The sequence below is a fragment of the Oryctolagus cuniculus genome, chromosome 8 (assembly GCF_051225735.1).
Source record: "Oryctolagus cuniculus isolate XC-2025 breed Fujian yellow rabbit chromosome 8, ASM5122573v1, whole genome shotgun sequence".
In the NCBI taxonomy this organism is placed as follows: Eukaryota; Metazoa; Chordata; class Mammalia; order Lagomorpha; family Leporidae; genus Oryctolagus; species Oryctolagus cuniculus.
This window is the reverse complement of record NC_142874.1, coordinates 125,116,860-125,405,217: the sequence shown is the minus strand read 5'-3', so window position 1 is coordinate 125,405,217 and position 288,358 is coordinate 125,116,860. Positions and strand designations below refer to the sequence as shown.

The 288,358-nt window shown below is 38.0% G+C and overlaps 6 protein-coding genes and 2 pseudogenes across 12 annotated transcripts in view; 3 read left to right on the top strand and 5 right to left on the bottom strand.

Annotated features, from left to right (window-relative positions):
• Nucleotides 1-355, top strand: part of LOC100338508 (UDP-glucuronosyltransferase 2B17) — a 10,619-nt gene extending 10,264 nt beyond the window's left edge. For both annotated transcript variants that reach the window (XM_002717129.6, XM_089302676.1), the window contains one exon: nucleotides 1-355. This exon is cut by the window's left edge and continues 158 nt beyond it. In XM_002717129.6, the coding sequence (XP_002717175.3) occupies nucleotides 1-122 (122 nt within the window). In that variant the 3' untranslated portion in view covers nucleotides 123-355.
• A 51,740-nt stretch (nucleotides 356-52,095) lies between these two features.
• On the bottom strand, nucleotides 52,096-69,749 carry LOC100351592 (UDP-glucuronosyltransferase 2A3). Its single transcript, XM_008267781.5, has 6 exons — nucleotides 68,987-69,749; nucleotides 59,717-59,865; nucleotides 56,954-57,085; nucleotides 54,500-54,587; nucleotides 53,903-54,122; nucleotides 52,096-53,329 (listed from the first exon to the last, which is right to left on the bottom strand). Exons 1-6 carry the CDS (start codon nucleotides 69,708-69,710, stop codon nucleotides 53,050-53,052), a joined length of 1,593 nt encoding a protein of 530 aa, XP_008266003.1. The 5' UTR covers nucleotides 69,711-69,749; the 3' UTR covers nucleotides 52,096-53,049.
• Nucleotides 69,750-88,339: 18,590 nt separating this feature from the next.
• LOC100359229 (UDP-glucuronosyltransferase 2A3) lies at nucleotides 88,340-100,518 on the bottom strand. Its single transcript, XM_002717125.6, has 6 exons — nucleotides 99,746-100,518; nucleotides 95,456-95,604; nucleotides 92,426-92,557; nucleotides 90,490-90,577; nucleotides 89,896-90,115; nucleotides 88,340-89,308 (listed from the first exon to the last, which is right to left on the bottom strand). The coding sequence occupies exons 1-6, from the start codon at nucleotides 100,467-100,469 to the stop codon at nucleotides 89,029-89,031; spliced, it is 1,593 nt and encodes a 530-aa protein (XP_002717171.1). The 5' UTR covers nucleotides 100,470-100,518; the 3' UTR covers nucleotides 88,340-89,028.
• A 12,584-nt stretch (nucleotides 100,519-113,102) lies between these two features.
• Nucleotides 113,103-140,447, top strand: UGT2C1 (UDP-glucuronosyltransferase). 2 transcript variants are annotated; one of them, NM_001195805.2, is made up of 6 exons: nucleotides 113,103-113,823; nucleotides 121,868-122,016; nucleotides 130,250-130,381; nucleotides 134,838-134,925; nucleotides 135,779-135,998; nucleotides 138,545-140,215. In NM_001195805.2, exons 1-6 carry the CDS (start codon nucleotides 113,103-113,105, stop codon nucleotides 138,822-138,824), a joined length of 1,590 nt encoding a protein of 529 aa, NP_001182734.1. In that variant the 3' UTR covers nucleotides 138,825-140,215. The 2 variants fall into 2 exon arrangements, with proteins under 2 accessions (NP_001182734.1, XP_089157821.1); XM_089301695.1 differs by having other exon boundaries at nucleotides 113,136-113,339; nucleotides 138,545-140,447.
• Nucleotides 140,448-141,725: 1,278 nt separating this feature from the next.
• Nucleotides 141,726-196,093, bottom strand: LOC100358969 (UDP-glucuronosyltransferase 2A1). Of its 5 annotated transcripts, XM_051819756.2 has the most exons (7): nucleotides 195,380-196,093; nucleotides 186,428-187,058; nucleotides 161,316-161,464; nucleotides 158,487-158,618; nucleotides 155,787-155,874; nucleotides 154,754-154,973; nucleotides 141,726-150,324 (listed from the first exon to the last, which is right to left on the bottom strand). In XM_051819756.2, exons 1-7 carry the CDS (start codon nucleotides 196,091-196,093, stop codon nucleotides 150,045-150,047), a joined length of 2,214 nt encoding a protein of 737 aa, XP_051675716.1. In that variant the 3' UTR covers nucleotides 141,726-150,044. The 5 variants fall into 5 exon arrangements, with proteins under 5 accessions (XP_051675716.1, XP_008266002.1, XP_002717170.1 ...); XM_008267780.4 differs by lacking the exon at nucleotides 186,428-187,058 and having other exon boundaries at nucleotides 195,379-196,093; XM_002717124.6 differs by lacking the exons at nucleotides 186,428-187,058; nucleotides 195,380-196,093 and adding an exon at nucleotides 170,891-171,660.
• Nucleotides 146,346-146,584, bottom strand: LOC149125148 (signal recognition particle RNA; annotated as a pseudogene).
• Nucleotides 196,094-209,921: 13,828 nt separating the features above from the next.
• On the top strand, nucleotides 209,922-210,588 carry LOC100351087 (ADP-ribosylation factor 1 pseudogene; annotated as a pseudogene).
• A 35,231-nt stretch (nucleotides 210,589-245,819) lies between these two features.
• Nucleotides 245,820-269,101, bottom strand: LOC100350836 (sulfotransferase 1 family member D1). Its single transcript, XM_002717039.1, has 7 exons — nucleotides 268,954-269,101; nucleotides 265,433-265,558; nucleotides 264,574-264,671; nucleotides 258,394-258,520; nucleotides 254,325-254,419; nucleotides 249,285-249,465; nucleotides 245,820-245,932 (listed from the first exon to the last, which is right to left on the bottom strand). The coding sequence occupies exons 1-7, from the start codon at nucleotides 269,099-269,101 to the stop codon at nucleotides 245,820-245,822; spliced, it is 888 nt and encodes a 295-aa protein (XP_002717085.1).
• Nucleotides 269,102-288,358: the final 19,257 nt, after the last annotated feature.

Here is a 288,358-nt window from a genome sequence, read left to right as displayed (position 1 = left end):
CTCTGGATGTGATTGGGTTCCTGCTGGCCTGTGTGGGAACTGTAGTGTTCATAATCCTAGAGTGTTGTCTGTTTTCATACAAAATGTTTGTTAAAACTGGAAAGAAGAACAAAAAGGAATGATTCTACCTAAGTCTGATGCTGAGAGTCCTGATATTTGGGAGTTCTCTAATTGAAAGGCACAAAATGCAGAAGAAACTGTGATGCAAGGTTCCTTTCCTCCTGTGACAAAACTAGTTTTTGCAATTTACCTTGTCAAGTACAAATTTGTTTCCCAGGAATTAATAACTTTTGAAAAATTAGAAATATCTCAGGCCAAAGAAAGCAATCTATGGCAAATAAAAAATTATGCAACATTTCACTTTCTCTTTTAATACTAAATAAGCTGAATAATGATTCACAGATTTTTCATGGACACATGACCACAAAGAATTTAGTCTTCCTGTGTTTTGCACAGAGGTTCAATGCCTACATTCAATATGAGAATGCCTGGGTTTGAGCCTTGGCCTCTCCAGTTCTGATTCCAGTTTCTGCTGATGGGACTCCTTGGGTTCATGCAGCATTTGTGTTATACCTGAAATGAGTTCCTGGTTTCTGGTTTCATCCTGGCACAGCCACTACTATTTTAAATATTTACTGAGTGAACTAGGAGATGAAAATTCTGTCTCTCTTTCTCTCTCTCTCTCAAATGTTGTAATTTAAAAAAATTTCATTGTGGCTGGTGCTGGGGCTCAGTAGGCTAATCCTCCCCCTGCGGCACCAGCACCCCAGGTTCTGTCCCAGTTGCTCCTCTTCCAGTCCAGCTCTCTGCTGTGGCCCGGGAGTGCAGTGGAGGATGGCCCAGGTCCTTGGGCCCTGCACCCATATGGGAGACCATGAGAAGCTCCTGGCTTAGGATCAGCGCAGTGGGCCAGCCGCAGCAGATATTGGGGGGTGAACCAACGGAAAAGGAAGATCTTTCTCTCTCTTTCTCTCTCTCACTGTCCACTCTGCCTGCCAAAAAGAATCATATAAAAAAAAAAAGATAATTGAAAATGAAAAAAAAATCTCATTGTTATTTTTTCAATAACACACAAAACTTTAACTTCATTTTGGCTCATAATTTTGTAGTTTTATTCTTTTTCCATAGAAGTTATTCAATGAGTAGAAAACATGAAAATGACTCACTTTTCCATTTGGCTTTGGAAACTAGTATTTCTGATTGGCTTTTACTGGGCATGTGAAGTAGGCAAGCATACAGGTTAAAATATATTAGGTTTGTGAGCTGGAAGACCAAGCCTTGCCACGCCCATCTGTCACCTCACCCCCTACCTGATACCTTCAGCATGCCCCTGTGTGACCTCATCCCCCTACCTGACCACACCTGGGTGTGCACCAGCTAATCAGGTTAATTAACCACTCCACTTTGGAAGTGGGTTAAAAGCCTGGGACATAGCATGTCCCGCACTTCTCTTCTTCCCTGGCCTCTTGCCAGGAGGGGGCTTGCTATAGCCTTGCAACTCCAGGACGCTTGGCCTTCTGGCCACCTGCCCTAGGCTTCCTGGCCTAGATGCTCCTCCACGTGGCTGGTTCTTGGTGCTTGGTATGAACCCAGATTTACCTCTCTCTTAAATAAAGCTCTCACTCTTCTATGCATCTTTCTCACTAAATAAAGGCTTAAGATATATCATGCTGCCACATTTAACTGTGCCAGTATTTAGAATTCTTCTCTAAATATTAGGAAAGATCCCTCTCATGCTTATTAATATTGAGGATTTATTAATAAGTATATGGTGATATCATATGGCACCCCAAATTCCTGTAGCATATGTGGCACCCCAGATGGCACTTCTGGGGAATTTTAAGGGCCACATTTTTGTATGAATTTTAGGGGGTCATCTCTGATTTCACATGCAGCCTCCAGGTAACTTTATCCCTAAAAATAGAGCAAAGTAATTCCCTTCTTCCTGCTCAAGCCCTTTCCCATTGGAATGTATGTGGAATTTGAATTATAATAACTCCTAACTGCTGAGATGGTGCTATTTGGAAAAGTCTTTCCTTTCAGCTCATTCTCCATTCCTCTTAGGCTTCTTTTTTTAAGATTTATTTATTTATTTGAAAGGCAGAATTTTAGAGAGGCAGAGGCAGAGAGAGAGAGAGAGAAAGAGATGTCTTCCATTTGCTGGTCCACTCCCCAGATGGCTGCAACAGCCAGAATTGTGCAGATCTGAACAGTGACCAACACTCTAATACTCTGATAATATTTAACTTTCACTCCTTAGTTGTTGGCATCAGTCCTTTCACTAGTATTTGCTGTGCTGCTGCCCTTTTGTGAAGGAGCAAGTCCTCTCTTCACAGGAAATGGAAAACTTTGTGCTGAGCTCTAGAGAAAAGGGAGTTGCGCTCTTTTCCCTGGGACCAATGGTCAGTGAGCTGACAGAAGATAGGGCCACTATGATTGCATCAGCCCTTGCTTGGCTTCAGTGAGAGGTTAGAAGGAAACGTCCTAATAGTGGGCACATACTGACTGAGCCTCTTTTATTCTGCTTAAGATTGAGTACAGACGCTTCCTGTGTGAAAAGTAAGCGGTCAGAATGGCTCTGGTCAATCACTTTTTCAACAAAGATACACATGATAAATGCTAAAATGATAAATGCTTGTGATTGATAATAACTTTGGTGTTAACATTCTGATAAAAAACAAATAGATACTAAACTGGCACAACACAGAGTTCTGATGTCATCACAATGTTAGCGAGGAACACAGAAATCAGGGAGTTTCTGTCAAGATTCTTGAGGGCAAGTACACACGAAAGATATTATCACAAAAAGGTAAAATGTTAACTAGTAACTTTACCAATAATAATGTTCAGTGTGTAATGACCAAAATGAAAAAGAATTGGCCGGCGCCGTGGCTCACTAGGCTAATCCTCTGCCTTGTGGCGCCGGCACACTGGGTTCCAGTCCCGGTCGGGACGCCGGATTCTGACCCGGTTGCCCCTCTTCCAGGCCGGCTCTCTGCTGTGGCCCTGGAGTGCAGTGGAGGATGGCCCAAGTGCTTGGGCCCTGCACCCCATGGGAGACCAGGAGAAGCACCTGGCTCCTGCCTTCGGATCAGTTCGGTGCGCAGGCCGCGGTGGCCATTGGAGGGTGAACCAATGGCAAAGGAAGACCTTTCTCTCTGTCTCTCTCTCTCACTGTCCACTCTGCCTGTCAAAAAAATTTTAAAAAATTAAAAAAAAAAAAAAAAAGAATCAAGTCCATCATTTGTACGAGGCTACCTTTGAAATCTGGTCCCTTTCAAAATTTTTTTTTTTTTTTTTTTTATTTTTGACAGGCAGAGTGGACAGTGAGAGAGAGAGACAGAGAGAGAAAGGTCTTCCTTTGCCGTTGGTTCACCCTCCAATGGCCGCCGCTGCAGCCGGCGCACCGCGCTGATCTGATGGCAGGAGCCAGGAGCCAGGTGCTTTTCCTGGTCTCCCATGGGGTGCAGGGCCCAAGCACCTGGGCCATCCTCCACTGCACTCCCTGGCCATAGCAGAGAGCTGGCCTGGAAGAGGAGCAACCGGGACAGAATCCGGCGCCCCAACCGGGACTAGAACCCGGTGTGCCGGCGCCGCAAGGTGGAGGATTAGCCTATTGAGCCACGGCGCCGGCCATCAAAATTTGTTTTTAAATTTATTTATGTGACAGGTAGGCAGATGGACAGAAAAACAAACAGGGAGACTATGAAAGCTCCCATCTAATATTTCAGTCCTCAAATTCTCACAATGGCTGGGACTGGGTGGATAGAGATGAGGAGCCAGAAATGCAATCCAGATTTTTTACATGGGTAGCAGAGACTGAATTATTGAACCTCTCTTAATGCTAGACTACTGTCTATTCCATTTTCTTTTCTTTTTTCTTTCCTTCTTCCTTTTGATGTGGAACTTTTACCTCATATGATGAGTTCCAGTAAAAACGTGGTTTAGAAGACAGTGGCCCCTATGGGTACTTCCACCTTTACTTCAAAGTGGGCAACAAATGCTACCCCCAATGTGGCAGCACCAGGGGGACTTCTGCCCTGACGGGAAGATGGGCCAAAGACCTCACCAACAACACAATATGGAGGCCCCCATAGTTGATCATATGCTAAATGCCTGGCCAATAGTGAGAATTTTTTCCTAATATTTATTTATTTATTTATTTATATGAGAGGCAGAGTTACAGAGAGGAAGAGGCAGAGAGAAAGAGGTTTTCCATCCACTGGTTCACTCCCCAGATGACCACAAGGACAGGAACTAGGCTGATCCAAAACCAGGAGCCAGGAGCTTCTTCTGGGTTCCCACACAGATACAAGGGGCATCTTTCACTGCTTTCCCAGGGCATAGAAGAGAGCTGGATTGGAAAGGGAGCAGCCAGGGCTCAAACGGGTGCTTCTATGGAATGCTGCCACTGCAGACTATGGCTTTACCCGCTACACCACAATGCAGGCTCCAATGAGAATTTTAAATTTCAGTTTTTTTTTTTTTTTAAATTTTAGTTTTACACTGGTTCTCTTGAGCTTTCTGGGATTCCATATATCAGGCATGGTGGTGGCTTCCTGGGGTTCCGTAACCCAGATCTAGAGGTGGCCTTCTGAGATTTCATCGCAGATCAGGTGGTTTTCCCTTAGGCCTTCTGCTGTTTCCCAGACCAGGAAGCATTCTGTTTTCATTTCTGTATGTTACTTTGGCTTTATGCTAGTTAGTGGAAATAGGGAGCCCCTTCAGTGGGCTGGGTAAAATAATGGACCCAATTTGGGGTGTAAAAGTAGAACCTAAGGTGTCAAAATTATAGTTAGTGCAAGGTATCCAAGTCACAAGCTTACACATGATTAGGCTTGTGGGTCGTCATATCTATCTCTGCTTCTTAGGTCCTACAAAGAGACTGTTGAGCTGTATAGTTCTGCATACATTCCTATGGACTTACTTCTAAGGGTACAGTTTGTATGGCATTTCAAATCCCCATGATCTGGTTCATAAAATATCTTTTTTTTTTTTTTTTTTTTTTTTTGACAGGCAGAGTGGACAGTGAGAGAGAGACAGAGAGAGAAAGGTCTTCCTTTGCCGTTGGTTCACCCTCCAATGGCCGCCGCTGCAGCCGGCGCACCGCGCTGATCCTGGCAGGAGCCAGGAGCCAGGTGCTTTTCCTGGTCTCCCATGGGGTGCAGGGCCCAAGCACCTGGGCCATCCTCCACTGCACTCCCTGGCCATAGCAGAGAGCTGGCCTGGAAGAGGGGCAACCGGGACAGAATCCGGCGCCCCAACCGGGACTAGAACCCGGTGTGCCGGCGCCGCAAGGTGGAGGATTATGGTTCATAAAATATCATTTTAAGTGTTCTTTGATAATATAGATAGGCTTGAGGAGGAGAGAATGCTCCAACGTGGGAAGCAGTCCATACAGCAGACTCATAGAATGGCAATTGTTGTAAGTAATGCTCAGTGACCTCCGGGTCAGCTCTAAAGGCATTCTTGTTCCAGCTGAAAAACCCACAGGAGCATTCCAGGAATGGAAAGCCAGCACACTTGTGCAAAAAGTGACCCTACATGGAGAACCTCCCTAGGTGAGACCTCAGTGGAAAGAAGTAGTCATCAAAGAAGGAGGTACTTTTCTCTAAAGCGAGGAGAGAACTTCCACTTTGTTTATGGCCTCGTCTAAATACTGATGTAGTTTGTGGTTTCAAAAGGCTTCCATAGCCTCGGCAGCTCATGTCAAGAGCCTCGGGTGGTCACTAACATCATACATAAGAGTGCTGATTGTTAAATTAACAAGTGTCTACTAACTTCCCAATCAAGACCTCTTTCCTCAAAAAACTACAGAATTAGCATTAATGGTAAAACTTGTTCCCAAACATTTACTTTGTTCTAACATGTTATATTCTTATGTGTCAGAAAGTCTAGTTATATCTAAGTCTTAAACTCCATTGGCTGTATTCTTAAGTGTTTCTTTAAAGTCTCAAACATAAATTCTTGGATCCATGTCTCTCTGTGACATTTCTATATCATATGTTTTAACACAAGGTCAAATACAGAGTGAAGGAGGGTTAAGGCCTCAGGACTACTAATGAGATGGTTGTTTCAATGCATCTTACTGTGTGATAAACCTTTACCTAGGGGAAAATTTCTTCTGCATTCCTCTAAACCCAAAATCTGGGAAAGTTATGATACAGAAGTTTCCAAACAAAGCTCAGGTTTCTAAACTAGAGGTAGGGTACCTGGCATATGTTCTAACTCCAGAAAAGTGTTCTTTCTCAGTCAAGGGAAAAAGAAAGCTATTCTATGTAAAAGGGCAACTCAGGATATTTCTGGGAATGGTAGGATTCTGTGGAATCTGGATTCCAAGAATTGGATTGCAAGCCTTGGTATGAGGCTTTAAAAGGCCCTGACACTGACACACTGTGCAGGACAGGGGAACTTTTAATAGAAGCTCCAACATTAGAAATTCCTGAGCAAGCCCTTCATAGAACGATCCACTTCAGATCAGTTACAGCAGTGAAAGGGACCTTACCAGGTGCTACTGAGAACAACTACCTCAGTGAAATTAGAATTAATTAGATTTAATTTCCATTCCTATGATCTACATGAGGATAGCCTTTCCATCTTAAGGCCACACACAACTCACAATTGGTTTTGTTCTGATTTTGCTTATGCTAATTAACAAACTTACATGTTTCAGAACTCAACAAATTCTGACCATAAAGGGACACAGCCTTTGGCAGTGACTGAGACTGCTCTAGTTTATAAAGTGAATTTATTAGCTGAGATAGAGACTTCCAGACCCAGGACAGGCAGGGCCTGCGCTACACCCCTCATAAGCAGGAAGCAGCTATAGAAGATATGATTCTACGCCCTTCAACAGCCCTTAGGATTAAGGGCTGGAAAGTCTCTAAGAGGGGAATGATGTAGGCAGACAGGGAAAAAGTGATTAGATTTGTGAGCTGGAAGGCCATGTCCCCTGTGTGATCTCATCCTCCTATCTGACCCCATCTGTATGCACACCTGCCAATCAGGCCACATAATCATTCCCCTTTGGAAGTGGATAAAAGGCTTGAAACACGATAGGCCCAGCCCTTCTTTCACCATTATTGACCCTGTTGCCCTTGTTCCCCTCACCTTTGGGACATGTGTTCTTCGGACAGCCTGCACTCTCTGCCTTCACTTTGCTGCTCGTGATAAGCTGCTAGCAACTGCTCATAACCAAACGCTTGCTGCAGGTGGCTCTTGCCTACTCTCTGCTCGGTGTGGATCCAGACTTCCTTTTCCCCTTGAGACAGAGCCCTCACTCTCCTATGCATTTCTCTCCCTGAATAAAAAGCTTAAAAACTTACCCTGTCATCTGGTCTCTTTGAGTCAGTATTCAGAATTCTTCTCTGAATTCGTGGCAAGAGCCCACATAGCTTATTAATTTCAGAAATATTAATAAGCAAACTTACATCAGAGCTGGGACTAGAACTGCCCATATTGGATGCCGGTGCTTCAGGCTGGGGCTTTAACCTGCTGTGCCACAGTGCTGACCTCCCCTTTTTTAGAGAATAACTTTACAAGTTTTAGTTATGTCTGGGTGCTCAATTTCATGGCTTGAAAGAGATTTGTTATTATCCTTAGGTACTTCCTTAATGTTAATTAAGTTCCTCAAATATGGACTCTAGGTAGTATCTCAGTCCCCCTGCTATACTACTACCTTGTCTGTTTTAAAGTTAAATGGAGAGTAAAGAATGATTTAAGACCTCAGGGCTATTACTGAGGCATTTATTTCATTTATTTCATTGCATTTTATCTAAAGAATGTTTTCTTCTGCATTTCCTTAAACCCAGAATCTAGCAAAATAATCAAAGAGTGTTTCAGCAAAAAAGCTCAGGTTTCTAAACAAGAGGTAGATTACCTGGCATATATTCCGACCCTAGGAAAGTGTGCTCTTTCAGTCAAGAGAAAGGAAAGTATTCTATTATATAGGGCCACCACAGCTAAGAACATTTGTAGGAATAATAAGATTCTATAGAAATAGATTCCAGGATTTAGGTTAAAGCTGAACCTTTATTTGAAGCTTTAAAATGAACGACACCGACCCACTGTGCTGGACATGGAAGCTACAAAAGGCATTCCAAAGGATTAAAGAGCTATTAGCAGGAGCTCTAGTATTAAAAATCCCTAACCTTGTAAGCCATTCTCCCTGTTTGTAGCAAAAAGCAAAGGGTTGCTCTAGGGGTATTGACTCAGAAATTTGGTCCACTTCCAGGACCTGTGGCCTATTTTCATAAACACAAGATTCGGTGGCTACATCTGAATGATCACTTCAGAGGCAGTTTCAGAGAAAGGTTGACTAAAGTCCATGAAACCTGAGTACAAGTTATATAAGCAGGCAGATTTGATTAAATTGATTAGATTTGAGAGAGCTGGATTCCATGCCTTCACCCTGCCCCCTGCCTAATCTTACCTGTGCGCCCACCTGCCAATCAGACAAGTATCCACACCCCTTTGGAAGTGAGTAAAAGCCCTGGAACACCTGGGCAGCTCCCTTGTTGTCCTGCACCTCTGGTTGCCCAATCTCTGCTTTTCTATCTGTGCTACCCACCTGGGGCTGATCCCACTGTATGCTTTGCTCCAAATGGCTCCCGGCCTGGTATGGACCCAGCTTGCACTTCTAGACTTTGTTCGCCCCTAAATTAAGCACTCACTTTCCTGTGTATTTCTCTCATTGAATAAATGCCAAAACTACCATATCACCTGGTTTACTTGAGCTGCTATTCAGAATTCTTATCTGAATAGACAGCAAGGACCCTCAATATTAATATTGAAATAATGAATAAAGCTAGTTGGTAACACAAGCACTCACCTACCCAGCCAACTATATTTAGAGATCCAGAAAAACCAGTCTCCCCTCAGGGCCCAACCCTGCCAGCATCTGAAGCAGGAAGATGTAAGAGGTAGGGGAGATATGGTTCCTTCCCAGCAGGTGAAACCTGTGCAGCATGAAATACAGCTTGGTCAGCTGTGTTTCTAAACCATCAAGATTCAATACCTCCACAAATTCAGGAAGATAAATGGGATAAAAGAAGGGGTGATGCAGAGGCATGATGCCCCCTAATCCATAAAATGCATTAGCCAATCGTTCTCCACTATGTACAATATACATGCAATCTTGGAGTATTTTTGAACTGTTGGAGGTAGGGAGAAACAGGCTCAAGACCTGTTTTTTCTATCAAAATATTAAAATTTATAAATGGTTTCTATATTTGTTTTTTAAAATGTATTTATAATTATAATCCATTGCTATCATTATTTTGTTGCTCAAATTAATACCAATTTGATTCACGAGGATTCCTTATAATTGCCTGTCATATTTTTTGACACATTCCTAGAATTTGATTGCTTTTTCACTTTTAGATAGCACAAGACTCTTCGGACTCATCCTGGACTTTGCTTACTTGAGGACCAATAAGGATCTTTTCACCAAGAAGCTAGGATTACTTTTATTTAAAAAAAGTCTCTACAATAAAGATTCAAATAATAGATGTGCTCATTAATTGTCATATAACATTGCTCGCAGGCCACTGTAGGAAAGAGGTTTGGGAAATAAATATTTATAGCTTTGAACTTAGCATTTAAATAACAAATATATCTTAACCACTGTTACAGAAAGCACCAAAAGAATATAATATGCAAAAAAATGCCTAAATTTAAATGAATGGATCATAAACACAAAGAAGATGGTCAGTCAGGTTAACAATTATGGGTTTCTCAACAAAATCAATGATATATGTTCCTAGAATTTGATTTGACAAAAAATAATAAATACTATGGATGAGGAACCAAATAAGAGGACACTCCCATGATTATTTCACGGATAAGTAAATACAATGTAAACAGACAAAGAGCACATATGGGAGCAAGAGAATAGACTTCCACTAACCAAAACTGAACTAGCCAATATTGAAACCAAAAATCCAATGTAGTTATATCAATTCTTATGCATTTGAATATCAGAGAAATGGCCACCACTAGAGACGTAGATCCAAAGGGCCAACCTAAGGTCATCTTTGTCAGAAATTTTATATGCTCCAATTTTGAAGAGCTTCATTTTCAAAAGAAAGTATGCTTTTGACTCAACTGAATTTTATCATTACTTAAGTGCCTAAAAGTAAGAAACTCTGATGCTAAGAAAGGCAATTATTGAAGTATTGCTGTCTGTTGTATCAGCTTTCAAATAAATGAAGCAGACATTAAGAAGTTAAGAAGTAAGGTATATGAATAAAATACTGATAGTGAAATGACTATAAGAAAAATGAAAAGGGAAATTACTGGGAATTGTTCTTCCAGGGTGGGAACCTTTAGATGGTTATTAGGAGATGATTAAAATGGAACTTGATGGAAATAAAACAAAGATCTCAATATAACACTATCAAAATATTGGATAGACAAATGCAACCTTCTGAATGTAACCCCTACCTTATAGGACCCAAACAATCAGCTTAATATATAGTCATTTAATGGAACTTAAAAACTAGAAAACAGTGATTTTAATGAGAGCATAGATAAAAATTTAATGCAGTGATCTTTAGGCAGATTGTTCGTGATAAATGGGCAAAGGTCTGTTGGTTCAAGTCCTTGTTGGACATCCAAATCCTATATACACAAGTAGATTAAACGATCAAAGGATGGTGAGAGAAAATACCTGAAACTTTTTTGACAGAAGAACCACATGTACTGTGGTACCAGTATCCATCAGGGGTGATCTAACAGGCTAGCATTAGATTGACAGAATACAAAAATGTAAGTTGATAAATTTGGAATGCTTACATGGATTTAATATGAAGGTGTTGTGTTCTTTTTACATAAAAGTTTCATGGCAATGATTAATATATCTGACAAGGGAACACTCTATCTGGTATTACAAAACCAAACATGCCAATAAATTCCAAATGGAGTATAGAGTTAGCAATGTAAAAGTTGATCATTAAGATACATTTATAGGAGAGCTGATATAATTGAACATGTTTCAGGTAAAGTGGTTTTTGCAGTTACCTAATTATTTTATACAGATAGAGCTTACATCTTTCTGAGCAATGTTTCTTGTACTTAGTATTGTAAATCAGAAGGCATGCAAATCTACCCTCCAGTCTATACTGGACTCGTTAAATTAGAACCTGTATGATCGTCCAAACCAAAAAAATTTCAGAATAGGAACTGATGTGCTGGTAAGAACAAATTATCTATGTGATAGTCCCATAAGGAACATAGACTGGAGCTTATGGCAAGTCTATGAGCACTTCCACTTCTCACTTTCTGAGATTTCAGCCTCAGAAATTTTCATTTGGGAGACCTTTACTACCTATCTATGGAATAACACTTGAAGCTACACTTAATGTCTGTAGGATGTAAAAAGATTTTGAAACCTGAAATATATATGCTGTCTCTGGTATTCCAGAGAAACACTCTAACACGGACGGCAGTATACAGAAGAGCTCCATATCTACGTATGGAAAAAATGAACTTTTTACAGGACCAGGCTACCTGGGGATACAAGGAGGAGATACCCATAAGCAGGGAATCCCTTACTTAACTTTGGAACTATTTGAGCAACTTCTACACTGTGCGGTTCCCCAAAACAGCTCCCAACTGATGAAGAAAGAGCTGTAGATTTTGTGGATGGCAAGGAACAGACAGCATCCCATTTAGAAAGATCTTATTATGATCGGAAATGTTGGAAACAATTCAGCACATTGGGCTGAATAAAATCCCGTTTTTCTAGCAGTGATTGAAAAGCTGAACAACAATAAAATCTCCTGCATTTTTTCGAAAAAAATATGATTTATTTGAAAAGCAGTGTTACAGAGGAGCAGAGGCATAGAACAAAAGAGAGAGAGAGACAGAGAGAGAGAGAGAGAGATCTTCCAAACACTGATTTACTCCTTAAATAGCCACAAAGGCAGGAGTTGAGGCTATCCAAAGCCAGGAGCCAAGAGCTTCTTTTGGGGTGCATGGCTTTCCCAAGCAATAGCAGGGCTTTCCCAGACCATAGCAGAGAGCTGGATGGGAAGTGGAGCAGCTTGGATACAAAAATGCGCATGTATGGGATTCTGGCAATGCAGGTGGTGGCTTTAAATGCTGCGTGGAAGCAGGGGCCCTTATCTCCTGCATTTTCATTTTTATTGATTCATAGAAAATAACCAATGATCTAGCCATAGACTCAGGTGGAAAGTAAATGATAATATGTTCTATTAAATGCCTGGTCAAATGAGCATAGCCCTGTGGAAATTACAGGGGTATATTAAAATAGAACAGATTTATATCATTTATATCATTCAAAGGACTCCCTTCTAGGTATGGAAGATAATTGGAGTTGTCAAACAGATGTATGCATGTGCTCATTTAAGGTGTCATTGACTTAAGGAGTGAGTGGATATGGGGGTATTACAGCAATGATTATATCACTTTTGCCCCTTCTCAAGCATATAATATCAGTAAAAACACTTGTCTGCAAGCAAAAGAAGTAGAGACCAAGATGGTTAGGCAGCACTTTCTCTGGTTTAAAGGCACTGCACTTAGCTTGCAAACGAGACAGAAAGTAATATCCTGGTAGGGTAGGGAGGTGGGGGGCAGGGAGGGAGAAGAGACGCTACAAATTGTTCCTGATAGGAGTAGATCTTGGCACTGGACTAGGCTTTGCTTTCCCCAAAGTGCTAGTAAAAAACAGAAGTGAAGACATTACCTATATTTGGTCATTTTGTTAGATAAGAGAATATGCTTTATAGACCATAAGTTATAATATGAACAGAGAGTCCATTAGATATACACTTGTATTAAATAGATATTTATCTCTTCCTCATATTTTTGTTGTAACTTCTCCTGAGGCAGTGCCCTAGCTGTCTGTGGTGGAAGCCAAAATTACCCAAGGCAGAAGCCTTGTTATTATTTCAGATGTATTTCTCAGTACTCTTGGAATAACTGTTAGCAACTGTTAAAGAATGCAGGGCTGAATTGGGCACTTGTCGCAGCAGTTTAGTCTTAGCATGGGGTGCCTATGTCCCACATCATAGTATACAGATCAGCTCCCACTTAGCCCATTTCCAATGCAGCTGTTAATGTGCAACCTTGGAGAGAGTAGATGAGGGTTCAAGCACTTGGGACACTGTCTCCCATGTAGAAGTGCCAAATTCATTATGAAAATAGATATTAAAAAACAAGCAGGAATTAAGGAATAAATAGGTATTCATGAGCAGTCAAATATATTCATGAGCAATCAAATAGGTATGAATGAACAAATAGATATCTCTGTGAATGATATCCCTGCTGGAGGAGTAGGTTTCTAGTCACTTTCAACATGGAACCATCAGCCTATGAAGAGCTTAGCTATAGGTACTTGGAAATTCAGGGTATTGTGAAGGAACTGAAGGGCTGTGTTAGGGCTGCGCTGGCTGGAAGAAGGGGGACTCTTCTTAGCATTAGCTGTCAGTATTTTAGCCTGTGAAACACAAGGTAGGGCTATGTGAGAAAGAATGGAGGACTTACATACTCAATCGGGCCCACACAGGTTATAACCAACATCATAACTTTCAAGTAGGAGCTGTAGCCAGAAGGAGCATGGTTGTCTAGGCTGTGCGCTACCTACAGTGGAGCTGCTCTGCCAGTGGTCTAAGCAGGGGGATAGGGAGTAGGTCAGAAATTAAATACCACAGGTTCTCACTGTTTTCAAGAAATCTTTGAACACATATTGGTTCCTTTTTTGGTGTATGACTTTATGAAAATTCAAGGCCTATCAAATGCTGTGCTTTTAAATAATTTTCACTAGTTCTTTTGCATGGGAGCTGGTCCATGTAGATGCTGATGCTGTCAAGTGAGAAGTGACTATTTCGGTTTTCTTGTCAGTTTGTCCTCTGTTCATAAAAAATTATATGAACACAGACTTTTGCAAGTACTGAAACTTTTCTGAATGATATTGAATGATTGCTTATGTAATATCAAGCTTTGGAACTTGCTGTTTTAAGTCAGTTTGTCTACTTCACCAAGTAATTTTTACTTTGATTCACTAAACATAGGTTTAAATTGTTTTTGTTGACTAACCATATACATTACAGAGAAAAGATAGATAAGTAAGGCAAAGTATATGAACTGCCTTTGGATAATGTTACTGCACATGTCTGTATTCCCCACATTACAGCTTTGAAAGTAATATGTAAAGTTCACTTGCAAACAGGAATAGATTGACATTTCTATGCTTTCTGTTTCTGCTTTAAAGTAGTGCTGGTTATCCAGACTAAATGCATAGTGAATTTAAATAATTGAGACTATTCTATGAAAAATGGCTACAGAAAAATATCATTATGCATACGATATATATGTCTATATTTCTCTATTTTAATATACAATATATATGTCTATATTTCTGTATTTTAATATTTACATGTTTATGCATGTAAAACCATGAACAAATATGTTCAGTGATAAAGTGAAAGATTTTACTTCAGCTTTTAAGGATGATTAATGTGATCACCATACTAAAAAATATAACAGGTATGGCACAGTGAATTTATGTCTTCATAGATGACAGTGATTCCTTTGATGAATAAACAGAGAAATGTAGACATATATATTGTATACATAATGATATTTTTCTGTAGCCATTTTTCAAAGAATAGTCTCAATTATTTAAATTAGCTATACATTTAGTCTGGATAACCAGCGCTACTTTAAAGGAGAAACAGAAAGCATAGAAATGTCAATCTATTACTGTTTGCAAGTGAACTTTACATATTTGTTCATGGTTTTACATGCATAAACGTGTAAATATTAAAACTATTGGGTGCAAACTGATGAAATATTTACATAATATACACTGAATTGTTCTTCTGTATGTAAATATAATTGAAAATGAATCTTGATGTGAATGGAATGGGAGAGGGAGCGGGAGATGCGAGTGGTGTGAGTGGGAGGGAAATTATGGGGGGGAGGAAGCCATTGTAATCCATTAACTGTACTTCGAAAATTTATATTTACTAAATAAAAAACTATTGTAATACAACTTTCTTAATCACTTTTTTGACTTGCATTCTTCATGTTGTAATCTATCAGTCACTAAATACTTTTAAAGTAATACTTTCAAAGTTCACTCAGCTTTGGTTCTACTTGCTACAATTCTTTTAAATCACCTACAAGATTCCAGATGGTGGAATAGGGAGGGTAATTACTGCTCTAAGTCTAGGGGAAGGTAGTTGAAAAAAGTGGAGAGGCTGCAATCTCAGGGAAGAGTTAGGGATGCCATGGGGGTCTATGAGAAGTGTGTGGATGGGCAGCACAGGCATAGATACAACACAGGAACCCAGCAACCAAGAGCCTCAGCACAGTTTCGGGGAGTGATTTGACATGAGATTACAGCAGCCTGTGTCACAAGTGATATGACTTCAGATAGAACCTGGAGTGAGTCTGGCCAGGAGTCCTGGGGGGACAGGGTACCTTCAAGCCTAGAGGAAAAAGGGGCACCTTTCTCTCTTCCCCTCCCCCTGACAATGGCTGGGAGAGGGCAGGTGCCACTTTGGACATATGTTAACAGCTGCACTAGCTTGTGTGCATGTGATCAGAAATCAGCTGAGAGGAGATATTTGAATCTGGCTGGGAGGATTAACATGGGGCTGGGCATGCATGCAGGACTGTGAAGTGCCCCTGGCCTCCTACTATATCATAGCTCTGAGGTTCAAACTTCCTAGGCAGAGTGCCCACAGAGAGCTGACTCTGGGAACGTTTCTGCCTCTCTGTGGATGAGACAGACTCATGGGGTGAAGTAGATCCTTGGCACCCTGTGACTGTGGGAGCCTTGTGTGTTGAGACTATGGGAACACTGTGACTACATGAGGGCACTGGGGAAAGATGGTCTCTGGGAAATCATGGTGAGTGACTCCACATACTCAGAGTTCCCTGAATGCCTGGGGTGGGTCAATGCATGGGATACGTGCTCACACTGAGGACGGCACAGATCCTTTGTGTGATTCTATTGGCAACACATATGAGGATTGCACCTACTGTGGGCTAACACAAAGGTGTTCATCATCTTGGAAAAGAAGAGGTGAGAGTATGACTACAACAACAGAGCTGATAAAACCTTCCTTTCTGTTAATAAAGAGGAGATCTATCACATCCAATTTGGGTATCAACCTGGATACTCCACCCACACTGGAACACAGACCAGAGCTACCTGGCTACACCCAGCACATGCCTCTGGGTATTGACTGAAGCAGCAGACACTTCACTAAGCCACAGAGGCATATTTCAAACATAAAAGCCATCTGAGGAAAAAAATCAATATCTCCACTAATGCCTAAAAATAAATGCAGAAATTCAAGAAATAAGAGTAAAGAAGACAACAGGATGCCCCCAAAAGAACACAACCAAACTTCAATACTGGAATTTAAAGATAAAAGATTGGTGAGATGTCAGAACAAGAATTCAAAAGATTAAGCCTAGGATTACTCTGAAGCAATCAGAAGCAAATCCAGGAATTAAAGAAATCCATACTTTACATGAATGAAAAATATTCCTATGAAACTGAGATTTTAAAAAGAAGTCAATATTATTTGAAATGAAGAATTTAATAGATATAATAAAAATGTAGTGGAAAGACTTAAGAACAGATTGGGTGAGGCAGAAGAAAGAATGTCTGACATACAAGACATCAGGAAATTTTACAAAGAAGAAGAAGAAGAAGAAGAAGAAGAAGGAGAAGAAGAAGAAAATGAAAAATTTAAAAAGATGTTGGAGATTTATGGGATACTAACAAATGATCCAACCTACTGGTCTCAGGAATTCTTGAAGGTAAGGAAAGAGACAATGAGGAGAAGGCATATTTAGTGAAATAATTACGAAAAACTTCCCTAATTTTGAAAAAGAAAGAAAGAAGCATCCAAGTAGAGCAAACAGACATGACCAGAAAAGATCTTACCATGATAAATTGCTTTTCAACTTACAACAGTAAAACATAAAGAAAAGATTCTAAAATGTACATGAGAAAAACATCCAATTACTTTCAGAGGATCTCCAATTAGACTCACATGTGATTTCTCATAAGAAACCCTACAGGCTAGGAGAGAATTGAGAGACATTGTCCAAGTGATAAGAGAAAAAAAAAATCAACCCAGAATATTGTACTCTGTAAAGATGTCACCTGGTGTGCAAGGATGGCTCAACATTTGCAAATCAATAAATGAAATTCTTCACATTAACAAACTACAGAACAAAACCCATATGATTATCTCAACTGATGAAAGAATTTGACAAAATACAAATCCTTTCATGATGGAAAACCTTAAGCAAATTGGGTATAGAAGGAACATTCCTCAACACAATCAAGACAAACTATGATAAACCCACAATCAGCAACTTATTAAATGGGAAAATGTTGGAAGCTTTCCCACTAAATTCAGGAACCAGCCAAGGATGCCCACTGTCATCATTAGTAGTCAATATAGTATTAAAATTTTTAGCCAGAGTCATTTAGCAAGAAAAAAAAAACAACACAAAGAAATACAAATTGGGAAGGAAGAAGTTAAGCTATCCCTATTTGCAGATAACATGATTCTATAGATATGGAAACCAAAATAATCCATTAAGAAGCTATTGAATCTCATAAGAAGTTTGGCAAAGAAGCAGCATATGAAACTAACACAAAAATTAATAGTTTTGTTTACACAGAAAAGACCATGGCTAAGAAAGAACTTCTAAGGTCAATCTCATTCACAATAGCGATAAAGATTAAATACCTTGGAATAAATTTAACCAACGATGTCAAAGATCTCTGTGATGAAATGCATAAAACATTAAATAAAGAAACAGAATAAGAAACAAAAATGGAAAAAATCTTCCATGTTCATGGATTGGAATAATCGATATCATCAAAATATCCATCATAATGAAAGTAATTTACATATTCAGTGTGATTCCTGTCAAAATCCCAAGGGCATTCTTCTCAGAACTACAAAAAATGCTACTAAAATTTATATGGAAACACAAGAGACCCTGAAGAGCTACAGCAATTTTATACAACAAAATAAAGCTGGACATATCACATTTAGAGTGAATGACAAAGAAATGAAATGGATTCAGGCCAGAATAAAATTAAATGGAGATTATTGGTTATTGTACTTCCTGTATTTTTAATAGTGGTTTTTGTGTGTTTTGATAGTTTTCCACATTTTTTAACAATGAGTTTTCTATCTGTTCATAAGGATATGAAGAATGAGAATGACCAATTATGAAAATATCAGATATCAATTTTTTGTATTTCATTCTGTAATTTGTTGTCTACTGGTTTTCCCTTCAGCTATAAAGAGAATGTCATGACATTATCCAGTATTCACCATGATCAGCCCATGAAGCCCCTGGATCGAGCAGTCTTCTGGATCGAGTATGTCATGCGGCACAAAGGAGCAAAACACCTTAGGGTTGCAGCCCACGACCTCACCTGGTTCCAGTACCACTCTTTGGATGTGGTTGGGTTCCTGGTGTCCTGTGCAGCACTTCTGATTTTTCTTGTCATAAAGAGTTATTTGTTTGTTTACCAAAAGCTCGTTAAGTATGGAAAGAAGCAGAAGAGGGATTAGAGCTCTTTCACACCTGTGGGTGTCAGGTAAATCAGACTGCTCCATTTAATTCAAGCACTTTGGATCAAGATGTGACAAGATTGGCACATTTTTTGAGAATTGTGCCTTTTAGATTATTCCATATATTTAATTGTTGATTCACCATTAAGGAATATACAAGTCTAATTCCAGAAATCCATAAGCAGTTCTATTCTAATGCTGAATGAGGCAGAATATCATAAATCTGAAAAAACAAAAAAGCAAAAAATTAGATCCTTTAAAGTCAGGCTATTTGAGAAGGGCAAGAAGCATGAATTTTTAATGTGCATATTCAGAAGTAGCCTCTATTTGACTAAAATACCATCGTGTGGACCATATGTGTCTGTGTCAAAAAAAAAAAAAAAAACCAGCGTGAGATCCTTGTTAACATTTGCATGATAATTTATTCAGATCACTGTAGCATGTGAAAATGACTATTGTATATACTGGCCTCAACATCACCTAGGACAGAAGTGACTGACATTTTTAAATAAATAAAACACACACATTGGATAATGAAGAATAGTGTCTCCCAAAAGAGACTAAAGAGAGAGACAGAGACAAAGGTCTTCCTTCCATTGGTTCACCCACCAAATGGCCGCTACGGCCAGCTTCCTGCGGAGATCAGAAGCCAGGAGCTAGGTGCTTCCTCCTGTCTCCCATGAGGGTGCAAGAGCCCAAGCTCCTGGGCCATCCTCCACTGCCTTCCCAGGCCACAGCAGAGAGCTGGACTGGAAGAGGAGAAGCCAGGACAGAATCTTTTAGTCATTTCACTATCAGTATTTTCTTCATATACCTTACTTCTTAACGCTTCCTTCACTTAATTGAAAGCAGATACAACAGACAGCAATACTTCAATAATTCCCCTTGTTAGCATCAGAATTTCTTACTTTTGGGCACTTAAGTAATGATAAAATTCAGTTGAGTCAGAAGCACACTTTCTTTTGAAAATGAAGCTCTTCAAAATTGGAGCATATAAAATTTCTGACAAAGATGACCTTAGGTTGGCCCTTTGGATCTGCGTCTCTAGTGGTGGCCATTTCTCTGATATTCAAATGCATAAGAATTGATATAACTACATTGGATTTTTGGTTTCAATATTGGCTAGTTCAGTTTTGGTTAGTGGAAGTCTATTCTCTTGCTCCCATATGTGCTCTTTGTCTGTTTTCATTTTATTTACTTATCCGTGAAATCATCATGGGAATGTCCTCTTATTTGGTTCCTCATCCATAGTATTTATTATTTTTTGTCAAATCAAATTCTAGGAACATATATCATTGATTTTGTTGAGAAACCCATAATTGTTAACCTGACTGACCATCTTCTTTGTGCTTATGATCCATTCATATTTTTTATTCATATACTGCTCTTATTTTAATTGTGGTTTTTTTTTAATTGACACATCTTTGGTGTGGAAAAGACATAAAAGGAAATTTGTTATTTGTTACAAATTTACTATTCATAAATGAAACTGCTATCATCATGACCCTGGTTTGATGTAACCAGCAAAGAACTGAGATCAATGAAGGTCAGATGACTTGGTTAAAAATTAATCTGAAATTCTAGGTCAAAGAAGGTGAGTTTTGGAGCTGGATTGATGAGTCATGATAACGGGCTTCAAGTGTCAGGATATAATGAAATTGACATTGAGCCAAAAACACTGAATCAGTTTACAAATACTTCAATAGAGCATAAGATGGATGGTTGTAGACAGGAAAACAACCAGAATCAAGAGAATTTAAATGCACAAAATCAGGAAGGCCTTGATGTAACATGTTAATAAATAACTCTTTTGCATTTTAATCTGTTTACTGAGAATTCTTTAGAGAATTTAGGGGATTTCTATTGTAGGTTCTGTCAAGATTCAGTTAGGAAAACACAAAATTTATGAATTTTCTCAATATTCTATCCTATTTTTATTGACCCATTTAGGTATTTATTTTATAAAATTAAATTTAGGTAATCAGTGAATATTTTTCTGATTAATAGACTTATGTTACCTATTATCCAACCTTAACATTTGGACTATATTTGCTTTAAAACCACATTCTGGCTTTCCTACAGAAATCTACAAACAACAAATGCTGGTGAGGATGTGGGGAAAAAGTACCCTTACCCACTGTTGGTGGAAATGTATGCTAGTAAAGCCACTATGGAAGACAGTAGGGAGATATCTCAGAAACTTGAACACAGACTTACCGTATGATCCAGCCATCCCACTCCTGGAAATGCACCCACTGGAAATGACATCTGCATATGAAAGAGCTACCTGTACCTCCATGTTGTTGCAGCTCAATACACAAATCAAAGACATGGAATCAACCTAGAAGCCCATCAACTGAAGACGGGATAAAGATGTTATGGGATATGTGCACCACGGAATACTACATAGCAGTAAAAACAAATGAAATTCAGTCATTTGCAACAAAACAGATGAAGTGGAAAACATCATCATTGGTGCAATAAGCCAGTCCCAAAGGGACAAATACCATATGTTCTCACTGACCTGTGATAACTAATAGAGCACCTAAAAGGCAACATGTAGAAATGAAATCGACATTTTGAGAGAAAATACATGGAACAGCACATGCCTTGACTATTGAGGAACAGGTTCGTTTTTTGTGCTTTTGTATTTTTTTTTTCTTTTCATTTATTTTATCTTATTTTACTTACCCTTTTTTTCTTTCATACTAATGGTTGAACTCTTTATTTTTGTAAACATTCATTTATTGATTTGGAAGTCAGAGTTACACAGATAGAGGAGAAGCAGAGAGAGAAAGAGGTGTTCCACCTGATGGTTCACTCCCCGATTGGCTGCAATGCCGGAGCTGCATCAATCCAAAGCCAGGAGCCAGGAGCTTCTTCTGGGTCTCTCTCATGGGTGCAGGGGCCCAAGGACTTGGGCCATCTTGTACTGCTTTCCCAGGCCATAACACAGAGCTGGATAGGAAATGGAGCAGCCAGGTCTCGAACTGACGCCCTTATGGGATGCCTGGCACGTGAGGCCAGGGCATTAACCTGCTGTGCCACAGTGCCAGACCCTGAACCCTTTATTTAACAGAGTTAACTGTATGTGTATTAAGTTACATGAAAATAGATCTTAGTTAAAACACATTCTGATTATTTTTTCTAAATCTAATTCATGTAGGGAAAACTTACTATTCTAGAAGGTACTTCAAAAATCTGTGAAAAATTGGAATTAAAAATGTTCATTTTGTTGTGAAAACTTTGAAGCCCAAGCATTCAAGAAGACTTCAAAATGTTTATGAAAAAATGCACATTATGAAAATTGGAATATAAATATGGAAATTTATATTCATTAAATAAAAGTTAAAAAAAGAAAAGGATAAAGGAATTGAATAGGCATTTTTCAAGAGAGGAAATTTAGGGGCCAGCACTGTGGTATAACGGGTAAAGCTGCCACCTGTAGTGCCTGTATCCCATATAGGCACCAGTTCGAGACCCGGCTGCTCCACTTCCCACTCAGCTCTCTGCTATGGCCTATGAGAGCAGTAGAAGATGGCCCAAGGCCTTGGACCCCTGCACCCATGTAGAAAGAAGCTCCTGGTCCTGGCTTTGGATCAGCGAAGCTCCAGCCATTGTGGCCATCTGGGGAGTGAACCAGCAGGTGAAAGACCTCTGTGTGTGTGTGTGTGTATCTCTCCTCTGTGTGTAACTGTGAGTTTCAAGTAAAATAAATCTTTTTAAAAAATTAAGAATGAGAATAGGAGAGTGAGGAGGAAGAAGAGTGGGAGCATAGGTGAGAGGTCGAGGGGGGTGTACCACTGTGTTCCTGAATCTATATGTTGGAAATGTATAAAATTTGTGTGCCTTAAATAAAATTATTAAAAAAGCAGAAAGGTTCAACATTCTATAGATTTAATTAATTTTGGTCCCTACTTTTAAGGACTTTGTCTCATTTTGAATCCTTTTTATTCATGCTTTTCTCTTTAGGTACCAAATGTCTTTTAATGAAATTCCCTCTGATGCTGGTAATTGGTGACTATTGTTTCTTGGTTTCACACGTGGCTGCGTATGTTGTTCTATGCTGTTCTTTTTTCTTCAGGATATGAATAGAGTTCAGAGCAGAAGAAGTGTAAAATAGTTGAGTGATCACTTACCAGCTCAGTACATTACATTAAATAGAACTCTAAATGTATGCACAGAAACAGAGGGTTTGCCTTTCAATTAGTGATTTTTAATATCTTATTGCTCCATATTCAAATTGGTCCCATACAAACACATTAGAAATTTTTGAGATTTCATCTGTCATCTTGCCTGGAATCACTTTTATTATATATTCCATTTAAAATTGAAAGGAAAACATGTACAGAATTTGAAAATGTAACATTGTAAACTTGAATTTTGTAATTTTGTTTCCAAAATAGTTTACTTTCATGTAATTATTACTGCTTATCTACAAATTTTGAAAAATGCTAGTATCTCACATTATTCGTTATCTATCAAATCTCTGTGAACTACTTCTCTCTACATGTAATATTTTTCTTGATCACATTTGACACTATAAATCTTTTATGTAACTTTGAAATTGTTATTCTTATATTTATTTTGTCCTATTAACATTAGTTATAGGTTTTCATAAATATTTACATATATACTTAAAGAGCCTGATTGACTTCATAGTAGATCTTTTTTAAAATAAAAATAATAGCTGGATTAAAATATCTGAAAATCTGTGTATGAAAAAATGAATTTGCTAATTCATATTTAAATTAATGTAATAGTATTTTATTAAAGATAACAAATGTACTATATTTGTTATCAGTTTATGTGCATCCATCACAATTTAAAAATTAGGCACTTTTTTTTACTTTTATTTAGTAAATATAAATTTCCAAAGTACAATTTATGGATTACAATGGCTTCCCCTCCCATAACTTCCCTCCCACCTGCACCCCTCCCATCTCCTGCTCCCTCTCCCCTTCCATTCACATCAAGATTCATTTTCAATGATCTTTATATACAGAAGATCTATTTAGTATATATTAAGTAAAGATTTCATCAGTTTGCACCCACACAGAACATAAAGTGTAAAATACTGTTTGAATAATAGTTATAGCATTAATTCACATTGGACAACACATTAAGGACAGAGATCTCACGTGAGGAGTAAGTACATAGCGACTCCTGTTGTTGACTTAACAATTTGACACTCTTGTTTATGGTGTCAGAAATCTCCCTAGGCTCTAGTCATGAGTTTCCAAGGCTATGGAATCCTGAGTTCGCTGACTTCGATCTTATTTAGACAAGGTCATTGTCAAAGTGGAAGCTCTCTCCTCCCTTCAGAGAAAAGTACCTCCTTCTTTGATGACCCATTCTTTCTACTGCTGGTATCTCACTTGCAGAGATCTTTCATGTAGGTTTTTTGTTGTTTGTTTTGTCAGAGTGTCTTGGCTTTCCATGCCTAAAATACTCTCATGGGCTCTTCAGTCAGATCTGAATGCCTTAAGGGCTTATTCTGAAGCAAGAGTACTGTTTAGGACATCTGCCATTCTATGAGTCTGCTGTGTATCCCGCTTCCCATGTTGGATCGTTCTCTCCCTTTTTTATTCTATCAGTTAGCATTAGCAGACAGTAGTCTTGTTTGTGTGATCCCTTTGACTCTTAGACCTATCAGTGTGATCAATTGTGAACTGAAATTGATCACTTGGACTAGCGAGATGGAATTGGTACATGCAATCGTGATGGGATTGTATTGGAATCCCCTGGCACATTTCTAACTCCACCATTTGGGGCAAGTCCTACTGAGCATGTCCCAAATTGTACATCTCCTCCCTCTCTTATTCCCACTCTTATATTTAACAGGGATCGCTTTTTAGTTAAATTTAAACACCTAAGAATAATTGTGTGTTAATTATAGAGTTCAACCCAGACCAAGTGGGATTTATCCCTGGTATGCAAAGATGGTTCAATCTTCACAAAACAATCAATGTGATACACCACATTAACAGACTGCAGAAGAAAAACCATAGGATTATCCCAATAGATGCAGAGAAAGCAGTTGATAAAATACAACACCCTTTCATGATGAAACCTCTAAGCAAACTGGGTATGGAAGGAATGTTTTTGCATATTATATTCTTTTGGTGCTTTTTGTCACAGTGGTTCAGAAAGAGCTGTAGATTTTGTGGATGGAAATGAACAGGCAGCATCCCATTTAGAAAGATCCCATTATGATCAAAGATGTTAGAAACAATTCAGCACATTGGGCTGAATATAATCCCGTTTTTCTTGCAGTGATTGAAAAGCTGAACAACTATAAAATCTCCTGCCTTTTTTCAAAAAAGTTATGTGGAGCAGAGGCATAGAACGAGAGAGAGACAGAGAGAGAGAGAGAGAGAGAGAGAGAGAGAATCTTCTTCCAAACACTGTTTAGGGATTCACTCCCTAAATAGCCACAACGGCAGGAGCTGAGCCTATGCAAAGCCAGGAGCCAAAAGCTTCTTTTGGGTCTCCCACATGGGTGCAGGGCTTTACCAGGCCAAAGCAGAAAGCTGGATTGGAAGTGGAGCAGCTTGGATGCGAAAATGCGCATATATGGGATTCTGGCAATGCAGGCAGTGACTTTATCTGCTACGTGGAAGCAGGGGCCCTTATCCCCTGCAATTTCATTTTTACTGATTCATAGAAAATAACCAATGATCTAGCCATAAACTCAGGTGGAAAGGAAATGGTCTATGTTCTATTTTGTTTTTTGAGTTTCATGACTCTTTATAGATTCTGGATATTAATCCTTTTTCAGTTTCATAGTTTGCTCATATTTTCTCCTATTCTGTTGGTTGCTTCTTCACTTTGCTGAAGGTTTCTTTGGCAGTGCAGAAGCTTCTCAGCTTGATGCAGTCCCATTTGCTTTGGCTTCCAATGCCTGTGCTTCTGGGGTCTTTTCTAAGAAGTCTTTGCCTATGCCAATTTCATGCAGAGTTTCCACAATGTTCTCTAATAATTCATTGGTATTAGTTCATAGATATATCTTTGATCCTTTTTGAGTGTATTTTTGTTTAACGTGTAAGGTAGGGATCTTGTTTCATACTTCTTCATGCAGAGATCCAGTTTTCCCAGCACCATTTGTTGAAGAGACTGTCCATGCTCCAGAAATTGATTTTAGCTCCTTTGTTAAAGATAACTTTATTGTAGAAGTGTGGTTTGATTTCTGGAGCTTCTTTTCTTTCTATTGGTCTACATATCTATTATTTTCTTTTTTTCCATTACCAGGCTGTTTTGATTATAATTGCCTTTGTGGTATGTCTTGAAATCTGATATTATGATGCCTCCAACTTTGCTTTTGTTTTATAAGATTTCTTTAGCTATTTGTGCTTTCTTGTGTTTCCGTGTGAATTTCAGCATCATTTTTTTTCTATATCTGAGAAGAATGTCATTGGTATGTTGATTGGTATCACATTGAATCTGTAAATTGCTTTTGTAAGTATAGAAATTTTGATTATATTGATTCTTCCAATCCATGAACATGGAAGATATTTCCATTTTTAGTGTCTTCTATTTCTCTCCTTAATGTTTTGTAATTTTCATCATAGAGGTCTTTGACATCCTTGGTTAAATTTATTCCAAGGTATTAAATTATTTTTGTAGCTGTTGTGAATGGGATTCATCTTTAAAGTTCTTTCTCAGCCGTGGTGTTGTCTGTGTATACAAACACTATTGTTTTCGTGCATTAATTTTATATCCTGCCACTTTAGCATACTCTTTCATGATTTCCAATAGTCTTACTGGAGTCTTTTGGTTTCCCTACATATAGAATCATGTCATCTGCAAGTAGGGGTAGTTTGACTTTCTCCTTTCTGATTAGTATCCCTTTGATTTCTTTTACTTGCCTAATGACTCTGGCTAAAACTTACAGAATTATATTTAATAGTAATTGCCAAATGATGCATCCTTGTCTGTTTCTAGATCTTATAGGAATGCCTCCAACTTTTCCCCGTTCATTAAGATACTGGCTGTGGGTTTGTCATAAACTGCCTTGATTCTGTTGAGGAATGCTCCTTCTATACATATATTGCTTAAGGCTTTCATCATGAAAGGATGTTGCATTGTAACAAATACTTTTTCTGCATCTGCTGAAATAATCATCTGCTTTTTATTCTTCAGTTTGTTAGTGTGACGTATCACAATTATTGCCAGGTTTCCACATTGCTTTGAAAATACGGTGGTTCAGTATTTTAGGAGCTAAAAAGAAAAGTTTTCTTGTCTCTCACATTATTTCCTACTGCATGGTAGAGACATGAAGAGACATCTACAACTACTACCTCATTCAGGTTTGTGGCCTCACCTCCTAAGGAATTTCAGAGCATGCCCTAGAGATGAGGACAGCAGATTGAGTTACTCAACATTAAGCCAAGTTCCTAAGTAAATAGATGTCATTACAGCAACTGAAGCGCATGAGTATCTGGGGAGAGAAATTAGGATAGTAACGGAGGACCCCAGGACAATTGATCCTATGAAAATGGTGGGATATGGATTTGGCTAATGCTTTTCTTTTTCTCAGGTTAAAACATTATTTCACATCTCATATTTCTACTGAACAGTAAGAGTAGATTCTAATTTTTTACTGAGGTAATTTTGAGCTTTTGTGAATCAGCTACTTAATGACAAATGATCTACATAAACGTTCAGCATCCTTCCCAACACTGGAAGAGATGTAGACAGCATAGTGTAGGGGACATTGACCTGGGAGTACACGAAGACACTTCACTAGGATAGCTTATATGGAACCAATGCTTTAATTCTTCCACATGTAGTTTCCTTCCAAAATGGTCCGACAGAAAACAGGCTAAGTTCATGAAGAAACTGAAAAATGTAAGAAGTATACTGTCCTTGATTTTGAATTCACACACCTAATTTCTAATTTGATCCTCTAATCCCAGATGGTAGAAATGCAGTATTTGTTCACTTGCACAAGTGTGTCTGTTCTAGAGGGCTAGGGTGCTTAGGAGTTAGGGCATTAGAGGAGGTGTCAGTCACAGGGCACTGCCATGATCATCTCACAGGGCCAGCGGTTACGAAGATGCTCTGCTTGCCCTCTGGTACTGGGGACTTGATCTAAACAGCTGCCGTGCAGACATAGCTCACTCAAACCCAACTGATTTATTGCCTTCATTTCATTCTTGGGCTGATGGGAACAATTCTCCTGACCTGTTCTATGCTTGAGGGACAAGAAACTTCAGGGGAATGTGCAGGGCTCCATGTGCCTCACTCCCTTTGTTTAGAATTTCTCCTCGGAAGCTTTTTTGCTTCCTTTTGGATTCCACCAGTAACTAGGACTTAATGTCTGATAACCCAAATGGATACACATTTTTCTTTTTCTTTTTTTTTTTTTGGATACACATTTTTCAAAGATTTATTCAGTTATTTGAAAGTCAGAGTTACATACAGAGAGAAGAGGCAGAGAGAGAGAGAGGTCTTCTATCCACTGGTTCACTCCCCAACTGGCCCCAATGGCTGGAGATGCACGAATCCAAAGCCAGGAGCCAGGAACATCTTCCAGTCTCCCCGATGGGTGCTTTCCCAGGCCATAGCAGAGAGCTGGATCAGAAGTGGAACAGCTGGGACTCGAACTGGCACCCGTATGGAATGACGGCACCACAGCGCAGGCCACCTGATATGCATTTTAACATGTTATTTTCTTTTTTGTTTGTTTGTTTGTTATTTTTTTAATGTATTTTAAATTTTTTAAACTTTTATTTAATAAATATAAATTTCCGAAGTACAGCTTTTGGATTACAGTGGCTTCCCCCTGCCAATAACTTCCCTCCCACCCGTAACCCTCCCATCTCCCGTTCCCTCTCCCATCCCATTCACATCAACATTCATTTTCAATTATCTTTATATACAGAAGATCAATTTAGCATATACTAAGTAAAGATTTCAACAGTTTGCACCCACACAGAAACACAAAGTATAAAGTACTGTTTGAGTACTAGTTATACCGTTAATTCACATAGTACAACACATTAAGGACAGAGATCCTACATGGGGAGTAAGTGCACAGTGACTCCTGTTGTTGATTTAACAATTGACACTCTTGTTTATGGTGTCAGTAATCATTGTAGGCTCTTGTCATGAGTTGCCAAGGCTATGGAAGCCTTTTGAGTTTGCCAACTCCAATCTTATTTAAGCAAGGTCATAGTCAAAGTGGAAATTCTCTCCTCCCTTCAGAGAAAGGTACCTCCTTCTTTGATGGCCCGTTCTTTCTACTGCTGGGATCTCACTCGCAGAGATCTTTCATGTAGGTCTTTTTTTTTTTTTTTCCCCAAAGTGTCTTGGCTTTCCATGCCTGAAATACTCTCATGGGCTTTTCAGCTGGATCCGCATGCTTTAAGGGCTGATTCTGAGGCCAGAGTGCTGTTTAGGACATCTGCCATTCTATGAGTCTGCTGTGTATCCTGCTTCCCATGTTGGATCATTCTCCTTTTTAATTGTATCAATTAGTATTAGCTCACACTAGTCTTGTTTATGTGATCCCTTTGACTCTTAATCCTATCATTATGATCAATTATGACATGTTATTTTCACCTAAATCCTTATGCCACAGTTTCTGTTTTTCTAGGAGACTTCATTTTTAAAATTCATTTTACAATTTTATTTAAGGTGTACAAATGTCATGCATTTCATATATATATAGATTTATGAACACAGTTATTCTATCAACCCTACCTTTCCTCTCACTGATGCCCCCACCCTTCTTCCTCTTCTCTCTCCTATTCTCACTTTTAATGTTTGTGAAGATCTATTTTCAGTTTACTTTATACTCATAAGTTCAACCCTACTAGTAAATAGTTCAATAAACAGTATGAGGAATAAAACACTGTTACTCAACAGTAAAGACAAGGGCTTAAATACAGGTTTATCTCTTCCTCATATTTCTGTTGTAACTTCTCCTGAGGCAGTGCCCTAGCTGTCTGTGGTGGAAGCCAAAATTACCCAAGGCAGAAGCCTTGTTATTATTATAGATGTATTTCTCAGTACTCTTGGAATAACCGTTAGCAACTGTTAAAGAATGCAGAGCTGAATTGGCCACTTGTCACAGCAGTTTAGTCTTAGCATGGGGTGCCTATGTCCCACATCATAGTACACAGATCAGCTCTCACTTAGCCCATTTCCAATGCAGCTGTTAATGTGCAGCCTTGGAGAGAGTAGATGAGGGTTCAAGCACTTGGGACCCTGTCTCCCATGTTGGAGACCCAAATTCACTTACAGCCTCTCAGAAAATGCAGTGTTAGGGATAATGAATAAAAGGATGTGTGGTGGTCATACTGCCTTGTGTTTCAATTTTTTTGAGAAACTACAGTAACAACCTCCAGTAAATATAATTCCCCCCTTGTCTTAGAACATTATAGTACACTTCATGGCTCCTGTGTAGCCCCATCCTCCACTGAATCTGAGTTTGACCATGTACCTGTATACTTTGACGAATGGGTCATTAGCAAATGTGAAACAAGTACAGGTTTGAATAGTGTTCACATGCTTTGAAGGAAACTCTTCCTTCTTCATATACAGAAGGCAGGGATTACCTGTTGAAGACATGGAGACCAAGAATGATCCCGCATAAATTGAAAGACAAATAAGCATCTCCAGTGCCAGTGTCAGTTGACTGCAGTTCCTTGAACAACCCACGTGAGATCAGAAGGAATACCTAACTGTGCACTGTGCCTCCAACAAAGCACTAATCATTAGCAAATAAAATAATTAACAAAGACAGTAAGTTGTGAAGTTAATTTAATTTCATCAAGAAAAGACATAAGCAACAGAATAGAACACAGAATGTCACAGAAGGATAGTTTGAAAGCTATAAACAAGGGTAATATTGTATTTTCTTCATCAAATTACAGGACATTGAAAATGTCATTGTATAATCATTCTAAGGTTCTTTTTTGAGAAAAAAAGTTGTGTTATCATGCATTTTACATACATATTCTGTATCACAATAGATTATTACTAAGTATATATAGTTATCTAAGAAGTCCAGAATATTGAAAGTAGTTGTTGAACTAATAAAAATCTGGTACAGTCTTGCTCAATGAAACAAATTAGATTTTTGTAGGATAATTATATAATATAATTATATATAATTATAGTTCCAGTTTTTCAGTTGTATCAACAATTGCACTTTAAACATTTTATCTATAAATATAAAATAGGCATTTTATAAAATAGGTGTTTAGGAGCACATATTCATGAAACATCAAGCAACATTAGTGCACAATCAAGAACAATCAAACTGGCATTAAATTAACAGACAAATAGTTATTCATGAACAGTCAAATAGGTATTAATGAACAGCCCAATAAATAATGATGAACATAAAAGTACTCATTACCATCAATATTAATGAACAAATAGGTATTAATGAACATTAAAATAGGTATTATTGAACAGGTAATATGTACTAATGAACAAACAGGTATAAATTAACAAATGAGTGTTAATACACAAATACCTTTTAGCACACAGATAACTATTTATAGTTATCTGTTTATATAAAACTGTTTATATAAAACAGTCAAATAGATATTAGTGAGCAAACAAATAGGTATTACTGAAGCATTGAATACACATTGATGAACAAACTAATTAGTGAACAAACAGATATTAATTAAGAAATACCTTTTAATGAACAGAGAAATAGTATTAATGAACAAAAAGGCAATAACGATCAGGCAAATAAGTGTTAAGGAGCAATCTAATAAGTAATGAAGAGATATTTATCAACCATCAACAGTTGTTAATGAACAAATATTCATGAATGGAAAAATAAGTATTAATGAACACTCAGTATATTTTAATGGACATTTAAAAAACATATTAGTGAACAGAAAAATAGGTATTCCAGAGCAGTAAGATAGATATTAATGGACAGATAGCTAAATATTAGTGAACAAAAACTATTAGTGAACAGATATGTATTAAAGTACAATCAAATAGTGAAAGTTATTATTAATGGAAAGACAAAAAGGTATTAATGAACAAATAGGCGTTTATGAACAAATAAGTGTTAATAGTTAATAGTCAAATACTTACTCATAAATAGTCAACGTGGTATTCACTAGCAAATAGTTACTAATGAGCAAATAGCTACTAAACAAAAGATAAATAGATCATCATTAATATTCAAATATACATAATTAGTAGACTAATATGTATTAGCGTATCAACGAATAAGTATTAAACACATTAAAAAGTTTTTAATAATAGAAAATAAGTATTAATAAGCATTTGAAAAGTTATTAAGGTATTAATAAAGTCAAACAGATATTATGAACAAATAATTAATTATTAGTGTGCAAATAGGTATTAATAAATAGACAGTAATGAAGTCAGTTTTTCAGATACACAGTTACTAATGAACAGTTAAATATGGATTAATGAACACTAGAATAGATATTAATGAAGAAATATTTATGTATATATAGATATTTATGAACAAACAAGTTTTAGTGATACATAGGTATTAATGAACACATATATATGATTGAACATTCAAAATGTTATTAATGAATAAGCAGGTATCAATGAACAAATTTATATAATCGAACAAATAAATAAGAAACTTTCAAAAACTTGCATTAATGAACAGACAGTAGGAATTAGAGAACAAACAGGTAATCCTGAACAGTCAATTTATATTAATGAATTAGAGAACAAACAAACAGGTATTCCTGAACAGTTAATTTGATATTAATGAACAAAGTTATTAAGAACAAATATGTGTTAATGGAAAAATAGGTATTAAATTGTACATCAACAGTCGGGACAAGGGTTGATCAAGTCACTGTTTCTCATAGTGTCCATTTCACTTCAACAGGTTTCCTTTTTGGTGCTTGGTTAGTTGTCATCGATCATGGAGAATATATGGTATTTGTCCCTTAATGAACATGTAAAAAATGAGCAGTGTAATAGGCATTAATGAACAGAAAATAGGTAATAAAAAAAGACAAATAGGTGTTAATGAGCCCTCAAATATGCATTAATGAAGAGTTTGTTAGTTATTATTCATGAGCAGTCCAAGTATGTATTAACAAATAAGCATTAAATAATAAACTTTATTAAACAAATAGTTACTTGTAAACTATTTATTATTATTATTATTAATGAACAAATACTTAATAATTAACAAATACTATTACTGCACAATTAACAATAGATAAATATCAATGAATGTACGTGTTAATGAACAAATAGGCATTTGTGAATATGCATAATGAACAGAAAATATGTGTTAATGCATATTCATATGGGTGTTAATGAAAAAATAATTAATATTAATGAATAAGTGATGAGCATTAATAAGCAGGCAAGTGGTATCAGTGAAAAGACACATAGGTATTAATGAACAACAAATAGATACTAACGGACAGAATTTAGTGAACATATAGGTATTAATAACAGAACATATAGGTATTAATGAACACCAGGTATCAATGAACAGACCACTTGGTACAACTGAACAAATAGGTACTAATGAGCAGTGAACTTGGATTAATGAACTGAACATAGATAATAACGAACAGACAAATAGGTATTAATGAATATTCAAATAAATATTAATGAACAAAAAGTGTTAATGAAGTTAGTTATTTACTCAACAGCAGATACATATGAATGAGCAAACAGGAACTGAGGAACAAACAGGTATTATTGAACAGACAAATAAGTATTAATGAACAAATGGGTACTTATGAACGGTAAAATAAATATTTATGAATAGTCAAGTAGATGTTCATGAACAGTCAAATAGGTATTCATGAGCAGTCAAGTAGGCATTAGTGAGTACTCAAACAGGTGTTTGTAAACAAAAAGGTATTAATAAAAAATAGTTAAATATGAGCACATAGAGCAAATAGGTATTACTGAGCAAGTATGTATGAATGAACAAGTATGTACATAATGAATAAGAATTAATGTGTAAATTGGTATTACTGAACAATAAAATTGTTATTCATGAACAGAAAAAAATCATTGCTCATGAACAAATCATATTAACAAAGAGACAAATAACTATGAATAAACATAAAAATAGGTATTAATGAACACATAGGTTCTAATGTGCAATTAGGTATTAAAGAATAGAAAAACAGGTGTTAATGAACAGGCAACTTCGCAACAATGAACAAATAGGTATTAATGAACATTCATTTGATATTAATGTTGAAACATACTATTGAGCAAATGCAGCTGACATTTCACCAGCTACACAATAAACATTTTTGTCCTCAACACATGGAACATTTTCTAGTATAATGTCGCTCCCCCTCTTCGTGGAGGAATGACACAGAGTCCTGCCTAGGCTTCATATCCGAGTCACGGCACCATTATGTCGCTCCCCCTCTTCGTGGAGGAACGACACAGGACCCTGCGCTGTTCTTTCGTCTGCTCGGCCCTCCCCGGGTTTGCTGCTGGTTCTTCCCGGGTTGGCTACTATCCCTTCCACCTCCGTGGAAGGGCAGTTCCCCCTGGCCACATTCCCCACTTCCGCAGGGGAGCGGCACACCGCCGGCCAGCTTTCTTGGGGGCTGCACGGGTGTTCCTTCAGCTAGATGTTCCCCTTAGATGTTCCCTGGTGAATGCCGTCTCTCTCCTCCTTTATAGTCCTCCTCCGCCAATCCCAACTCGGCTGCCCACACGCCGAGTACGCTGCTCTCCTCCAATCAGGAGTAAGTCCTACAGTTTATTAGCTGAACTGGAGGCAGCTGTGCGGAAGCTGTTTACTTCTCTCCCAGCGCCATATTGTGAGAGAGCAGATGCATAGAATAAGTCTTAATTCCAGTAACTCAGTCCAGTCCGGATTGCTCCCCACAGTATATACCACATATTAGGCCACAAATCAAGTCTCAACAAATTCATAAACATTGAAATACAGCAAAAGCAGTATTAAGAGGGAAGTTTATAGCATTAAGGGCTGACCTAAAAAAAGGAAATGTCTCAAACTAAAGCTTTAATGACGCATCCTGAAGACTTAGATAAACAAGAACAACTCAATCCACAAATCAACAGGAGGTGAGAAATAATAAGGATCAGAGAAGAAGTGAATGAAATTGGAACCAAAATTATAGCTAAAAAATCAACAAAACTAAAATTGGTTTTTGAAAAATTTTAAAAATATAGGTAAACCTCTAGCTGGACTAACAAGGAAAGAAAGAGAAAAAAAACTCAAATAAATAAAAAGGAGATGGGAAAGGAAACATTAAAAGTGACACCACTGAAATACAAAGGATCATAAGAAACTAACATGAAGAACTATATGCTAAAAAACTGGAAAACCTTGACGAAATGGATAAATCTCTGAATTCATAAAACCTATCAGAATTAAATCAGGATGATATAGACAACCTAAACAGACACATAACAAGCAATGAAGCTGAAGTAATCGAAATCTCCTAACAAGAAGAAGTCGGGAATCTTATGGCTTTCCTACTGCATTCTACAGAATATTCAAAGAGGAAATAACTCCAAAAATCTTCAAATTATTCTAAAATATTGAACAGGATAGAATTCTGCAAATATTTTTATGAGGCCAAGGTTACTTTGATATAATAAAGAAAACTACAGACCTATAAACTTAATGAACATAGATGCAAAGATTCTCAACAAAATACTAGCAAACTGAATTCAAACCACATTAAAATGATCAAATATCATGATAAAATGGGATTTTTCCCAGAATGCAAGGGTGGTTCAACATTCACAGATCAATAAACATCATAAATTATAAATGTTATAAATCACAAAATAGCCAATATCATACTGAATGGTGAAAACCTGAAAGCATTTCTCCTCCATTATGGAACAAGTCAAGATTGTCCACTTTCATCACTCTTATTCACTATATTACTCTAAATTTTAGCAAGAGCAATTAGGGAGGAGAAGAGATAAAGGGCATTATTAACATTGGGAAAGAGTAAATGAAATTGTCTGTGTTTGCAGATGACATGGTGTTGTACATGGAATATCCTAAACACTTGATGAAAAAGATGTTAGACTTGATAAATCAATTCAGTAAATAAAGTTTCAGGTTTCAAAATAAACATACAAAATCAGTGACTTTTGGTATGCAAATGATGAGCTCAGAAAAAGAGAAATCAAGAAAGAAATCCCACTCACAGTAGCCACAAAACAATCAAACATTTAGAAATAAATTTAGCCAAATAAGTGAAATATCTCTACAATGAAGATCATCAAACATTAATGAGAGAAATCATCAAAGACACTAAAAATGGAAAGATATTCCTTGCTCGTGGATCAGAAGAATCAATATCATTAAAATGTCTATATTATCTAAAACAATCTATAGATTCAATGCAATCCCTATCAAAAAACCAATGACATTTTTTAGGATTGCTTTTTCTAATTCTGCCCAGGAAGGCAGTGGAGGATGGCCCAAGTGCTTGAGCCCTGCACCTGCATGGGAGACCAGGAGGAAGCACCTGGCCTCTGGCTTCGGATCGGCGCAGTGCGCCAGTGGTAGTGGCCATTGCGGGGGGGTGAACCAATGGAAAAGGAAGACCTTTCTCACTGTCTCTCTCTCCTTGTGTAACCCTGCTTGTCAAAAATAAAAAATAAAAAATATGTAGATAACTAATGCTGAAAATCTCAGAAAAAAGAATAAAATGAGGTAGCTGTGCCCATAATAGATACAGGGTTCCATCCTTCCATAATTGGGACTTCTAGTCAACTAAGGTGACTTCTGCAAGCTTGGATTCCACAGACTGCTCCATTTTCTCTGTTGAAGTAAAAAACAAAAGTTTGATTTGGTATCAATAGTTCTAGACAATGGAGTCATCCACTTGCTAATGAGTTGGATTTTCTTTATGATTTATCCTAAGCAATGAGGTAAATGTCATAAAACCAAGACATGGGACAACTTTGAAGGAGCTAATGATGCATATTTTCAGGATTTGAACCTAACCCTGTATACACTTTAGCAAACTAGTCAAACCTGACAAAATCTGATGATGAGTCAATATTAAAATGTTAAAATGAGGACACACATTTTGCCTGTTATTCTAGGACCAATGCTTTCAATTTTTACCACAATAAGTAGGTTCAGAAATCAAATGAAATAAATTCCCACACTCATATATCCACTTTAATACATGTAGGAAGTGAAGACTAGCCTTCCATGTGGATTGGAACAGAAAACCTCTTGTGACAGAAAATACAAGGCGTACTTGTACAAGGCATGTTGGAAGCCAAATATGAGCCATTGGTTTATCACATGATCAGATTCAAGGCTTTCTTATTCCAGAAAAGTTTGGAAGAAAACTTAGTCATATTTTTCACTTTTTCATACATAATGCAAATTGACTATGTCCTTCCATATTTAATACATGTAAATAGAAGACAGAGCTGTAGTGCTTACTGGAAAGTGGCCATGAATTTCACCATAGGCCTGCCTAAAGAAAGGGACCTCTTGGGGCCAGCGCAGTGGTGCAGTGGGTCAAAGCCTCAACCTGCAGCACTGTCATCCTGTATGGGCACCGGTTGGAGTCCCAGCTGCTCCTCTTCTGATCGAACTCTCTGCTATGGCCTGGAAAAGCAGTAGAAGATGGCCCAAGACCTTGGGCCCTTGGAAGAAGCTCCTGGCTCCTAGCTTCAGATCAGCTCAGCTCTGGCCATTGCAGTCATTTGGGGAGTGAACCAGCATAATGGAAGACCTCTCTCTCTCTGTAACTCTGTCTTTGAAATAAATAAAATAATTCTTTTTTAAAAAGAAATAAATAAATTTTTTTTTTAAAAAAAATGGACCTCTTGGCACTGGTGTTATTCCTCTCCTTGACTTTGTCCACTATATAATCAGTCATCCACAAGTTTCTCAATGTTATTACACATTTGATCTTAAGTTTATTCTTATGCATATAAAGAAAATCAATCATGTCATCTATTAGTTTGTTTCTGAAATATAATGGAGCAGATATTCTCCTGAGTAGATTCCTGTTCTATATGCATAAGGACTAAGCTCATCACATTCACATCTATGCCTCATTGCATAGTGCAGAGAAGGGTAAGATGGGATTTTACAAGGAGTCTCCTGAGCCCAATTTTCCCAGGGGTCTCTGAACACATATGGTCAAAGGAAGCCAAAAGCCACAGACTGAGTGGTCTCTTTCTGGATTTTGACTATGTGCTATGAACTACAGTCTATATTATAAAGATGCAACTTTTTGATAACCAGTCATTTATTTGTTTCCTAAATCCTACTTAATTCAAAAGTATTTAAGGGGCTGAATCCATATTAAAAAGTGCATGCCCTCGTGGGAGACCAGGAGGAGGCACCTGGCTCCTGGCTTCAGAATGGCATAGCTTCGGCCGTTGCGGCTATTTGGGGGGTGAACCATCGGATGGAAGACCTTTCTCTGTCTCTCTCACTGTCTGTAACTCTACCTGTCAAATAAATAAATAAATAAATCTTAAAAAAGTGCCTGGTTTATTCATAAAATTTTCTTCTTGAAACAGACTAAACATACATAACCTTGTATTAGAGGCATTTAAAATGCATTGAATGATAATTTTGTACTATTTTCCAAGGCATAATTTATTTAAAATTTCTCTTAAGATTTGGTTTAGATAATTTTCCTATGGATCCTACCAAAAACTAAAGTACTGTAGTCTACAGGTCAAATCCAGCTTAGAAAAACAAACAAACCACACTATAGCTGAAGCCAGGGGGTTTCATGCTTTAATGATAAGTAAAATCCTTTATTGGCTCAGACAGAAGAGGATCAACAATATCTACAAGGATCTTATTGTCTTATAGGTGCTGACCAACTCAATTTAGACCTCTGACATGTCTCTTTAATTTGCAAATTGGATGCCCAGGTGAACTTGTAGATTGAAAGAGTGATAAGCCATGTGGAAGATGCTAAAGAACTTAGGAATAGCATTCCGGTACTCTATGATTCAGAACTACTGTGCTAGAGTTAAAAAAGAGATCCAGTGCCCTCATGTGGAAAGGTCCATACTAGTCCACTGATTCACTAGGTAGTGATAACTGCAACTCTTCAGTGGCACTGGTGAAATTAGAACAATTTTGCAAGAAACACACCTGAAGGATAATATGGGTTGAGAGCCTAAGGCATTAGAATATAAAAATAATGGAAGAATGCCTTGTGATGCAAAGTGATCTTTTGTTACATGTTTTTGTACTATTTTGTGTATTTGAAAATTTTAAAAAAAACATAATCCAACTATCACATAATCTTTTTTTTAGACAGCAAATGTAAAACTACATGGCTAATTGGAAAATAGACTTCTAATTTTAATTTTTTGTTTCAGGTTTTATTTATTTGAGAGTCAGAGGCAGACACATACATGGACACTGACAGAGACAACACAGTATTCACATATACTGTTTCATTCCCCAAATTCTCCAAATGGCTGAGGTAGGAGATGGAAATTCAATGTAGGTCTCCCACAGAGGTGATAAATACTCAACAACTTGAACCATCATCATAGCCTCCCAAGGTGTGCATTAACAGGGAGCTGGAATGTGGTGCAGAGCCAGACTCAAACCCAGGAATGCTGATGTGGAAATAATGCGTCCCAAACAGTGTTGAAACTATTCAGGGAAAATCTGTCCCTACCTGGTCTCCCTGCTTGACTGCTGCCTGCTCTCCAACTCATTATCTGCCAGCAGACAAAATAGTATAGTAGAAGTATTGGAATGGTATAGACACTCCCTTATTGTACAACCCTTCACTATAATATTTCAAATGTTCACTAGGGTTTTTGAGCATCATAAGACCAGATCCTTGAGCACTTCTTCAGTCTCATATGTGTCATCACGCTCCCATGCAGTAAGTTCCAGTAACATCAGCCTTCCCTAAAGCCTTCCTGCCAAAGGGCCACGTTGCACCAACCCTAGCTTTCCTGTTTGTTCAGCTTGGAATTTAGGGCATCCAGTCTGGGTAAAACATACATGTTATCATCTCAAAGAGGCTCTAATGTGATGCTTTTCTAAAACCTTGACTTATTCTTCTCCACTTGGTATCTATCTGTGTTCTTATCTAAAGTATGAATAATAACATGCAATTGCCTCTCTTATAGAGGGATCCTGTCTGTCTCATTATCAATCCGGAAACTTGAAAATACTTGTGAAATAAGTAATTAATGAAAATATCTGCAAAATGAAAATAAAGAACACGATTTCCTTACCATAAGAGTTCATGAAAAGGCAGCTTGCTGTGATAAGTATGTCTTATTCTTAACATGAGAACAGGAAGTATATATATTCATGGAATTGGACATAAGCAACCCAATGCTGCACAAGGAATAATTGCTGCTTCCACCTACTGTATTTTTTGAGTTTCACAAGGCCTTAAACAACATGATATGATTGGCACCATGCAGTGATGTGGTGGTCTTAGCTTTGGGTTCCATTTCGGGGGAAGAGTTGTCTCAGCTATACAACAAAGAACACAGAACAGCTGGTTACTGGTTAAACACAGTATAGAGTTACATGTAACTGTAAGGAGTGACACAATGCTAAAAATTAGAGTCTCACTCCTCCAAATGGGGATCTACAACTATCAACTTAGTGGCATTTTACTTTTTAAACATATTAAGAGAAGAGGACAACCAGGGCATTGGATGGTGAACACATTCAAGGATGGGTCTTAGGGTGAGCTAGCTCCTGGAGGTAGAGAAAAGAACAGCTCAGAGATGTGTCAGAAAAGGGAAGAATAAAAGTTTGAAGAGTGACAGCATAGTAAGAAAGAAGCAGTTAGCCATAACAAATGGTGTATAGAAGGGTGAGGCAGATGGTTACAGAAAATTGACCATTAGATTTAGTAATATGAAGTCATTGGTGACGTAGAAAATACAAGGTAGGAGGATGGGAGAAGCTCTTATTCAGAGGGCTGTGACAGGAAAAATTCTCCCACCAAAGATCCTCACACTCTAATTCCCAAAATCTATGGATGTGCCATATTGCAAGAGACTATGAAGATCTAATTAACATTAGAAATTTTGGCATAGGGAGATTATCCTAGTAAGCACAACTTTTCATATGGGACTCAAAATCAGAAAAGTCTTCTGGGTCAGGTAGGGAGTTGGAACAGAAAGGGAATACAGCCAGATCCTAGAAGCAAGTACTGTTTCCCAAGTGATAGCCATAGGGAAGAGAAAAACCTAGTACTTCAACCTCAACCAGCTGAATTCTACCAAAGATCTGAAGGCTCAGAAGTAGATGGCAGCCTAGAGTCTTCAGTAAGCATACAGACTTCCAACACCTTGTCCAGGCTTAGGGGATTCTAAGCAAAAAACCCAGAGAAGGCTGCTTAAACATATAACCTATGGGACTGTGATTTTAAGCCACCAGTTTTTTGGTAATTGGTGTAGCCTCATAAAACATGACTTTGAGGAACACAAGAGAGAAAAAGAATAGATTTTACTGAATACCCTGTTAGAGAGTTATGGACTTAATTAAACATTTTCCTAGTGAGGGCTTAGAGGGTACTGAGAAGCACTAAAGAGAAAAACTCAGATTCCCTTATGAATTTCAAGGTCACCACCAACTTCTGGAACAAACAAGAAAAATTATCTTAAAAACTGGACAAAAGGATATACTTGCTAGAAAAAAAATGTGCATAGAATTCTGTCCTGTAGTGATGTGGAGAATAGGCTTTTTCTATGTTGAAGTTGGAAACAAGAAGTAGAGATTCCTAAGTAAAGTATTCAAAAAGCAGCCTCTTTCTCTCTTGCTGTCCATGGAAAAATGAGAAGAGAAAGACACAGTGAGTGAATATTACTAAAAATACAACCAGAATATTATGATTTGGGGAATTCTCAGGCTATCTAGATATAAAAATGTCAAGATGTGAAGAGGATGCTTCAGAAAATGTGGCACAAAGAAAAAAATTGAGTTTGTGGTTGCCATATAGTTACTAAAGAGTCATAAAGCTAAAGAGATGAGAAGGTTCAGTCAATAAATATGCTTTGAAAGGATGGAAGGTGTGGCTTGCAGATTCCCTCAAGCCAACCAGAGGAACTCTAAAAAGCTGAAGGCATTGTCCACTTTGACCATGGCCTTGTCTAAATATGATCAGAGTCAGTGAACTCAGGGGGCTTCCATAGCCTTGGCAGCTCATGACAAGAGCCTAGGGTGATTACTGAGGCCATAAACAAGAGTGTCAATTTGTTTTTTTTTTTTTTTTTTAGGAGCCAGGTGCTTTTCCTGGTCTCCCATGGGGTGCAGGGCCCAAGCACCTGGGCCATCCTCCACTGCACTCCCGGGCCACAGCAGAGGGCTGGCCTGGAAGAGGGCCAACCGGGACAGAATCCGGCGCCCTGACCGGGACTAGAACCCTGTGTGCCGGCGCCGCTAGGCGGAGGATTAGCCTAGTGAGCCGCGGCGCCGGCCCAAGAGTGTCAATTTGTTAAGTCAACAACAGGAGTCACTTCCTCCTCATGTAGGATCTTTGTCCTTAGTGTGCTGTACATTGAGATTTAATGCTATAACTAGTACTTAAACAGTATTTTTCACTTTATGTTTCTTTGCGGGAGCAAACTGTTGAAATCTTTACTTAATGTATGCTAAACTGATCTTCTGTATATAAAGAGAATCGAAAATGAATCTTGATGTGAATGGAAGGGGAGAGGGAGTGGATAAGGGGAGGGTTACGGGTTGGAGGGACGTTATGGGGGGGAAGCCATTGTAATCCATATTCTGTACTTTGGAAATTTATATTCATTAAATAAAAGTTAAAAAAAAAAAGCTGAAGGCATTGTCTCTCAGCCATCTTAGGCATGAAGCAGAAATTCAGAGGGCTCTGCCTTCTAAAGACTTGTAGAGATGACTTCTAACTAATGAAGTGATACCCATAACACCCTTTGGAAAACCAAGAAGTTCTTTGTATCAGCATAAACACTGCCAGCTTGAACTGAGAGGGACAGAAAGCATGAAAAATGAAATAAGGCTATCATACCCCCAAATCCCACAACCAGAAGATGCACTGATAAAATGAAATAAAACACATAAACATTGTACTACTCATGCAAACGTAAGTACCAAAAGTGCAGAGGGCAGGATCAAGTGCCCACAGGGTGGATACAAGAGCCACAAGGATTATTCTTGAAGGAACTTTGAACACTCTTTTTACATTAGTGATGTGATATACAAAATACCTTACCTACACAATTTATGAGAATTAAAACTTGGTGTTATGTTATAAAACTGTACATAACTGCACGTTATGATAAATTGATTCCATTTTTACTATTAAAATTTTGTGAACCAAAGTGCTAAAGAGCATCAAATTCTGGAAACATGTAAAAAATTTCTAAAACCAAGCCCATGCTTTGTTATAATTTTGTTGGGCTGTGACCATGTTCCAATAGAGCTCTGTAATCACACTACATAAAACCAAATAGACCAAAGAAAATATAAAACTTTTTCATAAATAGAGCAGCTATTTTCAGAGGCTTACAGAAACTTTTTTTCACTGAGTAAGGAACCTCATCTGAGAATGCAAAGTATGTTATCTCAAGTTCAGCAACACAAATTCTTAGGAACATGAGTAGCTTTTTGAAATCATGAACTAGTTCTATGTTTTAGGGGACATGAGTTAGAACACTTCCTGAGACTACCAGTGCAATTGGATGATCTAAAACAGTATATGAAAAGATTACCTTATATTGTGTATGTTTAGATGACTTTCCAAAAGATTAGACCACTTTTGGTTGATGTGAAGAGCTTTTTCTTGAATCCTTGGCACAGAAAATTGATAGTGTCTAGCTCTTGGCAGAGCACTGTAGAAAAACCCAGAAACATCAAGGATTCTGTAGCAGTGAGGACAACTTCCTATTATGATGTCATGGTTCTAAGGCTCATGCCATAACTGATGATCTGCCACACTAATTTCTAAAATGACCCAACTGTTAATTTTTTTCAAAAATAATATGAGATTATTATAAATCCACATGAAATTGAGGAAATCAAAAATCTTTGATACAGTTTCTACAAATGGTATAATCTCCCCAAACTGGAATATAATATTATAATAATAGTTTTCACGCCATTTTCTATTCATATAGAAAGCACCTGGAGCCAGGTAATGCGTAAAGAAAAGAGGTTTACTTTATTTACAGTGAAGTATACTATAAGCCCAAGATCAGCAAGTATTTCTGATCTAACCCCCTTTTTTGTCTTGTAGACAAACGTCTCCCCACTGTTACTTTACATGGCAGGGAAGGACAAAGAGGTGAGGTGTTCGACATGGACATTTGTGGGTAAACAATTTAGTCCATAGTAGTCTACCCTCATTTATTTAGGTTAACACTGACCTTTCCACCTTGAGTACTAAAAAGAAGAGATAATATAAAAGTGATGCTACGCCTATAACATTTAAATATATCACAAACACAAAACTCTTTCTTGATTCTATTTTTTCAATCAAAATTTTAAATGAGTGATCCAATGTTCATATACTAGATGGTTTTATCTATCACTCTTATTTACCATGCATGTAAAATTGGGAAAATTAATTATTCTAGAAATACTTCCATGTCTTTATTTACAAAACAGAGATGATAGTCAATGTACATCAGAAGACTGTCATGCCTAGTAAATGAAATAACACCACAGAAAAGGTAGCATGAGGTGGGGGCTAGCATTGTGGCACAGCAGGTAAAATCACTGTCTATAATACTGGCATACCATATGGGTGCCAGTTCATGTCCAGGCTGCTCTACTTCAGATCCAGCTCTCTGCTAATGGCTTGGAAAAGGCAGTGGAAGATGGGCCAAGTGCATGGGCCCCTGCCACTCATGTCAGAGTCCCAGATGAAGCTCCTGGTTTGGACCTGCCTCTACTCTGGGTGTTGTGGCTGCTTAGAGAGTGAAACAGCAGATGTCTCTCCCTCTCTCTCTGTAAACCTTTAAAACACATAAATAAATCTTAGGGGGTCATTGGCACTTTATTTACTCGGGAAATAATTAAAGATTCACCCAAAGATTTGGATAAACTATATTTATTAAAAAGAGAAAAGGAGAAGAGAGGGAAAGAGAGGAGATAAAGACTGGAGGGGAAGAGAGAAGAGTAGAGGGGAGGGGAGAAGAGAGGAGAGGAGAGAAGAGGAGGGGGGAGAGGAGAGGTAAGGAGAGGAGAGGAGAGGAGAGGAGAGGAGAGGAGAGGAGAGGAAAGGGGAGTGTCATAGCAAAACAATTTAAGCTATCACCTCTGACACCTACATTCCCTATCAATGTGCCAGTTCTAGCCCTGGATCCTCTACTTGCAACACAGCATCTTTGTTAATGTACATGAGAAGGCAGTAGTAGGTGACCCAATCCTAGGACCCCTGCCACCCATGTGAGATATCAGGGCAGAGTTACTCGCTCCTGGCTTCATCCTGGCCCAGATATGGCTCTTGAAGCCATTTGAGGAGCCATCCTGTGTATGAAAGATCATATTCTCTCTCTGACTCTGCCTCTCACTCTACCTCTCAAATAAATAATTTTATAAAAAAGGAAAAGTAGTGATTCCTTGATAATAATCCCTTCATTAACATCTATTATTTTTATCTTTACCTTCAAGCTTTACCTTCAAAATAACAGTATAATGAATGTTCTTCCATGCCCAAAGAAAAGGGAGAGAGAACAAATCATAAAATCAAATCTATTGAACAATAACAAAAAGCCAGATTCCTTTCCAGGTGCATTTTTAAGATTCATTTATTTGAAAAGCAGAGTTACAAAGAGAGGGAGATACAGATAGTGAGAGATCTGTTGATTCATTCCCCAAATGGGCCTTTCTGAAGTCAGGAGCAAGGAGCTTCTTCCACATGGATGTAGCTGACCAAGCACGTGGGCCATTCTCTGAAGCTTTCCCAGGCACATTAGAAGGGAGCTGGAGGAGAAGTGGAGCGATCATCCCCTTTGGGATGTCAGTATTGCAAGTGGTGCTTACCCACTACACAACCATGCTGGCCACTCCAGGCACTTTTTGATAGTTTCATTTCCTCAATATCACTTTTTCAAATAAAAGCATTACTCCCATATTTATGGGAGAGGAAACAGGCTCAGTGGAGTTCAGGACTGAAATACAGATACTTAACAGTTTGTAGTCAGGTTTGTCAGGTACTTAAGTCACAAAGTGTTTCCACAAGAAATAAACTTTTACTCCTTGTAGGAGGGAAAAACTTACCCATCGATGTGAAGCCACATTGTGGTCAGATGGAATCATATACCTGGATGACTTGAGGCTTTATCACTGTCTGCATTTGGATTAGGTGCTCATTCAAACCCACTCACTCTGCTCACTGAGATAGACCTTTCAATCTCTGAGGGCAGTCTGGTTCCAACTCTCAGCTCTAATCAGCCTGGATTCTCGAGGTTGGTAGTAGATACTGTTGCTTCAGAGAGCCACATCTTGGCTTTTAAGCTGAGATTAGCAGTCAGGACTGGGAACAGGCTCTGATGATTCACATCCTGATGGCTATAACAGATGCCTAGTCGTCAGCTGTGGCCCTTGGGACAACACTCTCCACACTCTGCTCAGCTTGATCTACACTGTGGGTCACTGTCACCACAATAAGCATCTTTTTCCATGCTGGCACCCTAGATCCCCTGATTCCAGTAACTAATTTTTTGCCTCCTCCCTAGAACCACAGCAAACACTTGCTCGACTGCCCTTTTCTGCCCTCTGATGGCTCTACCTGGGAGCAATAGTTAACCTCTGAGGCCTTAGGGTCAAGGCAGATTTCCTTAGATGAATGAAGTCAAGAGTGACACATCTGAGGAAGTCCTAACAAGTCAATCAAAGAAAATAAGTAATATTTTAAAAATTCAAGACAACTGTAAAATACTTATGAACAAAATATCTAAATGCAGTTTAAATAATTGGTTCTAGCTGATATGTTCATAGGTCCTGTCACCCATTTTATAAAAGGTAGTTATAAATCTATAGTGTAAAACCATACTACCAAATATTTATAAAACTCCCAAATAATTCACAGAGATAGAAAATAGAACTTAAAAAAATAGGATAAACCAAGAGAAAAACTCGAATGTCCACGTAGAAGAGATATAGGGGCCAACTCTGTGGTGCAGTAGGCTAAGCCTCTGTCTGCAGCCCTGACATCCCCTATGGGTGCTAGCTCATGTCCAGGCTGCTCCTCTTCTGATCCAGAACTCTGCTATGTCTTGGGAAGGCAGTGGAAGATGGCCCAAGTGATTGAGTCTCTGTACCCATGTGGGAGACACAGAAGTTCCTAGCTCCTGGCTTCAGATTGGTGCATCTCTGGCCATTGTGGCCACTTGGGGAGTGAACCAGTGGACAGAAGACCTTTCTATCGGTCTCTGCCTCTGCCTCTCTATAACTCTCTTTCAAATAAATAAATAATTTTTTTTGACAGGCAGAGTGGACAGTGAGAGAGAGAGAGACAGAGAGAAAGGTCTTCCTTTGCCGTTGGTTCACACTCCAATGGCCGCTGTGGCCAGAGCACTGCAGCCAGCACACCGCGCTGATCCAATGGCAGGAGCCAGGTACTTTTCCTGGTCTCCCATGGGGTGCAGGGCCCAAGGACTTGGGCCATCCTCCACTGCACTCCCTGGCCACAGCAGAGGCTGGCCTGGAAGAGGGGCAACCGGGACAGAATACGGTGCCCTGACCGGGACTAGAACCCGGTGTGCCGGCGCCGCAAGGCGGAGGATTAGCCTAGTGAGTTGCAGCGCTGGCCCTAAATAAATAAATTTTTAAAAATGTTTTTGAAATCCCTCAGCATCATTTAGATGGTATCTGGGAAGCTGCTCTTCCTGACCAAGCAAGATTCTTTAATACAGTTAGTTTCAGAATCCTGCTATGTCATTTTGTAGTGCCACCATATCAAAAAGATGTGAAAGACAACAATAACCACAAACTAATCTAAAAAATAACATTAAAGTAATCTGAGTAGTATTAATATTGATATGTTAAACAATTATGAGTGTTACAGTTACACAGCTGTGGTTGGTAATATCAGACACAAAAGATCTCACTAAAAATGTTATAACAAAATAGGATTTCAACATATTCATCAAAAGTATTCCTATGACCACCAGATGAAACAAACAATATGACCAGGAATCTTAGGAGAAGCTGGATAAAGAACTCTGACCAAAGTCTGTCTTTCAAGGTTTGAATGAGTTAAACAAAGTATATGCCCTGGAAAATCAATCCCCAATGTGAAAGGGTGGGAAGGTGGGGTCTACTGGGAGGTGTTTTGGTCATGAAATCTTTGCCTTTATGAATGAATGAATTTATCTCAGCAGTGGGTTTATTATCCAAGGAAAAGTTGTGTTATAAAATTGAGTTAGGCCTATCTTGCTGTCTCTCAAATGTTATTTTGCCCTTCCTCATTCTTTCATGTTATGACAAAATAAGGTACCCAACAGATGTGTACCGTTGATCTCAGACTTCCTTGTTTCCAGAATAATGACCCAGACCAATTGCTAACGTTCATAAGTTACATAGTGTGATGAAATCTATTATAGTATCAGAAAACAGAGTAAGACACTAAGAAAATTGAAAAACAAGAAGGGAAAGTATTAATATAAACTTAGACGTATGCCAATAACCACCAAGAGAAGAAAAGAGATTTTAAAACAAGGAGCTAGATTAACTGGGTGGTGGGCACGAAGCAATGTGGAGAAGTTGCTTGTTATTGTTCGATGTTTTGTGTATATATACATAAATTAGTTTTAGCACATAAGTTATAAAAGTAAAAAAGAAAAAAAGTTGGTAACTGCAAACCTTGGTCTGTCTCCCACCTCTCTGACCTACAGCCCCACTCATTAAACTCAACAACAGACTCCACAGAGACAGGAAGGAGCATAGGAGGGCAACTGAAGACATTTCTGCCAAAGAGCAGGATTCCTTGGGTCTTTCTGTCTCATGTTCAAGTTCCATATTTCAACAGCCAACCTTTCGTGAGACTAACTTTTGACTGCTTTAATACAAGGTACCTAATATCTCCTAATGTTTACTGAATACTAGTATCCTTCTGTTATTTCTTGACTAGAGTAACCTTCATTCCATGGCATTCTTGCTTCTTGTGTCTTATTTTTTACATGTTGAAATGGTTTAGTACTGACCAGCTGAAAGCAACGTAAGATGGCTAGGAAGAAAAGAAAAATCTACGGCAGAGTGATGACACTCACTATTACTAGGATAAATTAAAATGTAATCTATTAAGTTAAAATGGTGCTGAGGGAGTAGGCATTATTCCTTTCCTCGTGTGTCCATAGAGAACAGTGGTCTTCCCTTCACTCTCCTGGAGAGAACACAATTAGAGCAACTAGAGAGAAGAGGTCTATTTCAGAGGAACCCCAACCCTGCACTGAAGTGCAGATTGCATGAGATACTAGACACAAGGAAATGAAAACACAAGAAGGAATTATGTCCAATGCTCACTGAGAATGATGGCAACATTTGTGTAGTTTCCCAAAACCCTTTCCACCACATTCCACATCTACAATGTACATAAAAACTCATGATACCTCGGAAAGCTAAAAAAACAGAGATTTGGATTGAGCTAATCTTGAAGCAACTGAAGATGCCATATCCACTCCTATAAAAGACCTTTCAGGATGCAACTGGTTGTGGGAACCCAGTCTCCTGAGTAAGATCCTCTTCTTGAGACTGAGCCACTTGTGCATAGCTTTGAATGAAGAAATTTGGACTTCAAGTTTTATAGGCTTTTCATTTTTATGGAGACTTAATTTGGGGTCTTTTGAAAAGTGAGTAGACCATCATGTTGTACCAATGTAGAACATTTCTTTGTTAACAATCAGTCAGTCTCAGATTTTCTTTTAGAGAAAATGTTTTAGAAAAAAACATAACTGGGCATAATCATTGATAAGAACTAGAATAGGCTTAAAAAAAAAAAAGCCTCACTTGGAAAAAAAAAAAAGAACTAGAATAGGGGGTGAATTTTAGGAATTCAGGTTGTTGCATGGAGTTTTGTGTGAATATGTTGCTGGAGTGTTCAGGAAAATGGGGCCAGTGTGATGCAGCATCTTACGTGGCCACGTAAGATGCTGCATCGCATATGAGTGCTGATTTGAGTCCTGATTGCTCATCTTCTGATCCTCTTCCCTGTTAATGCAACTGAATAAGCAGCAGAAGATGGCCCAAGTGCTTTAGGTGTTCCCAGCCATGTCAGAGACCCAGATGGGGTTCCTGGCTCCTTGTTTTGGTCTGCACAGTACTGCTTGCGCTCTCTCCCTCTGTGTGTGTGTGTGTGTGTATGTATGTTTCCCTTCCGTTTGCTGCCTTTCAAATAACTAAGAAAGTCTTTATGATAAAATTCATTAATACTAATATTTATTAATATTATTTTCTCAAAATTAAAAAGTTTTATTCTTTAAATACAGAAGCAAGAAAATTTTTTTTTTTTTTTTTTTTTTTTTTTTTTTTTTTTTTTGATAGGCAGAGTGGACAGTGAGAGAGAGAGACACAGAGAGAAAGGTCTTCCCTTGCCGTTGGTTCACCCTCCAATGGCCGCCGCTGCAGCCGGCGCACCGCGCTGATCCGATGGCAGGAGCCAGGATCCAGGTGCTTTTTCCTGGTCTCCCATGGGGTGCAGGGCCCAAGCACCTGGGCCATCCTCCACTGCACTCCCTGGCCATAGCAGAGAGCTGGCCTGGAAGAGGGGCAACCGGGACAGAATCCGGCGCCCCAACCGGGACTAGAACCCGGTGTGCCGGCGCCGCAAGGTGGAGGATTAGCCTATTGAGCCACGGCGCCGGCTCGAAGCAAGAAAATTTTAAAAACACACAATTGAAGGATACATTTGCTAACCATATATCCTGAGGATTTGTGTTCATAGTATAAATAGAATTCCTACAACTCAATGATGAAAAGACAAAGAACCAATTAAAGATGATAAATGTTTTGAATACACATTTATTCAAAGAATATATACAATTAACAAACAAGTATATCAAAGAAGCTAAACAACTTCAGCAATAAGTCATGCAAATTTTGACTACAATTAGACACCATTTCACATACTGTAATATGCGTATAACAAGTGATTACATGTATAGGCAATAAGACAGCTTAAAACCCTCATTTCTCACTAACATGGATCTAAAAGTGATTGCAAATGTGCAGTCACTTTGATAAGCAGTTTGGCAGATCCTCGTATAAGTGAAATTATTATATTATCCAGTAATATCATCCCCAAACAAATAAACATTCATGCATTAGTGTGCATATCAATATTTAGGACATCTTTACTCACCATAGCAGAAAGTATAGTTAAACAAAATATCCATTAGTTAATTAATGAATTAGTTAAATATAGTGTATTGTTATAGACTGTGTTATCCAACAGTACAAGTGAATGAAAAAGTAGTACTGACGTATACTAAAATGTGGATGACACTTAAGAAGATACCATACTTAGACAAAGCAGTTGTAAAAGACAATATAATGCGTGATTCCATTTACAAAAAAATTCCAGAACAAGCATACATGTATATGTTAGTAGTTGCTGCGAGTGAGAGGGTATAGGGATTGAACTCCAAGGTGTATGACGTTTTGTTTTTGGGTGATGAAAATGTCCTAAAATCAGATTATCATAACAAATCCATAATGCTGTAAACATACTAAATACATTGGATTATATATAGGTGAATTTTGTGATATATAACTTATATCTTATAAAGTTTATTTAAATAATTATAATAATAAATGTTATACTTTTCAAAATAATATAAATTTTACATGTTTTAAATGTTACAAATATTTTACATTTCTTGAAGTTCATAATTTTTCCCTTCTATTGATTCTGTCATATATTTTAAAGTTTCTTACAATTAGCTGTATATCTCTAAACTTTTATGTAGAAAATTATTGCACTAACTGACTACACAGTAAATCTATAAAGTTACGATGTACATTGAAATAGCTACTTGAATATAAAAGCATATTTCATCAAGATAATTGGTCTATAGTTTATTGTTTCTGCAATCTTTGGCTTTGGTGTCAGAGTAATGGTGTCTTTGTGAAATACGCTTGGCAGAGTTCTCTTCTTTTTAATTTTTTAGAATAATTTGAGAATAATTGGCATTATTTCTCCTTTAAGTGATTTCAGCACTGAAGCCATCAGTTCTGGAACTTTCTATGTTGGAAAACTTGCACTTACAACTTCTATCTCATTTGTACATACTGGTCAGCTGGCTTTTTCTCTTTCTTCTTGATTCAATATTGGTAGATTGTAAGCACCCAGGAAATTGTCAATATTTTGAAGTTGTCTATTTGTTTACATATATTTGTTCATATTAGTTTTTTATGACCCTCTATATTTCTGTGGCAATTGTAATATCTCTTTTTTATCTTTCTCTGTTCATATTATCTTTTTTTCTTTTCTTTCTAGCTCAGGTTTTGTTGTTTGTTCAGATAGTCAGAAACAAAATATTCATCTCACTGATTTTTCATTTCACTTTTGTTTATACCATGCTCTTCATTACTTTGTTCTTTATACTAATTTGAGGGTTTGTTTTTTTTTTTTTTTTTTTTGACAGGAAGAGTGGACAGTGAGAGAGAGAGACAGAGAGAAAGGTCTTCCTTTTGCTGTTGGTTCACCCTCCAATGGACGCTGCAGCTGGCGCGCTGCGGCTAGCGCACCACACTGATCCGAAGCCAGGAGCCAGGTGCTTCTCCTGGTCTCCCATGGGGTGCAGGGCCCAAGGACTTGGGCCATCCTCCACTGTACTCCCGGGCCACAGCAGAGAGCTGGCCTGGAAGAGGGGCAACCAGGACAGAATCCGGCGCCCCAACCGGGACTAGAACCCGGTGTGCTGGCGCCGCAGGCAGAGGATTAGCCTATTGAGCCATGGCTCCAGGCTAATTTGAGGTTTCATTTCTTCTTGTTTTTCAGGATGCTGAGATGCATAACTAGGTTGTTTATTTGAAATTGTTCTCCTTTTTGTATTACAGCACAAATCATGATGGTCAAAATTTGGTCTCAGGCATCCATCAAAAGATAAATAGCTTAAGAAAATACGCTTTCATATACATATTATATATATAGTGTAATATTATTCATCTGTAAACATAATGAAATCTTGTTATTTGCAGCAACATGGATGAGACTGGCAAGAGGATAACAGCATGGTGACTACTCTTCAATATAATACGAGGCCATGGTAAAGGAAAAATGGGAGTGGTGAGAAGGAACTGAAATGAAAGAAAAGCATTCCTATATGTCTCATCTCAGAGTTATTGGTATCTCTGTAACCAGTAATGTGAAAAAAGGAGGAAGAAATAGCTAGAAAGACTGAAAAAAAAGACACACTCACTAGCTGATTATTAGCTTGAATGCTAGAATAAGATTGAGGAATGGGGAATATGAAAACGGGAAGCAGATGTGTTCTCCCTGAACCCTGGAATGAATAAGTTTGTCCTATTCAGCACTTTGCCCAAACTTGAAGGGATCTATTCCTTCTTTTTCTTCTTTCCTGTATTTCCAAACTGTTGGCAGTAAAACAACAAGCATTTTGTGACAAAGATTATAACAGCTGCCACACAAGCCAGCAGGAACCCGATCACATCCAAAGAGTGGGCCTGGAACCAGCTGAGGTCATGGACTGCTGGCCGAAGGTGCTTGGCTCCCTTGTGGCGCATGACAAACTCGACCCAGAAGACTGCCCGGTCCAGGGGCTTCATGGGCTGATCGTGGTGAATCCTCGATAACTTCATGGCGTTCTCTTTGTAGCTGGAAGTGCGAACAGAGACAGAAAGTAGAGCGTTCTTATCTTTGTTTTAATTAAAGTAAATGAAATGTGCTGTAAAGCCAAAACTTACTGACGAAAATATAAATTCTTGATGTCACATGAACTTTGCTGACTGACTATCATTAACATATTTGGTGAGGAGACTGAAAAGAAATACACAAGGGTACTTGAAAAACTCTGAGGGAAGACTTAGGTAAATACTAAGTTTATTTTCATTCAAAAAGTTTAAATCCACTCTTAGTTTAAACTTAATATCCATTTTTCATTAATGTTTTTGTGATTCCTTGTATGTATCATTTTCATTTCTTACAATGGGGGAAATGAATATAAAGGTAAATTTGTAAGAAGCTCATTGTCAATTTAACCTTATTTGTTCCATAAAGAAACTTAATCACTGAATGAGCTACAGTTTTCAAGATGATATCAAGACCAAGATGGTGAATTCCAAGACTGTGCAAAAGTATCTGAAAAAACCATAACCCTGGTCTCTAATGCTTCCTGATAAAACTAACAGCATAGTCAATATTAGAACCTTTCAAATCAGCAGTACTTACGAGGGGTCATTGATCACTGTCCTCAAGGCACTGAGCAAGTCTGCACTTGTCATTGTGTGCAGGTTCACCTCCACAGCCACTCCTTTGGCCTTCATGTGAGCAATGTTGTCATGCTGATCATTAACTAAGGGAACTCCTACCATGGGGACCCCATGGTAAATTGCTTCATAGATCCCATTCATTCCACCATGAGTGATGAAAGCTTTGGTTTTGGGATGGCCTAGTTTGTGAAAAGAGCACAGCTGAGGACTGCATCATACATTGTTAAAAGTATTTAATAAAACAGAAGGAAAAATTATAATGAGGTAACTCAATGAAGAAGACAGTGTATCCTACATAGAAGGTGATAACTTGGGTCATTGCTACCCAGGAAAAATTTCTTTTTAAAAAGGAGTCAATGATTCCTTTGGCATTACTCAAAACTCTTAATGTGAACAATTAGATGAATTAATTTAGGAAAATAATCATCAATTCTTTAATTATAATTATAGATATTGGAGATATGTTGATAAACTTCTACACTTGTTAAATATTTGTTGAATTTTATTCACTTTGTCCCTCATCCAGCTGCATACGTGTACTTTCCCATAGTCTTACCAAGAAGATCATTTTGGGGTATCCAATCATAGATTCGAGTATTCGCACCTAAGGTTGCTGGTTTCTTTCCTTTGAATTTCCATAAAACCTATATTTCATAAATAACACAACACAAGAATTTCATTTTAAGGCTACAGAAGGCATTTATAAATTATATATATTCCATTCTATGTAAAATGAAATTTGAGCTAGGTGTATTTGGGGGCACATGTAAACATGTAAGAAACAACAGTACTGTTCACAATTAAAATTGTAAGGAATTTAGATTTATATTGATTATTGAAAAGTAGGCAGGGATGGGGTAAGAGAGAGAGAGGGAAAGATAGAGACAGACAGAGAGATTATCTTCTATTTTCTGGTTCATTCCCCAAATGCATGCCATAGCCTGGGCTAGAACAGGATGAATCCAGGAACCAGGATCTCAATTTGGTCTCCCCTACAGATGGCAGGGTCCCAAGTACTTCACCAATCATCTGTTTACTGCAGTATGCATTAGCAGGAACCTGAAATCATGAACAGAGCTAGGACTAGAACCTAGGCACTCCTCTATGGAATGTCACAGTCTCAAGCAGTATCTGAATTGCTATGTCAAATGCCAACACACATACTCATCTTTTAAAAAGATTTGTACTAGTTTCTTTCTTTAAAAAAGAAGATTTTTATTTATTTGTTTGAGAGGTAGAGTTACAGACAGTGAGACAAAGAGACAGAGAGAAAGATCTTCCTTCCATTGGTTCACTCCTCAAACAGCCACAATGGTGGGATCTGCGCCAATCTGAATCCGAGCCAGGTGCTTCTTCCTTGTCTCCCAGGCGCATGCAGGGGCCCACGCACTTGGGCCATTTTCTACTGCTTTCCCAGGCCACAGCAGAGAGCTGGATTGGAAGAGGAGCAGCCAGGACTAGAACCGGTGCCCATGTGGGATGCCGGCACCGCAGGTGGAAGATTAACCTACTGCACCACAACACTGGCCCCCTGTACTAGTTTCTTTTAAATGTATTATTACCAGGGTAGGTGCTGTGGTGCAGTAGGTTAAAATCCCAGTCTGCAGTGCCATCATATTTTGCTCCGGTTCAAGTCCCAGTAGCTCCACTTCCCTGGGAAGACAGTGGAGGATGGGCCAAATGCTTGGACCCCAGCACCCATGGGGGAGACCCAGAACAAGCTCCAGGTTCCTGGCTTCAGATCTGCCCAGCTCCAGCTGTTATGGCCATTGTGGGAGTGAACCAGGAGATGGAACACCTTTCTCTCTCTCTGCCTCTGCCTCTCTGTACTGCCTTTCAAATAAATAAATAAATATTAAAAAAAAAACATTGTTACCAATGGTCTCACCAATTAAAAGTATCCAAAGGGGAGATTATCAATGAAGAATTGAAAAAGAAAGCATTACTATTTAATTAGTCTGTATATATGAGTTAAAATATTGTGGATACTTGACTTCTGTGTATATTTGAATCATTGGGCCATCATAGCTCTATCTTTACATAGATTGGTCTCACAGGTATAATTTACTCTAGATGTTTCTGTTTGGGTTTTGGATGATTTGTTGTCTTATTTCTTCCTGTTTCTTCTCTCCTTTCTTTATATGTAGTTTAATTTGGAATTTTATGAAGAACAAAGATGGAAGGGTAGTGTGGAGGATGTACGGCAGGTTACTCCTCTTCATTTGCCAATGGAGCATCTTGTTTGGATTTGTACTTCTGCTACATTAAATATTTTTTTGTTTTGGGGAAGTCTTTAAAGGTAATCTTTCATCTGAATACAAACAGCAGCAAAATATTCCAGGCCCCTCCACAGATAATTTCATAATAAACTAGTGAGATTTATGTAATTTAATCAAACATAAAAATAAAAAGCTCTGTGATAGTTCATATATAGAAATATCTAGAGTTGAAATCTAACATTATGGTAATAAAGTCAAAATTAATCAAGTGTCTTAAATTATTAAATAAATTTGGTAAATTATAACATTAAAATACGGCTGTTTTCAGGCTAGAAAATTTTAATTAAGTAGAAAAACTGTAAAAATCTAAGATTCTGCTTCTCAGCCCCACTTTATTGGATAAAGTTCTCAACCAACCAAATATTGGAGATAATATTCTGGATCATGATTCCTCTCTCTATTTGTCATTTCAGTTCCCTCTTTTCCTTATTCTTGGAAGCTAAAACACCTCACAGTTTTTTAAAGGAAGCAAAACAGGCCTTAACATTTCAAATCCTAAAATGTGCAATGGGGCTTAACCTATTCAATTTTATCTTATTACAAAAAAATGACAGTGAAGAGAGGTGTTTCCAAAGTAAAGGCCACGTTCAGTAGGCAAGTAATCAATTGTGCCTAGAAGTGTTATACTGTTTCACAAATTTTCACTGAATACTGAAATCTTTCATGCTAATAGGAAAATGAGACTCAGCTTTCAGATGGAAAGGCACACTTGGATGCAGGGCTTTGCTGACCTTCTGTGGAATCTGAGCCAGGGCAGAAGCAATGAGGTCAGCCTTTTCTTCAGGTAAATTATCAATTACAGAACCCAGAGAAAACACCACGATGCCATCTTCACCTGAGCTCTGGACAAACTCTTCCATTTCCTGTAGTGAAAAATATTCTGTGTATTACAAAGGTGCAGTAGCACCGAGAATAAAATAAAGTCACTTACATTACTGAAATAAAGATTGACATAATGAGACTGAATCTATATTCTGACACACACAACCATCTAGGAAGTGTGTGTGTGTGTGTGTGTGTGTGTGTGTAAAGCATATATTTTGAATACATAATCATTTATTACTAGGATAACCATGTTACATAATGATCACAAAAAATTAAGTAATAAGAATAAAACTTTTTTCATGTATAATAGAAACCAAATTTTAAAAGGTACTTTAAAACTCATAAAAGTAATCATTAAAAAATAGAAAAAAATGTGTCTGAATAAAGCTTCCAAATTATTAACAATTAATTTAAATATAATCAATTTTTCTATTTCTTGACTGTAATGTTAATATTTATCTATTTTAAAATTTGCATAATTTCATGTGTGTTTGGAAAAAAAATGGGAGTGAGGGGAAATATAATTGAGCATTGCAGATTACCTAGAGAGCCATGGCAATGGTAACTTACTAGTCTTTCTGTATTTCTAGTTAAATAATGCCATGAGTTAATAGATGTAATTATAGAATGTAGTATGTAGGGGAACTGGTGTTCACTCTATTTTTTGTATTCGCAATAGATGCAAATACAGCAAAAAAAAATAGAGTTTTGTTTGTAGCTATAGTATTACTGGTAAGAAAAAGATATACATAATCCAGAAGTGGGATTTCATTCATCAATACCTGTCTAACTATGAAGAGATATCCATAATTCTCTAAAACATTCTATTTAGTTTGCAATATCTCTTAAGGTGTTTGACTCATATTCTTCATATTCCCACAACACAAGAAACTAGGGATTTTACTCACTCTATTGACAGTTAAACACAATATTCTCTCAAACAATAATTGTGATGAATTTGTTCGGTTTATGTTGTTGTGGCATCTGTGTTTTATTTATCACACTAGAATCAAGGTTTTATCAACACTGAAAAAGTTTCAAATTCTTTGTCTCCTTCAAGTTCCTCAACATGGTTAATTTTGATACCTATCTTAACAACAGTGACCTCTGATCACTGAATCCCAATATTACAGCCATATACAACTGACTTGGCTCACTCCTCTGTCCTCATACTCCATATGAACTGTGGTGTGCTGCAGTGACCACTTCTCACTCACAGTGACTCAACAGAACTCATGCCACTTGCTCTTGAACTCAACAATCACAATCCAATGCTGTAAACCCACATGGATAATGTCCAGTTTCCTAATAAATACTTTGCCTTACAGATCCCTCAGTCTGTGTTCTGTGTCCCATCAACTGCTAAAACTTCCTTGCTCTAGAAATCTCACTCTTTCCCAGTCACTCTACAAGGCACACTTAACTCTCTTCTCTGGAAACTGCAGTTAATAAACTACTTCTGTTATTTCATGAATTTTGTTGAGTTGACTCCTTTGTTTTTCATTTAACCAGCTAACATGCCATAAACTTTGTCCTAGTCAGTTTGCTATGGTATGTCTCTCCTGGTTGTAAGAAAAGGTGCACAGACTAGATAACAGCCACAGAGGCATCTGCTGCTATAAAGAAGTTTGTACAGTGAAAAAGAGTTGGTCACAGTTGAACAGTCACACAGTAAGCCATGCACCAGGACAAGAAAGAATCCTGTGAAAGGCACATTGTAAACACCTTCAACTAAATATCCTTGAGCCCCTTCAGGTGGGAAGTAGAGTTTATAGCCAATCAGGGGGACAGAGATCTCAAGCTCAAAGTAGACGAAGAAACAGATAAATTATAATTCGTTCTTGCTTCTCAATACTGTTTCTTCCAACATCCATGGCATGCCACATTTTTTTTCTGAAGACTTGTGAATAACTATAATCTCGTTCTTAACTTCAAAAGAAACCTGCCAATAGGCTAAGAAAGAATTGATCTAACTTTTGGTTTACCCATGTCCATAAACTCTACTCTTGCTCATAACTTTAAAGCTTTGTATTGCTATAGCCTGAGATTGAGACCTTGCATTATCCAAGTGATTTCTAGAGAACTTCACCTGAAAGTTTTCTTTACTCCTCTCCTGCATGGTCATAAGAGATAACTCATTATATTAATTTGAGACATGCTTTACCTCTAGATATATCCTATTTCAGCGAGAGATAACACACACATTTTAGCACTCAAAGTGGAAATCAAAGGATCCTCAACAATTTCTCTTATTTGAACACTTCCACTGACTAAATCCTGTAGAATATACCACAATGAGTTTCTAGAAAGTATGTTATCTGGCTATCATCCTGTTAAGTGTCCTTGGTCCTAATCCAAATATGTCAGTGAAGAAGACTAGAACGATCTCCTATCCCTAATTTGCTGTAACTACAACCTGTTATCAACACATTAGTAACATTAATTTATTAAAATTTACTTTAGTCACTTCACACACAGACTAGTTTATCAAAGCAACACCTGAAAGAATTATTAGCAACCGTAAGTCCCCTGTGACACAGAAATCGAATATCGAATGAAAATATGAATGTGTTCATAATCATGTCTGTGTTAGTAAGCTTGCACTATTTCATGTAAGATCAAGTATCATATTATAAATCACCCAAGATCCCTCCAAGTAATTATACTACCTTGGGTAAAGGTTTGGCAGGTTTGCAATGCAGTCCTCCAACAAACTCAATATTAGGCAAGTATGGACGAGGAAATTCAAAATCCCAGTATGTTTGGATTAACCAAATTTCAGCTTTTGCCAGAGTTTCACATAATGTGGTGGGTCTTCCTGGAAGAAACAAGTAACTGTTCAGTAGAGGGAATTGACCCATAATTTAAATGGAAAAATTAGACCATTCATTCCCTGGTAAGGTACTGAGGGAAAAGAAAATTATGTCTTCCCCTTCCAATCCATTTTCCTGCTAATGTGCACCTTGTGGGGAAACAAATGATGGCTGAACTATTTGTGTCTCTTGAGACCAGGAAGGAATTCTGGGCTCCTGACTTGGGCCTAACCAAACCTTAGCTCCATCTCCAAACTTCTACACAGATATATTCACACTGTCTAGATTCTTTGTTTTCTGTGTCATATCTGCCTAGATTGTCAACCCATTTATGATGATAGTATATGGCTTTATGGCTTTATTTTTTTTACCAAAGAAACCTTTTATTTAATGAGTACAAATTTCTTAAGTACAACTTATGATTCTTTCCACCATACCTGCCCCCTCGCTCCAATCTCACCCCACCTCCTCCTCCTTCTCCCATTCCTAGTGGATTCTCCGTTAAGAAAAAAAAAAAAAAAAAAAAAAAAAACACCTGTTCCTCAACCATCAAGACAGTAACTGTTCAAATTCTCAAAGTGTCAATTTCACTTGTACAGATTTCCTTTTAGGTGATCTATTAGTTATCACAGATCAGGGAGAACATATGGTATTTGTACCTATGGGACTGGCTTATTTCACCAAGTATGATGTTTTTCAGAATCATCCATTTTGTTGCAAATAAGCACATTTCATTTTTTTTTTACCACTGCATTCCATAGAATACATATCCCATCATTTCTTCATCCAGTCTTCAGTTGATGGGCATTTAGGTTGATTCTATTTCATAGCTATTGTAAATGGGGTGTAATAAACATAGGGGGTGCATATAACTCTTTCATGTGATGATTTAATTTCCCTTGAGTAATTTCCCAGGAGTGGGATGGCTGGGTCATATGGTAGGTTTATATTCAGATTTCTGAGGTATCTCCAAACTGACTTCTGTAGTGGTTTCTCCAGTTTACATTCCCACCAACAGTGGATTAGTGTACCTTTTTCCCTACATCCTCACCAACATTTGCTGTTTGTTGATTTCTACATGAAAGTCATTCAAACTGGGGTGAGGTGGAAGATCAGTGTGGTTTTGATTTGCATTTTCCTGATGGCTAGTGATCTGGAGCATTTTTCCAGATGTCTCTTGGCCATTTGGATTTCCTCTTTTGAAAACATTTTGTCATACATCTCTTTGTAGTAATTTCTGATGATTCTTTTTTATTTCTGTGCTCTCTGTTGTTACATTAACTTTTTCATCTCTAATTTTATTGATTTGGATCTTCTCTCTTCTTTTTTTGGTTAGTTAGGCCAACGGTGTGTCAAATTTTTTTATTTTTTCAAAAAAAAAAAAAACCCAGTTCAATATTTTGCTGATTTTTGGCATTGTATTTTTTTGTCAATTTTGTTGATTTATTCTCTACTTTTAATTATTTCTTTTCTCCTACTGGTTTTGGGTTTGGTTTTCTGTTGTTTTTCTAGATCCTTGAGATGCATTGATAGTTCATTTATTTGGTGCCTTTTAAATTTCTTGATATAGGCACCAATCACTAAAATCTTTCCTTTTAACACTACTTTTGCTGTTTCCCATAAGTATTGATATGGTGTATTGTCTTCATTTGGTTCCAAAATTTTTTTATTTCTCTTTTGATTTCTTCTATGACCCTCTGTTCATTCAGGAACATTGTTGTTCAGTCTCCATGTGTTTACATATGTTTTAGAGATTCCTGAGTTACTGATTTCCAGCTTCATTCCATTGTGGTCTGAGAAGATGCATAATATGGTTTCAATTTTTTGAATTTGCTGAGACTTGCTTTATGGCCTAATATATGGTCAGTCCTAGAGAAAGGTCCATGCACTGCTGAGAAGAATGTGTATTCTGCAACTGTAGGATGGAAAGTTATGTAGATATCTGTTAGGTCCATTAGATATACAGTGTCGATTAACTCTGTTATTTCTTTGCTGATTTTCTGTCTGGTTGATCTGTCCATTGCTGAAAGTGGGATATTGAAATCTTCCATTACTATTTTATTTGAGTGTATGTCTCCTTTTAGATACCTTAACATTTCTTCCTTTTTTAAATTTCTTAACATTTCTTTCTTTTTAAATAGCCAGGTGCCCTGAAATTAGTTACATCTTCCTATTGAATTGATCCCTTAATCATTACATAGTTTTCCTCTTTGTCTCTTTTAACAGTTTTGTGTTAAAGTCTATTTTGTCTGATATTAGGATGGCTGCACCAGCTCTTTTTGGTTTCTGTTAGCATGGACTATCTTTTTCCATCTTTTCACTTTCAGTCTGCGTGCATCTTTGTTAGTGAGATGTGTTTCTTGCAGGCAGCAAATGTATGGGTTTTGTTTTTCAATCTATTCAGCTAGTCTGCGTCTTTTAACTGGATAGTTAAGGCCATTTACATTTTAGGTGACTATTGATAAGTATTAGTTTACCCTGCCATTTTTTAAGAAATATTCTTGTTTTTTTTACTTTGGATTTCTTTTTACTGGGAGACTTCCTTCCTTTACCTTCTTCCGTAGTGATGACCATGTTTCTGTGTTTCTGTGTGCAACACATCCTTAAACATATTTGGTAAGGCTGGTTAGGTGGTGTCAAATTTGTGGGGAGCAACCCGGACTGGACTGAGTTACTGGAATTAAGACTTATTCTATGCATCTGCTCTCCCACAATATGGCGCTGGGAGAAAAGAAAAAAGCTTCTACACAGCTGCCTCCAGTTCAGCCAATAAACTGTAGGACTTGCTCCTGATTGGAGGAGAGCAGCGTGCTCGGCGTGTGGGCAGCCGAGTTGGGATTGGCGGAGGAGGACTATAAAGGAGGAGAGAGACGGCATGCACCAGGAACATCTAAGGGGAACATCTAAGGGGAACACCTGTGCAGCCCCCGAGAGAGCCGGCCGGCGGTGTGCCGCTCCCCCACGGAAGTGGGGAATGTGGCAGGGGGAACCGCCCTTCCACGGAGGTGGAAGGGTCGGTAGCCAACCCGGGAAGGACCAGCAGCAAACCTGGGGAGGGCCGAGCAGACAAAAGAACAGCGCAGGGTCCTGTGTCATTCCTCCACGAAGACAGGGAGCGACATAATGGTGCCGTGACTCGGATATGAAGCCTAGGCAGGGTTTAGTGTCGTTCCTCCGCGAAGAGGGGGAGCGACATAATGGTGCCGTGACTCGGATAGGAAACCTAGGACGGATAGGAAACTTAGGAGGAAAGAAACGGGAAGAAATGGGAAAATATCGGAGAGAGAGACTAGCAAACAGCCTAGGGAAAAGCCGGACGAAAAAGGTGCCGGAAGAAGCTATTGAAAGCCTAGGCATAGACTCAGATACGGACTACAGGGGGAAGCTGGGAGAAATCTCTAAGGTCGAAAGCGAAAGTGAAAGCTAGAACAAACAGACTCGGATGCGGACTGTGGGGAGAGGCCAGGAGAAATGAGGGAGGAGTATTGTTGGAAGAAAGCTTGGGGAAACATACCGGGTAGAGAAAAATGTTAGGGAAATTGAAGCCGCGGGGGGCAGGCCGAGGCGGAGACGAAAGCCACTTTGGGATTCTCAAGTTAGCCCGGGAATAGGGGGCGAAAAGTTGAAACCAGAAGCGGAAACGTAAGCCAGATTGGGATCCGTCTGATTAGCCCGGGGAGCAAAGGACGGGAAGCCAAATCGTGGGGCAGAGACGTGAACTGGGTTGAATTCGCCAGGTTAGCCCGGGGAACTTAGATTGAATGCTAGTGGCGGACACGTAAGCTACGCTGTGTGACTCGCGGAGGCTGCCGCGCGCAGACAGAGCGTGCAGGGCTCAAGTAGATAGGGAACGCTGGGCTAGTGCGAAGCCGCGCAGATGAGAGAGGCGCGGGCTGAAGCGGCTCAGAGCCGGAAAGCCGCCGAGAAGCAGCCTCGGGGCGGGCGCCGGGAAGCCGCGGGGATAAGAGAAACAGAAGTTTAGAAGTAAAATGAGAGAAATAGGAATGCTGGAAGATAGAAGTAAAATGGGAGAAATAGGAATGCCCGGAGATAGAGAAATAGAGAAATAGAAAGGCCTCCCCACAATACTGCAATGAGAAGGCTTGGATTCGGTCTGCCTGATTAGTAAGGCGGTAAGCACCAGTAGGCAGCTCGACCAGAGTATGAGCTGCAGGTCACCGAAGATAGGCACGAATCAACACCAATAAGCCTACCCACAATATGGCGCTGAGAAGGCTTGGATTCGGTTTGCTTGATAGGGCTTGTAAGCACCTGCAGGCAGAGCAGAGCATGCGCTGCAGGTCACCGAAGACAGGCACGCATCAGCGCCTAAAAACCTCCTCACAACATGGCGAAGAGAGGACCCGGATTCGGTTTGCCTGATTGATAGGACTTGTAAGAACCTGTGGCAACTCTAGCAAGTAGAGCAGAGTGTGTGCCACGGGACACCGAAGACAGGCGCGTATCAACGCCAAAAAATAAAAAGAAAGGGGGATCTGTGGGGAGCAACCCGGACTGGACTGAGTTACTGGAATTAAGACTTATTCTATGCATCTGCTCTCCCACAATATGGCGCTGGGAGAGAAGAAAACAGCTTCTACACAGCTGCCTCCAGTTCAGCCAATAAACTGTAGGACTTGCTCCTGATTGGAGGAGAGCAGCGTACTCGGCGTGTGGGCAGCCGAGTTGGGATTGGCGGAGGAGGACTATAAAGGAGGAGAGAGACGGCATGCACCAGGAACATCTAGGGGGAACATCTAAGGGGAACACCTGTGCAGCCCCCGAGAGAGCCGGCCGGCGGTGTGCCGCTCCCCCACGGAAGTGGGGAATGTGGCAGGGGGAACCGCCCTTCCACGGAGGTGGAAGGGTCGGTAGCCAACCCGGGAAGGACCAGCAGCAAACCTGGGGAGGGCCGAGCAGACAAAAGAACAGCGCAGGGTCCTGTGTCGTTCCTCCATTAAGACGGGGAGCGACAAAATTCTTTCAATGTCACCTTCATTCATAAAGGAGAGCTTTGCAGGATATAATATTTTGGGTTGACAGGGTTTTGTTTTTTTTTTTTTTTAACCTTAATCCCTGGAATATATCTCGGCATTCTCTCCTAGCCTGTAGTGTTTGTGATGTGAAGTCTGTTGTGAGTCTAATTGGAAATGCTCTTAAAACAATGTGGCATTTTATTTCTCTCATGCACATTTTAGAATCTTTTCATGTTTTACTGTGGTGAGTTTGAATACAATGTGTCATGGTGAAGATCTTTTCTGGTCATGTCTATTAGGAGTTCTATGTGCTTACTGTACTTGGATGTCCCTTTCTTTCTCCAAATTGGGAAATTTTTTTGTTATTATTTCAGCAAAAAAAACCTTCTAACCCTTTCTCTCTTTCCATGCCTTCAGCAACTCCTACAACCTGTATGTTGGGTTGTTTCATAGTGTCCTATAGATTCCCAACAGTGTTTTTTAATTTTCTAATTTCTTCTTATTATATTTGTTCTGACTGATTTCCTGTGCTTCATCTTCTAAGTCAGATATTCTTTTTTCGGCTTAACTGATTCTATTATTCAGGATTTCCACTCATTTTTTAATTGTTCTATTGAATTTTTCATTTCCAAGATTTCATTTTGATTTCTCTTTAAGATATCAGTTTCATGGGATAAATTTTCTATTTTGTCATGTGTGGATTTCATTAGTTCATGCATTTGCTTCTGATTACTTCTAAGTAATCCTATGACCAGTGTTTTGAATTCCATTTCTGGAATTTTTCAATCTCATCATCTTCATAATCTAGTATTGAAGTGCTATGTTATTTTGGGGATGTCCTGTTGTCTTCTTTATTCTTGTTTCTTGAATTGGTGTGTTTGCTATTCAGCATTTCTGGAAATACTCATTGGTTTCTTCTTTGTTTTTTTTTTTTTTTTTTTTTTTTTTTTGGCTGTGGTGGCTTTTATCTTTGGACTATATCTGGGTAAGTTAATGGAGTATCTGCTTTCAAGGATAACTACAGGGATGTGATAGGTGTGGCCAGGTAGCTCTGTTCAGTGCTCCAGGGTAGAGGGCATGTCTGATGTGACACACCCAGGTTTGTCCTGGTAAATTTTCTTTGTTTTAATCAGACAGAGGAGAGGTTTCTTCTTGTCTGTTGGTGTACACTCAGCTGAGCTCCTTTCCTCAAAGGAGACCAATGCCTGGGCACTAGCCTCAGTGAGTTTATTATTTGCCCACTCTGCCACAAGGACCACACAAAGGTTCTGTGCAGACCTCAGTTTAAACTCTGATTCCCAGGCAATGTCCCTCACCAGGTAACCAGGAAATCCTGATCATGTTGATCCTCCTAAAGTGATTGCCCAATGTCCCAGTTGCACCCTGAGTCCTCCCATGCAGCCTCAGTGTTTTCACAGTCCCAGCACCCAACCCTGCCACATTCCCGAGCATCCAGCCTCCTGTCTGTTTCCACCAGACTCTGGAGTTTCCTCCTAGTTCATTACTGGGCATGCACCTGAGTTGATGCAGCTGTTACATGTCCAAAATGGCACCTGCTCTTTGTCAGCTTGATATAGGATGCCTTTGCAGGATGATCATGGAGAGAGAAAATGTGCCCCCACTTTGTTTTTTCTCCTTTAGTTTGGTGGGTACACTATCCCCCACAGGGCTCCAAGCCAGATTCCCTCTAGCCTCTTCCTGCAGCTTTTTCGCCAGTGGTTTGGGCTGCTGCAGTCTGCTCTCACCTCACTCTCCAATGCTGGTGCAGAGTTTTCAGCTGCTGGGCTCCTAAGTTGTGTGCATCCTTGCCCTCCGTGTGGGTCCACTGTATTCCTCCAATTTGTGGAGACTTTCCTCTGTTATTTTCTCCCTAACTCTTACAATGCTGTTTTTTGTTTTGTTTTGTTTTGTTTTTAGCTGATGCTATTTTTACAAGCATGGCATAGTTCTGGAGTCTAGAAGTACAAGATCAAGGTGTTAGTCCAAATTGTTCTTTCCAGAATCTCTTCAGGAAAATCTGTTCCACACCTCTCTTCTCTTAGCTTCTGGTGGCTGCTAGCAATATTAACTTACAGACTTCCCTATCACTCAGAGAGTAATTCAGACATGCCTCAGGGGGCAGGATCAGCTGCCCTCAACTGGGATTTAAAGGTAGTACTTTTACTCCACCTTAGGGATTTTTCAAGATGTTTACCATAAGCATGTATTAACTTCAAAACACAAAATGTTAAGAGTTGGGGTGCAGTTAAGCCACTGCTTGGGAAGCTGACAACTCCTGAGTGCCTCAGTCTATAGGGCTTTAGATCTCATGTAAGAAAGACAGTTTAAAGCAATTAAAGATATTCTGTATGTAAATGGATGATTAACAGCAACTATAGAAGTTTTTAAAGGGAAGAGAATGAAGGTAAATTTACACAGACAAATATTCAAAAGTAATGGCTTTTTTGAAATATTATACATGAAGTATATTATTATATTATAATAACTATATATAATAATATATAATAATTATAAGTATATTATACATGAAAGTAAAGTTACACAAATATTCAAAAGTAATGCTTATTTGAAATATTATAAATGGAGAACTATAGGAAAAGTACTTGAAGGAAGATGATTGATATCTCTTAAGTTTTAGACACCAAATAAGTGTTATTATCACATGAATTGATTATTTCAAGCTGCCCAACTGGGAAGATAAGTAAAGATTTTTCAAAATTGCTTGAATGATTAGTCAGAACAAACTTTTTTTTATTACATTTCTGCTCTGTTTTCAATATGAACCTTTCAATGGGATTTTAATCGAAATCCTGTTGTGTTAAAGTATTGCAGTGACCTACTAATAGTTTTGTATTTATTTATAGCAGTAAAATACATAAACATAATTTTCTTCCTTAATATTTTTGAGCTTCATTTTGTTTTCATTATTTTTAAAAAAATTTTATTTTAATTAGTTTTAACAGATTCAATGTGCTTTTTAGGTACAATTCTAAGAACATAATGATGTTCCCTTCCTCTCTCCTTTTTCCCCCTCTCTCACTTCCATCATCCTCCACTCACTCTTTCATTTTTTCTTCTAGTTTTTAGGATAAAATATTTTAAATTTACACTACAGAGAAAAGAATACCTCACAGAATAAGAAGTTTAACAAGTAGAAAGCAAAAAGACCCTAGTTTACCCGGAATAGATAATTTCTATAGACAATAAAGGAATGGAAAAATGACCTATTAGGGAAGACTTGAGGTCAGGAATCTTGTGTTACTGTCTTGCAAGCTGCATGAAACCTAGAGAGTTTTATTTACCTAGGCAGTGTTTTCTGATTATTTCATTGATTAATAAGAGAAAATCAGCACATTTGAATTTACATCATGTTATCAATGAGAACTGTTGAAGTGGATTCCCCTGAACTTAATTCTATGAAGTAATTTGTCTAACAGACTTCAATGAATTATGTCTGTTAGTATTTTAGGAGTCTATTATGATATTTTGTTTCTCTGTTCGTGACTCTGTACTTTTTGAATATAGTTTGAGAAGCAGCCTAACTGCATTGACATGCAGATCACAACTGAATGCATGAAAATCACAACAAAAACCATAATCTAGAAGAAAGGGCAAGGAAATTATAAGTCAATTTATGTACACTGGTTTAGGAAAAAAATCTATTGTATTTTATATCACAAAACAAAAATATCAAAAGAGTTTTTAAATTACTACAAGACACCAAGTAGTGAATAATTTTCATATTAATTTCTCAGGCATTAGTATAATAATCATTCAAGATGTTAAAACATCCCAAAAGATATTTCAATATGAGAAGCCATGACTAAAATTCTCTATAGCAGACTTTGTGAAGAAACTAAAGAAATATATGAGATGGAAGAATCGTGGGTACCTTGTAATATAAATGGTACAAACTTAAAAATAATCATTAATGATTCTCAAAAACATCTTGTACATTTTTAAAAAGTTTAAATAAAATATGAAAATCTCTGTGTTAATGTCTATCATATTTTATTGATAAACTTTGGCTTTATTTTAGAATGGAAAGCAAGGTTTTCTAAAATTTGAAAACTCATAAGTCATTTTGTATATAAGACATGAAATCTGTCCATATTTCTTTTCATAACCAGTTTAAAATAGAGTCACTTACCTAAGGCTTCACTATAAAACTGGTTCCAAATTTGAAAGTCACCACCTTGAATCCATAAGTTAGAGAAAACCAAAAGCATTGCATTTTTCACTCTTTCCAGAAAAGTCATCTTGTCTGGTAGCCCCACCATAGTCACAGGGACATACGAAGGTGGAGATGGAAGTTTCCCACAGTTCCTCTCCATATTGCCTCCTACGGAAAACTTAAGAGTGATTACAAAGGGAACTGCAAGCAGCTCAGCCACCAGCTCCCCACAGGGCTTCAGAGGGTCGATGAGCATTACATCATAGTTGGTTTCCTGCAGCTTCTTCATGAGTGTCTGGTTGTAGATGACACTCTCACAGAAAAGTTTAAAACTTTTATTCATCCCCCTTAAGAGGTCACTCAGTTTTATTATTGATTGCCAGGGTAGCAACAGTGGTGAGACATTAAGAGGTAGCTTCTGCATTGCTGCATGATTTTTCTTGGTATTCTCTTTGACAAATGGCACATCAACCACCTCAAAGTTCAGGGCAGAGGGGTTCCAGTGATCAATGAGAAGAGTATGTGGATGGGTGAGCACTGTTACCTCATGGCCCCGCTCTGCGAGTTCTTCTAGAATGACCTTGATAGTAAGCCAGTGGCTCATGTCACAAGGCCACACCAGCACCTTCCCACAGAAGCCACAGCCAGCACAGCAGAGTTGCAGCAGCAGGACTGAGGAAGCCCACTTCACGGACACCATGGTGCAGCTGCTCACACGGCCCTTCTGAGGACGAGTTTTAAGTGCGCAAAGAGTTGGAGTGGCAATTTAAACATAGAAGAAATTAAAAATTAACTTTGAAAGGGAAAAGGTCATGTTATTTTCATGTTAAATTTTTATTGGAAGATTCAGACAGAAAGTTCTTGGGTTACCTAGGTTGGTAATGAAAGAAATGACAACAGTTAAAAAAAAACTTTAAATTTAAAGTTTTGCACACAGACAAAACAGCCAATACAACTTGATTCCAAACTTAGTCCAAGATATCTGGTGCTTTGGGAGAACACATATTATACATACTTATCCCTTCGGTCTACTCACTGATTTAATTAGAATGTTTGCTTTACCTAAACATAAAATTTATATTGGTGTCATATGATACGTGCAAAGGTTTTAGGATTCCAGAAAGTAAACATAATTTCTTGTATAGGAAAGAACTAGGAAAAGTTTTAGTAAAACAAGTGACTTAAGAGGTGAAGCAAAGGGGACACAGGAGCAAAGGGAAAACTTGTCGAACTGGCTAAACTAAAGAAGATTTGCCTGAAAAAAAATGAAAAAAAAAAAAAGAAAAAAGAAAACTTAAAATGAGATGAGCCAGATGTCTGATGAAGCAGATGAAAAGAAGCCACAAATGGTTAATATCATACACTATTTCTTATCAGTGTCACAACTCGCAATGTCTTACAAAAGCCAAACAGGACTTTACCATATGATGCTGCCATTTTGCACTATGGAGCATTTATTCCATAGAAATAAGAACTTATGGCGGAGGGAAAGCCATTGTAATTCATAAACTGTACTTTGGAAATTTATATTTATTAAATAAAAGTTAAAAAAAAAGAAAGAAGAACTTATGGCACACTAAAGCCTCTACATGAGTGTTATCAGCAACTTTATTCATAATAGTACCAAAAGAGAATTGAAAATGAATCTTGATGTGAATGGAAGGGGAGAGGGAGCAGGAAAGGGGAGGGTTGCGGGTGGGAGGGAAGTTATGGGGGGGGGGGAGCCATTGTGATCCATAAGCTGTACTTTGTAAATTTATATTCATTAAATAAAAGTTAAGAAAATAAATTTGAACAGAAAAAAAGCAAACAAGTTCCTCATAAAAAAAAAAAGACACTAAACTGGTAGGACTGTTGTCTTATAAGAGGATCTTACAAGATTGATTGATCTCTCTCTCTCTCCCTCCCTACTTCCTTCCCTCCCACCACCCACCATCTGTCTCTTTTCCATGTGAAGATACAATGGGCGCACACCCAGGACAAGGGCTCACATGCTTGCTATCTAATCCAGAACTGTCAGATAACTAACTTCTGTTGTTTAAGCCACCTAGTCTGGGCTATTTCGTTATGCCAGCTTCGGATAACTAGTACACACTGTCTGAAAGAATCTGCCCATTCATTTAATTTATTTAACTCAGAGGAGTATTTTTTATTAACTATTTTGTAAGTGAATGTTTTCTAGTAGCTGTAGAAACATTTTTGAGAAGGATTTAAGAGCACTTTATCCCATTTTTTAAGTGTAAATTACATTTTTAAGAGATGAAATCATTTGCTGGAGGTTGTTTTTGTTGTTGTTGTTGTTTGTTTGTTTGTTTTGTACGACCAGAAAATAGTGGGATATTGAATTACAGGAGGGGTTAACTGTTTTAGGTGTTAACATTACATGGGGGGGTGTGCTTTTTATATCCTACAGTACAACACACAGTGAATGGGAATTTGGAGTCATAATTGTGTATTTAATCCGTCTTGAATATTTTCAATTACTTCTCCTTGGTTGCTTAGTAGAACTCTTTCCTACAGAAAACCACTCCTTGTTGCTCTGTCAGAACCGTGTTCACTCTGTAACATCTTGGTTGTGGTAGTACAGTTTTCTTAATAATTTTGTTAATGTGCTTTGAAAGATTGAAAATTGGAGTATGTGGTGTATATGATATTAAATTGTGCGTTGATGGAATTTATGTAACAGGAACATTTGAAGATACTGATATTTGGTAGTCTCATAAGGAAGACTTGTCTCCAAATTTGAAGCTGCAGAGTCACTGGAATAACTAAAACAAGATTGACAATTCAAGGTTTTTGGATTTTTGATATGTATATTAAAAACTGTATTCACAGTGGAATGTCTGTGTACTGATTCTCAACACCATTGAAATCTCATTATGAACAAAAATGATTTTGTCAATGGCAGATATAAAATATTAAGAGAGTGCACATATAGCACACTTTTTTAAGATGAGGTTTTGATACTTAGTTTTGGGGACTGTTCCAAAACCAGTATGTTGAATAACCCAACATTGTAGGAAAAAAGGCAAGAAAAAATTTCATACTTATCTCTTAGTGTCTGATTAGTTCACAATGACAAATAGGATTTTGGTAGTCAAGACTTTTTATTTAAAGAGTTTCATTTATTTATTTTAAAGGCAGAGTTAAAGAGAGACAGATGGCAGAGAGAGGGGTCTTCCATTGATTGGTTCACTCCCCAAATGGCCACAAGTGCCAGAGCCCAACAGAAGCCAGGAGTCAGAGATTCATCTGGGGCCCCTATGTAGGCGCAGGGTCTCAAGCACTTAGATCATCTTCCGTTTCTTACCCAGGCACATTAGCAGGGAGCTGGATTGGAAGTGGAGCAGCCAGGACTCTAACTGACACCTATATTGGATGCCAGCACTGCAGGCAGCAACTTTGTCTGCTACATCACTGCACCAGCCACAGTAGTCAAGATTATTGTGTCAATTTTTCAAGGTCTGAGATCTTGGCAGTGTGATCATTCTTTCCCTTGCAAACATTTGTATGTTTGTGAATCAGTATCTGATTCAATAATATCAAAAGTTACTGAATGTACTAGGCTAATTTAAGAAATAATGTGTCTAGGACGGCCCCGTGGCTCACTTGTCTAATCCTCCACCTACGGCGCAGGCATCCCGAGTTCTAGTCCCAGTTGGGGTGCTGGGTACTAGTCCCTGGGTACTGCTCCTCTTTCAGTCCAGCTCTCTGCTGTGGCCAGGAGGGCAGTGGAGGATGGCCCAAGTGCTTGAGTCTCTGCACCCACATGGGAGACCAGGAAGAGGCACGTGGCTCCTGGCTTCGGATTGGCACAGCATCGGCCGTAGCAGCCATTAGGGGAGTGAACCAATGGAAGGAAGACCTTTCTCTCTGTCTCTCTCTCTAAATAATATGTCTAAGTGTTACAAGTGTAGCTGTTGGGAAGAAAGTTGACCTCCATCCTTTGTCTCATGTGAAAAAATTTCCATGCATACAAAACAGTGAGCAAAACAAGATCTATTTAAGTTGGAATCCTCTTGCTGCAGTGGTCAGGAGGAGAGCTCCAAGGGAATCAGATCCAAGGAACTGAAATGGTCATATTTTTTAAGCACAATTTTGAGAAAAAAAAAAAAAAGAAACAGACTAGCAGCTAACAGTCAAAATGTGGGGACAAACCCTATCAAATGGCCAGATATGAAGGAGGCCTGTGTTGTGGTGCAGCTGCTGCCTGTGACTCCAGCAGCCCATATGGGAGCTATTTGAGTCCTGCCTGCTCCACTTCTGATCCAACTCCCTGCTAATATGCCTGGCACATAACAGAGGATGGTTCAAGTTCTTAGTCCCCTCTACCCACGAGGGAGACCAGGAAGGAGCTCCTGGCTCGTAGCTTCAGTTTGGCCCAGTCCAGTATGTTGTGGCCATTTCAGGAGTGAATAAGCAGATAGAAGATCTGTCTCTCTGTCTCCCCCCTCTCTCTGTAACTCTGCCTTTCAAATAAGCAATAAATATAAGTCTACAAAAAGGCTGATATAAATAATGCATCAATAATGAGCCAGATATTAAATTTTAGCTGCCAAGCATATATTGTTATTGAATAAAGCATCCATTTTAGCATATATATGAGTCTAATTAGATAAATTTTAATTTTAAAATAATCCTTGGAGGTAATCTCTATTTATGGAAAGTACCTTATTGTAGTGATGTAGGTAGGAGGAAACTCTACTGATCAGCACTTACCAGTCTGTCATATGCAATTCACATTAACTGGATTCATATCTAGAGACAGCTTTTTACAGACCTCTTAGGTTCAGTTCTTTCCAAGGACATGTAAAAAAACTAATAAAGGCAATTTTGAATAATTAAAAATTATTTATGTTTTTATTTTTACAGCTGATTACCTAAGATTGAATGGTTGTCACTTCTTGGCTCACAGAAATTTCTAGCCCCACCTGTGAATTTGTAAAATAAATTTATTTTGCAAACATTGCAGTGGTTTCACCCTAAAGAAATTATAAAATGAAGTTAAATGGTTATATATATATATATATATATAAGTTTTTTTGTGTGTGTGTGGAACATCACTGAAATAGATAGACAGTATTTGCCAAAGAGAACACCACTGATATATTATGGCCAAGGGTTTGGTGCTCAGAAGGTTGGGACATCAAACCGATTTTATTTCAGTGACTGGTGCACTCTTGAACCACAACTTGAGTTCCTAAGCATCCACTCATTCTCTAGATTGTGTTTCCTTATGGTTTTGCTGTATAATTCTCTGGGACTCAGAGGGAGTCAGAAGAGTAAAGCATTCATTCTGGGCAGTCCCTCTCTCTCCACTCTTCTCCCTTCACAGGTTTGAATGGAGGGCTTATGGCTCTTCCTTGTTGCAGAGGACTCATCACTTTGGATTGAGACTCCATCTTTCCTTCACCTTGTGGCTCTCCCCACATCCCATCAAAAGGCCCCATACCACAGACTGTGGCCCAAGACTCTCACTTCCCCTCCAACCTCAGCCACAATATCCTCATAAGGATTCAGCTGAACTGGTATGAAGCGATACGTTGGTACCTGGCATAGTAGATGAGCAATACTATAAAGCTTTTATCCCAGACCTGGAAGTTCTACACACTACAGCCTGTTTTTACAGAACTATATTTGCTGGCAGCATTGCAAATACAGTGATCCAAGATCCGTAATTTAGATATAAAATACTCTAACCCTAACAGGCTTAAAGTACTATTAAAAGAAACAGCTTCTATATATTGAAAGGCTTCCATATCAGAAAGATATGTATACCCACATCTGGGCATTCAGAGGAAATTTCCATATCTAGACAGTTTTCAGACATGTTTGAAATCTTCCCCTACTCAGCAAAGTAATAATGGTGGTCCAGCTTACACTTAAGAGAATTTTTGGCACACCAATAAAACTCCAATACAATAAGCACTGTGGAGGTAAATGTTGGTGTAGTGGTTAGGATATTAGCATATCACATCAGAGTGCCAAGATTTCAGTTCCAGTTGGGTTCCTCATTAAAGCTTCTTAATAATGTGCACCCTAAGGGGAAGCAGATGATGGTTCCACTTCTTGAGTTCCTGCTCTCCATGTGAGAGAGCTACATTGAGTTCCTGGTTCCACCTTTGACCTGACCCATTTCTGGTTGCATCAGACATTTGAAGAATGAACCAGAGGCTGGGGAATTTTGGTCTATCAATAATTTTCATTTATTCATTCATTCATTCAATCATTTTCTCTCTCTCTCAAAAGATAGAATGAATTTTAGAAAGCAAGGTTTGTGAGACATAGAATGTTAAGCTGTTGCCTATAATGCCAGGATCCCACATATATGTCAATTCTTGTCCTGGTTGCTTGGCTTCCAATCTGGCTCCCTTTTAATGGCCTGGGGAAGTCGGTGGAAGATGTTGCAAGTGTTTGAACCCATGCCACCCATGTCTGAGACCTGGATGCAGCTCCTGGATCGTGACTTTGTTCTGGCTCAGTCCCAGCCATTACAGCCAACTAGGGAGTGAACTAGTGGAAGAAAGATCTCTCTCTCTCTCTCTCTCTCTCTCTCTCTCTCTCTCTTTCTCTCTCTCTCTCTTCCTCTCTCTCTCTGTAACTCTGACTTTAAAAATAAGTGGATAAATGTCTTTTTAAAAGTTAATATTTTGATCTGATGGTGGTCCCTTTGTGCAAAGAAGGTTGCATAGCAAAATGGTGCAGGTAAATGATCATTGTAATCACAGGTAAAATGGACTTTGCACAAATAAGCAAAACTATCTTGTGGCTTGCCCAAGTGAACATCAGTAAATACTGCTGCCATTCAAAGACAGTCATGTGGAATGCAAAAAAACCCAATGATCTGGTTTTAGAAAATATAAATAGTAGAAACAGAAACAAAGTGAACAGGTTCAATCCTACAGTCAATCCACCATACTTACTCTATTCCAAATGAAAAAGAGACATGAAATATGATTTAATAATTCAATAAAAATGAATATGAAGTTATTTACAAGTGAAGGAAGAATGTAATTCCTCAGTCTGTATAACTGAGGTTGAATACTGACCATTATTCCAAGTAGTTGGAAAATTGTATCTTTCTACTGTTCATAGATTCATTCATGATTTAGTCCTTCAAAAAATAGAGATAAAGGCCAGTGCCGCGACTCACTAGGCTAATCCTCTGCTTTGCGGCGCCGGCACACAGGGTTCTAGTCCCGGTAGGGGCGCCGGATTCTGTCCCGGTTGCCCCTCTTCCAGGCCAGCTCTCGGCTGCGGCCAGGGAGTGCAGTGGAGGATGGCCCAAGTCCTTGGGCCCTGCACCCCATGGGAGACCAGGATAAGTACCTGGCTCCTGCCATCAGATCAGCGCGGTGCGCCAGCTGCAGGGTGCCAGCTGCGGCAGCCATTGGAGGGTGTCCACTCTGCCTGTCAAAAAAAAAAAATATATATATATATAGATAAGGTTCCAGAGAAAGTCTTGCATTTCTGGGTTTCTCCATTAATTGGTTTGTCATATAACAGAGGAATATCTGAAGAAAGTGTAATTAAGGTCATCCAATAAGATATGATCAAGTTTGGAAGAACACATGAAGGAAAAACACTTTGTTCTGGACACGCAATCGCTGAAAAAAAAAGAAAATATGAGAGGAAAAGGCAGAAGAAACACTCCATATAATGTGCTTATTGGGTAGTCACAAGGAGAGCTTTTATAGCTGGGGACAGAAGGAAGAGTACATCTAAAACTTAAACAATACACAGTTGGTATGGACAAAGAGCTCACAATTCAATTTCCTCACTAGAGCATGGAGTAAATAAAATAATTTACATTAAAAAACTCCAAATAACAGATGTTATATATTTCTGATTTGCTGTGTTAACATTTTTGGACCCAGAAATCCCCATGTTATCTTCCACTTTAAAAAACTGAATGTTGGCCGGCGCCCAGGCTCAATAGGCTAATCCTCTGCCTGCAGCGCCAGCACCCCAGGTTCTAGTCCCAGTCAGGGTGCCGAATTCTGTCCTGGTTGCTCCTCTTCCAGTCCAGCTCTCTGCTGTGGCCAGGGAGTGCAGTGGAGGATGGCCCAAGTTCTCGGGCCCTGCACCCCATGGGAGACCAGGAGAAGCACCTGGCTCCTGGCTTTGGATCAGCGCGGTGCTCCGGCCGCAGCGCGCCAGCTGCGGCAGCCATTGGAGGGTGAACCAACAGCAAAAGGAAGACCTTTCTCTCTGTCTCTCTCTCTCACTGTCCACTCTGTCTGTCAAAAAAAAAAAAAAAAAAAAAAAAAAAAAAAAAAAAAACACGAAAAGAAAAAAGAAGTTGAATATTACTGTTAAACAGTTTCAAGAAATTCATCTTAATTTAAACCTTATAGAATTACTGACATCTGGTGGAACATGCAGAAATAAGAATGGAGCTTTATATAGCTACTATTCTGATCTTTCATTTAATAAATTAATTATAGGCTGAGTAAACAGATGACTACATAAAGTGAAAAAATTTGTCTGTGATAATATACATCCTATGATGGTACTGACTTTTAAATCTGTAATTTAAAGTATATAGGAGGGGGGCCGGCACTGTGGCACAGCAGATTAACGCCCTGGCCTGAAGCACCAGCATCCCATATGGGCGCCAGTTCAAGACCTGGCTGCTCCATTTCCGATCCATGGCTTTCTGCTATGGCCTGGGAAAGCCATAGAAGATGGTCCAAGTTCTTGGGCCCCTACACTTATGTGGGAGACCTGGAAGAAGCTCCTGGCTCCTGGCTCCTGGCTCCTGGATCCTGGCCATTGCAGCCAATTGGAGAGTGAAGCAGCAGAAGGAAGACCTCTCTCTCTTTCTCTCCCTCTCTGCCTTTCCTTTCTCTGTGTAACTCTCACTTTCAAATAAATAAATAAATCTTAAAAAAATGTATATAGGAGGCTAATTAATATGAGAAATTTGAATGTATTCTAATATTAAAAATATTGTTCAGCATTCATGATTACAGAGTGCAGAAGTTACTAAAAACAGAGGTATGTATGGCTCCTTTATACTGTTCTGGCACCCTGTTTATGCATAATAAGCCAAAAAACCTCCCTTCTCAGATCAAAATTGTCCTTAAGCACCTCAAAGAAAACGCCAGCTGTACATCAGAGAATATGGAATTGGCATAAAATTGGGAGTAACATCCTATTAGAGATAGCATTGATGGAAATAATAAATAATGATTTTTACAAGTGAATTTGAAATATCTATCATCAAAGCAAATCTTCTGAGCTAGGAGAGGTTTGAAAACTTGTGACTAAGAGCAATCCTATGATCTATTAGAGAGTTGGAAAACTTCAACTCTTGAGTCAAATGCTTTTGTTACTTGAACACAGCCATGCTCCTTGATTTATGTATTGACTGGGCCTTTTCTCAGGTTACAATCACTGACTTGAGAAGGTCCAAGAGACCATGTTCTCCAATGCTTCCATTATTTACCATTTGCCATTTACAGAAAGGCTGCCAGCCCTAGTCTGTTAGATCACTTTATCACTTTTTTTTTTTTTTTGACAGGCAGGAGTGGACAGTGAGAAAGAGAGACAGAGAGAAAGGTCTTCCTTTGCCGTTGGTTCACCCTCCAATGGCCGCTGCGGCCGGCGCGCTGCGGCCGGCGCACCGCGCCGATCTGATGGCAGGAGCCAGGAGCCAGGTGCTTTTCCTGGTCTCCCATGGGGTGCAGGGCCCAAGCACTTGGGCCATCCTCCACTGCACTCCCTGGCCACAGCAGAGAGCTGGCCTAGAAGAGGGGCAACCGGGACAGAATCCGGTGCCCCGACCGGGACTAGAACCAGGTGTGCCGGTGTCGCAAGGCGGAGGATTAGCCTAGTGAGCCGCGGTGCGCCGGCCCACTTTATCACTTTTATCTTCCCTTCATTTCATTCAGTAAATGACAGAGTTAGCCCCTGTATCTGTACATTCTGCAGGCTCCAATTCACCCAACTATGTCTCAAAAATATTTGAAAAACAGAACTTAATCTATATTGAAAATTTATAGACAGTATTTCTTGTGACTACTCCCTAAACAATATATGTATGTATGTAATGTACAGTATAACAACTATTTACATAGAACTTAGACAATATGAGTTGTCTAATGTAGAGATAAAAGTATACAGAGGATGAGTAGACTAAAGGAAATACCACACCATTTTATATAATGGATACGAACAGCTGCAGAATTTGCTAACCATACGTGAATCCTGGAAGAAATCTAATGAGAATGGGAGGAACAATTGCACTCCCAAGCCCTACATAGGTTTGATGTTGCCATAAGACTTGTCAAACATTGGAATGTTAGAGGAATGACAGTGTGAAAGTTTTTTAAAATTTATTATTTTAAAGAGAACAGATTTCATATTTCATATGAGCAACTTTAGAAGATAATCATAGTTTGACCCTTCCTTCTTTCTCTCTCTTAATCCACCTCCTTCTTTCATTTTCTCTGTAATTTTTGTGAAAATATAATTTCAGTCCACTCTACAGTCACCAATAGCCATAATATCCAACAAGTACAAAGTAGAAAGATGACAGAGTTATGCCTTCAGAATGCTGACTAGCCAGTGGCCTTCCAATGCCAGAATAAAATTTGTGAATCAGAACCACCCTAAAGACTTGCATGAGAAAAAAAGTGCCTACTATTTATATTCTATGGGTATTTTTATGTAGCAAAAAAAACCTAGCCTGGGTGATTGCTGTACCTTGGCTTAAGCATCTTGACAGAGGATGATTTCTCTGATTCCTGACATGAGAGAAGAATGGCCAAGAATTTCAGACTATGCGTGGTTTAGTTCCTTCTGGACTTGACTTCCAACCTTAAGGGGTTTGATGAACATATTTCCATTCCTCCACCTCTATTAAGCAGTGCTGAAAGATCAGACCTGACCTAGAGGTTCATTAAACTCTAGAAATCTTGGCTTTTCTGTGTTGAACAATCTGTGGGAGCCAGTCAAGATTCTTCAGCTGTTGGTCTCAATTTCTTGCTTTTAAGGTAGGCCAAGAAGTAGAAGGAGAGAATGGGACAAGACCCTTTAGGCCAAAGTTTTTTCAACTAGCTATATCAATAAAGCTCCTAGCTGTTCTCATCACTGAATTACAAAATGTGAATTTATAAGAAGATAGTTAATCATTAAGGGGTTAAAAAATCACGACTGGCTCTAAACAAACCTCACAACAGTGACACACTAGACTTTCTTAGTCAGTCTGGGTTGCTTGCAAAGGAGCAAGGGCCCTACCAAATGCAGAGCTGGTGCCAAAGAGAGTGGCAAACCGTGGACTAGATGACATCTCCTGCTATTGAGAAAACATTTCAATCTGCAGCATTAATTTGCACACATAAATCTGAGATATGATAGTGTACTTGTTTACAGAAGTAGTAATAATATGATCATTTGTTTTCCAAACAAGACATAAAAGGCTGACATATAAGTGTTCTCAGTAATGTGTAAGAATGTTGCTATAGGTGAGCTTAGAAGAATTTATTTGATTATTTCCACTGCTTAACCAAAGGAATATTCAATGTTTTTGGAAGTAGTCAGTACTTTCTATAAAGATTTGAATTTATTCCTTGAAAATGGGAAGAATGTTCATCTGCATATTTTCCCAAGATTCTATTTCTGCTTTCCTTCTCTATCCCTATTTCAAATATTAGTGATTATCAACAGTGCTAAAATTCAACTGAACGTTTTAAGTTTCATAGTGTGTACTTCACACTATAGCTGAGAGATTTGGAAACCTCAACTTTTTACTATACCTAATTTAATTTCATTGGCATTGGTATGACTGCTTGAAGATAAGATTATCATGTGAGCCAGACAACAAATCAGGTGTACTTCTTTCATGCAGGTAGTCTATCCCCCCCCCAAAAAAAAAAAACAGTGCATTTAATACCATCTTTGTTCATAGTCTGCTGTGAACACCTTATGTCACTGATGATTAGTTACATATTTAATTACTTGGAGTAGCACTGTACTTGAGAGATGCCAAAATAAAACATTAACAGCACAGCAACTAGACCCTAGGCTAGAACTGCCTGTTTTCTGAACTTTCTTCCACGGCTTAGTAATTCTGGACCGTTACTTGCTCTCTGTGCCTCAGTAACCTCATCTATAAAGTGGGCATATTAACAGTACCTCTGAGTTAATATTTGAAACATCTCCATAACAGCACCTGATATAAGGTAAGTACCATTAAGATCTTGCTATGATTTCTACTGCAGAGCCTTTAAAAGTGTTGGTCTTGTAAGAAGAAGCCAGTTTAGTGTCACTCTATTATAAATGACTTATGGTTTGTGGATCTTCCTTTCTTTGGATTCCCCTCTTTGATCCCTCTTCCTCCCTTCCTCATCCTTCTCCACCCCTCCCTTTCTCTTGATGACATAGATGACATCATGATCTTTTCTGTTATTCTGAAATCCTATTGCATTCTTGATAAATCCATCCATCTATGTTAATGAGATGTTGGAAGCTTGGCTTGTAACGAGTTACAAACAAGGCACAACTCCTGGGAAAGAAGTTCTCTGTGTCCAATCTTCCCTGACTTCCCTGAGAGAAGCAGACCATTGTCCCCCTACATCCTTGTTCATTAGGCTGGGGATCTCTGGTGCTGACATTGCTCATCTTGACACTTGGTCTTTCTACCTCCATAAAAACAACTAAAAAATATCTCCAGAGTCGGTTCCCACTGCTTTGGGGCTGGTGTACCCATCCCTGGACTGTTTTGGCATGAGCAGAAACTGCTGCCATGCCTCTAATTTCAGGGGGGTGTTCTCCCCGAGGGGCATTTATGCAGCATCTCTACAATTTAGAAGTAGATAGAGCCGGCGCCACGGCTCACTAGGCTAATCCTCCGCCTAGCGGCGCCGGCACACCGGGTTCTAGTCCCGGTTGGGGCGCCGGATTCTGTCCCGGTTGCCCCTCTTCCAGGCCAGCTCTCTGCTGTGGCCCGGGAGTGCAGTGGAGGATGGCCCAGGTGCTTGGGCCCTGCACCCCATGGGAGACCAGGAAAAGCACCTGGCTCCTGGCTCCTGCCATCGGATCAGCGCGGTGCGCCGGCCGCAGCGCGCCGGCCGCAGCGCGCCGGCCGCAGCGGCCATTGGAGGGTGAACCAACGGCAAAGGAAGACCTTTCTCTCTGTCTCTCTCTCTCACTGTCCACTCTGCCTGTCAAAAAAAAAAAAAAAAAAAAAAAAAAAGAAGTAGATAGAAAGTGACTACAATAGATTTACATGGTTTTTGAAAGGGCCTTTGGCTGTTTTCTCATCAATTTTTGCTATTATGATGCTACGAACATGACCACTAAGCAGCTAAGTACATTTGGAGAGTCTGCTCATTGTGTTTAAAAATCATATGTTTATGATTCTTGGCAAGACCTTAGATTTGTAGAACTCAGATTTCTTCAGAAGCAAAACAGGACAATTTTAATGATACAAAAGTGAAGAAAACATACACATTTGGAAATTTGGTTTCACTTTCAATTCATAAGCCTCAAGCAATTCATACTAATAAGGAACGAAAGTGCAAATAATCTCTTTATAAACAGGTTTTTTTAAGTGCGAATAGAAGATAGTGTTTGCCCATGAACCAAAAAGTGCTGTGAGTCTTCTTCATTGTGACTCTCTCATTCCAGGTAAAGACCTAAGACAGAGGCACCACAGTGAAGAAGAGGTTGACTGTGTTCTGAGTAGGACACCCTTATGTGGCTCTACCACAATTGTACCTAGGAGTATCAGACCATATGAGCACCTTGCTCTCATTCTTTACTATGTGTTTCCCACAATTCAATGTGCATCCTGATGACAGCTTCACATTCATCTTCTTGAAGTCCTTCACTCTGATCTGATCTTACATCTGCAATTTCATCTAGAGCATTGTTCACTCTAGCCTTAGTTCTCGTATTGGCTTCTGCTTGGTATTTCTGTTTCTAATATTTCTCTATACTATGACAGGAATCATTTTACCCAATACAAATCTGACAATGATAACAAACATGGTAACATCTCCTGCACACCTTCTACTGTCATCAGGATGAAGTCCAAATCCTCAAGGTTCTTAAAAAGCCCTTCCTGAAGACACTGTCCATTCCTTTAACCTCACTACTACCAATTTTCTCTTTTACCTGACTTTGCTTACATACACTGCACATTTTTGTGCGCAAATTCTTCTGAAAAGAACATTCTGCTGCACTTTTCACTTGTTGAACTACCAAGTTTCATATTTTACTCAGAGAGAGAGAGTAAGAGAGAGATGTCTTCCATCTGCTAGTGCATTCCCCAAATGCTCACAGCAGTCAGTGCTGGGTCAGGCCAAATCCACGAGCCTAGAACTCCACTGGGGTCATGGGTTACAGGGATGCAAGTACTTGAGTCAAAACATTCTGCCTCCTAAGCTGTGCATTAGCAGGAAGCTGGTTGGAAGCAGCACTCCAATATGGAATGTGGGCATGCAAGCAGAGCGTGAACCACTACCAAACACCTGCCCTGTCATTCCTTTTCATAGCTAAGTAATACATGTCTGCTGCAACTCATAATGTCTCGTATTCTTTCAATGTGAAGAGTTTCCTTTGAATTTGATTTATGTTCGAGCTGTTAGAATTGAAAATCCTCAGTGTTTGTTTACCTGGAAATGTCCTCATTTAGACTTGCTAGATAGTTGTAGTGGAGCTATAACTATGGACAGTCTTGTTCTTTCATCACTTTGTGTCATTCCCAATGCTCTCTTGTCTCCACAGTTTATGTGAGAAATGTGCATTAATCTTATTGAAGACTATGGTATGTGATGATTGAGTTCAAGATTCTATGATTGTAATTTGTCTCAATGTGGAAGTCCTAAAGACATTTCTTACTTTTATAAGACAATTCATGGAGTTGAACGGATGCACTATGGTTTGGTGCTTTGTAGATGGAGCACATATGGGTGGGTAGGGTGTGCAGGCACCATGAGCTTACTCTAGGCTGTGGATCAGCTGCTTCACATTGGCACAGAGAAGGGCTGGGTCTGTGAATGCAGAGCCAGCTTCAACATCCATTATTCGTACTGACAACAGCCAGAGGTGCTTCACCATGCCCAACTTGTATGTAACCCTGGACTCATGCCCCATCCAAAAAAGGTATGCCAAGTTCCCTGGCCCCTACAAGCATACACTCCTGGAACTCAAGTGTAAGCCTCAGGACTTCCATTGAGTAATACAGGCACACTTCCAAGAATAAAGCTTCTATTAAAAAAATTAAAAGAAAAAAATCACATAGAGAAAATACTAACAAGTAATTCAAGATGCATATAAATCAATGTAGAAACACAACCAACAGGAGCAGCAAAGGCAATATTCCTCCCCAAAATGAACACAATCCATTAATATTCAGTTTTGCAGAGGAGAGATTAACAAAACAGTTAAAAAGGAATTCAAAAGAATAATTGTAAAGTTACTCACTAATAGAGATAGTTAAACAAATTAAGGAAATCTATACATGACACATATGAGAATTTCTGCAAAGAGATTGAGATATTGAAGAAAAAACAAATATTAGTCGTGAAGTATTTGAAAACTCAAATAAAAAAATACAATGGAGGGGCCGGTGTTGTGATGTAGCACATAAACCAACTGCTTTCAATGCTGGCATTCCATATTGGCACTGGCTCATGTACTGGCTGCTCCACTTCTGATTCAGTACCCTGTTGTTAATGGCCTGAAAAAAGCAGCAGAAGATGGTGGAAGTGTTTAGGCCCCTGCCACGTACATGGGAGACTCAGATGAAGCTCCTGCTTTTGGCCTGCCTCAACCTTGGCCATTACAGCTACCTGGGGAGTGTAGAGGAAGAGGAGAAGGAAGAGGACAAGGGGGAGAAGGAAGTAGAGGAAGGAAAGGGTAAGTGGAAGAGGGAGTAAGAAAGAGAAGAAGGAGGAGGAGGAGGAAAGAAGGGGAGAAGAAGGAGGAGGGGGAGGAGAAACATAAATGGTGGTCAAAATATATGAGGTACCATCAAAAGACAATTACTTACTCTTAGGAGTTCTTAAAGGTATGGATTAAAAATGGCTCACAAAATTTCTCCATTTTGAAGAAAAATACATATATCCTAATACAGGAAGCTCATAGATCCCCAAATAGGCACAATCAAAAAATGCATTCACCATAACACATTAAGTCAAATTACTAAATCTAAAACATAAAGAGAGCATTCTAAAATTTGCAAGTGGGAAATGTCCTTATCACTTGAGAGGAATTTACATCAGACTGATAGCAGATTTCTCAACAGAAATCCTAAAAGCCAAGAGAGAATGAAAAGATATAATCCAGATCCTAAAAGAAAAACAAACAATAATAACAACAAAAAAATAATCCCTGCCAACCCTGAATACTTTACCCAGTGAAGCTGTCATTAATAAAACAGTAAATTGGGGGCTGTGATTGTGGCATAGCAGGTAAAGCCACTTCCTGCCATGCCAGCATCCCATATGATTCTAATTTGAGACCTGGTAGCTTCACCTCCAGTCCGGTTCCCTGTTAGTGGCCTGTGAAAATCAGCAGAAGATGTCCCAAGTGTTTGGGCCCCTGCTACTAGTGATCAAGCTGTTTCCTGGCTTTGGCCTTGATCAACCCTGGCCATTGCTTCCATCTGGGGAATAGACGAGCAGATGGAAGATCTCACTCTCTAGCTCTTGTTCCTTCTGTAACTTTGACTTTCAAAATAAATAAATAACTAATAAATAAATAAATAAATCTTTTTAAAAAGAAGGTAAAATAAAGACCTTCCAAGACAAGCCAAAATAAAAGAATTTTTCACCACCCAGCCAGCCTTACAAATGATACTTAAGACTGTACCTCACAGAGAAAGGGAAAGATAATCAACATCTTGAAAAAATAATATTAAGGCAGAAGCTCTGCTAGTAAAAGATAAAAGGATACTGAAAACAACAACAAAAACAACAACAAAGCAGTATTTAAGGGAAAATCCTGGGATCAATCATTAACAATCAGTAATAACTTGAAATGTATATCTATTAATTCTCCTACTGAACCAACTAAAAATGATAAGGATTTTGATTAGACATTTCCTTTAAAAATATATACAGTTGACTAACAAGTAGATGAAAGAAGCTCAACAATTTATCAATAAGAGAAATGCAAATTGAGACTACAATTAGGTACCATTTCACACCCTGTAACAAACGATTGCAAGTGTTGTCAATCAGACAACTTAAAACCATCAACTATTGCCAGTGTGAATGTAAAAGTGACTGCAAATGTACAAGGACATTGAAAAACAGTTTGGCAGTTCTTTATATACAGGAATTTACTGTATGATTCTTTAATATCATCCCCAAAACAAATAAAAACATATTTATGCACTAGTGTGTATATCAATCTTTGGGACATCATTACTCATCATAGCAAGAATGGGTAGTAAAGCAAAATGCTCATTAACTGATTAAATAATTAGTGAAATATAGTGTATTCATAACACAGCATGTTATCCAAAATTAAAAATGAATGAAAAGTAGTACTCATATGTACTGCAATGTGGAGGCACTCAAAAAATATTGTGCTTAGACAAACCAGTTGTTAAAGACAACATAGAGGCTGGCACTGTGGCACAATGGGTTAAAGCCATGATCTGCTATGCCATCATCCCACATGGGCACTGGTTCATGCCCGTCTGCTCCACTTCCAATCTAGCTCCCTGCTAATGCATCTTGGAAAGCAACAGAGGGTGGCCCAAGTCCTTGGGCACCCGCACCCATGTGAGAGACCCAGAAGAATCAAAAGGCTTGCATAGCCTTGGCGACTCATGACAAGAGCCTAGGGTGATTACTGATGCCATAAACAAGAGTGTCAATTTGTTAAGTCAACAACAGGAGTCACTGTGCACTTACTCCTCATGTAGGATCTCTGTCCTTAATGTGCTGTACATTGTGACTTAATGCTATAACTAGTACTCAAACAGTATTTTTCACTTTGTGTTTCTATGTGGGTGCAAACTGTTGAAATCTTTACTTAATGTATGCTAAACTGATATTCTGTATATAAAGAGAATTGAAAATGAATCTTGATGTGAATGGAAGGGGGGAGGGAGAGGGAAAGGGGAGGGTTGCGAATGGGAGGGAAATTATGGGGGGGGGAAGCCATTGTAATCCATAAGCTGTACTTTGGAAATTTATATTCATTAAATAAAAGTTAAAAAAAAAAAGTAAAAAAAAAAAAAGAACTCCCTGGCTCCTGACTTCAGATCGGCACAGCTCCAGCCATTGTGGCCATTTGGAGAGTGAACCAGCAAATGGAAGACCTCTATCTCTACCTCTCTCTGTAACTGTCTTTCAAATAAGTAGAATAAATCTTTTTTAAAAAGCAATATAATGTGCAATTCCATTTAAATAAATTTCCAGAACAAGCATATATGTATATATTAGTAGTTTCTGCAGGTGAGAGAGCATAGGGAGTGACTTCCAAGGGGTATGACATTTCATTTTTGGATGATGAAAATGTCCTAAAATTAGATTATCATGACAAATTCATAATGTTGTAAACATGCTAAATATATTGGATTGCATTTAGGTGAGTTTTATGGAATATAAATTATATCTCATAAAAATTTTAAAGGAATTATAAAAATAATAAATTATATCACTCACAAAAATATATTTTAGAAATTTTACATATATTATTCAAATATTTTACATTTCTTTCAGTTCATCATTATTCCCATTTGTTCCATCATATTTTTTAAAGTTTCTTTACAATTAGCTGTATGTATTTAATTTTTTGTTTAGAAAACTGTTGCACTAATTGGCTACCTACTAAATCTATAAAGAATTGATGTAACATTGAAATAGCTATTTGAATATAAAAACAAATTTTGTCAGGATTATTGGTCCTTACTTTACTTTTGCTCTGTTTTTGTCTGGCTTTGGTATCTGAGTAATAGTGCCCTTCTGATTATATTTGTCAAATGTCTATTCTTTTTGATTTTGTTGGTATAACTTAAGAATAATTAGAATTGGTTCTCCTTTAAGTGATTTCAGAGATTAAGCCATCAGTTCTGGATCTTTTTTGTTTGAAGATCTGCACTTGCTGCTTCAACCTCATTGGTCATTATTGGTCCGTTTGGATGTTTCTATTTTTCCTTGACTTGATTTAGGTATATTATCTGTGCCCAGGGACTTGTCAATTGTTTTGAAGTTGTCCAATTTCTTTGTGTATAATTGTTCATATCAGTTTCTTATGATGCTCTGTATTTCTGTGCTAATTGCAATGCCACTATTTTACCTCTAACTTTATCTGTTCACATAATATTTTTCCTTTTTTATTTTACCTCATGTTTTTGTGTTTGCTCATCTTCTCACAAAACCAACTCTTCATTTCACTGATTTTTGTCTTTGTTTATATTATAAACTTTTTTTTAGTCTTTATTACTGGTTCCTTCTAATAATTTGGGGTTTGATTTCTTTTTGTTCCTCTGGATGCTGAAAGTGCATAATTTTATATTAATTTAAAATTGTTCTCTTTTATGTATTGCATCACAATTAACAATGGTCAAAATATGGACTCACTAAGGTGCCCAACAAAATATAAATAGGTTAAGAAAATATGATTTTATATATACACATATATAGTAATCTTATTCATCTGTAAAAATAACAAAATCCTACTAATTGCAGCAACTTGGATGGACTGCCAAGAGAATATCAGCATGGTTACTAGTTTTATATATAATACAGGGATATGGCGATAAAATTGTTAAATTGATGGTGGTGAGAAGGACTTGATGTGAAAGAAAAGCATTGTTATGTCTCGCTTCAGTTGTTAGTATCTCTGTTGTCAGTAAAGTGAAAACAGGAGGGAAAAATAACTGGGAAGGAGAGATGAAAACGAGACACACTCAGTGCTTAATGATTCGTTAAATTCTAGGGAAAGATTGAGGAATGGGGAATAGGAAAACAGGTAGCAGATGTGTTCTCCCTGAACCCTGGAATGAACAAGTTTGTCCTATTCAGCACTTTGCCTAAACTTGAAGGGACCTATTCCTTCTTTTTCTTCTTTCCTGTCTTTCCAAACTGTTGGCAGCAAAACAACAAGCATTTTGTGACAAAGATTATAACAGCTGCCACACAAGCCAGCAGGAACCCGATCACATCCAAAGAGTGGGCCTGGAACCAGCTGAGGTCATGGACTGCTGGCCGAAGGTGCTTGGCTCCCTTGTGGCGCATGACAAACTCGACCCAGAAGACTGCCCGGTCCAGGGGCTTCATGGGCTGATCGTGGTGAATCCTCGATAACTTCATGGCGTTCTCTTTGTAGCTGGAAGTGAGAACAGAGACAGAAAGTAGAGCGTTCTTATCTTTGTTTTAATTAAATATAGGTACATGAAATCTGCTTTAAAGCCAAAAGCTTATGAAAGTAAAGATAAATTCTTGGAGCTACATGAACTTTGTTGACTGTATATCATTTACATATATGGTGAGGAGACTGACAAAGCAGCACATAAGGGTACTTCAAATGATCTGTGGAAAAATTGAACCAAATACAGTTTTATTGTCATTCATAAAAAGCTTTGAAATCTGCACTTATTTTTATAGGCTATTCATTTTTTCACAAACTTTTTGAGGATCCCTTGTATGCCTAGTTTTCTCCTCTTACAATCAAGGAAACGAATAAAGAGGCACAAATGTAGGAAGCTCATTGTCAATTTGCGCTTTTTTTCATAAAGTAACATTAATCACTGAATGAGCTACAGTTTTCGAGATGATTTCAAGCCCAAGACTGTGAATTATTCAGTATTGTGGGAAAATGCTGCATAAAAAATCCCATAACCCTGGTCTTGAATGCTTCCTGGTGCAACTAATATCATAGTCAATATTAGAACCTTTCAAATCAGCAGTACTTACGAAGGGTCGTTGATCACTGTCTTTAAGGCACTGAGCAAGTCTGCACTTGTCATTGTGTGCAGGCTCAACTCTACAGCCGCTCCTTTGGCTCTCATGTGAGCAATGTTGTCAGGCTGATCGCCAAACAAGGGAACGCCTACCATGGGGACACCATGGTAAATTGCTTCATAGATTCCATTAATTCCACCATGTGTGATGAAAGCTTTGGTTTTGGGATGACCTAGTTTGGGGAGCAGAGCAAAACTGAGTGAAGATTGCATTATCACTTGTAAAAGTATTTTAGAAAAGCAGAAGGGAAAATTACTATAGGATAACTCGATGAAGAAGGCAATGTATCCTATAGAAGGTGATTATCTGGGGCATTTCTACCACAGAAAATGGCATCTTTTTTAATAGCAGTTTTGGCATTGCTCAAAACTCTGAATGTAAACATTACAATGCATTAATTTAGGAAAATACTGATCAGTTCTTTAATTATATATACGTCAAAATTTGAGATACTTTGAGAAACGTCTACAATTGTTAACTGTTCGTTGAATTTTATTCACTGTGTCCCTCGTCCAGTTGCATACTTTTACTTTCCCATAGTCTTACCAAGAAGATCATTCTGGGGTATCCAATCATAGACTTGAGTATTTGCACCTAATGTAGCTGGTTTCTTGCCTTTGAATTTCCATAAAACCTGAAATTCACCAGTAACAATTAAAGAATAGCATTTTAAGGCTGTAGAAATTGTTATAAGATAAATATTCCACTCTGTGAATATTCCTTTCAGTTGAAAGAGGAGTATTTTCGAGCACAGTGTAATGTGTAAAAAACAGTAGTATTGTTTACAATTTTCATTTTAAATCATTTATATTTATATTCCTTCTATTTGAAAAGTAGCTGGGGAGGGGAGAGAGAGAGAGAGAGAAATTGAGAGATCTTTTATTTACTGGTTCATTCTCCAAATGCATAAAATAGCCTGGGTTGGAGCAGCCTGAAGCCATAAGCCAGGAATTCAATCTGGTCCCCCATATAGATGGCAGGGCCCCATGTACTTTAGCCATCATCTGTTGCATGCACCTTGTATTAACAGGAACCTGAAATCACAAGCAGAGCTGGGAAGAGAATCCAAGCTCTTCTCTATGGGATGTCACAGTCTCAAGTAGTATATTTGCCGCTGTGCCGAATGCCAACCCATATACTCATCTTCTTAAAAGGTTGTTGTATAGTTTCTTTCAAATGTATTGTTGGGGCCCGCACTGTGGGGCAGTGGGTTAACGCTCTGGCCTGAAGTGCCAGCATCCCATATGGGTGCTGGTTCACCTGGCTGCTCCAATTCCAATCCAGTTCTCTGCTGTGGCCTGGGAAAGCAGTAGAAGATGGTTCAAGTGCGTGGGCCCATGCACCCAAGTGGGAGATCTGGAAGAGGCTCTTGGCTTCTGGCTTTGGAACGGCACAGCTCTGGCCATTGTGGCCAACTGGGGAGCAAACCAGCGGATAAAAGACCTCTTTCTCTCTCTCTCTACCTCTCCTCTCTCTGTGTAACTGACTTTCAAATAAAATAAATAAATCTTTTAAAAAATAAAAAAGTATTGTTACCAATGATTTATTAATAATTGAAGTATCCAGGAATGAGATTAATAATAAAGAATTGGAAAAGCAAGCATTATTTTCTAATTAGTCTGCATATACGAATTACATGGATGCATGGCTTCTGTGTAAATTTGAATCACTGGGCCATGATAGCTCTATCTTCCCATATATCTTTCTCACAGGTATAATTTATTCTAGCTTTCCTGTGTGCTTTTTGGATGATTTGCTGTCTACTCTTTTCTCTTCTGATCTTGTTTCTTTTTCTCTTTTCTTTAGTTTTTTTTATGAAAAACAAACAGGAAAGGGAGGTAAGGAGGGTGCCCAGAAGGTTACTCATATTCACTTTACAATGGGGCATGTTGTTTAGTTTTGTACTTCTGCTACATTAAATATTTTTTGCTTTGTGGAAGTCTTTAGAAAAAATCTTTCATTTGAATAGGAAGAATCACAGAATATCTTATAACCTAAAAATTGGTAGGCTGTAATATAAAATATAGTTGCTTTTCCCTTTAGAAAAAATTAATTAATAAGAAAAACTGCAAAAATCTAACAATCTACTTATATGACCACCATATATGTGGAGGTATGGAGATATTCTGCAGAATCATAGCCCTCTCAATTTATCATATCAGTTTCCTCTTTTCCTTGTCCTTAGAAGCTAAAATGCTTCAGAATTTTTTTAGGTAATCAGAACAGGCCTTAATATTTCAAATTCTAAAATGTTCAGTGGGTTCAACATATTTATTTTTATTTTATTACAAACAAATGACAGTGAAGAGAGTTGTTTCCATAGTAAAGGCAAGGCTCAGTAAGCAAGTAAACAATTGTGCCTAAAACTGTTGTGACAGTATTTCACAGATTTTTACTCGATACTGATATCTTTCATGCTAATAGGAAAATGAGACTCAGCTTTCAGATGGAAAGGCACACTTGGATGCAGGGCTTTGCTGACCTTCTGTGGAATCTGAGCCAGGGCAGAAGCAATGAGGTCACCCTTTTCTTCAGGTAAATTATCAATTACAGAACCCAGAGAAAACACCACGATGCCATCTTCACCTGAGCTCTGGACAAACTCTTCCATTTCCTGTAAAGAAAAATATTCTGTGTATCACAAAAGTGCAATAGCACAGAGAATAATACCGAATTCATTTACACTATCATCATCAAGATTGGTATATTTAGACTTAATCTATATTCTGACATGCACAGCCATCTCAGATGTGTATGTCAAACCTCTCCCGTACATTTTTATTACTAGAATAGCCATGTTACAAAATGATCACACAGAAATATCACATAAGAATATAGCTTCTCCATGTTTAATAGAAACCAAGTTTTGAAAAGCAAGTGTTTTGAAAACTGAGCAAAATTATCTTAAAAAAGCAGATAAAACTGTGTGTGTCTGAATAAGGCTTCTAAATGATTAACAAAGTAATTTAAATATAATCAACATCTCTGTGCTGTTTTATTTAAATTTAATATTTTCTGTATTTTAAAGTTTTTATATTTTCTCATGGATGCATGTGTGCATGTGTGTGTTTGCATAAAAATGAACATGAGAGGGTAAAATAATCACCACAGATTAACTAGAGATGCATGGGAATTGTGATTTACTTGTCTTTCTTTTTTTTTTTTTTTTTTTTTTTTTTTTTTTTTTTTTTTTTGACAGGCAGAGTTAGTGAGAGAGAGAGACAGAGAGAAAGGTCTTCCCTCTGCTGGTTCACTCCCCAAATGGCCGCCACGGCCAGTGCTGCACTGATCCAAAGCAAGAATCCAGGTGCCTCCTCCTGGTTTCCCATGCAGGTGCAGGGCCCAAGCACTTGGGCCATCCTCCACTGCCTTCCCGGGCCACAGCAGAGAGCTGGATTGGAAGAGGAGCAAGCGGGACAGAATCTGGCACCCCAACCAGGGCTAGAACCTGGGCTGCCGGCGCTGCAGGCGGAGGATTAGCCTAGTGAGCCGAAGCAACGGCCTGACTTATTTGTCTTTCTGGATCTCTAGTTACAGAATAGCTAATGATGTCATCTTTTAATTGGGGTTTGTTTGTAACTATGACTTTTTTGGTATGAAATAAGATATTCTTAAGCCAAAAATGGAACTTTATTATCAATACTTGTCTTACTATGGAAAGAAATCTATCACTCTCCCAAAAATTCCATTGAGCTTGCAATATTCCTTAATGTGTTTTGCTCTTATTCCCACAACATAAGAAATTAGGGTTTCTCCTTACTCTCTGTTGATATTTGAACACAACATTCTTACTAATAATTAATGTGATGAGTTGTTGTGGCATCTGTTCTATGCTTCACACAAGAATCAGTGTTTTATCAACACTGACACAGTTTCAAATTCTCTGCCTCCTTCTAGTTCCTCAACATGTTTAATTTTGATACCTGCTTTATATCACTGACCCCCTGAACACCCAATTCCATATTACAGCCAAATCAACAGACTTGGTTAACTGTTCTGCCCTCACATTCCGTAGGAACTGTGGTGTTGTGCTGCAGTGACCACTTCTCACTCACGGAGTGACTCAACAGAACTCATGCTGCCTGCTCTTGAATCCAACAATCACAATCATCCACTGCAAACCTACAAAAGTAATGCCCAGCTTCCTAATAAATGTTTTGTTTTGCAGATCCCCTCGTCTATATTCTGTGCCACATCAGCTCTTCAAACTTGCTTGCTGTGGTAAGATCACCACTTCCCTGTGACTCCTCAGGACACACTGACTGCTTTTCTCTGTAAACTGCAGTTCATAAACTGCTTCTGTTATTTCATGGGCTTTGTTGAGTTGGCTCCTTGTTTTTCACTTGACCAGTTAATATGCCCTAAACTTTGTCCTGGTCAGTTTGCTTTGGAGTGGCTCTCCTGGTAGGAAGGAAAGGGATATTGGGCAGAAAACAGCCACAGAGGCATCTGCTACTTTAAAGAAGTTTATATGGGGACACACAGATGGTCACTGTTGCACAATCATGCATTAGGCCATGCACCAGGACTAAAAGTATCCTGTGAAACACACATTGTAACCATCTACAATTAAATATCCTTGAGTCCACTCAGGTAAGAGCTAGAGTTTATAGCCAATGTGGGGGACAAAGATCTCAAGTTCAAAATAAAAAAATGGAGAAATTTTCTATATTCATTTTGCTTCTCAATACAGTTTCTTCTGATATCCATAGCAGCTCACATTCTTTTTCTGAAGACTTGTGAATAACTCTAGTCTTGTTTTTCATTTCAAAAGAATCCTGCCACTAGGCTGAGAAAGAATTGATTTAACCTTTGGATCTCCCATGTCCATGAACTCTACTCCATGCTGACAACTTTCACGCTTTGTATTGCTGTAGCATGAGATTGAGACCACACATTATCCAAGTGATTTCTAGAGAACTTCACCTGAAATTTCCTTGGACTCTTCTCTTGCATGGTCATAAGATAGCATGCATAATATTAATTTCAAACATATTTTACCTCTATATATGTTCTATTTCAACATAACCTACCACACAAATTAAGCACTCAAAATGGAAATCAAGGGGTCCTGAATAACTTTCTGTCAACATTTCCCCTCCCTCCTTCCTAGAAAATGCACCACAAAGTCTGGAGAAGCGTGTTATCTTGCTACCATCATGATAAATGTCCTGTTCCTAACCCAAATATGCCTGTGGAAAAGAATAGAGCAGTCTCCTTAGTGATCCTCATAGCCCTAATTTTCTGTAACTCCAATACATTAGCAACACATCAGTAACATCAATACATTAAAATTTACCTTGATCACTTCATACACTCCAAGTTCATCAAAGCAACACCTAAAATACTTTTTTTTAGCAACCATAGGTCCCTTGAGACATAGAAAATGAATATGGAGTGAAAACTGAGGTTGTTCATCATATCATCTGTGTTAATAGGGATGCACTTACTTCATGGAAAATCAAGTATCATATCATAAATCACCCAAAAGCCCTTTAAGTGATAATGCTACCTTAGGCAAAGGTTTGGCAGGTTTGCAATGCAGCCCTCCAACAAATTCAATATTAGGTAAGTATGGACGAGGAAATTCAAAATCCCAATATGTTCGGATTAACCAAATTTCAGCTTTTGCCAGAGTTTCACATAATGTGGTGGGTCTTCCTGGAAGAAACACATAACTGTTCAGTGGAGGGAATTGACACAATAATTTAAAAGGAAAAATTAGACCACTCATTCCTTGGTAAGGTACTGAGGGAAAGGAAGGTTATGTCCTCCTATTCCAATCCATTTTCCTGCTAATGTGCACCCTGGGAGGAAGCAGATGATGGCTAAAATATTTGCATTCTTGGGAGACCAGGATGGAATCCTTGGTTCCTGGCTTGGGACTGACCCAACCCTGGATGCTTTGGCATTTGGGAAGTGAATGAGTGCATGGAAGTTTCTCTCTCTCTCTCTCTCTCTCTCTCTCTCTCTCTCTCTCTCTCTTTCAAATAAAGTAAAACTAAATAATTTTAAATGTTTAAAAATTAATGATAAATGAATTCATTAATCATTTTTCCTGTATGAGTGAATTGCAGATGATTGATTTCTCAGACATTATCATCACCAATCACATTTCAAGTGTTTGTAGTCTGTAGTCTGAGACATATCATTGAAGAATCCCACCAATATCAGTCCACGTGACCTCCTATATGATATTCCATCTCTCCAATTAATGGGCCACTATTTTATTGGTAAGATAATCCCAACTGATGTATACCCATGATGAATCCTCTTTTGGGTATGTAGCACACATGTACATACTTAACTATGAGACACCTACTTTATTATAACCTTCAAACAATAAAATTTTAGAAAAGGACACATTTTAAATGTGTTAATCTTAGGATTTTAAGCAAAAGGATGAGTAATTTTAAAAAACTAAATCTATAATTTCTATCTAAAAATCATGTTTTGCAACTAATAGAATGTGGAAGAGTTCATTTTATTTTAGAATTCTAAGGAAAATGGTGGTTATGTACACCCATGTTTGAAAGTCCATTTTCAGCCTGGTGCCATGGCTCACTAGGCTAATCCTCCACCTACAGCGCCGGCACCCCGGGTTCTAGTCCCGGTTGGGTTGCCGGATCCTGTCCCAGTTGCTCCTCTTCCAGTCTAGCTCTCTGCTGTGGCCCGGGAAGGCAGTGGAGGGTGGCCCAAGTGCTTGGGCCCTGCACCCTCATGAGAGACCAGAAAGAAGCACCTGGCTCCTGGCTTCAGATAGGCACAGCGCGCCAGCCATAGCGGCCATTTAGGTGGTGAACCAGCAGAGGGAATACCTTTCTCTCTGTCTCTCTCTCTCACTGTGTAACTCTACCTGTCAAAAAAAGAAAGTCCATTTTCAGAGTCATCATGTTTTCATTTTTAAGTTATATCCAAATTCATCAAGCCCCAGATCTTTACAGATCTTTACAATGATCATAAGGAGTCTTTATTGAAGATAGTCATTTAAAAGTCACCAGATGACGGATGAGAACCATCTTTAAACTTCTTATGCAAACATATTCACTTTGTCTAGATTCTTTGTTTTCTATGTCTTATGCTGCCCAGATTGCCAATCTATGGCATTATACTTTAAGTAGAAGAATATACAGAGTAATATGTCTTACTTGAAATGTTATACATGAAGAGTTATGGGGAAAATACTTGATAGAAACTGACTATTGTTTCTTTTCTTTGAGTTATATTATCTAATTACAATTGATTCATATCTACAGTAAGTAATTTTATAAATTCCATGATAGTTACTAAGTTATTAAGTTTTAGACACCAAATAAATGTCATTATCAAACAATTCAATTATTGCAATCTGTCCAAGTGGGGAGATAAGTAAAGATTTCTTGGGAGTTGCCTGAATGATTAGTTAGAACAAACTTTGGTTGTGAAGAGACAAGCCGTGCCCCCTCTTATTCTTTTATAACACTTCTGCTCTGTTCTCAGTTTGAATTTTTCAATGGGACTTCAAACATAATCCTATTTTGCAAAACTATTTCAGTTACCTATTTATAGTTCTGGTTTTTTAGTTATTTGCATGTTATTTATTTTTAATTTAATGACTATTAATTGTGATAAAATACACAAAAATGGCTATCTTAACCATTTTGATTTAGTTTTGTTTAATTTTTGTTTTAATTAGTTTTAATAGATTTAACGTGCTTTTAGATATAATTCTAAGAACTTCATGAATGCCCTTTTTCTCTCTCTTCCCCCTCTCTCCCTCCCCACATCCCCTCTTCTGCCTCTCTTTCTTTCTTTTTTTTTTTTTTAAGTATTTGAGAGAACATATTTTAAATTTACCTTACAGAAAAAAAGGCTTAATACTTCACTGAGTAAGAAGTTTAACAAATAAAAAGCAAAGAGTCCCTAGCTTAGTGGGAATAAAGGCAACTGCTATAAACAAAATTGAATGGAAAAAAGACCTCTGGCAGTACACTTGGGGTCAGGAATCTTGTTTTACTGTCCTGTACCCTGCATGAAGCCTAGAGTGCTTCATTCACCTAGACAGTGCTTACTGATTATTCAGTCAATCAATAAGAGAAAACCAGTGCATGTGAATTCATATCATATCTATCAACAGGAATTGTTGAAGTGAATTCCTATGAATTTTGTTCTGTGAAGCAGTGTACATACTATGAATCAGTGAATTGAATTACTATTTTTAGGATCACATATGATCTTGTGTGTCTCTGTCCATGACTCTGCACTTCTTTTCTTTTTCTTTTTTGACAGGCAGATTTAGACAGTGAGAGAGAGAGACAGAGAGAAAGGTCTTCCTTTTCCATTGGTTCACCCCCCAAATGACTGCTATGGCTGGCGCGCTGCACCGATCCAAAGCCAGGAGCCAGGTGCCTCCTCCTGGTCTCCCATGCAGGTGCAGGGCCCAAGCACTTGGGCCATCCTCCACTGCCTTCCCGGGCCACAGCAGAGAGCTGGACTGGAAGAGGAGCAAACGGGACAGGATCCGGCAACCCAACCGGGACTAGAACCCGGGGTGCCGGCGCTGCAGGCAGAGGATTAGTCAAGTGAGCCGCAGCACTGGCCCGCTGCACTTCTTGAATAAAGTTTAAGAGGTAGCCTAACTCATTGACTTGTGGATCATAACTGAATGCATGAAAATTGCAACAACACAACACCATATTCTGGAAGACAAGGCAAGGGATTAAAAATAAGTCAAATTATGGTTATAATGGTGAAAGAAAAATCCATTCGATTTTATGCCACAGACAAAAGTTCTAAAGAATTTTTTTTAATTTATACAAGACACAATTCCTAAATAGTTTTCTGATTAATTTCTCAGATTTAATGTGTTCATTATCCAAGAAGTTAAAGCTTCCAGGACATGTTTCAGTATAAGAATGATGACCAAAACTAGAATGATGACCAAAACTATATACAACAGACATTGTAAAGATTCTTAAAAAATATATGATAGAAGAATAGTGAATACCTATTACTGTCATATAAATAGTATAACTTTAAAAATGATTATTAGTGATTCTCAAAAATATATGATGTACGGGGCGGATGCCATGGCTCACTTGGCTAATCCTCCGCCTGCAGCGCCAGCATTCCATGTGGGCACCGGTTCTAGTCCTGCTTGCTCCTCTTCCAGTCCAGCTGTCTGCTGTGGCCCAGGAAGGCAGTGGAGGATGGCCCAAGAGCTTGGGCCCCACAACCCATGGGAGACCAGGAGAAGCACCTGGCTCCTGGCTTTGGATTGGTGCAGCACGCCAGCCGTAGCAGCCATTTGGGGCGGTGCACCAACAGAAAGAAGACCTTTCTCTCTGTTTCTCTCTAACTCTGCCTGTAAAAAAAAAAAAAAAAAAATTACATGGGCTGACGCTGTGGCGTAATAGGTAAACTCACAGCCTGCAGTGCCGGCATCCCATCTGGGCTCTCTGTCTGTCTCACTGTCTATAACTCTACCTGTTAAATATATATTTATTTATAATATATATATTTATATAGTATATATAAATATATTATTTATAATTTATATATTTATAAATATATATTTATATATTTTTATATGTTTATTTTATATATATATATATATACGCTGCACTTTCAAATAATTTCATGAAAATGCCAAAATCTCTTTGTTAAGGCCTATCATAGTTTACAAAAATAAAATTTAGCTTTATCTTTAGCAAGGAAACCATGATTTTCTATAATTTGAAAATTCATAGATGATAATCTGTATAGGAAATGAAATCTTTCCACATATCTTGTCATTGCTAATTTAAAATGAAGAGTCTCTTACCTAATGCTTCACTATAAAACTGTCTCCAAAAGTGAAAGTCACCGTCTTGAATCCAGAAGTTAAAGACAACCAAAAGCATTGCATTTTTCACTCTTTCCAGAAAAGTCATCTTGTCTGTTAGTCCCACCATAGTCACAGGGACATACGAAGGTGGAGATGGAAGTTTCCCACAGTTCCTCTCCATATTGCCTCCTATGGAAACCCTAAGGGTGATTACAAAGGGAACTGCAAGCAGCTCAGCCACCAGCTCCCCACAGGGTGTCACAGGGTCGATAAGCATTACATCATAGTTGGTTTCCTGCAGCTTCTTCATGAGTGTCTGGTTGTAGATGACACTCTCACAGAAAAGTTTAAAATCGTCATTCAGTCCGCTAAAGAAGTCACTCAGTTTTATTACTGATTTCCAGGGTGACAGCAGTGGTGAGACATTAAGAGCCAGGTTCTGAAATTCTGCATTTTTCTTCTCAGCATTCTCTTTGTCAAATGGCACATCGACCATCTCGAACTTCAGGGCAGAGGGGTTCCAGTGATCAATGAGAAGAGTATGTGGATGAGTGAGCACTGTTACCTCATGGCCCCGCTCTGCGAGTGCCTCTAGAATGACCTTGATGTTAAGCCAGTGGCTCATGTCACAAGGCCACACCAGCACCTTCCCACAGAAGCCACAGCCAGCACAGCAGAGTTGCAGCAGCAGGACTGAGGAAGCCCACTTCACGGACACCATGGTGCAGCTGCTCACACGGCCCGGCAGAGGACGAGTTTTAGAGCACAAAAGAGTTGGAGTGGCAATTTAAAAACAGCAGAAATTAAAAATTAAATTTGAAAGGGAAAAGGTCATGTTATTTTCATGTTTATTGAGGAAATCAAATAGAAAGTGCTTTCATTATCTATATAGGTAATAAGGGAAACGACAATTTAAAAAAATCTTAGTTAATGTTTCACATACAGAAACACATCCATCACATTGATTCCACATGAAGTCCAAGGTATCCGGTGGTTTGGGAGAACACATATTTCACATACTTACCTTTGTGATCTACTTGCTAATTTACTTTTAATTTTTTTTATTTTTTTAAGATTTTTAATTTATTTATTTGAAAGACAGTTACAGAGAGAGGTAGAGACAGAGATAGAGATCTTCCATCCGCTCGTTCACTCCCCAGATGGCCGCAACGGCCAGAGCTGCACCGATCCAAAGCCAGGAGCCAGGAGCTTCTTCCAGGTCTCCCACGTGGGCGCAGGGACCCAAGGACCTGGGCCATCTTCTACTGCTTTCCCAGGCTACAGCCCAGAGCTGGGCTGCAAGAGGAGCAGCCAGGACTCAAACCGGCGCCCATATGAGATGCCAGCACTTCAGGCCAGGGCATTAACGCGCTGTGCCACAGTGCTGGCCCAGCTAATTTACTTTTAATACCTTCGTATTACCTATAGGTAAAATTTTGATGGGTGCCATATGATTAGTGAAAAGCATTCAGGATTCCAGAAAACAAGCATAATTACTTTTTACAGAAAACTAGGAAAACTTTAGTAAATCAAGTGACTTAGGAAGTGAATTGAAAACTATGGTAAGATTTTGACAGACTATTGTGAAAGGAAGTATGTCATAATGCATAGAAGCACAAAAAAATCATGGAAATTTGGAAAACAATTCATTGATATGTATCACGAAATATATTGAGGGCAGATATTAGAGAAGAAGGTAATTGTGAAGAAGACTTAACACAGTCTTTGCTGACAAACTATCCATCTAGAGTTTAACTGATAGACAAAAGTTGTTTATTCAAGTTTTAGGGAAGGACAGGCACAAGTACAAGTTTTTGCTTTAGCAAGCATTTCTGGCAGTTAGCCATAGATTGGCAAATAAAGTCAAGATTTTATAAATAGATGTTAAAAACTGTACATTAGTTACACATCATAGCATGATAATAGTTTGACACATGGATTGAGAATCATGCCCTGAACATGGATTTCTAATAGTATACATAAGGAAATATATAGAGAAAGTGATATAATTCTAATTACAGAAACCTGATGGGCATAGAGCAATAATACATAGCTCTCAGAAACTAAATTGCAGCAATTTAATTTTTCTCACCTACATAATGTTTAAAGAAACATTTGAGCTTTCCCTTCACATAGTTATATAAAATTGAAATGCACCATTTTGAAATGAGTAAGATTGCTTAAAATTTCAGAAAGTGCCTGAATTTCATCTATCTCCTCAATTATATATTAAATGTGAAAATTAAAACTTAAGTCTCATAATTAAGTTTTAAAACCATTAAAACATTAGAATCTTGTATTGGTTAAAGTAGTAAAAATTAGATTCCAATATGAATATTTGCTCTTAATTAGTACTTTTTCTTAATTTTTGCCACATGTTGAGTATGCCTTATACAAAAAGCCTGGGATTAGTAGTGGTTCAGATTGTAAATTTTGACAGATTTTGGAATAATGGAATATAAGTAATAGGATATTTTGGGGATGGGACTCAAGTCTAAACACAAACTACTTTATATTTCATATACATATTACATACCTAGCTCAAAGTTAATTGTATATAATATCTGTAAATAATTTTGTTCCTGAAATGGTTTCATGGAACAGAATTTTCCAATGTTGTATCATATTGGTATTCAATATATTCAAGATTTTGCAGCATTGATGACTGAAGTTTTCAGAACTGTTCAAAGACCAAGATGGTGAATAACCCAATACTGTAGGAAAATATGCAAGAAAAATTTCCTACATATATCCTATAGTGTCTAATTAGTTCGTGATAACAGGCACAGGATTTGGGTAGTCTAGATTATTGAGTCATTTTACAAGGTCTGAGATATGGACAGTGTGATCATTCTTCCTCTGCAAACATTTGCATATTTGTGATGGAAAGGACAGTGTCTTTATCAACAATAGCAAGAATGGTTGTATGTACTAAGATAATTTAAGAAGTGACATGTCTGAGTGTTACAGGTAAAACACTGCGAAAAAAGACAACCTCGGTTGTTTGTCTCACATGAAAGAAAAATTTCTCCACGGACAAAGTAGTGAGCAAAACAAGATTTCTGTAAGTCAAAAGCCTTCTGCTACAAGTCCAGAAGGAGAGCTCCAAGAGAGGCAGGCTTGAGAAACTGTGATGGTGTAATCTTTTATGCACATTTTTTGGGAAAAAAAATTGAAAAACAGAACAGCAGCTAACAATCAGGTCAGAGGGTCGAGATATGTTGTGGCGCAGTGGGTAAAACCACCGCCTGTGAAGCTGGCATCCTTTATGGATGCCAGTTCGAGTTCCACTGCTCCACTTCTGATCCAGCTCCTTGCTAATGCTCCTGGAAAAAGAGTGGGGGGTGGCCAAGTTGGGCTACTACATACTCATGAGAGGAGACAGAGAAGAAACTCCTGGCTCCTGGCTTTGGATCAGTTCAGCTGCAACTATTGCAGCTATTTGGGGAGTGAACCAGTGGGTGCAAGTTCTCTGTGTCTCCTTCTTTCTCTCTCTGTAACTCAACCTTTCAAATAAATGAATCTTTAAAAAAAAAAAAAAAAAGACAGAATGAATGTAGAAGAAAGAGAGAGAGGGAGGGAGGGAGAGAGAGAGATCTTCCTTTTGCTGATTCACTCCTCAAGTGGCCACTAGTCCAAATCTAGTCCAAAATCTAGGAGCCCATAACTCCATCTAGGCCTCCCAGGCAGGTGGCAGGGGCCCAAGCACCTGAGTGAGCCTCTGCTGCCTTTCCAGGTGCATTAACAGGGAACTGGGTCAGAAGTGGAGCAGCTGGGAAACAAATTGACACTCTGAAATGGGATGCTAGAGTTGCAGGTGCATCGTGCACCACACCACCCTACCCTCATGTTAAGTTTTGCTAAAGCTTCTGCAAACATTCCCCGCTCCTGAACTGAAGATTCAATTTCTTTAAAATCCTTAATGTTATTATTTATACATGCTTATATTGATATAAATAATTTAACTCTATTTTCGGTAGGACTATAAAGTAGAAATTAGGATGACTCTTCAGGATGGATTTGAGCCAAGTATTGAGTAATTTTTAATTGTAAGTAAATATTACTGCCATCTTTATCTTGAAACCTTGGTACAAAGGACTTTGAGCAGATAATTACACAGACCTTTGAACACATAGCCTTGATTGTTTCTGCTAAAAAAGCTCCAAAAATTCCATCTGAGTTCACTTTTTTCCTTGCTCCTGAATGGCAAGCTTGAGAAAAAGGAATGGAATGTTGTATATGCATTTCAGATTTACTGTGATGGAAAATAACTGTCTGGGGCCGGCACTGTGTCTCAGTGGGTTAAAACCCCAATCTGCAGTGCCGGCATCCCAGCTGCTCCTCTTCTGATCCAGCTCTCTACTATGACCTGGGAAAACAGTGGAGGATGGCCCAGGTCCTTGGGCCCCTGCACCCACGTGGGAGACCCAGAAGAAGCTCCTGGCTCCTGGCTTCGGATTGGTGCAGCTCTGGCCATTGCGGCCATCTGGGGAATGAACAATCGGATGGAAGCGGATGGAAGACCCCTCTCCTCTCTCTCTCTCTCTCTCTCTGTCTCTCTCTCTCTCTGTCTCTCTCTCTCTCTCCCCCTCTTTGTCTCTCTCCCTCTCTGCCTCTCTCTGTGCATTACTCTTTCAAATAAATAACTCTTTAAAAAAAAGAATATAATTGTCTTAGATAACCTGAGAAAGTTTAAGATGTCTACACAAAGTCAGGGAAAATACCAAAAAAGTAAGAAAAAAGTGACCTAATATCCACTTAACAGATAAAATATCAGATCAAGAATGGAATCAGGAATAATATCTAATCCAAAGAAGATGAAATTTTAAGTATGACAAGAATGCAAAATAATAAATAAAATGTTTAAAAATCAGATTGTAAAACAAGACAAGATATTAGGGTGGGCATTGGGCTCAGCAGCTTAAGATGTGCTTGGGATACCACATCTCATATTGGAGCACCAGTTTGATTCTCAAGCTACTCCATTTCCAATGCAGCTCCCTGTTGATACACACAGGAGTGGACTTGATCATGCACAAACTGTTGGGCTCTTCCCATCCACAACAAAGTCAGATGGAGATCTGGGCTTCTGGCTTCAATCTTGGCCATTCTCAGCTGTTGTGAGCACTTGGGGAGTGAGCCAGTAGATGGAAAGAAAAAACCTCCCTCTCTGTCTCAATTTCTCCCTCTCTCTGTCACTTTTCCTTTCAGGTAAATGCATACATACATACAAATCTAAAATTAAATAAAGTGAAGAAAATAGAGATATTGGATATTGAAGTAAAATGTTAAAAATTCTTTAAAAATTACTAAAGAAATTAGAAAGAGCAAACAATATTTATTGATAAATTAATTTACTAATGTGTGGACTATTTGAAACAATCAGTGAACTAAGAATAATAGATTTTACTTGGTGCCATTTTAATCTTAGTTTGTAATAGAAAATATTATTTTAGTCTGAAGTATTGCTGTATACCATTTCTCTGAACAGAAGTAAAATGAATAAGAACAGAGTAACAATAGTTAACAATTTCACAAGACATTGCAAACATCACACATGACAAATTATGAAACACAAAGTTCACTATCAATCCTTTTTCTACCATATTATTAACATGAAAATGAGTTCAAAAGTAGTAGATAGTGATATAGAAAATACAACATTAATGAATTAGGTATTAAATTTCAGCTGCTAAGAATGTATTGTCATTGAACAAAGCACCAATTTTAGCATATGGAAGAGTCTAATTAGAAGGCTTTTAATTTAAAAAAAATTCTTGGTGCTAGTCTATTTGTGGTGCTAGCCTATTTATCTTTATTATAGTGATATAGACAGAAAGAAAATCTGGAGAGGAGCATTTAACAATCTTTCATGGCAAGTCACATTAACAGGATTTGCTTATAGAGACAGATATTATAGACTTCTTAGGTTGTTTTTTCAAAGGCATGTGAGAAAACGCATAAGCACAATTTTGAATAATTAAATTTATTTATTTATTTATTTGGGAGGCAGACAAGAGTAGGAGAGATTCACATGCAACATTAGAGCAGGAGAGTAAGAGCTATGCAAAAAGAGAGACTCCATCTGCTTGTTCAGTCCCCAGATGTCCACAGCAGCCAAGGCTGGGCTATACCAAGGCAGGAGTCTGAAACTCAATCCAGGTCTCCCACTTGGGTGGCGGGGACCCAATTATTTGAACTATCATTTGTTGTTTCCCAGAGTGTACATTAGCAGGGAGCTGGATCAAAACTGTGACAGAGAATCAAACCCAGGTATTCTGGTGTGGTAGGCATGAGTCTTAACTACTAGGATAAATGTCTGTTTCCAAGTCGCTTTTGTTTTAGAAATGAAAAACACTGTTTCTATTAGGAAGAAAGTAAAAGGACATTGCCCTTATCAGTCCTGAATAATGCAGAGAAAATATCCTAATTGGAGAAAAGTTAAAAATGCCAACTTACAGGAAATGGGAAACTAACTGTCTTTCATTTTTACACATTTCCTCTGTTTGAATTTTTGGTCATTTGTATTTTAGCAAACTGAAACTATATATCTTAAGCAACTTTCTCCCATATCCTTCTCCTCTAACCCCTTGCAACCTCCACTCTACTCTCTGCTTCTCTGAATCAAACTATGTTAGATTCCACATGTAAGTGAGATGATGCCATATTTACCGCTTGGTTCATTTCACTTAGCATACAGGTTCATTGATATTTTCCTTAATTGCAGAATTTCCTTGATGATATTCCATTCACACACATATATTTAAAAGAAAATTTAAAGCAAATTAAATTTAGCAGAATTTATTTGAATAAAGTAATGATTCATGCATTGGGCAGCACTCTAAACCTACAGAGATTCACCAAGTTCCAACCAGCAATGATGTACTGATAGCACATATAGAAAGAGGAAGTATTTGTATATAGGAACAATACAAACAGTGACACCTCAGCATCTTTGTAGGAAAATGTCTTAGCATCTGTAGCCTGATATTGGCTCAAGCCTTGGCTGCTGTGATTGGTAGAGACTTAGGTACTTCTTATGATCTCAAGTTGAGTGGCAACTTGTTTATGTATTAAGTTAGATTATAAATGCTACATTTGAGGGCAACTTTATGTCAAACTTATTTTATCTAACCATTCTTCCCCTTAATTAACTCTCTTATTTTTGAGAGATTGAGGAAGACTCTGTGTCATTGAGGCTACTTTCTGTCATAATAAAGCAATTAATTATCCTTAGTATGGGATTCAAAATCCTAGCATCAAATAAGTTGGGTGACTCTTTATGCTTTTTCATGGTTTTTGTGTTAATATTGTCACAATGAGATAATCTGCTGTATAAACAATGGCTATATATAAGCATGTAAGAAACTTGCGATAAGTGACACATTGGGGACACTATTATGATGGCTATTGGGAGGACAAATCCAAGAAAACTAAAGTGAATTCCTCAACAGGAATCTCTATGAACCAACCCAATCAAAATCTAATTCACATTTTAGACAATAAAGGGAGTTCAATGGTATTTCAGTCCAGTCAGTCACAGTCTTTCTTAAGGACATTGTGGTGATTAAGGATCAGCTTTTAAGTTGAAATGGGCTGATTTCAAGATGTGTCTATTTTTCAGTTGCTCGGGCAGGCCATAGTAATCTGGAGACCTCCAAAAGAAGCACAGAGATTAGAAAACAGAGTACCCAAGCCTACATCATCAAGGATGCCTGCAAACTGAATGTTAGCTCCTCCTGTAAACATATCATGATTTCCTCTCTCCTGAGAAATTCTCTCAATGTATTTAGTGGTAGTGCCTACAACCATACCAGCTATCATTTTAAATTAAGCTTTGTGTAGCAATAAAATCAGGAAACAGATTAATGGAACTTCCAGTTTTATTCAGAACCACTCACCAGCCATCAAGGTGAGCTAAGGGATTGAAGGCTGTGTGATATTTACAAAGTGTTTTATTGAACACAAATCTATCCACTTCTCAGAATTTGGCTCTATCCTTCTTGGATGTCTCATGGGCTATTTTAGCCACAATTTTACACAATTTATAAATTAGTTTCAATTTCTATATAACTAGCACCCTATCACCACTGAGAGATAGCTCCTAAGAATGCTACTGGAAATATTACTAAATGGAAGCTGACCTACCTTGATCTATTTTGAAGCTGCTATTAATTGTGGTTTTGACCAGTTTGTCCACTTTGCCTATTAATTATTGGAGGTGAAATGAAAATTTTCAGTGAAAGGTATTTGAAGGTAGGCCAAAAGAGAAAGATTTGAACCAGAGAAGAGACAGAGTTATTAGGCTGAGTAACATCTCTGAAGGTCTACCATAGTCCCTCTGAGGCTGGAAGAGTGTTCCATTTAGTAGCATTTGAGCAGAAGTCAAATGAATGTGTTTGCTTTTAAATCTGAACAGTTCCTCGGCAGGGTCCAGTGGATATCTTCTTTTCTTTCGTAGCCCTATTATAACACGTTGTAAGCATGCATAACCACATTTAGTGAAAAGAAATCTTGCTGGATTAAATTCAGTGATGTCATGCAATCAATAACTTACACTTGCAGCTGGTGCTGTGGAAGGCACAGATTTAGAGTCTTGATCATGGACAAAACAAAAGAACCCACCAGTCAAGAGCCAGAGAAAGCACTAGCTTTGGAGAGTAAGATAAAATCATATTGCAGCAGCCTGTACTACTGGTGATATAGCCGGAGAGGGAACTCAGTATGAGTTGGCATTGAAGCCTTAAGGAGGATAGGATACGTGATAATCCAGTAAAAAAAAAAAAAAGTGGGCACGTTTATCTTTCCCTATCCCCCTCACAATGATACCAGCACTGGATGAGAGAGGGTGGGTGCCATCTGGGGCATAAGCAGCAGCAGCAGAAGGTTTTGTGCGCACACCCAGCAACTGGCTGGGACACAACACCAATTTCTCAACAATGGCAGTGGTAGCACCTTGTGAGTGTACACCTGACAACTGGAGGGGAAAAGGCTACATTGTGAAATGAGTAGGGGCTGTGGCCAGTGACTTTTGCACACATGTGATCCAGGGATATCTAGAAGAAATTATTAGATTTCTGGATGCATACAATCTACCAAAACTGATCATGAAGACATAGGTAACCTAAACAGATTAATAACCAAGATGGAAAAATAGAACCAGTAATAAAGACCCTCTCAATTCTAGTAATAAATCATTTTTAAAAATAATAACCAGAAATAACAAAGGAAGAAGAAACAGAAACTCACAACAAAATCATGATACTAGCACAAAAGGAAATATTGATGAAACCATTTTAGAGTTCAGATCACCCAGAGGAGAAATTACTCACCACTAAAAGTTAATATTTCTAAGGTTCACAGTGTCTTGGCTTTCCATGCCTGAGAAACTCTCATGGGCTTTTTAGCCAGATCCGAATGCCTTAAGGGCTGATTCTGAGGCAAGAGTGCTACTTAGGGCATCTACCATTCTATGATCTGCTGTGTATCTGGCTTCCCATGTTGGATTGTTCTCTCCTTTTTAATTCTATCAGGTGGTATTAGCAGACACTAGTCTTGTTTATGTGATTCCTTTGACACTTAATCCTATCTTTATGATCAATTGTGAACTGAAACTGATCACTTTGACTAGTAATATGGCATTGGCACATGCCACCTTAATGGGATTGGTTTGAAATTCCCTGGCACGTTTCTAGCTCTACCATTAGGGGTAAGTCCGAATGAGCATGTGACAAACTGTACATCTCCTCCCTCTCTTATTCCCATTCTTATATTTAACAGGGATCACTTTTCAATTAAATTTAAATACCTAAGAATAATTGTGTGTTAATTAAAAAGTTTAAGAAATGATATTAAGTAGAACAAAAAAATACAAAAAAGAATGAAATAGTAAGTTGCTCCTCGACAGTCAGGACAAGGGCTAATCGGGGCATTGTTTCTCATAGTGTCCATTTCACTTCCAGAGGTTTCCTTTTAGACACTCAGTTAGTTGTCACCGAGCAGGGAGAACATGTGATATTTGTCCCTTTGGGACAGTCTTATTTCACTCAGCATGGTGTTTTCCAGATTCCTCCATTTTGTTGCAAATAACTGGATTTCATTTTTTCACGGCTGTATAGTATTCTATAGAGTACATATCCCATAATTTATTTATCCAGTCTTCTCTTGATGGGCATTTAGGTTGATTCCTTGTCTTCGCTATTGTGAATTGAGCTGCAATAAACATTGAGGTGCAGACAGCTTTTTTATTTCCCAATTTCATTTCCTTTGGGTAAATTCCAAGGAGTGGGATGGCCGGGTCATGTGGTAGGGCTATTTTCAGGTTTCTGAGGAATCTCTAAACTGACTTCCATAGTGGCTTAACCAGTTTGCATTCTCATCAACAGTGGATTAGTGTGCCTTTTTCCCCTCATCCTCACCAGCATCTGTTTTTAAGTAGGTAAGTCATTCTAACCGGGGTGAGGTGAAACCTCAGTGTGTTTTGATTTGCATTTCCCTGATGGCTAGTGATCCTAAACATTTTTTAATGTGTCTGTTGGCTGTTTGGATTTCCTCTTTTGAAAAATGTCTATTGAGGTCCTTGGCCCATCTCTTAAGTGGGTTGTTGGTTTTGTTGTGGTGGAGTTTCTTGATCTCTGTAGTTTCTGGTTATTAATCAATTATCAATTGGATAATTTGCAAATATTTTATCCCATTCCATCAGTTGCCTCTTCACTTTCTTGACTTTTTTTTTTCTTGCAGTACAGAAACTTCTCAAGTTGATGTAATCCCAATTGCTGAGTCTGGCTTTGACTGCCTGTGCCTCTGGGGTCTTTTCCAAGAAATCTTTGCCTGTGCCTACATCTGGCAGGGTTTTCCGATGTTCTCTAATAATTGTCATAGGTTTAGATCTTTAATCCATGTTTATTGGATTTATGTGTAAGATGTAAGGTAGGGGTCTTGCTTCATACTTCTTCATGTGGAAATCTAGTTTTTCCCGCACCATTTGTTGAGTAGACTGTCCTTGCTCCAGAAATTGTTTTTAGATCCTTAATCAAATATAAGTTGGCTGTAGATGTTTGGATTGATTTATGGTGTTTCTATTCTGTTCTTTTGGTCTATCCATCTGTTTCTGTACCAGTACCATGCTCTTTTGTTTATAACTGCCCTGTAGTAAGTCCTGAAATCTGGTATTGTGATGCCTCCAGCTTTGTTTTTGTTGTGCAAGATTGCTTTAGCTATTCGAGGTCTCCTGTGCCTCTGTATGAATTTCAGCATCATGTTTTTCCAGATCTGAGAATATCTTTGGTATTTTGATTTGTATCTCATTGAATCTGCAAATTGCTTTTGGGAGAATGGACATTTTGATGATATTGATTCCTCCAATCCATGAGCATGGAAGATTTTTCCATTTTTTGGTATCCTTTTCTATTTCTTTCTTTAAGGTTTTGTAGTTCTCATCATAGAGATCTTTGAGCTCCTTGGTTAAGTTTACTCCAAGGTATTTGATTGTTTTTGTAGCTATGTGAATGGGATTGATCTCAGAAGTTCTCAGTCGTGGCATTGTCTGTGCATACCAAGCTTGTTGATTTTTGTGCATTGATTTTATATCCTGCTACTTGCCAAACTCTTCTATGCGTTCCAATAATCTCTAGGTAGAGTTCTTTGCATCGCCTAAATAAAGAATCATATTATCTGCAAAGACAGATAGCTTGATTTCTTCATTCCCAATTTGTATCCCTTTAATTTCTTTTTCTTGCCGAATGGCTCTGGCTAAAACTTCCAGGACTATATTGAATAGCAATGGTGAGAGTGGGCATCCCTGTGTGGTGCCAGATCTCAGTGGAAATACTTCCAACTTTTCCCCATTCAATATTTTCTCTGTGGAGAGTGGGTTTTATATATACAAAAGTGGGAACAGAGAAAATAGAAGGATATTTTGGTAACTCTTGGTTAAATACGAAAATATCTAGATTGAGATTAATGGCATTGAATGTCTGAAAATAAAGTGGAGTAATATATATTTGGGGATGAAATTAATAACCTATGGTGACCAATGAAATAATTACTTAATATTATGTAGTATTATACAATATTTCTTACATAGGGAAATAGTATTCTTATCATCATATATTTCTATTGCTTACCTACTTGAGTAAAGGCACTTTTTTTATTTGAGAGGTAGAATTACAGACATAGAGGAGAGATAATGAGAAAATTCTTCACATCTTCTGGTTCACTCACCAAATGGCTGCAATGGCTGGCTGGAGCTGGGCCTATGCAAAGCTAGGAGCTAGGAGCTTCTTCCAGGTCTCCCATGTGGGTACAGAAGTCCAAGCACTTGGGCCATCTTCTGCAGCTTTCCCAGGCTATAGCAGAGAGCTGGATCAGAAGAAGAGTAGCCGGGACACAAACTGGCATCCATATGGGATGCCAGAAACACAGGCAGAGGCTTAGTCACTAAGCCACAAGAAAAGACACTTTTAAAGCAAAAGGTTCACAGATTAATTTATTTTTCTAAATAACATTGGATCCCACTCTATAATAAAGTAGGAGCTTTCAGGTATGGGATCCAGACATAAAGCAGAGAATGACATATTACCAATAAATAAATAAATAAATAAGTCTAAGGATGTAAAAACAAGGAGCATAGACTTGGATATGCTGGAAGGATGAGATTTTCTATTTACTTTTCATAACATATTTTTTATTCCAATATATCTCTTTTCACTATAACACTAATCTTACTTAAAATAAGAACTTGAGTTCATATCTTCAGTAAGTTAAAAATATTTTTTCTTTGCAAAGATAGATATCATTTCATAGGAAGACACTGTTGTTAGCATTATAAGATTTGAATTTAAATCTTCCTGCCTTTAACACCTCTTCAAATACATATGTTATCTCCACCTGGCGATAGAATAGTAGCTTCATTTACTTCTAGAAAATGCAGTGGTATTTAGTAAGAAAAATGCTAGAGGGACCGTTTTTCTCAAATGAACATTCAAATAAAATCAGAGAATATGAAACAAAAAATTGTCTTAAGTAAAAATGTATTCCATTGTGATGAATTCAACTAATATTATTTACAAATTATTTTAGGTTTGTGTTCTCATTAAATCCCTTTGTCTTCTTTCCTCTAAAGGAAGATTTGAAACTCTGGCTGCATTTTCTTTAAAAGTCACTCTATTGGTTTCCCAAAATGCTTTCTCCAAAACAGCTACATGTACATTTAGTCAACAGTACAAAGTACACTCTCTGAAGCTCAGCCCAGTCCACTATAAGATGATTGAGAAAAGTCAAGAGGACTTTGGACCATCAGCTTCACACACTTGATTTACACTGGGGGTGTATTTGGTTAGAGCAAGCGTTAGCCATGAAGGCTGTGAAAGGCTTCTGTGTTCTTTTCACACTGCTCCTGTGTTTCGTTGACTCTGGAAGGACTGGGAAAATACTTGTTTGGCCCATGGATTTTAGCCACTGGATTAATTTAAAAGTTATCCTGGAAGAACTCCAGCTTCGTGGCCATGAGATAACTGTGCTGGTGCCTTCACCGAGTCTTCTGCTCGATCATACCAAGATTCCCTTTAATGTGGAAGTTCTCCAGCTTCAGGTAACCAAAGAAACCCTCATGGAAGAGCTCAACACAGTTCTCTACATGTCTTCTTTTGAATTGCCAACACTTTCATGGTGGAAGGTGCTAGGAAAAATGGTAGAAATGGGCAAGCAATTTTCAAAGAACCTAAGAAGAGTGTGCGACAGTGCTATAACAAACAAGGAGTTGCTGGACAGGCTTAAGGCAGCTAAGTTTGACATCTGTTTGGCTGACCCTTTAGCCTTTTGTGGAGAGTTGGTGGCCGAGCTCCTCAATATTCCATTTGTATATTCTTTCCGGTTTTCTATTGGAAACATCATAGAGAGAAGCTGTGCTGGGCTTCCCACCCCTTCTTCATACGTTCCTGGGAGCACATCAGGACTGACAGACAACATGTCTTTTGTACAGAGACTGAAAAATTGGTTATTGTACCTAATGAACGATATGATGTTTTCACATTTTATGCTTTCAGAATGGGATGAGTATTACAGCAAGGTTTTAGGTAAGAGGAATTCACTTGTAAAAAGATTCATACTTCATTTGCTAAACAGAAATATTTATCTTAATGTATGAAACTTAAACCTACTGGTTTTGTAAAAAGATTTATATATTTATTAGAAATAATGGCTGAGTGGGGAGATACAGGGACAGAGAGAGAGATAGAGGAAAGGAGAGCAAAAGAAAGAGAGAGAGAGGGAGGGGGAAGAGAGAGCTTCTATCTGCTCAGTGACTCCTGAAGTGCCTGAAACAGCTAGAGTTAGACCAGGTCCAAGCTGGGAGCCAGGAAGTCCATGCAGGTCTCCCACATAGTTGGCAGGGATCCGAGTACTTGGGCCATCACCTGCTACCTTTCAGGCACAGTAGCATGAAGCTGGTTAGGAAGCACTGAGTAGCCAGAACTTGAACCACACACTCCAATATGGGAAGTAGTTGTCCTGAGCCAGGGCTTAACCTGCTGCACCACAATACCCAAACCTAACCAAGGTATTAAGGTTTCAGTATAATAGCCAAGTTCTTGTGGTCAGCCTGTTCCACCAAAAACAAATTATTTTATTATTATTTTGTTTTTTATTAAAATTTATTAGATATCCATATATATTTTTTCAATTTAATAATGTTTAACATTTTGCCATATTCATTTCATATGTAAATATTATATATATATATACTACTTTTCTTAAAAGGTGGGTATTACTATCATATAATGTGGGATTTGAGACAAGAATACAAAATGAGGAAAGAAGGGTATACTATGCTGAGTATATAATTCAGTGAAGACAACATTTATAACTATCAATATGCTAAATAATATGACATGCCCATTTTTATACTCCCTTTATATATTAACTTACACATATGGAAGAGAATATATGGAATTTTTTATTCCTATTTTGTTTAGTTCACTTAGCAAAATGATCATCCAGTTTCATCCATTCTATTTATAAATGTCAGGATTTCAATCTTCTTCCTGGCTGAGTAATATCTCTTTATGAATACATACCACATTTTGTTTATCCAGTCATCAGTGATGGGCATCTAGGTTGATTTCATATTTTTGCTACTGTGCATTGAACTGCAGTAAATGGAGTGTTGGCATCTCATACGCTGACTTACTTTCCTCTGGATATATCCCCAGAAATGAAATTGATGGGCCACATGGTAGATCTATTTTTAGTTTTTTTGAGGAATCTAGATGCTGTTTTCCATAGTGGTTCTAATTTACATTCCCATTAACAATATATTAAGGCTCCCTTTTCTCCACAATCTTACCAGCATTTGTTATTTTTGGACTTTTAGATAATAATATAGATTCTAACTGGAGTGAGATGAATGATTCTTTATAGTGTATAGCCACTGCTATTGACATATTGTTGTAGTTATTATGGGGTAACTAATCATGCTGATATTTTTGTGCCTCACTCTTGAATTTATAAATCTAAGTACAATATCTTAATAGTTCCACTAACTTTAAGTTAAAAGATTTCCATTATATTGACAAGGTAAAAAAAAATCACAGTGCCAACAAATAATGTTTTTCCCACACATGTCTATCTTACATGCTTTTTGTTTTTGGTTTTAAGGTTTGTTGTTGCTGTTGTTGATTACGCCATTGACAAATTCTTCCAGCACAAACACAAGTAATAGTAGTGATAACAGACTTTTCTCCTTAGTATTATTTTAACAGTATCTCTAATACTCTATCATTACTAAATACTAAGTTTATTTTAAAAAATACTAAAATCTTCCACTATAGTTGTGATTCCTTGTTTTATTCAGCAGAATTCATTTTCCTTTTTAATATTATCTGTAATCTAAGTTTCCTATAAAATATTATTTCTTCATCAACTATAAACAGAATGAGTGCTTTGTAATGAGGAATATGACACAGATATAAGCCACTGATTGATTCAATGAGGCACATGACCTACTTAGGAACAACATGTCTCTGTTAGACTTTTCCTGGCCTTCTGTGTCAGAAGTAGTTGCTGGCTTTTTGTAAAATTAGTGCTGAGAAAATTTCAACAGAAATGAATGCACCTATTATTTTTCTATGATTAAAGGATAAGCAGGAAAAGGTAGAACTGGTATAAAATAACTGTAATCTGATTAATCTGATTCTGGTGATAATTTCTGAGTAATCAATCAAGCAGTGTATGGTCTCTTGCTAGTACTAATTTGTTTGCTTACTTCAAATTCTAGCAATTTAACACTCAGCTTTGAAATCTTTTCTACAATAATCTACTAGTGATAAGAAATGAACCTATCTGTCTTATTCATTCTAGAATGCTTTCTCTGGGAATACCATCTGAGAAAGAAAAATATGGGGATAGCATTGTAGCGCAGCAGGTAAAGCCCCAGCCTGAGACACCAGTATCCTATATGAGCACTGGTTCAAGTCCTGGATGCTCTACTCTGTATCTAGTTCTCTGTGAATGTACCTGGGAAAGCAGCAGAAGACGGCCTGAGAGCATGGGCCCCTAGTACCCATGTTAGAGAGCAGGGTGGAGAACCAGGTTCCTGGCTTCAGCCTAGCCTGGCCCTGACCCTTGAAGCCATTTGGGAATTGAACCAAATGATAGAAGATCTCTCTCTCTCTCTCTCTCTCTCTCTCTCTGTAATTCTGCCTTTCAAAGAAATAAAATACATATTAAAAAAGAGAAATATTTAACTTGATAAATCAAAGGGAACTATTTCTTTACCTCTCTCATAAATTTGAAAATGTTACTAGTTAAAATTTTCTATTTAGTTGTTCAGAATATAGAATTTGTTACATAACATAACCTGAGTATATTTTTAAAATTTTTATAAATATGTCATAATTCTTACACAAATATAAAATATATCATGTTAGAGATGTATTCAAATCATTCAGGAGAACACAGTAAAATGGCAAATCTGGTTCAAATATTATTCTGAAGAAGTATTTATTAACATTCTTGTGAAAAATTAAGATGTTAGGATAGTATTCCTAGATTAGACACAAAATTCATTAATGTCTTAAAAAGCAACAAAAAATTATGATTTATGAGATGACAGAGAAATATTCAAGTTATATTTAATTTCACTATAATTATTTACTTAAAGTAAATAGCAAAATGCATTCATTTTCCCAAGTCAGTTAAATAATTCCTAGATCCTTCATGGAAAACAGAGCCCTGGCATGATATCAAAAGACATTCTTGTAGTCTCATTTAATTTCCAAATTTAGGACATTTTTTCTAATAATATCTTTTTCCAAACCAATTACTTTAATTATTTCCTACCTGTTATGCTATCTTCATTTCATTAGGTGTATTAAGTATACAGATTCTTATCTAAAGAGTGAAAGGTTATAGGATAAAAAACACCTTCTTCTGAAAAAAGAATCATGTGGCTCAGTAATTCTTCTTCTAGTATATAGTCAAGAAAAGATACCTTCACACAAAATATGAACTCACAGTAGCATTATTCATAGTATCAAACAATGACAAAAATTCACTCAAATGTTTTTTTTTTATTTTTTATTTTTTTTTATTTTTGACAGGCACAGTGGACAGTGAGAGAGAGAGACAGAGAGAAAGGTCTTCCTTTGCTGTTGGTTCACCCTCCAATGGCCGCTGTAGCCGGCGCACCGCGCTGATCTGATGGCAGGAGCCAGGTACTTATCCTGGTCTTCCATGGGGTGCAGGGCCCAAGCACTTGGGCCATCCTCCACTGCACTCCCTGGCCACAGCAGAGAGCTGGCCTGGAAGAGGGGCAACCGGGACAGAATCCGGCGCCCTGACTGGGACTAGAACCTGGTGTGCCAGCGCCGCAAGGCGGAGGATTAGCCTAGTGAGCCACAGCGCCAGCTCACTCAAATGTTTAACAGATGATTGGATTAATAGAACATGATACATCCTTACAAAGGAATAATATTCAGAAATAAAATGCAGTAAGTTGTTGGTGCATGTTATAAACGATTTTAAAATACTCTTCCTGGTAACATAAGTCTGCATAGAAGATCACGAATTGAATGATTCTACTTAAATAAATTATCCAGGTGAGGCGAATCCATAGAGAGAGAAAGTAGATCGTTTTTGTCATGGACTGGGAATGGGAAGAAATGAGCAATGATTGCCAATGGAGCATCAAAATGGGGATAAGGAAAATGTTATTTGGAGGATAAAGAAATCTTTCAGTTAAAAAAGCAATCATGGCTCACATTTTTGTGAGTATACTAAAAATCTCTCAAGTGTGTGCTTTACAAGAAAGGATTGTATGCTATGTAAATTATACCTAAGAAAGAGGCTATAGAAAAGACAAATGAGGCACCACACAAAGGGAATCAGAAGACAACCATATATGACACCAAGAAGGCAGTAAAGTGGGAAATGCATTGAGGATGAATCTGGATTTTGAATATCATTGTTATTGTCAGTATTAATTCCCATAAATTGCTGAGATTTGTGTGTGATCTCTTCTATGTGTGTATTTTGGGACAGTTCAAAACACATCATATTTTCTGATTAGGACTTCTAGAACATTGAAGTGACTATTCCAAAAGCCATGTTGTGAAAGATCATATGATTATTGCTTCTTCACATCTATGAAACTGAATACACATTTCAGAAAGACATAAAGTCTTTGAGTACATGTTCTTATACCATGGTAACTGAATAGGATTCAGAGATGAAATTCTGGTCCTTGACTAAAGAACAAATTAATAGAGAGATACTAATTTGAATTCTTTTCTGTTAATGTTCCATTGATTGGCATTATAGCTGGAAGCTACCTCTTTCTCATTGTTTGTTATCTAAACTTATCAGAAAACAAATATTTCACAACCAAATTATTGAACAGTACTACACCTTCATCCTCTTCCCCCTAAAAGAGAGAAATAGACAAAAAGGCCTGTGAAACGTGCATGCACTCTCATTGTATATAGTAAACTAAATGATCACTTTCAAAAATCTATTGATCCCTGTAGGCCCTTTCTGCCTTTCCACGCCACAATCAGGTTTCACCTCACCCCGGTTAGAATGGCTCACATTCAGAAATATACCACAATAGATGCTGGAGAGGATGTGGGGAAAAAGGGACACTAACCCACTGTTAGTGGGAATACAAACTGGTTAAGCCACTATGGAAGTCAGTCTGAAGATTCTTCAGAAACCTGAATATAACCCTACCATACAACCCAGCCATACCACTCTTTGGATTTTACCCAAAGGAAATGAAATTGGCAAACAAAAAAGCTGTCTGCACCTTAATGTTTATTGCAGCTCAATTCACAATAGCTAAGACCTGGAACCAACCCAAATGCCCATCAACAGTAGACTGGATAAAGAAATTATGGGACTTGTACTCTATAGAATACTATACAGCAGTCAAAAACAACGAAACCTGGTCATTTGCAACAAGATGGAGGAATCTGGAAAACATCATGCTGAGTGAACTAAGCCAGTCCCAAAGGGACAAATATCATATGTTCTCCCTGATCGGCGATAACTAACTGAGCACCAAAGGGGAAACCTGTTGAAGTGAAATGGACACTATGAGAAACAATGACTTGATCAGCTCTTGTCCTGACTATTGATGTACAATGTAATACTTTATCTATTTTAGTATTTTTTTTTGTTCTAGTACTATTGATTGAACTCGGTAAGTCACACACAATTGTTCTTAGGTGTTTAAATTTTAACTGAAAAGTGATCCCTGTTAGGAATTTGGAAAACATTATGCTGAATGAAATAAGCCAGTCCCAAAGGGACAAATATCATATGTTTTCCCTGATCGGTGACAACTAACCGAGCACCAAAAAGGAAACCTGTTAAAGTGAAATGAACACTATGAGAAACGGTGACTTGATCAGCCCTTGCCCTGACTGTTGATGAACAACTTAATACGTTATCCCTCTTAGTATTTTTTTTGTTTGTTCTACTTAATACTTTTGGTTGAATACTGTAATCAATACAGAGTTATTCTTAAGTGTTGAAACTTAACTGAAAAGTGACTGCTGGTAAATATAAGAGTGGAAATAAGAAAGGGAAGAGATGTGCAATTTGGGACATGCTCAAGCTGACTTCCCCAAATGGTAGAGTTAGAAACATACCAGGAGTTTTCCAATTCAGTCCGATCAAGGTGGCATGTACCAATGCCATCTCACTAGTCCAAGTGATCAATTTCTGTTCACAATTGATCATAATGATAGGACTAAGAGCCAAAGGGATCACATAAACAAGACTAGTGTCTGCAAATACTAGCTGATAGAATCAAAAAGGGAGAGAATGATCCAACATGGGAAGCGAGATACACAGCAGACTCATAGAATGGCAGATGTCCTAAACAGCACTCTGGCCTCAGAATCAACCCTTAAGTCATTCGGATCCGGCTGAAAAGCCCATGAGAGTATTTCAGGCATGGAAAGGCAAGACACTCTGGGGGGAAAAAATGACCTAAATGAAAGATCTCTGTGAGTGAGACCCCAGTGGAAAGAACAGGTCATCAAAGAAGGAGCTACCTTTCTCTGAAGGGAGGAGAGAACTTCCACTCTGACTACAACCTTGTCTAAATATGATCAGAGTCAGTGAACTCAAAAGGCTTCCATAGCCTTGACAACTCATGACAAGAGCCTAGGGTGATTACTGATGCCATTAACAAGAGTGTCAATTTGTTAAGTCAACAACAGGAGTCAGGGTGCACTTACTCCTCATGTAGGATCTCTGTCCTTAATGTGCTGTACATTGAGACTTAATGCTATAACTAGTACTCAAACAGTATTTTTCACTTTGTGTTTCTATGTGGGTGCAAACTGTTGAAATCTTTACTTAATGTATGCTAAACTGATCTTCTGTATATAAAGAGAATCTAAAATGAATCTTGATGTGAATGGAAGGGGAGAGGGAGCAGGAAAGGGGAGGGTTGCGGGTGGGAGGGAAGTTATGGGGGGGAAGCAATTGTAATCCATAAGCTGTACTTTGGAAATTTATATTCATTAAATAAAAGTTAAAAAAAATCTACTGAAAGACTTCCAGACCAGGTAAGATGTAATCAATTGTGAAACTGCATTCTAAATATCAGAAAAAGAGATAGATTACAGTCATAAAGTTACCAGAATGCTTTGAAGCAATAAGTTTGTGATAAATTGCAATTCTAATAGGGGAGGTACTCCACCAGTAATCTGAGGATGACTGCCTGAGTTCCTTTTTGCTTGCTGGAAATATTTGCCAATTCTGAGCATGGAGCTCAGTTCAAACTTGGTGCAATCAGGTAGATGCTACAGTATAGGCAGAGAGTACAAGCCAGGGGTATATTAGCAGGCTTGTGTTCATATCCTACCCCTGGGTATTGGGTTCAGTGTGGCAGGAAGGGGTTTTGTCAAGGGCCATTTGGATATTCAAAACTTCATTTTCCAGTCACACAAAATTGTCAAATTTATCCTGCTAGGGGCTAGCATTGTGGCACAGTGGGATAAGCTGCCACCTGAGATGCCACAGTATCTCACAGTAGCACTATTTCAAGCCCTGGGCTGCTCCACTTCTGATCCAACTTCCTGTTAATACTTCTGGGAAGGCAGAGAAAGATGGCCCAAGTGCCTGGGCCTCTGCCACCTATGTGGGAGATTCAGACAGTGTTCTAGGTTCCTGGCTTCAGACTGGCCAGGCCTGGCCTTTGGGGCCCATTGGGGAGTGAACCTGAAGGTGGAAGATCTCTCTCTGTCTCTCTGGCCTCTTCAACTCTGCTTTTTCAATTAAATGAGTAAATTTTAAAATAAAATCATCTTGATATGTATTTACTGAATTTCAGTTCCTGCCTGTGGTTGCCTTGGCAGGGCTAGATCAAATGATTCCGCGGGCCTCATATGGCCTGCAGGCCAGACATGCCTGACCCCTGTACTACACTTCTTAACCCTTTGTTTGGTTATTCATAATCTCACTGGTGTGTTTCTTGAAGGCCAATTGATTTCACATGGGTTACGTGGGCCCAGTATTGGTTCTCTAGAAATTTTCTTTGACAATTATGGTAAAATATTTCCCATTTTACCTATAAATTTATCTTGCCTCTATTACTCTGTTTTTATTCAGGAAGACGTACCACAATATGTGAGATTATGGGGAAAGCTGAAATGTGGCTGATACGAAGTTACTGGGATTTTGAATTTCCACGCCCTTTTTTACCTAATTTTGAATATGTTGGAGGACTACACTGCAAGCCTGCAAAGCCCCTGCCTGAGGTAATTTGATTTGCTTATTTTAGTGAGTTCTGGTATTTTTCTTCTGGAATTATCTCTAGTTTATTATTTATAATATCTGATCCTCACATTGAAATAAAAAGGGGAATTAATAGAAATTAATAGGTGTTTGTCCCCTAGATGATTACACTACCATGGCAATCTTATTATTTTATCATATCATCAGTGATATTTATCGAACCTGTCAGATATTGGATATAGATGAAATTCTTGGGCCCTGGTTATGGTGAAGGCCTGAAATAACCTCTTGCCCATGTGAATGAACTGAAGTATGTCTTCAACAACCATAAAGTACTGGCCAAGACTAGACATTCCAAAATGTTCTCTGCATTCAAGGGACTTTGTTCCAGATAGTGCCTTCTCTGTCAGCCTGAGTTTTAGGGTAAAGAACGTTTTGTATCAGCTGCCACTCGATGGGTGTATGTATGGCATGAGAAGTAAACTATTGTTTTAAGCCATTGAGGTTTCGAGATTGTAGGTTATTTAGCATAACCTAGTCCTGAATGGTCAATAGAGGTGAATAGAATAGATCAAATAGACATATGATGAACCTTCAAAAAAAATCTCTCAGAAGTCAGGAATGATGAACTGTTTGGATTGCATAGAAGAAAGAAATCAGACAGAACAGATCATGGAAGAGGTAGGAGAGAATGCAAAGAAGCAGGTGAGTAATCTAAGTATTTTTATGTCAAAATTAAGGAAATCCCAGATAAATGACTAATGTATAAGCAGTGACCCAACACAGCTTGTAGGCTAGAAAAGAAACAAGATTGAGTACAGGGAATTAAAGATATATTTGCTATAGTTCTTGTGTGAGATCATAGAGATCTAAACTACAGTGTGGTAGTGTGTTTGAGTAGGAATGGAGAGATTTAGAAATATTTATAAAAAGTTGAGCAAGTCTCGGTATTTGTATGGAGGTGGAGGTTGAAGAAAAGAGTAGTTAAAGAATGAATCTCTGCTTTTGTCTTTGTATGAGTTCTTTCCTTTATTTGCATCTTTATGTGGTAAAGTCCATAGAGAATGTTGGAATTTACTATAGCGAGGGACTTGTTGAGGAGAGAAGTTGATTGAAAAGTCATGTGTTCATGTTTGTGTATGCTGAAATTGAGGTACCAAGGCAATGTCAAATTGAATGTGAAGCCAATTTCAAGGGCAGGTCTTAACACACTGTTAATTTGTTTCAATACGACTTTACTTTTTATAGTCATTTATATACATATGAAAAGTAAGCTAAATTTGCAGATCCACGATCTATTTATTCCCTGCCCATCCATACACATAGGTACCATCCCCCATCTTGGTACATGTGCCACAATCAATGAACCTACAATTACACATCATTATCAACCAAACTCCATAGCTGCATTAGGGATACTGTATCTGTAATAAGCTTCTGTTTAACGTTTACCATGAGGCTTTAGAAAAACCCTATAGCCTTGGAAAGTTATTGTGATGAGTAGCTCAACTTTGATCACAAAGAAAAGAAATGAACAGAATAAAACATCATCTTAGCTCCATTTTCACACATACACACATTTTGAATTTTGATATTGCAACTTCCATTTTTATTTTACTTATCCCATGAAAGTGTGTTGTATTTATTTCTCAATATCTTCTTTTGTATATTTTTACCTTTTGGCATTCAAATTAAGTTTATAGGGGGGTCATAACTATAGATTCTGTAATACAGTATGTTAAATATTGCTGTATACTTATATTTACCAGTGAATTTTATGAATTCAGAGATTTTTGTCCATCCATGCTGACATTCATTTCTTCTAGTTTGGAGAAGACTCTTCAGCAGTTCTTGCGTTAGAGATCTGTGATAGTGCATTCCCTCAATTTTTTTTTTTTTTCTGGGAAGGTCTTTTCACTTCTTTTATCTCAGATAAACTTGGCTGAGAACCATATCCTTGGCATGGAAATTAATTTCTGCATACAATATTCTGAATATATGAACCTCCTGGCCGTTGAGGTCTCTGCTGAATAGTCTGCGTCCAGGCATATTGAGCTACTTTTATAAAATATTTACTTTCTTCTGGCTATTTTCAGAATCCTTTACTTGTTTATCTTTTAGAATTTTCCCATCTTATGTTGAGGGATAGTGGTGTTTAGATTGAATTTATCTTTGTTCATCAATAAGTAATCATTTATATATTTCTCCAGGTGCAGAAACTTTTCCAATTTCAATTCCTTGAATGGGATTTCTATTTCTTTGTCATTTTCATGCTATTCTTGAATGACAAGGAATCTCCAAAGGGTATTCCATAGTGGCTTTACCAGTTTGCATTCCCACCAACAGTGGGTTAGTGTCCCTTTTTCCCCATATCCTCTCCAGCAACTGTTGTTAGTTGATTTCTGTATGTAAGCCATTCTAACCTGGGTGAGATGAAACCTCACTGTGGTTTTGATTTACAGTTCCCTAATGGCTAGTGATCCTGAACATTTTTTCATGTGTCTGTTGGCTGTTTGGATTTCCTCTTTTGTATAGTGTTTATTTAGGTCCTTGGCCCATCTCTTAAGTGGGTTGTTTGTTTTGTTGTGGTGGAGTTTCTTAATCTCTTTGTAGATTCTGGTTATTAATCCTTTATCTGTTGCATAATTTGCAAATATTTTTTTCCCATTCTGTTGGTTGCCTCTTCACTTTCCTGACTGTTTCTCTTGCAGTAAAGAAACTTCTCAATTTGGTATAATCCCAATTGTTGATTCTGGCTTTGACTGCCTGTGCCTCTGGGATCTCTTCCAAGAAATCTTTACCTGTGCCTATATCTTGCATGGTTTCTCTGTTGTTCTCTAATATTTGATGGTGTCAGGTCATAGGTTTAGATCTTTAATTCATAGTGATTGGATTTTTGTGTAAGGTGTAAGGTAGAGGTCTTGCTTCATGCTTATGCACATGGAAATCCAGTTTTCCCAGCACCATTTGTTGAACAGACTGTCCTGGCTCCAGGGATTGGTTTTAGATCCTTGATCAAATATAAGTTGGCTGTAGATGTTTGGATTGATTTATGGTGTTTCCATTCTGTTCCATTAGTCTATCTTTCTGTTTCTGTACCAGTACCATGCTGTTTTGATTACAACTGCCTGTAGTATGTCTTGAAATCTGGTATTGTAATGCTTCTGGCTTTATTTTTGTTGTATAAGATTACTTTAGCTATTTGAGGTCTCCTGTGCCTCTGTATGAATTTCAGCATCATTTTTTCCAGATTTGAGAAGAATTTTTTTGGTATTTTGACTGGTATCTCATTGAATCTATAAATTACTTTTGGGAGAATGGACAAATTGATGATATTAATTCTTCCATACCATGAGCATGAAAGATTTTTCCATTTTTTGCTATCTTTTTCTATTTCTTTCTTTAAGATTGAGTAATTCTCAACATAGAGATCTTTGACAACTTTGGTTAAGTTTATTTCAAGATATTTGTTTTTGTGGCTATTGAGAATGGGATTGATCTTAGATGTTACTTTGAACTTGCTGTGATCTTTTATTGAGAGATTTTCTTCCTTTAAATTCTTTCATATTGATGACCATATTTCTGTATTTCTGTGTGTAACACATCTTTAAGCATCTTTTGCAGGGCTGGACGAGTGGTGACAAATTCTTACAATTTCTGTTTGTTATGAAAGGTCTTTATTTCACCTTCATTCACAAATGAGAGCCTTACAGGTTATAATATTCTGAGATGGCTGTTTTTTTTCTCATAGTTCTTGGGCTATATCTCGCCATTTCCTCCTAGCCTGTAGTGTTTCTGATGAGAAGTCTGCTGTGAGTCTGATTGGAGATCCTCTGAGAGTAATCTGATGTTTCTCTCTTGCACATTTTAGGATCTTTATGTTTCACTGTCCTGAGTTTAATCACAATGTGTCATGGTGAGGATCTCTTTTGGTCATGGTTACTAGGGGTTCTATGTGCTTCCTGTACTTGGATGCCTCTTTCCTTCTCCAGACCCAGGAAGTTTCTGCTAGTGTCTCACTAAAAAGGCCTTCTAATCCTTTCTCTCTCTCCATGCCTTCAGGAACTCCTAGAACCCAAATGTTGGGTTTTTTAATAGTATCCGTAGATTCCCAACAATATTTTTTAGATTTCTAATTTCCTCTTCTTTTGTTTGGTTTGACTGTATACTTTCCTGTGCTCTGTCTTCTAAGTCTGATATTCTATCTTCTGCCTCATTGATTCTGTTTTTAAAGCTCTCAAATATGCTTTTTATTTGTTTTATTGAATTCTTCATTTCATTTTGATTTCTCTTCAGTATCTCAATTTCATGTTCTACTAAATTCCTCATTTCATTTTGATTCCTCCTTAAGATTTCATTTTCATGAGAGAGATTTTCTTGTCCTGCATGGATTTCAGTAGTTCATGCTTTTTTTGATTATTTCCAAATATTCTTATCATACATTTTTGAGCTCCATTTCTTGTATTTCTTCTATTTCATCATCTTCAAAAATTGTATTAGAGTGCTGTGTTCTTTTGGGAGTGTCATGTTGTCTTCCTTGTTCTTGTTTCCTCGGTTTTTGAGTTTGTTGCTTGGCATTGTGGAGCTATTCTTTGGTTTCTTCTTCTTCTTCCTTTTTTTTTTTCTTTTTTTTTTTTTCTGTGGTGACTTTTCTCATTATACTATGATTCTAGATTAAGTGAACTGTCTGCTTTTGGTGAATCTCTAAAGACGTGTGTTGGGTGTGGCCAGAGAGCTCTATTCAGTTCTTCAGGGTTAAGGGTGTGCCTAAGGTGACACACCCAGATTTGGCGTGGTAAATCTTCTATCTTTTTTCTTTTCTTTTCTTTTCTTTTATTCAAAAGGGAAGTCATTCTGCTCAGATGAGTTCGTCTCCTGGATGGTGATCAGTGCCTGAGCACTAGCCCAATGGGTATAATATTCATTTGCTCTGTCCCAAGGACCACACAAAGGATCTTTTCAGTCCTCAGTGTAAGCTCAAATTCCCCTGCAATGTCTCTCACTGGGTAGCCAGGGCCACCTGAGATTGTGGCATCTCCCCTGAGACTACTCAAAATCTCAGCCACTCTATGAGTTCTCCCACACACCCTCAGTTGTTTTTTTTTTTTTTTTTCACTGTCCTGGTTCATATGCTTCACACATTCACCAGGTCTTAGTCTCCTGTTATTACTCCCCACCATAGTCAGATTTTTCTGCTTGGCTGAGGGCAGACGCAGCCCCGAGCTGGCACAGCTGTTACATATATCCAAAATGGCACCTGCTCTATTGGCTCACATGCCTTTGTAAGGTGAGTGGAGAGAGAATCGTACCTGTACCGTCCTTTTTATTTTTGCTCTCCTCTAGTTAGGCTGGTGTACTTTCCTCACAAAGTTTCAAGCCTCATTCCCTCTAGGCTCTTATTGCCACTTTTCTCCCAGGGTCTTGGGCTACTGTGGTTTTGTCTCACCTCTCTTTCCAGCACTGGCATAGTGATTCTCGGCAGCTGGGTCCCAAGCTGTGGGCGCCTGTGCCCTCCACGTAGATCTACCATGTCCCTCTAATTCCGGAAGAGTTTCCTCTGCCATTTTTTCCCTAACTCTTCCTTGAGAGTACACTATCTCCACTTTTATTAAACTATCTTTTCCTGGACTATCAGCAAGCTCCCTCCCTATTCCACCATCTTGGAACCTCTCCTCTAGTGTCCAACAATAGACATTTTCCTGTTGTGTTTTTGTACACTCCATTCTCAGCTCTGCTGCTCAAGGGATTACTATGGCTTCTGTTTTAAGTTCTGGGATACTGCTGGTGTCAATTTTTCTATAGTTGCCTTTGGTTTTCTGCAGTAAAGCATGAGGCCCATTTAAAAAATAAGATTTATTTATATATTTTAAATGAAGAGTGAGTGAGAGAGAAAGAGAGAGAGAGATCTACAATCTACTGGCTCACTTTCCAAAGGGCCCCAACTGCCTGAGCTGTGCCTATCTGAACCCAGGAGCCAGGAACTTCTTCCAGATCTCCCATGTGGGTACAGGGCCCAAGGACTTCGGTCATTTTCTGCTGATTTCCCAAGTGCTTTAACAGGGAGCTGGATCTGAAGTGCAGCAGCTGAAACACAAACTGGTGCCTCGTTGGCAGGCCCACACTCCACAGCGCTAGCCCTGGCCATTTGCTTTTAATCTATCCTTTTGGTGATATCACTTGTAAACTAAATTAATGTGAGTCATATCTGTATATATGGAGCCCATCCATCCACAAACAAGTGTGGTGGTTGATTATGTCAACTCGACTAGGCCATGGTGTTCAGATTTATAATCAGATATAATATGGGATAATTCTATGAGGATGTTAGGATGTTAATACTGAAAAGTTCACCTTGAATAAAATGCATTGCTTTTCTTAGTGTTCACATTCAATCAGTTGGAGGCTGAAAAAAAAAAAAAAAAAAAAAAAGACTGACTTTCTACAACAGGGAAACCTGTCAGCAGATACTTCAGACTTGAACTTCAGCATCTCCCTTCCTGGAGTCTCCAGCCTGAGAGCTCATCTTGAATAGCTTTGCCATTTAACTTCTATATCACATGATGCAATAACTTAAAATAAATATTTCTCAGCATATACACATACAACACACACATATGCAGACACACATATATACATCTTATTGCTGCTTTCTATTTGGATTTTCTTCTGTGATATGTATTAGATTATGCATTTTTTGATAAAAGTGAATATATTGTGACTTTAATATAGTTCATATCTTAATTGCCATAGTGAATACTGGTTCATAATTTATTAAATATTCAAGTCAGTTTAGTTATAACTGTCATTCATGAATATTATTATTTATAGTGGTTATGAATTGGACCAAGCTTATGTAGTTTTTATTTTTTCTAATAATTGTATATTGATTATTTTAGTTTGTCCAATGCTTTCACACATACACAATATACTGTCTTCTGCTTTCAAACCTCACAGGTTTCCTTTGTCTTATTTGGTTAACATAGCTTGTTTAGTACATAAACAAAAGGTGGAAATCCTTTTTTTTCCTTAAATATGATTAAATATTACTATCTTCATTTTGAATGCAGTGTCATATGCTTCCATGATTGCATTGTCATCCTTAGAATACAGATAGTTTATGTTATGATTTGGTTAGTTAGTTACATGGGTACCTATTTCTTCAATGTGATCATGGCAGTTTAAAATACAAATGCAACTGAAATAAATTATTTAGGAAACAAAAAAGGACACCATTAGCAGATTAGTACACTGTGATTCATCTTGAAAGTTGTTGATGATCTTAGCGTACAAAACCAAATATGAAGTAACAAACTAGAACCATTTAGCATGAAGGAATCAAAGTTCTTCATCTGAGTCACTGGGAAGAGGAAATTGAAAGGTAGTGGAGAGTAGCAAATATGGTCATTGTCTTTATAATCAACACGATTATCATGAAAATGTGGCTCTGCCACTGATTACAATGTTGCCTTGGAGAAACTGCTTTAACCTGAGATAACTTTCTTATCTTTGAACTTGGATATTTCTCTGGAGATTCTCATGATACTTAAGTTGAATGATATGTAAAGGGTTCAGAATGGTAGGAAATAATAGCCATCAATAATTTATAAAAACAAGCCGGTGCTGTGGCTCAATAGACTAATCCTCCGCCTTGCAGCGCTGGCACACCGGGTTCTAGTCCTGGTCAGGGCGCCGGATTCTGTCCCGGTTGCCCCTCTTCCAGGCCAGCTCTCTGCTGTGGCCAGGGAGTGCAGTGGAGGATGGCCCAAGTGCTTGGGCCCTGCACCCGCTTGGGAGATCAGGAAAAGTACCTGGCTCCTGGCTTCGGATCAACGTGATGCGCAGGCCGCAGCGCGCTGGCCGCGGCGGCCATTGGAGGGAGAATCAACGGCAAAAGGAAGACCTTTCTCTCTGTCTCTCTCTCTCCCTCACTGTCCACTCTGCCTATCAAAAAAAAAAATAATAATTTATAAAAACAGACACACGCATCTCAGTAGTATCTACAGCATGTGATAAGGAAATCCTAGACTTTGATCATATCACTTCTCTGCCTTTTGGCCAAGATCAAGTGTAGACTTTGATCATTTTAATTTGTCAAATATTAGTGATGTACGTTAATCATATACACTCTCAATGATCAGATGGTTGAACGCATTTGAACTCAGAGTTATCTAATAATCCAGAAACTGAGAAACATTTGAGGCTATGCAATTTTTTTGGCACTAAATTTTCATATTAAGAACACTGATTTCTTTACAGGAATTGGAAGAGTTTGTACAAAGCTCTGGAAATGATGGAGTAGTAGTATTTACTCTGGGTTCGATGATCCAAAACCTCACAGAAGAAAGGTCGAATCTGATTGCATCAGCTCTTGCCCAGATTCCACAGAAGGTTTGATAATTTTATTTATTTTAAAAAATTGCTAATTTAAATCCAAAGGGCTTTATAAAAGTGTAACTTACAAATGTAGCAACATTTATTGCAATCATTAGTACCAACTGGACTGAAATTTAAAGAAAAAAGTATTAAATATCAGAAGAGAGTACCCAACAATATTTAACTGCTATCTTGCTTTAAACTGGGTGTTAACTAAAGAAAATGTATTTCAGAGTATTCTAAAAAATAATAAACATAATATTCTTTCTATCTATTGTGGGCTAGTCAGGCCCAAACTCCTGTTTTAGGTCTTTGTCTTTTACTTAGAGAAGAATTCTAAGTACAGGCACAAACACAACATGCAGCATGATAAGGTTTATTTACAGAATGAGAAGAACACACAGGCCTATGAGGGCTTTATCTAGGGAGAATGGGCCAGGAAGAGTAAAGAGGGACTTCCATACCCTACTTCTCTGGGTCCACAGGGAAGAGAGAGAAATAGAGAGAGCCCCTCCACTTTACCTAACTCCTTATGAGCTTCCAAAAGGGAAGAGATTACATAGAATTCCCCCTACGTCCAAGGTAAGGTTGATAGGATTACGTGGCAGTTGAGGTGGGGAGGGGGGAGATGTGGACTCTAGCTCGTGAGTTATCTATCTCACTGATCCTTCTCACATTATATCTATAGCATTTTCTAACCATATTCCTGATTTTTAAGGTTCCCCTGTAGTCTTAGGTTATTTGGTTGTTCTTGATTGTTGATTGTTTTTACATTTGAAGCAAACATAAAAGTTACCACTAAAATGACAGAGAACACAAGAACAGGTATTCAAAAGTGTGGGCTCAATGTGCAGGATTCCATGATACTCGATTTGCTAATATTTGATGTTTTTATTTGTTTTCATTTTACTTGAAAGTCAGACACACACACACACACACACACACACACAAACACACACACATATTGTGAGAGAGAGAGAGAGAGGGATCTTCCATCTGCCAGTTCATTCCCGAAATGCATCTCAATTTTTCATCCTAACACCTGCAACAAACATCTACTCCTAGCTAATGGATTTTAAGCTTGGCCCTGCTGGAGTTTAGAACTGGCACCTTAGATTCCTGGGGTATTATGAAATAATGATTCTTCTATTTAAATTTAATTAACTCCTCAGTATTACAGTAAAACATTTATGAGATTAAATTTTATGTCTATTCAAAGCATCCCTTTTTTCTTAAGGTAACCCAATTCATTAATTGATGTTTTTCTGAAATCACCAGGGACATTTTCTCTTTTTATTTTAGTTCAAACCAATAGTTGCAGGCAGATTTAAGCTTCAAACACTCATTATAATGTTTTTATCTACAACCAAATTACTTTCAAAAATTTACATATTTAATGTGAAGGAAACTTCAAAAAAGATTTAATTTTAATTGATTTAAAAGTTAATACTTAGGAGTGACATCAGGCAATATGATAGACTAAGAACTACCAAGAATCAGTTTTAACAGCTATATAATTATACTGGTGGAAATCATCTTTAGCTGTTAGGGAATTCTGGAATCTATTTGAATGCTTCCGCCTTTCTGTGAAACCCCTGCATAATTCATTATGGTCAGTGTAACCTCATCACAGTAGCAATTAGAAATTCTCCATCACCCACCTGTAAGGCAAACACAAGCCCATGTCAATGATGCAGTATGGTGGATGGAGTTAAGGGAACTGAACCTTTTCCTCCAAATACTGGAATTTTGTTTTCTGATTGCTAGTTTCGACCCTCAACCAAGAATGAGAATGAACATTGGCCATAATTATTCCAACTCTCACCAGCTGAAGTGGCTTCCTGTTTACATTAACAAACATGCCCATTTAACCCTTTTTTCTCTTTTTACAGCACAGATATTAACATATTAGAACATTCAAAATATACTACATAAAAGTTTTATTTAGAAATTCATGTTTAGTCTCAGAGGAAGACATAGATTCAGAAAACATCTGAAAAGATTCTAATCTTTTGCCTCAGGCCAATCCTTGAAAGAAACGCATAATTTAAAAATATCAAATCTCAAGAATGGGAAAAAATAATATTTCCAGATGCAGTACATAACGATAGTAAATGTCTGTTTGTCAACAATAACGATGAAGTATGTAAAGAAATATAAAGTGTAGGCCGGGGCCGTGGCTCACTAGGCTAATCCTCCACCTGCAGCACTGGCACCTGGGTTCTAGTTCCCGTTGGGGCACCGAATGCTGTCTCAGTTGCTCCTCTTCCAGTTCAGCTCTCTGCTGTGGCCCGGGAGTGCAGTGGAGGATGGCCCAGATCCTTGGGCCCTGCACCCACATGGGAGACCAGGTGGAAGCACCTGGCTCCTGGCTTCGGATTGGCACAGTGCACTGCCCGCAACGCACTGGCTGTAGCGGCCACTTGGGGGGTAAACCAACGGAAAAAGGAAGACCTTTCTCTCTGTCTCTCTCACTGTCTAACTCTGCCTGTCAAAAAAAAAAAAAAAAAAGAAAAGAAACATAAATTGTAATGCATTCAAACATAAAAGCTAAACTGATAGCAGTCATTAAATTATTTACCACACAAAGACTTAAATACAAATGTTTTTGAAATGGCCAAGGAACAAATGGTATATATTGAGAAAGACAGGAAAATAATGTATGAATAAAACAATAATATAAACAAAGTGAAAAAACTTTCAAGACAAAACAAAAAAAATCTGGAGCTGAAAATTCTAATAACTGAAATGAAAAATTCATCTAAGTGTTTCTAAAGGAAATATAGGCAGTTAAAAGAATCATCCAACTTGAAGAAAGGGTTATTGAAATTACTGAGTCAGAGAAAGAGGAAGAAAATGAACAGAACCTATGGGCTGTGGGATACCATGAAGTGAACTAATATGAATTATGAGAACCGCAGAAGGCAAGAAAATAATCAAAAGGACATGAAGAGTGTTTGAAGAAACAATAGCTTTGAAAAACCAGAATAGTTTCAAATGACTTATTTCATTTATTTGAAAGGCAGAGGGAGAGAGAGCATTTCCATCTGACAGTTCATTCCCCAAAATTGCCACAACAGGTAGAGCTTATCAAGCTGAAACTAGGAAACAAGAGCTCCAGGGCTCCCAGGAGGCTGGCCGGCCTAGACCCAACTTCTTGGATCAACTTTTGCTTCCTTCCTGGCACATTACGGAGAAAATGGATAGAAAGTTGAGCAGCCAGGATTCAAGTGGCCACCCTGATATGAGATGCCCTTATTTCAATCAATGGATTAACAATACCAGCCCCTGAAAGTTCTGAATTTTATAAAGTATGTGAATATATGAATGCAAGAAAACTAAGGGAGGGTAATCCCAATGAGATGCAAAGCATCTGAGGGGCCGGCACGGTGGCATAGTGGGTAAAGCTGCCGCCTGCAGTGCTTGCATCCTATATGGGCACTGTTTCGAATCCCAGCTGCTACGCTACCAATCCAGCTCTCTGCTACGGCCTGGAAAAGCAGTGGAAGTTGGTCTAAGTGTTTGGGTTCCTGTACCGACGGGGAGACACAGAAGAAGCTCCTGGATCAGCCATCTGGGGAGTGAACTAGCAGATGGAAAACCTTTCTCTCTCTGTGCCTCTGCAATTCGGTTATTCAGCTTTCCAAATAAATAGACAAATATTTTTTAAAAAATCAGGATGAAAAACAAAAGTTCTGGTTAGCTTCATTAGTGAGTACAACTAAACATTTAAAGAACGAACACTAATCCTCAATGTCTCCCAAAAAAATAGACTGAGACTTTCATAACATTTTCTAGGAGGTCATAATTACCTAATATAAAAGTCAGAAAAGGATATTACTCAAAATACTAAAGATTAATAAACATACATGAAAAATATCCTGAACAAGATACTAGTGCATAAGTTATAACAACGTATTGAAAGATTATTCACCATGACAAAATGAGATGCATCCTATAAATGCAAAGGCAGTTACCCTAAGAAAGTCAATTAATTAAATACTTTACTCTCATAGATAAAGAAAATCCATACAATCATTTAAAATTAAACAGAAAACACATTGGTCAAGATTCATCACTCTTGCATGATAAATAGAACTCCCATAAAACTAGGAATGCATGGCAAATTCCTGAAGTGTGGTTGTATATAAATGAAGCTACCATCATACTCGGTAGTTAAAACTGAAACCTAAGAGGAACAACAAAGCAGGGATACCGGCTTCTACCTGTTCATGGCAATAAACAGAATCAAAAAAGGTAGTGTGTGTTTTTTTTCAGGGCAGATTATGAGTGACTGAGGTCCAGCAGACAAGTCTAGTGATTTTCAATGGATCTTGGCAAATATTCCAAAGTGGGAAAATTCTAATCAGAATGTGGAGGCATTGAACTTCTAATTGCCTCGTCCTGATGAGATGTGATTCAGAGAATCTTCTAAAATGTTCTAACACAGTAAGTTCCTTTATCTTAACAGGTTCTGTGGAGATACACAGGAAAGAAACCAGCTACATTAGGACCCAATACCAGGCTCTTTGAATGGATTCCACAGAATGATCTTCTTGGTAAGAACAAAACTAAGCAGAGCTGAATGTGAGATTATTTGAATGCTTATTCATTAAGAAATAAATCCAAAAATTTCTATTCAAAAAAGAAAACATGAAAGCTTAATGTCTTCATGTTTCTATGGCCTAATGGAACACCTCGTGAAGCTCTAAGATAAACCTGAGTGTGAAAATTCTGTTGGTCATTCAGTCTCTGCTCAGATGTAAAGTGAGTAGACTTATCGGGCAGGCTCTCACTAAACACACAAGGACGCCTACAGTTGCTTCATGGTTCTTCATGCCCATTTTCTGCCACATCTATTCCATCTTCCTCACTATAACTTTTTGGAAACAAAATTCCAATGGTTTCATTCAGTGTTTCTAATATTATGGATAGTCCCATACTCCTATAAAATGCAAAATCCAATTCTCTCAAGCAGAGCATTTCATGAAGTTGACCTAGTCAGTCTCTGTAGTCTGATACACTAACCTTCTCCCATTGAAACTGCACAACTTGCCTCCTTTTCCCAGCCACATAAGAGTTCAGATTTTACATCTCTACATTTCTTTTTGTTCATGTATTACTCATCCCATCAGTTTGTCCACCTGGCAACTTCATTCCATCATTTAAACTCAGTCTAAACTTTTCTCAGAATTTGATAGAATGAGTTGATTTCTGGAACAACCCACTGCTACTTCACCTGGGTAAACTACCTGATAATATCTTTGAAGCATACAATAATTTTCATGTGGTCTCATGAATTGTATGGGAGATGTTTCCTAATTGAATCAATATTTTATATAAGTGTCATGTGTTTTCTTTATTTGAGATTCTCACAATTTAAAATATTAATATATTATTGTTTCCTCTTAGGTCACCCCAAAACCAGAGCTTTTATCACTCATGGTGGAACAAATGGTCTCTATGAAGCGATTTACCACGGGGTTCCCATGGTGGGAATTCCCTTGTTTGGTGATCAACCTGATAATATTGCTCGTGTTAAGGCCAAAGGGGCAGCGGTTGATGTGGACTTGAGAATTATGACAACTTCAAGTTTGCTTAAAGCATTGAAGGACGTTATTAATAATCCTTCGTGAGTATAGACTGCTTCTGTCCTGAGGGGCTTTTGACTCATTCAAAGGAGAAAAATGTTTCACTCAATTTCTAAAAGCATTAGTCTGAAATAGCTGTTAACATGTTGCTTATACTTCCAAAATTCTATAGAGGCATTTCAAATCACCTATTGTCTTTTTTTTTTTTTGAAGATTTATTTTAATTTTTGAAAGACAAAGTTACAGAGAGAGGTAGAGCCAAAGAGAGAGGTCTCCCATCCACTGGTTCACTCTTTAAATGACAGCAATGCCCAGAGATGAACTGATCCGGAGCCAGGAGCCAGGAGTTTCTTCCAGGTCTCCCATGTGGATGCAGGGGCCCAAGGACTTGGGCCATCTTCTACTGCTTTCCCAGGCCATAGCAGAGAGCTGGATTGGAAGTGGAGCAGCCGGGACTCAAACCAGCACCCATATGGAATGCCAGTGCTGCAGGCCGAGGATTTAACACTGGCCAAGTCACCTATTGTTAATGGGCAGCAAATGATAACCTCAAAGAAACACTTAAACATCTTTCAAAAGTGCAAGTTCCTGTTAAAGAGACACAGCTTTTATTTTTATGAAAATACTTACTGTTACTGTACAGAAAATTATATGCATTGTTATTTTACAGAATTTAGAAAATAAGAAAATAAAAATATTAAGAAATCAGTAAACTCTTGCCACATGTCTATAAATTAACTTATCAGTAGAAAACCATTACTTCAGGGGCCGGCACCGTGGCGCACTAAGTTAATCCTCCACTGTGGCGCTAGCATCCCATATGGGCACCGGTTCTAGTCCTGGTTGCTCCTCTTCCAGTCCAGCTCTCTGCTGTGGCCTGGGAAGGCAGTGGAGGATGGCCCAAGTGCTTGGGCCCCTACACCCACATGGGAGACCAGGAGGAAGACCTGGCTCCTGGTTTCGGATTGTCATAGCTTTGGCTGTTGCAACCATTTGGGGAGTGAACCAAGAAAAGGAAGACCTTTTTCTCTGTCTTTCTCTCTCTCACTGTCTGTAACTCTATCTGTTAAATAAATAAATAAAAATCTTTTTTAAAGAAGAAAGAAAATCATTACTTCATATATTTCCTTTTCCTAATTAAAAATAGAAAAGAAATATATAGTACTAATTCCACTAAAATTGGATAATTTTTTTTAATTTAAAAATATACTCTTCTATTTAGTGAGAAAGAAAACAGTAGAATGAAATGCAAATTGAAAAGAGTTTCCAGGTTTTGGTAACTATTTTATTAATATCAGATAAATCACTTACTAAAGGCTACATGTAAATTTAAGAAAAACCTAAACATTAAGAGATTAAAGATTACAATAATTACCTTTAAAAAGGTTTTCAATTTGTTCACTATAAAATGACTTTTCACTCTGATGTCACATTTCAATTCCCTACCCATCTCTTAAACACTGGCCTGTAATTTCTGTCGGTTGTATTACGATTACATTTTTGAATAATGTTGGTTAGTATTAGTTTTATAATTACAAGGACCTAATGATGCTAGTAATGTTTTACTACAGTATCTCAACTTCTGAAAATATTCATTTTTATTAATTTATCAGTCTTTTGTTTATGTGTTCATTACTTTTGTTGTTTCTTTTTTTCCTGAAATATATCTAGAGCTACATTTTCTTTACATTCTTGAATATTAATGAAAGCCTGCTTTTTTAATTAAAAGCAAATATCACCTTGGCTTTCAATAATACACCCAGCTCATAATCTCTTCTTTAGAACTTACTGTATGTTACTTCACTACCTCCTGTAACTCAGTGTTGCTACATTCTCCTTAAAGTATGATAACATTCGAGCACGGGAAAATAAAGCTTTATCTCATCTCATCCAAGGATAGCCTTTTTGTAGTTCAGACATCCAAAATCCCAAACCAATACCCTGGCCTAGGCTTTTGTTTCTTGAGTGAGTAAAATGTATACTGCATTGCAAATGCCATGTACGTATCACCACTGGTACTTATATCCTTTTATACCTTGCAGAATAGTCTAACAACTGTTCACTTCCAGACATTGTTTCTTGCTTATAGGATTCAAAAGACTGAAACATTAGGACCACAGAGATCACAGACTGAAACCACTCTCTGGTCCCATTGAGGATTAGCCCACTGAGAACCCTAACAGCCATAGGCCAAACTTTATTAGGAGAAGGGATCCCTTTACCACAAGCAGCCTCCCAATCCTGTATCCTTTTACTATATTGATCATAAACCACTCTTGGAAATGAGATCCAAGCATCCACCTTCTCAAACTACATATGCTACTTTCTTACCTCTGAATGTTAAATTATTTTCTGCTCTCCTCCAAATGTGGTTTACAATACTGAACATCTATCACATTTCAGTCTATGGGCCACCATATCTATAAGTATCAAAGGAAAATAAACTTCCATCTGTGTATTTGGTGATATCTATAAAGTATAATTTACTATAAAATTGTGTTATATATTTATAAGGCCATGCAACATAATTTTAGGTGTTCTGTGGTCTTAAAGTCCCTAAATTGATGTCTATGTATTCAACCCTCAGTTATAAAGAGAATGCCATGAAGTTATCAAGGATTCACCACGATCAGCCCCTGAAGCCCCTGGATCGAGCAGTCTTCTGGATTGAATTTGTCATGCGCCACAAGGGAGCCAGACACCTTAGGGTTGCAGCTCATGACCTCACCTGGTTCCAGTACTACTCCCTGGATGTGGTTGTGTTTTTGCTGACCTGTGTGGCAACTATTATTTTCCTAGCCAAAAAATGTTGCTTGTTTTTTTACAGGAGGTTTTGTAAGACAGGAAATAAGAGAAAGAGAGAGTAGTGCTTTCTAGACAGTTTGGCTGGAAATCAGTTTAGATCAGTGATATGAGTAACAGTCATAGATTCAACAGATTGTTCCTTTTCTCTCATGTATTCTAGGACGTTCATCAGTTTTTCAGATCAGGGAGCAAAGAATCACACAAAAAGTTTGTCCTTGTCTTAGATATGCATAATGTTTGTGTCTCAATGTATTTCAATACTTTGTTGTTTCAGAAAATCAGTTACTTTTGACTAGTTACTGTATGCTAAGGAAAAGTATATGATTAAAATGTAATATCTATATTTTTGAAACAAGTTTAAAAATATTTAAAATTTGTCTCACATAATTTTTCTTCTAGTTGTATATGAAAAAGAGATTTAAATATTTACTGAAGTATACATAGTTTGTGGAAAAATGCATTCTGCAGAAATGCTATTATCATTTGAGTTTATTAACAAGCCTTAGCAAGAACTCTGCATGAACGTGTAGACACTAGTTGAATTTTAATAGAAGAAAGGATATCTTTTTTTCATTGTTTTAGAAAGACTTTCTATTCTTAAGTGTTGAAAATTAACTGAAATGTGATCCCTGTTGAACATGGTGGTGGGAATGGGAGAGGGAAGAGATGTATAATTTGGGACATGCTCAGGCTGACTTGCCCCAAGTGGTGGAGTTGGAAGCATACCAGGGGATTCCAATTCAATCCCATCGAGGTGGCATGTACCAATGCCATCTTACTGTTCCAGGTGATCAGTTTCAGTTCACAGTTGGTCATGGTGAAGGGACTGGGAGTCAAAGGGAGCACATAGACAAGTCTAGTACCTGCTAACGCTAACTGATGGAGTAAATAAAGGGGAGAGTGATCCAACATGGGAAGTGAGATACTCAGCAGACTCATAGAATGGCAGATGTCCTAAATAGCACTCTGGCCTCAGAATCAGCCCTAAAGGCATTTGGAGCTGGCTGAAGAGCTCATGAGAGTATTTCAGGCATGGAAAGCCAAGACACTCTGGCAAAAGATCTCTGCAAGTGAGATCCCAGTGGAAAGAACAGGTCATCAAAGAAGGAGGTACCTTTCTCTGAAGGGAGGAGAGAACCTCCACTTTGACTATGACCTTGTCTAAACAAGATAAGAGTCGGAGAACTCAGAGGGCTTCCATAGCCTTGGAAACTCATGACTGGAGCATAGGGAGATTACTGATGCCATAGACAGGAGTGTCAATTGGTAAAGTCAACAACAGGAGTCACTGTGCACTTACTCCTCATGTAGGATCTCTATCCTTAATGTGCTGTACATTGAGATTTAATGCTATAACGAGTACTCAAACAATATATTTCACTTTGTGTTTCTATGGGGGTGCAAACTGTTGAAATCCTTACTTAATGCATACTAAGCTGATCCTCTGTAAAAAAAAAAAAGAAATTATCAATTCCCAACTTGACTCTCACTGGGATTAAACATGACAATAGGTCTGCTCTGATTTCATCATCATTTAAAAAAAATCATCTATTATTTTTCACTTTATGTTTCTGTGTGGGAGCAGACTGTTGAAATCCATACTTAATGTATACTAAGCTGATCTTCTGTATATTAAGATAATCGAAAATGAATCTTGATGTGAATGGAAGGGGAGAGGGAGTGGGAAAGGGGAGGGTTGTGGGTGGGAGGGACGGTATGGGGGGGAAGCCATTGTAATCCATAAGTCGTACTTTGGAAAATTATATGCATTAAATAAAAGTTATAAAAAAAAAAAAAAAGAAAGACTTTCTCCCAATTCTTTGTTCTTGAAGTCAGAGAATTATTACTGGGATAGTGTTAATGTAATTAAATTTTCACTAAATTATTGTCCAATATTTGTCATTCATAAGCTAAGCTATGTAAACTTAAAATTTAGCTTTATCATAGTAAAATATATTAACATTGGTGGGATTATTTTTGTAAGGTAATGATGACACAAATAAGAGAACATTAAGCAATTTACTTGTAATTGAGAATACATTATAAAGAAATTTAAAGTCATAATTCATAAGATGCTGAATTATAAGTGGTAATGAGATTTTTTCTCCTGTAACAGACTTTTAAATCATAGTTTAATTTTTGACCATTTAAGTCAAACTCAACCCATCTCCTTACTTTTTCTTTTGTAAAATGACATAACAAAGAAGAGTTTACATTCACTCACATTTGGATAACTTGTTTGCTTTTTCTAAGTTTATTCAAAAGAACTAAATTGATACAATATTGAGTACATTCTAATAGATCTTATAAGCACCAACATATTTAAAAACAACAAGTATCTACCTATTCAATCATCTTTGCAATAATAAATTAATCATATTAACATTTCGGTGATAATTTAAAGTATACAGAGGCAAAAGATTGTAACCTTTTTCCAATTTAAATTGAATATAAATGCATTTTCGTGAGTTTAATGACCTCTGTCTTTCTTAGTTAAAATGACATTAAATAAAATTTTAAAAATGTAGGAGAAAAAATCCTTTATTTCTAATGTTATATCTGACTATAAAATGAAAAGCTGATCAATCTTCTTCTTTATTGTCACTTAATTGACAATGCTAATAGGCATATCACAACAGTGAGTTTATGTTCATATGACAATATATGTAAAAAAATTTGTTCCATATGCTATGAATAAATGTAATTATTATCATTGTGTGTCTTGAACTTTTAAAATGGTCAGTATTTGTTTGATGATTGGCTTCCTTATGGGCATGTATTTGATTCATTTCTGTTACATTTATGAAAAATAATGTTTGATCTGCAGGCTCAAATTTAACATAGTCTTCAAATGAATGGGAATGGTATCTAGGACATTTTAAATTATTATACAGCTGAAGCTGAACGGAGGCTGCTTCCCCTAGAACAGAGAATTGCTACCAACCTTTTACTTCTCACTGTAATTTTCTTTTCAAAAAAGACATTTTATTGAAATATAGCATACATATCAAGAAATGCACAGAAGTATATCAGTAAATCAATTTTTTGTCATCAATCATAGCCAGCACCCAAATTAAGAAGAAAGCATTAGTAGTACCCCAAGATTCCTCACTATCCTCTTCCATTTTTTAATATATAAAGTAATAGTATATTGTCATTTATGTAATATAATTTAGAAGAGCACTATTTATAAACATGTACCAGGTGATAACGGCACTGCTGTCATTTTCTGACTTAGGGTCTTTGCTCCTGAATCCTGCTCCAGTTCTGTCGTTGTTCTGGATTCTGGTTATAAGCTCAGCTGAAGAGTTCAGGATATTTATTTCTGATGTATTTGGTCAAGTGCATTTGCAAATATCAGAAAGAAGCAACTAGAGAAAAAACAGCAAAATACTATGTAAGCTATCTCTTTACACAAAATGTGTAATTGTAGTAACAGGCTCTGCTATATACAAACATGTAACTGGTACATTGTTCAAGGAAAACATGATCCAATTTTGGCTATGGATATAAAATCCCCATTATTTACCCTGAAACAAATATTTCTTTGCGTTAATATGAATGTCCAACATATATACAAAAGAAAAGATTATTGTATCAGTAAGTGTGCTTGTGCTTACAAACCAAAATGAATTTCTGAAAAAAATGATAAGCATCTTTTGCCCAGATATGACTGCTACTCAAATTCTGTAACATATACACAAATTGGAACATTGAAAATCAAGATTTTAGTGAATTGATGGTGGTTTTAACTCCAATTACACGTATGTAAATAATCTTTTGACTTTATATATAAAGTGGGTGCATTTTGTCTTTACTCCTTAATAAAGATTATATAAAAGGAGTTATGCCTTCATTTAAAAATTGTTAGTATGTTAGAACAGCTGTCATCCAGAAACCAAAAAATAACAAATACTGGTCATGATGTGTTGGGAAAAGTATCTTAATACACTGTTGGTGAGAGTGTAAACTAGTACAACCATTATGGAGACAATATGGAGATTCCTCAGAAACCTGGAAAATAGATCTACCATATGACCCAGCCAATCCAATTTACCCGAAGGAAGTGAAATCAGCATATGGAAGAGTTATTCGTACCCTTATATTTATAGAAACTCAACACATAATAGCTAAGATATGGAATCAACTCAGATGTCCATAACTGATGACTGGATAAAGAAATTGTGGTATACATACAAACCCATTTTTATTTTTTATTCTTTGAATAGCAAGATCTTATTCATTTAACTTGGAAACATCCAGTTCATACTGTTTTGGAGGAAATTTTGTCTTGCACACTTACTTTTCTATAATGTTGAATCCTGAATAAAAAATAAAAATGTAGGTTTTCAGTAATTTTGTCTCATGAACTCATATTAACCTAAAGGTTAAAGTGTCTATAATATTACCCAATAATTTACACGAAGAACTAAAGTCTACCACCCTTGTCATCTAGGGGCGAAAATAAGCATAGTGTCCAGGCCCCATAATAAACCTGTCTTTAACTATATGGCCAAATTATTATCTCTTTGGTGATTTGAAAGAAACAAAGTACTGACTTGTTCAAAATGTTTCCCTGATGTCAGTCGAGTATTAACTGGCATTTCTATTTATCACATTTTACACATTTCCTGATATGAAATAATTTCAAACTCTCATTTATCTTAATGTATTGTAACACAGACAAAAAATAATAATGAATTACACACAACATAGACCAAAAATCAGGATGTCTAATTTGCTGTTAAAGTGAAAATTTGCAACACCAGGAAGAGCATTGTGAGATTTCTCTACTAGATGGAAGGAGAAATATAGAGATTATACATCAACAAAAAAAAATTGAAAGATTCCTAGAATCTCTATTGGATTAATTCAGGAAGGTATTTTCTATAAAAGCAACTTATGGGAGGGGGGAGGAAGCCACTGTAATCCAAAAGCTGTACTTTGGAAATTCATATTTATTAAATAAAAGTTAAAAAAAGACTAGAAGTAGTAGTTGATTCCACAAATGCACAAGACATACACAAAAAGCCACAAGAACCATGAAAAACCAAGGGAATATGACACTACCAACTGAAGAAAAGAAATATTTGGTAAGTGACCCTAATAAAATGGAGATCTATGACGGGGAATTTTAAGAAAGTTCAGCAAAGCATGAGATAAAACATTCTGAGAGTCAATGATGCTTACAGCCTGTGCCTCTACTGCTGAGGAGCAACATTGCTTCCTTCTCACTATTTGTTGAGCTCCTTACTTAGTGTGGCGTTAACCTTGTGAGTATGATGTAGACTGAAAGTGGATCATTGTAAAAATGCAGAGAGAATAAAAAAAGAAAGAAGGGGAAAGGTGGCAGTGTGGGCGGGAGGGAGGGTAGGATGGGAAGTATCACTATGTTCCTACGTCTTTATATATTAATTACACGAAATTGGTTTACTTTAAATAAAATTTCAAAAAGTATAGCAAGGAAAAAAGACAACTGAACAAAATCAAAAAAATAAACATAAGCACAATTGGAATATTGACAAAGAGAAACTACAAAATATAATAGGCTGGCGCTGTGGCTCAATAGGCTAATCTTCCACCTGCGGCGCCACCACCCCAGGTTCTAGTCCCGCTCCGGGCGCTGGATTCTGTCTCGGTTGCCCTTCTTCCAGGCCAGCTCTCTGCTATGGCCTGGGAGTGCAGTGGAGAATGGCCCAAGTGCTTAGGCCCTGCACCTCATGAGACACCAGGAGAAGCACCTGGCTCCTGCCTTCGGATCAGTGCGGTGCGCAGGTCGGCCGCAGTGCGCCAGCCACGGTGGCCATTGGAGGGTGAACCAACGGCAAAGGAAGACCTTTCTCTCTGTCTCTCTCTCTCACTGTCCACTCTGCCTGTCAAAAAAACAAATTCTAAAACTGAAGAATAAATACCATGATGGAACTGAAAAATTCAACAGACAGCATCAACAAAATAGATCAGGCAGAAGAATTACTGAACTCAAAAATAAAAGGTTTTGGGACTGTCTTATTTCACTAAGAAGGACAGTTTCCAAATGTGTAAATCTTGTTGGAAAATACAGGATTTCATTTTTTTTCTACATGACTAGTACGCCATAATGTGTGTGTGTATTTGTGTATGTATCATAATTTCTTTACCCAGTCAACAGATGATGGACATCTGGGTTGATTCCATAGCTTAGCTACTGTAAATTGTGCTCCAGTGAACATGGGGATACAGATACTTCTTTCATATGTTGCTTTCTTTTGGTTTGGATAAATTCCCAGGAGTCAGATGGCTGGATCATATGGTAGGTCTATATTCAGATTTCTGAGGTATCTCCACACTGTCTTTCACAGTGGCTGCACCAGTTTACATTCCCATCAACAATGGGGCAGATATCAGATTTTCCCTGAACTGAGGTAACTAACAGAGTACCTAAAATGTAATGTATCAGAGTGAGATGGACATTTTGAGATCTGATGATTGTTTATAGCCCTTGTCTCTTCTGTTGAGGAGTAGTGTTTTTTTCTTCATACTATTTTTTAACTCTTTTACTTAGTGTGAGATGAATTTTGCAATCATTAATTAAACTAATAATAGATCTTTTTAAAAATTAATAATGGGAATGGGAGAGGGAGGAGGAGAAAGCATTGCAGTGTGAGCAGGAGGGAAAGTAGAAGTGTCATTGCATTATTAAATCTATATATATGAAATATGTGACATTTTTATAACAAATAAAATTTTAAAAAATACTAGTAAAAAAAAAGACTTAGGACTATATATTCAGAGGAGTAAAGAGAAATAAATGAATGAAAACAGTGAAAAAAGATTGTAGGAGTTATATAATACCATCAAATAAGCAAATAGAGACATTACATGGGGCCTGTTCATGGTGCAGCAGTACAAGCCACTGTTTTCAAGTTCAGCATCCCATATCCTCGTACCAGTTCAAGTTCTGGCTGCCTCACTTCTGATCCAGCTCTCTGCTAGTAGGCCTGGGAACACAGCAAATGATGGCCCAAATATTTGGGCCCTTGCCACTAATGTTGGAGACTCAGATGGAGTCCTGGGCTCCAGGTTTCAGTAAAGTCAAGTCCAGGCCATTGCAGCCATTTGGGCTGTTAACCAGTGGATGGAAGATTCTCTCTCTTTCTCTACTACTCTATTTCAAATAAAAAATAAATCATTAAAAATACATACATTATAGAAGTTTCATGAAAGGAAGGGAAAGAGAGAGTCAGAAAGAGAAACTTACTGTATAAATTATGTTTAAAACATCCTCAACCTCAGAAGGGTAGTGAACAACCAGATTCAACAAGTCCAAAGGATAAGAAATAGAATGACCCCAGGAAATCTACACTGAGACATAATATTCAAATTCTAAAAAGAATCATAAACAAAAAATGAGAGGGGAAGTAAAAAGAGATACTAACTCAGCACATACAAGAAGGCACCTAACACTATCAGTCATTTCTCTGCATAAACTTCGTAGTTCAAAAGGGGCGGGTGTGGTAAAGTCATGGTGTTGAAATATATCTACATCTCCTCTATTTCCTCCTACCTTAGCCCTAGCAACCACCATTCATTCTACCTTCTCTTCTAAGTTAGACTTTTGTGTTCCGCCTGTAAGGAACATGTTATGATTTATTTTGACCTGCTCCGTTTCCGACCTGGGCCGGTTCACCCCTCCTTAGGCAACCTGGTGGTCCCTCGCTCCCGGGAGGTCACCATATTGATGCCGAACTTAGTGCGCACGACAGCCCAGAACTGGACTCAAGCGATCCTCCGGCCTCAGCCTCCCGAGTAGCTGGGACTACAGGCGCGCGCCACCGCGCCCGGCAGATTTATTTTGTAAAGCTTAATAGTATTTCATTACACACACACACATACACACACATTTTCTCTCTACCTCCAAACATCAATGGACACTTGGTGGTCTGATTTTGTATGTGGGCAATTTGAATAATGTACCAATGAACTTAGAAACATAGCTATCTAATTGAGATATTGATTTCAAGTTCTTCAGATATATACCCAGAAGTGGAATTACTAGATCATATGTTAGCTCCATTTTTAAATTTTTGAGGAGCCACTATACTGATTCCAATAATGGCTATACTAATTTAATTTCTCATCAACTCCGTACAAATGGTACCTTTTCTCTACTTCCTACCAACAAGTTTTTTTTTTATTTTCTAATAATAAGCATTCTAACAAATGTAAGAAGATATGTTATTGTGGTTTACATTTGCAATTCCCTGATAACAACTGATGTTGAAAATTTTTTCATATTTTTGAGAAATACTTACTCAAATCTTTTACTCATTTAAAAAATTTTTGAAATCAATAGTATTTAAAATTTTTGATTATCATTAAATATGTATACATATTTATGGAGTATAAACAATCTTTCATTTGTTCATCATCATAAACCAATCAAACTAAGCAACTTGCCTTTCACATTTTTTTAAAATCTGGCTATTGTCTTGCTATTGAGTTGTTTTGTTTCCTTTTATATTTGGAATTTTAGCCTTTTATCAGATTATGATTTTCAAGTGTTTTCTCCCATCCCATAGAATGCCTTCACCTGTTGAATATTTCCTTTGCTGTGCAGAAGCTTTAAAGATGGATGCAATTCCATTTGTCCTTTTTAGCTCTGGTCATCCATGCTTTAGGGATCACATTAATACAAAGTCATTGCGTAGGGGCAGGGATTTGGACTGGTGAAAAAATACTAGATAAGAAACCCATATCCCATGTTAGAGTGCTTAGGTTTGATTGCTGAGCCCAGCTCCTGTTTCCAAGTTTGAACCAGTGTAGACACTGGAAACCAATGCAGACACTTGATGCATCAAGTACTTGGATTCCTGCCATCCATTTTGCAGACTTAAATTGCATTCACAGATTTGTCCAGCCCCCTCCTTATCCCAAGCATTGCAGGCATTTGGGGAGTGAATGAGTATATGGGATCTCTTCCCTTCCCTGTCTCTCTCTCTCTCTTTGTCTCTTGAATAAATAAAAATGTCATTGCCCAGAACAGAGTCAAAAATATTCTTTCCTGTATTTCTTCTTGATAGTTTTATGTTTCACATATTGAGGTTGTTTTTTTGTTTTGTTTTAAAAATGTATTTATTTATTTGAATGAGAGAGAGGGAGAGACCTAGAGAGAGAGAGATCTGCCATCCACTGAAAGGCCAGAACCGGCTGGTCTAAAACCAGGAGCCAGGAACTTCTTCCAGATCTTCCTAGTGGGTGGCAGGGGCCCAAGTACTTGGACCAACCCCTGCTACTCTCTGAGGCAAATATTCAGGGAGCTGGATCAAAGTGGAGCAGCATGAACTCAAACTGGCTCCCATTTAGGATGTTGGCATCACACGAAGCAGCTTTACCTGCTATACCACACTGCTGGCCTCAACACTAAGTTTTTAATTCGTTATAAGTGGATTTTTGTATAAAAATGTGAGAATTGTATTTTTTTGTGAGATAAAGGTCAAATTGTATTATCTGATATGTGAAAATTTGCATTCCAAAACCATTTGCCACAATCCACTGTACTGTGCAGAATATATGTGTTTTTTAGTCTGTGTGATAGTTTGTGTGTGTAAAGTAAATGAAATGTAATAGTTGATAATTTATTTTTCATTACTAATCTCTATATCAATATTCCTTTTGTGTATTTTAATTTTTTAGGGCGAGAAGGCTGAAGTTTCTTTTTCTGACAATGTTGGATTTCTTAAATCCTCAGTGAACATTAAACTTGCAAAGCAAATGATATTTCCCTAAGAATTTGTAGTCTCAGATTGTTAGATTTAAAATGCTATCTATGCGGGCCAGCCCTGTGGCCTCGTGGGTAAAGCCACCGCCTGCAGTGCTAGCATTCCATATGGGCACGAGTTCAAGTCTCAGCTGCTCCACTTCCTATTCAGCTTTCTGCTATGGCCTGGGAAAGCAGCAGAAGATGGCCCAAGTCCTTGGGCCTCTGTACCCACACGGGAAGACCCAGAGGAAGCTCTGTTGTCTTAAGTGTTTTGTTTGGTTGCCTCATCTTTCCCTCTCTTAATCAACACAGTGGAATCTATCTTCTTTCCAGAACAAAGCATTCCTATGGATTGGCTATATATTTTTGGGAACAAATTGGTCAGAAAAGAGTGATCAGTATTATGTATAAATGTCTGACTTTGATCAGGTGTTCTCACGGGAAACTTGTTTGTACTGGAAGACATCCTTGTGACTCTTCTAAATAGTTTTCACTAGGATAAAGAATAGTCCCATGAAAGGCACACAAAACTAATGGATATATTCATATTTTCTTTAATTATTGATACGCATTAATAAATACCTACTCGATCATATTATTGGTCAAGATGGCAGACTAAAATATACTTAGCAAAACAATCGACACATTGCAATATGTAGAAGATAAAGACAACAATAATACAGTGATCTCAAATTCCAAAATTTACTTATATTTTGACAGAAAATTATATTTGATTACAGTGACTGTAGATTGTCAGCATTAGTGATTTTTAGATATAATGAATTGATATTTGCACTAACAATTAAAAATTTCATGTAAATACTAAATTTCTTCTACATTTCATGCTATGACTTTCTCTTAAAATTATCTGTTCCTCTTTAACATATTACTGATTCAGAAAAAAAATAACTCAATTGATTTACTTTGTATGAGGGCAGTGCACAAATGTTTCCATTAAAGGCCACAGAAATATTTGAGGAAGAAGTGCATGAAGGTTGACCATGATTATCTAACTTTGTTCAATGGAAATTTTATAAATATTTCCTACTATGATACACTACCGCTTATAAATCTACATTTTAATCTCTGTAACATTAAGCAAACAGAATAGATTTTTAAGGAAATCACTAGTCTGTCAAAACACATTAATCTTCCAGGGTAGTTCCCTGATGTGTACTCTAAGGGAACTTGTGCAGTTGACTCTTCTGAATTTCCTACATCCCTCAGATTCTGTTCATAGTTTGTGCATTCTTCAGGATCCAGGGTAATTATTGTCAGCATATCCCTTAGGTTAGAATTCATAAGAAGTGATATTATGAATAGAACATATTTAAAAACAATTGGGTTTCTCTATCAGGAAACTAAGAGAAAGATGAAGTTACATGGGGAAAGAAAAAAGAATGGAATACACTCACATTTTTTGAGTTTTGGACTTTAAGGAGAAACAATGGGATATTTGATTGAATAAAGATATGTTTCTGTTAAGTTCTTTGTGAGTGAAATTATTAAACTTGCCCCATTTCAAATACTGTGAAACTTAGATCTATTCCCTCTTTTTCTTCTTTCCTGTCTTCCCAAATTTATGATAAACACACAAACAACATTGTGTGACCAAGATTATAGCTGCCGCAATGCAGGCCAACAGGAACCCAATCACATCCAGAGAGTGGTACTGGTACCAGGTGAGGTCGTGGGCTGCAACCCGAAGATGTTTGGCTCCTTTGTGGCGCATGACAAACTCAATCCAGAAGACTGCTCGGTCCAGGGGCTTCATGGGCTGATCGTGGTGAATTCTTGATAACCTCATGGCATTTTCTTTGTATCTAGAAGGCAAATATACAGACAAATTTTAGTTTTAATTTTAGATTTTGCTTTTATTGAAGTAATTAATACATGTTACACAAGCCAAAGGCCGTAACTATGATAAGAAAAATTTAATTCTCTCATGACCTTTGCCAGTTACATAGGAGTTTAAGAATGACAAAGCTCAGCTAATGTCAGAAATATATTCCTAACAAAATGTGAGCAAATGAAAACACAGAAAAACAAAGGAAAAAGCTATTTGTGAATATATACTTATATTTACCAAGAATTTATATTTTTAAAAACTATATTAACCAGGACTACTCTAAGACCGGAATGCTGAATAACTCATTATTGTGGAATAGTTAAAGCACCCATTCTCATAGCTGCTGATGTCTGGCTAGTTCATACGAAAGACATAAGAAGTACAAAGTCCTCATTAGTGAGTCCTTTTAACACTTCTGAGATTTTAGCATGATAATTATATCTTTGCATTCATTTAAGTTTTTGATGAAAAGGACATGGTTTTTCTTAATGATAGCAATATTGGAAAAAGATACTGGAATAGTTTATTAAGTGGCATATCCCAGTACATGGATCTTGAGTTTTTAGGGAAGAGAAAATATCACTCTAGAATTAGATTCCCTGATCCATTTTGAATCACAGTAGCACACATCAGAGTTAATAGCCCTTGTGTTCTCTCAGACAACATAGGTGGAGGTTTGCGTATTTCTTTATTTGTTTTTATTTCATTTTTAACTTACATAGTATTTGTAGATGTTTATGATGCACAATGTGACTTTTGAATTAATGTATAACCTCAGTAATAGTTTGATTATTACTATGTTAATTAGCATACCCAACCCCTTATGCTGTTATTGCATTTTATGGTGATTATGATAAAAGTCCTGTCTTCTATTTCAAGATATACAATGCATTATTGTGAACTCTATTAACCCTATTCTGCTATAAAATACCAGAACTTTGATCTCCTTTCTAACTGATTCCATCAACTAGCCTGTCCTCTCCCTCCATCCTTTTCCTCAAAATCGAATAACCACTGTTGTACTTTCAATCACTGTTGGATCAACATTTTATATCCCAGACACTAATAAGATCTTGTGGTGTTTGTCTCTTTGTGCCTGACTTAATATAATATTAACCAGGTCCACCCACAATGGATGTCACAAATGATAGAACTGCATGCATTTTAATAGCTGGATATTCTCTTTTATAGATTGTCTCTTACCATCAGTCTGGTGATTACATATACTAATTAAATAAGTGATGATGCAATAAACATGAAAGTGAAGGTATCAATTTGACTTCCTGATTTCATTTGTTTTGGGTAGGTTTCCAATAACAGGATTACTGGATGCTATGGCGGTTCTATTTTTAGTTTGCTGGAGATCCTCCATATTATTTTACACAATGATTGTACTGATTTGCATTTCAACCAAAACTGTATAAGAATATGAATTTTCCATTCCCTGATTTATTACTCTTTTATTATTATTATAGTCATACCAACTGCCGTGAGATGGTTTTGATTTGCATTTACCTGATGATGCGTGAGAAATGGGACTAAATCAATCTAAAAACCTTCTACACAGCCAAGGAAACAATAAACAAAACTAAGAGACAACCTACAGTATGGAAGAACATATTTGTAAACTATACATCTGACAAAAGGTTAATAGGGATCTGAATAGACATTTCTGAAAAGACATACAAATGGAGATCTAAACATTTTAAAGACATGTGGTGTCTTTTCAAACCTTCTAGTGGTTGAGCCACTGTTTGGAGGATTACTTTAAAGTTGTATTTAAGTAAAGATTCCAGTTGAGTTCATGGAAATGAAGTAAAAGAAAGTGGTTTGTGAAGAAGTATCCTGGTGCAGAAATCACATGGTTAGGACCAAGGGAAAAGAATGTGGTTTATCATTCACAAACTAACATGGGCACTGGATCTAGCAGCAGGGGTTTATTTGATTACTTACCCGTGTGTGTGTGTGTGTGTGTGTGTGTGTGTGTATTGAAAAACAATGGTCATCTAGTCTTTCAACTGGAGTGAATTAATGATCAGCCTTATCCTGATACAATTTAGGCAAAATATAGATGACTTTTTCTCCAGATCAAATTGCTGCTCAAGATTTTCCTGATGTACAAAGTTTTTAAAATTTGAAATCCACCTATGCAAAGGCATAGAGTCATTGCCTATATTCCCACTAAATTAGGGTCTTTTGCTTACTTCTTGTTAAGCTTCTCATTCAGTGAGGTATTGAGCCTTTTTACTGTAATTTAAATTTAAAATGTTATCTCAAAAACTGGAAAAAAAGACAGAGGAAAAAAGACAGTAAGAGGGAGATGGGAGGAGGGAAGAAGGAAGAGAATATCATTATGTTCTTAGAATTGTGTCTACAAATCACATTGCATCTGTTAAAAATGAATTAAAAACTAAAATGAAAAAATGTTAAAAGTTCATGAAAAATATTAAAAATAAGTTTATTTTGGTCCAACAGCATTTTGAAATGCATGCATAATTTTTGATAACATGGCTTTTCCATGAATTCTTAGACGTACCCTGCACCATGTATACATATTAACAAAAATCAGTTTATTAAAATGTTGAGAGGGGAAATAATCAACCTCAGATGACTGGTTCTTGTGATCTAAGCTAAGTTTTGAGTGACTTCCCATTGGGAAATGAATACACTGACCACTTTGTCTACAAGTCCTGGCACGAGGGCTTTGAACACATGAATCAGAATAGTTCCATTAAAATAAAGGTCCACCAAATCGCATCTGAGTTTCAACTGCTATCTACTTGTTGAATTTCAGCCTTCAGAAAAGTGGAGGGTTTATGTGTAAAAGTAATTTAATTGGATATTATGTGGAGACAAATTTAATTGTAAGGTATCTATACAAATGCAAAGCAACTACTAAAAGAATGAATTGAAAACATTGCTTGAAAATCACATGCACATATGAAGGAACCTCAAAATGCTCAGGAAAAATAGAATTAAAAGCTGTTTATTTTGTTGCAAGGAAATTTCAAATTCCTTTCAGTTTTTTCATAATATACATTTTTTTCAAGAACACTTTGAAGACACCTTGTATCATATATTTGGAAACAAAAAATAAATAAAACATAAAATAATAAGAAATTAATCAGCATGGCAAGTAGTTCAAAGAAGAGATTTGAAATATAATAAGAATGTAATGGTAATTATCAAGGGATCAAAAATCAGATTATAAGCCAAGAGAAGGTGATAAGAGATAGATGAGCAATTGAAGTAAGTTGTTAAAGAATTCATAAATGAATTATAAATAGCAAACCGCAACTCGTGGCAAAAATAAAAGTGAATCTGCTAACTTAAGGATTCTTCAAGGCAATTTCAGTGAATTGAAAACAGGAAACTAAAGTATTTTAATATAAATAACACTAAAACCTGATGTATCCAAAGTAGAGATGAAACATGGAATTAAAACATATCCAATCAAAAAATAAAAATTAGTTTCTGAAAGGAAAGTCTGAATTTTTCCCTAGGTTAACAACTTGGTAAGAATTAATTGAGGGGGATGTCTAAAATAATTTATAAGGACACATCATAATTAAGTGTCTAAATTTCAAACAGTAATGCTTATTTCCAGCCTGAAAAGAAAATACTTAAAAAGAGAAAATGATCAGACAAGACTGATAAATCCTATAACAGCATTTATAGTTAGAAGACAATGAGCAATATTTTCAAAAGCTGAATATAAGAAAGATGTAAGCTATTCAGATATGTTATTCTCATAATACAGTAATGGGTGTAAAATGTTAAATATGATTTCAGGGATTCAGTATTCAGCATCTTCATTTAAAGAAAATTCAATCAGTTAAGGAATAAATCCAAAATATTTTGGGATAAAGATCCTCCTAGTCAATGTTGAATATCGATTGCCATCCAGTGTAGTACAGTAGAATCTTTAGTAAAAAGATATAATAAATAGGAAAGTAAACTGAGGAAATGGCATAGTTATTAATGTTAAAAATATTAATACTATAAATTGGAAATAAGATTACTTCTAAACAGAAAGTGTTTGCAATGTTGTCAAAAGTACTTTTGTTAAGTAATATTTATCTCTGAAGGATAATACTGGATACAGTATCCCTTCCATTTTATAATATTTGAATATTTATTGATTTTAAAAAGTCAGCAGATATTCAGAAATCGTCTAAGAATTCAGACAATCACATCATTTATTTTGAGAAAAGTAGGGTATTTGCAATCATTGTTGCTTCTCTTCCTGTTTCAGTAAATCATTTCAGTAATTTGGTAAATGAAGTAGGTGATTTCTCTCTTGATCATGTTTTTTCACTTAAAGATGAATCTGTTTCAAAAGCCTGAAGCATCAGGCTTCTGGTACGCTGGATAACAAAATCGATGGAAGCCATGGTACTTACGAAGGATCATTAATGACAGTTCTCAAGGCACTCAGCCAATCTTCACTTGTCATCATGTTCATGTTCACCTCCACAGCTGCTCCTTTGGCCTTCATGTGAGCAATGTTGTCAGGCTGATCAGCAAACATGGGGACTCCCACCATGGGGACCCCATGGTAAATCGCTTCATAGATCCCGTTAGTTCCACCATGAGTGATGAAAGCTTTGGTTTTGGGATGACCTAGTTTTGCAATTGGGAAGAAAGAAATGAATATTTCATTGTTATACATTAACAAAATTTCAGAGACAGAAGGGGGAAAGAAAACACAGTGTAATTCACAAAACAAAGCAGTTGTTTCTTTAATTTCAAAAAAATGTATTTGCTTATTAGGCAGAGTAGGTGAGGGTGAGTAAGACAGAGAGAAAGAGAGACAGAGAGCTCCCATCTACTGATTTACTTCCTAGATGCCTGCAACACCCAAAGCTGAGATAGGCCAAAGCCTGAAGCTGAGAATTCAATACAGGTTAGGCACATGGATGGCAGGGATTCAGCTACCGAATCATCACCTGCTGCTTCACAGAGGTCTCATTAGCAGGATTTGGAACTGGAACCCAAGCCCTCTGTTGTAGGATGCTGCTATCTCAAGTAGCATTTTGAATGCTTTACCAAATTCATGCTCCTGAAGGTAGTATTTTCTACAAAAACTGAACACATAAAGTATTGCTATCACAGAAAAGTGTAATTCCAGGAAAGAGAGGAATTAATTCCTTCTTCATTTTCAGGGATCTTATTACTGAGGAGGTGATACATGAACTGAGATAGAAATTCTAAATGTGATGAGAATCTTAACTGAAGATGCTTATTTGTGAACCAGAAGAAGCATGAATCTGTTAACTTCATGGTCATTTACTTAATTATATGTGCTTTATAACTGGAAGTCAAATGTGAAATTTTTAAACTATGAGACATTTGTTGAATTTTCTTTTTGTTAAACAGTTATATAACTAGTCTCCTGTCCACCTGTATAGTTTTTCTCCCTCAAAGTTTTCTTACCAAGAAGATCATTCTGGGGTATCCAATCATAGAGCCGAGTATTGGATCCTAGTGTGGCTGGTGTTTTTCCTTTGTATCGCCATAAGACCTGTGGAAAATTGATGCTTTAATTTTTCAAGTAAAACCACAGTGAGGGTATTTTTAAGGCTGTAGACTTATTTAGAAATCACATAACCATCCACATTTAGGTTGTGTTTGAGAGAGTGGTATATCAATGATAGTTTGCAGACACTATGATTTACAGTAGGACTGTTTACATCTGCCTTTTTGGAAAAGCTTGTGCTAATATTCTATTAAAATACTACCGTTTTGATATTTATCACTTAAATGTTTTTAGGAGTGAGATTACATGTGAAAAAATAGAAAATAAACAGGGCTAATTTCACTAATCAGAATTGAAAGTTAAAAATCATTCAGAGAAATAAGAATATTTTGTTAATTTATGTCATGATATTGAGCCAGCATAGCTGTCATGTTCTAAATGTAATTTTTTTCCAGAAATACAACTAGCATGAGATTTTGTAACGTTTTTGTGTTAGTGATTTTCTTTTCTTTCCATTCCCTTCCTTTCTTCTCAGTTACTTTCTTCCCTTCCTTCTCTTTCTCTTCTCTCTCTTTAGTTTTCCTTCTTTTCTTTCCTCCCTTCCTCCCTCCCTCCCTTCGTTCCTTCCTTATTTTTCTATTTATCTTTTTGAGGGAGGACAAGATGGAGGCTGTATTACATTTTTCCATGAGGTATGTTTTTAGGAGTTTAATCATTTATTTTACATAATATTCTTTCTTTGGGAAAATTAATGTGAATTTCACAATAAAAACTGAAGGGTGGAAAATTTGTAACAGACAAGTTTGGAAATGAAAAGTAAAAATTTTAACATACCAAATTTTCAAGCATAACAATTATACATTTTATGTATTTTAACAAATATGTATGTGCTGGCACTGTGGTGCAGTGGATTAAGACACCACCCGCAGCACTGGCATCCCTTATTGTTGCCAGTTTGAGTCCCAGCTTCTCTGCTTCTAATCTAGCTTCCTACTAATACATCTGAGAAATTAGCAGAAGATGGCACAAGTGCTTGGGCCCCTGCACCCACATGTGAGACCTCGGTGAAGCTCTTGGCTCTTGACTTGAGCCTGACCCAGTCCTGGCTGTCATGGCCATCTGGGGAGTGAACCAGTAGGGGAAGGTCTAGGTCTCTCTCTCTCTCTCTCTCTCTCTCTCTCCTTCTTTCTCACTCTCTAAATAAATCTTTTAAAAATACATATAAATATAAGCCATCATAGAATACTTCAATAATAGTTTATAAATTTATAAATATACAATTATATTTTTAAAAAGTAAAGTTACTTGTATCTTCTAGATAAGAAAATGCATATTTTTAGCATAATGTTAGAATTTATTTTCACCTGTAGACTACTCAATTTAAATAAACTAGCTGAATGCAAGATTCTATTTCTAAATCAACTTCACTCTCAGATTCTTTTTTTTTTTTATTTTTGACAGACAGAGTGGACAGTGAGAGAAAGACAGAGAGAAAGGTCCTCCTTTTGCCATTGGTTCACCCTCCAATGGCCGCCGTGGCCCGTGCACTGTGACTGGTGCATCGCGCTGATCCAAAGCCAGGAGCCAGGTGCTTCTCCTGGTCTCCCATGGGGTGCAGGGCCCAAGGACTTGGGCCATCCTCCTCTGCACTCCCCAGGCCATAGCAGAGGGCTTGCCTGGAAGAGGGGCAACCGGGACAGAATCCAGTGCCCCAACAGGGACTAGAATCCGGTGTGCCGGCGCCGCAAGGCAGAGGATTAGCCTATTGAGCAGCGACGCTGGCCTTCACTCTCAGATTCTTAATTAAGACCAGAAATTTGGAGTGCATTTTTGAACTGAATTTTCTCTATCTTGGGTCTAAGCTCTTGTTCTGAACTACAAAGCTAATGTACATCAGAACTTTTGGAGTAGCTAAAACAGGCCGAAATATTTTCAGGAATAAAAGTGGGGCTTAACAATTTCATCTTTATTCCAGGAGGAATCAATTCCTACAAAAATATTTTCCATAGAGATGTCAAGGCTTAGAAAGCAAGTAGCATGACAAAATATATTACCTTCATCTTTTACCAATTTTTTTACTTAAAACTAGTGCCAGCTATGCTTGGTAAAAAAATGAGCTTGAACATTCATTTGGAAAAGCACCAAATAAATAGCTGGCAAACAATTTGTAAAGAACCAGAAACTTTTATTTGATTGGTATGAGACAGAAAATCATCTGGTCCAATAGGAGACCAGGCAGAGTGCCGGAACGGGACACTGACTTTCAAGAAGTGCCCAGCATTTTGAAGGATTACTATCTTTTCATTGGGTCATTCTATCGGGGTTCCCATGGAATGGGGGAATTTCTTATACTGCGTGTTGATTGGCTGGGGGCTCACAGAGACAGCTCCATTCTTAGGGGCTCAGCCCTCTCCCCTATGAGCTCTGGGTGAAGATGTCCACTTCAGGATGTGATTTAGAACCACAAGGTCACACATGCAGCACAGGAAGCTATAGTGGGGAGATGCTGGCAGGTCTGGAAACAAGCTTTCCAGCCACAGCTGGCAGCCTGCTTGTGAAGGACATTCTACCTAGAGCTGAGGGGCCACTGGGCAGCTCCAGTCCCACTCACTTCAAATAGAAAAATTCTGTTCACCAGGATCAGAGGTGACACTGACCTTCTGTGGAATCTGGGCCAGAGCTGATGCAATCAGATTGGCCTTTGCTTCTGAGAGGTTTTTGACCATTGAACCCAGTGAAAATACCACGACACCATCTTCACCTGAACTTTGGACAAATGCTTCCATTTCCTGTAGAGATAAAATTCAAATTATTCAAATTACCCTTATTCTACAATGCAGCAACATAAGGGTAAAAGTGGGGGAGTGAGGGGAGCATTATGGCAGTGCTTGGGACATCCTCATCCCATATCAGAGTGCCTGGGTTCATGTCAGCTCACGTCGTGGCTCTGCCCCCAGTTCCTGCACGCTGCTACTACACAGAGGGCAGCGGGTGGTGGTGGCTCTGGAAGCCAGGTCATGTCTTCCACTTAGAATACCCCGATTGAATTCCCGGCTCCTGGCCAGCCCTGGCTGCTGTGGGCATTGGGGTAAGGAGCCAACAGATGGGAGATCTCTCTCTATCTCTCTCTCTCAAAAAATAATTATTTTTAATTAAAAAGTTTCACTTGCACTTCTACATAGGAAGAGTCAAGACAAATTGTTGGACTGATTATTTTCTGACACATGGAACCATCCAGTTTCTTGAAGAGACAATATGATTCTGAAGCCTGTATTTAAATATATAACCTATGGTCATATGAGAAAACACTGAAACAGATCATGATAGAAATGAACAAGCAGTAAGGAGCAGGTCTTCTCAGAGTACATGGAATCATTATTCCATAGGAGGAAATGTGAGAAAAAAAGGCCAGGCCAGCCTTTAAAAAATATTAGTAGGCCGAGGCTGGCGCTGTGGCGCAGTGGGTTAATACCCTGACCTGCAGTGCCGGCATCCCATGTGGGCACTGGTTTGAGGCCCAGCTGCTCTACTGCTGATTCAGCTCTCTGCTGTGACCTGGGAAAGCAGCGGAAAATGGCCCAGGTCTTTGGGCCCCTGCACCCGCGTGGGAGAACAGAAAGAAGCTCCTGGCTCCTGGCTTCGGATCAGCTCAGCTCCAGCCATTGTGGCCAGCTGGGGAGTCAGATGGAAGACCTCTTCTCTCTCTCTCTCTCTCTCTCTCTCTCTCTCTCTCTCTCCTTTCTCTCTGCTCTCTGTGTAACTCTGACTTTCAAATAAATAAATAAACCTTTAAAAATATTAGTATGCCAGTTATAACCAATAAATGATTGATAAATTGATTGCCTGTTACACTGGTATTCAAAATCACTTTTTCTCATTTTTGCCTTCACTGATTTCTTCTGTTATGAAGAGATATGTAAGAGATGTGACATATAATAACGTATCTTAGAAGAAGAGGAACCACTTAATGTTTTCTAATAACAACGGCATTTATATGACATTGCTTCTTGCTTTCCTAATTTAAAAGCCAGAAGTTGAGTGTGGTTTTAGCCAGATTCTTTAAGTTTGACCCTTAGAGCAGAGATAACATACAAATTCCTCCACAAATAAAATTCTGTGAGTCAACACTTCAGAGTTTCACAAATTAGCCACTGCAAAATCAGGGATTAAAGCCTTTCACATAATGATTTATTTGACTGCTGCCTTCTAGGGGTGTGCCTTGCATTCTCTGCTCAACTATTTGTGGTTGCTCTCAAATCATAATATTTTTTAATCTAGGGCCCAAAAGAATGTTAAGGAAGATGATGTCTTAAGTGAAAGCAGATTTCTATTTTCAGTTTAATGTCTAAAGAAGATTTCTGAAATCCCAAGAATTGATGTTTCAGCATTTTGATTCATCTCCTAAACAGATGTTGATTCAGTAAAATGATACACACAGAACTGCCACAATGATCTGAATTTTTAACTTGACTTTTTCTCATTGGTAACCCATACAACACTGGCTCTGTCTACTTTATACTGCTGATTCTCGACAGATTTGTAATGCCCTCTGCTGAGACTGAGAATTACATCACTCAGATGATTTCTAGGAATCACCTGAAAATACCTTTGGATCCTTAAAGTGAATAGGTCAGCAACAAAGCTACATAAAGTAGGTCATCATGTTCAACTCAAAGGGCTTTTTCCACCAATTTTTTCCTATTACAGTAAATGTCACCACTATCAAATATACCCTTAAGTTTATAAGCTAGGATACTGCCGAATACTATGTGTTCCTGCAAGGCTTACTCCCTGACACTAATCAAATCCTGTGCAAAGCACAAAAGAGTTCTCATGACAGCATGCTTGTGGAATTATTTAATAAACGTGCCTGTCCATAACTCTCAGGGTGGTTAACAGCGAAAGCAATGTTGATTACCCTGGGTCTGATTTCCTATCCCTCCAATCCAGTAGCCATGCCATACACGTATTGATTTTTTTTAAAGATCTATATATTTATTTTAAAAATAAAGAGATGTGGAGAGGGAAAGGGAGGCAGAGAGAGAGAGAGAGAGATCTAAAGAGATCTTCCATCTGCTGGTTTACTCCTCAAATGCCAGCAAAAGCGAGGGCTAGGCCTGGCTGAAGTCATGAGCAAAGAACTCCATCTGATCATTCAGATGGGTGGCAGGAACCAAAGTATTTAGACCATCATCTGCTGCTCCCAGGTGTATTAGCAGGCAGCTGGATCAGAAGTGCAGAGTAGCAAGATCCTGAGTCAGGCACCCCCATATGAGATGTAGGCATCCAAACCAGTGATTTAACCAGCTGTGCCACAAATGCCCATCCCACACTGATAACGTCCTTATATCACTCAAAGAGATCCCTGTGATGAGGAAAACCAATGATACTCATCAACATATTTCTGTTATCAAGGCTATAAATTTTAAGAAAAATAAAACATTTTATTATAAGGTGCATAAAATCCTTCACTGTCATAGACATACCTCAGGTAAAGGTTTGGCCGGTTTGCAGTGCAATCCACCAACAAACTCAAAATTAGGCAAGTATGGACGAGGAAATTCAAAATCCCAGTATGTCCGAATTAGCCAAATTTCAGCTTTCCCCATAGTCTCACATAATGTGGTGGGTCTTCCTAGAGGAAATTAAGAAAGTTGGGTGCAAGAAGTTAATATATATGTTTTATGAGAAAAAATGTGTCACTACTATTCTGATATACTGTAAAGGAAAAATTTAGGTCATCCAGAACACTCAACATAATTGTAGGTTATGAGAGAGAAAGAGAGAGAGAGACAGAGAGAGAGAGAAGGAGGATGGAAGAAAGAACAAGAAATTGGAGTTAGGGAGGGAGGGATGGAGGATTGAGAGAATGAAGAGATATTGGAAAACAGAAAAATGAGGATTTTTGAACAGTAAAAAAAGTAACTTGTGTCATTTCACAACTATATGTAAACTGAGACATTTTGTTCTAACTCCAACTAGTAATGAATTTAATGTTTGTTTTTCTCTCGAATTAAATGGCTGGTGATAGACCACCTCCAGAACTTCAACATTCAGTGACCTACCAGTGGCTTTCAAGTGTCCCATCAGGAAGACGTCTTTGTTTTACAGCTTATTACGGTCTCTGGTTCTCACACGTCCTTGAAAGATACCACCAGCCTCAGTTCAGCCTTCCTTCCTGAGTCAAATCCCCTCACGTAAATTGTCGTTATTTTCTAAAAATAATTCCCTGGTTAATTCACCATCAATGTAACCCATCTTGAGGATTTGAGATACACTTGTTGGCCGGCGCCGCGGCTCACTAGGCTAATCCTCCGCCTTGCGGCACCGGCACACCGGGTTCTAGTCCCGGTCGGGGCGCCGGATTCTGTCCCGGTTGCCCCTCTTCCAGGCCAGCTCTCTGCTATGGCCCGGGAGTGCAGTGGAGGATGGCCCAAGTGCTTGGGCCCTGCACCCCATGGGAGACCAGGATAAGTACCTGGCTCCTGCCATCGGACCAGCGCAGCGCGCCGGCCACAGCAGCCATTGGAGGGTGAACCAACGGCAAAGGAAGACCTTTCTCTCTGTCTCTCTCTCTCACTGTCCATTCTGCCTGTCAAAAATAAATAAATAAATAAATAAATAAATAAATAGAAAAAAGAAAGAGATACACTTGTAGATATCAACAAAATCCCAAAATACAGTGCCAGCATTGTTGTAAGTAAATCCACCACCTGCAATGGCAGAATTCTATATGGGAGAAGGTTCCGGTCCTGGCTAATCCACTTTCAATCCAGATGCCTGCTAATGTGCTTGGAAAACAGTAGAACGTGGTCTAAGTCCTAGGATGCCTGCATCCACGGGGGAGACCCAGATGAAGCTCCTGGCTCGTGGCTTCAGTCTGGCCCAGTCGAGGCCATTGCAGCCTATTGGTGAGCACACCAGAGGATGGAAAACTCTCTCTCTCTCTCTCTCTCTCTCTCTCTCGTCTCCTTCTCTGCCTCTGTCTTTCCCTCTTTCTCTGTGTAACTCTTTTAAATAAATAAATAGATCTTTTAAAAAAATTACAAAATAGTTACCTTCAAATATGTTTCAAGGGACTAATTGCAAGTATCGACTTTAGTAGTTTTGTGGAGAACCTTGAGTGGGTTCAAGCAATCAACAAAGCATTTCTTTGCATAAAATTATATTTTAAAATTGAGAAAATAAAAGCTCAGATGTGAATTCTCTTATTAGGCATTCTAGCCAGAACCGCTGCTCACACTTCCCAGGTGCACAGCATGCATTAGAGTCAGTACTTAGTAGTGTTTGCACATATGTCATGGAAACCAATGTCCTAATTTCATGTGAGAAGCACTGAAGGGCGCTCATCATGAAATTACCAGAGATCTGATTTAAACCTCAGCTCACCCCTTTCACATCAAACATTTATGCCTTCTAAAAGGCAATTTAAACGTGATGTGGGAGAAGGATGAAATGAAAACACTGCAGTAAAATTTATCATCAAACCTTTCCTTAGTTTATAAGCATAATGGTTAAATATATATTTAATATAGGGTTCATAAAATTGTTAAATTTGAGAATTACTGGAGATAGCTTGCATTTATGACCAAATGCCTTACTAGAAAATGACCCAAGTGTTTGGGTCCCTGCAACCCATGTAGGAGACCCGGAAGAAGCTCCTGGCTCCTGGCTTCTGCCTACCCCAGTCCTGACCTTTGGGGCCATCTGGGGAGTGAACCAGCAGATGGAAGATCTCTCTCTCTCTCTCTTTCTGTAACATTGATTTTCTTTTTTAAAAAATTATTTATTTATTAGAAAGGCAGCGCTACAAAGAAGCAGAGTCAGAGAGAGAAAGAGAAAGATCTTCCATCTGCTGGTTCATTCCCTAAGTGGTCATAATGGCTGGAGCTGGGCCAATCTGAAGCCAGGAGCCAGGAGCTTCTTTCCAGGTTTCCCACATGGGTACAGGTGCCCAAGGACTCAGACCATCTTCTGCTGCTTTCCCAGGTGCATTAGTAAGAAGCTGTATTGGAAATGGAGAAGCCAGGACTTGAACCAGTGCTTATATGGGATGCAGGCACTGAATGCAGTGGCTTCACCCTCTACACCACAGTGCTGGCCCCAACACTGACTTTCAAATGAAAAAGCAAGCCTTTTTTGAAAATTACAAAGTAAGGCAGGGAATTATTGTTAGGGTTTTAAAAGTTCAGTTTTATACTGCTAACAGGAATCACATTGAAGTATAATATAACATTTAACTTTAAGTAAGTAAAGAAAAAGTAATCAAAATAAAATTTATAAATCACTCAACTAGTTATAAAAGCACAATAAGCATGGAGGAAATAATGAAGAAATAGAAAACACAAAAAGATGTTTGAAATGTAATATATTATTTTTCAAAATAAAAACACATACATAACAAATCTGCTACAAATAAGAGAAAACATTCTCTAAAAATTACTCCATTATATTTTAATCAAAAAAAATCACATCTTGGTAAATATAAAAGTAATGTAAATTAATAGAAAAATGTATTGCAAATATCCTTAGCAAAGAATAGAAGTGTAACTATACTAATATTAAAAGTATCAACTTACAGTCAATAAAAAGTACAAATGTCACAGATAAACAAATAACAAACTTAATTTCCTCAGAAACTATAACAATTCTAAACATACCAATGCATACCAAACCTTAAAAGGCCAACATTGTCAGAATTACAAAGAAATTTAAAATTTCTCCATAATTGAGATAGATTTGTGGCAGATTGTTCATAAACTGATGTCACATCTGCTGTACATAAACATTTCTGTTTATGAAAATTCTGCATGTGAACATTACTGAAAACTGACCACATATTTTGAAGCTATTATCAAAAAATATCAAATAATTTCTGTTACACAAAGCATATTTTCCCTCAAGGCAAAAATGAAATGGAAATTATTTTTTTTAAAAATTAGCTAATTCCATGCAGTAGTTCATACGAATGAATTTTATTTTTACCCTCTTTAATTTTTCCATGTTCTAATTGTTAAACAATGCTTGAGCATTTCCTCTTTTCCCATAATTTTAAAAGCTATTAAAATCAGGTATAAGAAAAAAGTTATTTTACCCACTATCATAGTGCTGGCCCTTAAAAAAGTTATTTTATACCAACAAAGCCATCTCCCTCAAAACAAACACTTAAACAAAATTATCATTTATGATAAAATATTGATTATGTTTATCAGGATAGGCCTGTACTAATGACAGCCTTGGTTCAATGATATTTTATACAACTTAAGTTCAACAAGAAAAAAATGATGAGAACAAAGATCTACAAGATCTACCTATGTATCCATCTATATGATGTTATTCTTTTATTCAGCAAGTCCAAAAGAGTACACAAACAAATATTTTGAATGAATATTATAGTCTGAAGACTTGGTGCATTGAAAAAATTATGGAATAACAGCTGCAGTTTCTGTGCACAATTAGAGGAAAATATAATTTTATATATATATATTTAAACTTAAAAAGTATAAATAATTTTCTAAAACCTGTAGGAACTATTTATATTTAAAATTATAAAATCCTATTAAACTTAGAAATGTGAATAATGCTAATACCGTTATGTGTAGGAGAATCAAATTTTACAAAGGGGTCCATTCTCCTAAATCAATTAACAAATTCATTGTAAAATTTATTAAAGCTTGAAAATCACAAGTTTCAGAAATTTGGAAATTTTTGTAGAATTTTACATGTGATTTTTTTTAAAAGATTTTATTTATTTTTGACAGGTAGAGTTACAGACAGTGAAAGAGAGAGACAGAGACAAAGATCCTCCCTCTGTTGGTTCACTCCCCAAATGGCAACAACAACCAGAACTATGCCAATCTGAAGTCAGGAGCCAGGTGCTACATCCATGTCTCCCATGTAGGCCCAAGGGCCCAAGCACCTGGGCCATTCTCCATTGTTATCCCAGGCCACAGCAGAGAGCTGGACCGGAAGAGGAGCAACTGGGACTATACAACCGGCACCCACATGGGATGCTGGTGCCTCAGGCTGAGGATTAACCTAGTGCGCCACGGCGCCAGCCCCACATGTGATTCTAACGTGTATGGAAAAGCAAAAGGGCAAGAATAGTCAAGATACTGATGAACAGACATAAAGGGACGCATTTGCATAATATGAAGTAAAGCAAATATGTACAATCACTTAAGTATGAAATTTTGAATGACATAGCTGTGGGGAGCAACTCGGACTAGACTGTTACTGGAATTAAGACTTATTCTATGCATCTGCTCTCCCACAATATGGCGCTGAGAAGGGAGTAACAACTTCTACGTAGCAGCTGCCTCTCGCCAACTTGAGTGATGACCTGCAGGAGCTGATCCTGCTCCTGATTGGAGGAGAGCAGCGTACTCGGCGTGTGGGTAGCAGAGTTGGGATTGGTGGAAGAGGACTATAAAGGAGGAGAGAAACAACATGCACCAGGAACATCTAAGGGGAACACCTGAGCAGCCCCCGAGAGAGCCGGCCGGTGGTGTGCCGCTCCCCCGCGGAAGTGGGGAAAGTGGCAGGGGGAACCGCCCTTCCACGGAGGTGGAAGGGTCGGTCAGTAGCCAACCCGGGAAGAACCAGCAGCAAACCCGGGAAGGGCCGAGCAGACAAAAGAACAGCGCAGGGTCCTGTGTCGTTCCTCCGCGAAGAGGGGGAGCGACATAATGGTGCCGTGACTCGGATATGAAACCTAGGCAGGGTTTAGTGTCGTTCCTCCACGAAGAGGGGGAGCGACACATAGCAAGCACTGCAGACATGTAGAGAAAAGAAGGAGCCTGAAATAATTGAGATGACTATTTATCCTTGTGCAAGCATAAGGATAAAGGAAAGGAGGAAAGATGAAAGAGGGAGTGGGGGAAGAAGAAAGAAAGTGGAAATAAAATGGAAAAAAACAAAGCGAAGAGAAGTAACAAGAAGCTGACTCCACCTCACAAAACAGACAAAATATAACTTCAGTAGATTACAATCTACTCATCAATAAGTCTTTCAGTGCCATCTTCCCACAGAGATTGCAATTTGAATACCTATTCATGAACAAGTCATTTTCACTGGAGAAACCAAAAGAGAGAGAATGGTGCCTGGTTATCGTATTACATAACAAAAGTTTGGCCAGCACTGTGGCATAGCAGGTTAAGCTGCTGTCTGCAATGCCAGCATCCCACATGGGCACCAGTTTCTGGCTGCTCCACATTTGATCCAGCTCCCTGCAACTGCACCTGGGAAAGCAGAGGAGGATGACCCAGATGCTTGAGCCCCTGCACCAGCATGGAAGACCTGGAGGAAGCTCCTAGCACTTGGCTTTGACCTGGCCCAGCCCTGGCCACTGCAGCCATTTGGGGAGTGAACCAGCAGATGGATAATCACTCTCTTTCACTCTCTCTCTCTCTCTCTCTCTCTCTCTAACTCTGCAATTCAAGTAAGTAAATAAATGTTAAAAAAAAAGTCACAAAAACAAAACAGAAAATAGGAGAAAGAGCTGCCCGTTTTACACATTCCCTGGCTCTAGGTAGCACTGGACTGAAAGAGAGAACTTTCTAGGACAAGAGAGAGATTTCCAGTCCTCCTTGGAAGGTGGAGTGGGAGACCCGGAAGAAGCTCCTGGCTCCTGGCTTCGGATTGGCGCAGCTCCGACCATTGTGGCCAATTGGGGAGTGAACCATCAAATGCAAGACCTCTCTCTTTCTCTCTGCCTCTCTTCTCTCTGTGTAACTGACTTTCAAATAAATCTTTAAAAAAATGACATAGGGGCCGGCGCCGCGGCTCACTAGGCTAATCCTCCGCCTAGCGGCGCCGGCACACCGGGTTCTAGTCCCGGTCAGGGCGCCGGATTCTGTCCCGGTTGCCCCTCTTCCAGGCCAGCCCTCTGCTGTGGCCAGGGAGTGCAGTGGAGGATGGCCCAGGTGCTTGGGCCCTGCACCCCATGGGAGACCAGGAAAAGCACCTGGCTCCTGGCTCCTGCCATCGGATCGGCGCGGTGCACCGGCCGCAGCGCGCCAGCCACGGCGGCCATTGGAGGGTGAACCAACGGCAAAGGAAGACCTTTCTCTCTGTCTCTCTCTCTCACTGTCCACTCTGCCTGTCAAAAAAAAAAAAAAAAATGACATAGGAACTACAATACAAATATTTTAAAAATCAAGATATTGAAGAAGCAGTTCTTAGAAAACTGGAAAAAAAGTCAACAAATCTCTAGGTAAACTAAGAAAAAAAGAAGATTCAAATACATAAAATCAGAGATGAATAGAGACATATTATAAATTGTGAGAACACTGGACCTGAACCCCTAACCTGATGAAACTGGGTGCTGATAGATAGTGTAAAAGCTAATGGAAAGTTTCATGCTCTGGAAAGCCCTGCACCAGGGACATTCCAAGCTGCTAAGACAATGCACTGTAAGAGTCTTTCTGCATGCCCCCCACCAACCTTAGAAGTCCAATAAACTATCCATTGTGCCACAGAGCCCGCTGCAACCCCCCACCCACCTTATGAGGGTCCATGTGGCGCCCTGCACCTCCCCCAAATGCAACTTAAGAAGAGACTCTGCTCCCCGCTCAAATCAAATGAATCCCGATTTCAAACCCCTGCCCTCTGTCTGGGCAGGTTCAACCCCCTATCTTTTTACTCCCCCCTGTTCTGTCTCCCCAAACATAAAGTCTTCTTGAAATAGTGGCTACAGAGAACTTAATTGCTTATGTGGGCTAGTAGAGTATACAACACTTATTGCACAATGTGATTCAAATAAAATGAGGACAGAATGTCACTAAAACATAACAGGAGGCAGGAGTCAGTGTAAAATTTATGGCCATAGTGAAATCTATCGCCTTTGGTACAGAGATTTTTAGGAGAAAACAATGTTTACTATTTTATTTTCAACTATTTTCTCTCCTGGGCTTGATGTAATCTAGCATGCCTCAGTATGTATGAAATAAAGATACTCAATGAATTTCTTTACAGAAGGATGGCATTTTAGGTCAGTATGGTTAAAAAGAGCAAGATTAATTAGGAGACTACAGATCAAAATTAGGAATCCAGAAGCAGTGAATACACATTATTAAACACATGATTATGTAACGAGAGACTATAGTGAAAACAGGCACATCAAAGGTCAAAACCACTACAAAGGCATGGAGAAAATGAAAAGCCATGCCAGCTTTTCTTCAAAGGAATAAAATCACCACACCTGTGCTATGAAAAGGTACTTCGAGCACGCACAGATGAGTGCCACTTTCAACACACACGCTCTGCTTAGTGGAGGATGCTTTTCCCCCTTTACGTCCTATGAGAACACTTGTGCTTCTGTTCACTTTCAGGTTGTGTGCTCTCAGAGAGCTTCATTCATATCACTTCGTACCAAAGGTTCTCAATGATGTGTTTGTGGCTCTGTCTCTTTCACTTCTCTCTGAGGAAAACTATTGAGGCCAAGAATCTATTTTTTTTGTAAGTCCAAAGAGCCTAACAGACTGCTCACCTGGCTCCGAGAACAAGGCAGTAGGACTTCAAAAACATGTCTAAAGCTAAGGATTTTTAAGTCAGGATCCTCTGCCTTTAGTTCTATGAAAGAAAGTAGCCATTAGAAAATCAATGTTAGGAACTAGATTGTGATTCACCAAAATTTATACTTTGAAGGCTTACTGCATCTACAAAAACAGTCTTTAAGGGTGGTTAAAGTTAAATGACTTTCAATGGCAGAGCCCAAATCCAATATGATCAGTGTCCTGAAAAGAGAGAAACGTCAGAGATGCACATTTAAAAAGACTATGGCCCAAAAGAGAAGCCTCAGAAGAAACCCACTCTAGAAACCCTTCATCTAGAACTTTTATCCTCCAGAGCTGCGAGAAAATAATATTGCTTAAGCCACTCAGCATATGGTATTTAATACAATCAGGGAGTTAATTGAGCTAATATTTAATGCCCCTTTATGATCTGTCATTTGTTAGGCCACATAGCCTTAAGATTCTTAGTAGTAATTAGAATGGAAGCTTGCCTTTGTTAATGGATTCAGATGGGAACTATATTTATGAACTTTACAAAGCAAATACCACCTGTTGGCAGAAATGGCAAACAATTAGAAACAAGATGAATAAATGTTATAGTGAAGTAAAAATTTACTATCTTTTAATCCCTCAGGATTTAAATTCTTTTAGAACTAGATTTAAGCTTTCAGCATAAGACTCCTTGAAGCATCAAGCATCCTAGAAACTTTTCAGTATGACTTACCATAGGAGAACCATCCATACTGGACTAACTCAAGTGTCATCCTTAATTTATGAGACAAATTAGCAATGATAGATACTCTGGTCCAACAGAAGTATGACAAAAATGTGAGAGAAATGATCACTGATTCTAAAAAGTCATAATTTATTACTGATATTAAGCAAGTAGATTTTCTTACTGTTTAAAAAAATTTACTCTTTTTTACAGTAACAGGTCAAATGTCCCCAATTATGAAAATTTGGTGTATTAGAAGTATTTGAAATATACTTTATCACACAAAAATAGATCTTGTCTTGTTTTGACATTTGTTTACATGTGGTTTTTTGTTTGATTTTTTTTATAACACTATTAAGTTTCAAGATATCTAACAAAATGGATTAATGACTACAAAAAAAAAAATAAAGCAGAGGCATCTTTGTGGTGAGGCAGATAAATTCCCAGCTGTTCCACTTTCTACCGAGCCCCCTGATAATACATCAGGGAAAGAAGCAGAAGACAGCCCAATCTCTGGGCCCCTGAACTCACATCCAGGACCTGCCTGGCCTAGCCATGGTTGTTGCTGCCATTTGCAGAAGAAACCAGTGGCTGGAAAATCTCCTCTCCTCTCTCTCTCTCTCTCCCTGATTTTCAAATAAAATAAATAATCTCTCTCTAAAAAATGGAGAGCTATAGCAAGGTAATTCTTGTCTTCCCTTTCCAATTAGTTACTGGCAACCGAGTGTAATGTGGCAAAGTTTTTGAAAACACATTCATTCCATTTTTCTAGAATTTTCTTAAACTTAAATGTGTTTTCATAACTAGCTTAGCATGAAAAGCAGTCTCTTACCTAATACTTTACTGTACAACTGATCCCAGACCTGAAAATCATATTGATGCAGCCAGAAGTTAAAGAAAATCGAAAGTATTACATTTTTCAATCTTTCCATAAAGGTCATTCTGTCGGTCAGTGCCCCCATGGAGACAGGCACATAGGAAAGTGGAACTGGAAGTTGCCCACAGTATTTTTCCACAATGTCGCCCATGGAGAACCTTAGTGTGTTCACAAAGGGGATTGCAAGCAACTCGGCCACCAGCTCCCCACAAGGAATTACAGGGTCTATAACCATTACATCATACTTGGTTTCCTGGAGCTTCTTCATGAGTGTCTGATTGTAGACAACATTCTCACAGAAAAGTTTCATGTTTTCCGTCATATTAGCAAGGAACTCTTGCAGTTTTATTGCTGATTGCCAGAGCGGCAGTGTTGGCAAGACATTCGCAGCTAGTTCTAAAAAGTCATATAGTTCATTCAGAGCACTATCTTGGTTGTTCGGCACAGAGACCACCTCAAAGTTCAGAGCAGAAGATTCACTGTAATCAACCAGGAAAGTGTGTGAGGAAATCAACACCGTCACATAATGACCTCTCTCGGTGAGTTTCTCCAGGATAGTCTTCAGGTTGAGCCAATGGCTCATGTCGCAGGGCCACACCAGGATATTCCCACAGAGCCCACAGCCAGCACAGCAAAGCTGCAGCAGCAGAACTGTTGAGACCCACTTCTCACACCTCATGGCAGCAGCTCCCGCACTGCTCTGCAAAGTGTAAGCGTTTGCTGGACTCAGATTGGAAACGGCAATTAGAGGTGGAACAAATTAAATATTAACTTTTAGACAGGAAAGAAGGTTGTCAATGTTTACCAGGCTGATGATGTTTGTTATGAAGAAGGCAAGACTCATTTAAATATCTAAGTACAAAACAGCCAAAGGAATTTGGAATATATGCTAAGGCCAGCAAAAAAAGCCAAGAAAGAAGAAAAAAAAACAATAATGGTACAGTCTTAGAAGATGAAATTTTATACAGTATAAATAAAGTGGAAGCAATAAAAAGGAAAAAAAATCTAATAAACTTATCTTTACTGTGGCAAAGTTCATGATACATTATAAAACAATTTAAAAAGACAAAGAGCAACTATTTCATATCATGTGGAAATTCACCTCAATTATGTGTATTACTTTAGAAACACCTCTTATTTTATCTGAGAAAACCAAGGAGTAGCACTGGTTACATAGTAGGATTAATGTAAATAAATTTGAAAATAAATATCCACAAATTTTCCTGTATGGCAAACTGAAACATTTAAAATGCTGGGTACAATATAAAATTTCTTCTTAAAACTCATTTTTTGAATCACAAGACAAAAATCAGCAGATTCCCAAAGTTTTAAAAAAAAAAAAAAAGTGGATCCCAGAAGTACAAGCATTTACCAAACCTTGAGCTATTCTTTTGAAGGTTACAAAGTATGTGTTGGGAGAGTAGGAAATCTAGAAACTTGCCCAATGCCTCCTTACTTCACACATAATTTGCAGATTACTGGACTCCCAAGATCTACCCTCATGCTTATAAACAAACTCCACTCCGTGGAAGTTCACAGCAAGAAAAATTGCCTGTCTTGACTTGTAAGAAAAACATCATTCCTGAGAGTTATTATTGTTTGGAAAGGTATTCACATTGACTCCTTTGCTGGTCCATGTGGCCCCATCCTTTCTCAGCACTAAAAACTTCCTGGTTTCACAGATGTTTTAGGTTCAATGTATGTTTTCACTGCCCAAAACTTGAAATCAAGGCTTAATAGGTAGTTTATAAATGTCATGTACAACAGCAGCATATTTGAAAAGAAAGAAAATACCAAAATATCATTAATGTATTCAAAAAATTGGCAGAACTCATCTTTATTTTGAACCACTTTCTTTGAGATATGACTGACACTCAAAGAAATAGTGTATTGAATGAATACAAACTGATGACACTGGAGGTTAGTGTATACCCATGAAACCATCCCCACAATCGATGCCAAAAACACTCCAATAACATTTAAGATTCCATGGCCATATAATTATTATGGTTTTGTTCTCATTTTCTTGTGATAAGAACACTTATCATAAGATCTACCCACTTTTCACATTGTAGAAATCACAGTGCAGTTGTATTAACTACTAGACTGTGCTGTGTAGTGGATTGCTAGGACTACTCATCTTGCATAACTGAAAATTTGCATTCAATAACTCCCTCTTTCCCTCACCCCTCAATTGGCAACCACCATTCCTCTCTCTCTCTCTGAAAGTTGAGTACATTAGATTTATAAGTAATACCATGTAGTATTTGCCCTTCTGTGTCTGATTCATTCCACTTGGCACAATGACCACCAGTGTTATCCATGTTGTTGCAATGATAGGCTTTTGTTCTTTTTAAAGGCTGAACAATATTCCACTTTAGTTATATGCCACATTTTCTTTATCCACTCATCTCCACAATATACCAACATTAAAGTTCCTTCTGTTTCCTGTCTACTGTGATAATGCAACATTGGGTATTCAACTATGTCTTCCAGATCCTACTGTTGAAATTCTTTGGATAGATACCTAGTATTAGAATTACTGGATAATATGATAAGTTTTACTTAAATTTTGGTTTACTTATCAGAGGGAGACAGAAAAGAATAAACAGACAGAGCAAGCTCCCATCTATTGGTTCATTCCCCAAACACCAACAATGGCTCAGAAGCTGAAGCTGGTGAGCTGTGAACTCAATCCAGGCTCTCCCTACATGACTACAATGACTTGACTTGAGCTATCACTGCTGTCCCTCAGGATCACAATAAACAGGAAACTACAATCAGGAGCTAGAGCCAGGAATGGAACCCAGGCACTCCAAAGTGGAATGCAGGTCTCCTAACTAGTGTTCTAGCTAACTGTCAGACTAAACACATACTCTGGTAGTTCTGCTTTCAATTTTTTTGAAGAATCTTCGTACAGTTTTCCATAGTGGCTGCACCAATTTACAACCACACCCAAGTGTATAGGGGTTTCCTTTTCTCCACACCCTCACCTACATTTGTTATCATTTGTTGCTTCAATGACATCTGTTCCAACGGGTCTGAGGTGATATCTCACTGTGGTTTTGAATCTCAATTCTCTAGCAATTATTATTGTTGGGAACCTTTTCATGTACCTATGGTTACTTGCATATTTCTGTTGGAGAAATATCTATTCAACTTCCTTTCTCATTTTTGAATTATGTCATTTTCCATTGAGTTATTTATATATTTGTAGATTAAAAATTTATTAGATATAATAAATAAGAGAAATATTGCACATAAATAATATTACAAGTAGTTTCCATAAATTGTCTTTTCATCTTATTGATTATTAATTTGCTATAGAGAATCCTTTTTTAATTTTATGCAATAACACTTGTCTATTTTTCCCTTTGTTCCCTTGGGCTTTTGGTGTCATATCTAAGAAATAATTTTCTAGACAAAAGTCAAAACCATGTTCTTGTTTTCTTCTAAGCGTTTTAGTTTTCTGATTTTATGCTTTAGCCTTTAATCCATTTGAGTTATTAAAATGTCCATACTATTAAAATCAATCTAGAAATTCAATGAATCCATATCAAAATCTTATTGGTATTTATTTATAGAAGTGGAGAAAATAAAACCAAAATTCATATGGTTCCAGAAAAAAAGCCCAAGTAGCCAAGAAAATTTTGACTAAGAATAAATCTGGAGGCAACAACACTCTGGATTTCAAAATATATTACAAATGTATGGTAATCAAATCAATATGATAGTATCATTAAAGTTGATATGTAGACCAATGGAACAAAATAGAAAAGCCCAGAAATAAACTCATCCATTTATGGTAGATTGCCAATAGTACACTGTGAGGATAAAAATACTTTTCTAATAAACTGTATTAGGAACCTGGATATCCATATACAATAAGTTAAATTGTAATGTTATTTTCAGCCATACATTATAATTTGTCATAAAAATAAATCCTTACAAGAGAGACAGTGAAAGTTCTTTGAGTGAATATCAATGGTTATATACTCCACATAATTTTAAACAAGATACAATTCTCTTCTAAAGCAAATGTAGGCCAGTGCCGCCGCTCGCTGGGCTAATCCTCTGCCTTGCGGCACCGGCACACCAGGTTCTAGTCCAGGTCAGGGTGCCGGATTCTGTCCCGGTTGCCAGCTCTCTGCTGTGGCCAGGGAGTGCAGTGGAGGATGGCCCCAGTCCTTGGGCCCTGCACCCCATGGGAGACCAGGAGAAGCACCTGGCTCCTGCCATCGGATCAGCGTAGTGCACTGGCTGCAGTGCGTGGGCTGCGGCAGCCATTGGAGGGTGAACCAACGGCAAAGGAAGACCTTTCTCTCTTTCTCTCTCTCTCACTGTCCACTCTGCCTGTCAAAAAAATAATAAATAATAAAAAAAAGTTAAAAAAAATAAAGCAAGTGCAAGAATGTACTAGAATCCCAATTTCCTTTACTATTAGGTGGAAAGTATTAACCAGCACAATAAAACAAGAAATATATATGGAATTTGTAAGAACTGTAAAGAACAATATAAGATTGCCCTAACTTGCACATGTATTCTGTATTGAGAATCAAAGGGATTTTACTACGAAGTTACAGCTGTTCATGAAAGAAGTGGAGTTTTCAACGTCCCTGAATTTCAGTCTGCAAAGTGAACTGATTAAGTGAATCTCAACGATTGCCACTGGGAAAGTTAATAAAAGATGGCCTCCCGGTCCCTTGAGCTGACTTCATTCAGAAGCCGACCTGGAATGCACTAACTGCAGGTCAGGCTTGCTCAAACTCTGCACTTTCTCAAGACAGTCCTGTGTTAACAACCAGTCTTAACTGACTCTTGGTTGATGAACTCTGATCCCTTGGAACATACAGTCTGATGAGAATGCTTTTATATGTTCATGGCCTTGGCCCACATCTGTTTGACCAGGTAGTTGTGCTGGCAATTTAATTTAAGATGATCATCAGATTTTGCTCTGAGAGCCTAAAGTTCAAGCAGCTGAAGACAGTTACACAGACACTGGACACTTAGTTAGTTTATGCCTTACCAAAATCTTAGACACTAGGGCCCATGCCATTGCTTTGTAGGCTAAGCCTCCTCTTCCTGCAAGTCTGGCATTCCTTATGGGCGCCAGTTCTAGTCCTGGCTGCTCCTTTTCAGATCCAGCTCTCCGCTTATTGTCTGAGAAAGCAGTAAAAGATGACCCAAGTGCTTGTGCCTCTGCACTCAGGTGGGAGGCCTGGAAGACGCTTCTGGCTCCTGGTTTTGGATGAGCTCAGCTCTGGCAGTTGCGGCCATTTGGGGAGTGAACGAACAGATGGAAGACCCCTCTCTCTCTCTTTGTGTTTTCTTCTGTCTATATCTCTCAAATAAATTAAGTAAAATCTTAAAAAAAAAAATCTTATACACCAAGGTTCAGATAAGCTCCCCTCATTGACAACATTTCCTATCATCACCACACATCATTGCTCGGACAATTAGCACACACTGTGCAAATCCACTAGAAAAGGAACTCTGGAAGCTTGCATGTAATGTTATTTGGGCTTCCTTCCATATAACTTTTTTTCCTCCTTCTTTTAATCTCTATCCCTTTTATCTGAGTCTTGTTAGTAATTCCAGTGGATCAAGCCCCAAGGGCATATTACAGACAGGGTAGAGAATGGGTCTAAAGGGATCACTGACACATTTTTTGCAGAAAAGTATTTTTAAAAGTGCAAATTATGTGAACCAGACTGCAGAAAATTATGAAACTAAATTGAAGACAGTAAATAAATGGGAAAATACTTAGTTTATATCTAGAAAAAATGCGGTATCATTAAAAATTATACATAATTTGAAATTGTCAACACAACTCCATACAATTTAGAAACAGTGCTTAAGTGAACTTTGTATAACTTTTCTAGAATGTATTTTTAAAAACAAGTGATAGAGGCTGGGATTTTAGCAAAACAGGTTAAGCCACTGCCATGACACCAGCATTCCAAGTGAACACCAGTTAGAATCCCGGCTGCTCTGCTTTCAACCCAGCTCCCAGTTACTGCACCTGGGAAAGCAGCTGACAATGGGCCATGCCCTTGGGCCCCTGGTGCCCACATTGGAGATCCAGTTGGAGTTCCAAGCTCTTGGCTTTAATTTGTCCCAGCCACAGGTATTGTAACCATTTGGAGAGTGAACCAACTGATTGAAAATCTCTCTCTCTCTCTCTCTCTCTCTCTGTCACTGTCTTTCAAATAAATAACTATTTTTAAAAAATAAAATGAAATCTCCAAAATAGACATCCCAAGTAGAAGAAATGAAAGACAGGATTGTCTTTAAATGCCAACTTCTGTTTAATATTAAACTCGAAAAACAACAATCTAAATCAGATGTCTGGATGGCAACAATCAACCAATAATAATTAATGTGGTATTGATACAGACAAAAACACATTATTAAATGGAATACAGAACGGGGACTGGTGCCATGGCTCACTTGCTTAATTCTCCGCCTGCGGCGCAGGCATCCTATATGGGCACGGAGTTCCAGTCCCTATTGCTCCTCTTCCAGTCCCGCTCTCTGCTGTGGCCAGGGAAGGCAGTAGAGGATGACCCAAGCACTTAAGCCCCTGCACCCGCATGGGAGACCAGGAGGATGCATCTGGCTCCTAGCCTCGGATCGGCGTAGCTCTTGCAGCAGCGGCCATTTGGGGAATGAACCAAGGGAAGGAAGACCTTTCTCTCTGTCTCTGTCTCTCTCTATGTCTAACTCTGTCAAATAAATTTAAAAAAAAATAACAAAAAAGTGGACTACAGGAGAAAACAATAAAATGAAATTTCTATGATATATTTTTGACATGTTAGCTATGCAGAAAAGAATACAGTAAATGGACTTAATAAAGGTGATATATATATATGATAAATATTTTAATAACAAATTGAAAAGATAATTTGATTTCTCATCAAAAGTAAAAACTTGCCTTCATAAATCAAGGAATCAGAATTATTCCACTAATGAGTTTTAATACAAATTTTCGCTTATTGGATAAAGTTGTGTTTCAAAGTGTTCATGTAAAAGGGTATCTATAGATAATGTAGAACACACAATCTTTCTTATTTATCCTTTACTTTACTGAATAGTGGAAATTGACCTGACCTAATGAAGTATTCTTCTTTTCTTGATGTTTCAGTGCCTCAAAATATGTAAAAAGTACTCTAGAGTTTGTACTTTATGATATTGATAGTTTTAAAATGATTTCTAAACAATTTCAGCCGTTTGTCAAAGTACTAAGAGTTGCAAGTGAATGTTTGACCTATTTCAAATACACTAAATGTTTTAAAAAATAGCATCTTTTAAACTATACAAGTAAATATGCATTATACTTTATCATTGTTTCCCTTTCAACCAGGGATCTAGTAGATATATGTTGTCTTTCAAAGTGTCAAATAGTATTTTACAGAAGTACAAATTTAGTCACTTTACGAAAAAAAATTGCTAACAAGTTTTTATGAGGACTAGAGTATTTCTTAATCAAACAATAATTGATCACTCACTTAATAATGTTTATGTAAGGAAAGCTACTGTACCTGAGTATTATCTAAGTAAACTAAAAAATTGTAACCCTTTTCATGACTACTGAGGAATGATGTGTGCTGTTAGATTAAATATTTGTTTTTTTTTTTTTAACTTTTATTTAATGAATATAAATTTCCAAAGTACAGCTTATGGATTACAATGGCTTCTTCCCCCAACCCCCATAACTTCCCTCCCACCTGCAACCCTCCCCTTTCCCTCTCCCTCCCCCCTTCCATTCACATCAAGATTCATTTTCAATTCTCTTTATATACAGAAGATCAGTTTAGCATATATTAAGTAAAGATTTCAACAGTTTGTACCCACATAGAAACACAAAGTGAAAAATACTGTTTGAAATTTAATATTTAGAAATGTTACAGTTTTGTCAACTTAATTTGCAAAGGAATGCCAATATTTTCCCTTCTGGATTTATTGAGAAAGTCACTTTATGAGATAAATTGCTATTATTTGTTTGTAATAATGAGAAAAAAAGTAAGAACAGAAGGAAGATGAGGAATAGCAGGTAGAGGAGAAGCTGGGGGAGGAGTGGGAAAATTGCTTTTATGAAAGGGATCTTGGATTTCTTTATCATTGTTAACTAATGTTATCTCTGGCAGTGCGTTTCAAAGGTGATACATTTGGGGGCATTATTTTCAAAATGTTTTGTTCAAGCACGTTTTACCCTTCTGACATATGAAAAGCAGGCCATGTAGCTTATAATGATATCATTTCTTCATAAACTTAATACTAACACCAAATGTGTCTGGGAGCTGGTCTGTTCATCATTCTCAAGGAATCAAATAAGGATTATGTATCTTTTTTGATCAAACAATAAAAAGTCTTTGTCTGATGCTTGTCCTGATTTGTAGGTCAATGTAGTCTCCAGAGCAAAAGGGAAACAGAGAAATTAAAGTTTCTATATTTCGTTTTTTTAATTTTTAATTTTTTTAACAGGCAGAGTGGACAGTGAGAGAGAGAGAGAGAGAGAGAGAGAGAAAGGTCTTCCTTTTTTTTTTTTTTTTTTGACGTTGGTTCACCCTCCAATGGCCATCGCGGCCAGCACGCTGTGGCCGGCGCACCACGCTGATCCGATGGCAGGAGCCAGGAGCCAGGTGCTTTTCCTGGTCTCCCGTGGGGTGCAGGGCCCAAGCACCTGGGCCATCCTCCACTGCACTCCCGGGCCACAGCAGAGAGCTGGCCTGGAAGAGGAGCAACCGGGACAGAATCTGGTGCCCCGACTGGGACTAGAACCCCGTGTGCCAGCGCCGCAAGGCAGAGGATTAGCCTAGTGAGCCGCGGCGCCGGCTCTGTATTTCTTCTAACAATATTAATGTATGTTAATATTTCTTTTGACAAATATTTATAAATAAATTTACCTGTACATATATATGCCTTTGATCTATACACTCCATATTAACATCCATACCATCGATAATTTAGCTTCACTTAAATATCTTTTTCTCAAAAGCATATCTAGAAAAAGTAAAATATTTCCTCTAGTAGTTTACCTTCTATATATAGGTCTATAGTTCCAAAACACTTTTGCATGAATTGTCCAAAGGGACACTTTCAACAATCTTGCATGGCGAAGGTTATTTCCTCCAAATTGTGCTCTTATCAAAATCCATGATTTGCTGCTAGAATTTGCTCTCCAAAGCTAATAGTAGATGAGTGTCATTCTATGAAATACATCATTGTGTATCTAGATAATGAAATTTGGCAACATAAAATAGATACTAACAATGACTTCCTCATATACTCAATATCAACATTTGGGAAGACTACAAAAACACTTTTACCTGGAGAACCACACACAGCTTTGAACTCGTTCAAGTTATTTTAACTAAGGAATCTGTGTTAAAAGAGGAGTAGTCCAAAGGAAAGGAAGTGATTTTTTCTTCTAATAAAGGAAACCATCACCCCTCTGGTTACATTTTTTCCTCTTCCCTATATATTTAATTGAAATCCTGGAAGAAGTAGAATGATTTATATCTAAGACTCATTTATTTCTTTAGGTGTATGCTAAATGTGTTTGGGTTCTTATTTTGCTAAATTAAATATTTTGTAAGCTCAGCAAAGTTATCAGCTTTTGAGTTTCTGATGCCTCATGTATAAATGTGGTTAATGATCTTCTTGTGTGTAGATTACCAGTAATCTCTGCAATGTAGCTGTCAAAGCCCCAGGAAGCAAGTAGGTCCTTAGTAAGAATAATTATTTAATAAACTAACAGTGAAGATGACACAATAAGCAAAATGGCAGCTGCAAAATAACTGAATAGAAAATTAGACTAGAGATGCTTAATGGATATGAAACTGAACTGTGTGGCAACATAATCGATCCTACTTTTAAGGTTAAAATGACTAGAGGATATTTTTAGTAGCCTGCAGTAGACAAAGGAAAGTGAATAAGAATGAAAAGTGAGAAGTAAATAGTGGGAGTTATTCAGCCAGGTAAGCCTGGAAGGCCTGGTGAGTGATCTTGTTAGAAAGGGATGCCAGAGATTGCTTGATGTGATAATTAGCTAAGTGCACACATCTGACAAAACAAACCACACTGTACATTTTATATGCTTGGTTATACAAAAACTGCCCCTGAATAAAAAAATGATAGTAATAATCATCAACAAAGTGGTTACACTGAAAATAATCCCAAGTACTGGTTATAATGGGGAAAAATAGAACTCTATTGGGATTATTATTTGGCATAAATTCTTGGGAAACCAAACTTTAGTAGAATCTACTAAAGCTAGCTGTATGAGTACTTCAAAAAGACTGAAATAAAATGAATTAGAAGATAGGCTTATTTTGGTACAAATAATGTTTTCAAATCCACACATCTTTTTTCATGATCTACATTTTCCAACCATTTTCACTACAGTGTTCAAGCTCTAGTTCTCCAATTGCTGTAGCTAAGGCTAACACCAGTCCCATTAAAATGAGAACTATCTGTGTGTTGTGCAGGTCTCTCAGAAGTGGAGGGTCAAGTCTAGTGCAATTTAAAGGTGCCATACAGAACATTTGGCCTGGACAAGATGTATTAATAGATTCACTCTCAGTTATGGGTACTAATGATTTTGAACTCCATATACACATACGACTTATCAGTTCTACTTTCATTTACGTAGCCAATACTATGGCATACATTGATTCACTTGAATACATGCACAAGAAAGTTCATGGTAGTGTTTAACAGAAACAACTAATACCAAGACAGTTTGAATATCCTTCAAGAATAGGATAAAAAGTAAAATGTGATATATTAATTCATAGAATCTATATAGCTCAAAGAATGAACAAACTATACCTACTTGCAACAACTTGAAAAAATATCAAAATGATATTATATAAAAAAAGCAAAATACAAAAACATCATAACATGTGATTTGTACAGAGTTTAAAATCAGTCTATAAGGGGCTGGCGCTGTGGCATAGTGTGTTAAGCCGTTGCTTGCAGTCTGGCATCCTACATGGGTGCCAATTCAAGTCCCTGCTGCACCAATTCCAATCCAGTTCCCTGCTAATGCACCTGGGAAAGCAGCGGAAGATGGCCCAAGCACTTGGGGCCCTGAACCTACCTGGGAGACCAGGAAGAAGCTCCTGGCTCCTAGCTTTGGATTTGCCCAGCTCCAGCCATTGAGGCCATTTGGGGAGTGAACTAGCAGATGGAAGATCTCTCTGATTCTCCTCTCTCTCTCTCTCTGTAATTCTGCCTTTCAAATACATAAATAAAGCTTTTTTTAAAAAATCAGTCTATGAGTCTTTACAATTTAATCCATGAATGTGATTCATACAAAGTTGAAAGTCAGTCAATATTAACCTATTAGAAGTCAAAAAAGTGATTGCCCTTGGATGGGCGTTATGCAGACTGTTAGCAGGAAGGAGGAATTACAGGCTTGACTAATAATGCTTTGCTTCCTAATTGGGCGCTGTTTATATGGGTGTGTTCACTTTGTGAAACTTCAGTGGGCTGTCACATTTATGATGGATGTTTTACTTCAAGGAAATGATCCTCAGCACTAACTGAAGGGGCGCTGCATTTAAGAAGGAATTAGAAATCTTACATGAGCTAAGATTATCACACAGCTCCAAGTTTTCTGGGAAAAGGGTGTGAAGATGCAAATGTGAATTAAAGTGGAGAATACCACTTGGTATGTTGATTGGTATGGAGAATACCAATCAACAAAACTCTGGGTCCTGAAAGGGAGCCATAAATCATACAAGAACAGAAGAGAGAGCAAGAGAGTGAGAGCAAGAGCGAGAGCAAGAACGAGAGAGAGAGAGAGAGGAAGGGAGGGAAGAAGGGAGGGAGGAAAAGAGGGAGAGAAAGGGAATGTGATTGATATAGTTCAGTTGCAGGCAGTTGGGGGCTGGAGGGAGAATATTAGAATATTAGGGCACTTCCCTTTCCTGGGCTGAGTAAAAGTAACTCTATTCAAGGAATTCACCTAATATTTATCAGCAGGGAAAGAGGGATCAAGATGGTGCTGACACTTAAACGCATGCTGCACTGACCAGGTGGTGTATAGATGGAGGCTGAGCTTTCTGCTCCCTTGTGTATTGCACTGAGAAAGACAGAAACAGACTGGAAACCTAAAGACACAGGCAGAATAGAACCATCCAGTCACCTGTTTCTTCATTTTCACTACAGCGTTCAAAGTCTATCCTTCCAACAGCTTTAGCTATGGCTAGCCACCCCCCCCCCCGGCCCCCAACTCCCATGAGAACTATCTACATGCTGTCCAGCAGGTCTCTCAGAAGTTAAGGATGATGTCTAGTAGAATTTGAAGGTGCCACGCAGAACACTTAGCCTGGACAAGATGTATTAATAGATTCACTCCTAGATATGGGTACCAATGATTTTCATATTCCTTGATATCCCTGTTCCATTAGCTGTTTGAAACATATTTAAAAATGAGATTCCTTTGACTTTATAGACATCTGTATTCCCTAAGCATTGTCTCTGAATATGCCTCCACACCTCAGGGTCTCCTTGCCTATGTCATAAATAGACTATTATTTCAGTACACTACAGTGCTTTACCTTATTATCAATTAAATTATGAGTCTTTTGGGAAAAATGATTCCTTTTATTTACTTTAACTGTAATATTTAAGATTTCTTCATATTTGGGTTTTTCATTACAAAAGATCAGTGTGCAATTTGTCCAGTCTATTTTTCCCACACCTAACAGAAGAAAAAGCTTTGTAATCGACCGTCCACAGAAATCTGTCCTGTTATTAAATCCTCCATGTTGAAATATAATTAATACAAAGTATAAGGTACTGGCCCTATTTTAGTATCAATTTATAGTCACCAGATGTTCTTAATACTTTGAGAAAGTAATTGCAAAAAAAGAACAATTTGATTTTTATCTTCATTTGAAATAAAATACTCAGTGAGATTATTCACTGTTTGGATATGTTTACTAACATGAGCATTAAGGATTTAAGTAAATAAGCTATTTAATTTCTCACAAGGTGAGATTTCTGAAACTGGATTATTATCTTGGAAATAAGAGACATTGGGAAGTTTTTGCTTTTTCACACATTGTATAACTCATTATGGCTTCCTTTGGGAAGGAAGGTTTAGTATCTACCAGAGCCCATTTATTTTTATAGACATTTATTGACTGCTGCCTATCTACAAAGTTCTATGATAGTGTATTCATGGCTTTGTCATCACAGAGCTTCTGAGTTGTTTGGTTTAAATAATACTTGTTGTGATTAAAACTTTTTATCTTTGTCCTGCATAGATGGTGTTCTATGAGCTTGTTAGAGTAGTGAAATGTTGAACCCCATTTGAAAGAGGAGCAAACACTGTGACTCAGCATTTAAGCTACTTGCAAAAGAGGGCAGTTGGCAAGTGCAACCTGAAACCAGAACTTCATATGCTTTCCAAGGCCCTTCATTATCTTATTTTTTGTAATCCTCTTACATAAGGAACAAAGGCCATGATCTCATTTTATACCTTCAATTGTCAGTGTGCTATGCACATTGTCTGTGATTGTTTTTATAGAAAAGATTTCATAATCCTCTTACCTAAGGAACAAAAACTATAGTTTCATTTCATACTTCAACAGTAAGTGTGCTATGCACATGGGCTATGATTGTGGTTACAGAAAATATTTCAAATCCCGTGAGAAATAATTGTGTGAATAACATCTAATTTAAAGTAAAAAGGAGATTTTGTTCAGTCATGTGAAATTTTAAATCCAGGAAAATAGAATACATGGTTCAATTACACAATAAAAACATGAAAACACAGATTTTTTGCTTACAGAATTTCAATTATGCAATCATCAAAACCATATGAAAATGTTAATATCTTATATTTTATATCTGTTGCATGTTCAGTATCTTCTCTCTGGACCAATTATGTGAAGAAGTTTAAAAGTTTAAATGATAGAAATTTGATAAAGACTATTCTAACACCAAAAGAAGAAAAAATACAAAACTTACTTGTGAAAGGTAAGATTAAAGACAGGTTAGAGTACAGATGTTCACACATCTATGCCTTGCCATAGGTCATTGCACTTGTTCTGAGCTCTACCTGCAACGTTTACCCTCCAGGAATCCCCTTGGATCTCACACTCAGTTCCCTCAGGTCTTTGTTCAGATGTCACCCTTTCATTTGAGGTCTTTCCTGACCCTTCTTCCCAGAACTATTCATTCTTCTTATTTTACCACAATATAATAGCATATGTCAAAGTCTAACATCCCATACATTTAAGTATTTATTTTATTTAATATCTGAGTTTTCTTTTTAGGATGTAACTTCTATGAGGTTAAATTTGGGATTTTGATTTAATTTGCTCATTGTATTCCTAATACCTAGAAAAACAGCAGACATTGTATTGGTGTCCAGTGAATTTTTTTTTTACACAAAAAGCAAGAGGGAAAGAAGAGAGGAGGGTAGGAAGGAAGGAAGATAGGTAGTAAGGAAGGAAGGAAGACAAGAGGGAAGAAGAGAGGGACAGAGAGAGAAGCTGAAAACTGTGTAAAACAAAAGTTGTTTGCATATGCTACAATTGATAGTATCAATTGTGAACCCCAGGTATTAATTAATGCCCCCTGGATATAACTGACTCAGCTGAGGACAGGAAGTCAGGAGAAAGAAAATAGAAAAATAAAGCAAGACTATTAGAGTCAGAAAGAGAAGTAATATAAGTAATCAGAATTGGCTTGACAGTTTGTGTCATTTTGTTTGATTCTTATAATTAAATTTTGAGACAAGGAAAATGTGAAGCTTGCTGAAGCAAGCAAAAAAGTTCAATGATGATGCTAGCCCAAGTGCTCAGAGAAACCTAAGCATAGAGAAGGAGAGGGTAGGTTGAATACATGGGGTATTCATATTTATATGTCTATGTTTTTTAAACATTTTGCAAACAAAGAAAAAGATGAATAATAAGTCTTTGACAATAATATAAATTAAAAATATGCAAAAGTTAAAATAGAAGAAAAAAGAAGGAAAAATGGAGAAAGAAGAAAGGAAGAGAGAGAGAGGAAGGGAAGGAGGAAGGTAGTATCAGTATATTAGAATTGTGTCTATGGACTACATAAAATCTATTCTCTTTACATTAATATCACAATAAAAATTAGAAAAGGAGGAAGGAAAAGCAAATCATGCATTACCTCAAAATACTTAATAGAGTTTTTGACAGTGTTATATATATGTAATATGTATACCACTATTTAAACCAATACTTGAAGATTAATTTATGCATCAACCATTTATTGACTAAACAGGCACAAAATTATTTGTATTAGGAGACAGTAGCATACAAGTTAAAATGGCTTTTCATTTTTTAATAATTTATCCAAACAGAATATTCAAAGAATTATGCTGGTATATTTTAGTTACATTTACTTCAATCTTACACATGCAATGGGATAGAAATATTTTGCTTAGTAGGCAGTAAGAATAAAGATATATGTAATCAATAACAGGAAATTTGATAGACTTACCTAGAACTTTGCTGTAGTATGAATTCCATTCTCCCCAGTAGGATTGAAATATGTAGTCTTGCAGAGAATAAGATATGGTATTTTTAACCCTCTCACCAAAGGTCATCTGGTCAGTGAGCTCTGACAAGGCTGCAGGCACATAGGAGACTGGTGCTGGGATCTTCCCACAGTGTCTCTCCACTGTTGAGGCTGGAGAGAACCTCAATGTGTACACGAAAGGAATTCCTAACTTCAGAGCAACTAGGTCACCACAGATTGTTACTGGGTCTGCTACCAACACATCAAAAGCACTTTCCTGAAGCCTTGCCATTAGCTGGGGATTGTTTAATACACCATCACATATTTGTATATTAATTCGAAAGAAAGTATCTAGGAGTTTTCCTAGTTCTTTGTAGAAGGTCCATATTGTGAGAGGAGTTGGTCTGTGGTCTATCCACAGCATTATCATGTGTTCAATTAAAGAATCTATGTTGCTCCTCTTGTAGGAAACAGGTATCACTTCAAAATTCACTGAAGAATTAGCATTGGTGTTGATGAATAGTGTTGCTGTTGAAGCCAGTACAGTCACATTGTGGTTTCTTTGAATCACCTCTTCCAGAATGTTCTTAATATTTAACCAATGGCTACCATCAGTAGGCCAAATTAACACATTTCCACTTAGAACAATTCCAGCCAGAGTCAAATTAAAAGCCAGAAGCTGGACAAACTTTTTAGGCACTGTGGTATCCATGGAAATCATCCTACTGTAGAGCTTTTAAAATGAAGATGAATCCTTCAAAGTATGTTTATTTTTCAAATTTTTTCAAATAAAATAATATTTGGTATGATGTTTACAAATGTATTTTAGACATTCCTAATTTACCTGGAATTTAAAAAAAATGAAAAAGTTCCAAGAGTCAATTTGCCACTCTTAAGTGATCTCTACAGGACAATAAAATAATGATCTAATTTAGTGAAAAATAATAATAAATGTAACCAACTAAAAGGTGGTTTATATATTTTTTAAAATTATACTTCAATGTTAAAGGAAACCATGGTGGTGTCGTTTTAGGTACCTATTATATTCATCCTTTGGTTTCCTGTATGCCTAAAATGTTTCAGAATCACAGATTCAAAAACTCAAAGAATACTTAAAAATTATACTTCGGGACATATGTAGCTATTATATTTAAATTTTAATAAATGAAAAAATAGTAGCTCATGTCAAATATGTCTGATTTAATGACAAAATGAAATTTAGTAATCTAAATTATCAAATATTGTTGGCATTATGAAATCGCTTATAGTCATTCTAAGTTTTGAATGACAACAGAGAGAGGTTGCCTTTCTGAAGAGAGCCAAAATCCAGCTTGTCCAGCCCCATTTTCTGATAGGTAAGAAATGGGTCAAAGGAGTTCTAAGTGATCTCCTCACAGGCAGGGTCAGATTGGATGTTGACATGCATTTCCTGGTCCTGTCCATCATTCTTTCTTCCTTGTTCTACTTCTATTTCAAATAGTTGAGGTACATTTTATAACAATAAAAACATTAGAATTAATAAATGTGAATATTTAATAACATAATCTTAAATATAACTAAAGATGATAGGGATTCACAAATAATAATGTTTAAATGTTTAAGAAACATCAAAACAAAAGACCATGGTTGAAAAATGTCAATCATAGAAAAATTGTACCAGCTTGAATACTGTCTTCATACTCTAACTCTGGTTTTCATTTTGTCTCCAATCTGTTACTTTGAAAGAGATGATTCCAAAAGATAATAAAACTGAAATGAAATTCTCAGAATCACCTTTAATAAGATTTTGTGTATAACACTTCCTGGAGAATTTCTAGTTTATCTACATAAAATTAAGTAAGCACTAAAGTTGTTTAATTTGTTGATAATCCTATTAGTTTGAAGTGAGAATCCTTGAAACAACATATTTGTGTGAAGTTTCCTTAGAAAATATTCACCCAGAGACATGCCCTGGCCACTGTTGTTTTCCTGTTGATCCTAAAGCATTGTACTTGGTGGCCTAGAGTTAATCACGCTGTGTCCTTGTTCTGTGGTCCCAGAAGCTATAAAAACCCTGAAGCTGGCCTTCCTATCTTTCAGGAACAGGAGCAGTTACTCTTTAGTCACCTTCAGTTGTAGTCTGACAACAGTACTTTTACTTCATTTCAGTTCTTTAATGGGAATTTACTTCTTTGAAAGTTTAAATGTAAATTCTCTTTCATTTTAATCCTTTTTGGCATAGAAACTCAGATCTCTTCTAGTGCTTTCTATTTAGCACAATTTGGCATCAAATAATTCACCACCTCCTAGTTTACAATTTCAGGCAAGAAACTCAGCCTTCTCAAGGTGATGAGGCTAGAACTACCTATTTCCTACAGTTGTGAGGGCTGAGCGACATAATACCTGTCAGTCATTCAGAATAGCACTCCATCACAAAATATGTTAAATATATATATATGATACTGCAGAGAGAGAATCTTACTTTTACATGATCAAATTAAGCAGATCTCCTCACTTTGAGTCACCTCCTTTCCCCACCTCCTGCACAGGCAACCTGGGACACTTTGGTGAAAAATTTCCTGAACATTGTGAGTTGTACTACAAGAGTCATGCTTAGTAATGTTTAGTCAGTCATGCTTAGCCTTGTGATATATCACAAATGATCTGCACTGAAATATATTGAAGAATTTACTGATACCAAAGTTCATGTATAGTTTAGTCCAAAAATAAACTCGTAGAAAGCTCACAATTTTATGCATAATAATAAACACTCTCTTTCACTCTAATGCCTTTTAAAAGCAGATGCGAAAATACAGAGTGCGGCCAATCCCTAGGAATTTCCAATGTTCCACAGCTAATCCATTTCCCATGTGATGTCTGTGGCTGTCATCCTGCTTATAAGTCGCTATAGAAAAGAGAATACTACCAGAAGAGTGAAAGATTCTAACCAATAAAGATTAATTACAAAAAAAACTAGAAATCTTTTACTCTTATGGAAAGCAACTTCAATGTATTTTTTTCTTCTTTAATATTAAGACTGGAAATCAGGCACCATTCAAGTGTCTTTCATTTCTAGCACTTCATTTTGTAAATTATTTGTGCTGAATGAGGGCTCAGTTCATGCAAATATCTGGATAATGTGGGCATTCTTTTCTAAGCTAGTCTATAGTTATTACTGATGGCATTAGGTCTTAGAAATTATTCATGTATAATAATGTAATATTATGGATTTTGTATATTATGTAAATTTCATTTATATAATGTGATTATATATAAATCTAATAGATTAAAATTACCCCTTGAAAAGCCCTCTTATTTCTATAATGTCCAAAGGGTAAAACTATGGATAATAATATTTATGGATTATGAATATTTCTGCTCTCATGAAAGTGTTACACTATTCTCTCCTTACATGTATCCACAATTTTGGCAACTTTTTTGTTACTATTAAAATAAAAATAAAATTTACCTGATACAATCTTAAAAAGAGCCTTTTCTTACTTTCACACACAGGTTGCTTATGAAGCTCTCCTACAGCTGGAAATAAATCATGATGCAATACAACCCAGACAGCAGGGTCACATGGAGACCGATACCTTAAGGGATTGTAAGCTCCCTAGGGATAACATGGCCCTGTTAGTCTCCACTCAGCAAAATAAAATCAGGCAAGAAATGGAAAAGCAGATTTCAAAATTAATATACTGAAACGATGGAAAGAAGCCAAGCAATTTTAAACCCAATATATTCTCCATAATGTCTTGATTTTCCCTTAAAATTTTAAAAGGAGATTAAAAAAAAATTCTTGAGCTAGGAAATAAGGAATAAAAACTTTAGTGTGAGATAGATTTTAGTATGAATACTATTTTTTCACATACTAGCCATATGATTTTATTTTAGCATGTATAATCTTTCCAGGTCTCAATATTTTCAACTGTGATAATATTTGCAGTTCATTTGTAAAGATTAAGAAAAATATATGTGGGCTGGTGCCGCAGCTCAATAGACTAATCCTCCACCTGCGGCGCCGGCACACCAGGTTCTAGTCCCAGTCGGGGCACCTGATTCTGTCCCGGTTGCCCCTCTTCCAGGCCAGCTCTCTGCTGTGGCCCGGGAGTGCAGTGGAGGATGGCCCAAGTGCTTGGGCCCTGCACCCCATGGGAGACCATGAGAAGCACCTGGCTCCTGCCTTCGGATCAGCGCGGTGTGCCGGTCACAGCGGCCATTGGAGGGTGAACCAACGGCAAAAGGAAGACCTTTCTTTCTGTCTCTCTCTCACTGTCCACTCTGCCTGTCGACAAAAAAAAAAAAAAAAAGAAAGAAAAGAAAAATATATGTGAAGTACTTATCACATTATCTAGTAGACAAGAATATATCAATAAATGCTAACTGTGAAGACTATGATAATATCCATGTATTTGAGCCAAATATCCATGACTTGAAACACACCAGTAAACTCAACATTGTAGTATCTAGTTCCTGGCAATTAGCAGAGATTAAAGTCTCCCTCTGAGGTTCTTATTGCATTCCACTGCAGAGAAGCAATCTTACAGAAAGTTGGTGTATTTATTTCCTCGGGTGTGACAAATGGAGACCTGAGTGAATATAGATTCATTGCAATGATTTTTATGAGGGCATTTAAACAAGAGTAGAATATAAATTCAAATTTACAATTCAGAAAGACATGTATTTTATGAGTCAGTCCCATTTGTCACTCTCATTTATCATTCCACATCTACAGTCTTACGCAATGAATTACTCCATCTAGTCAGCATTTTCACTTCTTACCTGGTTTTTTGAATGCAGGTGGTCACATCTCCAACATCATTAAGAATATTGTTTTTTGGTAAAGACAAACTTAAATAGTCATTCAAAGTCGGAAGAGTGTAATTCAATTAGAAACATGATACTGTTTATCAAAATCAGAGGACAAAGACATCTTTATACATTTTCATTATGTCCCCTTGAACAAATTGTTAAGAATGATTAGTCTCATGTTTTAATCCTGGGAAAACAGTGTGCTTTAGTTTCAGAATTATCTTACAGGCAAAATACAATGGAGCATGTGATTCTGAGACTGCTAGCCTGGAGAAGAGAAGTCTCACAAATAAAAATGAAGAGCATCATCATCATGAAAATCATAACTCTATGGTTGAGTTGATAAAAATACAAGAAATAGAATAAAAATAGAAACATACATCCTGGCAAGACACTCTCCGTGTATGTTTTGCTCTTACATTAACTAAAATGTCGCACATATTCATGTCTTTGTTAGTTTACTACATGCAAGATGACATGAGGAGTTTTTGCCATCTTGATGGCTCCATTGCATTACACAATATCCATTTATTCCTCTTCATATTTCATATTTATGAAGATCCAGTTATAACCAATGATGTTGCCCTCTCATCTCTCTCTTCATAGACATTTGCATTTTTATATATAATTATTGTAGTTACATTTGTTTTCTCTGAATGATAGATTCTCTAGGTATCCCTTTACATTTACAGGAGATAAACATACATTTTTGAACTCAGAGGCATCTAGTTAACACACCTAGAGGACATGATGACTTTGCCTGCCATAAAATGACTTTTCAGGTATTATTGACTCACCAGCTTTTGGTCATCCTCATCCACCTTTACTATCTTACATGATCATCAACACTCCTACATACGAATATTCATTTTCATTGATAGTGACAAATTTTACAATAATTTTAAAATAGAAGCTTTCATAAAAGAAACTACTGTGCAATTCATTATCACTACACAAGAACTTCCACTTTTCTATTTCCAGCAATTGTGTAACCCCTTGTTATATAAATTGCACATTGTCATCTTTAACGGATTTTTATGTCATTAGCTAGAGGCGGAACCTTTCTCAGTTTTGATAACTATATTTATTAAGTTTTAAGGCTTTAAAATCTCATTCTGAATGATATCAAGTTGATTTTTGCTGCTTTTTCTAATTGTCACAAAATGAAAAAAAGACATGATTCAGAAAATATTCAAAGAACTGAACATTGATATACACATACAACAGGTTGCAGTGTTGTCAGCTAAGCAGAGCTTCTAATTGATTTTCATTGTGTTTAGATTAGTGTTTCTGACATTTATCATGGAATCAAAGTAAAATATTGAACACATAGCATCCAAGACTCTGCCTGAGGAATAAATGGGTTAAGACTCTGGATTGTGAAATTATTTCAGCTGCCTGGAAAGAAATTAATGCTGATAAAATCTACATCCATTGTTTGAGTTTAAATTATTTAATTGTTGATTATTTAAGGAATACATTATGAATGAAAGCAAAAACTTCGTAAGTAATCAGTATGTCATAGGAAAGCAGAAAGCATTGACAGGAGTTACCATTAGAGAGACAAAATACATCATTACCATCCTTTTTATAGATGACACTTAAATCTCTAATGTGTGACATTTGTTATGAAATATCATTCCCAAAATCCAGCTAATGGTGGTATTTCACCAAATCTTCCTAAAAGCACCACATACGGCATGTGTTCAATTTCAGATGTAGTGCATTCTAACTCCCATATTTCTTTCCCCCATACTTGTTATCTAAGTTGACTGTTATATTGAAGTCAGAAATCTTGAAATCATTTTTATCTCTTCATCCTTCTTAACAGTGATCATCAAGCAACCATCAGCTTTACTTGATTACACTCTATAAACAGATAACACCAATTGGATCCTCACACACGAATCCAAAATCCCTCCCTTATGTTGGTTAACAAATATAGTCCTTATAGTACCCTATTAAATGAGAGGAAATAAATGAAATACAGGTGAAATGAAACTGCATTACTTTTCCATAGTCACACAACAATAAACCAAAATTGTCTGGAGCCTGCCCTCTTAATCATGTTAACACATAGTCTCTAGTTGCTTAATTTTTCTCTATTTATAAGCTACTTTCATGGTATATTTCTTACTATATCTTTCCTGCAGTAATGTAGTAGCCTCATCTCATCTCCTATTCTGTCTTCACAGCAGTCCCCCTGTCTTTTTTATAAATTGCAAGTCTAGTCACAATATGTGCCTTTAAATAGTTCCTGATTTCATATTAGATAAAAACTTTACTACTTAGTATGTCATAAAATAGTCTTTGAAAATATTAATTTAATTCATTCTTAATAATCCTGACATCATCGGTGTTTTTCCCACACTTCCTCACCTTATACTTTGACCTTCAGAAACATTAAATCATCAGTAATACCTACCACAACTATGCTATTTCAAGTCTCTATATTTGGGCATTTCATTTCTTTCCCCACATAACTTTGCAGGAAAATGCATATTCACTTTTCAAATATTTTCTTATGCAATATCAGAACTTTGAATGTTTTCATTATATTGTTCTCTCTTTTTCACATAATGCCTATCTCCTCTGAATTATCCTCACAATTTTTACATATAATACCCATATCATTCACCTTGCAAGTGTTCCTCTCCATATCTGGTTTCCCATTTTGACTGAAATCCCTGAAGTTAAGGATTTCCTATCAGTGATTACAGTAAACCCCTCTATTTAAAAGAATGCCTAGTAGAAGTTAGGAAAATTATACTTAGTTAAAAATAAATATTATTATTCAAAAACATGGAAATGGAAAAAGTACATATGATCTTTTGACCAATAAATTCATAAATATATCAATATGATCAAAATACATTCATGTTAATAACTATTGATTACATTGTCTTCATCATGTAAACACTATTATGCTTAAGGAATTCAAAGAAGTTTAACATGGTTAATCATCTTAATCAATGATGCTTTTTCTCTTAAGTTCATGTCTAAAAAATAAAGATGATAAATCTTTCAAGGTTTTTTTGATTTATCTTTTAACATTAATTTGTAGTAAGCAATGACCAGATTATTTATATATATATATGCATGTTATTAAAATACACAGATTCAAATGTTTATATAAATTATGGACTTGCAGAGATAGTTTAATCTCTTTAAGTCTTTTGCACACATCACCATAGTTTCAATGCACTTTCTATTTTCAGTGTAATAGCTAAAGTAGATCCAGTCCTATTTTTAAACGTATTTGTCACTATATTTTATTCATAGAAGAACTTAGTTTAAAAATCCATAAAATTAGAAAACAACAAACTGTGATTCTGAAGTATAACTTTAATTTTTTTACTTTTTTTGTTTAAAGATTTTCTTTATTTATTTGAGAGGTAGTGTTACAGAGAGAGAGAGACAGAGATAGAGAGAAAAGTCTTCCGCAACAACCAAAGCTGAGCCCATCCGAAGCCAGGAGCCAGGAGCCTCTTCTGGGTCTCCCATGTGGGTGCAGGAGTCCAAGGACTTGGGCCATTTTCCACTGCTTTCCCAGGCCATAGCAGAGAACTGGATTGGAAGAGGAGCAGTGGGGACTCTAACTGGCATCCATTTGGGATGCTGGCACCACGGGCAGAGGATTAACCTACTGTACCACAGCACCAGCCCCTTTTGAATTTGTTTGGAAGACAGAAAAATAGAGATAAGGGGACAAATCTTTCATATTCTGGTTCACTCCCAAATGTCTACATCTGCTTGATGGATACTCAACTGTGCCAGGATGAAGCCTGGAGTCAGGAACTCAATCCAGGTCTTCCACAAAGGTCATAGGTACCCAAGTATATGAGCAAACGTCTGCTGCTTTCCAGGGAGTACAGTAATAGGGAGATAGAATTGGCAGTGGAGCTGTCATTAAAACCCAACACTGGTTGTGGACAGTCCAAGCGACATTTTAACCCCTGTGCCAAATGGCCAACAGAAAGTATAATATATTTTATCTTTTTTTCCAGTCATCAAAGCAATAGAAATTATAACAATATGTACAATTGAAATTGAATAGGCATAAGGAATTAAAGACAAATTAATTCAAAGTTTTGTTTGTTCAAATTCAAATACTAAAGCAATAATAAATAGATACATACCTAAAGCTTTACTATAGTAGGAATCCCATGATTTCCAAAGTGTTTCAAACATGTAATCCTGTAGACGGTAGGAAATGAAATTTCTCACTCTGTCAGCGAAAGACATTTGGTCGGTGAGTTCTGATAAAACAGCAGGAACGTACGAGGGAGGGTATGGGACCTTTCCACAGTGCTTTTCCACTGTTGAGGCTGGAGAAAATCTCAAGGAATACATAAATGGAATTCCCAGTTTTAGAGCTACTATATCACCACAAGGAAACACTGGATCTGATACCAGGACTTCAAACTTGCTTTTGTTCAGTTTTTCCATCAGCTTTTGGTTTTTCAGAACACCGTCACAGATCTGTCTGGCCACCATGTGGAAGTCCTCCATGACTTTGGCCATTTCCTGATAGAATCTCCAAATTGTTGAAGGATATGGTCTGTGATCCAGCCATGTCAAAACAAAGTTCTTGATGATTCCTTCTAGTCTCTCTTTGTTAAAGGGTACGTTGTATATTTCAAATGACAGAGATGGGTTAATAGTCGGTGTGATGAAAAGTGCACCAGAGGCCATTAGCACAGTCACATTATGCTCTTTTCTAATTAGTTCATCTATAATTATCTTAATATTTAGCCAATGACTGCCTTCCATTGGCCAAATCAGAACATTCCCACCAAGAGTGGTTCCTAGGAGACTTATCTGAAGAGACAATAGTAGAATGTTGCTTAACATGATGTAGCTTGATGCAGAAGATTTGATGAGAAGTGAAACAAGTATCTTTTTCAAGCAAAAAAAGAAAGATAAAAAAATGTTAAGTTTCAGTGAAAGCCACATTACCTTTAAGAGTCTTCTCTCCACCAAATGTTCTTAGTTATAGCAGTGCTGTATTTTATAGATTTGGAGATATTGAGTCTTACCATTCAAATTAATGCTTGAGTTTGAGTACTGTCTTCTGATTCTTCTCTTCAATTTGATCTTTCAACCTTTCATCTATATCTTATAACCTTTAAATTTTTTTCATCTATATCTTATAACCTTTAAATTTTTACCATTGAGTTTCTTGAAGCTGCTGTGTATCTCAAGTGTACCCACAGGCCTACCTTTTCAGATCTTAGATAGGACTAGAAGACTTTAGAGAGGACTAGAATCATTCAAAAATGTAGACATGATGATGCTATCAGTTTTTTGTTTTATATTTAATGCTTTCATATAGCTCACGCAAATTCGTGAAGTGTTCCATATTTTTACAACTGACTGAACACCAAAAAGGAAACCTGTTGAAGTGAAATGGACGCAATGAGAAACGGTGACTTGATCAGCATAGCCCTGACTGTTAATGAACAACTTAATACATTATCCCTCTTAGTAGTTTTTTTGTCTGTTCTACTTAATATGACTGGTTTAATTCTGTAATTAATACACAGTTATTCTTAAGTGTTGAAATTTAACTGAAATGTGATCCCTGTTAAACATAAGAGTGGGAATAAGAGAGGGAAGAGATGTACAATTTGGGACATGCTCAAGCTGACTTGCCCCAAATGGTAGAGTTAGAAACATACCAGGGGACTCCAATTTAATCCCATCAAGGTGGCATGTACCAATGCCATCTCACCAGTCCAATTGATCAATTTCAGTTCACAATTGATCATAATGAAAGGACTGAGAGTCAAAGGAAGCACATAAACAAGTCTAGTACCTGCTAATACTAACTGATAGAATAAATAAAGGGGAGAGTGATCCAACATGGGAAGCGAGATACTCAGCAGACTCATAGAATGGTGGATGTCCTAAACAGCACTCTGGCCTCAGAATCAGCCCTAAAGGCATTCCAATCTGGCTGAAAAGCCCATGAGAGTATTTCAGGCATGGAAAGCCAAGACACTCTGGCAAAAAAAAAAAAAAAAAAAAAAAAAAAAAAAAAAAAAAAAAACACCCTAAATGAAAGATCTCTGTGAGTAAGATCCCAGTGGAAAGAACAGGTCTTCAAAGGAGGAGGTACCTTTCTCTGAAGGGAGGAGAGAACCTCCACTTTGACTATGACCTTGTCTAAACAAGATAAGAGTCGGTGAACTCAAAAGGCTTCCATAGCCTTGGAAACTCATGACTGGAGCATAGGGAGATTACTGATGCCATAGACAGGAGTGTCAATTGGTAAAGTCAACAACAGGAGTCACTGTGCACTTACTCCTCATGTAGGATCTCTATCCTTAATGTGCTGTACATTGAGATTTAATGCTATAACGAGTACTCAAACAGTATATTTCACTTGTGTTTCTATGGGGGTGCAAACTGTTGAAATCTTTACTTAATGCATACTAAACTGATCTTCTGTAAAAAAAAAAAAAAAGAAGAAGAAGAAATTATCAATTCCCAACTTGACTCTCACTGGGATTAAACATGACAATAGGTCTGATCTGATTTCATCATCATTTAAAAAATCATCTATTATTTTTCACTTTATGTTTGTGTGGGAGCAAACTCTTGAAATCTTTACTTAATGTATGCTAAACTGATCTTCTGTATACAAAGAGAATCAAAAATGAATCCTCATGTGAATGGAAGGGGAGAGGGAGTGGGAAAGGGGAGGGATTCGGGTGGGAGAGACGATATGGGGGGGGAAGCCATTGTAATCCATAAGCCGTACTTTGGAAATTTATATTCATTAAATAAAAGTTAAAAAAAATTTTTCAAAAAAAAATTACTATAATGATTATTAACAAATAAAAACATGATAAAGTATAGTTATTAAAATGTTAAGTACAAATATATATAGTAAGTATATCTTATGAATTTAATAGTATGTCTAGGAAAGTAATGTTAATCACTGAGAGAAACATTATAAGTAGATGAAGAAAATGTGTACAAGTAATATATTGAAGAGATGTTCAATAATGTTACAAGTGAATAGGACTCCATGAAAAGAATTGCTAATTCAAGCACAATTTGCTTTAGTGCTGCTGAAAACCAGCTAGTCTGTGTGAATAACAACGGTATTACTTGTAGATTCAGTGTTTAACTGCTGGCATTTATTAAGCCCTGGCTACTCATATAGTCAAACATTATACAAAGTGTTTCACATGCATTAATCTCATTACTTTCTCATTTTAAAAAAGCAAATTAGGTAGGCAAATTATTCCCCCATCAACGAGGAAGGAATCACTGCCCAAAAAGATGAGTAACTTGTCAAGTTTATTCAGCAAGATAGAAAACAAATCACTGGAAAAAACCTTAAGGATCTTTGTGTGCCATTGTCTATTGCACTATCCATTAGGATAGATAGTCCCTCAGAATGTATCAACTGTTTGACATCTGAATGAACCACAGACTGCCTGAAACATGCCCACACAATGTGAAATTGTAACACACATGGGATAATATAGGATCATGCTCTCCAAGTAAAATTGTCTCTATGATGTTTGTGTATATACCTGCATGGTTCTATGATTAAGAGAAGATGATGTTTTTGTTAATAAATTTGCAGAAATTAGAAATTCTGTATTTTTTAGCAATGTTATAGAAAGTCTTCTGAGCTCTCTTATCATCAAAGATAATCTCTGAGTGAAACATTGGCTATCTCACTAAAACTGTTACTTTCACATTATACTCTTCAAAATTTAGCAGACTGATCCACATAATTCCTGTGGATGGGTCTCCATTCGAGGCTCTCTGAAGAAAAGTATGGCATGCAAAAAGTTTCTGCCTGTTGATGTCAGCCTGGTTCATGTTTATTTGGGAGGAGAATGTAAAGTAGTTGTAATGATATAGTAGAATGGGCAATTGATCATGATTCACTGTAATCATTTTATTCATTCTATGTTCTAGCAGGAAATCAGGTCCAGTATTAGAGATCTCAAATATAGTCCTTTATTCAGTTTCTACATGTTTAGTAGGTACCAGCTATACACAGTACTCTCTGTTTGATGGAAGGTGTATCCAAGAGATCATTCTCATATTCATTTTATAGCCTATCTATAGAAGGTAAGAATATATATATCAAATATATAATATATATGTATATATACACACATACGTGTATATATAATAAAAACCAGCATAGTATAAGAATTTGCCATGACATTATAAAAATAACCTAAATTTAAGAATTACTTAGGCCAAAAAGGGAAGTTTAGTATCATGTTCCTTTACACTTGTGAGACTAAGTTTTCTTATCTGTAAAATGAAAATTAAAAATAAATTACAGGGTGGGCATTTGTTTTAGTGTTTAAAATGCCAGTTAAGAGATCCATTTCCCACATTGGTGGTTCAATATCCATCCTGATTCTTGACTCCAGCTTCCTGCTAATGCAGACCCTGGGATGCAGCATTGATGACTTAATTAATTGGGTTCCTGTCACCCTGATAGGAGAGCCAGATTGAGTCCCAGCTGCCAGCATCAGTCCCATGTGGGGCTGTTGAACTCATCTAAGGAATGAAATCACAGATGGAAGCTCTTATCTCTCTGCTTCTCAAATTTAAAAAGATAGCTTATGATGCTTTTGTAAGCATAAAGTAATGATACAATAAACATAATATTGGCTAATACATGAAAAATGAACATATATGCAGTGAATAGCATGGATTGTTACATAAAAATGCATACAACATATGAAATTATGTATTTAAATAAGTGAAAGTATAATTTTATTTATAAAGCAACAAATCTACTAGAATGTAAAAGAGATGTTTAAATTTTAGTATCTTTCTCATCTAATCTCTTGTCTTTCTCCTACCAAAAGAAAATGATGAGAGCCTTCAGATGAAATGGCATGCATGAAATGACACAGCTAAAGGGTTTTCAGAGCTCAACAGTGTTGAGATGGCTTCGAGCTTTTGAGGGATGCTGTGGGAAGGGTGGAGGGTAGGGAAGTGATAAATGGTGCACAAAGACAACCAGTGTTATGCCAAAAATAAACTTTTTAAAAGCCTCCGAAATAGGAAAAGTATTAAGAAATATTATTTAGACAACTTAAGGTGATATGTCATATTTATTTGTATTTTTGAATTTAATGGGAAACTACATGAAGAGATTATGTTTACAAGAAAGTTTTTCAGTGATTATGAAACATATTTTGCCAAAAGAGAGAGTCTGCACTTGTGATTTTAATTACTCCACTCAGGAGATTACTGAAGAACTCAAATGCTCTTTCCAGAAAATTTGTGAATGGGACTTTAACTTGAATTCCATTTAATATATTTATGAAATCTGATGAGTTCCAAGAAAAAACTAGTATATTTGAAAAGAAGCTAGCATATTCAATTTTTTTTTATTTTTATTTTTTATTTTTGACAGAGTGGACAGTGAAAGAGAGAGACAGAGAGAAAGGTCTTCCTTTGCCGTTGGTTCACTCTCCAATGGCCACCGCGGCCAGCGCGCTGATCCGATGTCAGGAGCCAGGTACTTATCCTGGTCTCCCATGGGGTGCAGGGCCCAAGCACTTGGGCCATCCTCCACTGCACTCCCAGACCACAGCAGAGAGCTGGCCTGGAAGAGGGGCAACAGGGACAGAATCCGGCGCCCTGACCAGGACTAGAACCCTGTGTGCTGGCGCCGCAAGGCGGAGGATTAGCCTAGTGAGCCGCGACGCCGGCCTTCAAATATCTTAATCACAGACACTGATAATAAAAGAAGTACTTTGCTTAACTGCACACAAAGGGAGCAGGCATAATATTTATATTACTAAAGTTGGTTAATGCATTTACAACAGCATGTTATTTAGAGAAACATAGTTTCCTTTGTCTTCTTTTGATAAATAAATTTGACATTGCAGAAAATGTATTCAATCTGTATTTAAGGTGTATAAATTTTAAATATAAGTATTTATACATTTATCGAGGAAAAAAAGTACCACCAAAGAATACCATCAGGGATTTTGTTATACTCATGTCATCTTACAGACCACAGCAGTCACTTGTAAGAATCATCTTTGTCTTCACCTTATGTCAATAAAAAAATTCTCTTACTGGTTACTTTATGTGTTCACATAATAAAAGAACAAACTAACTCTCCATTGGTAGGAGCTAGAACTGTGATTTGAACCCATACAGAAACCAATGGGCCCATATTTAGATAAAGCTCTGAATTTACTTCTCCAAGACAGTTCCTGGCATGTCTACAAAATTATTCTGAAATGTAAAATCTTTGGAGAAAAAAGCCTCAATTTTAGAATAGAACTGAAAATCATCAATGGGTAATAATGAAACAAACCAAAAGTTAACCCACAACTTGAAACCACTGGTATTTCTTTTAGAAGATAATGTACAGTAAGTCCCAATATATATAGATTATTATGCGGTTTTCAAATTTCTTACCTGAACTTTCCAGTAAGAACTGTAATAGCACTCATTTGCTGTGAGAAACAAGCTGAACTTAAATAAAACCTAACTTGGTGAGAGTAATATGAGAATAGAATCTTACATGAAAAGCAGATTATAAAGATTTGTTAACACATAACATTCTCCACCCATTATGTTAGGAAGCTTATTATTAAAAGTATATCCTTCTACTGTTTCCCTGACAATTATTTATTTTTAGTGCTGCCTTGATATCATAAATATTTCTAAAGGATGGCTGATATGATTAATAATCTTTAGATTATGAAGGACTCATCATGATTAACATTTTAGGATTATTATAAAGATATACGTGAAGGATGCTGTTTCATGAAGCAATTCAGTTTAAGACGCTTATTGGACACCTGCATCCCATATCAGAGTGCCTGGGTTAAAGTTCTGTCTCCTGTCTCCATCTCAGCTTCCTGCTAGTGTGCACCCTAGGAGGTATTAGGTGATAGCTCAAGTAGCCGGGTCCCTGCCACCCACATGGGAAACCTAGGCTGAGTTCCTGGCTCCTGGCTTCATCCTATCCCACCCCTAACTGTTTGGAAACTGAAAAAGTGGACTCTCTTGGTCTTTCTTTCTGTCTCTGTCTCACTCTCTGGGTTTAAATAAATAAATAAATAAATTTTAAAATAATTAGAGAAATACTTTAAAGTATCATGCTAACATATATATCATACTAACATATAGTAAAACTTGAAGCAGCTGTGTTAATATCAAATAAAGTAAATTTTTGGAGCAAACAATATCATTGTGGGAAAGAAGGTCATCTTATAAAGGTTTCATTATTGCAGCCATAACAATGTGTATGTCCCTTACTGAGTAACAAATAAATGAAGTAAATCAACAGAGTTTGAAAGAGAAATTATATTTGTTGATTATGATAACCTTCCCTCAAATAAATAGGAAATTACTAATAAGTCTATATTGTTTATGGAAGAATCTTGAAGATTAAAAATAAATATATTTCAATGCAGTGCTTTTTTTAGGCAATAAAGTGTCCTTTCTGGGCATTTTTGCTTGCATCAGATTTGTAAATACTTGCTTTCTTGTTTTCATTTTTTTTTTTTTTTTGACAAATTCTGTTAAGTTTTCTTCCAGATGAATCAATTGTGGACAACACTAAGCTGAATGTGTGTGTGTGTGTTTTTTGTTTGTTTGTTTGTTTGTTTGTTTTGACAGGCAGAGTGGACAGTGAGAGAGAGAGACAGAGAGAAAGGTCTTCCTTTGCCGTTGGTTCACCCTCCAATGGCCGCCGCGGCCGGTGCACCGCGGCCGGCACACCGCACTGATCCAAAGGCAGGAGCCAGGTGCTTGTCCTGGTCTCCCATGGGGTGCAGGGCCCAAGCACTTGGGCCATCCTCCACTGCACTCCTGGGCCACAGCAGAAAGCTGGCCTGTAAGAGGAGCAACCGGGACAGAATCCGGCGCCCCGACCGGGACTAGAACCCGGTGTGCCGGCACCGCTAGGCAGAGGATTAGCCTATTGAGCCACGGCGCAGGCCACTAAGCTGAATTTTTAACCTCTATTTTGGAGGTCTTATTTAAATTATTTAGTAATGGATTATGTATAATCCCACATGTAAAGGAATTATCCAGTATAACACAATTCTTAACTTGTCTGCTCATATTTGTTTAAAGATTTATTTATTTAAAAGAGTTACACAGAGAGAGGAGAGGTAGAGAGAGAGAGAGAGAGAGAGAGGTCTTCCATCCGATGTTTCAGTCCCCAGTTGGCTGCAATGGCCGGAGCTGCGCCAGTCCGAAGCCAGAGGCAGGAGCTTCTTCCAGGTCTCCCACATGAGTGCAGGGGCCCAAGGACTTGGGCCATCTTCCACTGCTTTCCCAGGCCATGGCAGGGAGTTGGATAGGAAGTGGAGCAGCCAGGTCTCAAACCAAGGCCCATAGGGGATGGTGGCACTCCAGGCCAGGGTGTAAACCTGCTGTGCCACAGCACCGGCCCCCAACTGTCTGCTCATTTGAGACTTTGATTCTTTGCATCCTCTTTCATTTCTTTGTACTCTGACTTTGTTATTAAACAATAGACAGTATTATTTTATATATGTTTTAGTGTTTATATAAAATATTTTGTCAAATATCATATGTGTGTAAAGCGACTTGATAATAGGAGCACATGGTATTGAATCTTGGCCTTTTCCCTAACTCATTTTATCCATTTCCTTTGTGGAGTTATCAGTGTTTACTTCTCACACAAATTGCTTCACCAAAATCCTTGTTCAGAGTGACTGCCTTGAGGAATTCAAAATAGTTATATTGAAGAAGTTTTAAGCCAGATTCTGTTAAGGCTCCATGGCTGATAGAAGTAGGGTGGTGATATCATTTATCATGCCCTAAAATCATGGTTACTGTTACATTAGTTTTTTTGCAAATTATGGTTGGATACAGAGAGAAGAGGATAGATTAGCTTATTCAAAATCTAATACTGGATAAATATGGAAAAAATATAGCTTCAAGAATTACATAGTTGCTAGCTGTGTTTGTTTCTCTTAACAACTAAAAGATAGAAAATAACAGAATCAATTCAAGCTCCTGTAACTCAGGGCACAATCCGAAGCAGAGGCGAAAAAGAACTTCATGTCTCAAAGCAAGATGTTGACTTGGGAAAATGACAATGCATTCTGAAGTTTTAGCAGTACTTGCAATTCTCCATGAAGTCTACAATGCCAATGCCAAGGCATAGGATGTGGACAACTAGGTGGTTGTGTTTGAGAACCTCAAACTTCCATATTCCTCATAACCCTATCGATCAGTTGAAGATTCCCTTCTCTTTGGAAGGTAACAGCAGCATTCCTTTGTTGGAGACCATGTATATGACTAAGCTCAAATTTATAACATGAAAAATCCTTAGTATATGCCACCCTCATGTCTTGGAGGATCTATGCAGAGATTCACAATACAATATATAACTGATAATATATACTATGTATTACATTATATATAGCATAATACATTATCCATTATATAGATAGTATATGTCTCATTTAGGTCATGCATAATGGAAGACAATAGGTTTTTTTTCTCTTTATGTTTTTATGCATTGGTTTTGTTGATCATAAGAAAATAAAGTTTGGGATCAGTGTTGTGTTGTAGTGGGTAAAGCTTCCACCTGTGATGTCAGCATCCCATATGCATGCCAGTTCTTTTCCTGGCTGCTCCACTTCTGATCCAGCTCCCTGCTAATGGCTTGAGAAAAGCAGCAGAAAAGGGTCCAAGTTTTTGGGCCCCTGACACTCACACCAGAGACCCAGATGAAGCTCCTGGCTCCTGATCTTGCCGGGCTCAGCCCTGGCCTTCGCTCCATCTGAGGAATGAAGCAGCAGATGCACAAGATGCACAATCTCTCTCTCTCTCTCTCTCTCTCTCTCTCTCTCTCTGTGCCTCCCTCTCTCTCTGGAACGTTTTCAAATCAATAAGTAAATCTTTAAGTAAAGGAAAGAAAGGTACCCATTTAATACTCTGGTTAATCACTTGTCTCAGATCACTAATCCCACAATCCGTAATTTCCCCCAGTTCCTCAAGGGTATGAAATGCCGTGATATTAGCTACACATACCTGCTTACTCCTCCACCTTTTTTGTGTCTCTTTTTGTAGCTCTATATTGTTACTCCATTGTGTTAATTATTATTTGTATGTTATTATTTATCATATATCTTGATATCTGTACAGAAAATAATCATGATTTCATTCTAAAAATTTATCTGTGCTATTTTGAACCTATTAGTTTTAACACAGATTTCAGAATTAATTTAACTTCAAATAATTTATTAATTATTTGATAATTTATATCTTAAGAAACTAACTCTTTTATATTAGATTTATTATGAGATAGATCAAGTTAGTCATAGGATATAATTCAAGGCTATTTAAAAAAAAATTTTTTTTGACAGGCAGAGTTAAGACAGTGAGAGAGAGAGAGATAGAGAGAAAGGTCTTCCTTCCATTGGTTCACCCCCTAAATGGCCGCCACGGCGGACACACTGCACCGATCCAAAGCCAAGAGCCAAGTACTTCCTCTTGGTCTTCCATGCGGGTGCAGGGCCCAAGGACTTGGGCCATCCTCCACTGCCTTCCCGGGCCACAGCAGAGAGCTGGACTGGAAAAGGGGCGACTGGGACAGAATCTGGAGCCCCAGCCAGGACTAGAACCCAGGGTGCCGGCCCCACAGGTGGAGGATTAGCTTAGTAAGCCATGGCACTGGCCGCTATTTAAAAATTTTACTTCAATTTCTTGTTGGTGTGTAATACTTCAACTCACTGTTGTATATTGATTTTATATCCAGCAATCCTGATGAACTTCTTTTTGATGTGAATAATTTGTCAGTTCTTATGTTTTAAGAATGACATATATATTATATTTTATTGTAACTAGATTATTCTGCTATTTCACTGATTAAAACACCAAATTCAAAATCACATTGCAGAGATGTTAAAAGAAACTTTTCTTAATCCTAATTACAAAGAAGCCTTTCTAATCTTTTAACATTTCCTAGGAAATTTTCTGATAGTGCTTTTTATTTTGTTTTAAAAGCTGTTGCTGGCCGGTTCCATGGCTCACTAGGCTAATCCTCTGCCTGCGGTGCCTACATCCCAGAAGTGCACCGGTTCTGGTCCCCATTGCTTCTCTTCCAGTCCAGCTCTTTGCTGTGGCCTGGGAGGGCAGTGCAGGATGGCCCAAGTGCTTGGGCCCCTGCACCCACGTGGGAGACCAGGAGGAAGCACCTGGCTCCTGGCTTCGGATCGGCGCAGCGCCAGCCTTAGCGGCCATTTGGGGAATGAACCAACGGAGATAGGGCCTTCCTCTCTCTCTCTCTCTTCCTCTCTCTCTCTCTCACTGTCTGTAATTCTATCTGTCAAATAAAAATACAAAAGTTGTTGCATCAATTTTTCATCTGACCAAATAAATTCACTAATTAATAAGACAGCATTGGATTAAAGCTATGGCTTGTCTACATTTATTGCTATGATTTTACCATTTTAACTTAGAATTGCATTTTTAAGACATTTTGCTCAAAGATGAATCTGGGGGCTGGCACCGTGGCTCACTTGGTTAATCTTCCGCCTGTGGCGTCAACATCCCATATGGGCGCCAGGTTCTAGTCCCAGTTGCTCCTCTTCCGGTCCAGCTCTCTGCTATGGCCTAGGAAGGACGTGGAGGATGGCCCAAGTGCTTGGGCCTCTGTACCCCTATGAGAGACCAGGAAGAAGCACCTGGTTTCTGGCTTTGGATCGGCGCAGCGCCGGCCATAGTGGCCATTTGGGGGGTGAACCAACGGGAGGAAGACCTTTCTTTCTGTCTCTCTCTCTCACACTAACTCTATCTGTCAAATAAAAAAATAAATAAATAAATAAAAGGTAAATCTGAAAAGCATGAAAATTTTACTATGTCAAGAATCTCCAGCATTAGAGGCCAATATTTTATAAGTCTTTATATATTCACTTTTAATTTACTGCAGACTAAAATTTATCTCAAAATTTTACTTAGTGTTGTATATTTGAATTCTTATGCATTTATTACAATGCTAATATCAATTTATTTCTGACACCAGAGATAGCAAAAAAACTCTTTCAAGCTATGCATTTAGTATTGTGTAAGAATTTGCAGATATTGTCCTTTGTTAGTCAGTTCTCAGTTGATTCAAATGCCCTTGGCAAATATTTACAATGAAGTCTTGCAAACACATTAGAGTTCTTCAAGTTTCTGGCTTTATTTACTTTCATGATCCAAAAAAATTTACAATAGAACTATAATAATATATGCTTCCTTCCCCAACACACACACACACACACTTTCAAAAGGTCTGTTACACCATCTCGCTCACACTGCCCAGTGTGAAGAAAAATCAAGAATCTTCCCCTTTAGTTCTGAGTATACCACCATATGATATAAAGACAGGATGTAGTAGATGGTGGATAGATGTACAGATTTTAGTTTGAGTACGTAAACACACACAGAGAAAAACCCTCATATCTTTGAACATGAGAGCTTTAGCTTCCTTATACATTTTTCTCATCATTTTGTGAAGATTGTACAATATACAGTAAATTTCTATATGAAAAGTCTTTCCTAGTGTTTTTGTGCTTTGAATCAATTTAGAATCCTAATTGAACTATTTTGAAACAATAGTATTTTAAGACCTGGAAAATGTTTTCTCTTATTAAATTTCAAATGTAAATTATTTCCAAAAAATGTTAAAACACATTAGGATTATTATATCTTGTGTCTGATTTTGGTTCTTGCTCTTGTTTGGTTTTGTTACTTTCCAATGAAACCAGGGAGTACTCAGGAAGTGTTTGAGAAAAAAGCATTTTCTAGTTTATTTTGAAACTAGTTACATTTTATTTTAATACACTCAAAGTTTATATCAGAGAATGTTGTATATTACTTTAAGTATAATGGAATATTTTTGTAAACGCTTATAGCAAAAAGGTAGTAATAATTTATACCACTGTACTATTTAAATTATTTTAAAGCATGTTAATGAACTTTATGTGCTGCTAATGAAATTTTCTTGAACTATTAGTATATTCGTATTGCTCTTTTAAGTTAAAATAGCACTAGTCCAACCTGAAAAAAGCTTTTCTTGACTATCATGGAAACTGGTGATTAAAAATTTGTAATAAAAATGTTGCATATTTATCTTGGTTTTGTATATCTATGCATACAGAAATACACAAATATAGTTTGTTTTATAATACATATTTGTTTAACATATATGTATATGTTATATATTTGTGTGAATGTAACAAAGTGTCTTGTATACATAAATGTATCTGGATAGACTTTGTTTTTACTCTAATAAGAAAACTGAAAAGCTTAAGTTTGGACCCATGGCAAGCACTGTTAGACTCTATCCACATGAGGGCGGCATATCCTAAGGAAGTCCCCAGTGAGACCCAATTTTAGCCTACTGCTAAACATTCACAACTGTAAATCTGTGTATGAGAAAAACATGAAACTTGTAAAATTTAAATAAAATTAAAACAAAAGAGTACACATTTGTTTATTACAGTTTTGAAAATTCTTTCAACACAGTTTCTGGTTGAACCCTCACAAAAGTTCTGTGAACGCTAACCTTATTTTATAGATGAAGAAGTCAAAATCAGAGCTGAGAACTTGACAGTCGGAAGCTGGAATCAGGGCCCATGTGCAACAATTACGTATTCCTCATTGTACTACATTTTGACTACAAAACGATGATAAAAGCAGAGGCAGAAACTTCTGTAGATTTTTTTCTACTCCATCATCATCACAGATGTCATGTATACATAGAGAAATTGACCTTGCAATGAAAGCTACTTTCAGGTGAACATGAGATTTCAAGACATCATTAGCTTCTAATTTCTGTTGTAACCAAAAGCTAGAATCCCAACTAAATGGAGGAATTCATGGCTTGCACTTTTCCATTCCTTATCTCCCTCCAAAGGAACTGGCTGCATATCCCTGTTATAAGATTAAATAAGAAGTGTTCTGGCCTCATGTCTCTCCTAAATTTATTGGAATGGACAGGGCACTGACTTTCCAAGAACTATTAAGCTGGAAGTTTCAAACTCTTCTCTTGTACTTCTTAGAATTTTCACCATGTTTGTTAAAAGCAGTATCATTTAGGTATATAGTCCTTCTAATCATGCCTCAAATTACAGAAGTATTATGAATTTTGAAGTTATATGTAAATCAAGATAATGGGTTTTACTTCCATTCTAATGGAAAGAGAATTTAAATATTCAAATTGATTGTTCTATGTAGGAATCATTTGTATAAGAATAGTTTTCTCATGAAACTTCAATTCTGGAAGGTAATTTACAAGATCATTTAAGATAAAATAAGATACTTCTTTTTATTATTAAAGTACTTGCAACCTACCTGAAATCATTTTTATTGTCCTGTGCATTTAATCATGCCTAGTGTATTTTTGAACTCTGAATCTATTTTCTTACATGCCCCAGAAAAAAATAATTCATCTGGGCAGGAGAGTTTGTGGGAAAAAATGACACTTTAAAATTAATGCTATGAAATTTATCTAACCTAAAACCTGTTTGCAAAGTTATTTCTTTGCTAAATTTCAGGGTGAAAGTGATGTTGTTTTCACTTGTAATAATTGTTTTATAATATTGCACATGGTCAGATAAACAAACTTAATTGGGAATATATTCATATTTATGTTTCATTTTCTTCTGGGATGACAAATTTGATAAACGTTGTCTAGATGAATGGAAGAACGGTGAATTCTCTGTAAGAAAGTTGTATCATTCAACTTGGGTCAAACACACTAATGATATTATTATGATCTCCAATACAGCTACTTTTAACTTGCTGATTTTGTACTATAAGTGTAGCTCAAAGTTTCATGTGTATTATCATGTATCTTTGCCAACCTCTTCAAAGGCCTTTTTGGCCACAAGGAAATGCGCATCCTGATGACGGGCCTGATGCTGCAGGGAAGACGAGGATTCTGTACATGCTGAAGCTCGGTGACATCGTGACCACCACCCCCACCACAGTTGCACGTGGAGACCATCGACTACAAGAACATCAGCTTCCCGGTGTGGGACATAGGTGGCCAGGACAAGATTCAGCCACTGTGGCGCCACTACTTACTTCCAGGACACCCAAGACTTGATCTTAGGGGTGGATAGCAATGACAGAGAGCCTGCGAACGAGGCCCAGGAGGAGCTCATGAGGATCCTTGCTGAGGATGAGCTGGGAGATGCAGTCCTCCTGTTGTTTGGCAACAAGCAGGGCCTCCCAGACGCCATGAACGCAGCTGAAATCGCAGACAAGCTGGGGCTGCACTCCACAGGAACTGGTACATTCAGGCCACCTGCACCACCGGCAGGGACTGGCTGTCCCATCAGCTCCAGACCCAGAAGTGAATGAGAATCCCCACCCCCACCCCCTCCTCTCCACCCTCAGCCGCCCTCTCAGGTGGCAAACGTGCGACTCTGGGGTCCTGAGTGCCAGAAGCTGAATCCATGGGTGGGTCACAGTGTGCATCGCTCCCTGCTGTCTCTGTGCAGAGGAAGCCTGCAGCCAGGTTCCTATTTAATGTAGTTTCTGTTTCCCCGGGGCAGTTTCTGGTACTCCTATGCAATATTATTCAGCTATTATTATTATTATTATTATTATTATTATATTATTGTAAAAAGAAAATCAACTCACTGTTCAGTACTGAGAAGGGGTTTGGGTGCATGGACACCTGCCCTCCAGGAGTCTGTGACTGTGTTAAATTAAGACCTGGACGTGTCTCTGGGTGTTAGATCCGCTAAGATTCATTTGATGGTTGGTTTTAATGCGAACTCAGTGCATTTTTAAAAATAGTTTGAAATACAAGACGAGAACACTGGAACACACAGCAGGGAGAATGCCTAGCGTGGAGTTTGCAGTAACAGCCTGAGTGCTGGGCCTTCGGATCCTCTGCTCCCCTTTGGGGACAAAACCACCCCATGATGCACTCTGCAAGGCTGTCTTGGGTCTCCCTGCATTCCGTGGCGTTGTGCTGTGCTTCTGCTCACATGGCCACCTTGGGGAGGGGGCTGGGAGGCCACGCCGTCCAATTCTCCCCTCAGGCATCCCTTGGTGAAGCAGGCAGCCAGAGCAGGAGCCTGTCATTCCTGGCACTTGCTCAGACATGGTGGCAGCGATGTGTGGGGTCTGGCCAGCAGGAGTGCAAGCTGAGAGGGTTGGTCCCGGAAGCACCCCCACCTCCATTTGTGAAGTGGTTTTCTCTCCCTCAGCCTGAAAAGGTCCAATTTGCCATCAAAAAAGACCTCTACTTTTTTCTTTTGTATTTTGGTAAACACTGAAGAAGCTAGAGCTGTTAAATTTTTGTGGGGGAAACCTCAGAATTGTTTTATTTGGTGTTGTGGGACCTCTTACTGCTCTCAATACAGGATTAGTGATCAACTGTTTTGTATATAAAATAAGAATTATTTATTTATTTGATAGGCAGAGTTACAGAGAGAGAGAGAGACAGAGGCAGAGACAGAGGCAGAGACAGAGAGATCTTCCATTCTCTGGTTCACTCCCCAATGGCTCCAACTATGGGAACTGGATGTGTCTGAAGCCAGGAAGCAGGAGCTTCTTCTGAGTCTCCTAAGTGGGCACAGGGGCCCAAGTACTTGGACCATCTTCCACTGCTTTCCCAGGCACATTAGCAGGGAGCTGAGTCAGCAATGGAACAGACAGGGCTCATACTGGATGCCAGTGTCGCAGGTGACAGCTTTACTATTCCATGCCACAATCCTGGCCCCTGTACATATTTTTTTTTAATTTATTTATTGACCTAGTTTTAAAAAACTATTTTTTACTATTTTAATTTATTTTGTTTCTCTGGGTCATTTGTAACTTCTGTTGCTTCATATTTATATTTATAAATTTCTGTTATGTGAAGGTTACATTCAGCTTTATCATAAACAGGATTCCACACATCAAATAATTTATCACCCTCCACAAGAGGAAATCTTTTGTAAAATTTAGTTTCTTTATTCATACCTTTCTCTTTCCCATCCTATGTGCAATGGGAACTTTAATATTTTTCCGGTCATTTTCATATCTTTTTCAAGTCCTGGGTTTTATTAGAAAATTTAAGGGTTCCTGGTCACGATCTATAATTAAGCTCTTCTTTAAGCTTTAAGTTGTTCTGTTTCTTTTGCTTTCAAATTGCACCATCTTTCTCATTCATGTGTGTGTCTATTACATACACATGATCATTGCAACCAGCAAGAGACCTTAAATGTATTTCATGAAAAGTGGGAAAACTTCTCCATCTCTTTTCTAGCTTTTCCCATTTTCCTATCCCCCTAGCTAATTTTATTGTTGTACTTTTCCTCCTCGTTTTCTACTCTCCCACACATATGTACACACACATATTTTTATACATATGTGAGGTTGTGTTCGTTCCTGTGCATACAAGGGAGTTTCCAAAAGTCCAGGGACAGAGCTGAGTTGTGGAGGAGCAAGTTCAGCTGCCACGAGGGTCATAGCCATCCCACATCCCATGTCAGAATGCTTGGCTCCAGTCCTGGCTACTCTACACTAGTGACCCAGTTTCCCAATGGATGATGGTCCATGTACACGGGTTCCTGATACCCAGTCAGGAGACCCAAATGGAGTTCCTGGCTCCTGGCTTCCATCTTGCCTCACTGTGGCTGTTGGAGGACATTAGGGAAGTGATCCAGTGAAAGGAAGGATTCTCTCTCTCTGTCTCACCCTGTCTCTGTGTCACTTTGCCTTTCAAATAAATAAATAAATGAAGGAATAATTCCTAGAAATGGAAAGAAAATATAATGCATATTTTCATGACTTTTCAAAACACTTTCAAATACAAATATATTTGTATTATATTTGATTGTGTCTGATGTTGCTGTGTTTTTATTAAAATATTGTTACATTGCATTATACAAATTAATATCGAGAAAGTGAAAAGTTTAGAAAGTACCATTGTCAGCTGGAAGCAGGCCTTGGACTGTCACCTTGGCCATGTTCTCTACTCAACATAAAGCATTTCTTGGAACATCTTTATCAGATAAGGTCACTCCATAACTGGATAAATGAGGCATAAAGATCACTCTGAAATCATGTTTAAACTCAGACTAAAATAAGGACATTATGAAAGCACAATAATTTTGCACCTCCCTCTCAAATAACAATGAAATCTTTGGCTTCAATTCACTCCACTTACCTCCTAGATAAAGTTACCCATCATCTCAACAGAACAATGAAATAAATATTTAGTGTGTTGCATGATGGTAAGCAATGTAGAGAAAATTACAAGACAGGAAAAGGGAAGTGGAATGGGAAGCAGACTAGCAGTGACAGTAAAAGCTTAGAACGTTCTAAGTATTCGTCCCTTAGGATTCTGTTCCATTGCAAGGACTCTTTCAGAGCTGAGATCTATCAAACCAGATCTAAACTTCCCGGCTCTACCAAAATATCACTGTTTCATCTCCATATGCATACTCTAGTCTTCTGAAAAGTTTCTGCATATAGATGAATTTAAATTAAATGGTACTGCTTTAATCAGGAGAATTTTAAAAAGTGAATTTACTTTGTTCTCTATTTCAGTGTAATTGGTCACTCTAATAGTAGTCAAGATATTCATTTGTAAATCACTTGTTTTATAACATATTTTGTAGTGCTGTTTTATAGTTCTCAGCCCAACTTAAAGAAAGCATTTCCCTGGAAATGATTATTTAAACTATTCCTGGCTTCAGATGGGCCGAGCTCCGGCTGTTTGCTGCTACCTGGGTAGTGAACCAATGAAGACCTTTTTCTCAGTCTCTCCCTCTCTCTGTCTATAACTCTGATTCTCAAATGAGTAAATAAATCCTAAAAAAAAAAAAATTATAAGTAATTTACATTGCTTTTAATTTCAGAATAATCTGGAAAACTTAGTAAAGCTTTAGTAAACAAGGCAGAAAGCATAGAATTAGACTCTTGTTTATTTCCATGGGTTTTATTTACCCTTTAAGGATCTATGTGAGAGTCTTCATGCTGGCTAAGCATTGTAGCTTATATGTCAGCAGCCACATCACACAATATCTCAGTTGCACTCATGTCAGAGTATTCTTACCTTCTGGGAAACTCCTCTGAATAAATACGATAAGCTAAAGACATCCATCAAAGCTAAATGGAACAGAATCAACACAGGTACAAAACAAGGTGTTGCCTAAAGCAAGAGGAGTTTGTAGCTGCCTTCCACTTCTAGGCATGCCTGAATTTTTCACCTATACCTTTGTGGGGTTTTTTTGTTTGTTTTTTTCTTAATTTCTTTTTGTTGTTGTTGAATGTGTTAAGCATACTTTGATACAAGATTAGACATATTTAACTTCACATTCCACAGTGTACGTGCTACAGATGGATTGCATAGAAACAACTATGAGTGAAGATTCTCCATGTGTTTTCTGATTTTTCTCCATTCTTTTTTTTCTAATTTAAATTTTTCTCTTTTTTTAACTTTTATTTAATGAATATAAATTTCCAAAGTACAGCTTATAGATTACAATGGCTCCCCACCCCCCATAACTTCCCTCCATTCTTTTCTAACTTTTTTTTCAAAATGAACCATCTGGACAGAGTTTTCTGAAGAGGGTTTGTGAAAATCTTACTTGTGGGGCTACAACTGTGCCTTAGGCAAAGCCTCCGCCTGCGGAGCCAGCATCCCATATGGACGCAGGTTCAAGTCCCAGCTGCTCCTCTTCTGATCCAGCTCTCTGCTTATGGCCTGGGAAAGCAGTGGAAGATGGCCCGGGTCCTTGTGCCTCTGCACCTATGTGGGAGACCCAGAAGAAGCTCCTGGCTTCCTGGCTTCAGATCAGCTCAGCTCTGGTAGTTGCGACCATTTGGGAAATGAACCAGCAGAGACAAGACCTTTCTCTCTATGTCTCCCCCCTCTGACTGTAAAAAAGTAAATAAATAAACAAACAAACAAGCAAACTCTTAAAAATAAAGTGAATTAATAAATAAATAGAATCTCAAATAAATTAAATCTTAAAAAATGAAAACCTTACTTGTGTGTTAAATTTAAAAGTTGAAAATACATTTCTGCTCATTAAAAACCAGTATGAATTTACTGATGTAAAACATGTAAACACTGCATCAGAACTTCAATAATATATTATTTTCAAATGTTTTCCTTCCTTCACTATACAGGTGAGTAGCTTGGGGATTGATAGTCCTATTTTACCTCTTCTTTGGGAAATGTGCTCGCTGGTTGTCTGTGTGTCTGTGTGTTCCCCACTATGCTTGTTTTTAGACAATGGCCCCATGCTTGTTTTGAAAACAATTCTGCTGTTTTCAGAATTGAAATTTGTTTTTTGCCAGGCAGCTATCTATAGATGACATATTCATTCTCTTGATTAAAATCTACCAATGAAAAGAAAGCTGCTATGTGTGAATCACAGATGTAAGAGCTTTTATATATGCTAATTTTACATTCATTTACAAGCTCATAAGTGGCTATGTAGTTCTGATTATTTTTAGAGAGGAGGATCTGAGACTGAGGCATTGTCAGCTGATGGATATTACCCTTCCAGGAAGTGATAAGGCCATGCTTTAAACATAGTAACTCTGAATCAAAACCCACAGTCTTAATAATACCTTCATTATATAATTCCAAAAATACTGTAATTAATACTAGCATCTATAATTTCATAATTCTTTTTATGTATTGTGAATTAAATTTTGCAAATCATTAACATTTTAGTCTGTTTTCTTAATAGCATTATGAGGGTTTTCTTTTTTTTTTTTTAACAATGTGAATATAGAATGAGACATGGTAACCAACTGATCAAGGTCATGCAGCATCATGTAATGCTAACCAGAGTTTTCAGCTTTAAATAAAAAAAAAAAAGATGAAGCTAATACAAAACTACACGAGCAGAGAATAAGACTTTGATGAAGCATCTTAGAGAAGAATCTAGATGAGATTTTTCTGGACTAGTAAAAATCTAAAATGCCTTTTGGAGCATAAACAAGACAACTTGACTATGGTTTTTTAAATCACCCAAATGTTACTACTTATCAACAAAACATAGAAACAGTTTCACAAATACAAAACAAATAACAACTGAAACACAGCCTGGTACAAAAGAAAACAGAGCCAGGTACTAAAACAATAAATTCTGGTTAGCATTACATGATTCCAATTACTGGATCATGTTTCACTCCCAAGATGGCCACAATGACCAAGGCTGGACACTGGCTTATTTCACTAAGCATAATGGTCTCCAGTTGCAGGAGACGGAAGATCTCTGTCTGTCCCTCTGTCTTTGTAATGGTGACTTTCAAATATTAAATAAATAAATCTTAAAAACAAAACTAACTCATCCACAGGAACCATAATCATTATATACTATGGTTTGAATATCTCCAGAAATTCATGTGTTAAAACTCAATACCAATGTGCTATAATTTAGAGATTAGGAGCTCTGGGAGGTGATACAGGCATGAGGGCCACTCTCTTGTGAATGGGAATAAGGCCTTTATAAAAGTTTCTCCTTTTCCTCACCTAACTTCCATCATTTGAGGCCAGGACAATAAGGTACCATCCCGGAACTGGAAAGACTCCACCCTCATCAAACACGTAGACTGCCCAGAATCTTGATCTTGGACGCCCCAGCCTCTAGAATGGTTTGGAATAAACACATGCTATTTATAAATTACCCAGTGTCAGGTATTTTGTTACAGTAACACAAATGGACTAAGACATAAATTAGTACAAAGAAGAGGTGTGCTGCTTTAACATATACCAGAAAATGTGCAAATGGCTTTGCAACTATGTACTGAGTACAGGCTGGGACAATTTTAGAAGTGCCTGCTGGGCTAGGAAGAGCATGGTGTTCTGTTGCCCAACATTAAAGGCAATGCGAGTGAGGGCTCAGAAAAGGCAAGCAGTTGAGAGAGATGCAGTCTTCTTTCAGATTACCTAAGAGTTACGATCAGTGTGCTGGTAGAAATATGGACAATGAAGGCCAATCTGATAAGGTCTTAGGAAAGAATAATATGTTATTGGAAACCAGATAAAATGACATCCTTTTTATAAAATGACAGAGAGCTTGATGAATTATGTCTGTACCCTACTACTTTGTGGTAGAAGAAATATCTAAGCAAAGTATAGAAGGTGCTGCATGGCCTCGCTTGACTGCTTATATTAAAATATGACAAGGTAGCACCTGTGCCGAGGCTCACTAGGCTAATTCTCCCACTGCGGCGCTGGCACACCGGGTTCTAGTCCCAGATGGGGCGCCAGATTCTGTCCCAGTTGCCCCTCTTCCAGTCCAGCTCTCTGCTGTGGCCAGGGAAGGCCGTGGAGGATGGCCCAAGTCCTTGGGCCCAGCACCCGCATAGGAGACCAGTAGGAAGCACCTGGCTCCTGGTTTCAGATCAGCCAAGCACGCAGGCCGCAGCGCGCCAGCCGTAGTGGCCATTTGGGGGGTGAACCAATGGAAGGAAGACTTTTCTCTCTGTCTCTCTCTCTCACTGTCTAACTCTGTAGAAAAAATTAAGCAGAGATTTGTAATTAAAATGGAAGCAGAATTTAAAGATTTGGACGTTTCAGAATAAAAAATAATTGCTGAGGATTTTTGCACCTATGTTCACCCGGGAGATTGGTCTATAGATCTCTTTGTATCTTTTTCTGGTTTAGGAATTAAGGTGATGCTGGCTCCATAGAAGCAATTTAGGAGGATTCCACCCCTTTTAATTGTTTTGAATAGCATGAGAAGGATTGGAATTACTTCTTTAAATGTATAGTAGTTTTCAGCAGGGAAGCTGTCTGGTCCTGGGCTTTTCTTAGTTGGGTTTTTTTTTTTTTTAACTTTTATTTAATGCATATAAATTTCCAAAGTATGACTTATGGATTACAATGGCTTCCCCCCCATACCGTCCCTCCCACCCACAACCCTCCCCTTTCCCACTCCCTCTCCCCTTCCATTCATATCAAGATTCATTTTCGATTATCTTAATATACAGTTGGGGGGGTTTTTATTACTGACTCACTCTCTGTCTTGGTCATCAGACTTTCCAGGCTCCAGAACTGTGAGAATTAAATTCCTATTGCTTACTAAATATCAATCTGTGATATTTTGTCATCACAGAACAAGTGGACCTGGATATCCTCCAAAACCACTGAACCATATAACCACAGTTGCAGAAACTGAAACTAGTACAATATTATCTCTCCCAAATACATTAAGCATAAGGAACAGAACGAAATGTTCTGTACCCACTAAAGCCTTTTCATATTTATATTTAATCAAAAAATTAATGTTTATTTCACTTTTCAAATGTTCTCGTCACATGCACAAATGGAGTCTTTCAAGACCCACAATACCTAACACTTTAACACTTTTCTTCCTGGCCCAGCTTTCTACAATTTGTACAATCTTCAGAAATAAAACAAGGGTTAAAGATTGAGCCAAGGCCTGCGCCACAGCTCAATAGGCTAATCCTCTGCCTGCGGCGCTGGCACACTGGGTTCTAGTCCGGGTCGGGGCACCGGATTCTGTCCCAGTTGCTCCTCTTCCAGTCCAGCTCTCTGCTGTGGCCCAGGAGTGCAGTGGAGGATGGCCCAAGTGCTTGGGCCCTGCAGCTGCATGGGAGACCAGGACAAGTACCTGGCTCCTGGCTTTGGATCAGCACAGTGCGCTGGCCGCAGTGCGCCACCGGCTGCAGCGGCCATTGGCGGGGTGAACCAACGGAAAAGGAAGACCTTTCTCTCTGTCTCTCTCTCTCACTGTCCACTCTGCCTGTCAAAAAAAAAAAAAAAAGAAAGAAAAAAAAAAAAGAAAAAAAGAAGAAGAAGATTGAGCCAAAATATTGGCATTCTTAATGACAGAGGCTGAGCTGGAAAAAATATGATTTTAGGTGTCAGCCAAAGACAGTTACTTGACTTCACAGTCAGGGAGCATTTATCCTTTGAAAAACAACACAGGCTGAAGAAGAAAGCAGAGGTGAGCAGAACAGGCTAACCTTTCTCCCAAGTTTATTACTTCAATAGAAAACTTCAGTTTCATCTCTCAGGGGGCAGCATAAGTCAAAGACAAAAGAACAAGTCAGAACTAAAACAATCATACTTCATTTGAGAGACAATCAGCACTACTGCCGCAACCAGTGGGAAATTCACTTCTCTTCACATCTCTCCCACCTTCGCCACCTCTCAATCAATTTTTAATTCCTTAAGATTTTTGGCAGATCTAAAGGACAGCACAGACTAACCTGATAACCTGCTAGCTAGAAAGCACTAGAAGCACTTTTGTACTGGAATCACGCAGTTGGGAGGAATATCGAAGTTAAAATATCACGTGGTCTCTAGAACTGCTATGAAGCTGCTCTTTATAATCTCTTGTAACCCTAACTACATCTTTAAGAGTCAAACATTTCTTTGGGGACCATTTTACAAAAGATTTCAGATAAACACAAAGCATAGATATAAGAACTGTAACAACATTCTCCCTATATTAATTACTCTCAAAAAGACACAGACAAATTGAGTTTAAGATGTTGGCTTGAGAAACTATGAGCAGTAAAAATGAAAATAATAAGGTGAGAGAAATTTGGATTCAGTCTACAGTCAGCTAGTTGGGACAAATGATAAGGCATAGAACAGATGGTAACAACTTTAAAATGCTGTTATTCACACGGCTCAGTAGATTAAGACAAAGACATAAACTGTGATATGCATGATGTGCTTATGTGTGCTCTATTTCTTTTCATAATAATTCAGAGATGAAAATGCTTTTCTGAATTTCTTCTGGGCACTAACTTTTAGCCTTTCTGATTTTCATTCTGTCTGAATTAACTTATCTAATATATCAGAAAATAGATGAACTTCTAAGTTAGCGGGTATATTAGAATAACACGTACTCTATTAATACTAATTATGAAACTTTTGTGTTAGCTCAGAGAATAAACCAATTCTGTCTTTTTTAAACTGAGTACATTTTTCACAATCTTAATTTTTCAGAATCACTTTATAGGGACTAGAGGTGGGGTAGTGGTGGAGAGCCAGAGAAACAGGTTCTCAAAAACTCCATGGAATTACTGCTACCACTGTTAAGGGCTGCTAGCTGGATGTGCCTGTTGGTTGGGGTAAATACAAAGAAACCTACTACTATGATGACTGGAGCAAGATAGGGCATTTCTGTCCTTGCACAAGCAGTCAGAGCAGTAAGACCACTAGATATTTCCCCCGAGTTTATCCAACCTCTCTGTGTTCCTCAGCCCCAGCCTGTAAATCACTAGGATATCTAAGCCTTGAATTCAACTTCTCTAATTCTGATTCTTCTATCATGTACATGAGAGTTTCAGGATGAGCTCTGCCCCATTTCAAAGTGGCCAATTATTACTTCTCACCCACCCTCACCTTCTCGGGCCATGTGTCAGTTGGTAGATGAGCCTGTTTCCAAAGGAAGAAGAAAGAAGTTTTTACTGAACCCCTCCCACAGGCCACATACTTCTGGGTTTATATTATCTCATTTAATTCCTACATTGATATTATGCTACTGTAATCTTTCCTTAACAGAGGTGCTATTTGTTCTGGTTTTTAAGTACCTGAAGAAACTGGGTTAGGGGATAGTAGATAATTTGTACAAGATCAAAGAACTAGAACTTGGTAGAGACTGGAAAATCCTGGTGTATCTGCCAGGAAAGCCTTTGCTGCCTCTCCATATCATGCTGTCTCCCTCTGCCATTTCATTTCACCAAATGACCCTTCTGCAACCCAGGCTGCGGAGTCTTTGGCCCAGAGCCCCAGTGGAAGAATCCCACATTGGCTCTGACAATCTGTTGGTACCAACTGAGGCTCCTTGACCTGCAATAACACCGTGATTTGTTCAACGTGGCTTTGGCTTCCGAGAACTTTATCAGTCAAGTGAAACACAGAGAACAAGCAGTCCAAGGGAATATTACACAGGCCAACAAGTCAATAAGGAGAAAGGCTGCACAGGAACTAGGCCCAAGTTCATGTCTTCAAAAGATGGTGGCTAAATTTTTCCCTTAAAAAAATACAGAACAATATTTTGGGGTCCATCTACAGACATCAAAACTTCATTAATGCTACTCTGCTTGTGCAGTTATGACATGTTAAGCCTCTTAAGAGAGGCTTCAGTTTTCAGTTCTCTCTGGTACCCAAAGGTGACAGGAATTGGAAAATGAACTAAGGTCCAGATAACGATTCCACCAACTATCCATGGCAAACAGGCATCCGTGGATGATACCAAGATGCAGACAGAAGGGCCAGGAGATGTCCTGGAACTGAATATTTGTGATTCCTTGATTCAGTATAAAGCTGACAATAAAAACTGGGTGCACAACACAATGATTTGGTATAGTTGTATATGGTGAAACGACCATTACAGCTGTCAGTTGCTACCTGCTTGCTTCCTGCTCCCAACAGCAAAGTGACAGCTCTGGCATGTCTATCCTTCAGGCATGATAATAGACTCAGTGTAAACGAGCAACACTGTCTTTAAAACAATTGCAGCTGAGTTTGGTCTTGACTCTTTCAGATACCAGCTGTAGTTTTGTAAAATTCATTTCATCTTATGGAACCTCATTCTTCTTATCTTCAATTTTTTTTTTAAATAAAATAAAATGCATTTCTAGGGGTAAGTGCTGGGTGTGGTAGGTTAAGTCACAGCTTGTGAATCTGGCAGCCTATATCAGAGTGCAGGTTCAAGGCCCAGCTGCTCAACTTCAAGTCCAACTCACTGCTAAGGTGCCTGGAAAAGGAGCAGAATATGGTCCAAAGGGCTTGTGCTCCTGCCACCCATGAAGACCAGGCTGGAGTTCTGGGTTCCTGGTTTCAGTTTAGCCCAGCCCTAGCTGATGCGGTCATTGGGGGAATGAATCAGCAGATGGAAGAATTCTCTCTGTGCCAATCTGCTTTTTAGATAGATAGATAAAACTTTTTAAAAAGATACATTTCTTAGGGCTAACATCATAAAACATGATATTTCAAAATATATAGGGTGCAGATGAAAAAGTTTAAATGTGAATTATATTTAAATGCATATGTTAGAAAACAAAAAAAAACTAGGCCGGCACCACGGTTCAATAGGCTAATCCTCTGCTTGCGGTGCCAGCACACCGGGTTCTAGTCCCGGTCAGGGCGCCAGATTCTGTCCCAGTTGCCCCTCTTCCAGGCCAGCTCTCTGCTATGGCCCGGGAGTGCAGTGGAGGATGGCCCAAGTCCCTGGGCCCTGCACCCATATGGGAAACCAGGAGAAACACCTGGCTCCTGGCTTCAGATCAGCACGATGCACCGGCCGCGGCAGCCATTGGAGGGTGAACCAACGGCAAAAAAAGACCTTTCTCTCTGTCTCTCTCTTTCACTGTCCACTCTGCCTGTCAAAAAATAAAAAAAATAATAAAAAAAGAAAACAAAAAAACTGAAAATAAATTATTGATATTGGGATCGTGACACAGCAGGTAAAACAGTTCATGTCCTGGCTGCCCCCTTCTGATCCAGCTCCCTGCTAGTGACCTGGGAAAAGTCTCCCTGCCACCCATGTGGAAGATCTTGAAGAAGCTCCTGGCTTCCGGCTTCGGCCTAGCCCTGTCCTGACCATTGCAGCCACTAGGAGAGTGAACCAGCAGATGGAAGATCTCCGTCTCCCTTTCTGTTTCTCTGTCACTAACATTGACTTTCAAATGAATAAATAAACCTTAAAGAAAGATTGAAATTTCCATCAGAAAAAAAGAAACAAAGTTAAACCTAAATAAAAATAAATAAATAAAGACAAAGTAGATTTTATGGAGACCTGAAATGTGTATTCAGGCAAAACAATGGAGAGTATGATTTTCACACATGCCAATCTATGTAGAATGTTAACTTTCATACAAAGGGAGGAATAATTTCCGAGGAAGCAAGCAAAAATGTCGTCTATGAAATGCAGTCTATCCTAATCATTCATGATAATGAATAAATTCCACAGTTAGTATGCTTACTGGGACAATACCCACTTTTTTTTTTCTTTACTTTGAAACAGGGTGCAGCTTTGTGGAAAGGCCCTATGTTGAGCTGTGTGATTCATTGAACTTTCTTTTTCCTTTCAAATATATTAAACCATTGGTTTTATATTTTGCATTTGAATCCAATCAGTGCAAAGAGGGTGTGTGTCTTTGTAGCTGTTAAATGTAAATATCCATCTTTATATCTATCAGTTCCTTGGAAAATAAGAGCAGTTTAATATTCTTTCTTAGAATTAACAACAATAATACAACCCTGGAGTCATCTTATAAAATAAATCTTCCGGGGCCTCATTCTAGGCTTTTTGAAGCAGAATCTCTGAGGAGCACCACAGGAATCCTGCCTTCCTTATCCATGTTCCCCGTACTCACAGCAGATTTGGTTCTCCTGCTAATAGGACCAGAGGAAGGGAGGGGATACAGAGGGCATAAGTTGTAAAGAAATACTTTGTTCTTTACTCCTTTTTTGTCCCACATTTCAAGTCACATAAGAAGTTTCTCCATCAAATATATGGTGTCTTGTTCTCTTCCTCCCAGAATAGGCAAGAACAGGACAGAGTACAGTCAGTGCCCATCTAATGAATGGGCTGCATTACAAAAATGATCTTATTAATCACTTGTTGGTACTCTATGCATTTGACCAGAAACATTCCTTTCTAATTTGTAACTTTAATTGTCAACACTAGAAATTCAAATTAACCTAGAACAACCTAAATGATGACCTTGCCATGTTTATTTAAAACCACAAATAAGCAAAAATTAGGATGGTTTGCATAAGGAAAAGATTCACAAATCTGCTCTTCACACATTCTGTGGTATGAGCTCTGCAACAGCCAGGGTCTGACAGTGAGCAGAGCTGGGGAAATTTGCAGTGTCAGCTGCAGCTCCTTGCTTACTCATTCTATGGCAGTGTTTTGAGCAGTAATCTAATATCCAAAGTGCATATATGTATATAACTATTATATATAACTTTAAACGTTGTCATACAATGGTTAACAGTGACATTTTGGAGTCCAACAGGCTTAGATCTGAATCCCCATTTTAAGTCTCAGATACTGACTTCAAATATTTCTATAATTGTCTGATGTTTAACAAATTAGCAATAAAATAATAAAAAATAGTTATAGATCATTCTACAAATCATGCTTTTATTTCAAATTATTAATTAACATATATGCTATTTTGTTAAGACACATTCTATAATTGTTAAAAATTATTTCTTGTTGTAAACTAATGAGTAAACACTATGATCCTCAATTCCATGATCACTGAGACGAGATTAAAGACAGAGATACTAATTAACCATTTACTAATTAACCAATTACTAATTAACCATTCCCAAATTCTGATCAACACACTCCTGTTTGTCATTACCAATATTAAAGACTCTCAGAGCACATTAGAAGATTCCTTTCCATGTATTTACTGGGATTGTCAGGACTGGAAGTTAAGCAGCTGGAACTTGAACCAGTTCAATGATGAAGTGGAATGCTGGCATCACAAGAGGTGACTTAATTGCACTGTGCCACAATACTGGCCTTCCAATTGTTTCCTTTTCTATGAATTTAATAGAATTTTCTGAAAAACAAAATACCAAGGAATGCCATTTCCCAGTTGTTCCAAGGTTCGTATTACAAGAATGCAAATGCAAATATGTACAACATTCAAATACTAAAGCAATATAGACTTCCCCAAGTAATAACATTCCCAATGAAAAATTTAATTTACCTTCATAACTCATATTTAACTTTCCTTTTTTTGAAAGGGTGATAAAAGTATTGTTTTAGAAAAATTAATTTTGTGGCTGTTTTTTGAATGATTTTAAAGGATCTCCAAAACTTCAGGAGCCAAGGTCTAGAAGGAGTGATCCTGTGTGGTGTTAACAGTGAGCTGGCAAGTGTATGAATCAGGGTGGCAGGCTTTGTATCACAGAATAAAGAAATACATAAAAGGCAACAACTATAAAAAAAAGTAAAGGGAAATCTGAGTTCTGCTTCTTCTACTCTACACTGAATATATAGAAATATATCTGGAGAATAAAGCTCTTTTTTGTTGTTGGATAAGGACCAGGTGCTTAGGAAAACTAGAGAAAGTAGAAATTATTTCATCCAATGAGTTAAAGAATTTGACTTAGTCAATCTATCATGCGGACTAAAAGCCAGTTCAAAGGATTATTTTTTTAGTAGTAGAACAGTGTCAGAAACCCATGCATTTTTAGGCCATATTATCATTTATAAAAATTATCATTTATAAAAATACTTCTCTATTGGCCTGAGTTAATAGAAAGCTGGAACTAGCTCTGAATACCCTCCAGGTAGTCAAGATTAACTCCTTCAAAATGTTTCTAGGGAAGATGAACACAAGTTCCACTCTGTGAACTAACTTGTAATACAGGGACTGGGGCTGTGATGTAGTAGGCTAATCCTCAACCTTGTAGCACTGGCATCCCATATGGGCACCTGTTCATGTCCCAGTTGCTCATCTTCTGATCCAGCTCTCTGCAATGGCTTGAGAAAGCAGTGGAAGATGGCCCAAGTGCTTTGGTCCCTGCATCCACGTTGGAGACCCAGAAGAAGCTCCTGGCCAGCTATGGACATTGCAGGCATTTGGGAAGTGAACCAACAGATGGAAGACCTCTATTTCTCAGTCTCTGTCTGCTGTAAATCTCTACCTCAAATAAATAAATAAAATCTTCAAAAAAAAAACCTTATAATACATGTTATTATAAATGCATAGAAGCAACTACCTCCAGATCACAAGAATGCCACTTCCATGAGGTTTGCAGTAGACACTGTAACCTGTGCTGCGGTTGAAAGAGAGGAGCTTTCCCATCTATTCCAGGCTGAACCAGATTCATCTGTGAATACAAATTACTGTATGAGGGGGCTCCAAAAACTTTATGAAAAATGGAATTAGAGACATAACCATCTTGTTATAGCTCAGGGGGCCTGGAAATCGTCACACACACACACACACACACACACACTCTAGAACAAGTAGGGGACGAGGGCATTCTAACTCTGATTCAGTTTGGGAACTGTGATTTGGTATGTAATTTGGTCCATGCAGATATGATCTTCAAACAAAAAAGCTTGATACACATTAAGGTACACACACTTACACTAAGGCAAAGCTGGAGGTGAGAAGCAGACATCGCCGGAAATATCAATCAAAGAGTCCAGGCAGATAGACATTGGTGCAGGCCAGCAAGAAGGGACATTGGGTCAAGAGAGCAGAGTAGAGATTCAGCCAAGAGATTCTCCCTTTGGCATCAGCCTGGAAAATTTCTGGAAGCTGGGGGTATTTCAGATGCTATTAAGAGAACTAAACCTGTTCAGACAGAAGATCATGTAGCTAAAGTTCCTAAATGAGTGACTAGAGTGTGGCAATAGGTGATCCTCAGAAATTCAGAGGGTTTCTTGGGGTGAATGAGTCAGTCTATAGGAAGCAGGCCTCCGCCCATGGGACATGCACTCATAGCACAGGTACAGTTCCCAGGGAAGGACCCTAGGAAGACTTGGGAATTCAAGAAGGTATAGGGACATAATTTCTGAGGCATAAACCACATGATCTCAGACATGAACTTTGCTTTCCAAATAGAGGCCCTGCAGAAAGATGAGCTATGACTCAGGGAACAACTTGAAACCAAGCAGATAGCAATGGAGCGTAGTGTCCTGGGTCACATATTAGCAGAGAGGAAATGGGGCAGAGCTAGAAGGGAGTTAGTGTGTGAACAGCACCTCCTGACCATGTGAACAGATTATATTATACGGGAGACAGAGTAGGGGCAACAACTTTTCTCAGGGTTAGTCTAGAAAACACCAAGGACAGCCGACAGAGGGTCACAAAAGGCCTTAGCTACAGGAAACCTCTGAATAAGAGGCACAAAATTGGAGCCTGATTAATATGAAGAAAAATCAGAATTTTAAAAGCATGTTTTTCTTCTTTATAAACCCTTTGCTTGCTCAAGTCAAGCTGTCACTGCCCTATGTCAATAAACTGCAGGTCCTCTCCTTGTCCTCCAGTTTGTGACTTGCTTGGGCTTTGTAAATCTCTGTGCAGAACCCAATTACCGGCTATCCCTACAAATTACAAACAACAAAACGTATGAAGGAATAATACATTTTAGTGATGAAGGAAAAGCTTATTGTATACCAAAGGAAAACTTTAAAAGATGTGAAGACTTACTTCATATTGGATACTTTAAAACATCATGTTCTTAAATTAAGTATTTCTGCCCATCTAAAAAAGTGTTTTTATAACTGAACACAGAGTCTAACTTCTAAAGAGACATTTGGAGGAAGGCTAATTTTTTGTCTAAACTCAAGGACTGTACAATGTATAAAAGTTCCCTGAAAGAGATTCTTTGACTTTCCATGGCTGTCTTGGGTCATAAAGTTTCACTTAACACTTGAGGTAACAGTCACAGTATATCTGATTATATGAGTTACTTTTGGAAATTGTACAAAGAACTGGACATAAGTACAACAAAACTATAAAATCACAAGCTGATAAGTAGCATTTCCCAGAATTTGTAAATGAGGATGCTGTGATACTTGGAAGATACTTATTTTCCCTGAGTGTATTAGGATTTTATCTTAACTGTAATTTAGTTCCAAAGAATAACTTTAACATCAAACACATAACTTCATGAATCACTTTTAAAAGTAAAATTTGGTGATTATAAATTATTTTATCTCATACTTGATGCTTATAAACATTTGTTTTTTTTAAAATGAATGAACTTTTAATGTACTGCCAGTGTTCTTGGAATAAAATACTTTATTTTCTAAAATATTAAATATATATGATTGGATGATGAACTATTTCACTTCATGATGGTTCAACAAAAATTGTAAATCCTTTAAATGAAAAACATTCTCCTAAGCAGGGCTAATTCCATGGGTATTATACTTTGTTTTATGTTCACCAGATGGGAATAGCTTTTTGTAATGTATGTGAAGGATCAACAAGAATATATTTGAGGTAGTGCATCGGCAAGCATGCCATTAAAAACAGAAAAAAACACAGATGTAAGCAATAAAGAGTTATATGTAAAGATTCCCAGTGATCTTCTGATCTGCACATAAATGATACAGTAGACACAAACATTAGTTTCACCAAGACCCCAGCAGAAGGAACAGGCCATCAAGGAGGGGGGCGCCTTTCTCCAAAGGGAGGAAGGAACCTCCACTGTGATATGGCCTTGACTAAACACATTCAGAGTTGGTGAACTCAAGGGGCTTCCATAGCCTAGACAGCTCATGGCAAGAGCCTCGGGTGATTGCTGACGTCATAAATAAGAGTGCCAGTTGTTAAATCAACAACGGGAGTCACTGGGTACATGCTCCCCACCTAGGATCTCTGTCCTTAATGTGTTTTACTATGAGAGTTAAAGACAACACTACTAGTCAAACAATACCCTATACCTTGTGCAGTTGTTTGAGGGCAGCCTGTTGAAATCCTTGCTTAGTATATACTAAGTTGATCTTCAGTATATGAAGGTAATTGAAAATGATACTCGATGAGGGAGGGATGGGAGAGGGAGTGGGAGAGGGGAGGGCCGTGGGAGGGAGGGAGATGGGGGGGGGCCACAACATTACAAAAGTTGTACTTTATAAATTCACATTTATTAAATTTAAAAAAATGAAAAAAAAAAGGGGAGGCATCACAACACCAGATTTCAAAACATACCACAGGATTGGTATAATCAAAACAGCCAGGTTCTGGCACAAAACAGATGTATAGACCAATATAACAGAATAGAAACTCCAGAAATGAATCCATGCATCTACAACTAACTAATCTTTGACAAATGAGCTTAAATTACTCCTGGGAGAAAGGAGAGTCTTCATCAAATGGTGTTGGAAAAATTGGACTTCCATATGCAGATATTTGAAACAAGACCAGTACATTTTACCTTAAACAAAAATCAACTTACAATTAATCAAGGATCTATACCTAAGAACTGGAACCCTCAATTTTTTAAAGAAAGTACAGTTCTTTTTTTAATGAAAGATTCATTTATTTATTGGAAGGCAGATTTATGGAGAGGCAGAGGCAGAGAGAGAAAGAGAGAGAGAGGGAGAGGTCTTCTATCCACTGGTTCACTCCCCAGATGGCCACAATGGCCATAGCTATGCTGATCCAAAGCCAGGACCTTCTTCCGGGTCTCACAAGTGTGTGCATGGGCCCAAGGACTGTACTGCTTTCTCAGGCCATAGCAGAGAGCTGTATTGGAAGTGGAGCAGCCTGGACTCGAACCAGTGCCCATGTGGGATGCTACACTGCACACAGTGGCTTTACCCACTACACCACAGCGACAGCACCAACCAACAATTTTCTAGAGGAAAACATCAGGGGGATGCTACAAGACTCTGGTCTGGGCAAAGATTTCTTGGATATGATCCCAGAAGCACAAGCAATGAAAGGAAAAATAGACAAATTGGATTACATCAGCTAAGAAGCTTCTTCAAAGCAAAAGAAACTCAGTAAAGTGAAGAGGCAACCTACAGGATAGGAGAAAGTATTAGCAAACTCTATATCTGATAAAGGATTAATGTCCATAATATATAAGGAACACAAGAAACTCAACAACAATGAAACAAATAACCCAGCTAAGAAATTGGGAAGGACATGAACAGGAACTCCTCCAGGTTGAAATACAAATAGCCAGCAGACATGTGAGAAAATGCTCAGGACCACTAGCCTTCAGGGAAATGAAATTAAAAACCACCTCAGTTAGAACGGCTATTATCCAAAAGTCAAAAAATAGCAAATGCTAGCGAGGATGCAGAAAAAAAATACCCTAATACATTGCTCTTGGGAATATAAACTGGTACAACTATTCTGGAAGACATTATAGAGAGTTCTCAGAAAACTGGAAATAGATCTACTATATGACCCAACTATCCCACTCCTGGGAAAGTATCCAAAGGAAATAAAATCAGCATAAGAAAGTGTTACATGCACTCCCATGTTTGTAACCCTTCAGTTAACAATAGCTAAAATATGGAAAAACTAGATGTCCATCAGCCGATGACTGGATAAAGAAAATATGCTATATACAGGATGGAATTATACTTAGTCATTAAAAAGAATGAAATCCTGGTATTTGCAGCAAAATGGATACAACTGGAGAGATTATTATGCTAAATGAAAAAAGCCACACCCAAAATTTCAATATCACATGTTTTCTCTTATTCGTATCAGCTAATATGTTCAGAGAATACAAGTTGTGTGGACATCAGGTTATTTAGTATATAGTTATAAACATTGCTTCACTGAATCAAACTATGTATATGATGATATACTCTTATTTAACACATTAAAATAAAGCAATAGAGAGTGAAGGATAGTGAGGACCTTGCAGTACCAGGGATGCTTTGTTCTCATTTTGGGTGTTGGTTATGAGTGTGATCAGATGACCAAAAGTCATTGATCTGCAAATTTATGTGTAGTTCTTGGTATGTATACTGAATGTTAATAAAATGTTTAAGAAAGAAAAAAATACAAACATTAGTTTCACAAGAAAAATTTTGACAAAATAAATGCAGACCAAAGCTTAGCTTTTTCTCTGTTCCAGCTTAGATATAAACACTGGACATTGACTCCTTCCCTATAACCCACGTTATTGTGTGACTAAATGATAAATTGATTTACCAAACATGAAAATCCTTCAAGACTGAATGTGCCTGGCACCTTTGTTCATTCTTTACACTGAGTCACTTTCAGAATTCATTTATGAAAATGACTGTTTAACTACTTTGTGAGATTCTTAAGGCAATTGTATCTGTGATTTGTCCTTGAATGCACTAAAAATATGTGTTGCATACAGTTATTCATGAAGAACTTTCTTATATGTGAAACAATCAATGGATAGGTACTCATTAAATGTTTACTGAATATATAAGTGACTGAATGAATGCAGTAATCTGAGACTATTTAGACCAACAATAAATTATTTATGATGGGAAAATATCCTAAATGCCTTCATGTCATTTACCATAATCTTCCCCCAAAACTCTTGCCCCAAATCTTCTCCCATTTTGTCAGTAATATAAACAGAGCTTTGTAAGATTAATTGATGTGCCTTAGGTAATAGATTTGGGGAGTGGTATAGCCTGGATAAACCTGAAGTCAATCTGACCACTCATGTGTGTTCTTTACCACTACTTCCAGAGGAGAGAGAGGTTTGGTCACTATTATGGGACAAATATAGGCCCTTTAAACCTAGATATTAAGTTATTTTCCACTTCCTCTGTACCCTACTAATATATTATGGGTCAGCAACAATTTTCATGTGATTGAAGATTTTAAAAAACCGGAAATCATAGTCAGTGATCAAACAAAAGTAAAATTTGCCTTGTTAATAAATGAAATGTTTTTAGAAATACTTATTTTAAAGATGTATATATTTATTTGAAAGGCAGAGTTACAGAGAGAGGGGCAGAGATGGAGAAAAATCTTCTAACTGCTGGTTCACTCGCCAAATGGCTACAAAGACTGGAGCTGGGCTGATCAAAGCCAGGAGCCAAGAGCTTCTTTTGAGTCTCCCATGTGATTGTAGGGGTACAAGCACTTTGGGCCGTATTCCACTGCTTTTCCAGGCTATTAACAGGGTGCTGCATTTGAAGTAAAGCAGTTGGGGATAGAACTGGAATCCATATAGGATGCCAGCTCTGCAGGTGGCAGATTTACCAGCTTCACCATGGCGCTGGCCATCTGTATGTGTGTAAATGTACATGCATGTGTGTTTTGGCAGGGAATTCCTGCTATGGCAAGTTCTGGCACTATTTGCTTCAGTGGTTAGAATGAGCAAAGGGCAGAAATATTGATAGTGTTGAAAAGTCCAAAAGTTTGTAGTGGGAAAACACGTAGATTGAAAAGTACACAGAGAACATTTTCCATTAGAGATGCACTGGCAATTCTCAAATCATCAGTGATGACATCAATCTATAAATCAGCTGTAGTCAAAGCAGAAGGCTCTGGCTCCTGTTAAATTTTCCACTTTCACATTACCAATTGAGAATGTATGCAAACATATATGTTGTAAGTCATTAGATATTTTCTGAAATTTATTCTTATGTATGTGCTATAATTTTGTTTGGCTATTTTTGTTACATTATTCCATAAAGAGACTAATGCATAACATGGCTAGAAATGACTATATGACAAGAAAAAATACTTTCAAGAACTATACATACATATATATAATATATCATATACATATATTATGTTTGAGATTGAGTCAAAGTATCTAGATACTCCCCGAAAAGCTGATTAAGCTATTCTATCAATTAATATGAATAAATTGAATTTAATAAAGAATTTTTGGTGCATAAGAACATGAAGACTTGGAGAAGGTCATGTGGAAGATAACATGGTGCTTGATTCAGGATTTGGATAGCAGTCTATCCCAGGAAATGTATTTGAAAGCCTTATGGTGAAAAGGGACTACAGTCAGAACCTGGAACTGCCCTTTGAATAAAGATAACAAATGCTGCTCTGGTGTCCAGGAAATAAAGAGAGATACTTGATAGAGCTAAGGCACAATTTCACCTCTCTTAAAGAAGTTGTAACTTAATGCTAATTAGCACTCAAGAGACATTCCTATTTTGTTAAAGCGGTTTTGCAGCTGTGCAGTATCAGCACATTGACATTAATTATTTCAAATTCTGTCACAGATTCTTTATGGGCTGCAAACAATGGCAATGAAAGGTTGTAGGTGATCCTGTACCTAGCTATGAGTCTACCTGCCCTGTCCATTAAGGAGGTTGAGAGGGCGTGGCACACCATGCTTCCTGGGAAGGACCCCACAACTTGACTCATTGGCAGGGGGCAGGAGCCCCAGGCACTTTTCCCACCCTTTCTCCCTGTTAGAGTCCTGTAATTACCTTTCGGGTATGCAGCTCTCGGGTGTGACCCAGGCCCATTAGGTCCACCTGGAAAGCTATCCTAGCTACGTGACCTTCAAGCTGACTGGAGAAGCATAGCGGTGTCAACGTTGGTTCTATCCTATAGAATTAGTGTTGCTCTGAATTAGTTACATCCCTCCTCCTGCCCTTTAAAAGGTGTGCTTGGTTGTAAATAAAGCAGACAAGTTCACTGAAACTTGTCTCCAGTGCTTTGTGTCAAAGAGTGCCATGGCCCAACCCATGCTGACAGCATGCAGGCCTCACGGGATGAGCCCCCAAAAGGTGGGATTTTAAGCAAAACAGAAAAATTCAGAAGATACATTGTGATAAGGTCTGAGAATCACTCTGGGAATTTCTGAGAGACATACTTACAGAAAGAAATAATTCATATGGGTCAAAATTTCTGTTATACAAAGTAGGATCAGTGCCATGACAGTATTTGTTATTATCATTCACTCACTCATTCAGTTAAGCAATCAACAATTCACTCAACAAGTTGCCACTGAACCCTTGTTTATGTGCTGGACATGGTATTAAGTTTGGGCATATAGTTACAAAGATGGCAATTTTGTATCTTCCATTATAGGTCTAAGCATCCAAAAAATGTTTTAATTTGTGTGCTCAGCTGGTTTGCACGTATTTCCCAGGATTGTGTATGTGTGTGTTCGGCCAATTTAATAGTCCCAGAATAGTGCTTTGGAACTTTCTGTGGTATTGAACTAATACTAATTCATCCTGAAGACCATCTGGAAAATTTTGAATTCCTGAATTAAGAGAAAGGCAGTTAGAAAGTACAGGAGGGGAACATTTGAAAGACACAATAGATAGGCTATGGGAACCAACTGGACATCCCGGATACAGGACAGGCAGTCAAAAAGGGCAATTTACTTTCTGGCTTTGCAAATTGAATGGACAAATAAAATCATTGGAAAAACTAGTTTAACTTTGAGTATATTAAATTTATTTTATTTTTTAACTTTTATTTAATAAATATCAATTTCCAAAGTATAACTTTTGGATTATAGCGGCTTTTTCCCCCAATAACCTCCTTCCCATGCATAACCATCCCACCTCCCACCCCTCTCCCATCCCATTCTTCATCAAGATTCATTTTCAATTATATTTACATACAGAAGATCTACTTAGTATTTACTAAGTAAAGATTTCAACAGTTTGCAAACACACAGAAACACAAAGTATAAAGTACTATTTGAGTACTAGTTATGCCGTTAATTCACATAGTACAACACATTAAGTACAGAGATCCTACATGGGGAGTTAAGTGCAAAGTGACTCCTGTTGGTGATTTAACAATTAACACTCTTATTATGATGTCAGTAATCATCTGAGGCTCTTGTCATGGGTTGCCAAGGCTATGGAAGCCTTTTGAGTTCACCAACTCTAGTGTTATTTAGACAAGGCCATAGTCAAAGTGGAAGTTCTCTCCTCCCTTCAGAGAAAAGTGCCTCCTTCTTTGATGGCCCGTTCTTTCCACTGGGATCTCACTCACAGAGATCTTTCATTAGGTTTGTTTGTGTTTTGTTTTGTTTTGTTTTGTTTTGTTTTGTTGTTGTTGTTGTTTTGTTTTGTTTTGGCCACAGAGTCTTGGCTTTCTATGCCTGCAAAACTCTCATGGGCTTTTCAGCCAGACCCAAATGCATTAAGGGCTGATTCTGAGGCCAGAGGAGCATATTAAATTTAATACTCCTGTGGGTTTGAAATTCATACTAGAAATCAAAATGGAAGTACAAATCTGAGGATCTTTAGCACCATGGAAAATAAAATGAAGTGACAAAACATTTGTCAGGTGCAGAAATAAAAGTGTTGTCCATCCTGAATCTTATATCCAGTAAAACAATTCTTCAGGCAAGAAAAAAATAAAGGCGTTCTCAGATGAAGGAAAACTAAGATAAACTGTTGCTGGTAGTCCTGTCTTTTATTTATTTATTTTTTTGACAGGCAGAGTAGACAGTGAGAGAGAGACAGAGAGAAAGGTCTTCCTTCTGTTGGTTCATCTCCCAAATGGCTGCTGCATCCGGCATACTGCACTGATCGGAAGCCAGGAGCCAGGTGCCTCCTCCTGGTCTCCCATGTGGGTGCAGGGGCCAAGCACGTGGGCCATCCTCCACTGCACTCCCGGGCCACAGCAGAGAGCTGGACTGGAAGAGGGGCAACCGGGACAGAATCTGGCACCCTGACGGGGACTAGAATCCAGTGTGCCAGCACTGCAGGCAGAGGATTAGCCTAGTGAGCCTCGGCGCTGGCCGGTAGTCCTGTCTTAAAGAATGGCTAAAGAAATTTGTACAAGGGGCTGGCACTGTGGCACAGTGGGTGAATCCTTCTCACTGTCTGTAACTCTACCTCTCAAATAAAATGAATAAAATCTTTAAAAAAATAAATTTGTACAAACATAAGGACATAGAAAGGCAGATTGCTCTGACATAGTGTGTTCTCTATATCCATAATGATATGTATCATACTGTATCCCATAAAATTACAGTTATACTTGTTAATAGAAGATTTCTGCATACATGTTTTAAAATATCTCACTGTATTCCATAAATAATGAATATGTATTCATAGTAATGAATTTTTTAAAGTGAAGGGAGAAAAGCAGGAATGGACATATTAATATGAGACAAAGTTGATTTTAGTGTCAAAAATTGCTAAAGACAAAGAAAAACATTACATAATGACTAAAAGATTAACTCATTGGTAAAACAGAGCAAATCTAAATCCCAAATGAAAAACATCATGGCTTTAACACACATAAAATGAAAACTGCTAAAGCTAAAACTAGCAATAGTCAAATCAACAGTTGGGGATGTTTACAATCCACATCAGCATCCAAAACAGAAAGAAAACAAGCAAGGGTGTAGAGGAGCAGAACAACAGTATCAAACAACAGCACCTAATAAAAATTTATAAAACTTTCCAACCAACAATGGAAAACACACATTCTTCTCAAGTGGCCATGGAACATTCTCCAAAATAGATGAAGATAAACCATAAGGAGTTTGGAAGGCTTAAAATAAATTGTTTTAAAGTTTTGCTTTTCAAAATTTCAAGTATATGCTAATTATTTGAGAAGCTTTTTAAAATATAGAGATTCCAATTCTGGTTTGGAGCCAAAAACTGCATTTCTGACAAGATCTCAGATGAGACCAACAGCACATTGCACTTGTACATGGACTACAATGTGAACAGCAATTTTGTATCAGTTTTCTAAGAATAAAATGATAGCACAAATTGAGATGAATAAGGAAAAGAAAAATAATAAGCCAAGATATGAAATGAATCATTTAGCATCATTATAGATGCTAAAACATAATTAAATATAAACTATCTAATATGTTGGGAACCAATTTGCCTATATGACTTAATGCAAATAATGTATAAAAGGAAATTTGATCTTCAATACTCATTTACCCTTCCAATTTAATAATAATTTATACTGAAACTAAAATTGACATTACTGAACCGGTGAAGAAAAGCTGATGTTCATTTATTTTCTTCAATTTATTCACAATATACAGTTGTCCAAATTGGATTGGGGTTAATATTTGCTTTCAGATAATCTGTGAAGAAGTGATTTGTTAAGAAATTAATAGAAAGAGAAAATGTTTCAGGAAGAATTATTTGTTACTTGAAAATAAAATCTAATATCTGAATGTACCAGGTGAGTTCTATGGTTAATTGTTCCTTTGTATCCATTCTGGGAAGGAGAAAGTTCTCAGAAGATTCTGCATGGGGAATGGAGGTCCCGGAATGCATCCAATCTGCTCCTTCAACACTGCTTCATGTCAAGTATAGTGCTTATACACTCAGTTTCACTCCTTTCCTCTTCTTATTTCTGCTGAATTCCTGGCCAAGGCATCATTTGTTCTCTTCTCGGCTGCTGGCATGTGCCACAGTTTTTCACGCTGAAGAATTTCTTCTGTCAGACCCCACCTCTCCACAGCCAGAAGGAATGCTAAGGCTACCAGAAATTTTCTTAGAAATGGAGGAAGAATGAGAAGTACGCAAGAGATAGTAATCTATGGAGTGGGCTTGTAACACAGCAATTAGAACACCTGCATCCCTCATTAGAGTGCTTGGAATTAATTCTCAGCTATAGCTGATTCTAATGTCCTATTATTGCAGACCAGGGCAGGCAACAGTGATGGCTCAAGTAAATGGGTTTCTGCCACCCACAAGAACTGGATTGCTTCTCTAGCTCCAGTTTCAGTCCTGGCCCAACCCTCTCCTTCGCAGGCATTTGGAGAGTGAATCAGCAGATGGGAACACATACTCTCTCTCTTTTCCTCTCTTCATAGCTATCAAATAAATAAATAAATATACACACAAATTCTCCCTGGCTTTAGAGGCTGCCAAGAATCCAGAAAATAAGGAAGAGGAAAAACACATGCAGGATTAAGCTTCTCCAGATGGCATCAGAGTGGCTTCTAATTAGTTTGACCAGGATACCATGTGCTTGTATGTTTGTGTGTTCATGTGAAAAAAAACACTGGTTTTCTATACCATGGAACAATAGCACATTCAATATGTACCAAACACGAACTCATTATTTAGGCAACAGAAACTGAGAAGGCAGAATTGGTGTCTCAGAATGCATTTGGTTTCTGTCTAATTATTTCCACATTCTCTCAGTTCTTCTTCCTTTTTTTTGGGGGGGGGTGTCCCTTGTATGCTGAGTCACATGTCTTCAGAGAAAGAAAAAGAAAGAAGTTAATGGTGTGTTCTGAGGGAAAGAAATGTTGACCCAGACATATGCTTCTGCCCTCCACCCTCACGACCCCTGATACTCTCTATTACCTTTTTTGAATGAGTTCTGTTAAGGGCACTCATCTCAAACTGAAATATAACTAATCCCTTTCCCTGGTGTTCATACCAATGCAGACTTGGGAAGAGTCAGGAAAACCAGAAGGAAAACAACACAAGCATGTTTGGAGACCTGTGAAACCTTATCTCAGGCCCTTTAACAACTTCGTCAGTGAAACAGGTGATTGCACTAACCAGGTCCACTTTGTGAAGTTGGGAAATAGTGGCAGGCACACTGAAAAATGAGGGCGAGGGCGCACAGGCAAGAAGCTGGGCTCTAGAGAAGACTCCCAGCTTCAAGTCCCAAATGCATTTATCAGTTCTTTCAATTAGGGCAGCAATTTTAACCTTTCTAGGGCTGCATTGCCCTACTGAGAGTAATACCACAACATTTTCGGTTTTTTTGTTTTAATCGTGGGAAAGTACATATAATATAAAATCACTATCAACCATTTTTCAGTGTACATTTTATTAGAGTTAAGTATATTTACATTATGAGCACCACTCTACTTCTGTTGCTTTAAATTTATCTACACACCTCATGTAGATAATATGGTGTTTGTCTTTTTGTGACTGGCATATTTCAAGAAATATGAAGTACTCAAGGTTCATTCATGTTATAGCATGTGACAGATTGTCTTCCCTTTTTGGTCTGAAAAAGGGAAGTCAAATTATCCATGTTTGCATATGACATATGTTGTACACAGAAAAATCTAAACACTCCAACAAAAAGCTGTTTGAAATGATAAAGAATTTCAGTAAGGTTACAGGTTACAAAATAAATACACAAAAAAGAGTAATTTTTTATATGCTAATTAACTCACAGAAAGAGAAGGAAAAAAATCCCATTCATAATAGCCACAAAAAACTACAAATACTTAGTAATAACTTTAACCAGAGAAAACTCTCTACAATTAAAATGATCAAGCCTAGATGAAAAGAATCACCAAGCCAAGTGATTTAATACAACAATTATAATATTTCATGGAGAAGTAATTTTATGAACATATTTTAAAGACTAAAACAGGGTATATGACAAAATTTATTTTATGGGTTTAGGGCACCTTTAATCAAAGTAGGAAAATAATAATGTGAGAAAGAAAATATAGAGACCAGTCTCATTAATAAATATAATTGCAAAAAATACCAAATATAGATGCAAAAAATGCCAAAAATGTTGGCAAACAGAATCCAGTAAAATATATGAAAACCAATATTCTTACTGGAATGCAAGTTTGGTTTAAATATAAAAGTCTTATTAAAGTAATTCCCCACATTAGTACTAAAAGTTAGCTAATCTGTTGTGAACATTAGCAGTGACACTTCAGATAAGGACTCTATAACACGAGGACAAGGATATAAATATGCCCACTATGTTTGTGTTTAAAATGGTGAAAATTTCTTGCTGTTCTGATAATAGAAGTAAAAGAGTAAAATGAACAAGGATTAGAAAAAATGAAAAATGAAGACCCAAAAAGCTGTAATGCCAAATTATTATATTAATAAGTTTCTGGGGCTGGTGTTGTGGTGCAGTAGGTTAAGCCACTGCCTGTGACACTGGCATTGTGTGTGGCACTAGATAAAGTCTCAGCTGCTCTTCTTCTGATCCAGTGCCCTGTTATGTGTCCTTGGAAAACAGCAAAAAATGGCCCAAATGCTTGGGCGCTTGTCATTCACATGGAAAGCCCAGATCCAATGCCAGCCTTCTGGCTTCGGGCTTGCTCAGCCTTGTTCATTACCAGCATTTAGGGAGTGAACCAGAGGATGAAAGTTATCTCCGTCTCTGTGTCTCCTCTCTATATATCTCTGTCTTTAAAATAATTAAAGTAAATCATTGAATAAAAGAAGTTCTAAACAGTTTATATGAAAATTTGGGGATAGACATTTGTTGTAGCAATTAAGACACCACCAAGGATTCCCACATCCTTTATTAGAGCGCTGGTGTTTGAGTCCCAACTCCACTTCCAATCCAGCTTCCTGCTAGTGTGCTTTCTGAGATGCAGCAGTGATGACTCAAGTGCACGAGTTCTTGTCACCCGTGTGGGGACCTGCAGTAAATTCTGAATCCCTTGTCTTGACCCAGCCCATCACCAACTGCTGATGCAGGCATTTGAGCATTGAATGGGCTGATGGAGCATCAGTGTGTGTATCTGTCTCTGCCTGTCTGTCTTGCTCTCTCTCTGTCTCTTTGCTTTTCAAAAAAGATAAAATATAAAGGTATAATGATAAGTATACATTTATATATATATGTTTAAAAGATTGCTTACTCATAACAGAATTATAACCATGATGAAAATATCTCCAATATTCTACTACATAAAAATTAAAAATTCAGATTACAAAAAAAGTCATTAAAATAATGGAAAATATGTTAATAAAAATTTAGACACCGTTTACAACATGCACATGGAAAAAGAAATAACCTAAAATAAAGAAATAAACAAATGATTTTGAATAAACAAACATTCCCTGGAAAAAAACATTCTGAGTGAAATAAGCCAGTCCCCAAAATGGCAAATGGCATGTTTCACTGATCTGTGGTAACTAATAGAGTACCTAAAAGGTAATGTATTGGAATCAAGTTATATTTTGACATTTGATGAATTTTTTACAGCCATTGTCTCAACTGTTGAGGAACAGTGTTTTATTTTTTCTTCATACTTTTTGTTGAATTGTTTACTTAATGTAGGGTTAATCTTACAAGTGTAAAGCAAACTGAAAATAAATCTTTGTAAAAATTAAGAGTGGAAGTTGGGGAGGGAGGAGGAAGAAGGGTGGGAGCATGGGTCGGAGGGAGGGTAGTATGGGAAGTATCACTCTGTTCCTAAGTCTCCAAATATGAAACTCAGAAACTCCAATAAAGGAGGTGGTCCATGCCTTAACCACTGATCCAAACTGCTATCCCTTGGTCTAGCTTTAAAGGAAGTAGTCAATATTGTTTGACCTTATTCTAAAAGGCATGCAGTTCAGGAACACAAAATACCTCGTCTATGTAATAGATCTCTATACCTCATCTACGTAATAGATTTTAATTGAAAATAAAATTAGTAAATAAAAACCTGCTACTAATAGAATTATCCACTCCCATATACTCTGGGGGGAAAATACTGTCCCCCAAAACTCCATGTTGAAAATACCTGCCTTGAGTATTCCTCTCAGCAGTACGTAAGTTCATTATATCTACCAGAACAGGTATCACTACCCCTATATACATACCATGAGAGGGGATAAAGATTAAGTGAGTATTGATAAGGGTCAGATGTCCAAGAAATCCCATGATGCACTGTAAGAAAATTATAGAATAAAGGATCAGATTCAACTAGAAAGTATCATGAGTACGATTTGAGGAAGAAGAAATATTTCTGCCACGCCAATTAAAAACACTCTTCTGCAAATGTAGGTTCATTTGAACTAAAATAAGGATAAAATTGTACAAAGCCATAGAAGATGATATTCTGAATCAATATTAAGTCCCATTTGTTTGTACTCGTCCTCCTTATAAGCTATCAATGGCCCTCCATACCCTTCGCATTTAAGTCCAGGCTTCTTCACATAATTTTTGGAGTACTTCAGGAAACTGACTCTGTTAGCGACTCTCCTCCATCAAGATCCACTTCCTCCACCTGCCATACCAGCGTCTGGCAATTTTCCAAGCACATCCACTGTTTCTTCACCCCTAGTTTCCCTGGTGCTGTTCTATTGGCATGGATTTCTCTCCCATGTTCATTCTGTTAGGCAATTCCTCTTCCATCTCCAGTTCAAATGCTTCCCACTGCTGAACTTTCAACACCACCATCACCCTATCTTCCCAATGACACTCTGTCATGGTCACCATAGAACAAATTTCTGTTTATTGTTTTTAATTTTTACTCTACTTATTTATTTGAAAGACAGAGAGGTCTTCCCTCCATGGTTCAGGTTGAAGTCAGGGGTTCAAAATTCCATCCAAGTCTTGCTTGTGCATAGAAGAAACCCAAATGCTTAAGTCATCATTTATTGTCTCCAGAGGTATGCATCAGCCAGAAGAAGTTGGATCAGAAAGGAAACTAGGGGGCCCATGCTGTACCATCATGGGTAAAGCCACCTCCTTCAGTGCCAGCATCCCATATGGGCACTGGTTCGAGTTCCAGCTGCTCCACTTCCAATCCAGCTGTCTTCGCCAGCCTGTGAAAGCAGTAGAAGATGGCCCAAGTGCTTGCGCCCCTGTACCTGCATGGGAGACCCAGAAGTAGTTCCTGGCTCCTGGTTTCGGGTCAGCGCAGCTCCTGCCATTGCAGTCAACTGGGGAGTGAACCAGTGGATGGAAGACTTCTCTCTCTCTCTCTCTCTCTCTCTCTGCTTCTGCCTCTTTGTAAACTCTGCCTTTCAAATAAATAAAAAATCTTTAATATGAAAGTAAAGAAAAAATAAGGGAACCAGGACATCAACTCAAGAACTCTGAAACAGGATGTGGATATCCCAAGTGGTATCTTAACAGCTGTGCAGAGCACCTGCCCCTGTTTAGTGTTTAATAATTGTTGATGCCACAGAATTATGGATATTTTAACAGAAGGGCATATTTATCTCTACATCCTTAGTGCTGCAAATCAAGTGAATGTTACGCACAGATAGTCAAGTGCCAATAATAACCTGGTACTTTTCACTTCAGAACGTCCCTTCAACATGGCCCTATACCAAGTCTTAGATCCCTGTAAATTGCCCTATACCTGGTTTTCTTTGAACAGATTGTATTTCAGGCTGTAATCACCATCATTTGCTTACACTGTTTTATTTTAGCTAAACTTATGAAAATTTATGTTGATTGCATATTCACATGAAATTTAAAGAAATTTTGTAGTGATCCCAAATGCTCTTCACCCAGTTTTCTCCAGTGGTGAAATCCTGCTAATCTATAGTATAATATTTTAACCATAGTGTGAATACAGTTAAAATGAAGACTATTTCTAAAACCACAGAATCCTGCAGGTTCATCTTTTACATATGTGCTTATTCTCCCCAGTCCCTTAAATTCTAGCAACCACTACTTAGTTCTCCATTCAAATAATTTTGTCATTCCAAGGATGGTATGCAAATGGAATCATACAGTACCTGACCTCTTATGATTGACTTTTGCCACTCAGCGTGATTTCATGAAGATATGGCCAAGATGTTTTGTGTATCAGTAGATCATTTCTCTGTATTGCTCAATAGTGCATATTGAATAAACGAGTCTGTGGTTTAACAAGCAACGGTTAGTAACAGAGAGAACAAAGTCATAGCCAAAACAGTAAGAGGTAGTCCAGAAGTCAATTAGAGAACAGCTCTGGCTGTAACATGATCCTTTGTATTTGGTATTTGGAGATCCTGAAAGATGTAACCCATATTGGGTTTGATATTATGGAGAAAATAGTGGCCATTGCCAGGAATATTTTGAGCAACTGTCACCAGCTTATTATTTCATAATTATTTCATAATTTCCATACATGAAATAAATAGTTAAGATGATTGGCTCATACCAACTTCCCTTAGATCATGCAGGATTAGGATTTCTCAATGTTTTAGATACAGCAGAATTAGTAGTGTTGGCCATTTCTTTTAAAATTTGATTTATCTGAACGGACCATAAAAGGGAAATGAGATATTCTGACATAACGAGCTTTATGAAATTGTCTTTGACAAGTAATAATGTCTTAAGACATAAGATAACATCTGACTAAGTGGAAAGATTAAGGAAAATTAGTCATAGGTACTTTGTGCTGATGGTAACCCAACCACTGGAAACAAACAGCATGCTTCAGAAACCTGAGTTGTAACATCATGATGACTAAAAATAAAATGATGAGTAATGCTTAATCACAGGAAGTTAGTTTAATGTGGAGTCTCTAAAAATAATACTAAATTGATGATAAAGAAGTGAATAGAAAACTAGCTGAGCAAGTCTTCCTGGAGTGCAGAGAATAAGTAGAGAGTCGTTATCTGTGATTGAAAAGACTAATCTCCAAAGCATCAAGACTGCATGACAAGGAGTGCTCTAGTTAATGAAATGTGGCTCAAGAAGAAAATATTCATTTATTTTTATTACATTTATGTGTATGTGTATGCAAATATTTATTCAAATATTTTATTTATTTTAAAGGAGTCTTTTGAAAATATTGACTTTCTATGACAAAAAAAAAAATCCCTGTCAAATTGTACGATTTTAGGAAAATCTGATGTAGGCAATGCATGAGCAACCCAGGGATTCATGAAAATTAAATCAAAAGTAAATTAAAAGAAGATATTTTGAAAAACTTGGAAATACTTTTATGGCTTAAGATTCTGTTGGTGAAATGATATAAAAGTATCACTTAGGAAAATTTATACCTACACATTTCACAAAACTGGTGAACAATTTTTTAACTCTCATTCACAATTCTGTTAAGAATAAAATTAAAATACTGCATTAATGATATATTTTGTGCCATGAAGATAGAATGAAGGTAGAAATTCATCAATAAATTTCAGTTGAAAACTTTTTCCTAGTATGGTGAGTAAGGTTGAAACTGAGGGCCAGCGCCGTAGCTCAATAGGCTAATCCTCCGCCTTGCGGCTCCAGCACACTGGGTTCTAGTCCAGGTTGGGGCGCCGGATTCCGTCCCGGTCACTCCTCTTCAGGCCAGCTCTCTGCTGTGGCCCAGGAGTGCAGTGGAGGATGGCCAAAGTCCTTGGGCCCTGCACCTGCATGGCAGACCAGGAGGAAGCACCTGGCTCCTGGCTTTGGATCAGCGTGGTGCACTGGCCACAGCGCACCAGCTGCAGCAGCCACTGGGGGGTGAACCAACAGAAAAGGAAGACCTTTCTCTCTGACTCTGTCTCTTTCTTTCTCTCTCATTGTCCACTCTGCCTGTCAAAAAAAAAAAAAAAAAAAAAAACCTTGTCTTCTAAGCACAGGAAAATTTGCATTTCTTCTGTTTGGGTATTTTTGGGTATTATTTTTTTTCAACATAATAACAACAAAAAAATACTGAAAGAATTTAGAACCACAATCCTAAATCAAAGTGCAAAATTAAGATTTGACAAAATAATGAAATAATTTCAATCACATTTTCCTCATTCTGAAAAATTACCATAAACATATTTTAGTGAAAACAAATGTATGCTATATCATTAATAAAATAATATATTCTAGATTATTTTTTCTGTTTTATCTCATTTTAATATATATGTATATTTCACAGTGTACTTAATGTATTCTTGCAACACACAAATGTGAAACTTACCAAAAAATGTATATATATTATCAGAGCCTACCCAAAACTTTTTCCAAACATTGCAATGCTGAAGATTTTAAAAGATTTGGAGACTGTTAGATTATAACATCAATATGAAATAGCCACAAAGGATGAGATTTGAAAACGTAGATTTTCAATGTTATCATTAGGTAGACATAAGGGAGCATAATTGACCTGCAATGACAGGCATTTGAGAAAATGAGAGACAGAACGAAGGAGGACACACTAGGGAGGTCATATGAAATAAGTTTGAACAACTGAGACCATTAAAATGGAAATGATCAGCAGAATCAGTGGATAGGATTGATCTCTCACTCCCTCTCTCTCTTTATTTTTATCTCTATCTCTATCTCTCTCAAATAAATAAAAAAAAATAAGAAAAACAGAGCAGGTAACTTTATAGATTCAAATTTTATTGTGTGGTTTAATTTTTAGTAAAAACATTGTGGAAAGTAGTTAAAATCCTGGAGACAACATTGGATTGTCCTATGTAGACTTTGAATTGTTTTCATTGTTCTATTATAAACCACTTATTTAAATAAATAAGGAAAATTACATGCAGAATTTTCTTTCACAAAATCTTTTAAGATATTTAGTTTTTCTTTGACTTTAGGTGCCCCCTAAAGGATGAAGAAGAATAAATATTTCTTAGGGCTCTGACCGGAACTGCAGTGTAGACTCTTCCATTTTCTTTGTGTAATCGTCTTCAAATCTCTCATACTGAGCTACAGTGAATTGATTCTTCCAGTCTCCTGAAATACCTGAAAAGAAAATTTAAAATTGAACATTTGAGACTATTGCAAAATTTTTCTTGTAGAACTAGTTTTAACTGGAATCACAACACATCTTTCTAAACATTTTACTTTAGAATCTATGCCATCCTCAAATCTTCACCTCTTATTATGGCACCCCTAGACTCCTACATCTTCTTAGTTCTCCAAAATTCCCCATAGATTTTTCCAGCACTTTATGTAAATAAATAATTATTTTCATAGCTTAAAGGAATGTCACTATGAAAAATCCCAATGTCTCATAATACTGATTCCAAGGTTTCAAGAGCTTGATTAACGAAGGAAACAGAAAAAAATTTAGTAGTCTTAAAATGATAATTTCTAAAGGCAAATGATCATATATGAAACAAAGATTAGAAATTTCTTGACTAAATATAATCAGCTAAATTTCTTTAATAGAAGATGGCTCAGTCTTCAAAATATTAATGACATCAAAAGTCTTTAACAGAATATAGGACACTACATTTGGAATGACTTTCTGGTTAAAAAAATGGTATTTAATAGAATATCCAACAGGATAACATAGAGGACACATTTAGAGACTGAAATTTAGAAGGAAAAAAGGAAGCAAACATGCCACAATAACTAGTCACTCCTCTGTATTCATGGACTGTGGATTCTATCAACCATGGGTTCAAACTATTCATAAAAAATTAACACGCTAAACATGTACACACACTTTTCTTATCGTTACTCCTTAAACAATACAATAGAACAACCGTGTTACTATAAGTAATCTAAAGTATATAGAGGGATGTGTATAGGCTAAATGTCAATACTGTATAATTTTATCACATGGAAGACTGGAGGGCTGGAGCATCCATTTTTCTATCCCAAGGAGTTTCTGGAAGCAATACCCTACAGATATTGAGGAATTACCACATGCCAGTTTGGCTCAGAGTTTCTCAACTTTTCCATTTTATTTGTGTGGCTCTCCATTGTTGACCTCTAGAGCCAGTGAATTCTTCATTGGAGTCAAGAAACCTGTTCTGTGCATGATGGGGTGGTTAGCAGTATCTTTTGCATCTTTCTGTTCAATACCAAAAGCCTAGCTCCAGTTGTGACAATCAGAAATGTCTCCAGATATTGCCAAACAGCCTACTGTGAAGCACAGTCATGACTGGTTGAGATCTGGCTATTCCCAGAAAAATTTATCCACATTCCTGCATATTTCCTAACTATTTTTTAAAATGAAAGCTTTCAGGATCTATGAAGACAAATAATAATTGAAATTACCCTAAATAGTTTCTTTATAGCCTCTCATTACAACACTTGTCTCTCCAAAACTATCTCATATTTTATTATTGTTAATAATTATTCAATCCTCAGCCGGTGCCACGGCTTACTAGGCTAATCCTCCGCCTTGTGGCTTCGGCACACCGGGTTCTAGTCCCGGTCTGGGCGCCGGATTCTGTCCCGGTTGCCCCTCTTCCAGGCCAGCTCTCTGCTGTGGCCAGGGAGTGCAGTGGAGGATGGCCCAAGTGCTTGGGCCCTGCACCCCATGGGAGACCAGGAGAAGCACCTGGCTCCTGCCTTCAGATCAGCGCGGTGCGCCGGCCGCAGCACGCCGGCCATGGCAGCCATTGGAGGGTGAACCAATGGCAAAAGGAAGACCTTTCTCTCTGTCTCTCTCTCTCTCTCCCTATCCACTCTGCCTGTCCAAAAAAACAATAAATAAACAAATAAAAATAAAATAAAAAATAATTATTCAATCCCGGCCGGCGCCATGGCTAAATAGGCTAATCCTCCACCTGTGGCACTGGCACCCCGCATTCTAGTCCAGGTCAGGGCGCCGGATTCTGTCCCGGTTGCTCCTCTTCCAGTCCAACTCTCTGCTGTGGCCCGGGAAGGCAGTGGAGGATGGCCCAGGTCCTTGGGCCCTGCACCCGCATGACCAGGAGGAAGCACCTGGCTCTTGGCTTCAGATCAGCGCGGTGCGGCAGCCGCAGCGTGCCAGCTGCGGCCATTGCGGGGTGAACCAATGGAAAAAGGAAGACCTTTCTCCCTGTCTCTCTCTCTCACTGTCCACTCTGCCTGTCAAAAAAATTAATTGCTCAATCCCTTCTTCACCGTAAGTTTGTCCCTCATCATGTTATATGATTCCTCCTTCCTCATTCACTTTAGACTTGAGATTTCTATGTGCTTTGACCAATGACATTTAATATGTGTGACATATACCACATCTGAAAAGAAACTTTGAAAGACTTTACAAGTTCCCATCAGCCCTCTTGCTCTTCTGCTCAGTTGTGATATTGGACATATCTCATATATGAGCAGCTCTTTCAGTATAGGTTTTAAAAAGATAAGACACAAAAAGCTGATACCAGGAGAACCAAACAAAACTGTAGCAGCCACAGGTGACTGGAATCCACCAACATGCTACTTAAATAAGTCTTGTGTTAAGTCACTGAGATTCTTGGGATTGTTTCTTGTAAGCAACAACATAACTTAAGATTATAAACATTTTTTTTTTCTCCCTCTCTCTCCCTCTCCCTCTCTCTCTTCACTCAACATATATTTATTAAAGATCTATTTTGTGCATGGTGCGATGTGTTGAGTTTAATGGTGATGATGCAATGATTTACACTAACCCTAACAATAACTTCAATAACTTGACATTTAGCTTCATTAATTTAGTATGTCTAAACTAATTTGAGTGAGGTCAGTGTTGTGGTGCAAATCTCATATCAGAGCACTGGTTTGAGAACTGGCTTTCCTACTTCCAGTACAACTTCCTGATAATGTGTCTAGGAAGACAGTAGGGATGGTCCAAGTACTCAGCCCTCTGTTACTCATGTGGGATTTCAGGGTAGGGTTTCTGGCTCCTCGCTTCAACGTGACACAGACGACTTTTGCAGTCATTTGGGGAGTGAAACAACAGATGAAATATTTCTTTCACTGTCCCCCCCACCCTCTGTCACTGTGCTTTTTGAATAAATAAATAACTAGACATCTTTAAAAATAAAATAACTTAAGCTAATTGCTTAGCACAGTAAAATTTTTAAGGAAAAGGAAGAGATCTTGAAAATTTGGAAAAATAAAGGGCGTTCTTCTTATATAACAACAGGTGTCAAGACTCATGCTTTTTGATGCACAGCCTATTGAAGAAGCATTTCAAATCAGATGGCTCATCTTGCATGTTAGACTTGCAGCAGATAGAATGTATTAGCCACATATTTTTTCCCTTAAGGTTTTTAATTTTTTTTCCATTTTCAGCATATTCAATCTCTTTCTAACTCATAATATTCAACTTAGCTGACCACCTACACTTTCCATTATGTGTCCAGAAAACTGAACAGAAACTAGTATATGACATCCTCACCTTTTCTCATGAAAGGAGACACAGAATGATCCATCAGTTCTTTCCCCATTGTAGTATAATTTGCAGTAGGGTTCTGCTTCATCACATTGAAAGAGCTATGATAAATGATTTTATCCACGGTTTCTTCTGGCATGTCTTTCTCTAGAAACTGTAACAACTTCTGAATTCCAAGCTTTGGATCCTAAAGAAATTAGGAAGGGAAAACAATAATTAGTGGTAGATTTGGCCACAGGCAGGAGAATGGTTTTAACAAGGCTCTACATTTGCCATTGTACTGGAGGAGAAAATTTTAGGCTTTGGCATGCACTTTTCATTTTTCTTTTCCAACTATTTATTCTATCCTTGGTTAAACCAGACAACCATGTAACTGAAAGGATATTAAAATTTATTTTAAAAAAGTAAAAAGAGGCGGCGGTGCGGCTCACTTGGCTAATCCTCTGCCTGCGGCTCTGGCACCCCGGGTTTTAGTCCCGGTTGGGGCGCCGGATTCTGTCCCGGTTGCTCCTCTTCCAGTCCAGCTCTCTGCTGTGGCCCAGGAAGGCAGTGGAGGATGGCCCAAGTCCTTGGGCCCTGAACCCGCATGGGAGACTAGGAGGAAGCACCTGGCTCCTGGCTTCGGATCGGCGCAGTGCACCGGCTGCAACACGCCAGCCTAGTGGCCATTGTGGGGTGAACCAACGGAAAAGGAAGACCTCTCTCTCTCTCTCTCTCTCTCTCACTGTGTAACTCTGCCTATAAAAAAAAAATGTGGGGAGCAGCCCGGACTGGACTGAGTTACTGGAATTAAGACTTGTTCTATGCATCTGCTCTCCCACAATATGGCGCTGGGAGAGAAGAAAACAGCTTTTACACAGCTGCCTCCAGTTCAACCAATAAACTGTAGGACTTGCTCCTGATTGGAGAGCAGCGTACTCGGCATGTGGGCAGCCGAGTTAGGATTGGCGGAGCAGGACTATAAAGGAGGAGAGAGACGGCATGCACCAGGAACATCTAAGGGGAACATCTAAGGGAACACCTGTGCAGCCCCCAAGAGAGCCGGCCGGCGGTGTGCCGCTCCCCTGCGGAAGTGGGGAATGTGGCCAGGGGGAACTGCCCTTCCACGGAGGTGGAAGGGATAGTAGCCAATCCGGGAAGAACCAGCAGAAAACCCGGGGAGGGCCGAGCAGACGAAAGAACAGCGCAGGGTCCTGTGTCGTTCCTCCACGAAGAGGGGGAGCGACAAAAAAAAAGTAAAAAGGAAATAAGACTTAATTTTTCACACTCAAAACTAGAATTGACCTGGAGAATAGCAAAAGATAAAGCAAACTACTATTATCCTTAGAAGTAATTTTCAAAATCAGTTGGTATACAATTTTAGCACACCTATCAACATAAATCGATTATCTATAGCAAAAAGTTTCTTATGGAGGAAAGAAGATACTCTTCCTCTCACACTTAGATAGATTTTTGATAATAGTAGATGAGGAGGAAAATAAAACCTTATCAATTCCCCAGCCTAAGGAATGGTGGGGAGGAGAAATCCCTAAGAAATGTTTCTTATTATATCCCTTCTATGTGCTTTGGATTGGCCATGGAAAAGCGTATTAGGTACAATGAAAGGATGGCATTCAGGCCAAAGTGTTGTGTCCTGTTATCCATTAGGAAAGTGTTCTAAGGCAGAGAGGTGTAATCTTAGTAACAAGCAGAACTCAGTCAGAGACAAACAAAAATTTAGCTTTCCTGAATGATCCATGTTGGAGAGGCAGATGAAGGCCCTGGCTCCTGGCTACAACCTGACCCACCACTGGCCATAGATGCCATCTGGCAAATGAACCAGCAGATGGAAGAACTCCCTCTTTCTGTCTCTCCCTCTCTCTGTAACTCTTTCAAATAAATAAATAATTTTTTAAAAGATGCATAAGAAACTGAGAATCTAGCTAAGGAGTTAATTTGGCTGAGTAATGTGATTTCCCTACAGGTTGGACTAGTTTTCTCAACTCAGATATGGATAGGAGACATTTCTTTCTTAACAGAATTTACAAAAACCTATGCTATCAAGATAAGGGTGATTCAAGGCTAGAGATCCCTGACCAAATTTACAAAGATAAATAATGTTTCACCTGCACAGACTTCAGTTTTTACTATGTACATTGATATGATTTGAAATATGACTTGAGGGCCCTCCTCAAGGATAGAAACTAATTCTATGTTGTTTAGGGGTGGGACCTGAAGACAGATATTAGGAATCAATATGTGCATTGGGATAGAGCACCTGTGATTAAATATTGATTAACTTATAAAAATAAGGGAATGGGACCACACTGACACACGGACATACACATGTGCTCCCTGTCTTTTGCTATATGATGTTGTGCCACACCTCAGATCTCTACCAGCAAGAACATCAGAAGTGACCCTTTGACCCTGCACCTACAGAACCATGAGTCAAAAATAAACCACTTCTTTTTATAGAAGTAACCTACTCAAGAATTTCATAATAATAATGGAAACATGGGACTGTTGCTGTAACTCTACCCAACAATGTGAAAGCAGCCTTGGAAATGGATAATTGCAAAAGTTGGAGTAATTTGATGAAGCAGGCTATAAATGTACAGAATAAAGGTAGAGCATCATGGGAAATTCTGAAGAGGTTTTAGAACATCTGAGAGACTGAATAAGTGAACATGGCCAGAACGATGATGAAAATGCAGATTCCAATGGGAATTGGACTAAAGGCATATTGTAACCAGGAACCTGGCTGCACTGCATAAACATACTGAAAGACCTTGTAGAAGAAAACTATAAAATGATAGGCTAATGTATTTGTTGAACCAAATTTCATGGCTGTTCTCACTGACATTTCAAAGGAGAGCCTGGGAAGCCAGCCAGAAGCTGATGCAGGGTTGTCTCCTTCAGAAGGCTGCTGATGGGGCCATCTTAGTAGAGCTGTGGGAATGTAGCTGCCTTGGAGACTCCAGAAAGGTGGAGCACCCAGCAGTGTGCCCAACCACCTGGGAAAGCTGCTGATCGCAGCTTGCATTTGCAGAGAGCAGCCATTTGGCCTGCAACCAGCAAAGCCATGGAGGCAGGATGCCTTCCAAGCCTTCCCCTTGCCACAGTGTGCAAGATTAGGGTTTAATTTTTTTGCCTCTGGGCTTTGGCTTTTCTTGGAGCCAACTACTCCATCCTACTTATATATTCCTCTCTTTGAGAATAGGAAAGTTTTTGCAGAAACAGTCCTACTTTTTATACTGGACATGGATAACATGTTTTAATTTTCCTGCTCACAAATGAAACAAATTTTATATGAAGTCTCATACATGACTTTGGACTCTGAATTAATGCTGGACTGAAATAAGATTTGAGGACTTTTGGAGATGAATGGTTACATTTTACTTTAGGAGAAAGATGTAAAACCCTGGGGACCAGAAACAAAATATTATGATTTAAACATGATTTGAGTATCTTCCAAAGCTTCATGTGTTAAATTTTAATCCTCATTGTAAAGTATTTTTTTTTTTTTGACAGGCAGAGTGGACAGTGAGAGAGAGAGACAGAGAGAAAGGTCTTCCTTTGCCGTTCGTTCACCCTCCAATGGCTGCCGTGGCTGGCGTGCTACGGCTGGCGCATCGCGCTGATCCAAAGGCAGGAGCCAGGTGCTTCTCCTGGTCTCCCATGTGGGTGCAGGGCCCAAGTACTTGGGCCATCCTCCACTGCACTCCCTGGCTACAGCAGAGAGCTGGCCTGGAAGAGGGGTAACTGGGACAGAATCTGGCGCCCCGACCGGGACTAGAACCTGGTGTTTCGGCGCCTCAAGGCGGAGGATTAGCCTAGTGAGCCACGGCGCCAGCCCATTGTAAAGTATTAAGAGGATGGAAGGGCAGGCATTTTGGCACAGTGGGTTAAGCTTCTGCTTAGAATGCCCACATCCCATGTAAGAGTGCCAGTCTGAGTCTTAGCTGCTCCACTTCTCATCCAGCTAATTGCTAATGGGTTTTGGGAATCAGTACATGATGATTCAAATGATTCTGTTAGACACTTCAGAGAATGACCCAGTCCTGGCTATTGCAGATGTTGGGGAGTGAACCAATGGATGGAAACATTCTCTCCTCTCTCTTTCTCTCGTCCCGCCCTCCCTTCTTCTATGGCTTTCAAGCAAATGAAAACAAATAAATGTTTTTAAGGAGGGCAGGGACTTGATCCAACTATAGTGTTTTGAGATTGTATCTTTGGAAAGTAGTTAGTTTTAGGTGAAGTCATTAGGGTGTATTCTCCCCTCCCCCCTCTCATTCCAATCAGCACCAGATTCAATTCTGGTGGCTTCATTAGAAGACAAAGAGAAAGCCAACAGACACAAGCACACACATGTGCTATTTCTTGTCATGCATCACCTCACAACTCTGCCAACAAGAAGGACATCAGAAGACTTTTCTCTCTGTCCTTGCATTTCTAGAACCAAGAGTATAAATAAACTTATTTTCTTCAGAACTTACCCAACCTCAGGTAATTCACAGTAGTAACAACAATAAAATAAAAACTTACATACTGTTCTCAACACCAGTAAGAGTCATAATTTCGGTGATAAATACTTTAATCATGAGAAAAGGTTAGTGGGAAAATAATAAAAAGAATATGTCTACTGTAGACTCAACAAGAAATTAGAAGGTGGTACAAGAAGAAGCTGTAGATATAGATGACACTAAATAATGCCAAAGTCTCTAAATTATCTGAATGGCTTTATGTTACAGTATGGACCAAATCCACTGAAAGATAGTAAAAGGAAGTGGATATATGAGCATTCTAATTTAGGTTTTAAAACATCATCTCTGAGTGGATTACAGAAGCAATCTGAGTCGTCCAAGTGAGCTGGGATAAATGTCTGGACTAGAGTGGGAAGCAACAGGGGTAGAAGGAGTAAATGGAAACAAAATCTATTTTTAAGACACAGTTAATGGAGTAGTAGATCAGCCATGTTAATAGACCAACAGGAAGGAATGTGTGATACAAAAATGAATAGTACAGTCTTTCAAAAATAAAAAAAATTCCTCAATTGCTTCTTACCTCTTTCATATCTTCATAAAATAGGTAAAGGATGCGATAATCTTTTCTTTTCTCCCACCAGCCCTTCACGTGGTCATACCAGGAACCAAAGCATACTGAATTTGAAGACAAAATGTTTGTAAAATCACAACTATTTATGGGAAGCAAAACGACAGATGTCACTTTAAGTTATCATTATCAATACACATTGACTACACAGTATTTCAAGAGTGAGGAGTGGTAACTCTGACAGAAGAATGTGGAATAATCTTTTCTTCATTGGATTACAATCTACTTGGACAGAAAAAAAGACTTCTGTTATGGTTTTCACTGTTATGGTTTTAACTGTGTTGAGCTGCTAACTCCTAGTATCTCAGAATGTGACTACATTTGGAGATAGGGTCATAATGGAGATAAATTAGAAATTAGATCCTGAAAATGGGCCTTAAATCAATACAGCTTGTGTCCCTGTAAGAAGAAAAGATTCAGAACAAAGACAGCCATCTACAAGCCCAGGAGAGAGGCCTCAGAAGAAATCAGGCCAGATGACACCTTGATCTTGGACTTCTAGCCTCCAGAACTGTGAGAAAATAACTTATTTTGCTTATATTGAGTTTGTAGAATTTTATTATGTCACCTTTAGCAAACTGGTATGGATTTTGAAGTTTGGAAAGTGAGGTTCTTCTGTAACAGACACCAAAAACTTGGAGGTGGTTTTGAAATTGGATAAAGAGAAGAGAATCTAGAAGAGTTTTGATGGTGGGCTAAAGAATCTCTACATTTCTTTTAAGAAAAAGAAGATTTATTTTTATTTATTTGAAAGGCAGAGATAGAAAAAGAGAAAGAAGAGGAGGTGATGTTCCATTAGCTGGTTCACTCCCCAAATGACTACAATGGCCAGGACTGGGGCAGGCCAAAGCCAAGAGACTGAAACTCTATCCAGGTCTCCCATGTGGGTGGCAGAACTTGGGCTATCTGCTGCTGCTTTCCTAGCTACCATAGCAGGAGCTAGATTGGAAATTGAGCAGCCAGGATTTGAATAGGAGCTCATATGAGAAACTAGTATTGTAGGCAGGGATTTAAGTCACTGTGACAAAATGCAGGTCTATATGGCTTTTAAGACATAGTTGGGCTGGCGCTGCAGCTCAACAGGCTAATCCTCCGCCTACGGCGCCGGCACACCGGGTTCTAGTCCCGGTCGGGGTGCCAGATTCTGTCCCAGTTGCCCCTCTTCCAGGCCAGCTTTCTGCTGTGCCCCGGGAGTGCAGTAGAGGATGGCCCAAGTACTTGGGTCCTGCACCCTCATGGGAGACCAGGAGAAGCACCTGACTCCTGCCATTGGATCAGCGCGGTGTGCCGGCCGCAGCACACTGGCCGCGGTGGCCACTGGAGGGTGAACCAATGGCAAAGGAAGACCTTTCTCTCTCTCTCTCTCTCTCTCTCTCACTGTCCACTCTGCCTGTCAAAAAAAAAAAAAAAGACATAGTTGGTAGAAATATGGATGTTAAACCTTGTGGTGAAGACTCAAAAAGAAAAGAAAGTTGTACAGAAAGCTTCTATTATCATCCGATACATATTTCCTCCTGAACGGAATGTTGGTAAAAAATAGATTAAGTGAAATACTTTGAACATTAAATGCATATTGGTGAAGTCTCAGACTGAGTGAAAAATATGTTATTTGCAAATTAGAAGAAGAAATTATTACAACGTGGAGAAAAAAGAAACCTGGTCAAACTGTGTTCTAGTGTTTCTTAGGAAGTAGAGCTTATAAGTGATGAACTTGGGCATTTAGTTGACTATATTTTAAGCAAAATGTTAAAGGTTTATTTTGGTTTATCCTTGCTGCTTATATAGTATAATGCAGTATGAGAGATATATTATAAAAGGCATTATTAATATAAAATCAGAACTGGAAGATGAAAATTTCTCCATTTATTCATATTACCAGAAAATACATGTATTAAGTGTACTTTACAGAGAACACCAAGGGTACAGCTGGAAGTGGGAAATCTTTATTAATGAGATTAGGGACGTGAACTGCAGATCCAAACAACCATCTCAGTAGAAACTCTGCCAGTCTGGACTGAAGAGGACAAAGGCAGAATGAAATGAGGGAAGACTGGGATTCTACATGCAGTAATAAGCCAGCAGAGCATCCTGGCTTCAACCACGCTTTACCAATCAGAACAAGGAGAGATTGACTGAAGAAGATTCATCAATCATCGGCACTGTCACTGCCACAGTGGGCCCACAGGGCACAGACTCGGGAACATGGACACGGCTGCTTTCCAAAGCTGATGGAGTGGGACCACCACCTCGATGGACCCATCAGGCAGAAGAGACAGTACTGAGTGGGGGAGCATGGGAATGTTTATCCTTTGCCTGTCTTATCCTTGTATTTTGGGAACAGATAACCTGTTATCTGGCTTCACAGATTCGCAGCTGGAGGGGAATTTTGTCTCAGGATAAATCATGCTTTAAGTACCACCCATAGATAAATGTTATTTAGATAAGACGCTGATGTCAGATTGGGCTAAGATTTTCGGGCTTTTAGGATGAGCTGAAAGTATTTTGCGTGTGACTAGAACATGGACTTAGGGTGGGAGGCAGAGGGCAGAGTTCTGTGGATAAAGTATGTCCCTATAAGTTTCAATATGTTGAAATCCTAAATCTCAGAACCTCAGAGTGTGACTGTATTTTGAGATTGATTAAGTCATTGCAGAAGTAAGTTAAAATTAGGTCATGAAGGTGAGCACAAATTCAATTTGAACAGTGATGAAATTAGTACATAGGCACACACACAAAGGGAAGACCACATGAGGACACAGGTCAAAGATGGCCATGCACAAGCCAAAGAGAAAGACCTCTGAAGAAAGACATCCTTCAGCACCTTGGTCTTGGACTTCCAGCCTCCAGAAGTGTGAGAAAATGAATTTCTGTTGTTTAAGTCACTCAGTCTACTAAGTTACAGTAGCCCCTATATATAATATATCTTCTATTAAATAAAACTGTAAAATAAATGTGGCAGGTACTGAATAATGCAGACAATGAATGTTATGAAAAGAGGGAGCAGGAAGTCATAAGAATGGAGAAGTTAAGAAAGCGAAGTGGGGTCAGGTTTTTGGTGCAGTAGTTGCCACTACACATGGAATGCCAGCATCCCATTTCAGAGTACATGGGTTTAGACACTGGGTGTACTTCCAATTCCAGCTTCCTGCTAATATATTCTCTTGGAGGCAGCAGGGGAAACCTCATGTAGTTGGGTTCCCACCACCCACATGGGAGGCCAGGATTGGACTTCCAACTGATGGTTTCAGCTTTGCCCAGCCCATGCTGCTGTGTTCATTTAGGGAACAAACAAGAGAATGAAGGATGTCTCTCTGTCTCTGTCTCTCTGCCTTTTGTCTTACAAATAAAATCAAAGTGAATATTTTTTTAAAGTGCTGTGGAGGAAGTGGAGGGTATTTGGAACTAAGAATAATTCACCTTTAATAATAAAAACAATGAGGATGGTATTTTACAGACAAAGGATAGTTCAAACAGTGGCAGGAGTAAATCTATCCAAAATACCACTGACATGTATTTACCTCAAAGAGAGTTTTTATAATACAGTATTTACATAACAATTGTCAATAGGATTACTACCATTGATATGAAAATGTTTTCCTGAATAATAAAATCCAGAAATAGAGGAACAGAATCTTAAGGACAAAACTTACACTCAGAATTTTCAGTTTAATAAATCGAAAGTAGAGAAAAGAGTGTCCAAGAAATATATATAAAATTAAAGTAGTACAATAACAAGGGCAACAAGAAAGGAAAATACTTATCTAAATAGCAGTAATGATTAGTCACTAATGGAAAGATGAGACTAAGGACTAAGAAATCCGAGGTTCACATTGTCCCAAACAGTCCTTTGAAGAAAGAGATGACAATACATTTTGCTTCCTCTATAGTCTCCCAATGCATTAGTGGAGTGCTGGGTACATACAATGTTTATAATAAACACAAGTTTTATATTTAAATTTTGTATCTGAATAAAAGCCATATTATTATAGAACTCCACTATTAAAGGAGGAATTGGACCCACCCTTCCCAGCCATAAATTTGTCCAGGAACTCCTCCCAGGTGCCTGGGTCTGGATGCATTTTTGCCATCTGGTAGAAATAATAGTAAGATACAGCCACATCTTTGGCATTCCGTGCCATGTAGACCATCTGTGGGGAGACAAGAGACATCAGCTTTCATCTCTATTTTCTAATAATATGTAAATTTCTCTTTCATTGATAAAATGTTTATTTCCTTTTTAATTTTACTTTTTTTTTTTTTTTTTTTTTTACAGGCAGAGTGGACAGGGAGAGAGAGAGAGACAGAGAGAAGGGTCTTCCTTTGCCATTGGTTCACCCTCCAGTGGCCGCCGCTGCCGGCACGCTGAGGCCAGCGCACTGCGCTGATCCAATGGCAGGAGCCAGGTGCTTCTCCTGGTCTCCCATGGGCTGCAGGGCCCAAGCACTTGGGCCAACCTCCACTGCACTCCTGGGCCACAGCAGAGAGCTGGCCTGGAAGAGGGGCAACTGGGACAGAATCCAGTGCCCAGACCGGGACTAGAACCCAGTGTGCCGGCGCCGCTAGGTGGAGGATTAGCCTATTGAACCGTGGCTCCGGCCAATATTACTTATCTTGGCATTTATATCTACACCAACATAGCATGAGCATAGCTGTTAATTGATTTAACACAATGAGTTATCCTCACAGCCTTGATTTCTCTTTAGCCTTTGATAACATCTCCTGAAACATGAGAAATGAAGTATAATGAGAATTATGGTTACATTTGTCAGCCTTTCAATGCTGTAATTAATTAAATATCCAAAAGGAGCTTCTTGGGAAAGAAAAGGCTAACTTTGGCTTATGTTATGGAGCTTCAGAGTTCAAATTCAGGTGGACAAGTTCAATTCAAATGGACAAGCAACCACATGGTGAACCAGGAAGCAGAGAGAGAAACTAGGCTGCACTTGTCTTAAATAAACAGGGTAAGTCCTCACCTAAAGACTTTCCACTAGCCACTATAATTAGATCAGGTCCCCGCCTTATCAACCATCAGCATTAATTCATTAGCAATTAGGCTTGGGGGGTTTAAACATTTGTTGAGTCTAGGAAACCAAATCCTGTTTAAACCATGGCACTCCACCCATGACTCCCCAAAACTCATGTCTACCTCACATATAACAATCATCCCATCCCATAAAGTCCAATGTCTTAACTCAGCCCCCCATTAGTTCAAAAGTCTATGGTTCAATCACCTGTCATCTTAGACTCAAAGCAATCTTTCTTAGCTGTGAACCTGTACAATCAAGAGCATGTTACTTCCAAAATTCAATGGTGTCGCAGACACAGGGACTACCTTTCCATTGCAAACAGGAGAGACAGGAAATGGAAAGGACTGAGAAAAAGCAAGAATAAAAATTAGCAGAACAAACATTAAGCCCTAAAGTTCTACATCAAGAATCCCAGACACACACGGTGCTGGGTTCTAGGCTCCCAAAAGATTGGGCAGCCCCACTCCTACAGTTCTACTGGTGGCAGTCCAGGTGTCAGTTGCCACAGGTGGGAGTTTCATCTGTACAGCTCCACCTAGCATTGCCATGGTGCAGACTCTGTGTCAACTCCAATCCTATTTCCACTCTTGGCCTTGTCCTACTGGAGGATCCTTTCCAGTGATTCCAGTGCTTGTCTGAGCCCCCTTTGAAATCTAGGTGAAGGCTCCTGTGCCTCCACAGTTCTACTGGTCTCTGCCCACATGGCTGCTTTCAAAGGATGCCTGCTGATATCGCCTTCTTTCTCAGGCCGGCTCTGCACACTGCCTGTGGTTTTTCTCGGTAACTACATCACTTGGCTGGCACAATTACTTTCCAAGGGGTCCCCGCTGCCACTTTTTCCTCACGGCTCCCCTATACATTACTCCATGCAGGTGCTGCAGTCCTTCAGCAAAACTCCACCTGCCTTCCCAGGCTGACCATTGCAATCTTAGTAGAAGCTGCCATGATCGCTGAACTTTTGCATTCTGCCCTTGTAAAGGACAAGCATCAGATGAGTAATGCCAACATTTGCCACAAATAGGAGCCAACCCTAGACCTGCTTGAGTTCTAGCTGCAGGGGCTTCTGATAATTTTGCCAGCAAGTTTTTCAGAGCTGGATTTCCTGTTGTAGGAGATAATTCTGCTGTTCTAGGCTTCTGAGTCTGTGATGGGATGGACAGCAGGAGATTTTAGAAATGTGATAGAGGTATTTTCCCCATTGTTTTGCCCTTTAATTTGGCTTTAGTATAGCTGTTGGGAATTAGGTTTTCATACAAATCCAGTGAAGTCCATGAAACCTACTTCTTCCAAGAAGCACACTTGTTGCTGAGGACCCTGCCACCATTGGCCGCAAATACAATTTTAAGGGAAAATGTGTTCAGGAAGAAATCTTCTTTCATATAAGTAGGATCAGAGATCTTCTTTCTATTCCAACTAAAAAGCAGAAGACATGGAAGCTTTTATATTCCCAAAGATTGCAATAGGCAGGGACTGGCTGGAAAGAGATTTTCAAAAGATTGAATATAGAGTTGTAAGACTTGAGACTTCTGTTGATGTGATCTTCTAAGAAAACACTAAATCCTATAAACAGTCCTAGATTCTTCCTATTTCAATAGTAAGAGACTACAGCCATGAACTAATCAATGCTTTTCTTTTTTGATCATCCTCACCTACAACTTGTTTACTAAATCTTGGCTTTTCTCAGTGCAGAGGAGGATTTTAGATGATGTCCTCCAGTGCAGCTAATTGCAAGACATGCATTACATGCATTTCTGGGGGTCTGTGTAGGTTTTTACCTCTGAGATTCAAATAATAAGTCATATCCCTACTTCATTACATCTTTTGATTCTTATTAGATTTGGAAGGAAAAAAGTAGATACAAACACATATACAAAATGTCTTCCATAATTACTGCAAGGGTGAATGCAAAATCACCAACTTCTCAAAGAAAAGTCTTTTGGTAAAATCCATAGGCAGGGCCAGTGCCACGGCTCAATAGGCACCGCAGGCAGAGGATTAGCCTATTGAGCCGTGGTGCCAGCACCCCGGGGTTCTAGTCCTGGTCAGGGAGCTGGATTCTGTCCCGGTTGTCCCTCTTCCAGTTCAGCTCTTGGCTGTGGTCCGGGAGTGCAGTGTAAGATGGCCCAAGTCCTTGGGCCCTGCACCCACATGGGAGACCAGGAGAAGCTCCTGGCTCCTGGCTCCTGGCTTTGGATCAGCGCAGTGCACCAGCCACAGCACACCAGCCGCAGCGGTCACTGGAGGGTAAAACAACGGTAAAGGAAGACCTTTCTCTTTATCTCTCTCTCTCACTGTCCACTCTGCCTGTCAAAAAAAAAAAAAAAAAAAAGCTTACTAATATAACTTCCCAATCACTTAGTGAGACCAGCATTACCCAAATTCCAAAGATATTATACTTAATAACACAGATATTACAGTAAAAGAAAACTACATTCTAGCATATTTCATGAGCAAAGATGTAACTTTTTTAAAAACCTAAACTGAATCCCAGAGTATATAAAATGCAGTGTATCATAACTAAATGCATGGTGTACAAGTTTGTTTTAACATTTGAAAAAAATGAAATCCGTTATATTAATAAGCCAAAAGAACAAAAGTACTGAATGAACTTTTCCTAACATCAAGGGCAATATATCTGTTCTAGACCTTCTGTCTAGCAATATATTAGTGGTTCATCCATTCAACACATCAAGCTAAAGAAGTAAAATGCATCAATTTTGGGAAAAGGAAATAAAAATATTTTCATTTGTAAACAACATTGAACATTTATATGGAAGATTGAATGGAATATACAAAAAACTAACAGTTCTATTATGTGAATTTAGCAAAGATGCAGGATAAAGATGAAAATATAAAATATATTTCATGCCTATATATGAGCAATAAAAATTTGGAAGATAATGTGTTTGTGTATGTATATATGAGAGAGACAGTGTTACTATTCTATTAGGAATTTTAACAGAAGAAAATAACTAGCACTATTCATGTTACAGATACTTAGGTTTAAATGTGATGACTGAAATAGTAAAGCCCCTAAAAGTAAACAAAAGATAGAATATCTTCATGACTTTGGAAACAGCACCTCTTAAAACTGACACAAAAAGTCCTAATCATAAACAGAAAAGCTGATGAAATGACCTACCTCCAAATTAAGAACTTCTTTAAAATACACTATGAAAAAAGTGACAAAGGAAAAATAAAAGAGTGAGTCAAGTTGTGAAGAAGTGCATTTATATCAACAAAGAACTTATGTCCAGAAAATATATAGAGAAAATATCTCCTTTAATAGTAAAAGGAAGCAAAAGTCTTGAAAAAGTAGTTCAGAAGTCAAGATAGCTAACTGGTCAACAAGACATATAGATGGGCTTCACGTTCTTAACCATTAGAGTAATAAAAAATACAGCCATAAGATACCACAAGACTTCTCCTAGTGGGGCTAAAATTAAATATTTTTAGCTATATGTCATGTTAACCTCAACTGTTAAACAGTGCTGATCAAATTACAAACTGGTGCATATGCTTGAAAAACTATTTGAAAATATCTACTAAAGTTGGAGTACTCTATACTTTGTGTGCCTTTGTGGGTGCAGTCTGTTGAAATCTTTACTTAGCATATACTATGTTGATCTTCCGTATATAAAGATAACTGAAAATGAATCTTGGCCGGCGCCACCACTCACTAGGCTAATCCTCTGCCTTGCGGCACCGGCACACCAGGTTCTAGTCCCAGTCAGGGTGCCGGATTCTGTCCAGGTTGCCCCTCTTCCAGGCCAGCTCTCTGCTGTGGTCTGGGAGTGCAGTGGAGGATGGCCCAAGTACTTGGGCCCTGCACCCATGGGAGACCAGGATAAGTACCTGGCTCCTGCCATCTGATCAGCACAGTGTGCCGGCCGCGGCGGCCATTGGAGGGTGAACCAATGGCAAAAGGAAGACCTTTCTCTCTGTCTCTCTCTCTCACTGTCCACTCTGCCTGTCAAAAAAAAAAAAAAAAAAAAAGAAGAAGAAGAAAATGAATCTTGATATCTTGATGAAGAATGGGATGGGAGAGGGAGTGGGAGATGGGATGGTTGTGGGTGGGAGGGAGGTTATTGGTGGGGGGAAAGCTGCTATAATTCAAAAGTTGTACTTTGGAAATTTATATTTATTAAATAAAAGTTTAAAAAAAAAGATACACAAAGATACACAACCTGGAGAAATTTGTACCTATAAACAATAAATGACAATAAATGACTTGTATAATAATGTGCATAATGACCAACAACTGGCAATAATTCAACTGACAATTGGTAGTACTACAAATCAGAAAGTTGTGAAATTTAACATACACATAGAAGAATGTTTTATATCAGTGATTCTCAAACTTTAGGGGTCTTGTTAAAAACCAGTTTTCTGGATCATACCTCCATAATCTCTGATATAGTAGATATGAATGGAGACAGAGAATATATATGTCTAACAAACTAATTTTGCTCATATTTTGTGACTCAGCAAGTTGCATCAAGTAAATAACACTATAGGAATAGCTCTCACAAATATTATGTCAAATGAAATAAGTTGAATGTTCAGCAGAATATGCTTTATAATTACAGACAAAATCATGATGAAAACATTCAAGATAGTGGTTATGTATAGAGGCAAGTGTTACCGACTGCAGTGTTCAGGAGCAGAGCTTTTAGGGTGCTCGTAGTGCTCCCTTTATTGATCTGTATGCTGGTTTCATGGGCATATTCATCTTGCAAAAAGCCAACAACCTTAAATTTAGGACTTATTCACTTTTATTCCTAAATGTTATGCTCAAATAAAAACGCATATTAAAAAAGCTTAAAGTCAGCCCATGGATTCATCAATACATAGCTATCAATAAACATAATAAACCCATATTTGCAGATTACAATTATGCTGAAATATAGAGAAGCAGTTTTAGTGTTACGTGAATATCTATCTTTAAAGCTAGTAGAAGAGTGATTGAAAAAATTTGGATAAAATGACAGAAAATCTGACAGGGTCTCAAGAGTTTGGGCATGGATTGTAATCCATTGGTGTTATTTTGATGTTTGAAATAAAGGAGACACATTACTAATGTTGCAGTGGCTTATCCAAGGGATATTATGTTTCTGCACAGTCAGTTAAAGAATTTACCACACAATGGATCTTTTTCCATCAAAGTTTACTACCTTGCAATCATTCTTCCAAAATGAAGAAGGGAGAAGTTCAACGGGTAGATGTGTTTTCACTAACCGGGGAGACTGCATGTTGTTCAACTGCTCCACACCTACAAAGAGAAAAATTAGCAAACTACATAAGAAATGGGGAATCATGAGGATTATCTATAATACAATCTAAGTCTTTCTCAACACTAAATCCACTATATGGCTTGATGTAGCCATGTAATTACATAGCTTTATTGCTTCATATATTCCTGAAATCTATAATGAGATAAAAAATTCATTTAAACTATTTTACTGACAATGTACAAAATGGCATTTTAGCTTCATAAATTGGTCAAGAGTCAAGATGGCCAGATTTTTTTCAGTTATCTTCTTTTTTTTTTCATTTATAAGATCACCAACTTTAACTAGAAGTCTTCAGAATCTCTTTCCAGCTCTCTCATATTCAAAGAACAAATTAAGCCATGAGGTGTTTCATTTTAAAAAAATTTGATAATGCATGACCATATTCTTATAACCCACTACCCAGAGTTTGTGAAGAGTAACATATAGAAGTCCAGATGGAATCAAATGCTGAATTTTTCATATTATGATCACAGAATACTTAAATCTTAAATATTTCCACATTCTTATTCAGAAAAATATGATACATCAAAATCTTCTATTATGCAGATAATAAATACCTTTGGGTACCAGAGGAGTATATTATAGTTATTGGCATAACCAAATTACAGTTCTTATATTAATAGATGCTTATGATAAAACTATCTCTGTTTGTATCATAGTCCATCACAACTCCTCCAGACATCACAAAAAGATAGGGAGATGTACTCTTATAGTGAAAAGAAACATGCAGAGAAAATACCATTTGAGATTCCTGGGATTATAAATTCCATGAAAGGCACTCGTTTATAAATTGCATCCCTTTTACATTTTTCTACATCCCCATTGTTATAGATCAAATCCAGTATTTCACTGATCCAGGTTGTTCCTGTAGGCAAAAGTGAAAGACATTCCAAATTTTCTGTTGAAAAGAGCATAAGAGAAATGAAAGGGCATCTTGTAGATGTTGAGAAACTTTGCAACATCTAAAACACATGTGCAGTTAATTTCTGCTCCCTTTATCTCTTATCTCCTTTCCTAGGAGACATCCTTAACTATCTTGAATATAGAAATACATTTTGTGTGTGTGTGTGCACATGTGTGTATGTAAAATCTAAAACAAATACATGAAAAAAGTAACTAAAAAAGGGGGCAAATAAGGAGCCAACGTATAAATAATGACAGAGCACATTTCTGAGTGAAATGGCACAGGGTTGGGGGAAGCATTCAACTTCAGTGAGACTGATTAATTATATGGAAAAAATAATTGGACATTGGCAATGAGTGCTTCAGATGGAAAAGTTCAACACTTAGTAGAGTGGCTGAAAATGTGAAAAAGCGAAATGAAGAAATGTTGAGATTTCGTATATGGTAATCAGTGTGCCACTTATAAAGATAGTAGATCCTGATTGCCTTGAGTGGATCAAGTCTCTGACCTTTATGATATTGTGTCTCACCAGCCTTTTGATCTAAAGGATATGAAGATTTAGGGTACTTACTTACATATGACATTCAGTTTATTAGGAAATGCTAAAAATAATTAGGAAGGGCAGGTGTTGTGGCATAGTGATGTTAAGCAACTGCTTGTGATGCCTGATCCCATATCAGAGTGCCAGTTCAAGTTCCAGCCACTCTACTTCCTGCTAAATTCATCTTCCTACTAAAGTGCCTTGGAAGGTAGTGGAAGAAGGTCCAAGTACTTAGACCTCTTCAACTTGTTGAAGAGCTGGTCCAATCCTGGCTGTTGAAGAAGTGGATCTAAAATATCTCCTCCTCTCCCTCTCCCTCTCCCTCTCCCTCTCCCTCTCCCTCTCCCTCTCCCTCTCCCTCTCCCCCCTCCTCTTTTGCTCTTGTTTTCACATAAATAAATAAATCTTTTAAAAAACTAATTATGAAATACAGGAGAAAAATATCTTTAACTTTCAGCATTTCTTTTCTTCTTAGCAAATGTGTAATGATAGTCTCTAAGTTGAACAATTATGAATGGCAACTAAAAGTTTAGCTAATCAACTAATCGATTAATTCATATATATAGCAACATTTATGAAGAATGATATACACATAGATGCATGTTTGGATTAGCTCCAGGTGCTAATGTACCTTCAGCCTCCTGTTTAGTCTTTTCTTGTGGTCATCTCTTTCTCCTTCTTGTCCCTAATCATGAGTTTTAAGTAATCTCCTCTATCCTATCATAGACAATTATAATATTTTTTAAAAAGTTGAGCCAAATAAAAACTATTCTTGAAATTTTTCCTTTCTAATGTGGCTGCATCTCAAACAATAATCCATAAAGAGGAGAGAGAAAGAGAGAGAGAGCATGTGCTAAATTCCAAATAAATTGTAGCATATTTCTTCTCCTATCATTGAGTAGTTCAAATTGTGGCTCATGAAATTTGATTGAAAAAGATACCAATTCAGCTCTGAATTAGAACAGCTTGCCATCATTTGTGAAAGAAAAAAAATCAGATGGTGATTTAGTTCATATAAAAGATAATTTGGATCTTTTATAACAAAATTAACAAGGTATTGATATAACTTTTAGATATGTTTTCAACAGCTTGTGGAGAGAATTAAAAAAAAAAAACTATCAAGAAGCATGGGATTAAGCTATGTGTACCATGGGAGACACAGATTGAGTTCTCAGCTGCTGGCTTCTGCCTGGCCCTACCATAGCTGTTTTGGGCATTTGAGAACTAAAACAACAAATGGGAGATCTCTGTCTCTCTGGCTCCCTCTCTGTGTGTTGGTTTTCAAAATAAATAATAAAAAAATCTATGTGTATTGTATACATGAAATATATGAAATTTTTCCCTTTATATAAATAAAATTAATTAAAAGAAGAAAGAAAAGATTTTTGTAGATTGAGGTGAGGAGAGTTAAAGAGAGCAGCAATATTCAAATAGCAACTCAAAGCTAATAAGAAAGTATAATAAATATGTATAGAAGAAAACAAAACACATAACTTTGATATTAATAGAAGCAATAAAATATTAACAATAGTAAAAAAAATCTATGTGTAGCCATGCAGCTTTTATTATGTCCAAAAAAAATGAAGCTCAAAGAGCATCTTTGTAGATGAGCTATTTATATAATGGCAATTTCCAAAGATTGCCTTAATGATTTCCTGTTTTTGATAACATTCCCCAAAGCAAAAACAAAAGAGCATATGCTTCTGTCTTCCCTTCCCTATTTCAACAAGAAAATGCAAATGTTTTGGTCTTAAATAATGTGGAACTGTTGAACTGTTCAGAGAGCTATATAAAGAATTTAAAAAAAAGAAAGAAAGATGTTTTGCCAAAACAAGCTTTTTTTTTTATAGCTACAAAGGCCTATATAGTGCATGTGTTTATTTTCTGGTTTAAGAAGCCATTTCTTATACAGTTTTGTAATTTTGTCAAATTAGAATAACCCACATTTAGGGCTTTCTTCCCAGAAGTTGTTACACTTTGAAATAATTTTGGTACTTTTAATCTAAAAAGAAGCCCTGTAGTCAGTGGACTTATTAAGAACTTCTTCCATTAAAGAATAAAGTAGAAATATAAAGAAAATTCAACTCTAAATAGTTTAGTCATTAAAACAGTTGAATATTACAGATTAAGAAAGTTAATTGAGAGAGTCTTGTCTTTCTTCTGTATCTCTACATCTATCTGTGGATGAATTAGAAGACTCACTCCTAAGTTAATAAGAAGAAAGGAAAACTGTTGATTCTTATTGAGTCATTTCATATTTTCCAAAGATTGCATATTGAAGTCAGAAAATACTTACTTTTATATATATATATACAAAATATTTAGACATTAAAACATATAGAAGGCATATATATTCACATACTTAGTATACCCAATGTTATGATCACACCCTAGAATATATGCAAGGGGTATGCAAAAAACTCATGAAAATAAATATTAGAGAAAAATGCTATGCATGGGTTTTAAAATTCTTTGCATCAATATAAACTTATGTTTTAATTCCATTTTCAATATTTTACATATTGTAATGTATACAAAGCATTTAATTATATGGTTTCAAACATTTTTATTTGAATTTTAAAAGGAGGAAAACATTAATTTTTCTCTCAGATATAATCTCTATCAAATTGCTAGCATTTCAGAATAGTGAATTTGTCTAATTTAAGATGAAGATAATCCAGCAACTACTGTAATGTTTTCTCAACAAATGTTTAATGAATTCAAATTAGACATGACTAGTTACCTGCAGATCAGTGGGTTCATGCATATAAATCATTCTCTAATCATCAAATTCAAACAAGTGAAAATAGCTTACCAGATTTGGGGTAGGTGGAGATCAGCAGGTCATCTGTGCGGGCCTCAAATGACTCTACCTGAGCCCACTCCTCTGCAATGCCCCAGAAGAGGGGGACCCCCTGCACATCCACTAACTCCCTCCTCAAAGCATTCAGATTCCTGTCCATTTGAAAGACTGGAGTTTAAACAAAGTGCATCATTGTTCAAATTAAAAAATAAGCTAATATTTTAACATGCTATCGTTACCCTAGATTTAATTATATCAATTCATAGTCCCACACATCACAAAACACAAGAAGAATATAACATAGGATGAAAGCTACCAGTGTTGCACAATTCTATTCATATGTGCTGTTCATAACCCACATAACTTTAGTAGTTTCCATTTTTGTAAATTTGAAATTTACTCAGGTGAAGGGTTCTGGGTCATAATATTCCTGGACTTTGGAGTCAGGAAGAAAGCATCTTAACAATAATTGCAGTAGAATTTGAACAAGTCCCATAAATGCACTGTGCTTTCTTAACTATAAACTCTGGGCAGGCCTATATTTGCATCTCCTTCCCTTAAATGACAGTGGCCTGGTAAGTATTCTATCTAAATTACCTACAACAGACAACTAGAATGATAGAAAATGTCTATGTGTATGTTTGTGTGTGTGTGTGTGTGTGTGTGTGAGAGAGAGAGAGAGAGAGAGAGGGTTTATGGCAGTAGTTGGCAGCAAGGGTCTAGCAGAGCAACCAACTGGCATGACAGGGTGAAAGAAACAAGCTTGAATTAAGTGAAACCCTTGGCTATCCATTAGACCACTTGCTCTGCAAAATTTTTAACACTAAATTTATGATTATCTGAGGTCGTTTTATATTTTCACCAGCACTCTAACCAAAGACACTTTCATTTGTTGTTTAGCTGTTTGGATAAGGAGTGGAAAAATTTGAAATATACACCATGCCCTACACCAAAGCATGCCCACCACCCAATTTAGTATGAGCTGAGTAATTATTTTCCTTCTCCAAAGTTCTCGTTCTGAAATTTTACCAAATTAGAGACTATCAAGTTAGCTCAGTTACAAGGCTTCCTAAAGCCCCTCATAAGTCACTTAACATCAAGATTTAAAACCAGAAAATCACGGCAGGCATTGTGATTCAGCAGGCTGAACTGCTGCCTGGATACCTGCATCCTGTATTGGAGTGTAGGTTCCAAACCCGACTTCTCCATGCTTCTGACCCAGGTTTCCACTATGCACCTGGGAAGGCAACAGATTATAGGCACTATGGAAGAGACCTAGGTGGAGTTCCAGGCTCCTGGGTAATCTTTAGACATCGCAGGCATTTGGGAAGTGAACCAATTAATGTGAGAGTCTCTCTCTCCTCTCTCTCTCTCCTCTCTCTCTCTCTCTGTCACTCTGCCTTTCAAATAAGTAAATTTTAAAAAAATCAGAAAATTAGATGTCCATGGAGTCAACAGATACATATTTGATCCTCTACACCCATAGGTCTACATCCATGGACTCAACTACCTTGGATATAAAATCCCTTTTTTAAAGATTTATTTGTTTGTTTGAAAGTCAGAGTTATACAGAGAGAGAAGGAGAGGCAGATATATAGAGAGGTCTTCCATCCGCTGGTTCACTCCCCAGCTGGCCACAACAACCAGAGCTGTGCCAATCCAAAGCCAGGAGCCAGGATCTTCTTCCAGGTCTTTCCACGTGGGTGCAGGGGCCCAAAGACTTGGGTCATCTTCTACTGCTTTTCCAGGCCAAAGCAGAGAGCTGGTTTGGAAGTGGAGCAACCAAAACGTGATCCGGGCCCATATGGGATGCTGGCACTGCAGGTGGTGGCTTTACCTGCTACGCCACAGTGCCGGCCCTGGATATAAAATATTTTTTAATTATTGCACCTGTACTGGACATGTATGTGATTTTACTTTGTCATTTCCCTACCAATACTCAATACCTGTAGCTCCCCAACCTTCACCCCTTCCCCTACCACCAAATATGCTTTTATGTGGGAGGAAAACCACATGGAAGTAAATACCTTTGATATATTAAAATCTTCATTTGTGATCTGATTCTTGCCCGATAGATTGACTTTTCAAAGTAGCTAAGCTTCATAAAATTACTTAATATTTTTGTACTTTGTCCATGGCCATTTTTTCCATGGTTGTCTTAGACAAAGCCTCAGCTTCCAAGTTGTATTGTTTCTTTCCAATTATTTTCACCCTCTCCTTTGTCCAAGAAACTTAGTCAGGCATTGCTTAATGACAGGGATATCTTCTGAGAAATGTATCATAGTAGATTGGGTCCTTAAGAGAGAGCATTATAGGGTATATTTACACAAATTAAGATGCCTTCAGCCAAACGGAGCAGCATATTATGGGACCAATCAAATATACATTCCTTCAATGACTGAATTGTCCTTGTGTGGTTTGTGACTTTAATTAGCAATCTGAAACTAAAACTAAGGTTTCTTTACTCCAAATCAAGATCTTTAAGTTATTTAATCTTGTTTTTCTCCAAGATATTTAAAAAAATGACAAATTTCTTAGGTTATTATTGCACAGTAGGTAAGAAGCTTTTATGAAATCTCCATGGGATGCTGACCATCCCTTTTCCATCCTGCCTTAGCCTTACTGAAACTAATCAGATGTATAACTCTTCCCATTAGTGATAACTCTTTATTCTCTATATCGTGACTACTTTTATACATACACATCAGAAAGTTTATGGGAAATTAAATTTAAATATAACTTTATTTTACTGCAAAGACATTTGAATCCATTCATAGGGATTTTTCAGAAATTTCGTGCAAAATACATATTGTATAAACACTACACATGGAATTCAAAATGTTTTGCAACAAAATAAACTCATCTTTTAATTCCATTTTCAGTTAACATTTTGAAAGACCCTCATATTAAACTGCATGATGATAAAGAAATTCTAGAAAATATTTATATAATCTCCCTGAAGGAAAAAAAAATCTCTGGACATTCTTTCTGTATATATTCACTCTAAAAATTCACTTTACCAGATTCTAGCTGTCTGCCTTATCTGGAATAAACTGACTTCATCTCATCCTTTCTGTATGGTTTCAAAGTTAATGTTTATAATGAGAGAGATAGTAGCAGGCTTCCCAGCCGCATTCTCCACTGTGCCAAACTATATCAGACAGCAAATGCCCAAAAGCACCACGAGGTCTTGGCTTACACTGTGTGCTTTACAGAACAAGATTTCGCTTGTGTTTTCACTACATTCATACATAATGACATAGTTATTTTTATAGTATGCATTTTCTGTGAACTTTTTGAAGATCACTTGTATTGTTTTATTTAATCTTTATAAAAATATTCTGAGTTAAGTCCCATTTAGCCCACTCTCTCTCTCACACACTATAGTGCTTTATACTGAATCACACTAATGATTTATTTTAGTAATATTTGTCTTCTTTCAATACTCATATAGTTTGCCTGATGTTATACAATTTAAAATTTTTGTTTAGGATAATTTGTGAAGGAAAAAATTGTATATCTAAAACCTTGTTTCATGTATGAAAACTGTATCATGTATATCTTGATTTATATACAGTTTTTTGTAACTCCTGGAAGATCCATATTTTTACCAGTATCTTGTGACTATGGATCATACAATAAAGGTGAACAAATGACATCAGTATATGTTTTAATATTTTCTGAGTTAAATGCAAGTTTTGTGTATGAATTATTGACATAAAACCCACAATAAAAATATTTATATAATAAATAATCAAATTGAACTTACTTTTAAGCTCCTAAGAGTTGCAAATGAATACCCTCAGATGATGAATCAGAGCCAAAAAATCACTAAAAGGATGGTGTTGATGAGTGGTGTACAATTTAATATATGAAAGAAAGGGAGTGGTTGAAAGCTAAGAAAATGAAAGAAGATTGTTTCCCATAGGACTCTCCTCTGTTTACATCTTTGAAAAAGTCCCTTGAAATCTAATTATCTTCTATAGAGGATAATTATTAGACTTCAGAAACAATTTAATGGTCTGCATATTGCTAATAGTCGAGGTCAGTCCATGTTTACTTGAACAAAATATCAATTATCCTACCTATTACCAATGTAACTAAGCAAATATTGTGCCTAAACATTGTATATGCTTTATCCATGAGAAAGTGAATAGTAAACTTGTGATGTATTATTCTCCACAAAGTGATATTTTAGGGGTCAGCATTGTGGTGTAGCACGTTAACCCACCGCCTGCAGCACCACCATCCCATATGGGCACCAGTGTGAGTCATGGCTGCTCCATTTCTGATCCAGCTCCCTGCTAACACATCTGGGAAGGTAGCAAAAGATGGCCCAAGTCCTGGGGCCCTAACACTCATGTGATAGACATGGATGAAGTTCCTGGCTCCTGGCTTCAGCCTGGCCCAGCACTGGCCATTGCAACCATTTGGAGAGTGAACCAACAGATGAAAGATTCTTTCTCTCTCTCTCTCTCTCTCTCTCTGTAATTCAGCCTTTCAAATAAATAAAATTTTAGAAAAGAAAATATTTAATACTCAACAGATAACTGACATAGTATGAATTTTGTTAGCTTATTTTATATATGAAAAAGCTAAAATATTTTAATGATAAGGATGCTGTTTTTGTGAGGCTCTTCTGACTTCAGCATTTCCCAATTTTCTCTTTTCTGAAGAGAGGCATTAGGTCAGCTGTTCCACAAATTAGCAGTACTACCCATAGTTTACTTGTTGAAAAATAAAATGGGAAATGTACAAAGTGATAGCTTCAGCTTGTTTCATTCTTTTTTTTTTAACTTTTATTTAATGAATATAAATTTCCAAAGTACAGCTTATGGATTACAATGGCTCCCCCCATAACTTCCCTCCCACCTGCAACCCTCCCCTTTCCCTCTCCCTCCCCCCTTCCATTCACATCAAGATTCATTTTCAATTCTCTTTATATACAGAAGATCAGTTCAGCATATATTAAGTAAAGATTTCAACAGCTTGCACCCACATAGAAACACAAAGTGAACAATACTGTTTGAGTACTAGTTATAGCATTAAATCACAATGTACAGCACATTAAGGACAGAGATCCTACATGAGGAGGAAGTGCACAGTGACTCCTGTTGTTGACTTAACAAATTGACACTCTTGTTTATGGCCTCAGTAATCACCCTAGGCTCTTGTCATGAGTTGCCAAGGCTATGGAAGCCTTTCAAGTTCACCGACTCTGATCATATTTAGACAAGGTCGTAGTCAAAGTGTACACTATAGAATACTATACAGCAGCAAAAACAATGAAACCCGGTCATTTGCAACAAGATGGAGGAATTTGGAAAACATCATGCTCAGTGAATTAAGCCAGTCCCAAAGGGACAAATGTCATATGTTCTCCCTGATAGGTGACAACTAACTGAGCACCAAAAAGGAAACTCTGCTTCACTTTTATAAACACTCATGTTTCACATTTATGAAAATCAAATGATAAAAATATAAAAGTAATACAAATGCTATATTCTATGTTTTCACAGAATCTCTGAAAGTTTCTCTCTCTCATATCCTCCCAATGATGCATATTATTACTCTTGTCATTTGTCATACCTAGCAGTAAATCTATGTTCTTTTCCCACATACTGTGTCTTATAAACATTCTGAGTTCATATTATCAGATTTTATTTGTGTAAGACAACACGGAGCATCATGAAGACATGGGACAGATATGAAGCTAGGATTATCCTTGCATTAGACAGGCAAATTATACATCTTTTGAGTATTTTTCACTTTTCTTCACTTCTCTCCTATAAACTGGTGTTGGAGACAATTCTCCTATCTGTGAATAAATATGACTGTCATTCCATGCTGACAGATACTTTCATTAATGCATATCTGCAAGCATCAGCAGGATGCTCTGTTTCCTCTAATGAAAGCCCAGGTTAGCTGGTGTTCTAGGGACACTTTCAAGTGTGTGTTCAACAATTAGCACAGGGTCAGAGCCAGGAATACATTAAAGCTGTAAGAGTAAAGCAAACTTTAAATCTAATCTCTTTATCTTCATTTTACATTTTCTGCCACATCCAAGAAACATAGTTTAAAATAAGTTTCAAAATTAGTATCTTGAAGTTTGATAAGAATCTGACAATATTAATGAAAAATAAACTTTATATAGTTGTAGTAATTGAACTTTTAAACACATATACAATTACACACTTGTGAATTAAACACATTGAATTACTTGGAGATTCCAGACTTGTCAGACTATGCTTTGGATGCATATTAAAGCTATAATAGTGAGAAATAACTAACATTTAAATATTAATTTTCATTAGTCTCCCATCCATGTGGTCTCATGTAATTGCTGTGATGTAATTGATCTCTTCAACAACTGCATAGGTGGCAAAGTGACTGAATATTAGAATAACTGATTTTATTTAATCACACAAACTTTTAGGGTAAGTACTATTGATATGACCATTTCACAGTAAAGAAAAAAGCCAAGGATTGCTCCATGCTGTAACTATGGGTTTTTAGTCTTGCATTTTATGATTCATGATGACCATTATTCATATACATCTTGTTTCCCAGTTCTGAAATTATATGATTTGTCTTCCTTCTAGGTTTTAAGTTATATAAACAAAGGACATATTTATTTTTAAAAAAATTATTTATTTTCATTTGATTTGAAAGGGGGAGAGAGAGAGAGAGAGAGAGAAGTGAATCCTCTTTCTGCTGATTCACTCCTGAAATGCCTACATCAGCCATGGCTAGGCCAGACTGAAGCCAAGAGCCCATCATTCAAAATAGGTCTCTAATGTGGGAGTACATTAGTACAAGAACGTGAGCCATCGTCTATTGTCTCTCGCAGTTTGCACTGGTAAGAAGCTGCATAAGGAGTGGATCCAGGAGGAATCCAGGCACCTCTCATTATGAAATGCTACACAAATCCTACCCCACAGGATACATGTCTGATTCATTTTGGTTACCTCCATTATATCTGTCCTTGAAAATTGCTTTTTGCATAAGGTATTCAGAAGCCTATGTACTGGGCTGGTGCTGTGATGCAGCTGGTAAAGCCACCATTTGAGACACCAGCTTTCCATATGGGCACTGGTTTGTGTCCTGGCTGCTCCATTTATGATCCAGCTCCCTGCTAATGGCCTGAGCAAAGCAGCAGAAGATGGCCCAAGTGCTTGAGCTCCTGCTACCCGTATGGGAGACCCAGATGAAGCTCCTGGCTTGCCTTGCCCATCCATGGCCACTTAAGAAGTGAAACAGCAGATAGCAGATGGAAGATCTTTCTCTCTCTCTCTCTCTCTCTCTCTCTCTCTCTCCTGCCCCATAATTCTGACATTCAAATAAATAAAGTTTTAAAAAAAATTTTTTAGAAAATGAAGACTCTATACTACATAAATGAAGGAAAGAGGAAAAAGAATGGTCCTGTAAACTCAAGCTGGAAATAAAGACAAAGAATACTTGGCATTTTGCAAATTAAGTGGCCTTGGGAGGTCCTGCTGAGTAATTCCATAATTACTTACAGAACTATGAAGTGGTGTGAGGCTTTGATGCTTTGGGATTCTAAGTACAAAAGATGGTTCTACATTTTATGTATGATTTGCTCATCTGACAAATGCAGGGTATGATGCCTGATCAACATTGCCATTACAAGACTTAATTAGGAAAAGTGTAAGATTTCTAATTCCAGGTTGCTCTGTGGTATACACTCAATAACATCACAAAAAATATTTCTCATCCTACTGGCCAGGAAAGGCATATTATTTAAAGGATCAGGTAATTTGCCCATAACAGATATCTTCACTATATATAGGTAGACGTTCCGTGACTGACTGAAATTGCTTAGGAACTTACAGTCCAGTTCCTTCACAAACAACTGAAGGCAAAGATCATCTTATAATTCAGAATATTTATCCTTCAGCTTACACAATGCCAAGAAGCAAGTTGAAATTCTTTGCTATCCTCAAAATTGACAGTGAAGGAGATCACTTCCTCTAAGAAGCCTTCCTTCCATGATTTGGGTATGTATCTCTGTGTGTTTCCAAAGTATCGGGTACTAGTGCTATAAGTACATTAACTGTACTTAAATGGGAGTTGACTGCTTCATGGATGTTGCATTACATTGTGCATTGCCTAAAAGTAAAACTTCACTTGTCTTACAGGCTTTGTGTGCTCAACACTAAAGACTTTTGTACTAGGGCTGGAGTTGTGGTGCAGTGGGTTATGCCATGGCCGGAAGTACCAACATCCCATATGGGAGTCAGCTTAAGTCCTAGCCACTCCACTTCCAATCCAGCTCCCTGCTAATGCACCTGCAAAAGCAACAGAGGATAGTCCAAGTCCTAGGATCCCTGCACCCACTAGGGAGACTCAGAAGAGGCTCCTGGTTTTGGCTTGTCCCAGCCCCGGACATTGCAGCCATTTGGGGAGTGAACCAGCCAACAGAAGATTGATATCTCTCTCCGTCTTTCAGCTCTGCTTTTTAAATAAACAAATAAATCTTTTTTTTTAAAGAAAGATTTTGGTATTAGTCAGTCTTGAATAGGGAGAGTAACTAAAAATGTCATTGAGATGTTAGAAACAGAGGAAGATGAGGATCATATTATGTCAGAGAACTGAAAGACTCAAACTCAATGAGTAATAAGAATATATAGAAAGTCTATGACTGGAATTATAAAATGGTAGAAGCATAATAATAAACAGAAATTGCGGCCAAGGTACAATATCAAGGAAAATGAATAGAGAAGATTAATGTTTATCTTATTTTATTTTAAAAACATTTTTAAATTTATTTTAAAAATAAATTTTTATTTTAAATTTTTTCCTTAATTTTTTTTTTATTTGAAAGCCACAGAGACAGAGAGACAAACAGAGATCTTCCATGTACTTGTTCATTTCTCAGATATTACTACAGCCATGGATGGGCCATGCTGAAGCTAGGAACCCAGAGCTCCTTCCAAGTTCAGGAGCAAAACAATCAAGCCTTCATCACTGCTTCCCAGAGTACACATTAGAAGAATCTTAGAATTAGAAGTGGAGCTAAGATTCTGAACCAGGCACTCTGATCAAAGGTATGGGTGCAAATTTCCAAATGCCTACCCTGGATTCATCATTTTAGCAGATTCTTCATAGAATCTTTGCCACTGTGTCATTCCACAATAATTTAATCTGTAAAAAGATGTAGTATGCTGTCTGGAATGTAGAAATTAACCAATGTACCTTAAATATTACTAAAATTATTTTCATACTGTCATAATTTACTATTTTAACCCTAAGTTTATGCTTTTTTTTTTTCATTTCAACCCTGACCCAAATCAAATGATAAAAAAAAAAGTTCTCTTTCTCTCTGAAAACTATTCTCCATCTTTCACTCAGTTTCATGCAAAAAGAGACTGTGTGTAAGCTATTATATTTAATCAGTTCTTTCTAATCAGTCACAAGCAAGTCATTAACACTGTGTTTGGCCATTTTAACCTTCAAGGGAAGATAATTGCACTTACCTCCTCCATTTCCTGGCTGTATTCTAAGATTAACATAACCTTCCATTTTATAGCCCAGGCAATTAATCATACACATCAAGAAGTAGGATGTCATTTGCTACCAGCCAATATTTTATTCTCAGGGTCCTCTAATGTAGATACTTGAAGGTGAGGAAATGTATTCCGCTCTATTTGTGGGTCCCAAGGGACTCCGGTATCCAGAGAACACTGCCAGAACCATAGTAGTGGAAGATATTGGTTGGATCATTATCTCAGGCACAGAGAGATAAACAACTCTGTGTTATGATAGTTCTTGCCTGCTTTGCAGTTGTAATAAAATAAATTTACAATATACCTTTCAATGTTTTCAATCTAAATGAAATATATGTTACAAATAGGATAAAAATATATTTCACTAAAATATAATTGTATATGCTTGTGTGTGTGTGTTTGTGTGTGTGTTGCTCTATTTCTTTAATGACTTAGCTTTTCCATTATTATGTTTTATCATTATGGTCTGGTTTTATTTTAAATTTTAAATAGGAGATTGAAAACTAGACAATAACTTACATGATTTGCTGGAAGTTTCTTATTTTGTAATATGAAAAGTAGGTCAGGTTAAATGACTACATAAATTACTGATTATCTACTACAGACTTGAGGCCAGGTTTACAAAAATTTTTCATTTGTGATTTTGGATAATTTAGATAGATTTTTTTACCATCATGTCCTCAGCTATGAAATGCCAATAATTTTATATTCCATTGTATTGCATAGTACTAAGAATGAAAGTAAAACACTTAGAATAATGTCTGACACAAAACAAAGATTAAAACAGCTGAGTAGTAATAATAATTTATGTTTATAGTAATTTTGAGGTGTATTATTTATTTTTATAGAAAAAGAAAATAGGGCTTGAAGAAGTTATAAACACTTCTCAAAGTCAAATAGTGTGGAAGTACAGAAGTCAAAATTAAAACTAGTTTTATTAGACTCTGTAAACAATCTGTCTTTTTTTTTCTTTTTTTTTCTTTTTTTAGCTGATCAATTAGTTCATTTTAATGCTTTTAATTCAGTAACAAATAATTTGCCACTGATCATAACTTTGGTCAACTGAAGGAGATTTTTAGCATTTTTCAGGTTTGGCTATTTAGTAGTTAATTTGAGTTTGGTTATATAATGAATTTGCTGATTCCATAGTTTATTTTGAAAAAAATATGGTTTGGACATTATCTATCAAATAAACTTTTCAAAGAAATTTTTAAATATTAAATGGTCATTTTTGAATTTATTTTTTTATTTTTAACTTTTTTAAATTTTATTTTGTTTAAGGAATACAACTCCATGCATTTAATATATACAGATTTGGGAACATGATTATTCTTCCTCCCTACCTCCCTTGCACCTATACTGTGGGGAGCAATCCGGACTGGACTGAGTTACTGGAATTAAGACTTATTCTATGCATCTGCTCTCCCACAATATGGTGCTGGGAGAGAAGTAAACAGCTTCCGCACAGCTGCCTCCAGTTCAACCAATAAACTGTAGGACTTGCTCCTGATTGGAGAGCGGCGTACTCGGCGTGTGGGCAGCCGAGTTGGGATTGGCGGAGGAGGACTATAAAGGAGGAGAGAGACGGCATGCACCAGGAACATCTAAGAGGAACATCTAAGGGGAACACCTGTGCAGCCCCCGAGAAAGCCGGCCGGCGGTGTGCTGCTCCCCTGCGGAAGTGGGGAATGTGGCCAGGGGGAACCGCCCTTCCACGGAGGTGGAAGGGACGGTAGCCAACCCGGGAAAAACCAGCAGCAAACCTGGGGAGGGCCGAGCAGACGAAAGAACAGCGCAGGGTCCTGTGTCGTTCCTCCACGAAGAGGGGGAGCGACCTAATGGTGCCGTGACTCGGATATGAAGCCTAGGCAGGGTTCAGTGTCGTTCCTCCACGAAGAGGGGGAGCGACATAATGGTGCCGTGACTCGGATATGGAGCCTAGGCAGGGCTTAGTGTCGTTCCTCCACGAAGAGGGGGAGCGACATAATGGTGCCGTGACTCGGATATGAAGCCTAGGCAGGGTTTAGTGTCGTTCCTCCATGAAGAGGGGGAGCGACATAATGGTGCCGTGACTCGGATCGGAAACCTAGGACGGATAGGAAACTTAGGAGGGAAGAAACGGGAAGAAGTGGAAAATACCGGAGAGAGAGACTAGCAAAGAGCCTAGGGAAAACCGGACAGAAAAGGTGCCGGAAGAAGCTATCGAAAGCCTAGGCATAGACTCGGATACGGACTGTGGGAAAGAAGTTAGGATTTAAAGTGAAAGCAAGAAGAAACTTAGACTCAGATATGGACTGCAGGTTGAAAGTGAAAGTGAAACCTATAAGAAACTTAGACTTGGATACGGACTGTGGGGAGAGGCCAGGAGAAATGAGGGAGGAATATTGTTGGAAGAAAACTTAGGGAAACATACCGGGTAGAGAAAAATGTTAGGGAGGATGAAGCCGCGAGTGCAGGCCGAGGCGGAGACATAAGCCACCTTGGAATTCTTCAAGTCACCCCGGGGAGCAAGAGGCGAAGATCTGGAACCAGAGGCAGAGACGTGGGCCGCCAGGTTGAAATTCGCCAGGTTAGTCCGGGGAACTTGGACTGAATGCCGGTGGTGGCGGAAACATTCGCGGAAGCCGCTGCGTGCAGAGAGAGCACGGGGCGTGAATAGATGGGGAACGCGGGGCTGGCGCGAGGCCGTGGTGCGGGCGCGAAGTGCATGGAGACCGCGGAGCGTGCGCGCAGAGCCGGGAACCCGCCGGCGGGGCGAGGCGCCGGGAAGCCGCGCAGAGCCGGGAACCCGCCGGCGGGGCCAGGCGCCAGGAAGCCGCGCAGAGCCGTGAAGCTGCCGCGGGGGCGGGGCGAGGTGCCGAGAAGCTGCTGCGGGGCAAGGTGCCGAGAAGCAGCCTCGGGGCGAGCGCCGCCGGGAAACCGCGGGGATAAGAGAAGCCGCGGGAAGTTTAGAAGTAAAATGAGAGAAATAGGAATGCTGGAAGATAGAAGTAAAATGGGAGAAATAGGAATGCCCGGAGATAGAGAAATAGAGAAATAGAAAGGCCTCCCTACAACACTGCACTGTGAGAGCTTGGATTCGGTCTGCCTGATTAAGTGAGGCGATGAGCACGATGAGCACCTGCGGCGGCTAGCAGCTTATGCGCCGCAGGTCACCGAAGACAGGCACGAATTAACATCAGTAAGGCTTCCCCACAATACAACAGTTAGGAGGCTTGGATTCAGTCTGCCTGATTTAAGGCGGTAAGCACCAGCAAGCAGCTCGACCAAAGTATGAGCTGCAGGTCACCGAAGATAGGCACGAACCAACACTAATAAGTCTCCCCCACAATACGGCAATGAGAAGGCTTGGATTCGGTTTGCCTGATAGGTTTTGTAAGCACCTGCAGGCAGTTCTAGCAGAGTAGAGCATGCGCTGCAGGGCACCGAACACAGGCACGCATCAGCGCCTAAAAACCTCCTCACAACATGGCGAAGAGAGGACCCGGATTCGGTTTGCCTGATAGGACTTGTAAGAGCCTGTGGCAACTCTAGCAAGTAGAGCAGAGTGTGTGCCGCGGGACACCGAAGACAGGCGCGTATCAACGCCAAAAATAAAAAGAAAGGGGGATCTGTGGGGAGCAATCCGGACTGGACTGAGTTACTGGAATTAAGACTTATTCTATGCATCTGCTCTCCCACAATATGGTGCTGGGAGAGAAGTAAACAGCTTCCGCACAGCTGCCTCCAGTTCAACCAATAAACTGTAGGACTTGCTCCTGATTGGAGAGCGGCGTACTCGGCGTGTGGGCAGCCGAGTTGGGATTGGCGGAGGAGGACTATAAAGGAGGAGAGAGACGGCATGCACCAGGAACATCTAAGAGGAACATCTAAGGGGAACACCTGTGCAGCCCCCGAGAGAGCCGGCCGGCGGTGTGCTGCTCCCCTGCGGAAGTGGGGAATGTGGCAGGGGGAACTGCCCTTCCACGGAGGTGGAAGGGACGGTAGCCAACCCGGGAAAAACCAGCAGCAAACCTGGGGAGGGCCGAGCAGACGAAAGAACAGCGCAGGGTCCTGTGTCGTTCCTCCACGAAGAGGGGGAGCGACCTAATGGTGCCGTGACTCGGATATGAAGCCTAGGCAGGGTTCAGTGTCGTTCCTCCACGAAGAGGGGGAGCGACATAATGGTGCCGTGACTCGGATATGGAGCCTAGGCAGGGCTTAGTGTCGTTCCTCCACGAAGAGGGGGAGCGACACTATACTCCCACTTTTCTTCCTCCTCCCTCTTCATTTCCCATTTATTTTTTACAGAGATCAATTTTTCAGTTAATTTTTATACTCATAGAATTAACACTAAACTAAGTAGAGAGTTCACAGATTAATATGAAGAAAAAACAAAACAAAAGAGACAAACATAAAAAAAAAATTGTTCCTCCACAGTCAAGGCAAGGGCTGTTTAAAATCAATATGTCTCAAAGTGATAGTTTCACTCCTATAGATTACATTTTAGGCACTGTATTAGTTACCACAGATCAGAGAGACCATATGGTATTTGTGTTTTTGTGACCGGCTTATTTTACTAAGTAAAATGGCTTTTAGTTGCATTGATTTTCTTGCAAATGAAAGATTTTCATTTTTTTTAACCACTGTGTAGTATTCCACAGTGTATATATACCATAATTTATTTATCCAGTCCTCAATTGGTGGACATTTGGGTTGCTTCTGTATCTTAGCTATTGCAAATTGAGCTTAGATGAACATGGGGGACAAAAAAACTCTTTCATATGCTGATTTCATTTCCCTAGAGTAAATTCTCAGGAGTGGGATTGCAGGATCACATGATAAGTCTATATTCAGATTTATGAGATATCTCTATATTATCTTCTACAATGGCTGTGCTAGTTTACATTCCCATCAACAATGGATTAAGGTGCCCTTCTCCCCACATCCTCACCAGCATTTGTTGTTTGTTGTTTTCTGTATGAGTGCCATTCCAACAGGGGTAAGGTAAAAACTCATTGTGGTTTTAATTTGCATTTCCCTGATGGCTAGTAATCCTGAGCATGTTCTCATATGTCTATTGGCCATTTGAGTTTCCTCTCTTGAAAAATGTCTGTTCAGCTCTTTTGCCCATGTCTTGACTAGGTTGTTTGTTTTGTGGTTATTTAGTTTCCTGAGCTCTTTATAGATTCTGGGAGTTAATCTTCTGTCAGTTTCATAATTTGCAAATATTTTTCCCATTCTGTGGGTTGTCTCTTCACTTTACAGAGTGTTTCTTTTGCAGTGCATTGGCTTCTCAGTTTGATGTAATCTCATTTGTTAATTTTGACTTTGACTGCCTGTACTTCTGGGGTCTTTTCCAAGAAGTCTTTCCCTATGCCGATGTCTTATAGGATTTCCCCAATGTTCTCTAGTAATTTGATGGTATCACATCATAGATTTAGGTCTCTGATCCACTTTGAGAGGATTTTTGTGTAAGGTGTAAGGTAGGGGTCTTGTTTCATGCTTCTACATGCAGAGATTTAGTTTTCCCAGCAACATTTCTTAAAGAGACTGTCTTACCTCCAGGGATTGATTTTTGCTCATTGTCAGAGATAAGTTGGTTGCAGATGTGTGGACTAATTTCTGGAGTTTCTCTTCTGTTCCCTTTGTGTACATTTCTGTTTTTGTGCCAGTACCAGGCTGTTTTGATTATATTTTGAAGTCTAGTATTGTGATATTTCTAGCTTTGTATTTATTGTTTAAGATTGCTTTAGCTGTTTGGGATCTCTAGTGATTCCATATGAATTTTAGCATCATTTTTTTTCTGTATCTTAGAAGAATATTGTTGATATTTTGATTGGAATCTCATTGAATCTATAAATTTCTTTTGGTAGTACAAGCATTTTGAAGTAGTTGATTCTTCCAACCCATGAACAAGGAATATTTTTTCACTTTTTCATGTCTTATTCTCTTTATAAAAGAAATATTAATTTAATCTCCTTGTTAATTTTTTGGTACAAAGAATGTCATCATAATTTCTGCATTTAGAATTGGTTCTGATTTTCTGGTGTCATTTTTTCAAGCTAAATTCTGTATAATATAATCATACATATGTATATTTTATATATACATTTATAAATGAATATTTTTAATGTTAAATGTCTTTTTAAATTTAAGGCCTTTGGACAATTCATTGTTGTATGAGATCTCCATCCACATTTCTGTTTCTACCCATTTCTTTCAGAATCATTAACATACCCATAAATTTGGTTTTCTATAATTTAATAAATTTTGTTTGGAATCCTATCTTTCCAATCAAGTTGCTTTCTTTTTGGAGGAGACACTGTATCTGTGACATGTATGTATGTGAATATGTATATGCTCACAAATATATCAATATATACTGTCAAACAAATCTGAGGATACATTTTAATAACAGAATACTTTATCCTTCTTTGTTGACTGTTTTCTTCTTCCTTACTATTCTGAGTGTTTTAACTTTTATGGAAAAATTTGCTTTTGAGGGAAAGAGAAAATTCACCATCTTTGAGAAATAGTGGGGTTTATTCAGGTCAAAAATATTGATAATTTGTACTAAATTGATGTAATAACTGGAGTTAGAGTCCAACTTAAATCCACATTTTAAAAAGATTTGTATATTTATTTGAAAGGTAGAGATACACAGAGAGGAGACTGTGGGGAGCAACCCGGACTAGACTAAGTTACTGGAATTAAGACTTATTCTATGCATCTGCTCTCCCACAATATGGCGCTGGGAGAGGAGAAAACAGCTTCTACGCAGCTGCCTCTTGCCAACTTGAGTGCTGACCTCCAGGAGCTGATCCTGCTCCTGATTGGAGGAGAGCAGCGTACTCGGCATGTGGGCAGCCGAGTGGGGATTGGCGGAGGAGGACTATAAAGGAGGAGAGAGACGGCATGCACCAGGAACATCTAAGGGGAACATCTAGCTGAAGGAACACCTGTGCAGCCCCCGAGAGAGCCAGCCGGCGGTTGCCGCTCCCCCGAGGAAGTGGGGAATGTGGCAGGGGGAACCGCCCTTCCACGGAGGTGGAAGGGACGGTAGCCAACCCGGGAAGAACCAGCAGCAAATCCGGGGAAGGCCGAGCAGATGAAAGAACAGCGCAGGGTCCTGTGTCGTTCCTCCATGAAGAGGGGGAGCGACAGGAGACAGAGAGAGAGAGAGATCTTCCATTTGCTGGTTCACTACCCAAATGGCCATAATGACTAGGGCTGAGGCCAAGCTGTAGCCAGGAAGTAGAAGCTTCTTTATGGTCTCCCACATGAGTAAAGGGCCCAAGGATTTGGGCCATAATCTGATGCTATCCCATGCACATTAGGGTGGAGCTGGATTGGAAGTGGAGCAACCAGGACTTGAAGTGGTGAACTTATGGGATGCTGGTACTGTGATAAGGGGCTAAAGATTCTATGCCACAGTGTTGACTTCTAAATCCATAATTTTTAAGGGTAAAATGACCTGTGATGGGTTGAGTTACACCTAAGAAAACAAAATCAGCCACCATAGATATTTTCAGATTCTTATAGCCAAACTATTTCCCAAATAATGAATTTCTCTTCACTGGGAAAGATTATCTCCACTCCTTTTCCCCATCAATGGAAAAGTCTAGAAACTCCAGAAATCAATCCATGCATCTACAACCAACTTATCTTTGACAGAGGAGCTAAAATCAATCCCTGAGGCAAGACAGTATCATCAACAAATGGTGCTGGGGAAACTGGATCTCCACATTGCAGAAGTATGAAACTAGACCCATACCTTATATTTTACAAAAATCCACTCAAAATGGATCCAAGACCTAAATCTACCACCTGATACCAACAAATTAGCAGAGAACATCGGGGAAACTCTGCAAGACATTGCCATAGGCAAAGATTTCCTGGAAAAGACCCCAGAAGCCCAGGCTATCAAAGCCAAAATTGACAAATGAGATTATACCAGGTTGAGAAGCTTCTGCTCTGCAAAAGAAACAGTCAGCAAAGTGAAGAGGCAACTGGAAGAATATGAATAAGTACTTGCGAAATACACAACTGACAAAGGATTAACATCCAGAATCTATAAAGAGCTTAATAAAATCAACAACAAAGCAAAAAATCCAATTAAGAAGTGGGGAAAGGATCTGAACAGACATTTTTCAAGAGAGGAAATTCAAATGGCTAATAGACACATGAAAAAATGCTCAGGATCACTACCCATTAGAGAAATGAAAATCAAAACCACGGTGAGGTTTCACCTCATTTCTGTTAGAATGGCTCTCATACAGAAATCGACAAATGACAAATGTCGGTGAGGATGTGGAAAAAAAGGTAGCACTGTTGGTGGGCATGTAAACTGGTACAGCCACTGTGGAAAACACTAGGGAGAGACCTCAGAAATCTAAATATAGACCTACCATATGATCAAGCCATCCCACTCCTGGGAATTTACTCAAACCAAAAGAAATCAGCATATAAAAGAGTTCTCTGTATCTCCATGTTCATTGAAGCACAAATCACAATAGCTAAAATATGCAATCAACCCAGATGTCTATCAACTACTGACTAGACACAATGGAATACTACTCAGCTGTAAAAAGAAAATGAAATCTTGTTTTTTGCAACAAGATGGACACAATTGGAAACCATTATACTTAATGAAAAAAGGTAGTCCCAAAAAGACAGTTGTCATATATTTTTCCTGATCTGATATAATTAATAGAGCATCTGAAATGTAATGTAGTGGAATAAAATCAACATTTTTAAGATCTGATGATTGTTTACAGTTCTTATCTCTTCCATTGAAGAACACTGTTTTTTTTTTCCTTCCTACTATTTGTTGAACTCTTTAATTAGTATAAGGATAACTATTCCATTATCAAGTACTTGAAAATAGATCTTTGTAAATAATTAAGAGTGGGAATGTGAGAGGGAGGAGGAATAAGTGTTGGAGCATGGACAGGAAGGAGGGCAGAGGATTAGTGTCACTATGTTCCAAGATCTATATGTATGAAATACAAGAAACTTGTATTACTTAAGTAAAATTTTAAAAAAGAAAAAATCTATTCTCAGGATGTGGTGAAATAGGATGCATGACAAATGTACATTATGCTTCTTGATAAAGGTGCCTGCTGAGTCTTCACTGAAGTAGATGGCTTCCTCCTCTATCTGATATAGGCAGAAAGTTTATTAGCAAGAGGAGCTGGGGTTTTGACCGTACCACCTTGCTGCCTGCTTGCTGCAGCCCTGCTTGTGACAGTGGCAGTTGGCCCAGCAGACAGCCCCTACCAACCTACCATCACAGCATCTCTGGCTGCCCTGTATGTACAAGGCTTACCCAAGTGAGAGCCTGGCCCAGCTTGCTTGACACTCCCATCAACACCATCCAAACTCTTTCTACGCACCAACAAATCCTCTTCCATGCAAACTCCAAGACTGTTCCATCCTCCTGTGTTGCAGAAACCACAAGTTCCACAATGCTACAAACTTAGAATAAATGCCAGCTGAAAATATACAATGTGGCTGTGTCCCTGTGATGCCCTCTATGTCATCATATGTCATTGCTCTAAAATTATCACAGCTGATACTCCCAGTCCCATTTTGTACCTGACACTATGACAGTACTGAGATTTCTTAAAAAGGGTATCAAATTGGGTGACACTCAAGTTCTGCCCCAAACCCAGCCCTTTTTGAATATTCAGTAAGCCCCACCCCAGACACCACCCCTGTGCCTCCAGATCATACAAAAAGACAGATCATTGTCCCTCCAGCTTGCCCACAACTATTCCTTGAGTGTGTGCTTTTGCCTTAAATAAATCTTGTTTCCCATTCACCTTTATCTTCTTTGCTTTTTTTTTTTTTTTTTTTTTTGACAGGCAGAGTGGACAGTGAGAGAGAGAGACAGAGAGAGAAAGGTC

Bases quoted from the DNA above. Each gene is read 5' to 3' on its own strand.
- LOC100350836 (XM_002717039.1), bottom strand. From the start codon at position 269,101: ATGGACAGGAATCTGAATGCTTTGAGGAGGGAGTTAGTGGATGTGCAG. The intron at 264,672-265,432 runs GTATTTTCTCTG...TTCTCTTTGTAG, and splicing joins AATCCCAGGAATCTCAAATG to GTGTGGAGCAGTTGAACAAC. The intron at 249,466-254,324 runs GTAAGAAGCAAT...TAATTTCTTTAG, and splicing joins TTTATGAAGATATGAAAGAG to GATCCAAAGCTTGGAATTCA.
- UGT2C1 (NM_001195805.2), top strand. From the start codon at position 113,103: ATGAAGGCTGTGAAAGGCTTCTGTGTTCTTTTCACACTGCTCCTGTGT. The intron at 113,824-121,867 runs GTAAGAGGAATT...GTTTTTATTCAG, and splicing joins GTATTACAGCAAGGTTTTAG to GAAGACGTACCACAATATGT. The intron at 122,017-130,249 runs GTAATTTGATTT...ATTTCTTTACAG, and splicing joins CTGCAAAGCCCCTGCCTGAG to GAATTGGAAGAGTTTGTACA.
- LOC100351592 (XM_008267781.5), bottom strand. From the start codon at position 69,710: ATGGTGTCCGTGAAGTGGGCTTCCTCAGTCCTGCTGCTGCAACTCTGC. The intron at 59,866-68,986 runs GTAAGTGACTCT...TGTTTCTTCCAG, and splicing joins GTTTTATAGTGAAGCCTTAG to GAAGACCCACCACATTATGT. The intron at 53,330-53,902 runs GTAAGTACTGCT...TCGCACTTCCAG, and splicing joins ACAGTGATCAATGACCCCTC to CTACAAAGAGAACGCCATGA.
- LOC100358969 (XM_051819756.2), bottom strand. From the start codon at position 196,093: ATGTTAAGCAACATTCTACTATTGTCTCTTCAGATAAGTCTCCTAGGA. The intron at 161,465-186,427 runs GTAAGTCTATCA...AATTTCCTCTAG, and splicing joins ATACTACAGCAAAGTTCTAG to GAAGACCCACCACATTATGT. The intron at 155,875-158,486 runs GTCAGTGTCACC...AATTTTCCACAG, and splicing joins TGGCCCAGATTCCACAGAAG to GTCTTATGGCGATACAAAGG.
- LOC100359229 (XM_002717125.6), bottom strand. From the start codon at position 100,469: ATGGTGTCCGTGAAGTGGGCTTCCTCAGTCCTGCTGCTGCAACTCTGC. The intron at 95,605-99,745 runs GTAAGAGACTCT...TGTTTCTTCCAG, and splicing joins GTTTTATAGTGAAGCATTAG to GAAGACCCACCACATTATGT. The intron at 90,578-92,425 runs GTCAGCAAAGCC...GGTGAATTTCAG, and splicing joins TGGCTCAGATTCCACAGAAG to GTTTTATGGAAATTCAAAGG.